This window comes from Carya illinoinensis, chromosome 2, assembly GCF_018687715.1.
Source record: "Carya illinoinensis cultivar Pawnee chromosome 2, C.illinoinensisPawnee_v1, whole genome shotgun sequence".
Lineage (NCBI taxonomy): Eukaryota > Viridiplantae > Streptophyta > Magnoliopsida > Fagales > Juglandaceae > Carya > Carya illinoinensis.
The window spans coordinates 29,159,511-29,446,412 of NC_056753.1; the positions used below are offsets into that span (position 1 = coordinate 29,159,511).

At 35.0% G+C, this 286,902-nt stretch overlaps 24 protein-coding genes, 3 long non-coding RNA genes and 1 pseudogene across 51 annotated transcripts; 10 read left to right on the plus strand and 18 right to left on the minus strand.

The window, feature by feature from the left end:
* The first annotated feature begins 15,593 nt into the window (after window positions 1-15,593).
* Window positions 15,594-18,037, plus strand: LOC122300719 (40S ribosomal protein S15-like). Its single transcript, XM_043111572.1, has 4 exons — window positions 15,594-15,756; window positions 15,842-15,990; window positions 16,107-16,164; window positions 17,539-18,037. The coding sequence occupies exons 1-4, from the start codon at window positions 15,754-15,756 to the stop codon at window positions 17,785-17,787; spliced, it is 459 nt and encodes a 152-aa protein (XP_042967506.1). The 5' UTR covers window positions 15,594-15,753; the 3' UTR covers window positions 17,788-18,037.
* Window positions 18,038-19,540: 1,503 nt separating this feature from the next.
* LOC122300717 (transcription factor bHLH92) lies at window positions 19,541-21,147 on the minus strand. Its single transcript, XM_043111571.1, has 3 exons — window positions 20,748-21,147; window positions 20,309-20,602; window positions 19,541-19,790 (listed from the first exon to the last, which is right to left on the minus strand). Exons 1-3 carry the CDS (start codon window positions 21,078-21,080, stop codon window positions 19,692-19,694), a joined length of 726 nt encoding a protein of 241 aa, XP_042967505.1. The 5' UTR covers window positions 21,081-21,147; the 3' UTR covers window positions 19,541-19,691.
* A 1,629-nt stretch (window positions 21,148-22,776) lies between these two features.
* Window positions 22,777-28,048, minus strand: LOC122300720 (CRM-domain containing factor CFM3A, chloroplastic/mitochondrial). Its single transcript, XM_043111573.1, has 9 exons — window positions 26,917-28,048; window positions 25,864-26,356; window positions 25,660-25,790; window positions 24,875-25,225; window positions 24,420-24,576; window positions 24,035-24,327; window positions 23,689-23,748; window positions 23,477-23,566; window positions 22,777-23,377 (listed from the first exon to the last, which is right to left on the minus strand). The coding sequence occupies exons 1-9, from the start codon at window positions 27,811-27,813 to the stop codon at window positions 23,186-23,188; spliced, it is 2,664 nt and encodes an 887-aa protein (XP_042967507.1). The 5' UTR covers window positions 27,814-28,048; the 3' UTR covers window positions 22,777-23,185.
* A 1,153-nt stretch (window positions 28,049-29,201) lies between these two features.
* On the minus strand, window positions 29,202-30,838 carry LOC122300721 (DNA-directed RNA polymerase V subunit 7-like). The gene is made up of 2 exons (XM_043111574.1): window positions 30,538-30,838; window positions 29,202-30,024 (listed from the first exon to the last, which is right to left on the minus strand). Exon 2 carries the CDS (start codon window positions 30,013-30,015, stop codon window positions 29,446-29,448), a length of 570 nt encoding a protein of 189 aa, XP_042967508.1. The 5' UTR covers window positions 30,016-30,024; window positions 30,538-30,838; the 3' UTR covers window positions 29,202-29,445.
* A 567-nt stretch (window positions 30,839-31,405) lies between these two features.
* LOC122300722 (E3 ubiquitin protein ligase DRIP2-like) lies at window positions 31,406-37,440 on the minus strand. Of its 3 annotated transcripts, XM_043111577.1 has the most exons (8): window positions 37,251-37,440; window positions 36,802-37,156; window positions 35,368-35,467; window positions 33,916-34,222; window positions 33,374-33,681; window positions 33,232-33,282; window positions 32,005-32,077; window positions 31,406-31,891 (listed from the first exon to the last, which is right to left on the minus strand). In XM_043111577.1, exons 2-8 carry the CDS (start codon window positions 36,959-36,961, stop codon window positions 31,697-31,699), a joined length of 1,194 nt encoding a protein of 397 aa, XP_042967511.1. In that variant the 5' UTR covers window positions 36,962-37,156; window positions 37,251-37,440; the 3' UTR covers window positions 31,406-31,696. The 3 variants fall into 3 exon arrangements, with proteins under 3 accessions (XP_042967511.1, XP_042967510.1, XP_042967512.1); XM_043111576.1 differs by having other exon boundaries at window positions 36,802-37,440; XM_043111578.1 differs by lacking the exons at window positions 35,368-35,467; window positions 36,802-37,156; window positions 37,251-37,440 and adding an exon at window positions 34,906-35,346.
* Window positions 37,441-39,514: 2,074 nt separating this feature from the next.
* Window positions 39,515-45,717, minus strand: LOC122300723 (magnesium transporter MRS2-I-like). Its single transcript, XM_043111579.1, has 11 exons — window positions 45,175-45,717; window positions 44,964-44,993; window positions 44,437-44,584; window positions 44,106-44,227; window positions 42,923-42,997; window positions 41,510-41,737; window positions 41,394-41,438; window positions 40,470-40,514; window positions 40,353-40,382; window positions 40,114-40,233; window positions 39,515-40,020 (listed from the first exon to the last, which is right to left on the minus strand). Exons 1-11 carry the CDS (start codon window positions 45,424-45,426, stop codon window positions 39,934-39,936), a joined length of 1,182 nt encoding a protein of 393 aa, XP_042967513.1. The 5' UTR covers window positions 45,427-45,717; the 3' UTR covers window positions 39,515-39,933.
* A 1,894-nt stretch (window positions 45,718-47,611) lies between these two features.
* LOC122300724 (protein transport protein SEC23) lies at window positions 47,612-51,485 on the minus strand. Its single transcript, XM_043111580.1, has 2 exons — window positions 50,324-51,485; window positions 47,612-49,697 (listed from the first exon to the last, which is right to left on the minus strand). Exons 1-2 carry the CDS (start codon window positions 51,044-51,046, stop codon window positions 48,039-48,041), a joined length of 2,382 nt encoding a protein of 793 aa, XP_042967514.1. The 5' UTR covers window positions 51,047-51,485; the 3' UTR covers window positions 47,612-48,038.
* A 10,097-nt stretch (window positions 51,486-61,582) lies between these two features.
* Window positions 61,583-70,565, plus strand: LOC122300725 (sec-independent protein translocase protein TatB). 8 transcript variants are annotated; one of them, XM_043111585.1, is made up of 9 exons: window positions 62,764-62,952; window positions 63,471-63,690; window positions 63,799-63,881; window positions 64,063-64,184; window positions 67,202-67,343; window positions 67,471-67,532; window positions 67,636-67,828; window positions 69,746-69,857; window positions 69,987-70,565. In XM_043111585.1, exons 3-9 carry the CDS (start codon window positions 63,821-63,823, stop codon window positions 70,054-70,056), a joined length of 762 nt encoding a protein of 253 aa, XP_042967519.1. In that variant the 5' UTR covers window positions 62,764-62,952; window positions 63,471-63,690; window positions 63,799-63,820; the 3' UTR covers window positions 70,057-70,565. The 8 variants fall into 8 exon arrangements, with proteins under 8 accessions (XP_042967520.1, XP_042967519.1, XP_042967518.1 ...); XM_043111584.1 differs by having other exon boundaries at window positions 63,471-63,659; XM_043111586.1 differs by lacking the exons at window positions 62,764-62,952; window positions 63,471-63,690 and adding an exon at window positions 61,583-61,601.
* Window positions 70,566-72,793: 2,228 nt separating this feature from the next.
* LOC122300727 (auxin-responsive protein IAA7-like) lies at window positions 72,794-74,674 on the minus strand. Its single transcript, XM_043111590.1, has 5 exons — window positions 74,280-74,674; window positions 73,743-73,999; window positions 73,297-73,435; window positions 73,110-73,171; window positions 72,794-73,021 (listed from the first exon to the last, which is right to left on the minus strand). Exons 1-5 carry the CDS (start codon window positions 74,531-74,533, stop codon window positions 72,981-72,983), a joined length of 753 nt encoding a protein of 250 aa, XP_042967524.1. The 5' UTR covers window positions 74,534-74,674; the 3' UTR covers window positions 72,794-72,980.
* A 4,734-nt stretch (window positions 74,675-79,408) lies between these two features.
* Window positions 79,409-81,518, plus strand: LOC122300728. Its single transcript, XR_006240067.1, has 3 exons — window positions 79,409-79,891; window positions 80,635-80,757; window positions 81,106-81,518. It is a non-coding gene; the product is annotated as an uncharacterized LOC122300728 (long non-coding RNA).
* Window positions 81,519-84,657: 3,139 nt separating this feature from the next.
* LOC122300729 (auxin-responsive protein IAA4-like) lies at window positions 84,658-86,273 on the plus strand. The gene is made up of 4 exons (XM_043111591.1): window positions 84,658-85,128; window positions 85,234-85,436; window positions 85,558-85,657; window positions 85,745-86,273. The coding sequence occupies exons 1-4, from the start codon at window positions 84,920-84,922 to the stop codon at window positions 85,818-85,820; spliced, it is 588 nt and encodes a 195-aa protein (XP_042967525.1). The 5' UTR covers window positions 84,658-84,919; the 3' UTR covers window positions 85,821-86,273.
* Window positions 86,274-98,245: 11,972 nt separating this feature from the next.
* Window positions 98,246-118,025, minus strand: LOC122300730 (alpha-mannosidase I MNS4). Of its 4 annotated transcripts, none has more exons than XM_043111592.1 (17): window positions 117,690-118,022; window positions 116,942-117,061; window positions 116,721-116,813; window positions 116,197-116,283; window positions 114,131-114,221; window positions 113,378-113,433; window positions 112,778-112,850; window positions 111,724-111,833; window positions 111,328-111,378; window positions 108,399-108,487; window positions 108,224-108,305; window positions 108,013-108,126; window positions 107,279-107,358; window positions 106,514-106,649; window positions 100,608-100,678; window positions 100,253-100,496; window positions 98,246-99,251 (listed from the first exon to the last, which is right to left on the minus strand). In XM_043111592.1, exons 1-17 carry the CDS (start codon window positions 117,819-117,821, stop codon window positions 99,009-99,011), a joined length of 1,872 nt encoding a protein of 623 aa, XP_042967526.1. In that variant the 5' UTR covers window positions 117,822-118,022; the 3' UTR covers window positions 98,246-99,008. The 4 variants fall into 4 exon arrangements, with proteins under 4 accessions (XP_042967526.1, XP_042967528.1, XP_042967529.1 ...); XM_043111594.1 differs by having other exon boundaries at window positions 116,721-116,848; XM_043111595.1 differs by having other exon boundaries at window positions 116,721-116,860.
* Window positions 118,026-124,362: 6,337 nt separating this feature from the next.
* Window positions 124,363-128,864, minus strand: LOC122300731 (rRNA-processing protein EFG1). 2 transcript variants are annotated; one of them, XM_043111597.1, is made up of 8 exons: window positions 128,608-128,864; window positions 127,797-127,926; window positions 127,595-127,722; window positions 127,114-127,252; window positions 126,157-126,271; window positions 125,446-125,509; window positions 125,041-125,322; window positions 124,363-124,656 (listed from the first exon to the last, which is right to left on the minus strand). In XM_043111597.1, the coding sequence occupies exons 1-8, from the start codon at window positions 128,740-128,742 to the stop codon at window positions 124,651-124,653; spliced, it is 999 nt and encodes a 332-aa protein (XP_042967531.1). In that variant the 5' UTR covers window positions 128,743-128,864; the 3' UTR covers window positions 124,363-124,650. The 2 variants fall into 2 exon arrangements, with proteins under 2 accessions (XP_042967531.1, XP_042967530.1); XM_043111596.1 differs by having other exon boundaries at window positions 125,041-125,328.
* Window positions 128,865-130,575: 1,711 nt separating this feature from the next.
* On the minus strand, window positions 130,576-145,113 carry LOC122300732 (putative ion channel POLLUX-like 2). 6 transcript variants are annotated; one of them, XR_006240068.1, is made up of 24 exons: window positions 144,618-145,111; window positions 143,171-143,247; window positions 141,792-141,910; window positions 140,251-140,537; window positions 139,784-139,855; window positions 139,583-139,658; window positions 139,363-139,461; window positions 139,080-139,234; window positions 138,884-138,988; window positions 138,039-138,125; window positions 136,388-136,472; window positions 136,158-136,305; window positions 135,639-135,715; window positions 135,463-135,543; window positions 133,898-134,089; window positions 133,681-133,794; window positions 132,882-132,974; window positions 132,645-132,771; window positions 132,506-132,582; window positions 132,306-132,353; window positions 132,132-132,201; window positions 131,969-132,042; window positions 131,093-131,195; window positions 130,576-131,023 (listed from the first exon to the last, which is right to left on the minus strand). XR_006240068.1 is itself a non-coding variant. In XM_043111602.1 (24 exons), exons 3-24 carry the CDS (start codon window positions 143,238-143,240, stop codon window positions 130,922-130,924), a joined length of 2,538 nt encoding a protein of 845 aa, XP_042967536.1. In that variant the 5' UTR covers window positions 143,241-143,247; window positions 143,370-143,509; window positions 144,618-145,113; the 3' UTR covers window positions 130,576-130,921. The 6 variants fall into 6 exon arrangements, 5 of the variants coding, with proteins under 5 accessions (XP_042967536.1, XP_042967535.1, XP_042967533.1 ...); XM_043111602.1 differs by adding an exon at window positions 143,370-143,509 and having other exon boundaries at window positions 130,576-131,203; window positions 144,618-145,113; XM_043111601.1 differs by adding an exon at window positions 143,324-143,509 and having other exon boundaries at window positions 130,576-131,203; window positions 144,618-145,113.
* A 5,639-nt stretch (window positions 145,114-150,752) lies between these two features.
* LOC122301873 lies at window positions 150,753-158,253 on the minus strand (annotated as a pseudogene).
* On the minus strand, window positions 158,083-159,706 carry LOC122300733 (CBL-interacting serine/threonine-protein kinase 7-like). Its single transcript, XM_043111603.1, has one exon. It carries the CDS (start codon window positions 159,617-159,619, stop codon window positions 158,324-158,326), a length of 1,296 nt encoding a protein of 431 aa, XP_042967537.1. The 5' UTR covers window positions 159,620-159,706; the 3' UTR covers window positions 158,083-158,323.
* A 5,357-nt stretch (window positions 159,707-165,063) lies between these two features.
* On the plus strand, window positions 165,064-166,647 carry LOC122300734. The gene is made up of 2 exons (XM_043111604.1): window positions 165,064-165,386; window positions 166,286-166,647. Exons 1-2 carry the CDS (start codon window positions 165,258-165,260, stop codon window positions 166,385-166,387), a joined length of 231 nt encoding a protein of 76 aa, XP_042967538.1. The 5' UTR covers window positions 165,064-165,257; the 3' UTR covers window positions 166,388-166,647.
* A 7,499-nt stretch (window positions 166,648-174,146) lies between these two features.
* On the plus strand, window positions 174,147-179,642 carry LOC122300735 (U-box domain-containing protein 44-like). Of its 5 annotated transcripts, none has more exons than XM_043111607.1 (4): window positions 174,147-174,371; window positions 175,205-176,601; window positions 176,996-177,314; window positions 177,811-179,642. In XM_043111607.1, the coding sequence occupies exons 2-4, from the start codon at window positions 175,369-175,371 to the stop codon at window positions 179,298-179,300; spliced, it is 3,042 nt and encodes a 1,013-aa protein (XP_042967541.1). In that variant the 5' UTR covers window positions 174,147-174,371; window positions 175,205-175,368; the 3' UTR covers window positions 179,301-179,642. The 5 variants fall into 5 exon arrangements, with proteins under 5 accessions (XP_042967541.1, XP_042967539.1, XP_042967543.1 ...); XM_043111605.1 differs by lacking the exon at window positions 174,147-174,371 and adding an exon at window positions 174,407-174,547; XM_043111609.1 differs by lacking the exon at window positions 174,147-174,371 and adding an exon at window positions 174,407-174,547 and having other exon boundaries at window positions 178,069-179,642.
* Window positions 179,643-187,139: 7,497 nt separating this feature from the next.
* Window positions 187,140-190,886, plus strand: LOC122300736 (3-ketoacyl-CoA synthase 11-like). Its single transcript, XM_043111610.1, has 2 exons — window positions 187,140-188,222; window positions 189,858-190,886. Exons 1-2 carry the CDS (start codon window positions 187,443-187,445, stop codon window positions 190,650-190,652), a joined length of 1,575 nt encoding a protein of 524 aa, XP_042967544.1. The 5' UTR covers window positions 187,140-187,442; the 3' UTR covers window positions 190,653-190,886.
* Window positions 190,887-191,226: 340 nt separating this feature from the next.
* On the minus strand, window positions 191,227-193,569 carry LOC122300737. Its single transcript, XR_006240069.1, has 2 exons — window positions 191,781-193,569; window positions 191,227-191,695 (listed from the first exon to the last, which is right to left on the minus strand). It is a non-coding gene; the product is annotated as an uncharacterized LOC122300737 (long non-coding RNA).
* A 5,003-nt stretch (window positions 193,570-198,572) lies between these two features.
* LOC122300739 lies at window positions 198,573-201,526 on the minus strand. Its single transcript, XR_006240070.1, has 2 exons — window positions 201,197-201,526; window positions 198,573-198,780 (listed from the first exon to the last, which is right to left on the minus strand). It is a non-coding gene; the product is annotated as an uncharacterized LOC122300739 (long non-coding RNA).
* LOC122300738 lies at window positions 198,976-201,198 on the minus strand. The gene is made up of 3 exons (XM_043111611.1): window positions 200,293-201,198; window positions 199,933-200,125; window positions 198,976-199,842 (listed from the first exon to the last, which is right to left on the minus strand). Exons 1-3 carry the CDS (start codon window positions 200,725-200,727, stop codon window positions 199,256-199,258), a joined length of 1,215 nt encoding a protein of 404 aa, XP_042967545.1. The 5' UTR covers window positions 200,728-201,198; the 3' UTR covers window positions 198,976-199,255.
* Window positions 201,527-209,075: 7,549 nt separating the features above from the next.
* On the minus strand, window positions 209,076-210,593 carry LOC122301874 (zinc finger BED domain-containing protein RICESLEEPER 1-like). The gene has a single exon (XM_043113237.1). The coding sequence runs from the start codon at window positions 210,591-210,593 to the stop codon at window positions 209,076-209,078; it is 1,518 nt and encodes a 505-aa protein (XP_042969171.1).
* Window positions 210,594-224,675: 14,082 nt separating this feature from the next.
* LOC122300740 (pyruvate kinase isozyme A, chloroplastic-like) lies at window positions 224,676-236,710 on the minus strand. The gene is made up of 6 exons (XM_043111612.1): window positions 235,927-236,710; window positions 235,676-235,766; window positions 235,330-235,523; window positions 227,590-227,711; window positions 225,837-226,315; window positions 224,676-225,382 (listed from the first exon to the last, which is right to left on the minus strand). The coding sequence occupies exons 1-6, from the start codon at window positions 236,515-236,517 to the stop codon at window positions 225,081-225,083; spliced, it is 1,779 nt and encodes a 592-aa protein (XP_042967546.1). The 5' UTR covers window positions 236,518-236,710; the 3' UTR covers window positions 224,676-225,080.
* A 1,148-nt stretch (window positions 236,711-237,858) lies between these two features.
* On the plus strand, window positions 237,859-242,192 carry LOC122300741 (ADP-ribosylation factor-like protein 5). Its single transcript, XM_043111613.1, has 3 exons — window positions 237,859-238,015; window positions 238,210-238,423; window positions 241,572-242,192. The coding sequence occupies exons 2-3, from the start codon at window positions 238,232-238,234 to the stop codon at window positions 241,929-241,931; spliced, it is 552 nt and encodes a 183-aa protein (XP_042967547.1). The 5' UTR covers window positions 237,859-238,015; window positions 238,210-238,231; the 3' UTR covers window positions 241,932-242,192.
* Window positions 242,193-242,196: 4 nt separating this feature from the next.
* On the minus strand, window positions 242,197-245,844 carry LOC122300742 (guanine nucleotide-binding protein subunit gamma 2-like). Of its 2 annotated transcripts, none has more exons than XM_043111614.1 (4): window positions 245,231-245,844; window positions 242,754-242,869; window positions 242,616-242,660; window positions 242,197-242,514 (listed from the first exon to the last, which is right to left on the minus strand). In XM_043111614.1, the coding sequence occupies exons 1-4, from the start codon at window positions 245,381-245,383 to the stop codon at window positions 242,424-242,426; spliced, it is 405 nt and encodes a 134-aa protein (XP_042967548.1). In that variant the 5' UTR covers window positions 245,384-245,844; the 3' UTR covers window positions 242,197-242,423. The 2 variants fall into 2 exon arrangements, with proteins under 2 accessions (XP_042967548.1, XP_042967549.1); XM_043111615.1 differs by having other exon boundaries at window positions 242,754-242,812; window positions 245,231-245,835.
* A 10,741-nt stretch (window positions 245,845-256,585) lies between these two features.
* Window positions 256,586-260,299, plus strand: LOC122300743 (2-methyl-6-phytyl-1,4-hydroquinone methyltransferase, chloroplastic-like). 2 transcript variants are annotated; one of them, XM_043111617.1, is made up of 4 exons: window positions 256,586-256,957; window positions 257,100-257,698; window positions 258,115-258,421; window positions 259,793-260,299. In XM_043111617.1, the coding sequence occupies exons 2-4, from the start codon at window positions 257,139-257,141 to the stop codon at window positions 259,946-259,948; spliced, it is 1,023 nt and encodes a 340-aa protein (XP_042967551.1). In that variant the 5' UTR covers window positions 256,586-256,957; window positions 257,100-257,138; the 3' UTR covers window positions 259,949-260,299. The 2 variants fall into 2 exon arrangements, with proteins under 2 accessions (XP_042967551.1, XP_042967550.1); XM_043111616.1 differs by having other exon boundaries at window positions 256,589-256,957; window positions 257,095-257,698.
* A 13,887-nt stretch (window positions 260,300-274,186) lies between these two features.
* Window positions 274,187-276,022, plus strand: LOC122295096 (calmodulin-like). The gene is made up of 4 exons (XM_043104146.1): window positions 274,187-274,379; window positions 274,544-274,701; window positions 274,984-275,064; window positions 275,640-276,022. The coding sequence occupies exons 1-4, from the start codon at window positions 274,292-274,294 to the stop codon at window positions 275,775-275,777; spliced, it is 465 nt and encodes a 154-aa protein (XP_042960080.1). The 5' UTR covers window positions 274,187-274,291; the 3' UTR covers window positions 275,778-276,022.
* The last annotated feature ends 10,880 nt before the right edge of the window (window positions 276,023-286,902 follow it).

Genomic DNA, 286,902 nt, shown 5'->3' on the forward strand with positions numbered 1-286,902 from the left:
AAGGCAGTTTTTAGCACATCCTGATCCTTGACTTTTAGCTGATCATATCCGGATCTCAGGTTAATCTTTGAAAACACTGCTGCTCCTTGCAATTGATCTAAAAATCATCGATTATGGGTAATGGGTATCTATTTTTAATCGTCACCTTATTCAACTCTCTATAGTCTATACACATCCTCATAGATCCATCTTTTTTCTTCACGAATAACACAGGTGCTCCCCACGGCGAAGAACTAGGGCGGATAAAACTCTTCTCCAAAAGTTCCTCCAATTGTAGCTTAAGCTCCTTCAATTCGGTAGGGGCCATACGATATGGCGCATTGTGAGTCAGAGTTGTTGCCGGTTCCAACTCTATTTGGAATTCTACTTCTCTATCCGGTGGTAAACTAGGTAACTCATCAATGAAAACTTCAAGAAAGTCTTCAACCACAGGTATCCCTTGGATTCCTATAGTTCGGGCTGTCTCCTCTACAGTTATCAATAGAAACGTTGAGGCTCCATCATCGATACACTTCCTAACTTGCAACGCCGAGATCAAAGGTGGGGTGGCCTTAACTAATGTTCTAGCGTAACTCATCTTGTTTTTAGTGGGAGGTTCAAATACAACCTCTCGTTTCCGACAGTCTATCTCAGCATAGTGCTTGAAAAGCCAGTCCATCCCCAAAATCAGGTCGAATTATATCTGCCCAAATACTAACAAGTTAGCCTTCAGTGTCTTTCCTTCTAGCTCTAACGGACAATCCTTAACTAAACGGGTACAAGATACTGTATTCCCATCGGGAATTAATACTACAACCCGTCATGGTAAGAGCTTAGTCTGCAAACTACAAATTCGTGCAAACGCTGCAGACACAAAGGACTGCGACGCACCCGAATCGAATAGTGCACAAGCCGAGAACCTTAACAAATTAACACTTCCAGTCATGACGCCAGCTTCATCACTTTCAGGTGCATCAACATCAAAATCACCTGGTGTTACTGCGGGATGTGTAGCCTTGGCTTGCGATCACCAGCTCCACTGCCTTGCATGGCGTTGGGACAATCTCTAATCATATGTCCAAGTTTTCCGCATCTATAACAGACTCCATATCCCCTATGACATTATCCAGGATGACGCTTACCACACTTAGAGCATGGTGAATAAAAGGTCGGCTTCTGTCCTCCTATCATTATTCCCTTGCCTTTTTCCGGGCTAGAAAAAGATCTCATTTTCTCAACACTACTGCTGGCAGCAAACGGCATGACCCTCTTTCGATCGGTAAGGTTCTGGATCGCCAATTCCTTCTGCTCAGCCTTTGCTATCGTCGCTACATTTACCAACTCTTGGTAATTCTCTATTCTGAGACAAGCTACTTGACTTCAAATTCTTGGCAGAAGTCTTGCTTGAAACTTTTGTGCCTGCATCTTTTGAGTTAAAATCAAGTGGGGTGCAAACCTTCCTAATGCCATGAACTTAGCGGCATATTATTCCACAGTCAAACTACCTTGTGTGAAGGATGCGAACTCCAGGGCCTTCAGTTGTTTGACAAAGTCTGGGAAGAATCTGTTGTCAAACTCTTCCTTGAACCTCTCCCATGACAATGCAGCCATACTTCCTAGTTCCCTAACTAGAAGTTGCCTACGTGTATCCCACCATATTCCAGCTTCTCCTTGGAATAGGTATCCAGCATATAGAACATTTTGGTCCTCAAGACATCCACAAATCTCGTACATTCTCTTGAGATTTATAATCCATTTCTCGGCTCTCAGTGGCCCTTCATTACCAAAAAAATTCGGGTAACGGTAAATCAAAAATTTATCATATGGACAACCCCTAACTTCGGGTCTAGGTACGTGCACTTGTTGCTGTTGCTGATGTCTAAGAACGTCAGTCAGCATACGCACAACTTCAGCTAATCCTCCATCCATCGAGGAATTATGATTATCCTGACTGAAGTCTTCCTCAAGATTTTGAGGTATTTTACCGTGAGTCATTTTTGTCCCTTCCTGAAACACGCGAGTATACGTATTACAACCACATACTACCTTTCATACTTTTTAGAAATCCAAACTTAATGTCGACTAAAATTTCAAGCCTAATATTTGGTGCATTTCCTAAGGACATGTGGATTTACTACCCAGAGACGTATTGCTCTGATACCACCTTGTGACGCCCCTAAATTCTGTTTGGGATCGGACGGATATTTGAAGCGTCGAGACATGCAACACAAGGTTACCTACCCCCGTTCATGACATATAACATGCAATATTCCTAACATGCATCTAACATTATGCAATATTCGCAGTAGATAAATTTTTTTCTATAGCAATACTATGCACCAAACTGAAAATATCTCAAATGCTTAAAACATACTTCATATATAAAGATCCATTGAATAACTAAGATCACAGTACTAGTCCAAAATAGTTATGATCCAAAAAGTATTAGGGATGCAACTTCATCATACAAGTATTAATTTAACTACTATATTAACATTAATGACGCACCGTCGCTCAGTCGACTGTGTCTAGTTGGTTAACTCTTGATCCTCTTTCAGGTCCTGTAACAAGATCTACTATTTGGGAGAATGGTAGTTGGGACTATCACAGTGAGATTTGATTATAAATCTTAGTAAGTTAACAAAACAAACTTCCACACAGGCTAATGATGCATGGATGATAGTAAAAGCATGAATGCATAATCAAATTTATAAGTAATTGAAGCATGACTTGACGTACAATATAACATAATTGATATAATTTAAATTGAAACGTGAACTGAACTTGACTTAACATGAAAAAAATATATACTCCACAGTTATTGTGACCCCATATATTCTACACATCACAATACAGTTAAATACACACTCCATAGTTGTTGTGGCTCCATGTATTTTACGTGTCACAATACAGTTAAATACATACTCCACAGTTGTTGTGGTCCCATGTATTCGACGTATCACAATTGTTGTGCTTCATATAGTGTATGTGTCACAATTGCTGTGACCCCATACTTCGTGTGCCACAGTTGTTGTGAACCCCACGAAATTGAATGTAACTCAAGATGAAACATGATTGGAATATAAAAGGACTGAAGCCCTGACGTAACATAACGTGACTTGAATATAACTTGACAGACATGACCAACTTGAGATAGAAACATTTCGTAACATGACATATAATAGACAACATATTTAACATAACATACTTGCAACAGTGAATATTACATGACTTGACATACATGTAATAGATGGCATACTTAACATGACGTACTTGTAATGTATAGCAATACATGACAGAATATATTATGTAACAGATAAAAATTGATGACAGAATAAATTCTATGTAACAGACAATTATGTGATAACTTAGCATGGCATGACATATATGATAACACACATATATACACTGTAGTTCCTTTACTTAGCACACATAGATAGTAGACTGCTTGTAAGTTAAAAACTAACTTACCTCGATCTCTGCGTTTCTTATAAAACGTTAAGCGCGATCATGAGAAACTGTAATTAGTGATTCTAAAAGTTAGAACTAAATCACTAATAATTTGAAATATGGAAAAATACTAACTTAAAGAGTAAAATTTCTATTTTACCCTCTACATGTAGGAAAATGACTGTTTTACCCATAACTTAAGGATTTTGCATGCTAACTCCAAAAGTTACTAAAATTTACATGCCTCATGTAAATTTTATCCTAAACTCAAATATCAATTTAGAAAAATTTAAAACTAATCACAACTATTAAAATTCCATAGGGTCGAAATTCCCATATGCTATTTCCATTGATTTTTGTTTCTAACTTGTTTTGATTAACCTTTCGATCTATGACTTATAAAGATGTAATCTTCAAAGCAAACCATCACATGATTTAAAAAAGATGTCCTAAAACATATATAAGCTTCTAATTCAAGATCACATGGTTAAACATTAACCAAAACATAAATTGAGCCAAGAACATCTACACTTTGGACTATCCGAATATCTCTTTACATAAAATTTTATATATTTGAAACTAATATCAAATGTCTTCAAAATAATATTATAATATGTATATAAGAGGCTTAGGATCCTCCAATAAAATTATCAAAGCCATTGGAATAGGTTTAGACCACCAAAGAGTTAAACTTTCTCAAAACAGAAACTGTTTTTCCTCTTCTAGTTTCTAAGTTTCTAGATCTAAGAAAATATTTCATCACAACCTTTAATCATGCAATAAATCCTCAATCAATAATCATATACACATGTTAACAATACTCCATAAAAATTTTGGACCAAGATCTATCCATTAACTTGGTCAAAAACTCCAAAATATAACATATTCTCCAGTTTATCTCCTAGAATGACCTTTTTAGATTTTAAAAAATATTTGACCGATAAAATGATCTTCAAATAGAAAAAATAAGCTATTACGTAAACTAGACTAAAAAAGTAACAACTTATATAAAGGAGACTTTATGATAAAACACTTACAAAAGCTTCGAAATGGGTGTGCAAAAGAACTCCTAAAAGCTGTCCGAGAGAGAGTGTTTGATATTTTTTTAGTGGAAAGTATAAATGAAGATAATTTCGTGGTGGGTGGCTGGAGATACTTATGGACGAGATATGGAAGAGGATGAGGCTAGAATGAGAGCTGAGTGTAGGTTTCTCCTACCCAAAAATATCTATAAAAATCAGCTCAAGATATTTCTATCCAATAATATCTAGTTGAGTGTAGGTTTCTCCTACCTAAAAATATCTATAAAAATCAGTTCAAGATATTTCTATCCAATAATATTTACAAAAATCAGTTTAAAATATTTTTATCTAATAATATTTATAAAAATTAGCTCAAGATATTTTTACCCAATAATATCCATGAAAATTAGCTCAAGATATTTCTTTTTTATGTAATAATATCCACAAAATCAGTTTAGACTATTTTCTAAAAGTGGAAAGTAGAGTTGGAAGAGTAAGGTAGCTAAAATCTTTTCATGTGTCTAAATAAAACTTTTTAATTATCTCCAATAATTAAAAACACACTCCTGATACCACAGTGAGTAATAACATTAACTATACGATTAATAGATTCGTAAAAACTTATAAGATCTTCACGAGATTCCTAAAGTCAATAGAAATTTCACCGTTAAATTTCTAGCGGGCTGTTACACTTCTTCCCTCTAGGGCCTAATTTCCCATACTTATGAGAAAGATCATGAACAAAACCCGTTGAACCCCATGGCCGCAAGTTACTCAAATTGAGTTTCTTGCCGGTCCATAGTACATATGGGGTGAAAGTTACTGATTTAGAGGGCACTCGGTTAAAAATGTAGGCATCAGTCAAAAGTGCATCCCCCCAAAAAGAAATTGGTAGGTTTGCTTGTGCCATCATTAACCTAACCATCTCAAGCAGTGTTTGATTTCTCCTTTCCGCCACGCCATTTTGCTGCGGCATACTCGGTATCGTTAACTATTTTTTGATTCATTTTTCATCACAGAGCCTTTTAAATTGCTTAGAGAGATATTCTCGTCCTCGGTCAGTTCTTAGAGTTTTTAAACTCTTATCTAACTGATTCTCGACCATTCTTATATCGCCTAAAACATTCTAATGCTTCAGATTTATGGGAGATTAAGTAGACATGACTGTAACGTGAAAAATCATCTATAAAAGTGATGAAGTAGACACCACCGTGTCTTGGCCTCACACTCATTGGACCACAGATGTTTGAGTGGATTAATTGCAGTGAAAAAGATGCCCTAGTGGCTTTTCTAAACGATTTTCTCTTAACTTTTCCCATTAGACAATGTTCACATGTGGGTAAGATGACCTTAGCGAGATTGCCTATCAGGCATTCTCTAGCTAATCAAGTCATTCTATCTTATCCTATATGGCCAAGCCTAGCATGCCATGTGTATGAATCCAAATTATCAATAGATGATGAAAGAAAAGCAGTAGATTCATTTATATTAGAATAAACCAAATCCAATATCATAAAACCGTTTTAAAGAAAAGCATTGCCATAAAATATATGGCCCAAATGAAAGGAAACATAATTGTTTTAAAAAACAATCCAAAAACTAAGTTTTAATAGAGTAACAACTGAAAGTAAGTTTCGTCGGATCTCGGGAGCGTATAGCACATTGTGGAGGAAAAGAGTGCGGCCACCCCGCAAGTCTAGCTTATAGGTACCAAGTCTCGATACCTCCACGCTAGCTCCATTCCCCACCTTGATATCACGATTCCCAGTTGAAATCCGGCGATACTCTACAAATCTGACTTTTTCTCGCGCTATGTGCTCGATCGCTCCTGAATCAACAGTCCACAAAGGATAGGAGTCAGCAACCATCACATGGCTAGTTACAAAAACAATACGAGAAAAGTCAGAGTGTACCTTCTTCTGCTCAGTGCTGTCACGAGCGAAATGACCAATCTTTCCGCAGTTGAAGCACTCTAATTTTGACTTGTTTTTCCCGCGCTTGCCCCTCTTGGTGTGCTGAGAAGTTCTGAACACTTTTATAATTTGTCCAGCAGCTACTCCATTCTTGTGCGCTTAGGCTTTGATGCCTTGTGCAAACCAGCATTAGCCACATAGGCCGTATGATTGGGCTTAGCAGACTCTAGGTGCTCAGCCTCCAATTCCAAGTGACGCGAGACATCATCAAAGTCTTTGATATTCTCGTTATGCGTCAGGTTCTGGTTCATATTCTCCCAAGAATTCGGTAGTGATCTTATCACTGCCTGTATTTGCTATTCATCTATCAGGTTGTTTCTTGCCGACCTAAGTTCGCGGATCATAGTTGACATAGCCCTAAGATGCTGCTTTATTGTGTGGTCAGAGTGTAACAGCCAGCTAGAAATTCAATTGTGAAATTTCTATTAACTTTAGGAACCTCGTGAAAACCCTATAAGTTTTCACGAATCCATTAATCGTATAGGTTTTTGTCTAACTACATAGTTAGTGTTATTATTTACTATGGTATCAGAAGTGTGTTTTTGATTATTGGACATAGTTAGAAGTGTCAAAATGTATTATGGTTTGTGACATTAGACTCGGAGGGTTATTTAAAGTCTTATGGCGTAATAATATTTTTTCATATTTTCGGACAAAACGTTTGTTCAAAACTGTAGATATTATTGGATAAAAAGAAATATCTTGAGGTAATTTTCATGAATATTATTGGGTAAAAATATTTTGAGTTGATTTTTATAGATATTATTAGATAAAAATATCTTACGTTGATTTTTTGTAGATACTATTGAATAGAATATTATGAGATAATCTTTTATAGATATTTTGGGTAGGAGAAAACTACACTCAACTCTCAACTCCAGCCTCATCTCTTCCATATCTCATCCATAAGTATCACCAGCCACCTCTCCCCACGAAATTATCTTCATTTACACTTTCCCTTGAAAGAATATCAAACACTCTCTCTCGGACAGCTTTTAGGAGGTCTTTTGCACACCCATTTCGAAGCTTTTGTAAGTGTTTTATCATAAAGTCTCCTTCATATAAGTTGTTCCGTTTTGAGTCTAGTTTACATGGATATCTTATTTGCCCCATTTGAAGATTATTTGGTCAGTCAAATATTATATAAACTATAGAAAGGTCATTCTGGGAGGTAAACTGGAGAATATGTTATAGTTTGGAGTTTTTGACCAAGCTAATGGATAGATATTGGTCTGAAAGTTTTATGGAGTATTGTTAACATGTATATATGACTATTGGTTGAGGATTTTTACATGATTAAAGGTTTTGATGAAAGATTTTTTTAGATTTAGAAACTTAGAAACTGGAAGAGGAAAAAACAGTTTCTGTTTTGAGAAAGTTTAACTCTTTGGTGGTCTAAACCTATTCTAATGACTTTGATAATTTTATTGGAGGATCCTAAACATCTTATATACATGTTATATTATTATTTTTAAGATATTTGATGTTAGTTTCAAAGATATGAAATTTTATGCAAAGAGATATTCAGATAAGCCAAAGTGTGGATATTCTTGGCTAAATTTATGTTTTGGTTAATTTCTAACCATGTGATCTTGAATTAGAAGCTTATATATATTTTAGGACATTTTTTTAAACCATGTAATGGTTTGGTTTGAAGATCATATATTTATAAGTCATAGATCAAGAGATTTATCAAAACTAGTTGAGGAAAAAGTTTCTGTTTTTGGACTAAGTGTAAAACCAAAAACTTCAAATGTTATTTTGTGATTTTGGTGACTTTAGTTTGATAATTTAAAGCATGTTTGATGTTAGGATGATATTATGAATATGTTAGAAGTAAGATTTGATTTTTGAAATTCTTGGAGATGTTTTGATTTAAGGTCAAAACTTGTGATTCAAGTGCTTGGATCTTTTTACAAAAAAAGTTTGGTGTTGATTATTAGCTTTTTCTAAATGGATGTTTTAAGTATGGTTTTGACCTTAGGATTGGAAGATGTTTGTTGCAAAATTTTGGTTTAAGCATGAGTTTTGAAGTTGGAAGGAATTGTAACAAAAATCAAGGGAAATGGACTATGGATGTTTCGGCCATAGTGTGTTCTTCATAGTTGTGTTTTGTTTTAAATTTTTCTGAGTTGATATTTAAGTTTAGGACAAAATTTATATGAGGAATGTAAATTTTAGAAACTTTTGGAATTAGTATGCAAAATCCTTAAGTTATGGGTAAAACGGTCATTTTTCCACATGTAGAGAGTAAAATGAAAATTTTACTCTTTAAGTTAGTATTTTCCATATTTCAAATATTTAGTGATTTAGTTCTAACTTTTAGAATCACTAATTACAGTTCCTCGTGGTCGTACTTGAAGTTTTATAAGAAACGCGGAGATCGAGGTAAGTTAGCTTTTAACTTACTAGCAGTCTACTGTGTATGTGTGCTAAGTAAAGGAACTACAGTGTATGTATGTATGTTATCATATATATCATGCCATGCCAAGTTATCACGTAATTGTCTATTATACAGAATTTATTTTGTCGTCAATTTTTATCTGTTACATAATATATTCTGTCATGTATTACTGTACCTTACAATTACGTCATGCTAAGTATGCCATCTATTACATGTATGTCAAGTCATGTAATATTCACTGTTGCAAATATGTCATGTTAAATATATTGTCTATTATATGTTATGCAATGTTACGAAATATTTCTATCTCAAGTTGGTCATGTATTTTAAGTTATATACAAGTCACGTTATGTTACGTTAGGGCTTCAGTCATTTCGTATTCCAGTCACGTTTCATCTTGATTACTTATGTATGGGGTCACAGCAATTGTGACGTATACACTACGCGAGACACAGCAATTGTGTCACGTAGAATACATGGGGCCACAACAACTGTGGAGTATGTATTTAAGCAGTTAAAGAATAAGTTTTCGTAGAATATATGGGGCCACAACAACTGTGGAGTATGTATTTACACGTAGAATACATGAAGCCACAACAACTGTGGAGTATGTATTTTTCATGTTAAGTCAAGTTTGTGTAGAATACATGGGGCCACAACAACTGTGGAGTATGTATTTACACGTAGAATACATGGGGCCACAACAACTGTGGAGTATGTATCTTTCATGTTAAGTCAAGTTTGTGTAGAATACATGGGGCCACAACAACTGTGGAGTATGTATTTACACGTAGAATACATGGGGTCACAACAACTGTGAAGTATGTATTTTTCATGTTAAGTCAAGTTTCAGATCAAGTTCATGTCAAGTCAAGTTCAGTTCATGTTTCAATTTAAGTTATGTCAATTATGCTGTGTTGTACGCCAAGTTATGCTTTAATTACTTATGAATTTGATTATGCATTTATGCTTTTACTGTCATGCATGCATCATTAGCTTGTGTGGAAGTTTTTTGTTAACTTACTGAGATTTGTAATCAAATCTCACTTTGGTAGTCTCAACTACCATTCCCCCCGAATGGTAGATCTTGTTACAGGACCTGAAGGAGAATCAGGAGCTGATCAACTAGACATAGTTGACTAAGCGATGGTGCGACGTCAATGTTAATATAGTAGTTAACGTAAATTACTACTTGTACAATAGAGTTGCATCTTTAGTATTTTTTGGATCATAACCATTTTGGACTAGTGTTGTGATCTACTCAATGTGTCTTTATGTATGAAGTATGTTTTAAGCATTTGGGATATTTTCAATTTGGTGCATAGTATTGCTAATGAAAAAAATTATCCGCTGCGAATATTGCATAATGTTAGATGCATGTTAGGAACATTGCATCTTATATGTCATGAACGGGGGCAGGTAACCTTGTGTTGCATGTCTCGACGCTTCAAATGTCCGTCTGATCCCAAACGGAATTTGGGGGCGTCACACAGAGCGCATCTTATAGGAGTCGAACCTCATGGTTAATCCACGCAACCTAGTGGCTGAAGTTCTACCAAACTTCAATTTCAAAGTCTCCCACATGCTTTGGGCAGTGTCATAGACCTCGAACTCATACATTAGATCATTGTGCATGCTGCTTAATATTATTATGTGCGCGCACCGATTTTTCTTAGCCCATTGGGTATAGGCTTGTTGATCTATCTTGTATTGTTCAGAGTTCCATTCCTCGGGCATAGTAAGAGTGTGAGCTAAGACCTCCAAGACCTATTGCTCATCTAAGACATATTGGATCTTGCGATACCATATGTCATAGTTTTTCCCATCTAATTTCTCCCCTTTGTTTAAGTCGGTAACAATATTCTTGGATGCCATTTCACTACAATACGCAAAAAATGGATATTACTCACACACCTAAGAAATCTGCCGCGTCCTTTTAAGTTAGAAAAAGAATAATTTAGAAATGTCGCAAGATCGAAAAATCGCTAGGCTTCAGAATCATCTCTTGCGCCACAATATCCAATTATTAAATTTCTAACTCAATTCCCGCTCAAATTTTAATATATAAATATGGGAGAATTTATCATCATAAATCTCAACCATACTCCCAATATCTTAAGTAGTCATCTAGGCCTAGTCACATGTAAAGACATAACCTACTAAAACCGCAATAACCTTTTGGGCTAGTCTATAAGGACAACTACCAGACCATAGCAACCTGTCAAGCCAGTCTACAAAGATAGCCAGACTACAGCAACCTATTGGGCCAGTCTACAAAAATGGTTCATATGAGACCATTACAGTCCATTTTTCTTGTTCTATCAGTGCATTTACAGTTCTTACTGGAGTCACTGCAATTCTTTCAGCCTATCATTCACATTGACAATTCTAACTAAGACTATTTAGTGGGATTTTTTATTTTATCACTAAAAGAAATAAAGACTAATGTCTAAACATTCAAGTCTAACATTCATAAATGATAAAATAATCATATTTCCACATGTTCAATACACACATACATGTTATCACATTTAATTTAAAAATTAAATAAAAGATCACATGTAATATAATATTATGGAAAAAAAATAGAATGAAAATAACCAAATATTCACATGTAATCACATTTAATCTAAAACATTAAATAAAAGATCACATGTAATATAACAATATATCTAAGCATATATTAAATCATGCCAAAAAAAAATTATTATTATTATTTAACAAAACAAAAACTATTATAAAAACATTTAAAACCCCTACCTAAACCAAAGGATATTTGTAGCCTAGTGGTGCACCCATCTCCTTAGTTTAGTGGGAGGTTTTGGGTTCAAAACCCATTGTGCCACTTTATGTTTTTCTTTTCTCGGTTTTTTTTTAAAAGGCATAACTTATAGAAAAACACTGAGCTGAAAAGCCCAGCCCCCCCTTTTTTTTTTTTTAAACCCAAAACATAATGGGCAGAAGGGCCCAAGCCCATGCAAAAAAAAAAAAAAAACAGATGACATAAGTCATCTTCTTCCTCCAGCAGTTACTGTTCACGTGAACAGTAACTGCAAAACCAGCAAATTCCAACTGCTGTTTGAGGAGGTTATCGGCGCCTCTGTTCGTCGGAAAGCTGCCGCAGCACCCCACTGGTGCGCGCAGCACCGAGGCGGTGCTTGCCGCACCAAAATGGTGCCCCCACGGTGCACGGAGCACCGTGGGCACCTTATGGTGCGCGAGGCATCGTGGTGCACGCAGCACCATTACAGGGGTGCCGCGTAGCACCCTTGGTGCACGCTACACCAACGTGTGTGGGTGGTGAGCGCAGCACCCTTTGGTGCGCGCTGCACCTCCATGCACAAGTGGTGCGCGCAGCACCGCTGCACAGCAGCTCAGCCCTTTTTTTTCTTTTTTTAAAAAAAAAAAGAAAAAAAAACACTGCAGCACCACATGCCCGCGAATCATATAAAAAAAACACAATCACAGTTTACATGCATATGCCAAAAAGAAACTGGAAGTAATTATAAAAGCTCTGATACCAATATTAGAAAGCACAGCGGAAAGTACCTTAAACTTAGCTTATAAAGTTGCTCCACAAATTTCTCTATATCGACAAATCTTAAGAGTTTCCACTTAGTGGTAAACGTACTACATAGTGTAAAACTAGAATAACGCTTTAACAAATCCACAACCTAAATACTATTTTAAGAGAGAACAAAAGAAAGAGAGCTTTTTATTAAGATAGATGATTACCAAGAATCAAAAGAGGGGGCTATATATAGCCCCTACATGGCTGGCCTTAAAAGCCAACCTTAGACTGCCATTTAATTGACAGAAACGCATGCGTTATGCAGTCAAGGGGAGGGGTCTGCCCCACGTGGGCGCCCCTCCATTTAACACATGTATTTTAAGGAAATCTTCAATCTAAGGCATTGCATGAAACAAAAGTGTTTGTGAGGGACGTCCCATAGGAGAGATTGGGAATGAGATTTCTTCTTGACCCTTTTATTTATTTTTTATTTATTTATAGTATCGTTCAAAGGGAACAAACATGCACATGTTACTAAGGGTGACAAATTATGTTTTTGGGTTATATTCGTGTCGTGTCAAGTTATAGACATTCGATTATATAGGTCAACTCGAATGCAATCTATTAAGCTAAACATGTCAAACTTTCAGACTTAAAAAAGCCCATTTAGACAATGGCTTATGTTGTATTATCTGTTTTGACCTATTTTATAATTAATTAGAAATAGGTCAATATGACACGACTTATTTAAACTCATTACATGTAAATGGGTTATTAACATGCATAACCCATTTGACTTGATTAACATAAATTCACATAAAAATTAAAATCTATATTTATTAGTAGCTATAATATCTTTTTTTTAATTTAAAAAAACTACCTACTAACTAAAAATATTAATATTTTTTTAATTTTAACATCTAATAAAACCAATATTACAAACCCAACAATAACCAAAATGAGCATAGGTTCATAATTACAATTCCAATAATAAAAATGTAAGCATAATAAGAAATACCAATATTACAATCCAACAATAAATAAATAAAAAATTGTAATTTTGAAATAAAATATAAACAGATCAAAACAGATTATTTTTGGGTTAAGCAAATAGGGGTAAACATCAAATCCAAAATCCGCTAATTTCATATAATGTTCATATTGAGTTCACGGATCATATTGCATATTAACACCCCTATATGTACCGATTTAAAGAAAAATTAGTCACATCTAGATTTATACTTTAAAATTATTATTTAGTGTAATAATTTGACTAATTTATACTCATTATTATCAATAACAAATTTTATTCCAAAATAACGCATAATGGCATATGGCCCAATTCTCCAAATAAAAAATTTGGATTTGAACCCCTCTCCTTGTGTAAGGGGATTTTCCCTATCTACCCTTGGGCCCAAGATGGGGTGACCAAGTGAGTAAGAAGCAAAGCTCAAGGCCCATCAAACAATAGCCCCGTCAGACTGACCCATAGGCAAGACCTAGGAGGGATGTGCCAGCCATCCAGCACCTTGGGCACCACCCAGCCCTTGAGTGCCTATCGACATGGGTGAACGTGAAGCAAAGAGAAACCCTTCAATCTCTGACATTGTTTCATCAATCGACTAGGAGAGAAACCAAAATGGCCACATCAGATGAGGAACCAGGTCACATTTATGGTGCTTTTGCTAAAGCATGCCACATATATGACAACCTAGCTCGAGCCAAGCACCGCATTAATGGTGCCACCGCAGAGGCAAGCCGCATTAATGAGATTGAAACGAGAGTCATGATGTGGACAAGGGATCCATGAGGATAGAGAGAATCTGCCCTCCTCCTCAGACGCTAATATAAATACCCATCCCCAGGCACGAGGAAAGGACTCTAGCTCTTTCTACATTTTTACTTCAATGTTTATTTGCAATCATTCAAAAATCCTTATTAACTTTGGCATCGAAGACTCCTCGGCCCCTAGGCCGCCCTCCTTTAATTTCATCTTTTTTGAATTTAACAAGCTTATTATTGAACACTCGAGTCCTTGGAACTTGACTTGAGGGCATATGAAACATGACTTTAATAGTAACATCGTCTATGAGATTCTTATAACGATTTTTGTATGTCTTACATGTATTTCATATGCCTGCGACAACCTGTTTACAGGCGACTCAGGGCCAAGATGAAATCACCATGGAAGCAAGACTGAAGACAATGCAGGAATGGGTAACCAATATGATCGCTGAAGTGCAAAAACTCTGCCAGAAGAACGAGGAATTGTGAAAACCTCACCAAAAATGCATCGAAGAAGTCAACCTCGGTGATGGTGAACATGAAGAATCTTGAAACATGAGAGCAGGAACAAGCGAAGCGTAGGAAAGGAAAAACATGAAAGATGAAATTCATAACCTTTGAGAGAAATATGAGGAGATTACCAGGAAGGTGGACATGCTTCAGCGGAGGCAAGTGTTCAATTGGAGCTAAGGGCCCTTATTCTTAAAAATGAAAATGTAAAAGGAATAATATAACCCATTATCATGCTTTGATTATTTTGCAATGTTTCTCTTGAAGATTAATGTGAGAAGAAGGTAGATTTAATTAAAGGAAGTGACACTGTGTTTATGGATAGAATAAAGCTGGAGTGACAAAATCTGGAGTTTTGTGAATATATATCCATGGAACGAAGCTTTGATCTTCAATCTAAGGCAAGTGTTTGTGAGGGAGGGCCCATAGGAGAGATTGGGAATGAGATTTCTTCTTGAATACTGTTATATTTATAAAATAATTACATAAAATAATTATATAAATTCATGTAATTTTATCTGATTTGTTATATCTATTTTATAATAAAAATAATTCTACAATCTGATGAATTATATCAAGTTATATTAATTTGTGAAATTATTTTTGTGTAATAATTTTATGGCTAAAGTATTTCCTTTACATATTTCAAACTTATAAATAAAATATAAAAAATAATATAACTTTTTCATATTCTAAAATTAAAATTATATTAAAATAATTTTTTTTACTTTATAATATTTTATTTAAGATTTTATCTCTTATTTTTTAAAATTTAATAAAATATTTTAATTCAAATCATTTAGCTATTAAAGGATAAAAAGACTACAAACCATCTCCTTCCGCTTTCTACAATTTATAAAATTTCGGGGACGTTAAGAAAATTAAAGAAGCGTAAATATCCCTTTCTACAATTTACAAACTTATGGGACTTAATAAATTTAAAGAAACTTTAAGGTCCTTTCTACAAAAACTTCACACTCTCAATCTAGGGCTACAGATACACCCACACTACCCAATATATATCCATCGACATAAGTTATAATCCGAAAACCCTAGCGGCCACAGATCGAACCGAAGCTTTCTTGCCGATAAGGGATCTTGTGACTCCAAGCTCCAACCATGGTCAACCTCAAATTTCATTATTTCCCGCACATTCTTCCTTCTCTCTCACGCTCTCGGCCTAACTTTCTCTCTTCGTGTGTTTCAGGCTGACGTTGAGACCGATGTGGCGGCGCCGGGGCAGCCGAAGAAGAGGACGTTCAAGAAGTTCAGCTTCAGAGGGGTTGATTTGGACGCTCTCCTTGACATGTCTACCGATGAGCTCGTTAAGCTTTTCCATGCCCGTGCTCGCAGGAGGTATATTTTATAGTTTTCGCAAAGGATCTAAGGATATGGTTCTGAATTTTTCGTGGGTCCTTTGGGTTAAGGTAGAAAATTGGTCTGATTTCTGTGTATTGCTTGTGGCGTTACAGGTTTCAGAGGGGATTGAAGCGGAAGCCAATGGCCCTGATTAAGAAGCTTCGTAAAGCGGTAATTTTTCTTGATCATTGTTGTTATTCTCATTAAAGTCACGTCTAATGCGATGCGCTTTGTGATTAAATAATGTTGTTCTGGACTTGGATGATGGTATGCTTGATTGTTTTGGCCGTGGATGCGTCACACGTCTCTTATAAAGGATTTTCTTAGTATTTGATAGTGTTGATTTTAACGTATTTTACGCACACAGGTGGATTCATTGCTTTTGTGTCTGCTATTTATGCTTTATTTTTTATTTTTTGTTTTAAACTTTCGTAATTGAATGGTGTTGTTTTCTTATATTATTGCTTAAGCCTTTTGGTATATATAATGAAGAGAGACATGTGATAGGCTTGTTTTTAAGCTCTGGTAATAGGCTTTGTATTCTGTGACGCACATATTGTATGGGATTTTAGGTTGAAATAGCAGTTATATAATTTTATTTTATTTTTTTGCAAAAGCTAGAAATAATTTCCTACATTGGATGAGAATGGCATGAGTTATCCACAGTGATAGTGGCAGTTGCTTGTATATGATGAATAGAGTTCATTTAATAATCTATATTGGGATAACCTTGGTAATTATTTATATGATTTTAACCCCAAGGGGTTGGCCCAAGTGGTGAAGGCCTTGGTCTTGGGTTACTACTCTCCCTAAAGGTCCAAGGTCCAAGGTTCAACACCTCATGGGTGCAAACAATCCTTTGGGGCCACAACTCCTAATGAAAAGCCAGTGATTTAACCAGTTTTGTGTAGGGAAACTTCTGAGGGTGCGGGGCACGGGACCAGGGTTTACTCTGCAGGGGTGGGCCCAAAAGGCCCTCCTGCCTTGGAGAGGTTCCTCGACATAAAAATATATATATATATATTTATATGATTTTTGAGTTGTACCATGGGATGAGATCTTTGCTTTCATATACTTACAAGGAGTCTTGGAAGGTCAAGAGGATGTCTAGCAAATAAAGGCATTGTTGGTCATGTCTAATGGGCCTGTAGTTAAACCAGTAACTGGTATTAGAATATATAATCATACAGACATCTGGGTTGCTTGTGATGATACTGTATCAAGGTTTTTAGACTTTTTGTTACTGGATGAGTGCAAGTGCTTGTTTATTTATGTTTGCAAGGAATGCTTGGACGGCATATCGACAGTTTGGTGCTGAGTATGGCCTCTCTATGTTTTGTGGACAGTTTGGAAATAGATATATAAATGCACCTTTTAGGACGTCAAATAATCTATTAATCCGAAATTCTTATTTCTACCAACTTCTATGTGAGTGGAAATGCCTTCTTCTCCATGATGGTGTCTTTTATTTTTTGTGAAAGTATAATGGCCTAGACTACTACATTTAATACTCCAATGATTCAATTTCATGATTTTTTGGATCAGAAAAGGGAGGCCCCACCTGGCGAGAAGCCAGAACCTGTTCGAACCCACCTCCGCAACATGATCATAGTACCTGAAATGATTGGAAGCATTATTGGGGTCTACAATGGCAAGACCTTCAATCAGGTTGAAATCAAGCCTGAAATGATTGGGCATTACCTGGCCGAATTCTCAATCAGCTATAAGCCTGTCAAGCATGGTAGACCTGGTATTGGTGCCACCCATTCTTCAAGGTTCATTCCTTTGAAGTGAAATCATCACAAGAGGCCGGTATTTTTAGACTTATTGTCAAAGAACCTCCGTGATGATCAAATTTTTGTTTGTTACTCCATCTGGGTTTTAATGTTTCCATGTTTTGTTGAATGCTTTAATTGGATAAGTAACTTCAGTTTATAGTCAGCAAAGCCTTTGCATTTGATACAATGATTATGTTTTAGTTTTGATGTTTGACATTTTTGTGTGCTTTGACAAGTAACTCAGAGGAGTTTTTTTGGTTTTTTAAGTTTGCAACCGTCATGTTCATAAAAGTAAAGTTTATTGGCTCAAGCGTATGGTGTACGTGACCTCCCCCTCCCCCTGAGCATATGACGTCCCATTACTTGTAAGGTCAAAGTGTTATTGATCAATGATCATAGGTGTAGTTTATAAAGAAGAATGAGGGGAGTCGCCGTGCAGGTGTAGTTAAGTTTTTATTTTTTAAATTGGGTTACTAAATGTCCCGTGGTATAGTAATGATAATTACGAATGGCCTGATTTATGTTGGGATTTGATAAAGTGGTTTCAAAATGGTGTAGTTCTAATCCCAGGGGTGGGCTCAAGTGGCAGGTGTTTTTGTGGTTCTCTCTCTCGTGTTCCAAGAACTTATTGGGGTCCTGGGACAGTGGACGCGAACTTTTTTCTCGAATACCTTCAAGAAACTCTTTGCTGGGGAGGAAAAAGATGTATATAGTTCTCTCACAATGGATTTATCTTCCTCTTGGCTGAGGGAAAAAAAAAAGAGTAAAAGAACAAATATGATGTATTAAGTTCTCTCACAATGGCATGCAGATGAGATTTGATATACTGTATAAGAAAGTTGTAATAATTAGATAGAGTTAGATAGAGGAATGTAACGTACAGTTAATTTTGTATACTCCCTGCATACTCTAGTGATATAATTGGTTAGATTAAATTTTTTTTTTATAAACAATCAATCATATCACTGGAGTGTACAAAAGAGTACGTAAAAGTGTCTGTATATAAAATTTTTGAATTAAATAATATGATATGAAATGTGTTGTAAAAAGGAAAATGAGGTTCTTTCAAAAATATCTTTGCATATATATATATTGTAATAGTTAATGAAGTGATTAATAGTAAAGGTGAATATTGTTTTTAAATTATTTTTAATGATTAAAGATGTTAAAAAAATTTAAAAAAAATTGCCCTAGTGATTCGATGGATAAACGCTGGGCGGCTAACACTGCCCATATCTTAATCCTTGCGTGTGGAACCCAATGGTAATTAACTACAAGTAACAAAAAGACGTATAGGAAATGCTCCATCGTTTTCAGCTTAAACTGTTACTTTTTCCTTGTTAGAAACGTGAAGTTTTAATTGAACTTTCCCATTGATAGAAGACCACCTTAGTCAAATCGTTCATTTAATCTTGTTACTTCTTTGTTACTATTTTCTCAGATTGTAATTAGTTTAATAACCCATTACCAATACGCTACGGCATCCCCTTTTACCAGTAATTATTTCCTCGTGCTCAATTAGATAAATTAGTAGCCTAGCTAGAGAGTTAAACAGGCGTCTTAATTCTTGGTCAAATTCAAAAACATTGAAAATCAATTAAGTTTTATCTTCGGATTATGTTATTCATCATTTTACATCATACATTATATATATTTTTATTTTTATTTTATTTTATTATTAGTAAACTAATTAAATTATTCTATTTATCATTTACACACTACATATTTATTATAAAAAAATAAAAATAAAAAAAGTGTAGTGTGTGAGATACTAGGTAAAATTATTCTTTTCTCCTTATAATTGCGTACGTAATCATCCATAATTACATAGAAAAAACAAATATATATATATATATATATATCCGACGGTTAAAAAGATGTTGATTTTCTTTGGCGGCCTACCCGTTTGGTTGAGCTCCTTCATCCTTCGTCGAAATGGCGAAGCAGCTTCCTCTCCGCTTCATGTAGTGTTATTTCTTTGCCTATTGCCCTTTCAACATCGTCAGCAGCTCCCACCATCTTTCCAAAATCAAAAGAGAGAGACTATTTAGCATATAAAGTATAAACCCCACGTGCATAATCCCATTCTCAGTCTTTCCAAAAATAAAAATAAAAAACTCAAAAAAGAAATAGAAAATAATAGTAGCAGTAATTATAAAAGAGAAATCTAACAATTATTAATTACTAGAAGGTTCTTTTCTTTTCAAATAAAATTCATAAATAATTTCCGACAAAATTGAATTGTCTTGCCACAACTTTTATTTTTCTTAAAAAAAAAAAAAAAAAACCGTACGATCCTTCTACCTAATCCAAAAGATACATGCTCTTTTGTTTGGTTTTATGTGTTGCGATGTTTCACATATTTAGATATGCTTGCTTCCAAATTACTGTCATGTGCTGCTACAAGTACCTAAAATAGCTCATGAAGAAGAAAACAGCTTACGCTCACTAGGACTAGTTGGAGATCATCCATGTCCTTATCTCAACAGAGACATGCAACAAAACAAATAGCTAGAGAGAGAGAGAGAGAGGACTACCTCGGTTTCAATCTCCAGTTCAGCTGAGAACTCCCGAGGAGAGAAATTTGAACGGATGGTTCTGGCTTTCAGTCCCAAGGTCTTTAAGTATTTAAGAACTTCCATCATAGAATCAACCCCAGATGCAGGATTAGGCACCCTTACTCTAATCTTGGCTCCCCCTACGTCTCTCTTCCCTTCAACTGCCACCATGCTTGCTTCAACCACTTTGTTTCTCCTTTTCAACTCCTCCACACGCCGTTGCAGCTCTTGGATTTTCTTGGTCGCCGTTCGAATAATGCAGCTCTTATCACTCTACACGTACACAAAAAACACGAAATTAAGAACACAGATTCATAACCAACATGACCTTAAAAGAAAAGAAAGAAAGAAAAAAAAAAAAAATGGAAGAAGAAGAAGAAGACAACAGCACCCATTTACAGAAAAAATCCACACTCACCTTGGTTCCAAAAGGCAACACTGAATGCAGGGCCATGTAACTTTGCTTCTGCCTCTCCCTCCTCGCCCGCTCGTTCATCATGTGGCGAAAACCCCGTTCTTTCTCGTGCTCTTGGGTTTCAATTTTTGGATGCCAACTCCTCCTCAAGAACTCTACCATTCTCTTGTTCATGTTGTTTCCACGATTCCAACCAGAATTCCCTGCCCCAAACTCAATTCTGGGTCCCTCTGTGTACGCCATAAAAGCGCTTTGTTTCAGTACCGGCGGAGCCTCATAAATATCATACCAGATCATGTCACTCTGCAAATCCTGAGAGAAAAACATTTCCATCATTCTTGTCTCTTGCCTTTGTTTTCCCTGGGGTCTCAAATACCGGCAGTAGCTGTTAAATTGTATTGTAACCATCTTCTGGGATTTGGATTGATATATATATATAAATAAATAATATAGTACTTGTCGAAGCATATTTAACACGTGGTCAACGTTGTTGTGTTGGCCTGGGAGAAATTGCCATAGTCAAAGTTTACAAGTTTTCAAGGTTTTAAGGTCATCCTAGTCCTGCTCTGAAGCTTGACCACATACTGGAACTTTTGTCGTAACAGCGAACAAACAATTGTGTCCAATTTCACATCAGACGCCCTTGTTGCACGGCCACAACTTTTGCATTACTAGGCTACACGAGAGTGGCATTCGAGACCAGATGTTGACTTGTATTTGCTGCTTCTTGTTGACCGCGATTTGTATTAGAAATGAGCGGTGTTACACACCGCAGGTATGTTTTGGATTTTTAAATTTTTTTTTTTTAAATTTAAAATTATCATCTCATCATTATAATTTTTTCAAATCTTCATATAAAATATAATAAATAATTCAATTTTTCTTAACTTTTTCAAATCTCAAAACAATAATAATATTAAAATATAATATTTTAATATTTTATCTTAAAACTCAAAATTCTCATCTTACTACCAAACCAAACCTAATCTTACCCTAGCACCCTTTCCAATTTTATTTCTATATTTTTTAATATATTTAAATATTTAAAAAAATAAAAATATATATATACCAATACACTTCAACTTATTTTTTCAATCATTAAATAAAAAAAAATTGCAAAGTCGTCAAATGGAGTGGCCAATGTTGGGCAGTAGCATTTTTTATTAGAAAATAGAAATAATTTTTATAGTTAAAGAGGGTGTAAGTGTTGTATATATATATATTTTTAAAAGTGGGTAAATATAAGACATACATAAGAAAATTAATTTTTTAATAATACTCCTTATTAAGTATGCAACATTTACATAATTTGTGACTATATTTAATGTTACTCATAAAAAAATAGTGTATATACATTTTTATTGTGTTATTATAATTACATAAAAAAATAAGATTATAAAAGAAAGTATCAATCCGATAGGAATCACAAAGCTATTTTTTTTTTAAAATTTAAAATTAAAATATTTTAAGATGTATAAATCCTGCGTAAGAAAATGCGAGACTATTAAAAGGTATATTTTTTTAAATAAGTAGATTTATCCCTTTTTTTTTTAATTAAATGAGCGAGTAAGATTTACATCTCGATTTGCACATCTAAAACTAGAAGTACTATTGCTCAAAATGAAAAGATTATGAATTAGTTACTAGTACATATATGATGTAACACGTGTAAGGGGCCATCTACTGTTAACAAGGAGCTTTCTTTTTTTTTTTAACGAGTTTGTTTTGTACAAACAAAAAGTTGTTGACGTGTAATATTTATTGACATGACATTTCAAATTATTTAGAACTCAGATAACAAATTCATAATTATTTATAAAGCAGGACTGAATGTTTTCACTCAATAGAAACAACATTAGACGCATAGCCGAAGTGTATTTATGAACATAAGATGGTGCGACATTAATTTATATATATATATATAATCTTCATGGACAGTCAAACAATCTTGTGTTGAAAGTTCAAAGCTTCTCATACATCTATTGATTGTAAATAAAACTCGGTCAGCTGTACGAGAATAGATAGCCCACCATTGCTTAAAACCATGTACTTTTCACGTAACGGGGCTTGTCCAGTTTACATAATTTACATTTTTGGCTTCCGAGTGCGTCATTGTTTGCAGACTAGCAAGCCATCTGAGTTATGACTCCAAGTCTTGCCACAGATAAGGTCAAACTGATCTGCCGTATGAGAAATGTGTAGCTCAATAAATCTAACAATGATAAGAGTAAAACACCTGACTTTAAAAGCTGAAAAGGTTACAAGAATTTATGGACACGTGATTTTGTCTAAATGATTTGTATAGAGTGATTAGCAATCTGGGATCTTATTGCTATAAGCCTTCCACAATCTCCTTGTTCTGCCTCACCAACTGATATTGTTGTCCTTTTCCTAGGCTCACACCAGCTGAGCTATTGCCTTCTTGGTCTATTTCATCAGCTTCATTGCTCAATGAATTTGTAACCTGCATATCCATCTGGCTCAGAAACCTCAGATTTTGTTTCAGACTCTGGATTTTGGAAATCGCTGGAAAAATTCCTGTGAGACTGGAGGTTGCAGGTTGATCCATCACTGTCATTATCAACATCATCTTCGCTGTAATACGTCTCTAGAGAAGCCTCATCTCCTTCCTCCTGTAGAAGGGGAAAAAGGGATGATATTAGATGTTAGAAAGGTTCTTATTTAACAGAAGATTAGCAGTTCCAGAAAATGAGATAATATATAACACAGACCTCAGTCTCCTCATCGTCAGTAGAGTAGGCAGAATCTAACTTGTCATAAAAAACTTCATCTCCTCGGTCTTTCACAACGTCCATTTGCTCCTAGCAATGAAAATCATTAATGAAATCAGACTGGACCACAAAATTGATGGTTAATAATTTTATCTGCCAAATTAGAAGCTTTACTTTCAATAGGGACAACTAAAATATGTAAGAGGGCATACAATTTCAGATCTTAGCTTCTCCACTTTACTCTGCAGACCTGAAATATGGTTCTGGAGAGCCTGTTACACAAAATTACCAGAAAATCAGCCATAATCTTTGCACGTGACTCAAATGAAACATTTAAAAGACCTTTTGATCTACAAAGGGGTTCAGTATGTGGGCAGTATGTATCCAGTATTTATAATCCCTGAATCCAGTCTTCTGCTATCGCTATATTTTCTATATGATAGATGCATGAACTTCAGAGACTATTAAAATCTCAAATGCATGCCAGGCATAATTTTTCGCCCCATATCTGGAAAGGCTAGATATTCACATCAATAATATACAAATTCATAGATATACCTCACTCCTTTGTAGCTCAATTGATCTTGCCAAAGCCTTCCTCTTTGTCAAAAGATTCTTTGGTCTCAACATTGCAGGTCGTTTATATTCCTTTCCACGGAAAACAAGAATAGCATATCCTTTGGAAACTTTATCAACTGAAACCAGCACACCTCCGCTCTCAGCTTCTAGTGCTAATGCAATTTTTTTCACACGATCAAAAGTTTTGGCCTTCACCAAGATCTTAACCAATTCTCGGTACTTCCAATGCAAATGCATGTTCTCCACGGTACCATCAAATACTCCACGTCTACCTGAAAGAAGAAATCATATCCTCTTTCATTGCACACTCTCATAATTCATACCCTGCAAGAAAAATCCTGAAAACTTTGGCAGACAGTTTTACCGAGAAGTAAGAAAGCTTTCATCCGCAAACCTAGTTTGCGGAACATAAACCTCTCCTCATCAGTTATGCTGTCAGGGTCAGCTTGCTGCTGTGCTGGCATTAAAGACTCCTCTACTTTATATAGAGCTCGTTCAGCTTTAATCAGTTTTCGTTCAGCCTAACAGAAAAAACAAACAAATAAAATAAGAGTTTCAATGAAGGACATTCTGGATTAGAGCTAACCTAATCTATTCTCACAACAAAGTATCACTAAAAAGTAACAAAACGATGGTACAAAATTTGGGAATCAATAACACAACGCAAATCATATGGGAATTGCATATTCATGGGAAAGAATTCAAAGACAACTTTTTGGGTAGGCAAATTCAGAGTGACCTAAGAACTGATAAACGCTGCTTGTACTTCTGAGATGGTTTTGATATCAAATCTATGGAGCCTGAGTTTAAAGAACTCACAAAAGCAAGCTTCCTTTCGAGCTTTCTAACAAGATTGGCATGCCTAATCATTTCTGCTTCCTTCATCAGTTTTTCCTTGTGGCGATCATCCAGTGTCTTACCCCACCTAGCATCTGCATCCAAAGTTTCTCCAAGTGTACCAGCAGTTCCAGATTGTTCAGCTATTTCAACTCTTGGTATAACCAGGGCCGAAGCTCTTAATCGGGCCTGCTCTTCTTCATCTTGAAGTGACTTTGCCAATCTCTCCCTTTCTAGTAAGGCTTCAGTGACATCTCGTGACAAAAAATTCTTACCCCTATAGAAGACCAAGAAGTCTTTGTTTCTTGAAAGCAGCATGCCCCCTGTCAATTTCTGCGGCCAACAGTCAACTTGTTATTACCAATTGTTTTATATGGCACACCTGTATAACTAACATGGAATCCGAAGCAAATAATCAGATAAAATTTACAAGTACCTACTACAAGATAAACCATGTGTGCTTTTGATACTTGGTGGAAATAATTAGTATACAAAATAGGAGTCCAAAATGCTCAGCAACAGAGCAACTCCATTTCTGGAGTTGGTAAATGAATCTAAGGAAAATATAAAATAGGAAAGTACCGAATTTTATTGTTTTAATACTAAAAAATAAATACACAGATGTTTTAAGGAAAAAAAAGGGCACTAATCGGTACACTTTGTCTGTGGGAGTATCATCTTCCTATAAAATAAGTGAGCTATAAGATCTACACTGACAAAGAATTAATCCCTAAAGTCAGAAAGGTTGACCAGGTATGCTTTATTACCTTGATATCTTCAGCCATCCTCTCACTAGTTGTCAGCTGTACGCCACGTTTAAGTGCAATCTTTGCAATCAAACTCTTTTCCCACAATGCAACCATTGCCACTGCTAAACCTTGGAGGTGCCTGTTTCTACCTGGAGGCAGAATATTTGAGGCACAATCAAGAGAACATTTTCAAGCTCATGTGAGAGAAAACAGGAGACAAACCTAAGGCAAAATGTGGAGGAAGAACCCTGGCAAGCCTTCGCAAATCTGTTGCTTCCTTTGCACCAAGATTTGATCTCACTCCATAAGGAAGTATCCTGAATGGAGGTTGGTAACCAGGAACAACTGCCGGGAGCATATCTGCATCTACCGGTAATGGATCACATCCAGGCCAATCTGTGTACCTAGGACCCAAACCATCTAAAATTTTATCTACTTCATCTTCATACTTCACGTCTGGCAATGGTTCCCTGTCTTTTCTCTCAGCAGTAGAATTTGAGTTTTCTTGTGGTTCATGCTTATTATTATTATCAGAACCACGCTCAGAAGGACTCCGAATATGTTTTTCAGCAGCTGTCGATGAGGAAGTAGAAGAAATTTCATTTTTCTTAAATATTCGTTTGTTCAGTTCCACCTTTGGAACCTCATAGCTCACACCTCGATATAGAGAAAGAGAAGTACCAGACCTCCAAATCACCAGTCCACCAGTCTTTCTCTGAGCACAATAAAAGAAATTTCCACCAAATGAATGGGCAAAAAAAATCAACGCAATTGAAAAATGAACAAAAAAGGAAAAGGACATTTTATAGGATAGGACCTCTACCTTAATCATTCAAGCATAAATGTATAAAAATATAGAAATTTTCTAGTCCTCACTCATTACGACCAACTTGAAAGCAGGTTTTGGAAAAAAAAAAAAAAAGCCACTCGAAAAACATTTACTTGAAATTTTCATGCCTATCTTCTAAACCCTTCTTCCCTTCCGTGTAAGATGGTGCCAAATCATATCAAAGGATAACAATACCTATCTAGTAGATATTAGTTAACAGCTTTTCGTTGCAACAAGAACCGAAGGGGCTTGAATATTGATTCCCATGAAGAGAATTAATTTGCTTTAGACTCACTAAGAATTGAAGCAAAGCTACTATTTCATACTTCAGTTACTGATTTCTTCACCTTTCCTTTTCTCCAGAAAGTTAAATAAAGATAGAAACAGTTAGAGAGAGAGAGATGCTGAAATTACAAGAAGATATAAGAAAATTATAAGAACCAGACCTCCAGTATCTCATGCATCCTCTTCATATTAAGTGCGGCGGCACCTTCAATTTTCAGCCTCACAATCTCTGACGACTTCCACCTCTCACGAATCATGTCCACAACTGCTTGAGTAACGCCACCACCTCCAATCCTCGTCTTGTGCTTCTTCTGGAATGTCAAATTCCTCAGCCTTCTCAACTCTGACTCTGGAAGAGTCAATTCCGCCATTGAAGTCCTGCTCTTCCTCACCACTGAAGCTTTGTCTTCCTTCTCCTCCTCCTTAGGCTTCTCCCATGGGAACCTCACCTCTCCACTACCTCCAAACACACTTTCTACCCCCAACGGTGATTCCGCTGAAAACCCACCTCGCGAATTCGGCAATCTTCCTTCCTCAACATAAAATATATCTTCAACAGACCCTTTTTCAATAACCATCTCCTGACTTTTCTGTTTGCTCCCATCAACATCATCAATGTACCCAAATTTCTTCAACTTCTTCACAATCTTCTCCATTGTACTACTACCACTGTTGCCTTCACTCTCCGCCGAGTCTGAGTTCATCACACTCCCATTCTCACCACTACGGTAATTCAACACGGCCCGAGGTGGTTTTGGACGGTTATGTTGGTGGGTTTCACTCCATTTATCTATCCAACTATCACTAGTTATACTACTGCGATGCCTAGAACTAGAAATGGGCTGGTAAAAATTAGATTTCCTAAGTGGGTGCTGCTCAGGAATTGAATTAGACGTGATACTGGAGTGATTTGCGTAGAAAGTGTATCTTTTGGTAGAAATGGAGGAGCCGTACCTGAAGAACCGAATGGGTGTGCCGTGGAACCTGGAGAAGGAGCTATGAAATGAATCAAAGAAAGTTGCTGTTGGATGAAATTGACGACTGGGTGCAAGGGCCATGGCTCATTGGCTGCCCCTCAGAAAGATTTCATCAATCAAATAATCGGTCTGCGAGCATACAGGGATATTTTTGTGAGATATCGGAGGTTCAATCTCTCTCTACTCGTATGTTATTATCCATGGCGAGGAACTAATATCTGAAGTCCGTTTGGATACGTGGGGTTTACACTTCCACGCGTGCTAGATTATCCTCGCACCAGAATAGGGTTACAGTTCCTCTCCCTGCCCTTTCCCTTTTTTTTTTTTTTTTTTAAATGAAGATTGCATTGAATTAATATAAACAGATACACCGCAAGGGGACGTTGGAGTTGGGACCCAAAAAACCATAAGCTACTTAGGTCCCTTGATTATTAGTCAAAGTAAATAAAAACTACAAAATTAAAAATTAAAAATATTAAATTAAAAATAATATATAATTAAGTCGAGATATTTGAATTAAGAAAATGTTATATATATTTTAAAAAAATTTATGAAATACTTACTTGTTCACGTGTTAGTCATTAAAAATCATGAAATTTAAAATTTATATTTTAAAAGAAAATTAACAAAATAAATCTTATATGTAAAATTATAAGAAAAACTGTAAATACATGTAGAACCTCCATTTCCAAATTTTAGTTTAGGATTTTGGTCTTTTCAGTCACTCTTCTTTAAGTAGTTGGAAACTTCTCATAAACTTTGCTTGAATGGAGAGAGGGATCAAGAGCCCCTATATATTATGTCAAAGTAAATATCCCCATCAAGAGTTATAAATTATTGGATCTTTTAAATTTTAATCTTTTTTACAATTTAATAACGATTAAATATAATTAAAGAACAAAGAATTAAGAAAATCAAAAGACACGTATTGAACTAACACGTTCTGTCATAAAAGTTAAATACTATAATAATAGTTAATGCTCCAAAATCAATTGGTATACATTTGTAACCCTCAATGATATCCTTTTTCTTGTAAGTAAATGAATAAGCAACAGAATCCTCAATGACATCGAAGACAAACGCAGAAGTCGGTTTCCGGCACTTTTATCTGGATTTGGTTCAACCCATTATATGAGTTTTGCTAGAAGCAAATAATTGGCCATTAATGAGGCTATGGTTGTAGGTCTGAAATTCATCACACTTATCATAATAAACTAAAGAGAAGCCATAAGCCTGAGAAGGTAATAAATATATCAATGTTTCATGGAATTCTGTGTCAATGAACTTCAGAGCAGCAACCGTTACTGCTAGTAGCCAAGGATTGGAACATGAGACTGTATCGCCTCAACAAAGCCTCGACTGCCAGTCTGAGTGGCACCTGTATTTTAATATCAATGCAAACGTGTGTGCAGAAAATATAAAAGAAGTGCATCAGCTATTCTTTGAATAAAGTATGGAAACGCTGAACATACGCGCATCAGCATCATCTCATTGTAACAACAACAAACAATTTCTTAACAAGTTCAAAAATACATATATAAATCCTAAGACCTAAACCTTTCTAAAGCTACAATTGATATTTTGGTAAACACACACACCACACAGAATCATCAACTTCCCATTTGCGATACACCATCCATCTTTTCTTGAGAAAAGGAGATCATTTTGTCTTTGAAATCATTTACGGTGAACCATACAGTTTTTCTTATTTAGTTACAAATCCAATTCACCAGATCCAGATGATGAAATAGGTCCAAGGGAATCACCTTCTAAACTGGTAAGCATCACAAATTCTTTTTTGATGTCGCCCCTTTTCTCAATCCATCTTACTCCCAGCACTACGAAACGGACGACAACATCGTTCTCTATCTTTACAAGCTCATCACTCGAGAAGGCTGGGTTTTCCCCATCAACATACTGGTAATTTGGCATTTTTCTTGCTGAGAGAAAAGCATATCTAATAGGTCCACATCTCAAGAAGACTCCATGCCTAAAAACGTGGTGAACAACTCCCTTTAAGATCTCTCCCTTGAATGGTAAGAAGATACGACAATTAAAGACTACAGGGAAGAAAACGTCCCCTGTCTCATCCACAACCTCTCCTTTACCTATGCTCTTTAAGCTGGTTATTGCAAGAAAGTAACCATGATCCTTGCTGGCCTTTTCATTCAACAAGTCCTCCAACAGGCGCGTTATGATGAACCTCTGGGGAACAAGTCTAGTTCCCTCCAAGTTTTTTGCAAGGACTGCCACATCCCTGAGCAGTTCTACTTCACAGAACATGTCCGAGATCTAGTTCAAAATGACCCAAAGCAACAGGATTATTAAAATTGGTTTGCTCAATTAATCAACCATCTTCTTTTGGACAATGCATCTAAAGAAGGTTTCCAATACATATCAAAGTAATACTAAAGAAGATTACCAGTGACCAAACTATGGAATTGCATAATTATGCTTCAACAAAAATTTTGTGTTTTTAGACGTAGATAATTTCAACTCCTAGGATTAAATACGGGAAATTGAATACAGTATCAGCTGCTGTGCCCCCACTTCAGAATTCGAAATAAAAACCTAACAACTCAAAGCTGAGAAACTTATAAACTTAGAAGTCAATTTATCAAATACCCAATTCACAGAAGGCTTCACAATTCTAGAAACACCAGCTTCAGACATAACAGATTACGACCCAGTACGAGAAAATTGTCTGATTATCAATCTCATACATAAAAAGGAAAAAAAAAAGTCATTTTGGGAAATGAAAAGAAACCCAGAACCATATAGAGAAGGGTGTTTAAGAAACAGAACCTGCTCGAGATTTTGGAGAGACCCCGAATGGAACTTTAGGAACCGGATGAAAGGAGAGGTTGAGGGAACTTGAGGACTGACGAGGTGCGCATTCCTGGCAAACTTCTTTCCTGAGGAACGTGGGCGAGTAAAAATCTATCCAAGGATACCGTTCGCGAGAGGCGTAAAAAATCTTACGTCGATTGAATTTTTGGGACAGAAAATTCCACATGCTACCAGAGAGTGTGTGAGTTTGAGATGAGCATGTAGTGTGTACCGTGGGAAATGATAGTTGGGCCGACAATCATTTGACCCATCTTAAAATGGGATTTTAAAAATAATTAAAAAAAACGAAAATGAAACGGAAAAGGAATAAGAAAAATAAAAACTTCGGTCAGTCAATTGAGTCAAAATTGGGGGCTGAGTAGCACACCATAGTCATAGTTTAACTTTTTTCTAATATTTTTCATTATCAAATATATAGTGAGTTTTGATTCAAAGAATCAAATCTATTTTAATGACTATCCCTTGTTAAGTTTGAAGAAATATTTTAATTATAAAATTAAATTTATAAATTAACTTGATTTGATATAATACATCAATTGTAAAGTAAATTTAACATATTATATAAAATCACGTCAATTTTTTAGTTTACTTCTGTATAATATTTTTATGAATGTAATGCCTCTCTTCAATTTATTAAAAAAAAAATGCTAATTGACATTTTTTGAGAGTGTAGTACTTTTTTCTTAAATGGAGAGAGACCAAGAGTTTCTAAAATGTTCGTGTTAAAATAGTACTTCTGAGTTCTGAACATTTAAGAAGATTTTGCTTTAAAGTTGAGTAACTTCTATGAATTTATAACTAGAAAATGAGAATGACAGCAAACTTTCCCTTTCATCTTGATCTGGTTATCATGCAATAAGTTTTGCCTCCTCCTGCATGTAACATTCCAACAACAAAATAGATGAAAAACACACTCAAGAACAAGGAAGCACAGAATCTGATTAATAATTATCGCATCACAACTCATCATAGATAGATTCATAGCTCTAGCCTATTTTATGCATGGGTGGTTTCAATACAACAGAAGGGAATTTAAGATTTTCCTGGACGTGCATGCATGCTGGGAAGACTAATGCTGTCCTTTTTAGGTAACTGAGATCAGTAAGAGATGACCCTAAAGCATCATTGAATCATATTCATGGGGTCTTATCTTTCGACCATAAGACAGAACAATCACAAAGTCCTTGGCTGAGCAGCCCAAAGATGTTTGAATTCTTTCTGACATTGGTTTTGTCTGTAACCACAAGTCTACCAAGTTATGAAATTGCTGTGTAGAAATTATTGGCTGACCACGTAACAAGATCTCCACCTGTAAGGATTTTTATTAATGTCAAGATAATATGATCGAACTACAGAAAAAGATATTCCCTACACACGCACGCACGTTTCTGTTTTAGACAAACGGACAAAGAGTAGAGTTACCTCGGCCTCGCTATCAAGATCCAGTTTTTTCACAAGATATTTTTTTATAAATGAAACGGGTAAACTACCATCCCTGTGACAATTTGAAGAGAAAATCAGTAAACATTGGGGGTATGTTCTCCGTGAAGTTACAGGAGTCACGGTAGAAATTATTCTAAAGGATGCTCTCATTTTAAGTTGATATCAAAACCCTTACATAAGCAAACAAACAAAACTGCTGCAACAAGTATCAACCAGAATAATTTGACAAAATCAAAATGCATGAGTTTCACAGTTAAATTGATGCAAACGACGATAATGAGCACTAATTGGATCGACTTCAGACAGTAACACATGTTGCCTCTAACACCTACAGAAAATTATGATCACATCACACATATGATGCAAAGGGATCCAATTCTAGTGATTATGAGCTGACAGATCAGCGTTGGACTACCTAGAGAAGGCAGATCAGCGTAAATCCGGCAGAAAAATGTGAAGATTCCATCTTAGCTATGAAAGGCTGGCATTCCTCAATTGGGCGCAGAACAGGGCTTTCCTTAGTTGGGCGAGGAATTGGGGCGGATATTGCGCACATGACAATATTTTGGCTATAACTTTGGTTACGGGTGTCAGAATCATGTATTAACCCCAATTCGAAAACCTCTCTTCGACACACATACCTTGGTCACTATGCTATGCCTAATGGTCCCTCTTTTGAGCTCAAAATCAGCCGTTTTCTCCTTCAAATTGTCATTTTTAGTTATTTTTTTCATTTTTTGTTATTTTTCTTTTATGGTAATGTTTATTTTGAGGAAAAATTTTATTCCGGATTTTCAGCTAGACTTTAGCAAGATACTTATTTTATTTCGTATTTTATTATTTGGTCATAATTGTACTTTTATCTCTTTTTCCTTAGCTATTTAAGCTCAGCTTGTGGGCTTCATAAGAGATATTCGATTTTTATAAATAAACTCTAATCTCAGAGTTTTCTCTTTGTTTGCGTTTTTCTCAATATCTCTAGCTTCCGAAGTTTAGCTAGCCGTCAGAATAATCCTTATTCTACATCCGGCGTCAACATCTATTGAAGGTGGTCTTCAAAGTTTACACCGTGGTGGAGACTGTTTGGGAGGTTAGTTTAACCTGAAGCTCATTCTTAACAACACAGCTAATAGTTAATGAAAATGGAGAGGATTAAGGAAAGCAATAATACAAGTACTGGCAGGAATTGGGGTTGATAAAACTCACCTAACCCGCAAGTAGCATGAGGATATCTGTGGCAAGGGTGCATCTCCTTCCCTGAAGTCATTAATCAAAAACAAAACTTAATATATGAATTGTGAATAACTCTTTATGATCAGTTCATTACACCAAAGGAATGGAATCTCACTGGTCATTAGAGGCAACTAATGAGAACCAAATTGGACTAAATCTTCTGTCATTCTTATAATCTACATCAATCAGAGCTTGTCCTGGAATATTAATCAAGCCTTCAGAGACAGCAGCTCTTCTTTGTCGAACACCATGGAACTTTCTAGTTTTCACTAAACTTGATGGTGCAGACGTTGAGCCATTGTCATCACCGTGGCCTTTTAATTTATTACCATGTCCCGTAATTTTGGCTTTAGGCAGTGCTGGCTTGACCACCATTCCATGCATGGTGAACTTAATAGATTTTGTTTGGCTTGCAGCTTTCACCTAGAAATTTATTCAAAAAATCAGTTTTCCTTCACACCGTTCAGGATGGTCCTCTGTTCCCTTTATTAGGTGCATATTGCTTATATGACTCAGCATTAGAAGAATTCTTCATCATAAAAGGATAATTATCAAGGAAGTTGTTATAAATTAAAGCATATTCTTAAACAAACTACATAGAAAAAATACAGACTATATCTTACAGATCAAACAAAACAAAAGTTTTTCCTCTTTTACCTGTCTTCTATTTTGCAAATTTTCATGTAGAGTCGCACTTGAGCTTAAACTTAGACGGTGATTTCCCACTTTCTTATCATCTCCCTCCTTTTCAACAGGCTCGTCAACATTAAGAGAAGGTTCAAGTAGAGGAATACACTTTCTTGCAGCACATTTTATTCTAGGTATGCTGGCCCTAAATGGAGAGAGGGATCTCTCCTTCCGTTTTCCAGAAAACAGAACTGAGGGTACCACCCCAGGTGCGTTGGCCTTTTTCCTTGCAAAAGGGAATATTCTAGCCCTTAAATCTTGAACATTGTGGTCTGCCCTGCAAATCAGCAAAAATTACAGCAACTTCAAACAATCTCAAACCACTTCTCCAGTTAAAATCATTTACAATTTTTCAATTTTTGTTGTATCTTTCAACTTAAGAGAGATTTTACGAAAAAATGTTTCTAAATATAATATAGTGAACAAACTGGACTACAGGCTCAAGCAAAGAATTGGGTTCAATGGCAAGCAACCAACAACCTTGCACTGGGGGAGGGGGGCAGGCAAAGGGAGGGGAGGTATATTCAGGTTTCCCTGTAGCAAGCATTATCAAAATTTCGTTAACATCTATTATTTGTCCCTTAATATATTTTTATATTACAAAACTTAAACTAATACGCATCAGAAAAAGGCCCCAAGAAAACCACTGATTTGGTAGCATCTAAAGAAAACACTATCTTAAGGTCATCAAAACGGGACCTCTTGTTCATACAAGCCAAAAACAACTGAAAGAGAATTATAACTACGTCTCAACAAGAATTAGTCCTTCCAAACTACTTGATCAACACTTGATAACCTTCAGAACTTCTAAGGTGATTAATTTCCTCTCTAAGTTGCTACAAATGCTTCCCACTAGAAATATGTCATTTAGAGTTTTGAGTATGCACTTTCAGAGCAGAGCTTTAACATGAAACTTTCATTCCAACAAAGCATGGAAGTCAATTTATTTTTTCCTCTCACCTTGGTGAAAATAAATGCAATGAGTCAAAATGAACGTTGACCATCTCAGACAGAAATCTCATCTACACACCTGATATACACTTTGCTTTCATGACAATGCTGCTTTGGTCCTGCAAACTGTTCAATTGCAATGTTCCAAAGCTGCATATGAGTTGGGGAAAGTATGCATCCTTTCCCCTACTGAACCAAAGAATATAGTTGCATATACTTACATTGAACAACAATTTTATTAAAACTTTGAGCATCTGATCCCTTACGTTTTGCAGGCCTTAATAACTCAATAAGAGAGAGAGAGAGAGAGAGAGAGAGAGAGCAGTTGAGCATGCAAATCACATGTATAATAATAATAAGGAAGAATAAAGAAGTATCACTTTGGCATGCCATACATGCAGTTAATATAATCATAAAGCAAGTTGCAACTTCGTAATTTCCAAATTCGTGGGAATAATGATGATGAAATACCTTAGTTTCTCTAGTGGAGCACAACCCAAATCTTTATTGCACACGGGACAGTGATTCAACTCCTCACTAGTTAGCTTCTCATATATGCACTTCCTGCAAACTGTTTACTAATTTTTAAACAAGAACACTAGATATTGTTTGAGAGTAGATATATACTTGATATTCAATGCACCAAACTTGCAATGTTGGTTATGCTGAAATGTCATTGATATGCGATGCACCAAACTTGCAATGACATAACAAACCAGTAAGCCTTATAGCCCTTATCAGCAGAAACAAATACAGGCCAGGAGTCAATGCATATTACATTACTAGAGGGTTTTGTCCGAACCATACAAAAATGAAACGTTAAAAGGGAGAAAAAGAACAACACGGCAAGAAACCATTATTCATACCCAACTAAACGCAAATAATGAGACCTAAATTTATAATCCCACAGAAATTAAGGGAAATTGACCGTTATGGTTTTTGTATAGGATTAGCGCTTGGTGGAAAGTAAAAACTGATTAAAGTGCTGAAATTAAATCAAATCTGAGGTCAATGCATATGACATTACTAGAGGGTTTTGTCCAAACCATACAATAATGAAACGTTTTTTAAAAAAAAAAAAAAAAAAAAAAAAAAACGACAACGCAAGAAAAGAAACCTCATGTCCAACGAAGATGCAAATTATGAGATCTACATTTATACTCTTTTCATAGGGCATCAGCCTTTGGTGCAAATCAAAAAATTTGGGTGTTGAGAGTACCTCAATACCTTTTAACATACTCCACTACTATTTATTACTTTATTACTACTTTTCATTTACTTTTTACTACTATTCATTACTTTTTACTAATATTCAATATTCTATTATTACATTTTACCTACTTTTTTACTACTATTCACAACATACCTCAAAATTTCTCAACACCCAAACCCTTATGCAGCCGCGAAGCAGCTTTTAGGACACAGCAATTACCTCCACAGATACAATCCAGCATGCAGTATGCATGGCCATCCTCAGGAAAACTTCCTCTTACTTATTTTATTCTACAAACTACCATATCTCGAAGCTCAAGTCTGCCATTACTGAAATTTAAGAAAACCCGAGGTCCCCAACAGTGATTACTAACATAAAGTGCTTTCTTTGAGTCGACTGATCACAATGAACCAACGCGACAAGAATGCAAATTGATGAAGACCCGAGGCATAAAAGAAATTGAATATTATTTACCCAGATCGCAGAATTGATTTAGAAACAAGAATATATACAAGATATCAGACTTCAAATGCCAAAAGGAAAGACTGAACGTAAACCACAATGAACCAAGAAAAAAAAAGGGAAAGAATATTAGACTATACATAAAATGATAAAATCAAATAGAAAAACTCAGAAATTGGAGAAACGTAACCGTGAGAAACAGAGAGAGTTAGAGGGAGAGAAGCACTCACAGGTGTGGAGGCACTCAGATATGGTGGTGGCGTCTTTGAAGAGCTTATTGCATAAAGGACAGGTCATGCATACGGCGAGTTTCTCCCACTGTAGCTTAACCACCTGGCCTGTCATCACCATCTTCTGCTTCTCCGTCCCCCTCTGACCCCACACACACATAAAAAAAAACGTAAGCGCCTCCTTATTCACGTCACCAACAGACTAAAAATCATGAGTTTTGCCACCGTTGTGGACGAGAGAACACGTCAATCACGAAGAAAAATTTTTTCTTGTGTTGGCTCTGCCTTTTGGTGGGCGAGAAAAAAAGAGAGACAGAGTGAGGAAGTGTTGGATTTTGGAGTGTTCCCGCTGGTCCTGTTCGATTTGGAGAATGGCAAAAGAAGTCAATGTCGATGATCCGTTCGAGGCGCAATGGTAGAAACGGTACCCAAAACCATGAAGACCTTACGAGTTATGGCTGATGTTTTCTTTGCGAGAGATACGAAGGCCAACTGAGTTCGAGTCTTTGAGGGCGAGGTGCCTGCGTGATAGCGATTGGGGATGCATAGTCTGCGCAGGTGATGGCTATGGTTTTAACCTGCGCATCCTGAGTTTTTTCTTTTTCTTTTTTTAAATGTTTTGTTAATGAAAGGATTTCGTAAAATAAAATTTATAAATAAAATGACTTATTTCAACTTTACTTTTATTATAAAATATATTTAACGCCTTAATTCTAATCATAATGAACTTAGTTTTGTAGTTTTAAATTTATTAGAACTCCTGTTTTCAGTAACCTAATATGTTACAAAATAATGAAAATATCATGAGAAAATTTAATAATTATTTATCTAATTGTGATTTTTCTTTGAGTAACGTTTGTTATATTTACCTCTCTCATGTTGTAGGCTGAGTTGAAATGTCTTGGTATTAAAATAGAAATAATTCTACTTATCATCCTCAAACATCATATTTTATTTAATTTTTTTTCCTATAATAAGTATGTGATATATGGATAATAAATAGAACAACTCAATTAGTTTAATAAAAATAAAATAAAATAAAATAATAATAATAAAGAATTTTAAAATATATAAAATATATGGTGTGAAATGATAAGTTATATCCCTCACTGAAGGGTTCCACCCTCAACACAAATTTGACAAACATATGTGATATATAGAATAATGGTTTAAACAAGTTTTTTTTAATGAGAAATTGTCATCATTCATTTATTAGATAAACTTATATATGACCGTATACATTCTGGAATGTTTTTATATATTATTTTCTTTTGTGGCTAATATAGTTTTCACTATTACTTATACTCTTTACAGATAAATATGTAAAAAATAATATTCTTTATTAAGCATAGATTCAACCTCACCCTTCATAGAAAGAAAAGACTTAATCTTTACATACAAGCGTCCGAAAGATAAACTTTTTTTTTTATTATAAATAGACAATTTTTGTACAATCATTTTGTAAAAATGTAAACCCCACGATGAGAAAATGTCAAAAAAAAAATATTATTTTTACGTGAGACCTATCTTTTTATAAAAAGGTATACTTTAAATTTATACATAACATTATTCTTTTATACAAATGATGACGTGTCAATCAATTTTGTTGAATAAAAATGGCATAATTATTATCTCTTAACCTTAGTTAAAAAAAAAAAAAAAAAAAACTTATCTCGACTAAAAAATAAAGACGTAGCACAAGTAGAGCCCATGATTGCATAGACGTCTCTGATATCGTCTCACTTGGATATTGTGCGGATTGGTCGCCTTGCTGTACTTAGTATAGATTCTGAACATGGGTAACTCGTGCAGTTTGCTGCACTTCTACCTCTTAGCGTGTGAGAGAGCATAGAGTGGGTCCTATTATCTGAAGGAGATTGCAAAGAACCGTGCATTTTACACTCGTACCTAACTTTATTCATGTATAAAGTAGTGTTTTTATGGTCAAAGATTGTGAACCAGGACTCTCCAATGTCGCGTGCTGCTTCATGACCCCTCTCATCTGACTCGTATTAAATGGCAGTCCACTCACTGATACATCACATATATTTGTCAGATTTGTGCAGTGTCCGGTAAGGGTGGAACCCTTCAGTTGCATACATCCATGTTCTTCCTGCTATGTTTGATTTTGATCCATCAAAAGTCTATAGGAGTAACTAATAACCATTTATCCAAAAATCATATTCTCTAGCGTTTCCACTCCACTTATCTATCAGTATCGAGACACTATATTTATACATCGTATCAAGGTATTAAGATAACTCGAACTCATGATATGTCTCTACTTTGATATTAAGACATTTCAACTCAACCTATAGATCACCTTATGTGACTCGAACTCCATTCGTGACTCAAACTCATGCGATGTTCCATACTCTAAGATCAATTATTGAATAAATAATTGATCTTTGATACTTCTAAAACTAATGAATATTGACTTGGTCAAAACTTTAACTTCTAGGACAATAAATGAAAATGGCAAAAGAGAGATGCTGGGAATGTCACTCAGTCACCATGCTCGTCTTCTTTGTTATTTCGTTTGATCTTCATGCATCTTTACACTCGTTGTTCTTTGGTATTTGTCTTTTAAAATAGTTCTAAGGTATAATTTATTCCGCATTAATTTTCTTGACTTACATCCTGATCTACTGATTCCAGATGTTAGTAAAATTGGTAAGTATAGAAAAGATATACGATGGGAACTTGTTGCCCATGTCAGAGAACCATTGCAAAAGTCTTAAAAATGTAACTCATTACAAATATATTGTGGTTAGCATTCTGCCATTCACCTTATGTTCAACATTTCAACCAAATGCTGATGTTTATAAGAACAATAAGAAAGAATGTGAATCAAAATTGGAACAATAAATTACCCAGCCGACTGTTTTCACACTTATATGAGTTGGCTCCTAGCATCAATAAATCAGATTGTTCATAAATTAGCTAACTCGCCATGTTCCTCCCTTTGTATTAAAACCCAGCTGCCATAGGCACAGGCGATCCTTGTTGAAACTTTAATCTAGAGAGAGAGAGATTGAGTAAAGTAATTTACCATACCGTGCATAATAAGCGAGCCAGTGCTCAAGCATAAGACTCCTTTCCAGCAGGAATACTTCCCGTGTGAGTATGAATTCAAGATCCAATCAAACCTTTGTGGCGAGCATGATAAACAATTAGTAGAAAGAGAAAAGTACAACTGATTCCCGTGACAATGACCACCTGCCAACACAAACGGGGAGATCATTCAACATTTTGATACAATTTCATCCATCAGCCTGCAGTCAAATTTACAAGCAGAAATTACTAGCATACCCATTTAAACATATATCCATGGTTATCATTCCAAGTATACGGGATGTTCATGCCAAATATTGCGGCCACCAAAGAAAAGATCGATACACAAACAGTTCCAGAACTTAGAAAGAGCTCCAACTGCAGCCATTAAGTAGATGATGATAATGTATACGTATATAAACAACAGAAACATTCCAGGACTTAGCAATATCCCCATTGATACTAAATACAAGATTAGACAAGGAAGTTTGAAGCACCTGAATCAGCTGATTTCGATGATTGTCGAGCTGCAGAATAATCGAAGTTTTATTCCAGATCATATAAGATGCTCTAATGGCCGGGAACAAAAAAATCTTAAATTCTTGGTTGGTTACCTGAATATTGATGTAATCTTCTGTATCATCAATGTATTCTCGCAGCTGCAGCTCAAAATAAGCAATTAAAAAGTTATTTAAGTACGATAAAAGAATTATCAAACTTCAAAAAGATTATTTGAACTGAACAAACATATAGCAGGAGTTATTTGAAATGAACAAACAGAATCATGTACGAGGAAGAAGCAACACAGATCACAAAAGCCGTCCTTGTTTTAGTTCAACTTATCATTAGGCCTGCCTTTCCAAAGGGGGTTATTCTATTCTGGTCTTTGCCGACAATGTCCAGGCTATGCAAAATTGCAAATGACCTTTAGCACCAGAATTTCAGCGAATGTATAAAAGGAACAAGCACATTAACAGTAAATGCTTATCCAGGGACTGGAAATGGTTATGAAATCCACGAGCAAACTGTTCATAATAGCCAAGCAATATAGGTCCATCACGTCATGATTATATTTTCTAATTTTCTAAACCAGGTTTATTACCCCCATTTTTTTATATATGTACATACATAAATACATGCATATGTAAAATATAGATACTGATATAGACCCATGTATAGAAGACCTAAAAAAAACCTGAAAAGAATTCCCCATCTATGCATGTATAGCCCCAGGCCATTATACCAATAATGTCAAGATACTTCTGCTTATAAAAAGAAAGAGAACTTTCAAAGTCACAAACTAACAATTTGTTCAGCAAACTAACAGACTAGCTCCAGAAACAAAAACCGAAGTTCCAACTTATCTCCCCCACTAGTCAATTCAAAAATTACTCACCAGTCACTGATTACTAGCATCTGCCATTCATGGTTTTTTCAACTATCACATGTCTCATATCAGTCAAAAAGAATCCACTGAAAAGTACCAATAGACAAAACATACAGACAAATTAAAAAGTAAAGTATAAAATAGCACATACCGTGGTTAATTTGTTCAATGTGCCATCAATTTGCATAAAGTAAGCCTGCAAAATATATTACAGTTGAGACTTCACTTCAGAAAAACATGACATGATAAGTAAATAAACATTACAACCTCCAGTAACATTTCAAGCTCCTCAACATCATTCTCATCTCCCCGGACTGTGGCCACACTTGCTCTACTTGCTCTGGATATCTTTGAGCCAATGGTTGGGGATACAGCAAACCAACTGGCAGCACCAGAGCCACTAACTGGTGAAGACGCACCAGCCAACTTTCTCGACAAGTAAAGGTCAGCCATATCATCATCATCATCAAGTAGTTGTTCAAGTTCATCTCTAACCTGCAATTAGTGACAAGCAGCAGATTGCTCATTGCCCAATGTACTTTTTTTTATCAGTACTCATTGCTCAACGTATAAGTAAAGCAAACATAAATTATACTCATTTTCCCTCATTGCAACCTAATAAAGTAAATTATTATCAAATACACACGAGGAAAAAATCAGAGAGATAATGTTCGAAATATTTTCCTATTGGACTACACTCACGCGCGACATGCCCCAATGGGAATGGGGATGGGGATGCTGCTGCTGATGAAAATAGAATAATAGACAGAATCACAAATAGAATTCTCAACAACTTCCACTGAGGTGGCGTTGCATACTTAAAGCAATTAAATGATATCTGTCAAGGTTTCAAGAGTTTTCTTTATCAGTGCTGTATTCTCTAATTTGTTTTTATTTTCCTAAAACTATAGAATGGAGACAATCTACTTCAACTAATTGGAATATTAATTGAAGAAAATGGTTTAGATGCTCTGGATTTTTGCACATAGAGATCATCTCAGCACCTTCATTTTTGCCCACCCAAATCTATATGGCCAGTTATGCAAGCAATCCAAAGCCATGGCTAAGTGAAATGCAAAGAAACCGCCCAAATCTATGAAATATTTTTTCTAGGATAGGTCTGTTTTTCAAGCTTCAAAATTTCCATATTTCTTGGTTTTATAACTGTAACAATACTCACTCTTTACTCATCCCAAAATTACTCATAAAAAAATACTCACTCGGATGCAAACAAATCAAAGATAAATACAAGTTGGTTGAGTCAGGTAACTTTCAAGGGCCAAATTCTACATAACAGGTCATTGGCTTATACAATAATCCCTAAATATTTATTTTATAAATCTTTGAAAAGAAATTGATAATGCCTATATGTTGGACATAAAATTACTTAAAAGGTATACCATGCATTGATATTCATTAGTACATTAGGTAGAGAGGAGGAGAATAAAAACTATATTTGAATAATTTTTTTTTTTTAAAAAGAAAAAATAAAGGAAAAAAAAAAAAAGATATTTGGAGAACGAAAGGTCCATAATCCATATTATACAAATTCTTCACAGGATAAATCACTATAAGGACTTACAAAAAAAATACTAAAAGGAGGGGCTTTGACTATATAATAAATTTGCCTTCTAGCATCTAGATGTACAGTGTGGCTCACATTACAACAAATGCGCATACCTTTTGGACCCGAGCAGTCAACCTTGTCATTGAACTCTTTAATTTGCGAACCCTGTCCAAGTTACGGCTACTAATCTGTAGAGTTTTTCTGATAAGTAATTGAAAATTTTTGTTGAAAAGCACAAAAGCTTATTCTAAGTAAACATGATGAATACGAGAGAGAGAGAGAGAGAGAGAGAGAGAGAGAGAGAGAGAGAGAGAGAGAGAGAGAGAGAGAAACTCATGAAAAACCAGCCCATTAAAATCTATAGCGGCTGCCCAAAGAATTGGAGTATTGAAGAAAGAAGAAATAAACCACAAGACCAAAGAGAGTTACAATAGCGGACAGTAGAAAACAATGATGAAGATAAAAGGAGCCCAAAGTCCCAACCCAATGGGAGAAATGATTATGACTGATCCCTTCTATAAGAGATGGAGTAGAAACGTAGTTTTAAGAGAAATTACAAGAATTTAGATATGAGTACAAGGATGCATATACAAAAGCAAAATAGACCTAAAAGCTAAAATTACGAAAAAGCATAGAGAAACTATAAAAAAGAGCCAAGCCAAAAGTTGTAAAATTTAACACAAATATGGTGAACTCTCCAGAGAAAAGAGTCAATATTAACCCATCTAAAAATAATGCTCCCCTCGAGCTCCAACTGAAAATCCAAAACTAGAGAATAGCAAAGAGGCCCTAAGTGACCGACCATGGAAGTACCAACATCTTACCTTCATAAAAATACCAAAGACCTAAACAACTCTCTTTGGACAGTCCCACATCTTCAAATACACAGATTCTCATACAGCCATTTTTTTACATGTAAAATGAAAATTTTATTAATATGAATGAAGTAGGCTAAGCCCATGTACAAAGGAAGTATACAAAAGAACACGATTCTCATACAACCATAGAGCGCTTGGAGTAAAATATTCACTAAAATGATGCTCCATTGGTATCTGAGTAGCAAAAGCCCAATGTAACTCTCATATTTCTCTGTGTGGAGTTATAAAAAATGAAGACAGAGAAGAAAATAGAATGGAGATGCTAAAAAGCTTCCAAGAATTATTTTGGACACGTTAAACACAACTCAACTAGGAGAAACAACCGAGAACAATACTAGAGGGGCAGGATGGGTTGGGTAACTACGAAAGCAGCCAGATGGGGACAAATTTGAAGAAGAAGAGACACAGAAATACTCACCTTAGAGGTCAGCTCGTCAAGTGCAGGGTATGCAGCACTCTCCAATTCTGTTGTACGGGCGGCAAGGAAACTACAAATAGCTTCCAAAGCTACCTCCAGGGCCCGGAACTCAAATGGAGACTCTACATTGCATAATCTAGACAATTTAGATATCAAGAAATGAAACGAGGACTGAGATTAGGAAGTTTTATATAAAAAACACTAATAATTAAAGAGAGAGAGAGAGAGATGAAGAACATAATACAGTTTCGAAACACACCAAGGACAGTCCCAACTCTTCACCAATCTAATTTTCTTTAACTTTTAAACCACTAAATCAAATATCACATACCATCTTCTTCACTGGCCTCGACATCATTTTGCCCACCTGGGTACTCTTTTCCGTTGGGTTGACCTTGGCGAATGGCATTGACAGGAGGTAAACGCCTTTGAAGTTCCTCAACGACAGGGACAACATTTTCATCATCCCGAAGCAATACCTATCCCACAATAAAAAATAAAAATAAAAATACAATCCCGTTCAGCAAACAAAGCTCAAACTCAAAACTCAATAAATACTGCACTCGTTTTTTTTTTTTTTTTTTTTTTTGCCACTTATTAAATGCCATTCATCAATCAGCTCATAGAGTTTGAGTCAATAGCAGATTCTTTGCTTCGTCCATTAGACATGAATTAGCTCAACTCTCACCCAGTTGATTAATTGATCACCGCAAAGAGAAAAAGTATAATGGATCATCAATGCTACCATTACCAGCAAAATGAAAGCAGTTAAATTGACAGAGTAAATACACTACAAAACACATCTGAAAATGAAACCGAAGCTCGAGTCGACGGGACCCAGTCAAGAGAGAGACTGACCTCTTCGGCAGTGATAATTGCCTTGATATGCTGAAAGCCCCAACAAAAAAATCAACAAAAAATCCATCAGTCTCAAAATATTCGAAGAGAATAGAATGAGAAGAGTCAAATAGGCCCCTCCTTTCCCCACCTCAAGAAAAAATAAAAAAGAAGAGAGAGAGAGAGAGAGAGAGAGAGAGAGAGAGAGAGAGAGAGAGAGAGAGAAAATAACCTCCAAGTTGAGAACGATGGCCCTGTCGCGGCCGAGGATGGCGGAGGGGTAGGACAACAAGGGGTCGAGGATACGGAGATCGCGAGCATGGATGTGGACACGGTGCATGATAGCGTACTTGTCGACGTCCAGGACGGTCCGTTCCCCCTTACAGTCCAACATTATCCAGCTCCGAGCCAGCATCTGGCTCTTCTTCTTCGGAACCAACGCCGCACCGGGGTCCGCGGGCACCACCTCCATGTCCCGTGCCATCGATGTCTTTCTCCCTCTCCCTCACCGCTTCTCACATTCCGATCCCGAATTCTCTTTAGAAACAGAAATCCCTAACCACCGAATTTTTGTAAATCACCTAATTGCTGTAGAATTACGATCAAGTGAGGGAATTGGGCCGATTGGCTTTGAAAGCGGATAAAGGACATAGCTTTTTTAAATTATAATAATAGCTTTATATAATTTAAGGGATTATATTTTTGGCATATCGAACTTTATAAGATGCCGTATATGATTCTTATTGTCATTAACAACTACACCTCTCTTTGTCCAAAAAAAAAAAAAACCTACACCTCTTAAGTACAACCGCTTATACGTGCGAGTCCAATGTTTATAACATGATGTTTTTTAACTTTTATACATAGCTAATTTTCAAGTTCTTGGAGTCGGAAGATGTTCGTCTCTCGATGTATACCACAATCCGGATTGCTGTGGCTTACGACGTGTTTACTCATTGCTGTCGTGAACTAGGCAATTCACAAAGGAAAAGTGACCTGGGGAAGAATGTAGAGCACTGCTTTGCAGGCGTCAACGTCTGCTTGAGGGAACACGGAAGAATCTGGAGCTGGCTATAATTTCAAAGTATTACAATAGGGAATTGCTTCTCCCACAGAAGGTGGTCACCGATGGTAGCCACCGACTGTGGATTTTTATTTTTATTTTATTTTTATATTTTTTACTTAATAGTTAAGTAAATATTTTTTAATAATTTTTTTATTTTAATTTTTTTAAATATTTAATGAGTTTAAAAAATAATTTTTTTAAAAAAAAAAAAGATAAAGAAATTTTGCCTGTTCGGTGGCCTCCCTTATGCCGTCCATTACAATATAACATAATATCGATAAATATTAAATAGTAATAAAATAATTTTAAAATATTTGTAAATAGTTATCTTTCTAATCAGATCCTTCATTTTTATTTTTCAAAAGCAGTTTACATGTGAATACAGAAAACGACATAACAGTTGTTGTTCCATTGCCTGAATTAAAAAAAGAAAAAAAAAATCTTTTGGAGCGGGTGGTGGCAAACAAACAAGTATATTCATCGAAATTTTTCTACATATAAATAAAATCATTTATTAATTTACGTATCAATATTTTTTTTTATATTTAAAATTTAAATTAACATTATTTTCAATAAAATATACCTTTTGACTAATTACTTTAGATTGGTGCACATATTAATGTACAGTTATACTTATAACTAGATTTTTTCATATTTATCAACAGGCAAAAAGCCATCTGTATTGAATTTAAAAATTATCTCAATTCATTTTATTTAATTGAGCAATGCTACATACAGTCCTCAAATGGAGACTGAAATCTAGATTTAGAAAATTTTATCTTTAAAATTTTTTAAAATTATAAAAATATCATTCTTAAAATAATTTTTTTTATTTGATAAAGGACTGCAAATAAAATTTTTCTATTTAATTTAATCATTATAATTTTTCTATAACTTTTAAATAAAATATAATAAATAATTTAATTTTTTTAAATTAAAAAATAAAAAATTAAATTTTAATAATAATTTATTCAACTTTCATTTCAACTCAACAAACTCACTGTCCTAAACTCTCCTTAATGTTTGTTAGTTAGTTTCTATCAAAAATAACTGCATCCACTTTTTCTATTCTTTGACATCTATAATTCACATACAACTCATTTATTGTTATCTCAGCAATATATAATATTATTTGGTATGCCAACGACCACAATAATTGTAGATATCTCACTGGGATTTAGCCTTTATCTTTCTTTTTATATAAGGAGATTAATTCATTAAAGTTCTACTTGACCACTGAAAATTATCAGATAAAAATTTTAAATTTTAAAATTAAATATTAAAATATTATATTTTAATATTATTATTATTTTAAGATTTAAAAAAATTAAGAAAAAGTTAAATTATTTATTATATTTTGTATGAAAATTTGGAAAAGTTATAATAATGAAATGAGAATTTTATATTTGAGATGAAAAATTTAAATAGCCAAACAGTACCTAAATGGATGGGGAAAGATTATCCATCCTTACCTATCCCATGTATCCACTGTGTTCCCAAACCAAAATAAAGTCCTAAAATGAATCAAAATTTAAAAGTCATAGGCTTGAATAGAAGAAAGGAATAAAAGAAAGAAAAAGAAGACCAATTAACAGAAAATACATAGAAAGAAAGAATGAATGACATTTTGTTTAACTATATTTTTGTTTGTAGTTTTCACGACCAAAACCAATAACACCATTCCAACAAAAACAATAAGAAGTCGTTTCAGACTAAACAATACAGTTCAAACGCCAAATATCTTCCAGTGCAAACGAGACTACAGAAGAGGTCACAAATTTGTGTAATTTGCATGGGCATCTTAACAACCTATATCAGTATATTTCTCTAGTCTAGTAGATATTGAGAAAACAACTCCCCTACTTACAAAATGATAAGAAAACGAAAAAAGCCGCGTCTTGTGCCCAGTGCAGGAGACGCCGCCTTGTTGGTAACAACCATTAATTAGAAGAACTCCTCTCAACAGATATATACAGTAATCCCTTTCCGTATGATTAGATAAACAGAACTCTATACAGTGCTACCTTTTATCAGCCCTGCACTGCCAGGGCTTGCAAGTGATCTATAAAAACTTCCAAGCTCAAATCATCAGTGAGAATAATATCTGATCCTTGCATGTATGTCGAATTATGAGTAACGGATGGATTCAATTTTGCTAGAAGAAACCTTGCCTGACTGCCATGCTGATCACATTTTATAATCTTAGGGGCAGGAACTCTTTCCGCTACAAGCTGCTCTGCATCAAGCTCTGGAGCTTCCAACAGCTTTCTTAAATTCCCATGGCTTGGGTCCTTGTCATAACCAAGCTTCCTCCACTGAGCAATCTTAGATCCATAATGAATAACAACATGGAAATAAGAATCAAAGAGCAAAATAACGTCTGGAGAAATCGAGCGAACATCTAAGAGGACTGGAATAGGTGGCCCATCAAAGGAATATTGGAGAAGTGTAGGTTGGATCATGATAAGTGAACCAACCACCCCCTCACGGTTCAGCATCAGCCGAAAGAAAGCAGTTTCATCAGGAGTACAGTTAAATACATCAATAAACTGGGACCTTCTTAAGTAGTACATGAACTGTGGATAAAGTGAGAAATTGGATGAAAGGCGGAATGAAGAAGGATCTTCCTGGACATAATCACCAAACTTAGAAGCAAAACATATCAATGCATCATCCAGCCATCTGATAACCTCCCGGGCTTGACACTTTTCTGCTCGAGCAATAGCAAGTCTTGCCATCACAGAAGCGGCTGCTTCTTGGTCGAATCCAGCAGCAATTTCTGGTGAGTGGTTTCCAACCCATCGTCTTGCAGCAGTTGTCACTCTTTTCCTTATTTCTGTGTTCCCATATCGATATCGTGTTATAAATTGTATGGAAAATGCAGATCCAGGTTGGACCTTCTGCTCATCGCTCACTTGAAAGAAAAAAGCAAAGCATGTTTTGCTAGTGAGTGTGCCCAACTTCCATATATAAGTACTACCCTCCCCAATCTCATTGTTACTCACTAAATTGTTCTTCCGCCGAAGGGATACACAAGGTCCAAGGGCTCCACAGATTTTGACATCTTTAGTGGTCACTATCTCAATAGTTGCATCAAAATACATCTTCAAGTTTCCTTCTTCATCACGATCAAAAATGTGCTGCAAGCATTTTCTAAATTGGCTTGACTCGAATGAGTCTCCTAGCATCATGAATCCACCTGAGCTCTCAACAGGGCCTTTTAGCTCTGATGCTCCAATTTGATCAAGAGAAAAAGCAAACAAATCAAGAACAATAGATGCATCGGATAACCTGTGGGATACTCGCTTATAGAAGCTGCTAGATTTACTATAGTAAGGTGCTTGACCATTTATCAGATCTCGATGAGTTCTGATGGCACTCCCAAGATCTGTGTCTACAACAATCCCTGGTCCTAGAGTCGCAGGTCCAGATGAAAAGACCATGATACGAGAGCCAATATTTACTAAGCATCCTTCCAGAAGTCCAAGTGCAGCTAATATTGCTGTTCCTGTGGACCTTAGAGGGCGATGACCCAGCCTGGCATGCGGTGAAGAATGGATCTCTTCTATTGCAGTAGTTACACTGAATTCACATTCAGACACTGGTAGCAAAAATCCCTGCTTTCGGATAACTGGTGTCTTTCCAAGATGCTGTTTCTTTGTGGGATTGAAACCCAGAAACTGTTGGGTCTAAGGTTTAAAGATACAAAAAAGACGCATTAAAGCTTAAGCAAGCAAACATTTTCTTTTGTATGCATGACATGGGCCACACTCTAACCTCATCTCTTGGAGAAGCAAGGCATAAGTATGACGGAGAGAACAAAGAAGAAATGCAGAAATGAACAATAAGACAAATATTCTTAAATAAACATGCGACTAGGGTATTGGAGAGAACTGAGCGTTGTCAGGTTTTCAGAATCACCGGAAGAAACCAGAAGGCACTGAACCATATCGGAATACTATCCGTACGAATACTACAGAAAAATGAACTATGGACTACAAAACAGTTTTGCCTTCATCCCAGAAGTGAATGAAATATGCTTCTGGAAAACACAAGTGTATTCAACTATGCCAAAGAATTCTATCATCACTCCTAAATGAAACACAGAATAAAAACAATAGAAGTTTTGTATTAAGTAAGCACTCCAGGTGCAAACACTACGCATCAAATTCCGAATGTCGCTGCTAATTAAACCATGCAATTGAGGCTCTAGACTTTCCAAAACACAGTCATAACCGCTTAACGTACAAGTTGAAACAAATAGCATTATTTTCTACAGGAATGGAAAAGAAAGAAGAAAAATCAAAGCAAGTACCTGCTCTGAAGAAAGCTCGCGATCTCCATGAAACAAAACGACTCTCGAGCACTCGGAAAATCCAAGATCATGGACACGAACCATAGAATCATAGGTAACCAATCCCACCAACGCATTCTCCGGCAACCGCTCCACCAAAAGCAACAACTCGTTCTTAAGCGCCCGTAGCTCCTCCTCGGCCGTGCAGGTGTCCACAACGAACACAAACGCAGATCCTCCCCCTCGCGAATCGCCGCCCGACATCGACATCGACAACGACGATGACGACGACGAAACCATAGACGCCAACGAAGATGACGACGAGAGCCCGTTCGACCAATTATGCTTGTAATTCAAATTCGGACCACTTGGGTTGGTAACGGGGCTCACGCTCTTTCTCCCGGGGGCATACTCCACCGTGCTGTAAGTCGGGAAAAGTTCGGCGGGAAGATTGGTCTCTCCGATACCGGAATAGGATCGAGGAAACGGGTTCTTCTGGTAACAAAACGGGCAGTACCAAATGCGAGACGCGTAATCGAGCCGGGCGTATGGGTTCAAAATGGCGCCGCAGTAAGAGCATAGGAGAGGATCGTAGGGGAGGATCGGGAGCTCGGAGGATTGCATCAATGGCGTGCACATGACGCTGAGGGGGACGACTAGAGCTGAGCATTCAGATTTAGACGCTGGCCATGAGTTCCAGGACCAGCGGAGACCTTCGATGGCCTCCAACTCAACGAAATCCATGAGCAATAGTCTAGAGGGTGGGTTTGGGGGATCTTTAGGTTAAGCTTTCATGGGTCTTTGCTAGGTGGGGGAAACCTAACCCTTGAATTAAGATGGGGAAAGTGGTTTTGAATTGTTAATTTCTTTTTAATGTCTGCAAAGTAAGAGGCTAATTTTCTTTTATAATTTGAAAGAAAGAAAGTAGAAAAGTGGAGCAAGAGGGGAAGTGAGGGGACTCGTTTGGTTCCCAAGAAAGCGAGAGAAAATAAGATAGAAAGGGATGGAAATGCCCTGTGCTTCGGAGTTAGGGTTTAGATGGTGGCGTCTTAAGATGGCGATCAAAACACTCATTGCATTGTTTTTTCGATTTTGGGCTTAAGTTGCTTGATTGCTTCAACCGTTCGATGCGTCGGTAACTGTTTGGTGCGGAAGGGATTAGCATCATAGGCGAAACGGTTGTGAAAGTAACGTGATTCAATTATTACAAGTGGTTGATTACTGAAAACAAATATTAGTGCGTGGATGCACACTGCCGAAGGAGAGGATCTATCTGGCATAAAAAAATAATAATATAAAATAAAATAAAATCTCATTTTGTTAATTAATTTTTTAAAATTTTAAATTTTTAATCATTAGAAAGAATTTAAAAAATATATAACTTTATTAATAATCACATTTTTAACCTTAAAAATTAAAATGCTCTAATGGTAACTTTGAGCTCTAGCACGTTCTTTAACACGTAGAGCATAACTAATAAAGTACCAATACAACATAATTTAATTTAAAATATATATTTTAAATTTTAAATAGTATAAATAAAATCTTATAATTTAAAAAATACATCATTATAAATGATGCAAGAAATGTAGAATAGATGTCTACTAACCCTTTTAGTAAATTAGAGCCGGCCCTAAAAAGGAACTGCTAGGATAAGGATTTTGTAAACCAATAATGAAAATAGTCATGACTGTGATTGGCATTTGGGAAATAAACAATGGAGTACTCTATTATGGAGCCGTTGAAACATATATCCACGACGATCCAAATTGCCAAATTGGTAGCGATTCATCATTAATGAATGCACAAAGGCCCACGCCCCGGCCCAGCAAGGGTGGGGACTGTGGAGGGATATTTGAGATCTAACACTCATAAATTCACAATAGTTCTTTCATTTTATTATTTAAAATATATCGTTAAAATTTATTTTTTTTTATTTTATATACTGATTTTTATTATAGATTATATATCAACATATATATATATATATTTTTCATATTATTTAAATAATATTTTTTTATTTTTTTAAACATTTTCTTTTTATCAATAAATTCGTAATATCCATATATTTTTTTATATTTACCATATATTATTATATATATTGTAATATAATTCAGTCCTATAAATACTAAATAAAATTATATAAGTTAAATAAAAATAAAAAATAAAATCAAATATGAAAAAATTAGATAAATAATATTTCCAAGATTTTTTTAGAAGAAAATAAAATATAAGTGTTTGAAATGATGAAAATAAAAAGAATTTGTATTGAAATGTAAAAAAAGTAAAAGGTAATGAGGGAGTAAATAAAGTATAAATAATAAAAAAAAATTATTTGAAGAATAAACAGTACCCGCTATATAAATTTTTAACCTAATCGAATGGAACTCATTTTATGAATATGTTTTTAAATATTTTATCTTTTTTATATTATACATAAGCCATTAAGGGTACTTAGAGATGAGGATTTCAATCTTGTTACACGTGGGAATTGGTGGCAGGATTATGCGCCAATGTGGAAATACTAAGTTCGGTTTGGTAAATGAGATGAAAATTTTAAGTTTTAAAAAAAAAATTAAAATATAATATTTTAATATTATTATTATTTTAGAATTTGAAAAAGTTAAATTATTTATTATATTTTATATGAAATTTTTGAAAAGTTGTAATGATAATTTGAAAAGTTTGAGTTTGAAATGAAAATTTTTTGTTGCCAAACTAAACCTAAATAGCATATGGTTTAGGAGGTGTGTGTCGTGCATATGCGGTAGTTTGGGAGAAGGTAGAAAAAGCATTCGATTATGTTGATTTTAGATCAATTTGAACATTTTAAATCGATAATTAAAAAAAAATTTGAATTGATTTTAGTGTTTATTGAAATTTAGTGACTTAAGTGAAACGATTTTAGTGAATTGATCAATCCAGATAGTTTCAAGTCGATTTGAACCGACTCGAACCAACTTAAAAATTATATTTATTTTTAAGTTATCTAACGACTGATTTTCTCTTTTAATTTATTGTACAAATATATGATAGAATTAAATATATATTAACTTTTTTATCATTATATTCCATAAGAATCGTATAAAAATTAAAAGATAAAACATGTAGTTCTTTATTTTTAATTTAACAAAAAATTAAAAAGATGAATGAGTATTTATATTAAATTTATAGTTGTGCATAAAATACTACATTTTTCACGTGTTTATAATTTAATGGTCTTCATATTTTTCATATTTAAGACAAAAAATGTCAACAATTGGGGTTAAAAAAATAAATTACATATTTATTGAAACCAACTGAAAATTAGTTAATTAATTTATATTTTATATTATGTTATACATTATATCAAATGTTTGAATTGCATCGTATGATTTTTAATACTTTTTATTAATATTAAAATATCCGATTCTAAATTGTCATGAATTACCTGGTTTAATTTGTTGAATCACTTAATTCATTGAATTGATCGTTTCCCGATTCTAATTTTTTAAGACTTAATTTGGTGATACTCGGTAAGTGATAATGTTATATGAGATCCAATATTATTTAAAAATGATAGGTTATTACTCTTTATAATATTCTATTAAGGCTCTAATGGTATGCTATATGAGTTGGGCATTCCATTAATGGAGAAAGATTGTAATACCCTATTATAATAAGTGATAATAGTTTATGGGATCTCACATTATTTAAAAATGATAAGTTATTGTTCTTTATAATATTTCAATGGAACTCCAATTGTATTATTGACTTTTTTTTTAATAGTATAAACCATGTAAGTTGTGTATTCTATTGGGATATTACACTTTTGACTTGAGCTTTGAAGATCGACCGCTAGCAAGCACAATGGTGACTACATGTATGGTAGTCTAAGGTGAGATTTTGATAGTGAGTTGAGATAAAAGTTGAATAAAATATTATTACTATTTTTAGATTTAAAAATATTGAATTATTTATTATATTTTGTGTAAAATTTTGAAAAAATTAGAATGATTCGATGATATAAGTTGATATCAACTCTGAATCTAAACGGGACCTAGTAGTCAAAATGTAATATTTTCCAATCCAATAGAGAGAGAGAAAAAAAAAAACTAAACAAAACATATGTAAAAAGTAATGTTTAGAAATAACACATTAATGGTTTCAAGTCTTTCACTATGAAATAACATTTAGAGACTTCACTTGACTTGTTATTAGGTTAGCATCGTATGGCATTGAAAAGTTGACGGAGAGAGAGAGACCCAAATCCACCAAGATAGGCACTCATTCTAGGTGAAATTTGGAGTCTCACGTGGCAATGGTGCGTGTTAATGTCAAAAATCACACAATAGATTAGAAGGTGAGAAAGAGTCGTTCCCAATCAGCTATGACTCTTTGGGCCTTGAACGATGTGGTTTAGAGCCCCCAGCGTGGTCCAATGCTGCTATGCATCTATCCATGATAGTGAATAAAAAATAAATATTGAAAATATTAAATAGAGATTGACACACATATTAATGTGTTTCTGCATATTGTCTATGTCTATTGGGCGCTTGGAGAAGAGAAATCCACTATGATATGCTTATTTTACAATCTCTTATAACCTCTCATTTATCATTGTACAGTGGAAATATTAAATATATTTGTTGAAGAAGATGTTTTCGCTGAAGCCCATTTCGAGAGGTTCAAGAAGCTGAATAAGAGATTAAAAAAGAAGTCAAGTCCCCCTGAAGTAGTCTGGCTGTTTCCTTTTATATGAATCCCCTTTCCATGTGCTTTTCGAGAATTGTGAGGATAGGTTGCATTTCCCTTAGTGTCTAACATATTCATTTCTTTTTCACTTTTTTTCTTTCCCCTTTTACCATTTTCTGGCTTTTCTTCTTATATCCTCCATTTCATTCTCTTACCATTTTCTAGCTTTTCTTATTACTAGTAGAAAAAAACATCCAATGGACGTTTGCCTAGTGGAGGCAAAATATTAACGTAAAACTTTCCTATGAAAGCAAATAATAGTATAAAAAAAAAACACAATAATTGTATTAAAATAATTATATATTTGAGAAATTAGAACATAACAAGTTATCTCCTACAACAATAATAGATTGTGACACCCAAAGACATAGGTCTTGGTCGAAAGCCTGGCGTACAACATTCACTGCTAAATTAACACAAAATGATAAAAAAATATATTCATTATAATACAACATACAAATTTTGGTATTAAAGTTGTAATAATTTAAAACATAGGAAATTTAAAATTACTTTATTTTAATGTAATCAAATATATGGTTTCTAATATGCAATAGGAAAATGAAATATGCAGGAGAGTTCGCGCAGGGATCATGCAAGAACGTCTATGTGAAAAATGAAACGGTGTGTTTTGCACGAACGATCCATTCGGATTCCTCCTCCATCTCCCTCCATTCAAATCCATCTCCAACTCCTCCATCTTCGGTTATTCCCCAGACCCGATATCGCTTTCAGAAACCGCTGCATCTCCCTTCTCCATTATCATTGTCCTCCATCTCCGAAGTGACCTAAGATGGGTTTATGAACCCAAAAACTCTAACTGAGAGCCATCTCGATCCTGAGAGCCTGAGAGCCAACTCTATCCCGCAAAGGTTCTCTCTCTCTCTCTCTCTCTCTCTCTCTCTCTCTCTCTCTCTCTCTCTCTCTCTCTCTCTCAAATTGATTCCGTTTGTTCTTGACCGAAGGGGTCAAAGTTAGTTCACGTTGGGTCTGGATTATGAACAATTTTTCCTAAATTATGACCTGCCTTGTTTGCCTATTTCAGTTTCTGTCATAGGCTTCAAATTTACTTTGAATATGTTTTAGTTTTGGCTTTGAGAAAATTTTGGCTTCATAGTTTTTGTTTCTGTCAAAATATAGTTTTGGTTTCATAGAGCCTCTCTCCTTTAAAAGAGCATTTCGAAGGATAAAGTTCCGCTTCCCTGTACATATACTGCTGCATCGAGGGAATTTAACAGTGGGCAATCACGGAATTATTTGGATTGTTGTGGACCATCTTCTTATTCATTGTAATATAGCTAGGTATCTTGGTCTTTTCTGTCCTGTTTGTTCAGAATTGTGTGGACAATTGTTGGAGCTCTGTGGCTTGTCATTTTGGACAATTGTTTTTTACAGCATTCTTGTACTCTCTTTCTCTCTCTGTGGGATCTTTGATTTTAACAGAATATCTGAGTTATGATGTCTAATCTTCCTATTGTGCAATTTCTTCTTTAGATTGGGTGTATTCTGTTGCTTGTTAGTAGCTTTTCAAGCACTGGATATGAGTCTATACCACGAATACAAGGATTTTGTTTTTAGGAGAAATGGAGGTAATATGTTTTGTATAATAGAAAAGGGAAGAAACACCATCTGTCTTTTTATCTATCTGGAGGAATGGTGATTTGGTTTGCTAAGGAGATAGTGGTTTCATGACTAAATTCAAAGATTCTGATGCAGATCTGTCCAACTTATTTGCTTCCTCCAGATTCTAATGGGATCATTTCCAGTTAGAAATATTGGGAAAAAGAAACAATGGCAATTCTTGAAATATAGACTCCAATAATTTTATAACTGATAAAAATTTAATATAAATATTTAAAATGCATCTAGATTCCATATTTTTTATTGATTTTAGTGGCTTAAATTTACCTTTCTCATTCTATTGGTTTTTCATTTTTTGGCAGCTAGAATGATTTGGTTCTCTGTGTCTGGTTTGTAAAAAGCCAAAGAGCATGAAGGATGAGAATAATGAGGGTGTTGAGACCATAACTTCTTGTGAAGTGGCAGTTATTTCATGCTAATTCTTCATATAAGAATTGCAACACCGAGTCTTATATAAAGGCCAGTTATTCTGGGGCTTTTAAATATGCCACATTGAATTACTTATATAAAAATATATATATATATATATATATCTACCACATTGAACACCAGTTCAGCTGGTGGTTGTCCCTACCAACACTACGAGCCTTTGCACAATCAGTTTTCGGCCAATTATTTGGACTATGTGAACCAGAAATTACCATCTGACTATCTGAACTAAATTGAGATTTGTTCATTATCTACTACCTCAGAACCCCCAAGAAAGAGCGATAGCATCTTCATCGTTTAGTTCAACTCAAAATCCAGTTTCCATAACTTTTGTACTGAAACTGTTGGCAACTAAGAAAGATATTAATGATTGTTAGCTTTTGGATTTTAAAGTTTTATCATTATAGTACTGAGGTTCAGGAGTAAACTAGAAAGATGATTTCCTTGTAATGAAATGGGTTGCAGTTTCTAAAAAATCTGGACTGCAAGGAAATGGGTTAAAGTTTATGAGATGAATGTGAATGAGGGAGACGAACGTGAATGACAAGGAAATGAGTTGCAGTTCTTCTACAGACAGGAAATGGGCGTGAAGTTCGTCTCTGGTCGTGTTTTGCATTTCAGCCTTCCGGCCAGTCCCAGTTCAGTTCATGTGGGTCAAATAGTCATTTTTATTTTATTTTATTTTATTTTATTATTTCGTTAGTTGTAGTTGTTGTGGAATTGAAAAATCATTCCTGCGCAATCCCTGTGTGAAATATCAGAAGAACTGTAGATATAGATATCCTCTATTTCATTGTCTCCTCCTTATCCCTCTTTGCTTTCTTTCTTGCCATGTAGTGGTGACCTTTAGGAAGGCAAGGCCTGGTCTTGGGCTGAATATTTTATCACTTTCAGTGTGTTATGGAAATTTGAAATCACACATGGGAATGGAAATGATGGGCATGAGCTTAACAAAAACAAGTAAACTAAAGTCTATCAACAAAAGAGCCAAGTCCATGATATTTATTGTTGGCCCACGACCTAGCCTGTGAAGTGCCCCTCCCCACCTATATTTTTTTTCTCTCCTCCGACACCAACTCTCCAGCCTTCAACAGAGCCTCAACAGCCCGTTCCCATTGAGCTCCTCCATCAAAGATAGGTGCTCGTCGCCATTTCACAGGTGAGTTTTCTACTCTATTTATCTTTCAGTTTCAGTACTGTCATTTCAAATCATGAACCCCGACTTGATATAGTTTTTTGTCCATATTTTCTATTTTTGTTCCAAGTTTTTCTCACATGAGGTTCCAATAAAAAAACTGAAAGAAAATCCCAACACAACCACCAGGCATATGTGTCCACTTCTCTGTAGTAGTGGCCAAACACTACGACACTTTCTCTGAATTCTCATTCATTTCTCCAACAATTAATAAGTCCTGAAGGACAAGACACAAACCCTACTCAACCACTCATACACACCCAAAAAACCTACAAAAGCCCACAAATTTCTCAAACTAGATCCTGCATTGTCGTGAAAAAAGAAAATCATTGAAATCCAACAACGTCTCTCACTGTCTCTGAAGAAAATCACAAAAGCCCCAAATTTCTCGAGCGAATGCTCTTCATAACTATCCTATTTATTTAGATTGAGATGTTTCATTTGGAAAATTCTAGTGGCCATAAGCACAAAATATGAAAAATTCTAGTGGCTATACCAAAAAATATTATTCAGAAAAAGCCTAATGAAAATTGATGCAAGTATAGGAGCATGCTAGTTTTGGGAGTGATTTACCTTTGTTATGAAGAGTTGCATTTCTTTGGAAATGTATTTGGAAAGCTAGAGTGCCCAATAAAGTTGCATTCTTTTGCTGGTTGGTGTTGCTTGAGAAAGTTTTAACTACCGATAATTTAAGGAAAATGAGCTTTTATGTGATGGACTGGTGCACCATGTGTAACAATGATGGTGAATCTGTTAACCATTTATTTCTTCACTGCAAAATGGCGACAATTTTGTGGAATGAGTTATTTGTAAAGGTAGGCATTGGTTGCGTGATGCCTTTTCATATGGTGAAATTTTTGGCTTGCTGGCAAGGTACAACAGGAAGTGGAGCAAGCTCAGCGGCGTGGAGAATGATTCCCCTATGCTTATTTTGGCATTTATGACTTGAGAGAAATGAGAGGTATTTCGAATATCGTGAATGTAAAATGACGGCATTTAGGGATTTTTTTTTTAGCACTTTAAATTTTTAGGTGAATAATCTTGTGAGGGATATCAACATTTATAATGCTTTTTCTTATTATTGTTTTTGCTTTAGATTGTACTTAGGTGTATTCTCTTTTATACTTCCTGTGTATTTGGACTATGCCTATTTATTTTGAATAAAATCTCTTTTACCTATAAAAAAAAAAAATGAAGAGTTGCATTCTTAATCTTATTGACGATATGAAAACCCAAGTAATGAGGACAGATGTGGTAGTTGATAAATTTGATATAGGTCTTTTGAGTATTGGGATCACTATGACTTGACTATGGTTGTATGAATTCATTGGCTACAGTAGTATGCATGAAATTTAATTTTGGTTTTGAAGGCAATCTATGCATGTGTTGCAATGCAATTCATTTACTGATGATTAGCTTTGTGACTTTTATCTATGTTTTCTTTTTAAGATTTGAGTAACATGCTACTTATTTTTTTCCATGATATTTTATTATTGAAGTGTCTTTTGAGTTTAAGCTTTTGCTCATTGGGGACTCTAGTGTTGGAGAATCTTGCCTTCTTCTGAGGTTTGCTGTAAGTTTTAGGTGTTGTTTTATTCCATTCTTATAGCCAATCCATGTTTTAAAATTTTTATAACAGAAGAGATTGTTTGATATATGTGTTTGTGTTTGCTGTAAGTTTAAGCTATAAATTTATTTTCACAAATAACTCATATAGGCTAATAATTTACTTGTAAATTTAGTGAGTGATCAGTACATTTACTTGTATCTGATAACTTCTTCCCCATAGCATTGTGAATGTCCAAAAACTGGCAGGCAGTTTTTTGAGTGCATAAAAAATGAATGTGCATCCAAAAACTGTCAATCCCATGAAAGTTAGCATCTCTATGCTGTTGATACTTTAGTTGACTATAAAAATAAAAATAAAAAGTATTTAACAAATACAAAATAATTAAAGAAATATAAATAATATAAATAATAATATTTTATTATTATAGAGAATGTGATGGTTAATCCAATGTAGACTTCAAGTTTTGAGTGATTAGTTAAAAGTAAAAAAGTTATATATTAATCGAATTTTGAAGATTGGGATGGCTAATCTAATGTCAATGCTCTAATAACAAACAACTCATTTTCTCCTTCTTCACGCCGAGCAAAGAGCTATTCTCCTCCTTCAGCACTTGTTCTCTACACCCTTCTTGATTTCACTAACCACCGAATACCAAGGGTTTCTTCTTGCCCTCCTTCAACGTTTTGGTGACCAAGAGAGGGCTTGATTTCTCAACCTCAGCCTTCAGTCGGCAAGGCAAGCCAACGTTCCTGCCCAAGGAAAGTTAGTATTTTCCCGTTTTTCATATGAAAAAATCTAGTTGCAAGTATAATTGTATGCTAATATGTATACCAATCTAATGTAATTGGTCAAAAAATAAATTTTATTGAAAATAGTGCTAATTTAAATTTTGAACATGAAGAAATCAATATTAGTACACAGATTAGTACGCGACTTTACTTGTATATAACAAAACTTTTTTCATATTTTCTCATTCCAAAGAAATGTATATGTGTTTACATCTTAGAAGGAGAGTCAAGAATAAAGAAGAGACTGTGATTCCCAGTCCAGATTCTCGCATACTTATTGCTTTATTAGGTGGGTACTGACTATTATCCTTATAGATTTGGATTTTTTCAGTTATTTTGAACTGTTAGGAGGAAATGCCCAAATAAACTTGAACTACAAAGTGTATAGATTTTCTTAAAAATGAAGAGTGGCAAAACGAGAATAAATTATTCCATAAACCTAGCCCAACACATTACACGTCTCTCACAGGGCAATGGTTTGTTTTGTAGATTTCACAAAAAAAAAAAAAATGGTTTGTTGTGTAGGACGCGACCCACCAAGTAAAACAACAGGGTTTTGTATGAAATGTTTGTGATGGGTTTTCGTTTCTATATTTTTTTTCCACGTCAGACGGCCCAAGCCTATGCAAACACATCATGGCCTAACCGGCCCAATACATCCGTCTGACCCAACCGTTAAATTTGGGTTCAACTAAACAGCGGGTTGGATATCGGGCAAAACAGTAGCCCATTCGCTTCATCTCCATTGCAAACCCTACCCCCATTCATCTCTCTCTCTCTCTCTCTCTCTCTCTCTCTCTCTCTCGATCGTGCCTCCAAGAAACCAAGTATTGTGTGTCGAGTGCCGACTTCTCCAGCCCACCAAGCAGCCTTTCCTTCGCAGCTCACCAAGCAGTCTTTCCTTCGCAGCTCACCATAGCAGCCCAACTCCATCCACCGTTCATGGTAAGCTACCTCTCTTGGTGCATTGTGTGTAGAGAGAGAGAGAGAGAGAGAGAGAGAGAGAGAGAGAGAGAGAGAGAGAGAGAGAGAGAGAGAGAGAGAGAGAGAGAGAGAGTTTTAAGCCACCAACGATTCTTCAATATTTTTTGGTTCTGCTTGGCCCTAAAAAATTTTCATCTCAAACATAAAATTTTCATCTCATCATTACAACTTTCTCAAATCCCCATACAAAATACAATAAACAATTTAATTTTTTTTTAACTTTTTCAAATCCCAATACAATAATAATATTAAAATATAATATTTTAATATTTAATCTTAAAACTCAAAATTCTCATATGAGAATTCTCAGTGGCCAAGCAGAACTACTTTATCCTCCATCCGTTGTTATTTTGAAGTATTTATCCCCAAATCCTATATATTTATTGGGTTTTATAAGTATGAATGCTCGTATAAATTTGTTGGATTTTGCAAGCATGAACGTACATAAGAGGGAAAAGGGAAAACAACTAGCCTGCTATGAAATTTTTCGAGAGTGAAGCTGCAAAAGCGGGAAAGAAGGTGGGGAGGGTGAATAAAGAACGTCAAAACCATAAATAGTTAGTCAATTGAAAAGAAACACCTGGTCGAGGGGCATCTGCTGAAGGACATTTAACAGAAATAATTAGGTGTCTTTCTCCCAAAAATTCTCGTTTAAACATAAAATTCTCATTTTATTATTATAATTTTTCTAAAATTTTATATAAAATATAATAAATAATATAATTTTTTTCTTATTTTTTAAATTTTAAAATAATAATAATTAAAACTTAAAATTTTTATCCAAAAAATTTCAGTAGCAAGAGAACCTAGTCAATTGAGCAGTATTAACTGCATATAAAGTCACAGGTGCAACTTAAAAAAAGGGTCCGGTTTTAACATGACTCTGGGTCGTGTTGGGCCCAAATGTAGCTTGGGCAGATTGCGTTGTAGGCCTAGAGGGTGCGGCGTTTGTTAAAAGGGAAAAGCTTCCCACAGGAACATCCGTTATTCCTCCATCAACGGAGTCAAATGGGGACATGCCACATAGATGGCACATGAACACAAGGGTAGACCGTATTCCATAGGATTTCAAAAAAAAAATAAACAACTCTTTTCGTTTTCGTGCACTCCGTCCTTCCCCCCCCCCCTCCCCCTTTCTCTCTCTCTCTCTCTCTCTCTCTCTCTCTCTCTCTCTCCTTCCCAAGAAAGCCTTTCAGGAGCAGGGGCCACCGTCTAATCCGTTCCCCACTGCCGATCTCGGATTCTTCGTCGACCGAGAAAACCTTTCCCGATCTCGGAGTTGACGAAAGGACGGAAATCACTCTGTTGGTCTGTAAGTCACTCTCTCTCTCTCTCTCTCTCTCTCTCTCTCTCTCTCTCTCTCTCTCTCTCATTCTGAGGATTTCGTCTCTTCCTTTCTATTTTTCCTTCTTTTTCCTTTTCTCTAATGTGCTGGTTTTTTGGGTTCTGTTTGCAAAGCTTGAATTTCGTCTTTTCCCTATAACCTATCACACTGTAAGTCACCCACAAAAGCAAATTCAGTTGTCTTTTTTGTTTTCTAAAGTAGAAACTCGATCATTCATGGCGACACTTGCAGCACCTAGAGAAATCCCAAGTGTTGTAGTACTGTTGTCTTTCATTTTTCCTTGCATTTCAGTTTTGTTGATTTCGACGAAGATTTCAATTGATTGGTCAAAGTTCACACACCATTAACAATTTTTTTAATCTGTTTTTTGGGGGACTGGGATTGAAGTTCCCACACCCTTAACAATAAAGTGAAAAATAAATAAAAGATAGATTTTTACGGTGGGTGGGTTGCAGAACTAAACTGACCAAGAATGTGTTGCGCAGTGCGATTTTCGTGCGACTACGGTGGGTGGGTTGCGCCGGTCTGGAACTCCTCCACTGGTGGTATGCGGCGGCGTGAAGATGTGGGAGGAAGTGGGTTGATGGGTAACGAGAGAAGAACACACGGTTGAGAGAGATGAATGGTCTGGTTTCTAATTTTGCTTTGGTGCGATGCAATCCACAGATGAAGATGTGTGTTTAGTGACGTGTCAGCTCTTTATTGGTGTCCATTAAACTCAATATATCGGATTGACCTGCCTAAAGAGGAACTCTTGTTAAAAACTAAGGTTACTGTATAGCATAACTCCGAAACATTGTATGTTGCTTGCAGCCAGCACGCATAGAGGCCGAGTATGTTTGGTATTTCATATGGAGAGCTCTTCCTCTTGATTGGTGCCACCGCTGCCCTCGTCGGTACTCTCTCTCAGTTTAGATAAAAGTTTGGTTCCAAATATTCCGTATGTTCCATTTTGATTTGGTCATAGCTTTTCTGGGGTTATTTGAGTTTTGGAGTTCAGTTATGCGAGTCCGCTTTATGACAATGTAACGCAAACAAAAATTGTTTTTTTTTTTTTTTTTATGGCGAGAGTTATAGGCCCAAAGGATCTCCCAATTTTAGCTAGAACTGCGGGGAGGTTAGCTGGCCGAGCAATCGGGTACGTTCAATTAGCTCGTGGGCAATTCGACAATGTTATGCAGCAGTCTCAAGCTCGTCAGGTAATTTATTTTACTCTTTCTTTTTATACCTCTGTGTACAGATAAATAGGCAGATGAGGATGCTTTGTTCTTTGAGTAAGAGATTATGGTAAATGCGATAAATGGAATCGTCAATTTGACCCTTTGATAATGCAGATCAAGCTTATCTACACTTTGGGATGAATGGGTTTGAGCTAATTTTGCTATTCTTTCTGTTTGGAAGTCGCATGGAAATGATCATGCTGAATCACATTGACGAGCACTATGGCTCTTTCTTTCATTCTTTTTCTTTTTTATTTATTTGTTTATTTTTAATACTTTTTCTGATATGAGGATTGGATATAGGTCTATAATCCAATCCAAGGGAATCATGGAAGATTACAGTTTCCTTATTCCAACTGTGCCGCATATTTCGTTTGATCTATTCTGTTTGATATATGGGTCTATTTGTATCCTAAACAACATCCAAGGATGTGGAGAGAGAGAGAGAAAGAAGCACTTCATTGTTAGGGTGAGGCGGAGTGCTTTGGAGAAGTTCCTTTGCTCATGTCATGATGGGATATGCGAGGCAATCGGACAAATGGACATGAGCTAGCAAATATGATGTGGATATTTATGCCATTATTCTCTTGTTGACGGATGATGAGCCCCAATAATTTATTTTCCTTAAAAAAGTTTCTGCAATTCAGAAATAGAAAAATACAACATGTACACCTCACATATTAAACGCAGCCCTGGGATCTGGGCAACATGGACTCAACATTAAATACTGTGGAGTTTAGATATTGTGTCTATTTCTCTCTGAATTGTTGGAAGTGTTTGTGACAGAAAATTGTTGGGAATCTAAATCTCTTGTTATTTCTTTTGATGAGTAATAATTTATTGAAGAAATAGGCATAAGCCCAAGTACACAGGAGGTATACAAGGGATATACCTACAACTTCCAGAAACAAAAAGAAAACAAACTAAAACTAAAACAGGTTCAGAATATTATCCACCATTACATAAGCTTTAGCTCAAAAACCCAAAGTACTCAAGAAAAAATCCCTAAGATCTTCCAAAGAACGTTCTTTATCTTTGAAACATCTCCCATTTCTTTTGATCCATATGCACCACATAAGACAAGGGGCAATCATCTTCCAAACACATGCCGCCTTCTTACAGCCCTTCAAACCCTTCCACCCTACCAATAAATCCACCACATCTTTGGGCATTACCCAATGTAAACCTGTCCAGCTCAAAACCTCATCCCACAAGAATCTAGTCAATTTGCAGTGAAGGAAAAGATGATTTACTGATTCTCCATCCCTTTTGCACATGACACACCGGTCAGTAATAAACAATCCTCTCCTTCTAAGATTATCAGTTGTCAAGACTTTGCCCAAAGAAGCCACCCAACAGAAGAAAGCAACCTTGGGAGGAACTTTCACTTTCCATATACTTTTCCATGGGAAAACACAACTACTATGACTTGACAAAACTCTATAATGGGATGAAACTGAAAGCTTAGCATTTCCAGCAGAAGTCCATACTATGCTATCCTCCCTTTCAAGCACCAACTTTAAGTTGTAAAGTTTAACCAGCAATGCCTGAACTTCATCCACTTCCCAATCATTAACATCCCTTTTGAAAATAACATTCCATTCAACCTTATTATTACTGCTGCCATAAGAATCACAAACAGCTGCATTTTGATCCCTTGCAATTCTGAAAAGGGTAGGGAATTCCAGCTTAAGAGTAGTATCCCCACACCACAAATCACGCCAAAAGAGAATTCTCTTTACATCTCCCACCTTCAATCTAAAATTATTAGAGAGGAAATCCCATCATTTTCTAATAAATTTCCGCAAACTCACCCCATTTGCTCCACTAGAAGCTTTAGAACACCAACCTCCCCACAGACTTCCATACTTCACAGCTATTACATTTTTCCATAGAGCTTCACTTTCCAAATGATATCTCCAAAGCCATTTCCCAAGTAAAGCTCTACTAAAAACCTTTAAATCTTTAATCCCCAAACCACCACCATCCAATGGTTGACAAACTTTCTTCCAACTAACCAAGTGAAACTTTTTTTCCTCTCCTATACTGCCCTATAAGAAATTCCAAAATAAACTCCCAATTCTCTTTTCAACCTTTGCCGGAAGAGGAAAAAGAGAAAGGAATTAGGTGGGCAGGTTAGACAAAGAACTTTTAATAAGAGTTAATCTTCCGCCTTTAGACAAATAGATCCTCTTCCAACCCGCTAACCTCCTTTCAATTTTTTCAATCACCCCATCCCATATGTCTACAACTTTAAAAGTTTGGGGGAAGCCCAAGATACCTCAAAGGCAGTGAAGAGATTCTGCACCCCAGTAAGTTTGCTAAATCTGATAAATTCTGAACATCACCCACAGGAACAATTTCAGACTTCGATAAATTAACTCTTAACCCCAAAGCAGCTTCAAAACACAGCAATAGTGCTCTTAAAGCACGTAAATTAGCAGAATCAGGCTCACTAAAAATCAGGGTATCATCTGCAAATAATAAATGAGAAATCTTTAATCTATTCCTTGACTCATTACCCACCACAAAGCTAGACAGAAAATTACCCTCCACAGCCTTCTCAATCATTCTACTCAAAGCATCCATAATCATAACAAAAAAGAAAGGGGAAATCTCTTGTTGATAGAAATGCTCCAAATCATTCCTCATCTCTCTTCCTAGGGCTCATCATGATCTATTTAGCTAGGCATAGTACATAGGCCTGCTATTGGTAGCCATAATAGGCATGTGTTTTCATGGATTTACCCCCTAAGCTAAATTCCTTTCTGCCCACAATGTTCTTAGAGCCCTGGTGAAGACGTGTAATGTGAATGATGTTCTCAAGTGGTATCAATGCATTGTAAACTGAAGTTCCAAGGCAAGAAAGAGAGGCTATAAAGAGAATTTAGAATTATCCAGAAGATAGATAGTGCCTGGTTAAGATAAGCAATAGTTTTGGTAATTTTATAACAGCAAAATACACAAAAACTTATGTGCTTTGCATTAATCTTTAGGTTCACAAAGAACTTCAAGATACAATGGCTCAACTAGAGGTTATTCGACATGAAATCCGAGGTATCTCTTTTATTAATCCTGGCCCTTTGACTCGAAGGCTGATGGACGAACCTAAAGATCCTGCTTCCAACATGGATTCTGGTACACCAAGTCTCTGAAATTTTTATGTTATTGGGTTATTTCAGTACCTTTACAAGTTTATTCCCTCTGTTTAAATGTTATTCTTGTTCACCATCCTAAAATGTTTTTTTGGTCTCTCTCTGCTAAGCAGGCAATAGGCCACCTGATAAGTGTGAAGAAGCACAGAAGCCTATAAATGCTATGATGAAGGTTTTTATTTATTTAATTATTTATTAATTTTTATCTTGGTTACATCATTAATGTTGCTTCTTACATCGGATCATCTTAATCCCATTTGATGCATCTCTATCAGGACTATAAAACCTCAGGTTTTGTTGATCTACATAGTCAAGCTACTGCTTATGCTAGATTGGCTGAGTCTGAAACCTTAAAGACTGGTTCTTTGAGTAGCATTACCGAAAAAGAGAACATCATTGATGAATCTACTCTCTTCACTGTCCTCCCAATTTCAGCTGAAAGCGCTGGGATGCTACCAGATCGGAAGGGTAATGATCTTCCCTCTATCAGTAATTATTTTTATCCATCTCTAACTTCTGGTGTACTTATTTAGTAATGGAACTTCATGTTGTTTCTGTATTTAGTTTATGTGCCTAACCCAAGAACAGCGCACAGATCAGTTTGGACTGGAGATTTTCCTCCCCATATTAAATTAGAAACTTAAAAGCACTTGTGCTTTTTTTTGCTAATTTTTTAGCTTCTGCTCTGCAGTAATTTGTTAATATCTTCAGCCTGTTTCTTTATACGACCTGAGACCCTCAATCTGTTGTCCTGTGCCACTTCTTGTTCCTATTGGTAGAGCTTTAGGCTACGTTTGGATAGTGAGGTGATCTCAGATGATTTGTGAATAGTAGTGAAGAAGTGTTAAAAAAATAATGATAAAATATTGAATAGTAGTGAATAATAGTAAAAAGTAATGAAAATTAGGTGAAAAGTAATGATAAAATATTGAATAGTAGTAGAGTGATCTCACTACCTAAACCCAGCCTTAAACTTTGAGTTTCATTGAAAGAAATAAGCCAAGTATCTTTATGATGATTCCTCTTGGAAGTGGTTTAGGTACCAAGGATGGTAAAGATATTAGTTTCTTATTTTTTTGATAAGTAATAACATATTTCATTGATATAAAGATAGGCATAGCCCAAGTACACTAGAGGTATACAAAAGCATACACCTATTTAAGAACTAGAAACCGTTACAAGGAAATCATGGAAGATAAGACCATTTAGATCTAACGCAATAGCCCACAAAAACAAAGTCTTCCAAAAAAAGCTCCTAAACTCTTCTAAGGAACGTTCATGATCCTTAAAAAGTCTCTCATTACGTTCACTCCATATACACCAAAGAATACAAATAGGGGCCATTTTCCATACAGCTGCAATCTGAAGCACTTGAAATTGAAATTATCATCATTTGCAGTCTACTTGTTCACCTCGCACTCTTTTCTTGAAAGAAATCTTAATTAGATATTAAAACTAATGCGAAGAATTGTAATCTTTTGGAATAGATGAAAAATTGGTTGTTGAAGACTTGAGCTTGATGGCTGTAATAAAGAGGAATAAGGGGCTTTGATTGTAAAGCCTTAACTCTGGCATGTATTTTTCATAGGGATATCTGGTTTGACTTTGTATGCAAGAAATCTATAAGAAGGATTTGCTAAGGTAAACTATTTTGCTTAGGAAATAGTGGACATCTCGTATTTTGGTAAGTGGACATCTGGAAAATTGCTTAGGAAAATGCATTTCATTATACATAGAAATCGTAGTTAACTAGTCAGTAGTTGGAACATTGGATTAGCTGCCTAGAAAAAGGTTTATTCATATTATGCTTATGAATTTCAGTTTTATTTTCATTCAAAGAGTTTAAACAGAACCGTTTGTCCACGTACATACTATTTAACTTGTAATAGTCCTTCAAAAAAAGGAAAACTCCTCTGTGTACATCGCTTGTGGAAGTCCCGACTATCATTGTAGGTGGTGTTGTCTTCTTTGTTCATTAATTTACTTCACTGAATGCACCTATCAAAAAATTTACTTCACTGAATGCACTTCTTTAAAAGGACCATTCGACATACCTAAGTTTTTTGATGGGACAATTTTAGAGCCAAATGTGCACCTCAAATATGCACGCTAGTGCAAATGAGTTTTTTTGTTTTTCTTTTCTTTTGCTTTAAGCATTTTTTTAAAATCCTTAACCATTAAGAATATATATATATATATATATATATTTATATATATGAGTGGACACATTTGGTAGACATATTTGGGAGCCATACTATCATTTTTCTTTTTGAAGATAGCTTGAAATGAGTTTTATGAATATGCAGTGTCAAATATTTATATCCAAATACTTGTAAAAAATATATATTTATGTCCAAATAATTAACTCCATGGATGTGGTGGCAGGAAGTACAAAAGGATCAGACATTGTGTTGGAAGCAGTACTTGAAGCAGAAGTAGCACGTAATGCCAAAGATTTCTTTTCACAACCCCAAAATCAAATAGATCGAATAGATAGGTAATGCTACTTTTGGATCTACCCATAGGGGGTTGGGGTAGTACATTTTCCACTCTCAAACTAACGTATGCTTTATACATAACCCTAAACTACAAAAATTGATACAGTGCACCCTCCAATTATTAAAAGGGACACATGCACCTCTAACCACCAAGGACTGTCAAATAACACTGCATTAAAGCATGATGGTGAAAACTAAAAAGGAATGTCTCCACCGGCTGCCAACAGTTTCTTCGAAATTATGCTGAACGGGTTGGCTAATCCCCTCCCCGTTTTAGCAACTTATCCCAAGGTCTTCTCACCAAGAGCTCCCTGGCAATGATAGAGAAACCAGCCTGCCTGCTGTGGCGGGCGGCTTTTTTGTTTCACAATAAGACCCGGATGATGATCCCTACCCTCGGGTAGTTTGCAAGTTTACGTCCATCTCTGGTCAGGTACAATTTCCTTTCTTTTCTTTTTTTCTATTTAAACTTTCAGATTTGGACAAAAGGTTCTATTTGACATAAAGGTTCTAGTTGGAAGGTGCAATGTTTCGCTTTTGGTTGTTTGGAGTGTAAAGAAATAAAACACTTGTTAATTGGAGGGTGGAATATCTATGCCAAAAGAAAATTTACGTTCATATTTCAAAATTTCTAGTGAATTCTATGTGAGACTGTATATTGTTAATGCTGATGAAGATGTCAATGGTTGAGATCGTTACCATGTAAATTTTGCTAGCTGTCACAGGCTCTGATGAGAAAGTTGCTCTTACATTGTATAAAACCAGTTCATAACAACTTGCGCAAGTCAGTTTGTATAAATAAATCATCTATAGGGTGCATGCTGTTTGCATATTTGCCTCCGGCCTATGGGTTGAAGTCAATGAAGTCCTCCAACTTGAAAGGGTACTTTAGAGGAGGTTTGGATAGTAAGCTGAGAAGAGACGGGACGTGTCGAGAGTTGTAAGTTGAATAAAATAGTATTAGAATATAATTTTATAATATTATTTTTATTTTTGAGATGAGTTGAAACAACCCAATTTGTTTTCAAATTCATCTCAACTAATCTTATTTAATGATTACAATTTTTACAAACTTTAACATAAAATATAATAAATAATTTAATTTTTTTAAATTTTAAAATAATAATAATAATATTAAAAAATAATATTTAAACAGTATTTTATGTAATTTTTAACTTTCATTTCAATTCAATTTAGCTCGACGACTAAATGCAGTCTTAGTTTTAAACTGTATTCCATTTGCAACTTACATGTGGATAAAAAGGGAAAACAAACATGGTACAGAAACAGTAGACAGCCCAGGCGTTTAAAGACTAATGCTTAGATTATAATGTTATACATTTTATTTATATATCTATTTTATACTTGAGGTTGAGGGTTACAAAAACCTAAATTTCTCTTTTGGGGTTTTGGTTGCCTTCGGTTTTTTCTAGAGAAGAAGAAAAATAGCAAATTTTTATATCTCATCTGAACTGACTCTAGTGCCTCTTTCCTGGTCAACTCGGCAATAGTGAAATTTTGATAGGATTTCCAAATTTCAAAGCCGTATAAGAAAGGGTGGAGATTTTCTTCTTTTGGATCAGCTATGGCTTGTTTGGAAATACAAATTATTTCATCTCAAGATTTTTTATGATATTATTTTTAAATATTATCAAGACAGAGACATTTTTTAATTTTTAATTTTTTTTATATAATCATTACAAATTTTTTAAAATTTAAAAAAAAACACAAAAAAAATTATATTCTAATAATAATTTTACTTATTTATTTTTCATATTTTTTAAAATTTAATTAAATATTTTAATTCAAATAATTCCATTTCAAAACTCCGAATGGTAGGTCAATTGGTTAAGCTTTGGGTTTGCTCTCCAATGATCACTAGTTCGAGTCTCATCAGGGCCACTGGAGGATTTACCTAGTCGTTAACTTCAGGGTTCCTTGAGATTAGTCGAGGTGCACGTAAGCTGGCCCGGATACCCAAGGTCATAAAAAAAAAAAAAAAATTCCATTTCAATTCACAAATTATTTTACCGTGCTTTACAAAATTCTGTGTCTTGTCTCACTTCACAACTTCAATTATTGGATATAAGGAATGTTGTTAAAGAGACATTTTGTTGCCTTGGGCAATCAATCACCGTCAAAAACAACTGTTTCCATTAAAAGCAACCACAAGATCAGACTCTCTCATAAATGCCAGATCCAACAAATCATTTTCCATCTTTGAATTTAAGGGGAAAAAAGACTCCACGGATTGGAGAAGAAACCATCTCTAGTTTTGCGTATATTTCTTCTTTTTCTTCTTCTTTTTATATATATATATATATATATATATATGTATATAATTTTATAATTTATTTTTTTTATTTTAAATTGAATTCATAAACAACGGTGTAGATAAGAAAATGTAGAAGCAGTGCATTTCGCAAAAGGAAAATGCCACTGTATTCGACCAAGAAAATCCAATCATGATCCTCTCTCTCTCTCTCTCTCTCTCTCTCTCTCTCTCTCTCTCTCTCTCTCTCTCTATATATATATATATAATATGAACATGCAAGTGCGTCCTTTATCCAACCCTAAAGAATTCCACAAGTCTACATTCAATAATAATAAATAGGAATGGATGTCCCAAAGCAGTAAACAAATTCCATAAACTAATGGCCATAAACGAAAGCCCCATCAACATGCACATGCTCTTGTTCCCTACCGAATTTTAATGACTACTTCCTCACATAAAAAAATAAATAAAAATAATAACTTGAAATAAATTAAATATTGGAAATTAGGAAAATGATCATGCATGGTATATATTATATGAAGAATCTTCAGAGGAAATTAACGGTACCATTTATAAATTTGAAGGAATAAAACACAGAACACGAACAGAGCATTAATTTAATTAATAGAGAAATAAACATGGCAGACAATAGGCGCCGGGTGGGGGCTAATTAATTAGTTTATTCATGCTTCTTAAATATTAATATTGTCTATTACAAAGCTCGATCCAGATTCTTAATTTTCATGATATCTATATACCGACCAAATATCAAATAACAATTACAGACAATCAAAACCAAAGAACACTTTGGGGAAAGCTAGCTAGCCAGCAGACCAAGACACGTAGTTTAGCTATGGTTCTTGCAGTACTTCTCCATGGCTCTGGGTGCTGCATGGATCGATCAAGTCGGTACATTAGTTATAGCAGCACGTATATATATATATATATATATGGAATATAATTAGAAGATGCATACCAAGCCCAATAGCCTCTGATCCTTTCATTATGCGCAGCCGCTTGCATGAATCAACAAACATCCTATATATATTTACAGTACCAGGCCAGGTTAGATATATATATATATATATATATTTATATATTGTCACTTTTTTTAAAAAAAGAAAAAGAAAATAGGACAGGGGTGAAGTACTAGTACTACTTACTGCCATGGAACATCGCCCACGAGCATCCAGTCGCCATCCTTATCTTCATAGGTTGGCACATACTCGGAGCTGTTCAGTAGATCCATTAACTTGCTCTCGTTCATGAAGTCAATCATTCCTTGGGCCCCATAATTGCCATCTATCGATTAAAAAAAAACCAAAAATTAATATATAACTCTATATCTTTATATATATATATATATTTGCTATTTGCAAGAATTATCATGTGTTCTTGTCGCCATGAATAAAATCTAAATACAAGTTGAATTCCTGGATCTGATCTTGTTTCTAATTCTAGTTTATAAATTGCATCATGAGACTGGAAAATAATTTCTTAAACAGTACCAGCAATCTTCTTTTTCCCCTTAATTACTTGCAGTGTGTGTGTGTGTAAATATATATATATATATATATAGATCCATTATATATTAATGTAGACTACTTACCCATGGTGAAGGAACTGAACATCTTGGCCAAGGCATCAGAAAGTTCTTGGTAACTCTTGTACATTTTCAAGTCCACTTTACGAAGATATGGAGCGCCGTCCATGCAAACCTTCACCAAGGCGGCTGCAGCACTACTGCTGCTGCCTCCAGCCTTCTGATCTCTCTCCAGCTCACTTTTATTATTATTGTTGTTATTGTTTTGAGCCATCATGTTCTTCCTGTACGATCGCACTGGTGGCCATCCCACAACTTGTGCCCTGAAATATTCCATCTTTCCCCGTATTATTTATCTCCATTTTTAACAAAACTGTATAATTATCAAACCCTAATGTATATGGATTTACTAAATCTTTTTCTACCGGCAAGGAAGGAAAATGTGTTAAAAGTTGAAACTCTAGGCCATAAAAAGTCAGCAAATTTTTTCATTCATTGGAAACGTTAGAAATAAATATATATATGACCTATATAATATACAACTTAAAATTCTAAAAATGGCTTTTCCTAGAAAATTGAAGAATCTAAGAATAATTAGCTTACTTGGCCAGTGGCTTAGCCGGATCCTTGGTGGAAGTAAGGAGGTTCTTTTCCTTTGAAGCATTCGTCAACATGCTCTCTTCCTTAGACTGAAGGTTAAGTTTCAGATCAACAGTCTCCAAGAAACCTCTTTTTCCGGTAGCTTTTATAATAACCTCAGGCTCGCTCCCAGGCAATCCCAGACACAGCTCAGTCTCCTTGAAGTTCAAATCACGCTCAGCGCCCAGCATGTTCACCATTTTCCTGCAAACTTCCATGTGGACAAGAATGCTTCAGAAAGTTTAAAGGGTTTTGCTTCCTCTATCTATATCTGGTTTTGTTGGTGAAAGTTTGACGTTTCCCTTAATTTGCTTGTGTCTGCTTCCTTCGTCTATTATTGTGTTGCTTAGCTAAAGGGAGACCCCCCTCCCCTCCCCTCAAATAATATAACTGCCTGGAAGTTTGTGCGTGTGGCTGCATGTGTACGTCATGTCGAGCTTGTTCCTGTGGCACGTTGCCACGAGGAGACACCTGGGACGTTGATCTTGGAAGGGTTAACCGAGTTTGATGATCCTAATGATTTTGCCCAAATTATGTCAAAATACGTACAACACCTAGCTAGCAGTGATCAACTGTAACGTGCATGACTGTGGGATATGTGAAATTATGGGGTAAGTATATTGTCTACCCATACGTCCAGCTTGATATCATGAATGTAGCAGTACTTGTCTCTTAATTGGTAAAAAAAAAAGTGTGTTGGAGATGGAGATGCTTCATGTCTAGCTAGCTAGAGATCGAAAAATTTTCATTTTCTGACCCTGCTTCAAACCTGCTGCATGTGATTAATTAACTAACTACTGATCATCATACTTTGTGTCAGGATAGTTGTAACTTAATTGCCACGAAAACAAGAAAATTTCATGAAAGATTTAGATCATCGTGATGTAAGTCATGGAGAGTAGTTTTATTGACCTCGGATTATAAAGAAAAAACAAATTAAAGAAGTTCTATAAATTTAATAAAACTGGCATCATTTCATAGAGAAATGATAGTAATTGCAGTTGTGAGTGCGTGAACGCCGCGTAATCACTTTAAAAAAATTGAATAAATATGAGACCCACGTACATAAAAAAAAAAATTAATTTTTTAATAGTAAACTTCACTTTTTTTCAAAATAATTACACGGCATTTGCACTTCCCGATTGTATATAGCATTCCTCATGATCATAAGCTGAGATCACACGCAAAGGTCAATTGTTGAGACGGTTCAAATGCCTAGTTCATTGATGGTAAAACCTACAAAATTGAGATGGAAAAATCTACTTATCATTATTTTCATTATACTTCTCTCAACATCTCTTGATGTGACTTTAAATAATAGGCTCACGAGTGAAATATAATAAATAGTCTCTAATCATATAATACAACATTATTATGGAATGGCGAGATGATAATTATAGTAAAAAGGATGATCGATAAGTAGCATTACTTAAATGAAATTGGAAGACAGGCGAACAAGTCACGTTTATTTTACATTGGAGTTAAAATATCTCATATTTAACATTAAATGAATTCTATCAAATTTGTATGCATAAAATCATCCTCACCTGCCCATTCCAACAAGGGTATGTGGAATCAATTTAATTATCAAGCCAGGACGATATTTAATAGAGAGCTTCAAGTGGGAATCAAGTTTTTGCCTCAAAAGATAACTAAAGGAAATATTTTCCCAAATATTCAGGTTATAAATTATCTTCAAACTTGCAGGCAGCTGCAAGTTGGGTGTATGTGAGCAATGTCGTAGATCAAGAATATTCCCCAATAATATTATTGTTCGAGGGTCATTCTCCCATCAGTTTCATGTCCTTTTAAAAATTAAACACCTCCGATCCATCGATCTACTTCTTCAGAGATATATGGTACCACAAAAATTTAGCAAATCACAAAAATAGATTTTCTGCAGCATGCATGCATGCCACCATGTTCCTTTCTGCCGCTCGTTTCCTTTTCCATCATTTATTGGGTACGTTGGGGGTTGGCATCAGAAGCTAGCTAGCAATGGCATATATATATCTCCAACCCATGCATCATCCTGTCATTATAAACGTAAAAATGTAGATAGTTTACGTTAATATATTCTTTTTAGGAACCTTCCAAATATATATGCACATGGATGAATGATTTGTATCATGTTAGGGCTACTCTATTATTATATATTTCTAAATAATTAGCAACGAATATAAGCACATAACATCATGATTAATTAGAATCATTATTAATTAATGAACAAGTACCAATTAATTACTTTCTGGTTGAGGTCTGATTGATCCACGATCAATGAAAATTCAACAAATATTCTGTATGTATAACTCCTTTTTCTTACTGAAAAATCTTGGCACTGTTTTTGACGTGAGAAGTGCAGACAGAAAGTTCGCTTCATTTTTCTTACGGATTAGGGCTTTGATCTGGTTTGAAGTTTAAGGTTAGTTTTACAGGATATATGTACGTTGGTCTCTTTCCATTAATTAAGCTTTCCCTTGCACAAATGGATAGATATTTTGTCCATGGTTAATCATTTTTTACAGCAAGAATGAAGCGACGACTGAATCATCACTTTGGCTCACTGCAGGCTAGTAATTGGCATACATGTGTTTTGGATAAGCACATCTATGGTGTCACAAAACCCCCTGCAAGACACATGACTTCAATCAACGGTTGTTCTCAAATATCATTCATTTTAAAGCTTTTAGGGCATGGTGGTGACTTAGAGACAAGTCACATCCTAAAGAGAAGGAAACAGCCCTAAACCTTGCTGTGCCCTTGCCCTGTCAACGTCCTCCCCAACCCCATTCTGGTTTGTTTTCTTTCTATCGTACGGCATGAATCTAGGATAATGATCCCATGGTCTGATACACTTCCAAGTCCCAAGCACATTATACATGCATTATAGAGAGAGAGAGAGAGAGAGAGAGAGAGAGAGAGAGAGAGAGAGAGAGAGAGAGAGAGAGAGAGAGAGAGAGAGAGAGAGAGAGAGAGAGAGAGTGTCCAAATTAGGATTTTCCCTGGTGCCCTTCTCATCTTTTCAACTTGGTCGAGTCAAAATCATGTAAGAATACAAGAAACCATTTGTACTTCTCTTTGTTTTGGCTTTGAAATCCCAAAAACTTAGCTCCTAATTATCTAGTATATATATATATATATATATATAGAAATCGACTCCCAGTAGTACTCCAGATAACTTTTACAATGCAGTAGTGACTTACGTTCGAAGGATTCAGATTTTTGAGGTGGTCCTAAAGTAAAGAGTAATGCATGACCCCTAATAATTATAATGATAGGGCCAAAATAAATACCAGGTCGATCCAGCTGGTCCCTTGGTAATCTTTTGACCAGCTACTTTCATGCTGTGTTTTAACACAACTCGATCTAGAGTACGCGTACTGCGCCCGCTAACGATTTGCACAACAGTTTCATGGTCTATAACAATGATTTTTGAGCTTTTATTAATATAAACAAGCAGTTGATCTCATCGCTGGTAAAAACCTGTATTCTTGTAGTGGCCACTCCAGCTCGGATTCTACAAATCAAAATCTCTGTCCCTTTCTTTCTTTCTTTCCTGCAAGTTTTAGATGCAGATGGCCGCACAGAGTTAATTACCATAAATGGGAGTAGTTGGCGTCTGTGACACTCACTTTCAGGGTGCTTAATTAGCTAGACTAGTACGTAGTACTCTCTCTTCTGTTTTTGTCTCTTCTAGTTCTGATCTCTGCCATAGCAATATTGGTGCAGATCCAGATCATCAAGTATTGATTCCATTTGAAACTTCTGCAAATTAAGGAGATATATCGAAATTAACAATAACCCTGGATCAATTAATCCACAATTATCAGAACAAATTGTCTAGTTTATTATCTTGGTCCTACAAAAAGAACTGTGGGAGAATCCTCCCCACAATGACTATATTCCAAATGCTGGTAGAACTTGGGACATTAAATACCATGGTGGGGGCTGACCAGGCACTCTCAGCATGGGATGTCTAGTTAAAAATATAGCTGACCATAGTTGCCTCTTTGTACGTCCAATATCAATATATTCCTCTAACTTACCCATATATATATATTTTAAGTCAACTAACTTTGATTTTGTAAGTCATGATCCATGATGAAGTTATTTCATATATATAATATATATACACCACAACAGATGAATTAGTACATGATCTGTTTACTGAAATCGAAGAGGATACCAGATCTTTCAGCGGCCTAGTGGGTGGCAAAAGAATCAACATGCTTTTTAGAAAGAGATTAGATCAATCAACTTATGATCCCAAAAGAAATAAAATTACCTTTCTTTTCTTCTTTTCTTCCTACTATGATATCAAAGTTAGGTGGACAATAATCATGGGGAAGGCTAGGGAGGGGACCATTTCATGATAAAGAAAATTATTAAGAGGTGCAACGTACAGAAAGTGAAACTTTGAAACATGGTTGAAGGAAAGAAACTGAAAAGGATGGGAGAAATTAGTAGAGCAGCAGTGCAATCTATGCGATTATCTCAACCCAAAAGATCTCGTTATTCCCACCAAAAGAAAAGTTGGAAACAGACTTTAGGGGAAGTTGTTTCCCATATCGTATATGCATACCACTAGCTGCCATTTTGTCCTTGATTTGTTTTCAAAAAGAGAAAAGAAAAAGGCATCTAAATGGTGACAACTGATCACAATTTTATTATAAGGTCCCTACTGCAAAAACACCTGACCCAAATAGGGATTATTTGACACCCAACTGAAGTTCTTTTTATTTATTTTTTATTATTATTATTTTTTTTTAATTTTAAGGGAATTTTTCTCCTTCGAGCTATTATGTTTGACGTGTGAAACATGACCTTAACAATAGCTTAAAAAAAAAAAAATGGAAACATGACCTTAACAATAATCTTATTGGAACCATGTCAAGAAAAAGAAAAGAAAAAAAACTTTTTTAAATTTAATTTGAGTGCAAAAATTGTTGTAGGCTTCGATAGCCCAGTTCTGTGTATTTGGTCCAATTCTGCAAAGAACTTCCCAAGCCCATCTGTTTCTTCTCTACGGTTCTAACAACACATTTTGGTCCAAGTCGAATTCCCTGCATCATTTTGAAAACCAGACAATCGGTCTCTCTGTCTGGATAGTGCGAACCTGTTCGGTCTCATGCTTTGATTCGTTTTCCTGGATCAAAAAGTTCTTGTTTTCCCTGATTTTTTCCCCACACTTGTCCCTCAAAGAAACCTAGAGCCGTTTATGCAAACATTAAAGAGTCAAAAAGTTTCTTGATTTAAACATATACGTCAGACCTAACATTGAAATGACAATTATAGCTTTTACATGCACGCATTTGGAATGAGAAATAACAGGTGTTTTTGGCTATTTTTGTGGGAGAAATGGACTAGGTTAAAAGATCCAGTGCAAAAATCTTTCATCTGGGACAGACACATGGGTACACGATCATTGATGGTGTTCCACGTTTTTCAGGTTCCTAAGGGTCATGCCCACGAATGGTTCTCGCAGCAGAGACGTGGCTCTAGGGTTTTTACACCAACAGATGACCGACTCCCTTGATGATACTGAGTAGGAAGTCTAAAGGACACGCAGCCCGCAGGTAAACATTATACATCGTAGCAATGGGGTCCAAAAGTACCTTTCGTATGTGGGTGTCACCAACTCACACACACACTACACGCATCAAGTATTTGATATTATTCCTGTCTGGAACGTCCCTTTCACGCGTTTTCATTACACGCTTCCTCTGCTCCAACTTGAAGAGACCTGATCATTAAGGGACCGATTTTGATTTTTTTTCATTCCCTGGCGTTTTTCCATATACTTCATTGTTTGGTTTAATTAAGGAGAGTCTATGAAACAGTAAAAAATGGATTTTAAATTTTCTGAATATCGAGTCATCTAAGTTTCTGTTTCTTGAAAACCCTTGCAGATTTTTGAAACAATCGGATGAACATCCATATTATACGGATTACAAAACACCAATATGATGTTGGGTTGATATATTTTTTCTTAATTTCACTGTCAAATGAAAGCTAGATACAACTCCAAATCTTCTTGTATTTATAGCAGGAGTGACATTCTGGTATATGTATTTGTCCTAGCTTTGAATAGGCTGACAAATATGGTTTTCGAAATAACCCCACAAAGCTCATCCCAAATATCTCATCAACATTTCTATATCCGCTCTATTATCATTTGCTAGTTTTATTGAGATATTTCTATACCACAAGAGATGTAGGGGCCAGTGGGTGGCCGGTGTTTAAGGTGGGGTTTCCCCTTGAAACATGTGATTGGTCCCATATCATAGCATTTCATTGATGGTGGTGCACATTTCTGCAGAAATAGTGGACACCCTTTTCTGCAGAAAGTGGTCCTGGCCAGGTATGACACAGAAAATGGGGAGCTAATCAGAGGGATACCCACGGATTTAATGCAACAAAAGGTGACTGCCCTCTAGAACAGGTACTGTTACAGCTCCAAAAATAATAATTTTTTTTTTTTAATTTCTATGCACAAAAGTCAAAGCAATAATCAACACAAAAAAAATATAATGTTTTATTATGTTGTTGTGTACTAATTGTGTCCCTACTAATTTTTTGACCGCTTAACCCTCCCCTGCCAAAAGCTAACTTGGTGGTATATGTTAAAGTCTCTTTTTTGTACCTACAGCAAAGAAAATTCTTCATGTTCTTAAAGCTCCACTTGTACTATTCCTAGGACTAGCTTGAAGCTCTAAAACCGGCATCTTAATGTCAGTAAATTTTTTTATTTAAAGTTGTTTACAACTTTGTTTTTCCCATTTCTTTTAAGGATTAAGTGGAAAGAGTTCTCCTAAAAAGCAGCAGTTAGCTAAACCAAAAGGTATCAGCACCGACTGCTAATGGAGCCAAATTAATCAAACACTCCAAGCTTTAACATCCTGTACAGGGGGCGCCATGTCTGTGGTAGTAGGCACAAGAGTACACAACAAAAGTTGTCAAACAACATATATTGAAAGCTTTGCATCATGTTTCTGGCACTGCCCCTGAGATTACTAGATAGCATTTGGTAGTATCCAAAATGCAAACTGTGGGCAAGGTTTTTACAGATTACAGAACAGATGTACACTGTCGTTGAATATTTCCAAAACCATGTTCTGCCTTTGAGTATTGGTTGAAAACCCAGACAATGTGAACAAACACATAGATTTCTTAAGTTTATCAATCATCACCATCACCTTTACTTGTTCTCATGATTCATAAACCGCTGTAAAGACATTTTATAAAAAGAGAAATACTTTTTGCAGTCGGCAGATGCAGTCGGTGTGCAGTCGGCTGTAAAAAAAAATTAATACAGGACCTACATGAAAAAAAAAAAATTATTTTTATAACTTTTTATAATTCATGTAAGTCCTCTTGAATATAAAAAAAAAAATTTATAATTTTTTTTTATTCATTCTGTACAATTGACTGTACATTAATGACATCTGAGGACTGTATGTAACAAAGCTATAAAAATAAAGCACCAAACATTAGTAGAGATTTACCTGCATGCAATGCCAAATAATCCACGCCACAGGTAGTTGGTCAAAAGCTTGCCGACTAGGTTGCATCGGCAACAGTGAAGTGTCAAATCACATCCAGCCTGGAATTTCTTGTGGATCAAAATCTGCAAGATATGATTCTGCCTGTCCTTCGAGTAGTTTTGGACCGAGCAAGTGCCAAGCTGTTTAGCTCAGGCACCACAAGTACAAGCTCAAAACGTACAATGTCATGTTCATTGGTCATATGCCACAAATTCCAGCTAACTTTGTGGATATCATCAATGTTACTATCACTACGTGGCAGAAGCAATAATGACAATTTTCAGCTCAGCCACCAATGGTTATACCCGGCCAGCAATCGTACTGAACAATTGGATTCCACATAACAAAGTAAATCTACTACGCTTTTAAATTAAAGTTGGAAAGTGATTGAAAAGTGAACATACCTGAACTATATGATATTGGAGTAACGAATAATAATACTAGAAATAATACAAATTTTACTACTAATTTTCACACACTGAAGTGTCATGAATTCAAAGTTAAGATCAAAGGAAAAAACAAATGCTAAAAGACAAGTTTTCTTATAAATTGTAAGTTGAGTTGACAATTCATGTGATTGGTGGCATTTTTTAGTATAGTTATAGATTTGGGAAACATCAACATGTAAAGCATGTGAAAGGATTTGTGGCGTCTCTAGCATTACTCAGAAGTAACACATTTATATAAGATGTCAACTTAGGTAACAGTGAGTTAAGATAAAAATTAAAAATTAAATAAAATATTATTTTTTTAATATTATAATTATTTTGAGATTTGAAAAAGTTGAATTGCTTATTATATTTTATACGAAAATTTAAAAAAAATTGTAACAATGAGATAAATAACTTTTTGTATCCAAACAAACCTTAGTTAATTTTTAAGACTATAGTAGTAAAATTCATATGATATCTTTATCATTTTTCTTGAAAATAAGATCTTAATCGCACACCACATGCAAACTTTAGGGTGGGGTCCTAACTTCAAAAATATGACACGTTAAGATGTGTTTGGTAGAAATATTGATGGTCAAAGAATACAAACATACAATTTTGGGGCATGGTGTCCCAACCAAAATCGGTAGATCAGTTAACTTGATCCGCATCCTAAACACAAGATCACTAGTAGACTGAACAGCTAGGGAGTACTGGGATTCATTTTTCAGATAGTTGATTAAAATTAGTCTGCCAATTGCATGCCCCCATGGCAACTTGGATGTTTAATTACTAAGATGTTAATGATTACATTTTATATATAGAAAAATCTATTCATCCATATTCTCATCATCTTATGATATGATATCAGATGATAAGTTTACAAGTGAAATATAATAAATAGTCTCTAATCATCTAATACCATATTATAAGATGATGAGAAACTGATGATAATTGAGATGATGAGTAGCATTGTTGTTATATATATATATGGTCAAGTCCAGTGGCGAAACCAGCAATTATATCGAGCGGGGCCAACTTTTATAATATATATGTGACACATTTATATAAATAATAATGTTAGATACAGTCTTAAAATATGCAAACTCTATGCATTTTATTTGAAGAAAAAAAGAGTGGAGTCTATCATTAAAAAATAATTTTTTTATATAAGTCCTAGATTTACTTTTATTTTCAAAGGAAGTGGGTGAGACTTGCATATCCTAGGATTGCAAACATTATTTCTCTTATATAAATAAAAAAGAGATTGAAAAATTATAATTATATAACTACAAACTATTTTTTATCTTAGGATTACAAACATCATTTCTCTTATGTAAATAAAAAAGAAATTAAAAAATCATAACTATATAACTACAAACTAGTTTTCTTATAGATGTTGACTTTAAATAATCTTTATTGTATTTTCACTTTAGATTCTATATTAAGAAATCTAACATTATATAACAAAAAACTTTGAGATCTATATTAATAACTATATTATTTCTCTTAAATTTAGTTTTAATTTTAATTTTGGAGAATTCACATCTTTAAAAATAGATAATATATATAAATGAAACAAAAATATATTGGGACTATATAAAAAATTGGAGAGATACATGCATTTGTAGGTATATTAAAATTTTAAAAATTATATGAAAATTTTAAAATTTTTTGAGGAGCCATTTTCTATATTAATAGAATAATATATAAAATATAGGAGAGTAATTTATATTTTGATAAAGTTTGTTTTAAGGAAAATGTGGTTCCGCCACTGATCAAGCCGATGATCTCAAGTAATTAATTCGCAATTGAACTCAAATTTTATGCTCATGTTTGGTTGAAAAATCTTCAAACCAAATTATAATCGAGCCAGACCCAATATCCAAATTATCATTTGCTGGAAAATACTAATAATAATAATAATAATAATAACAATTAAAATAAAAATAAAAAATAAAAAATAAAAAATAAAAAAAAAAAGAGAGGAGAAGAAGAATAAATATAAAAAGTTTCATGTCAGGGCTGACCATGCGGTACTACACATGCCATCCCACATGTCATGTACCTCACGGCTCTCCCTCCATTAACCAAATTCAAAACACTGCGAAAGTTTGTGTGGACATAGCAAACATACATGTGGACCCCTTTCACATGGGACTGCTCCTCTCCTTCAAACCAACGTTCCTGATTTTCCTCCCACAACCACCCAAAAAGCATCTTGACCGTCCCCCTGAATTCCCTCGACTTCCATATGGGCGGCTGAGTTTGTCCCACCCTTGTCCCCCTTTTGCATCGACAATCGCCTAAAAGGTGCTGCCATTGCTACCGACAGCTTAGCTTGCCTTTGTCCATAATTCATCCATTTCTGCGAACCACAGAGCCATTTCACATCTCTTTAATGCCTTTGTTTATGATATTCTATAAAATACAACCTTGCATTCCCACCTCCACCCTATCATACCTTTCCTTCAACTTTTTTTTGGTTCCAAGAACTTGAGCAGCCTCCAGAGAAAAAAAAATTACAAACACCACAGAAGAAGGCAGAACTTGTGCACCATTTCATCAAGAAGCAAGAAGAGCTTATCAAAACTTTGTTGTTATCTTTGGATCAAAGATTAAAGGGGAAATGGAAAGCAAGGTGGCATATGAGAATGATCTTAACCTCAAAGCAACCGAGCTTAGATTAGGGTTGCCGGGGACAGATTACAGTGAAGAACAAGCACTTTTTAGTGCTAGAAACAACAAGCGGCCATTGCCTGACACGAACGAGAAGTGTGGATCAAAAGGTTGTACTGATGCTCCACACGCAGGGAATGAAACTGCCCCCTCTACCAAGTAAGTACTTATAACTCCTTTTTTTCCATGTATAAATTTCATAGCTAGGTTTGAGTCTCGATCGACTTCCTCCCCAACAACTCATATATATTTGTTTCATGACAGGACACAGATAGTGGGGTGGCCACCAATCCGATCATACAGAAAAAACAATCTGCAGCCGAAGAAAACTGAGCCTGAGGCTGCTGGAATTTACGTGAAAGTAAGCATGGATGGAGCCCCTTACCTCAGAAAAATTGACCTAAGAATCTACAAGGGATACCCAGAACTCCTTCAGGCTTTGGAGAACATGTTTAAATTCACCATCGGTAAGAACTACATCGATTAGTGTTGCTAGCTTTTGTTATTGATCATGTTTTGATATTGTTTTGCCGTGTGTGTTATGATGTTTCTGACGGTGAAATTGACCTTGGTTTTACCTTTTTTCAGGTGAGTACTCGGAGAGGGAAGGGTACAAGGGATCGGAATATGTTCCAACATATGAAGACAAAGATGGTGACTGGATGCTGGTTGGAGATGTACCGTGGGAGTAAGTTCTCTCTTTCTCTCTCTTCCTCCCTCTCTGTGCTCTTTATTTCCCAGTAGTACTTACGGAAATTACCTGCTCTTGTTGCAGTATGTTTATGTCATCCTGCAAAAGGCTGAGAATCATGAAAGGATCAGAGGCTAGAGGCTTGGGATGTGGTATATGAAATACCCACAAGTAAAAGCAACCCGAAAGGAGAAGGAGAAGAATTGATGTCTCTGTCATCAAGAGTAAATCTCTTAGCTTGGGTTCTCGGAGAAGAATTTTGGATTGGAAGTTTGGTCTCGTTGTTCACAGTCTCTAGTATTCGACCGGGAATCATACGTCGACAGAGAAACATGGTGCAGTTACAATTTATTTCCTGACATTTGGCAGCAACGTCGACTCTGGAGGTCTGAGGATCTTCGATGCTATTGAATGGCTTCGATCTACTGATTCTATCAAGCCTGCAAAAGTGCATGCATGGAAGAAGTTATTGCTTCGAAGGCAGGCATGAGTTGTATAAACCAAATGACATGTTTATTTATTCAAGTTTGGTTTTGTATAATATTGATATAAATATATATCAAAGCTATATACCATATATGTCTATACAGGTATGGAACCTGAAATTTATGTCTATCGTTTCCATTTTGTCTCTCTTTCCATAGCAGATCAGTTTCTAAGTTAAAAATATATACCAGTAATTATTATCCTCGCAGGTTCTATCTTAAATGATGACCAACATATCTGGATAGAAGAATGGCTGAATTTTTATTAAATAACAGAGATTTTGATTTTCAAAAAATGAAAAAATAAAAATACACTTTGTACTATCAAACTCACTTTGCACCTTATTAGATTTCAAAATTCCACACATTATCTCTCAAGTCAAACTATATATACAAAAAATATCATTATTGTCCAAATTATATTGTCCAAATATAAATGAATCTCACAAAAAATAATTTGATATAATACTTTATAATAAAAACTAAAAAGAATTTAATTATCATCTAACGTATCGCATATGATCAAGCTACATCTGTAAATTTGTTTTTATGAAATACTTTTATAGAATATGACACTTCTTATAAAAAATAAATAATATGAGATAGTCTTAATGGTTGGATTTTATGGAAAGTGCAGATTGCAATTTCTTCATTGTTTGATAATACGAATCCCTTCATCATTCTAGTGCAGCTCAGCCTTGTACGAATTTAATTGTCTGAGGTACAGAGTATATATAACACGACTAAATTAAAGGAGCTAAGATAAGCAAAACAAAAATGGCATTAATGGTAGTTGAAACATATAGTGTTTTTTCCCCCTCCAATGGTAGAGATCAGAATCTGTACAATAATCCTTAATTGAGTGTATACATTGGTTGCAACCAGTGGCATGCAGTAGGAATATGATCAGCAACTAGCTAGTAATATTATGATGTGTGTGTGTGTGTGTGTGATGGTATGAGGCGTTGCATGTTTAGATGATCGCCGGCCGTAATATTGATTAAACATTAATAAATATTGATGAAGGTCGACTCAGTTTCTTATTATAAAGCAAAAAAAAAGTGACGTCCCTTTTGATCTGATATCATGACCATGTGAAATTAAAACAAGAATAGGTTCAGAAACAGGCATGCATGCTGCATAATTTCTTTCTTCCAAAGGAAAGGATCAGAAGCTAGATCACCAGCTCGATCCTATTAACGCAGCCGGCCAATATATATGAATTTGACTAATTAATAACGATCAATATATTTGATTTCCACTCTTCATCAGCACATGACAAATGATGCAAACGGGCAAGAAAATTTGAAAATCATGCTAATTATTAAGAATTGTAAATCAGAGAACAACTGCACATGACACGTTATGCATGTTTCCCTCAGAGAGAGAGAGAGAGAGAGAAGGGCATGAACTCAGGTTAGGTTACTAGCAGTACTTGATCGATCATTTTGGAACAACTTATCCTAAAGTCCAATGAAGTGAATTTGAAGTACTGTACATTCCACCATTCCATAGTATATATACTTGCAAAGAACACCCAAAGCTAGGGCAGGGACTGTTATTCCAGTACTAAATTATATACATGCATATATGTTTGGTGAAAGACAAATATGGAAAGCAGTAATGGTTTGGTTGTCCTATTCTTTTTAGGATTTTTTAATAATTAAAGAATATCATCTGTCTCACCTTACATGTTATTCACTTCATGGTGGGTGGCATGAAACCCTAACTGAATACTTTTCTTTGGAAAATCGTATCGAGCAGTGAGAAAATTTTTTGGACTTCGTAAACTTGATCTAAATGATATTCTATTAATGAAGGCTGATTAGTTGGGAGCCCCAAACCATAGAGCAAAAGGCTGATTAGTCTAAAATAAGGACTTTAGTGTTTTCCACTTAGAAAAAAAAGATTGCCGGTTACATTTTTCCAAGTAATTGAAAATGCTAGAGGTTCATTGGATTTCAATCATGAAATTAATATTATAAGTTAGGTGAGGTGGGGATTACGAGACGACATCTTGGCCTTGCTTATAAACTATTCGATCCTGCAGTCTTAAAAGCAGGTTTGCAAGTTCGATCTGTTTTTTCTTTAAATAATTAACGTCAAGACTCAAGACTATCTTCTCTTTTCTTTCCTCTTGTCTTCTAGCTGGTAATGGAGAAACAAAGTCTGACACGAATCCGAGCTGGTTCAACTCGTTAATGATTCTTAAGCTATATATTCAGATGTCTGATGAGAATCATGCCTGTAAATCAAACATGATGAAAAATACTCATGCTTCTGACCATATTAATTTGACCAATTACATACATGCACTGACCATCACTTGGCATCAACTGCGCCATCATGTATAAGCAACTCGGGCAATGCGCGCTTGGATCTGTTCCTTAATTTGTGTTAGAATTGGATCCGTTGGATGAGGAATAGTATAACTTGTCATGAGATAAGATGGCATTGCCTTACGGTTTACCTCACGTACCTTTGAGCTTAAAATGGGATAAACATGCATGCAGTTGCAGCCTCTAAAGACTAACAAAGAAACCCAATTTATTTCTGAATTCCCCTATGGGCTTTTTGGAAAACTGGTCCTATTCTTGAAGGGAACAAGTTTTCAATTAATGTGCATGTTTTGAAACTGTCATAAAACTGTGATAGTTAGAGATTTTCATGCTTGGGTTTCCCGTTTCTGAAACCACATCTTATCACCTCAAGTTATCTTGAGATGATTCGAGGAAAAATTGTAAATAGTTTTGTTATTTTTTTTGGTTAAGCATATACAGATCTATTTCTTTCTCTTATTTTCAGACTCACAAGAATATTGTGGCTCAAAAAGTAGCCACCCTAATATTGCTGTTTAGGGGACAATGATGAAATGGAAATATCTTGGCACAAGCCAGCACTCAGTTTTTGTTTCTTTGTTTGAAATGGTTTGGCTTTTCCGGACCATCATGCCATGCTCATGTTCTGTTAGCTCTAGCTAGATAGAAGAGAAATTGGCGCTCGTCAAATTATGATGGCATGTACTCTGACAAAAACTGATTGCAGACAGAGATGATGTCTGACAAAGTAAAGGGCCCGGGGCCCTCGTCACAGACATGAACAATTGAGTTACCACTGGATAAATTATACAACACCCGTATTGGAGATCTTTTGGATTAGACTCCAGGTAATGCTTTTTGCTTAAGATCCCCATTTTCTTTTTATCTTTTTATATACTTTCTTTGTCAATCATCCATGTAATTTGTACCCGCTTTAGCTTTATTGCAGTAAAACTACTCCTGAAAGTCATACTCATAGTCACACAGATTGGATACTGAAGCTCAGGCACGGGACTGGCACACCATCCGTTTGGATATACAGATGGAAAGAATCTGCATATAGAGTACTACTGCATTCCGAATGCACATGAATCAAGGCTGTCCATGGAAAAGGTGCTTGTTTGCGTAATTTCAACGAACATGTCGCGAGCATAGTTAACCGCGGCCAGGCTCGATTAAATATATGTTAAAGACTAGGTGATCGTACAAAGTGAACGAGACTCGCTTTGATCCAAGAGATTGGCACCTGTGGACAGGAGAAGAAGCTAAGGGCATGGAGATTTCAGATGGTGATTCCCTTCATCGCGCAAGGAAACGGGCGTAGAGTTAAAATGGGCTTCATGTGAAGAATGGGCTCAGCACAGTTGGAGTCCAGAGGTCTTTGAGGCCTAGATCAGGCCCATATGATTGCTGTTCAAAAGCTAAGGGCCGAGTAAAGGACCCAAACTGACCATAACCTCCAATATAGTTAAAACTTAACATGACGACCAAAATCTTTTACGTCGATAATATTGTTATTTATTTTGTAACTAAAGTATATCTGTATTTTAAATTATATATTATAATATTTCAACCGGTTTTATATATTTATTGTTTAAATGCACGATCACTTAAAAGTATACCACTTAGTCCACATCAGCAACTGCGACATATCTATCGATGTGTTACATTTTAAGTGGCTTTCTATATCTAACCTTAAAATAGATGGCTACCCAAAAGATATGACGTGGTCTGCATTAAGATGCAAAAATCTAGAATAAACAATAGTAGTTTTTGTTGTAAAATAACATTGTAAAATTGTATGACCACCTTGAGCTAAAAGTCAAATGCACAGTGCATAGTGCCAGCATAGTACTGTATAGTAACTGGCATAGTAAATGGCCGACATCGCACAGTGTGCATAGTGCCAGCATAGTACTGCATAGTAACTGGTATAGTAAATGGCCGACATCGCACAGTGCATAGTGTCAGCATAGTACTGCATAGTAACTGGCATAGTTCCTTTTGTACGCCTATATATATCGTTGAATTCTTTAAGAAATTTATAAGTTTCATAACTTCTCTGAGTTCTATCTCTCTCTCTCTCTCTCTCTCTCTCTCTCTCTCTCTCTCTCCTTTCGATAGTTTTATAACACATTATCAGCACGAAAGTTCTGACAATCTTGAAGCTAATAGTCCTCTACTTCAAGTAAGTTTTTCAATATATTTTTATATTCTTGATTTATATATGTAAAAAATGTCAAATCTTACAAAATTAGAATTCGTTGCTCTTGACATTTCTGGGAAAAATTATTTATCTTGGATCCTTGATGCTGAGATCCATCTGGATGTGATGAACCTGGGAGATACAATTAAAGAAGGAAATCAAGGGTCCCTGCAGGACCGTGCTAAGGCAATGATTTTCCTTCGGCACCATCTTCATGAAGAATTAAAAACTGAGTATTTAATGGTGAAAGATCCACTTATTTTGTGGAATGATTTAAGGGAGAGATATGAACACCAGAAAACTGTAATCCTCCCAAAAGCTCGTCATGATTGGATGCACCTGAGGTTGCAAGACTTCAAGAGTATTAGTGAGTATAACTCTGCACTCTTTAAAATTAGCTCGCTATTGAAATTATGTGGTGAAAAAGTCACTGATGATGACTTGTTAGAGAAGACATATACTACTTTTCATGCCTCGAATGTGCTCCTGCAGCAGCAGTATCGAGAGCGAAAGTTCAAGAAATATTCTGAACTTATATCTTGTATTCTATTAGCTGAGCAAAATAATGAGCTTTTATTAAAAAATCACCAGTCACGTCCTACTGGTTCTATATCATTTCCTGAAGTGAATGGTATTAGATTTACATCATTCCCAGAAGCGAATGGTGTATCTTTTCAAAGAAAAAGAGGACGTGGACGTGGTAAGAAAAACTATAGAAGTGGAGGTCCTAGAAGTGACCACACTAAAAGGGATAATAATAGATATACACCGTACCACCAGAAGTGGTTCAACTCAGAGAAGGGCAAAGGTCCTCAAAACAAATTTTTAAAGAAAGATGAAGATGGATGCCATAGATGTGGTATGAATGGACATTGGGCTCGTACCTGTCGTACAGCCAAGCACTTGGTTGACTTATACCAATCTTCTATAAAAGAAAAAACAAAGAAATTTGAAACAAATTTTGTTGAACCATCATATGCTTTAAATTCTATAAATGGAGAAGATATTACAAGTCTTGATATTTCTGATTTCTTTGAGGATTTTAGTGATAGAGTTGATCATGAAAGTGTTCATTTTTAATTAATGTATTTCCTTTATCTTATTATAAAATATTTTTATATTCTGCAATGTTTTGTAGTAATGAAAGTTTTATTTATTCTTTTATACTTGTTATAAATTATTGATGATATAATTTATCTGAGAATGGAAATGGAGCATCCCTGAAGGATCGCCCTAAATCAATAATTTTATTGAGTATCTCATATGAGTGATACTTGTACCAAAAACTCATTATGATTTATGCACCTGAAGTTGCATAATTGAAATTGTGGAAAGAATATATATTTGAATGAACGTCTCGAATGTGCTCCTGAAGTAGCAATATCGAGTATGCTCCTGAAGTAGTAATATGAAATGCAAACGTTCACAATATATTCTAAATTTGTGTCAGGTATTTCAGTGACTGAGCAAAATAATGAGTTTTTGATAAGAATCATTAATCACGTCTTACTAGATCTATATCATTCCCTGAAGTGAATGATAATGAATTTATATCATTCTATTCCCTGAAATAAAAAGAATGATGCGTTTCATTCAAAGAAACTAAGAGATTGGACGTGATAATGAATATCTTTTTGGGCCAGAAGCTCATATTGGAAAAGCTGTAAGCTTTCTCTTTGAGATGATATTATACAAATTATTGAATCAAATATTATGATGTATCAAAAGATGATATGATTCAAAATATTTGTATCTTTTCATGGTTATCTTGATCATCCAAAATCAATTATGATAAGTCGAATGATTTTCATATGGACGTCCATAAAAGAACCAGAAGATTCTTTTACTATAAAGTCTTACCACCAGAAGTGAAAAGAAAAATTTGCTTGAAGCAAATAAGATGAAATTATTCAACATTATCTTGATTATCATATGTGAACCAGAAGTTTAGATGATAATTAAATTTTGGATGCAATAAGATAAAAATGTCTCATATTCTAACTGCTAAAATCCCAGCGAGGATTGAAGTCCCCGTAGGACAATTAAGAAATTCAGCAGTCTAAAAACATGTATAAAGGCATGTGAGACTTATCGATACAAAAGATAGAGTATCTCAAAAGAGAAAGGCACAAATAATTTGGTGCTCCTGAAGAGGTCATACCCACAAAACAAGCAATAAAGTCCATCCAAATTCTTTGTATAAAATTCTCCTATATAAACTCTTGAAGAGTGCCTCCTGAAGAGGTTTTTCATGAAAATGTCTTCCCTTGAAGAGGGACAGGTACCTGAAAATAACGAGATCTCGAATAATGGAGAAATTATGGATAGAAATAAAATCGTTGTCGACAACGTATTTCCATATGAGACGGCAATTGACATTACCAGAAATAATGGAGAAAGTGAATCAAGAACCGTCGAAGAAGACCGACGTAAAATATTGGCCAATATTTGAAAGAAACAATTCCTGCAGAATTGATTCACTAGTAAAATATGATGCATCGGGACTTATAGTCCAAACACCTAAAGAGGTGATGCTTGTTGAATGTCAGTAGGTATTTATGGAAAGGAAATAAAAATGTGATATATAAATCACGAGTCAGTTTCTCAATTCCTGCAGAATTGATATCACTAAGTAAAATGTGATAAATATGGACTTGAAGTCCAAACACAAATGAAACAATATTGATATGATTTTAAAGTGGTTAAATCATATTAAGATTTTTATTAGCTTGAAAGTTATCGAAAGTTTGGATATGCATGATTAACTGCATATTTATATGGATCATTGGATCATGATATATATATGAAAATCCCTGAAGGATAGGAAATGTCTGAAGCTTCTAATATGAATACATCTGGAAATATGTATTCTATCAAGTTTCAAAGATCCTTATATAATCTAAAGCAATCCAAACGCAAATGAAAACAAGCTATTATTGCAGTTTATATATATGATTTAAATGTCATTGAGGATCCAGAAGAGCTCATAAAAACTGCACATATTTGAAATATAAATCTGAAACCATTGCGGCTTCAAGGGGAAGATGGATGATGTTATTAGTCATGAAATACCATCTTTTAATACAATTAGTATTTCAGATTCATATTATGTGTTTGATATGAAATGTGCATTATTAAAGAAGAAATAAAGCACACAGAACATTTACCAAAAGATAGAAACACAAATATGAATATTTGTGAAATATTATTTTATTATCTTGAAACAAGAATTACAGAAATTTAAGGCACTTTGCCTCATTCTTCAAATGCTCTTGTTCTTCAAGAATCTGCATGGCATCCCTATCTAAAGCGGTGGGCAATCGAAAAGAAGACTTAAGCAAGGATTTTAAATTCCTATTCTCTTGCTTTATTGATTCTATCTTCATGTTGGACTCCAGAAGAAGTCGCTGAAGTATAGCAATATTCTCATGGAGATCGTCAACTCCACAAGTTCTGGATTGCAGTCGCTGAGAAAATGCGACAATGGATGATGAGTATCGGGTACCGAGACTCACAAGCTCATAGATAGCTTCATTATCTGCCCTACGAGTCAGATCATTATATTGCATGATAGCACCTGTGGTAGAGGCAGGAACAGCTGATGAACGAGGTGCAGAGTACCTCATATATTGGCTATGAGAAGATCGCTGAGCCATTGCAGAGTAAAAATGCAGAAAGAGATTGCAGAGTAAAAATGCAGTATGATTACAAAAAAATGAAGAAGATGAGATGTGAATGAAAATGAGCTAAATATCTCTTTTATAGAGAAAATTATGATACAACATCTCTCGTGAAGTAAGAGAAAAGAGACGAAATATAGCTTTATAGCTCTGCGGCGCTTGACAGCACGTCTGACAGCTGCGATGCCTGACAGCACGCCTGACACCTACAGAGGAGTTGAAAATCCGCGGTGCTTGTTTGATCTTAAAAGGCTGGCCACCGTTTTTATTAAAAAATGAGGTTAGCGGTTTAATGTTGATGAATTCTCCACTAACTGTGTTATTTACAAGAACTCCAGAAGAGTACAACTCCAGAAGAGTAGTGATGAGCAGAAAGATCCAGTTGTGATTATTTTATCAACATGGATCAAGTCCACAGTTAGTTGGATGTACAGATGCGAGTTATCTTTCAGATACACACAAGAAGATCATTGCAATTCATGAGAAGAAAGTTGAAATTGATATCAAGAAGGTACGGTCAAGTGATAATCTGGCAGATTTATTCACAAAAGCATTACCAACTGCAACATTTAAGAAGATTGTACAGAACATTGGAATGCGGAGAGTTGAAGACCTTTTATCATGCACTTTTCAGGGGGAGTAACGTCTTGAAGACTTATGCTGATTGTACTCTTTTTCCTTCGCTAAGGTTTTATCCCACTGGGTTTTCCTTCGCAAGGTTTTAATGAGGCAATCTTAAAGCATTTTACGGTACACATGAATATTGTACTTTTTTTCCTTCGCCATTGGTTTTTTCCCACAGGGTTTTTCCTTGGCAAGGTTTTAACGAGGCATATTCATTATATGTGGTCATCCAAAGGGGGAGTGTTGTAAAATAATATTGTAAAATTGTATGACCACCTTGAGCTAGAAGTCAAATGCACAGTGCATAGTGCCAGCATAGTACTGCATAGTAACTGGCATAGTAAATGGCCGACATCGCACAGTGTGCATAGTGCCAGTATAGTACTGCATAGTAACTGGCATAGTAAATGGCCACAATGTATAGTGCCAGCATAGTACTGCATAGTAACTGGCATAGTACATATGCATAGTACTGCATAGTAACTGGCATAGTTCCCTTTGTACGCCTATATATATCGTTGAATTCTTTAAGAAATTCATAAGTTTCATAACTTCTCTGAGTTCTATCTCTCTCTCTCTCTTTTCGATAGTTTTATAACAGTTTTCATATTTTTAACCTGAAAAATCTAGATCAGTACAATTTATTATTGCTATTGAACTCAAACATCCCTGATAAGCTAGATTGATGGTCTGTTTAGGATTGAGTTAGGACTAGTAAAATGTACTTAAATAGTCGATAAAATTAAGTTGTTATATATTAAAGTACTTTTTAATCTATAAAAGTATGTTTCATGAAAACAAATGTGCTTTTCCAAACTATATGGAACCTAGTTTCAAATTTTAAATAAAAAAAATTGTAAATGAGCAAGAATATCTATACAACTTTTAGATAATTATTGGTGTCCTTTTATCTTATTACAAGCATGACCCTATCTCAAATGACTTCTTATGTCATTTCTACTTCAAAAGTTAATTTTTTATATTGTTTCTAAACTAATGTATCATGTTTAAAAGTATTTTAGATATATGATTATTAAACAGTAAATAACTTTTTAATATTACAATTTATTACTTAAATTGATGTACAACTAAAATTCTTAAAAAGTAAAAGTTATATTAACCACCGCAATCCGAAATATGCACGGAATAATATTCATCTCAACCAAAATCCTTATGATATTGGAGTCAATTCCCTTTCTGATCGTATTGAGATCGACCATATATAAAGTCTTTTTTTAACTCAAATACAAGGCCTCTGAACTACAGTAATTAAAAAAAAAATGCTGCTTTCCGGGAATGATTGAATCAATCTTCTACATTTTCTCATAAAATACTGTTAAAATGGAACGGATCGAATAAACAGGAGGCTATGCCCGCAAGCACACAGAGGAAGAACATGCACGTGCAACATTATATAAATAAAAAATACAAAAATAACAACATTTCAATGAAAAAGAAAGAAATATTATAAATATATCATTTTTTTTAATAAATAATCTTACTTTTTACCAAAGATTATCAACTCTTTGTTCCTCTTGAGTGGCAACATTGCATACCTTTTTTTTCTTTTTCTTTTTTCTCAGTTCTTGGATTGGCTAGGAGCTGATCTTCTTTTTCTTCTTGTTCTTGTTCTTCTCTTTCGTCAAGTTCTTCTGGGTTCGGTCCTCCACCATCTTCGGAAACCTAACATTTCGATCCCAACCATAATCTCCATAGTACTCATGATTCCTTCCATAATCACTCCCTGTATTCCTGAACTCTCCACCACTGATCCCTGGGGTGCCTGCACCGGAGTTGATCTTCTTCTTGTTAATAAAGCAAAAACCGAGAAGTACACCAGATTTTCCCTTTGAACTCATTTCAAAAGGCTTTGAAGTGAATAAATGGCAGCTGCTTTTATCATGTGAATGATAGCTAGCAGCAGCTCTCGGTGTAGTCTCTCCGTCCTTTATATTTGGTGGAGCTACCCCAATTCAATGCCAATATTAATCGTAACGAGTTTATATTTTTCCTTGATAAATGCTTCACGACAAAGGAGCCATGCATATTAGAAAAAAAAATCAAAACAAAAAACAAGAAACTAGAGCTCAGTGTTATACATTCGTGTGTCAAATACAAGAGCTAATGCATGTTAATGGGAAAGAGATATGGAAGAGAGATCTAGTGAGATGAAGTTCTTCTGAAATTTATTTTGTTATTTCTTTCACCAAAGTAACAAAATATAAACTGCATGGTTTGGTGTAAGAAAGAAATAACCACAACTACCCATGAGATAAGGTTTTAAAATCTTTTCTACTAAATTGAAGGAAAGAGGGGCCAACCCACCCTACTCTCTCTTCTTTAATTTTAGTTGAGTCTTGGGAGAGAGACAAATTATCAGCTTTTGCTTTTCAATTACATATATATAATTTTGGAAACATTTAAATCTAATTATTAGAGTATTTAGTCCAATTATTTATAAAGACATTGAAATGTAAATTATCCTTGGTAAAAAAATACCATTAAAATATTCATGCACTTCCAATGATTGTCAAGGGAAAAATTAAAATAAAGATAATAGGGAAACCTGGAAAATAATATTTTGGATAAGTAATTAAAATATAATAAATAGTCTCTAATTATTTAATATCACATTATAAAAATGATGAGAAAATGAATGATGAATAGATTTTTTTCGTATTAAGAGGTGATAATTGCTATCCTCTAGATTGCTTTATATTTATTTGGATAATCTATATTTAAATTCCAAACTATTGCTTTTCAAAATCAATGGTGGGAACCTCGTTAAATTCAATAATATTTATCACTTTGAAATTCAAAATGGACATATTAATTACGATAAATGCTAAAATGACAGTTATTTTAATTTCCAAGTGGGAAATGTTAAATCTCTATTAATATATATTGAATATGAAAGCAATAATTTTTCTGTAAGAAAATTCGAAAGCAATAGTTACATATTGGAAGGAGATCTCAGATCCACATGATGGATGGATTGCTGGAGGATCTCTTTCATCAACGACTGTGTACGGTAGACAACTGTTTGTGTCAGCCCACCTGCATGAGAGGGACGGGACATCTTGGTAGATTTGCTAATTATTTCGGTACCATGACTTTTGAATATTCTTATAACCCTTGCATTTATTTGAAAGATAAAAACAATCTATTTTATAACTTTTTTACAGCAAGCAAGAGGCTTCACTGTTATGCAATCTAAATGATCTCAGGAAGAATGGATACACAATAGAATAAGGGAGTAGGAAGAAAGACTGTTTGAAACAATGGAATCGAATTCTCAAATCTCAATCATTTCAGAGTACAGAAATATGAAAAATCCCATATAGATATCAAATTGAAACAGATGGAAATTATCTCATTCTCAGTTAAATAATTTCGTGTTTGCGACTAACTTTTTATATGAAACAGCCCTTTTCCAGACAATATCAAAGTAGGGGATGCATGAGTAGATGTCAGGCTTTATGCCCATCAGTGATTCTGTAAATAATCTATAGTTTTCTAGCTACTTTTAAAATGTGTTCTTACAAATACGCCATTCCAACTCGCACCGAGGCTGATGAGAACCCGCTCCATAATCAAATCCTTGAAACGCACCATAAAGAAAAAGAATGTACAAAATTCGGCTCCATTGTGCCAAGTTACAAGGGCCTAACAGCTGGCTAATTGCAACTTTTCTCCCCTGCCTGGGCAGCGAAACCAGAAATAATGATCAGACAGAACTTCCAGTTCACATTTCTATCCTCAAGCTCTATGCTCACTCTATCAATAGATGCCGAATCACTCAAACCTATGATCATAATCTACACACAGTCAAAGAGAACCACAAATTTTCTAGTCTTCCATGCAGCCCCACAAAAATGTATCACGTTGGATCCATCTTAGCATTCAGCCCATCTTATGGCAAGAATAGATAGAAGGCAGGGAATGTGGAAGGCCGAATCCTGATCATTCAGAGGCTGCTTCCAACTAATTAGCTTTTGATTTCCCCGAGTTGCATTACCGTCCTAAAGGCCTTACTCATACCTGAGATGGCAGAGGTACCTTACTCTCTGATCCTTCCTCGCTGGATTCGTGCAAATTGTCACAATCATTTTCAGGAAGTGAGTCATCAGAACTTTGGTTTTGGACAACCGCTACTGAACGGCTCTGCAGAGTAGTTGGTTTTCCATCGGATGCATGCTCATGCTGGTAAGCCATATCGACTGAAGTAATGTATGATATCCCAAACTTCTGCCCATGAGATAGTCCTGGGCAAAATCCCTGCAGGAAGGACAATGTAATTTTTAATGGTTAACACTGATAAGGTAGACAATCCAGCTAGTATATGTGAAGTTGAGTGTTTGAATATGGCTTATGCACGCTAGTTTTGACCCAGTACAATTCATTCAATTATTGCTTTACTTCGAGGTTTGGTCAAGCACTAAACTGTTTTCTAAATTACTCACGTTTCTTCTGTTTTAAACATGGACAAAAGGCACGAGTGGAGTGTTCCCTTGGGTCTTCCGGGAGGTAATGCTGAGAATGTAGCTAGTTTGGCAGCATATCCATGGCTGTAGGATTTATACCTTACACATGACTTGCCTTGGTCTTCTCTTAGGAACACCCTTTTAACAGCCAATCCTATTTGGGATGGCCCTTTTAACAGCCAACCCTTTTAACAGTCAATTGGCTGGTTGGCAGTCCCTGTACTTGTCAAAGGTGGTAGAAATACATTGATCAAGGGCATGCTATCCAACTTGCCTACCTATTATGTCTCTTCTTCTACTACCTGTTGGAGTGCCAATTGACTTGAGAAGTAACAAGAAGATTTTCTTTAATGGGGAGTTATGGGGTATAACATAAATTCCATCTCGTGAAATGGTCCAAGGTGCATTCGCCGGTTGTAGAAGGTGGTTTAGGAGTGAGAAATTTAATTCTCTTTTTCTTTTTCTTTTTTATAAGTAGATAATGCATGGAGACCTGAATTTTCTTTTATAGGTTTACAAGGAAACCAGATTTTTAACTTTTTAGGTTTTCTCTAACGTCGGTAATAACTAATGTATGTGGTGTTTCCAGGACAAATGACATTCAAAGCAACCATGGATCAGGATAGCATCTTTTTTTCATTCAGCAACTAATATTCTTTTTTTGATAAGTATAAACAGCAACTGTACTCTTAAACTACAATTTCGAACAATAAAAATAAAAAAGTAGAGCAGGGCATTTAGCATTGAAGCAATACCCAACAAGGTATTCTAAAAGGTTTAAAACAAACCACTGACCTTAATCAACCCTGCTGTAGGGGTTGACTCAAAAGTGGAATATAAAGGAAGTCCAGTGTGAGCCTGACCTTCATGAAATCTACTGCCATTAGCTTCTAGAAGATCAGTTGCGATTTCTGATGCATGAGAATCTTCTTTATAACCCACACTTCTACAGAAAGCCCCAACATATGAACAATGTTCCCGCACTAGGGATATCTGAGGGGTTGCAGGCAGTAGGTGGCCTTCAGTGCTAAATACATACCTGTAAATGGTATATTTTCAGTTCAAGGAAGAAATAAAATTTATAGAAGTAACTTAGTATCATAAATTCCATCGCCTAAAGATAATCTGTCGAAAGCACAAAAGCACTTACTTGTATGGCCCGTTTTCAACAAGGTTATCTGGACCAACAGCCAAATCGAAAAGAAGCCACAAGTATTTAACCTAATTATGTTCAAGTCATTAACAACATGCAATGTAAATAAAAATGAAATGAGATAAGAATATAAACTGATGCCACATGTCATACATTAGCAAAACATAGAATATCAAATAAATGGTTCCCTGCCTGTATAAGATTTTTTTTTTTTTTTTTTTGATAGTTAATAAGAACTTCATTACCAAGAATAGGCACAGCCCAAGTACACAAGAAGTATACAAAGGAAATACCTACTACGCACTAGAAAGCAAGAAGCTACAACAGAAACAGATTCAGTACATTATCATCAATCCTTACAAAGGTCCTAGCCCACAAACTCAAAGTAGAAAAGAAAAAATAACGAAGATCTTCAAAACATCTTCCATTCCTTTCCAGCCATATACACCACATTAAATACAAAGGAATCAAAACCATGCCAACATGCAAGGAGATCCACAACTTCCTTAGGCATCACCCAATATAACCCTGTCCGAACAAGAACCTCATTCCACAAAGACTGTGCCACCTCACAACGTAAAAAAAGATGATTTACAGATTCACCATCCTTCTTGCACATGACACACCAATCAGCTATACACCAACCACATTTTCTAAGGTTATCCGTGGTCAATACTTTCCCTAGAGCAACCACCCAACTAAAGAATGCCACCTTAGAAGGTACTATCATCCTCCAGATGCTTTTCCTGGGGAAATCACAGCCAGAATGACAATTAAACACCTTATAAAAAGAACTGATTGAAAACCTGAAATTTCCTGCATGATCCCACAATAGCCTGTCCTCTCTACCCTACAACACTTCAGAGTTATAAATTCTTCCCAGAAAATCTGAAACAACATTCACTACCTAGTCATTTACATCTCAAATAAAGTCAACATTCCATAGAATATTATTATCTGTACGTTAAAGATAATCTGACTCAGCAACATTTTGATCCCTTGTAATCCTCTAAAGAGATGGAAAATCTGATTTAAGAGCAGATTCCCCACACCAAATGTCATGACAAAAGAGAATACTCTTCCCTTCCCCCACCTTAAATTTAATATGTTTAGAAAACTTCTTTTTTTTTTTTTTGAGAAAAGTAAGAAGATATATTCATGTTTAGAAAACTCCCCCCAACCTTTCCTATTCACTCCCATAGTTAACAACAACAACATTCTTCCATAAAACATCTCTTTCTTCATATATTTTTTTTATTGGGACCAGGTGTCCAAGAACAACATCCCAACTAATCCCAAGGGTGAGCATCTCTCTCTTCATGAAATCTCCAAAGCCATTTTCCAAGGAGTGCTTTATTAAACAACCTCAAATTTCTCACCCCTAATCATCCACAAGTAGGGCTGGGCTCCGACTCCGTCGGAGTCGGAAAGCCCAACTCCGACCTCCGACTCCGACCAAAGTCGGAGACGAAGTTGGGCTCCGACTCCGACTCCGACTCCGACTTCGAATCAGAGTAGATTCCGACTTCGATCGGAGTTGTTGGAGTCGGAGTAGAGGATCGGAGCTCTAATCGGAGTTGAATGAAAGAACAAAAAAAAAAAAAACAGAATAGATGAAAATCCCAACAAAAACATTCCACAATCCCAACAAAGAACATATGTAACAAGTCCACCATGGAAGCCCCTTAATGCGGTGGAGAAGAGGGAGCTACTGATGGTGAGAAGCAGCGAGAAGAGGTTAGGGATGAAACCCTAACCCATGTATAGTGGAACTCGAGCATATTCAAAACTGAAGTGAAGATTTTAGTTGACTAAGGGAACTTGTGAGAAAACGAAGGAGGAATTTGTGAGAAAACGAATGAGGAAGTGAGAAACAATGGCAAGAGAGAAAAGAGAGGCTTTCGGTTCTGAGGAGAAGATGGAAGAGGTGAGAAACGACGTACGGAGCGTAGGGTTTTTGATCTGATTCCTGAAGGCTGAAGAGATAAATATATAGAGCCCCCCACGACGTCGTTTTGAACTTTTGAGGGTTTTTAAAAAAACTTGGCAAAATACACCATCTCGTCCATGGGGAGGCTCGAACGCGGGTCAGTTCGTTCAACTAACACTGCATCGCACCATTAGACCACTCAACTACTTGTTACTCATGTCACAACATTAAATATATTAAGTCTAAGTGTCAGAATTCGGAGTCGGAGGTCGGAGCCAATATGGACTTCGGACTCCGACTAAGGAGTCGGAGTAACACCGATTCCGACTCCGTCGGAGTCAGAGCCTTGTCGGAATTCGGAATTCTGAAATTTTGCCCACCCCTGTCCACAAGAAACCAGTTGAAACACCTTATTCCAACTAACCAAATGAAACTACGATAAATTTCCTCCCCACAAGAAATTACGATAAATTTTCTCAATTCTACTAGCAACCAGCAAAGGGAAAAGTGAAAGAAAATACATTGGAAGATTAGACAACATACTCTTTATCAAAGTAATTCTTCCCCCTTTAGACAAATTTAACTTTTTCCAACCAGCCAACCTTCTCTCAATCTTCTCAATAACCCCATCCCAAATCAAAACATATTTGTGAGGAGCCCCCAAGGGAAGACCAAGATACTTTTTTTTTTTTGGATAAATAAACAAATTATATTGATCAATGGAAAAACCAGTATTACAACTCTAATACCCTAACTAGGTAGGCACATTAGAGGCAAGAAAGTCATGAAGGGCCATGCCATTAAAATCCACAGCAATAGCCCAGTTACAAAGAGTTCTAAAAAATAAAAGTTTAAGCTCTTCCAACAATCTTTCCTAGTCTTCGAAAGTCTACTCATTTCGCTCCTGCCACACGCACCACATAATGCATAGGGGAATCATCTTCCAGATAGCTTTAATTGGTTGTCTGCCCCTTATGTTTGATCAGGTAGCCAACACCGCCACTACATTTTTAGGCATCACCCAAGCCATATCTAGTCGCAAGATACCTCATCCTAGAGAGCCCTTGTTGTATCACAATGCAAAAGGAGGTGGTCTACCGACTCTACCTCTCTTCTGCACATGCAACACCAGTCTGCAATAATGATCCTCCTTTTCCTCAAATTATCTATGGTAAGTATCTTTCCCAGGGATGCAGTCCATACAAAGAATGAAACTTTGGGAGGTGCCTTATGTCTCCAGATTTTTCTCCAAGCACACAGAGAATTGGGCTCTTGGGCAAGGGCCTTATAGAAAGAACGAACTGAAAAATTACCTTTGCCTGCTAGAGCCCACCACAGAACATCCTCTTGCTGCATATTTGGTCTTATGGAATATATGAGGCTGTAGAAGTCTGCGAAGTTGCTTAATTCCCAATCTTGTGCTACCCTACTAAAATTAATATTCCAAATAATTTGACCCCCCCGATAAGGATGCAGTCCTTGTCACTCGCCATCTAGAAAAGAAGAGGATACAAGTCTTTCAGAGCCCTGCTACCACACTAAACATCTCTCCAGAATTTGATCCTTGATCCCGTACCCAAACAAAGCTTGACATGACGATTAAAAACCCCCCATCCTCTTCTTATATGTTTCCATAACCCCACTTCATAAGCCCCCCTTACTTCTCTAGTACACCACTTCCCCCATAAATCACCATATTTCTTCTCAATCACCAATTTCCATAGAGAGTCGTGTTCCCTAGCAAATCTCCATAGCTATTTTCCTAATAATGCACGATTGAAAACCCTTAGATTTCTAACCCCTAAACCTCCCTTAGAAATAGGACAACAAACCTGCTTCCACTAAACCAAGTGAAACTTGAACTCCTCTCCTGAACCCCCCCACAAGAAATCACATTGGAGCTTCTCGATACGAGCTGCCACACTTGCTGGTGTTGGGAAGAAAGATCATAAATAAGTAGGTAGGTTAGAGAGTGTACTCTTTATCAATGTAATCCTTCCACCTTTCTACAAATACATTCTCTTCCACCCCGCCAATCTCCGCTTTATTTTTTCGATCACTGAATCCCAGATCGAGGGCGCCCTCGAGGCACTCCCTAAAGGAAATCCCAAGTAAGTCATAGGGAAGACCAAGATACTTCAGCGGCAATGAAGCAATCTTACCCTCCAAAATATTAGTCAAAACAGAAATATTACCAACACCCACCGGATCAATTTCAGATATGTTTAGGTTAATCCTGAGACCCGAGACAGCTTCAAAACACAACAACAATGCTCTCAAACATCGAATATGTTCTAGATTGGGCTCGCTGAAAATCAAAGTATCATCGTCAAAAAATAGATGAGATAATTGCATACTATTCCGATCCTCATTACCAACCTCAAAACCTGACAAGTACCTACCTTCAACTAGCGCTTCTAACATTTTACTCAATGCATACATGATAAGGACAAAAAGAAAAGGAGATAGCGGATCTCTCTCAAACCATGTGAACTTTAAAAAACCCAACCGGAGTGCCATTCACCAAAATGGAAAATCTTGATGTCGAAATGCAATGTTTGATCCACATACACCATTTCTCTCCAAAACCATATCTCCCAAGCAAATACAAGAGAAAATCCCAACTAACATGGTCATATACTTTTTCCATGTCCAATTTAATCAGAACTCCATATTCATTAGCAACTGGAACCAAGTCAAGGATTTGTCTCCCTCTTACAAAGGCATTTTGAGATTCAATATAATATTTCCCAACACCCCACTCATACGATTAGCTAACATCTTAGAGATTATCTTGTAGACCCCATTCACCAAACTAATAGGATGAAAATCACACATCTTCATAGCCCCTAACTTTTTGGGAATAAGTGCTATAAATGTAGCATTGAAACTTTTCTCAAGTTTCATAAATGAATAAAATTCACAAAAAACCTTCATAATATCCTCCCGCACTATATCCTAACAAGATTGAAAAAAAGCCATTGAAAAACCATCTGGACCTGGAGCCTTATCCCTTGCCATTCCTCTCACCACATCGAGAAATTCATCCTCTTCAAAAGCTCTCTCCAACCATTCTGCACTTGCCTGATCAATGGAGTCAACAAAATAGTCCATCAAGCTTAGGTCTCCATGAATATTCTTCGCTAAACAACTTCTCATAAAAATTGACAGTGTGATCCTTAATGACCTCTTGATCTGAAATGATGTTTTCACCATCATGAAGTACCTCAATTGCATTATTTCTACGATGAAAGTTCGCCATATGGTGAAAAAATTCCGTGCACTTGTCACCTTCCTTCAGCCAAAGGACCCGGGATTTCTGTCTCCAAGAGATTTCCTCCATTAAAGTTATCTTCTCTAAATCATCCCTGCCTGTATAAGATAGTCTAAAAGAAACTGAAGGACCACCACCATTCAAGTTCAAAAACAACATTCAAAACGAAGGTTGAGAAATAAGCACTTAGGTTTGGCAAAGGGAAGCCAATTATGAATCAATTTTGGTTTAAATGAGGTGTTTAGCTCTTAATGACTGGGTTAGGTCAGGACTCAGGATGCACCAACACACTCCAACGTGCCCAAGTTAAAGCCATTGTCCGGTAAGCTTCTTTGCTAAACAGGACTAACTACCATATGTACAAAGACTAGCTCTTCCTTACTCATTGTTTAGCTGGAATCTTAATATCATTAGGTCGTGCCGAGTCAAATCTGCTCCCTTTTTTTCTGTTGCAGAAAAGGGGGCCCAAAACCACCCATGATAGAGTTCCATCAATAGACTCTTCACATTTTTCATATATATAATCTAGATCTGATAAATATTCTTTCAGGGTTCCCCTAATCTCATCTAGAGGGCAAGAACATCCCTTGGAGGTAATTAAGCCTAGAGGAGAAAGTGCTACCAGATCCACTTGGCAATTAAGATCTTTTGAAGACAGATGATTGTCAAAAACAAAACTCATGAAAAACCGGTACTTACAGTCTCAGCTAAGAAAAAGCTCTCCATGTGATCTTCCTGTGTGTGAGACTCTACATCTGATATATGACAGTATCCACAAGGGCATCGAGCCCCATACTGCAAGCTGGAAACCATGTCCCGACCAGCATCAAGATATCTACAAAGAAAAACCTTAAAAAGGGTCTCAGTTGCAAATAAGTCAAGGTAGTGCACATATGGATATTAACAATAGCAGACTTAACCAGAAACACTAATTTCCCAGTACTCTACATGGCTTTTATTTCTATAGGGGAAAATACATAAATAGAACAAAGAGTATAGCATTATGCACCATGGTTTTGGGAGAAGTACATGGCAGGGCCATGGAGGCTCATCACAAATTTAAGAGTTTGAAGCAGGCCCACCACAGATCAAGAATTCAACCATAATGTAGCAATATGTAACACTCAAAAATTGCTTCTGAAGATATGGGTCTTAAAAATTGCAGGTTCCAGAAGTCTTTCCTAACAAATAAATCATTAAAAGTTGTACTCTTATTATGATGTCCATGCGTGAGCAATTTAAGGCAATGCACCAAGAAAGGAGAAAGGAGGGTCACAATAGGCTGATGGCCAGTGTACAACCTAGTTACTTCAACGGATTCATTTCGAAACTGCAATACATGTGGCCAACCCCGATTAATTGGAGAGCAACTATAAGCCAATCCCAATTTAAGCAGGATTAAGGCTTGATTGAGTTGAATTGAGAAGATTAAAGATAACAACAAATAAATGGATCAGAGCAGACCTGGGATCTCTGGTAGCTTTGTAGAGCCAATACGTGCTCTCTATTAACTCCGGACGCAGTGGGTAACTTTTTTGCCCATGCTGAGAAGGAAATGTACAGAAAATTCTACACAATCACTATACTTAACAACATTATCAAGCTAATTCTATAAAGCAAAACTTAAAAAACGTCTTAAGCTTTGCCATTATATAAGCAAATATATCATCTATTGATATATATCCTATACTGACAAAGAAGTCACCATTTTTTTTTTTGTTTGTAAAGAGAAAAAACATGAACGCAAGTGAACTATAACTGCGGACTTAAAGTCATCAGCCAAACGGCATCTAAGAAATGCTTAAAATTTTTAACATGTCACTTTATTACACTCTGAGATGGCTCAAACACATTCAAGTTCATTCTACCTGAATAACATTTGGCTGGTGGACGTATGCTAAAGCATTCTAAAGTTCTACCTTTCATTAACATAACCTAGACTACCTCTAAAAGAAATAAGAACATAACCTAGATATTCAGTGGTGTACGTGCTGTAAGTCTAAAACTAATAAAGCAAACTGGAAATGCAGAAATTCCAAGATGGCAATCTAGTTCACCAAATGGCATATGGATCATGTACGCACATATGTCAGATCCTTAACTAAGACACCACCACACTTCTAGTAAAATGCCCTACAAGCAACATCAGTTCAAATAGCAATTGCCTAGGGGGGTTCGGATAGTTATGATTAATATACCTGAACACTGAGTGTAGCAAGATTAAAACCCTCAGGAGTGAAACCATATCTTTTCCAGACACTAAAGAAGGCAGTATGTGTTTGAACTGCAGGATCGATGTCCCCAGCTAACACCTTCCAGCATGAGTAATATACATATAATCAGAAAACTTCCAATAATCTAGTTCACCAACAAATCACGTCGAAGATAGAATAAAAATAGACCAAAAACCTGAAGGCCAGGCCAGAATGCCTGCAAACTGTTAAACAATGGCCAGACGATTGCAGCAGAATCCATATTTACTTCAACATACCTGCACAGGCACAAAAATAAAATAAAAAACCAAGGCCAGTAAAGCTGAATCCAATAACAAGATTGAAAGAAAAAGGATAATGATAAAATTTACCAAGGATCATTGTAAAGATACTGCATAGCAGCTCTATAAGCTTCTTGGAAAATGAACAGATACTCTTCATCTCCAAACAATACATAAGCCTGAAACATTGTCAAGAAAGATTAACAAGAAAAGACTTATCAAAAAGAAAAGAGAGAGGTTAACAAAAAACTGAAAAGAAATGTAACAACCCAAATTCATCCAAAACAAGCTTTTAGAAAGATTAATGACAAATCATATGTGTCAGCATACAGAGCTCATATTAGTTCATAAGAAGGCTGTGACCAGTTAAAATACTGACTTCATTTAACTAATCGCAAGGTATACACCTTGGAAGCCTTCTAATGTTTACTGTAGAAATAAACAAATCCTATGTACAGGTGATAAGAAAATAAGACTAGCAATGAAATTTAAAGCCTCATCGTCTTCTTCCACTTCAATTCTCTACTCAATTCCATTTTGTCAGTAGAAGAACATAAATTAAACTTGAAAGGAAAGCGGTAAAATTGCAAGTGGAGTAAACGGATTCCTCAAAGAAGGCAAAACAAAGGCCTAACAACAATAATAAAACAAGGGTTAATTTATCTTTTTGCCAACTATCATATTAGATATCAATAAGGCTTCAAACTATGGCTCTTCTACCTAAAAGCCATCCTGTTAACTCACTATACACACTTTTCAAGAGTGCTGAAACAAAAGAGTTACAAGACATCTCACTGCTTGATTTCCTCGCTGTTTGGAAGGATACCAATTTACAAATTCTCTAATGAACCGCCCACCATCAATTTATCACAACTCCAAAATACTTTCTAGTAAAATAAACATATATATCTTCAATAACACAAGCACTAACTCCCACTACTCTTTGTTATTGTGATGGAGGCATTGAGCAAAATGACCTCAGCCCTGGTTGCTAATGGAATATAACCAAGTCCGTGTATTGAAGGCCCTCCTACTTTGTTTTGAAGTAGCTTCCAATTTGAAAGTGAACTTAGACAAATCAGAGATGGTACCTATTGGAGGTGTTCAGAGAATAAGACAGTTGCTGAGTTGCAAGATTGCCGCACTTCCTATGACATACCTTGGTCTTCCGTTAGGGGCCGCCTCAAGAGCGGCTGCATTATGGGACACAGTGATAGAAAAAGTAGAGCGTCGATCAGTAGGAAGGAAGATAATATACCTGTCAAAAGGTGGTAGGATTACCCTAATAAAGAGTACATTATCAAACCTACCGACATATTTTTTATCCATGTTCCCTATCCCAGCAAGCATGGCGCTTTGTAAAGAGAAACTTCAATGGGATTTTCTGTTGGGTGGAATAGGCAAGGAGTTCAAATTTCATCTAGTGAGGTGGGAAAATGTATGTAGTCCACTCTCTACTAGTGGTTTGGGCATTAAAAATTTGAAAATTTTTAATTGGGCTTTACTTTGTGGAGATACCATAAAGAACCAGAAGCCCTATGGAAGTTAATGATTGAGAACAAATATGGGGGCTCATGGGGGGGATGGTGTACTAATGAAGTGAGGGCCATATGGAGTGGGGTTGTGGAAACATATAAGAAGAGGATGGGAGGTCTTTTCTCATCACACAAGGCTCCGTCTAGGAGATGGGACCAAGATCAAATTCTGGTATGATACTTGGTGTGGTAATTGTGCCCTAAAGGATTTATTTCCTTCATTCTTCAGGGTTGCAAGTGCCAAAGATGCTTCAGTGGCAGAAGTCATTGCGATAGTGGGGGAACAAATCCAGTGGAACATCCATTTTAGTCAGGCAGCACAAGATTGGGAAATGAAGCCTTTTTCAACCTTTTGTACGCAACAAAACCGAGCAACCAGCATGATGATTTATTGTGGTGGATATCTACAGGTAAAGGCTTGTTCTCGATTCGCTCGTTTTACAAGTCCCTCCCACAAGAGTCTCCTGTTCAGTTCCCATGGAAAAGGCTTTGGAGACAAATCCAGTGGAACATCCATTTTAGTCAGGTAGCACAAGATTGGGAAATGAAGCCTTTTTCAACCTTTTGTACGCAACAAAACCGAGCAACCAGCATGATGATTTATTATGGTGGATACCTACAGGTAAAGGCTTGTTCTCGATTCGCTCGTTTTACAAGTCCCTCCCATAAGAGTCTCCTGTTCAGTTCCCATGGAAAAGGCTTTGGAGACATAAGGCGCCTCCCAAAGCAGTGTTTTTTGTGTGGACCGCTTCCTTGGGTAAGATCCTCACAACTGATAATTTAAAAAAACGAAGAGTAATCATCACAAATTGGTGTTGTATGCATAGGACTAGGGGAGAATTTATGGACCATCTTCTACTACATTGTGAGGTAGCCCAAGGGTCATGGAATGAGGTTCTCGGCATACTAGACTTGGGTTGGGTCATGTCTGATACAGTAGTGGCGGTATTGACCAGTTGGACAGATCTAAGAGGCAATCAACAGATAAAGGCTATATGGAAGATGATTCCCATTTGCATCATGTGGTGTTTATGGCAGGAGCGCAATGAACGGACATTCGAGGACAAAGAGAGATCAATGGAAAAACTTAAAGCTTTCTTTATTAGAACTCTTTGTACTTGGGCCAGTGCAGTTAATTTTAATGGCCTAGATCTTCATGATTACCTTGTTTCTATTGCTCCTACATAGTTAGAGCATTCTTTGCACCAGGTATAATTAGAGATTGCTGCATATACCTTGCATACACCCTATCTACTCAGATATTGCCCATTGTTTTAAATGAAATGTAATCTTATAAAAAAAAGTTGCAATAGAAATATATAATATCCAGCACCCTTACCTCACTGATTTATATCAATACAATTTTGTCTAATGACATAAAGAAGGCATCATGCATCAATGGAGAGAACCAAGCTCTTTCCAAATAACAAAAAGGATGTTATAGAGCTGAAGCAAGTTTCAGCATTTCAATTCATGCTACTAACCTTTAGGAGATACTCGTAGAAAGAGTCAATACTAGTTCCTATTCCAGCATCCTGAAAAGGCAGCATACATCATTTTCCTTGGTGACAAAATAAGTGGGAGGAAAATTTGGGTCTCCCCAAAGTAAATGGAATTTTAATTTATGTGGAATTTGTAAGCTGGTTGACCCTGAGGACCAGATATGTAAAAGTGAAAGATTGAGACACAACGTAAAGTTTATTTTTGTTCACTTATACAAAAAAAAAACTAATATTGGCAATATGATGTTTTGTGTGTGTGTGTGTGTGTGTGTGTGTGTGTGTGTGTGAGAGAGAGAGAGAGAGCATTAGACATTAGACACTACAGAAACTCATAGTAGAATGGCACTCATAGAGAAATCACGTTAAATAGAGTGTTACCTTCTGTGTCCATTCACCTGTAAAAACATTGATATGGGCACCAACTAAATTTAGTTTTGAACGCCGTGCCCAAAGTCCATGAACTGCATTTTTGGTAACTTGTTCAAAAACTGCATGTTCATGAAGTTGAGCAATATTTCAACATGCGTCCCCCACAGAAAAGAAAGGAAAAAGAAATGGAAAATAATGATATTAATGACAACAAAATAGAAGGGAGGCAAGGAGGGAAATACAGTGGTATCCAAGACCCTATGTTCAGAACCTAGTCTATCAAGCCAGAAATGAAGAGGATAAAACCGGTACTTCTATAACCTCCTATGCAATAAAAAGTGTATAAGAAAGACTAATGTCTCGACAAATGCATAGAGCCATCATTTATAAAGTCACTCAACAACTTACAAAGAATCTAGTAGAAGTAGCACAAAGACCAGGAGATTGAAGAATTAAACGACTGGACAACATTGTTATAAGTCTGTTGGTGTTTCTTTTTATCTGACTGAACAGATAACCTCTAGGTACCTTCTGCTCAAGATCAAGGGGTCAGCAAACTCGTCTCAGTCGAACATAGCTCAACTGTTTCCTCATTCAGTAAAGAACATATTTTTTTATTCTAATAAACGTCTAACTTGGGAGAGATCAAGGATTTAAAAACAAAAAAGAGCAAAGAAGAAGAAAACGGAAGCTTGAACAATGATCCTAAACATATTCTTCAGGTCAACATGGAGGTAGCATCTAGCCTTACCTATTATTTTTTTTTTTCTTTTTTTGATCGGTAATCTATTAATTAACCGTGCTATGAAGTATAAAATAAGAAGGCTATATTCTAGGTGCCCTTTTTTATAACTAGGTTATTAAAAAAGAAGTAAATGCCAAAATGAATGCTACCATGGTACAATAAGTATATGTAATATTCTGCATAACATGACAATGTCATAAATATATTCTCCCACATATATTTCGTCAATTAAGAGGTTCACAACCGTATTTTTCCAACATTAGTGAATATTTGGTATCTTGGCATCTTGTCTTCCCTTGCAACAAAGGTAAAACTTACTGGGATCATTCGTCAAACGACTAAGCACTCCAAATTCCAACGTCAAAGTCCCGCCACCAGCAGTTGATGTTATCTAACAGGCCAAAAATTAAATTTTTAATGCTTTACATAAATAGCAAAAAACAGAGAATTAAAGACATGGTACAGTTACCAAATGAATGTCCTAGAAGGAGGTTAATGATTCTCAAATTCGATGATTAATAAAGTTGGGAGGGGGTCACTATTGGACATGTGACTTCCTGCTCTTTTTCAAAAAAAAAAATTATTCTTAAATTCGAGAGTTCAAACTTGCATATTCGCTCATTGTCCTTGTCAGTTAGATGTGCAATCATATACCCTATTGGTTAAGGTACAACAGCAATTAGCAAGCTGGAAATTAATCGGCTGTTTTCACAATTTAGATGTTCCACTTGTATAATTCTTGTGTACTTTGGGCCCTGACATTTGTGTTTCCTGCTAAATTCTTTGATTACTTGTAAAAACAAATAAAAAGGTGTAGTTCTACAATGTTATTAGCTGCTTTCACGCTACAAAGTCACGGCAAAACTCAAGCGAATACAAGCTTGCACAAAAGAAGGAGAAAATGCAGAAAGGCCTTACCTTGCTTTCATGTTCATCAACTCCATGCAAAAGATTGACAGATCCAAATGGGATTCCTGCAACACAAAATATCTGAAAATGGTCATAAAATGATGGATCCATTACATTTGCAATGCCCCTACATCTAACATGTATTTCATCCACAATTGAAAGCAAAGTTGTTAGTGTCCAATAATTGTTCAGCAGACAGTGTCATAGCTACCCAACTGCTTTAAGAGAGAATATAGCAAAATTGCTTGCCACAGAGCCAAACTGCTAAAGTTTCACAAAGCTAGTCATTCATGAGCAGTTTGCTAATTTACAAGGTCCTCAATAATTTTACTTGAGATTTAAAACCCTATATTAACATTCCTTTAAGGCCTACCAATTTCAATCCAAGCAGCCTATCAGAACTAGACAGGTATAAGGTATACTAAAGATGGCAATCCTTCATTCCCAATAGTTGTGTTCTTATATGTTAGGTGAAAACATTCTTAATTTAGCATTCCACAAAATGAATAAAACTTCTCATGTATACTCCCTATGTACTTGGGCTTTGCCTATTATTATGAATAAAACTTCTTGATTACCGATCAAAAAACAAATTTAGCATTCCACAAAATGATAAAAATATACCATCAAATAACCAAAAGTCACAAGATTGAGAAATAAATACCAATAAAAGAATTTAGGTCATAAAAAATGCAAGACAAGTAGCTAAATTCAAACTACAATAAATTGGGAAAATCAGTTAAAATCATCTAGTAGTTATACCTGTAGGAGTGTCAAACGCAGGTAATAACCTCCGGGCCAAATCCTCTGCTAAGTTAAGTAACTGGTTGTCATATGATGGTATTTTCATGCCCTGTAAAGAAACAATACAGAAGAAATCAACAAAGACCTTCAGATAGTGGTATACAATATAAAATGGGTAATGATACACTTACCACTCTCTCACCACTACTTTACCACTTGTAGTGTATTTCTTTTTTTATCATTTTTTTAAATATTTTTTTAACATCCTTAGCCATTAAGAAAAAATTTAAAAAATATATAATTTTAGTGATAGTCACTTGCTTAATCATTAAGTAAAAGAAAAATTTTTTTAAAATTAAAAAATTAAAAAAAAAAAGTGGTAAAATCGTGGTGAAAGAGTGGTAAGTGTATCATTATTTATATAAAATTCATGTTAAATGTATTTTTTTAAAGATCGGAAGTGTTCCTTGGATGAGTTCAAGAGGTTATTTTTCAGCACGCTATTGTCTTATGCTTCAGTCATTGATGTAATGGGACTAGTTTTCATAATTTAATTTTATCCATTTCTAGTTCTTAGCTGTAGTCAATATAAGAGAACTACATAATTAGCGCAGCAATTCATGAAAGACAAAAATAGAAAATTCTACATGAAAAATAGAAATAGAAACCTCTACGCTATTGTGGACTAGGGATGCTAGGTGGGTTTCCCATACTTGGCACGCCTGGCCTATGCCATCCACCCCTGCAGGTACCAAGTAAACAATCTGTGGGTCTCTCTTTTTTGTTGTGGCCAAGAGACCCACAACCATGGATCTCTATCTAGTTGAGGCCAAGAGACCCACGACCATCTTGTTTAAGACCTAGTGGTTGGTGAGGCCAAGAGATTTTTGGATTGGTTGAGGCAAATCTGGGATGACCGTGGCTGGTGGGAAAGAATTTTCACCTTGAGGCAGCTAGGATGACCATGGTTGAGGCAGATTTAGTTGAGGCAGCAGGGATCCAGGTGGTGGTTGAGCAAAACCGCCCACCTGTTGAATGATTGGGAAAAGGGGGGAGGGGGGGGGAGTGAGGGCTGGGAGGGTCACCCCACAAACTTCAAAACTACGGTCATTTCTTTTACTCCAAATATACCACAACAAATGAGCAGATCTTCACCTTCCACAATCATGCACACTGATGGCTCTTCTTTTTCTTTTTTTCTTTTTTTTGATAAGACACTATCCAACATGCTAGTTGATCCACTACCAAAGAAGGCACAACTCATTCTAGACCTGATAGGCCAAAACCCATGGCTATAAGAGAACCTAAACATCTACCCTATATGTCTCTTGACGTTAAAAGCAAGGTAAAGGACATTTGCTGCATAACTTTGACACAAACTAATAAATATACAATTTTTTCCCGATGGATGTAATTACAAAATCAAGTCACAACATCAAGCAAACACCCAGAAAGATCAAAAGCACCAGACAGCCTTTTCTTTTCTATTGGCAACAGGTGTCTGGGAACAGCATGCCAACTAATCCCAATGGTGCACAGGCCCTCGGAAATGAGTTTCCCACAAGTGCATATTGGGTAATTCAAAAAGAAATCTCCCAGTCCGATAGCCTCTAGAGCTTGTTTGCATCCTAGGGGATTTGAACCTTAGACCTGGGGAAGCATACCCCAACTACTTATAAGTGGATAACAAGCACCACTAGGGATAAGCCTACTGGAAAGGTGTAGCTACTTTATTACCACCTAAAACAAGTGCAGATAACTCTCTTGTTGTTAAATCACCCTTTTCAAAATGGTTGCTAACAACTGCACTGCATAATCTTTTCTCGACCAACTAACCTCAGCAATTGAATTTTACTATTCCCTTGAGGCCACCCTCCCATCAAAGAAGCAAAAATATTGATATAGCTTATATATCATGCTAATTAAACTACCCATGAGTTGCATAATTCCTTTTAGATCGATCTAAAGCACATCAATACTTTTTCTGGAAAACCCATGCTTTAACTTAAAAAAATAAAAATAAAAATAAAAATTCATAAAATTGTAATGAAAATAATTCGTAAAGGTAAATGCATAACCAATACCGTAGCATAATCACTTGCAATAAGATGAGCAGAGAGTAAACCTCCAAGAACGCGAATGGTAGTCTCAAACACAGACACTGTCTTATTCTGCAAAAACCCATAAAGAAAATCCAAAGTTATGCAGCAGGTGACCAAAGCAATTCTAGCTAAAAGAAAAATCAGCTAAGCCTTTAGTGTTCTTCAACAAACTTTTGATTGCTTAAAAAATATGCTAAAATAAAATCTGAATGATATCAGTTATTAAGATACAGAGTATTACAATGTAAAATAAATGCATATACAAAATGAAAGAAACCAGAACAATTCCACACAGCAAAATGAAAACCAGGATTACAAAAGAGCAAATCAGCATGTTGGGAGCTTTATAAAAGCTGAAATTCAGAATTTGATACTATTCAATGGGAGAAAAAAAACAGCCCTGTTATTTAGAATCCATCATCCCCATATTGCATTAAACGAAAATCTAGTCCCAGCAGATAAGTTTAAACATTAATTCACCAACAAAAAAAATGAGCACTACTCACTATATCAAACCGAAGGCTTTTACCAATCCATTCGACAGATGCAGCAAAGCGTTCCTTGTCACCAAGTAAAGCCAGCATGTCTAAGGAGTCAATCTGTGACAGTTGCATGACAGCAATGTGCTATGATCCTGAGGGTAACCCTCGGGATCATAACACAACAACAGTTGAGACATACAACAACTTGCATATAGAGAAAACTTGGAAAGGAGAAATTCTCATACCAAAGTCAAGGCATAACCGCCAAGTGTATCCTCTCCTCCACATGATAAAGGTCTTAGTTCATCAAGTGGAAAAGCATGATCCATGTATCCATTAAAAGCGTGATAGAACATTCCACTCACCTGGATTGCAAATTGAAATGTATCTTTCCCACTTTAAAAAGATCAAACAACACATACTAACACTGCCATTAAATGCAAATAGAAAAGCATGGCACGAACAATTTAAATATTCGGATCTTTCACATTAACTCGAAACTCCTGTTAAGTAATGGAGGAGAATTTACAAGGAAAACAATCCAGGACATGAAATTTTGAGCTATTTTTGCCCTCGGAACTAGTATTTATAAAAATATAATAATAATATATCATTTTCTGCTCCTACAGCAAATCATCAACAACACCATTCTACGTTAATATCACGTAATCAGTTATGAGTTTTGCCAGGAAAATTCAAGCCCATATGGAAAAGTGTACATGTAACCATAAGAATAGACAGTTTGCAGAGTCCAAAGGCCCTTCATTTAGAAGTCCAATATGGGTCATTGGAATCGGATTCTGTTTTGTAAATTCCCGCGGCCAAACATACTTCAAGATAAATTTGCGTCGCGAGTACAAATCAACCGACTGTTCCATCAAATGAGCATAGTAACATAAACGGCAAAGTGTACATGGCATTCTGACAATGAAAACCTTAAAGAAAAACCCTAATTCCGCTTCCGAGCTGGATCTGAGATAGACAGAGGGTTACCTCGTCTCGGAGCTGTTTGGCTTCCTCAGGAGTGACGCCCTCTGCGAGAGCTCTGCGCATGAAAGCGTTGTGATAGGCTGAGACGAAAAAGAAGAGCCATAGGAATTGAAAGACTGGTTTCTTAGCTTCCATTCTTCTGCCTACTTGTTTGTGAGTGTCACTCCGTCTTAGACAACGGAAAACAATGGCATCTGACTTTAGTGCTGCACGCTTTCACTTTGTTATGTTATACCTTTCCCTCGTCGGCAGTGTGCCCCATGTACTTTTGCCTATCGGAGTATTTAACTCTTAAACAACAATTTTCCCCTAATTCCTAACGACGCTTTCTTATCAAAATGACAACAACTTTGATCTTTATATAATATAATAATATTGGCAGTAGGCTTAATGCAAAGAGTATTTGATACAGAGTTATGCTAAATGGAAGCCCTAGTGAACGAATTGAACGCGTGGATAAGTTAAGTTAAAGTAAAAAAAAAAATTGTAAAATAAAACAAAAATAAAAAATTTCATTCTCATTCGCCTTCCCTCCCCCGCACATGAGATTTGAGAGTCCATTTTCATTCGCATTGCCATTCTCCTGTAGTACTGGAAAGCCTATTACGCAAATGAAAAATTTAATTACAAAGTATAAGTGTACATTAATACGTATATAAATCTATTATGATTGGTTAAAAAGTAGATTTTATTAAAAATAATGTTAATTTAAATTTTAAATATAAAAAAATCAGTATTAATACGTAAATTAGTACGCGACTTTACTTGTACGTAAAAAAACTCTTACGTAAATGAAGATGAGTGTTGGAAACATTCAAAAATTTGTCAACATTACAGATTGAATTTAATTTGTATTAAAAACTATCATTTGTTTATAGAATTGATTTAAGCGTGCAATGTGTTCCTCAAATAGTGAAATAATGGGTAAATACACCTAAAGTTATTGAATTGTCAAGCATTGGCAGAATTGGTAGGTTAAACCTGAAAATATGATTGTGCTATTTTTTAGGATAGTATTTTTCAAATTGCTTTTAGTATTTATGCAAAACTAACAGGGTTCTGGAATGAGCTTTGAAGCATTTGTTTGATGTTGGTTTTTATTAATAAAATGGGTTAAAAAATGTCCGAAGTTGGTCTTGAGAATTTTTTTGGAGCTTGTAGTCAAATCTCTTTCAGACAATTTTTTTTACAGAAAGTCATAGAATTCTCATCAACCTGGAAATAAACTTTCAAACACTCACAGAAAACAATGTAGCTCCTTCCAAAAAAATAAATAATAATAATAATAAAATACAATGAATCTATCGCATGCTTTCTATTGAGAAGAAAAATGAAGAATTAGAAATAAGAGTGAAATCTAGTGAGACAACGAAAGAAAGTAAAAATGATTTAACCTAATTGAAGGTAAAATAGACATTTCATATATAATGACATGGAGGGTATGCAATTTGTGCTTAATGACTGGCGTGCTTCATAGAGTTTCTCTTAGATAAAAGTTCACCAATTTAGAGATAAGCTACTATTTTTATTTATTTATTTATATTTTTTATTTTTTGCCTAGGCAATCAGAGTTATCACTTTCTGATCATGATTTTTTATCAAAATGGGTAAATTTTAAATTTGAATATTACTGGAAAGAATAAAGGACAAGGTTCGATTTGATAAACGAGATGAAAATTTTAAATTTTAAGATAAAATATTAAAGTATTATATTTTAATATTATTATTGTTTTGAAATTTGAAAAAGTTGAATTATTTATTATATTTTATATGAAAATATGAAAAATTTATAATAATAAGATGAAAATTTTAAATTTAAGATAAAAATTTTATAATACCAAACCAGACCGAACCGTTCGGTCATTAAAAAGAGCTATCAAAACTAGACGTCCTTATATTTTTTTCTTAAATAATTCCTGTCAAGTCAGCAAAATGATGAATTTAATTCTAAAGTAATTCATGCTAAGTCGGTTATGTTTGTTTTCAGAACCATCTCATGTCATTTAATCATTATAATTTTTTTAAACTTTTACATAAAATATGATAAATAATTTAACTTTTTTAATTTTTAAAATAAAAATAATATTATAATAATATTTTATTCAACTTTCAATTCATCTGTATAAACATACGAAATTGTAGTTTAATTATCAAATAGAGAGTGAAGTAGAAACTAGAATCAAATATATAGTTTCAATTCCATTCCACTGGATTATTTGATATACAGTTCTAAATCTTTCAATATATAAAAATACCGTGTAAAGGAGTAGGACTGTTCATCCGGGCAAAATCCGGCCCGGTCCGGAATCCTGTTTTACCGGATTCTGGTTCCGGATTTCAGTCCAGATTGGGCCGAAATTCGGATTGCAAAACCCGGACCTATGCGGTCCGGGTACGGATTTAAAATCCGGGTACCCCCGACTCTGAATACCCCCCCTTTTGGCTTCTCTCTCTCTCTCTCTCTATCATCTCAAAAAACCATAGTTGCCGTCGCTCTCATTCTCTGCCTGCTAATGCGAAAATGCTGAAAACAATCTCATTTTTATCGACTTTCTCTCTCGTTTTTTTTTTTTTATTTTCTCACTCTCTCTCCCCCACTCTCTTATCTCTGCGCCGAAAGCCCTCTCTCAGTCACTCCGAAACCCTAGGCGTCGTCCCTCTTTCAATCTCAGCCTCTCCGAAACCCTATCTTTAATTCTTCCCTCTCAAGAGCCCAAGGTTTGTTCTTTGCTTACCCTCTACTTTATCGTTAAATCTTCAATTACTTGGGTCTTCACTGAATGATGCTTAATTGCTGTAATCTTATGCGAGATGAAGTAGCTAAGGTATTTTGGTTTTATATTGAAGTGGGTTGTCTGTTCTCTGTTTTCTAGTCTTTTGGTTTTATATGAAGTGGGTTGTCTATTCTCTATTTTCTGTTGTCTATTTGATCTGTTGGATAACTTCAGAGTTGATCTGTTTTCTATTGTCTATTTCCATGAGCGTGTGAATATCTAGTGTTTTGATGATTGGATTGTTGGTTTTGAGCATATGAACTTCACTTTCCTCGTTCGTTTTTCTCTTTACTTTTTTCTGATGATTGTTTCAGTAAATACTAAATAGTTTTCCGAAGATTTTTTCTGAAGTTGCAGTCTTAAAAACTACTCTGCCTTAATTAATTATTTTTTCCCGAAGATTCCCTGCACAAAAGAGTGTGTAGCACTAGCTAGTATATATCCTTAATTAATTATTGAGTAAAAGAAAAGTTGTAAAAGTATAAGATCTGAGATTCCAATCCTCTCTTCAATAATTAGCTAGCTAGCTCCATGATCAACTATAATTTGGTAGATTTCTTGAGTAGTGGCTTTTCCGATTTCTTGAGTAGTGGCTTTTCCATATAGGGAGATAATTGTGTTCTAGCTATGACTATATATATTTTTATTTGTAATACACGTTATTTCTCTAGATGAAGCATGTTCTAATTAGCTAGCTAGTATTGTTCAACCCATTCACAAATTAACTATTAGAATCCCTGTAAATTCTAGGACTTGTCCAGAAACCATGTCAATTGGTAACCCAATATGTGTGTTTATCTTGGGCTGTGAAGATGGTTTGTTAATCCTACTCTATTAGTTATTGTTGGGTTGTCTTATTTAGTGGTTGGTTGTTAGGTTCAATGATCAAACTAGTTATTTGTTGATACACTAGGATGAAACTTGGAGACCATGTTTGAAAGGGATCCACCTTGCTTGGCTGCTGGCATTCAAAGTTGGTGCTTTCTTTGTGCTCTTAGTATTGCTTATTGTCACTGCTTTGGCAGATGGAGGAGGTATATTTTACTTCTATACTCAGTAAGCTATTATTTCTTTATGCACATTTAGACATTTTGTAAGTTTTAAAGCAAAGAAAATTAATCGCATAATGTTTATCAAACATTCAAAATTAGAGGTAGTTGAGGTCAGAGTCCAGACAATCATATACTGTAATATAATTCAAGATTAGAGGGATATGGTTAAGGGTGCAAAGGGCATCTTGAAATGTTTAAAATGGAGGCAGTTTTCGGACTTTGTACTCGCATATTCTTTATCCTTTTGTTTGAAGCAAATTGGAACTTGCAAGTATTTGTCCAAATTTGAATATCTTACATGCGTATTGGAATTGCTACCTAAATTGGCCGGGGGACTTGAAATAAATTTGACTTCTTCTAAAAGCAGGGATTCTAAAAGAATTCATAAAGAATTGCTCTAGTATTCATAAAATTGTAGATTATCATACATGAACGTTCTTAAGGGTTTACTAAGTTTAGAAATCTATGAGAAGTGAGAAATGTACACTGTTTATACTTTATTGTTACAAGCTGATAATACCTCTTATACATCATACTTCAAAATTAAAACTCTTGGCACCTGGACTGAGTTTTCTGCATGAATATGAAAATATCTAGGACTCTAGGCACCATGTTCTTCCAACCCAATATCTTCTAAGATTTTTTTGGATTTAGAATACCAACTCATTTTGGTTACAATTAACCAATTGATTTTTCCAACTAAATAATTAGTTGTTTATTTCAGTATGCTGATATAAATGTGAGAAAAAATTCTGACACAGGTTGACTGTGTATGCAGAGCTTGTGAGGAATTGAGTTTTATGCCTCCCAAGCAAACTTATAATCCACAAATGTCACCAAGCTTAAACAACTGTTTGCAAGGAAGCTAATCTCAAATCCCAAATTGTGTTATCCTTCCAAAACTTTTCAATGCATGTTTAATAACCAGAAAAATACATGGTAACTTGGTGCCTAATATTACATGGACTACTTTTGACATTGGAATCACATTTTGCTTTCATACATGCAAGATAGATGCTATATGTTGCCACTGATTTATTGATACATGTTGCTTGTTTTGCTGTAGAAATACATGGAGGATTCTGCCTTCCAAGGTAAATGTTTTGTACTTTTTAGGCCTGATATGGAAAGTGAGCAGATTGCTAGCTATAAGCACTGCTATCTTTTAAAAATAATTTATTTCCTCATTCTTGTTCTTTAAGATGCTATTTTGTTGAAGGCTTGTTTGCTATCACCTTAATTCTTCAATGTATTTGCTGGTTGATGCTTTTTTAAAGTCAGAGCCTTTTCCCTTTTAATATATTCATTTGATTAGTATATTCTTTTTAGCCTCTGGCTTGTATATTTTTTGCCATCTTCTTTTGTGTGTTCTTTAGATTTGATCTTTTCAATTGACCTTTTATTTTCTTCAAACATTGACCTTTAAGTTATTGATGTGACCACTTATTTTACTTCCATCAGCAGTTTTTTGTGTTTGGACGGAAACTTAGCAAATAGAGCTGGGAAATAATATTTTTATAGCTATTTGGACTTACTAAAAACCAATACTTCTTGACCTCCCGTTTCCCTTCAAGATGATGGTACTGAATTCTATTCAAGATGATGGCTAGTTGGGAAGGTGCTGCAGGTTGTGGAGCACTGGAGGCAATAAAGTTGAGTGGAGGATGATTTCTTTGTATTTGTTTTGGTGTTTATGGCTTGAGAGAAACTGGAGGTACCTCCAATATATCCGCACATTTTTGTCGATTATATCTTAATGGCATCATTTTTATAGACTTCATATCTCATAAAAATATCTTGTAATTTTATATTTTGTAATATAATGTAATATATAGTGGATTGCATGCATTTTAATTTTTAATTTTTATATATTTTATTATTCTGGACAATAGTATGCTTTTTAACATTACCTCTTAGAAAAATTTTCACAGAATATAAGCGTTAAAAAAAAAATGTATGATTTTCAACATTATTTAAAAAATTTCTATAATAAATATAGGTTTTTATATAAAGAGAATTATGCTTTTTAACAATGATTTTTCTTAAAAGATCTTTAATATAATATAGGTTTTTATTAAAAAAAATATTATACTTTTAAAGCCCAAACATAGTCAAAAAAAAAAAAAAACGGTTTCAATCCGGAACCCGGAATCTGAGTTTTACAAAACCCGAGTTCATTCGAGTTCCAACCCGGATCTGACCTGGGCTAACTCGGTCCGAGTTTCGGCCCGGATTTCAAATCCGAGTTTCGGGTTGTGTATACCCAAATTTTCGGGTCGGAACCGGGATAAACAGTCCCAAAAGGAGTATGTCCTCAATAATGGGTTGAAAGATCATTTCTTGGTGAAATCCCACTCCACAAATTATATACATACATAGGAGTCTTTAAAGTGATTTTAGAAAAAATGCACGTAGGTGAGGCCCCAAAAATAGAAAAATAATATTAACAATCTTAAAATGAGTAAGTGCCGCTAACTCATTTTGAAAAAATTAAGTAAATATACAACATATGAAAATATTAAATTTTTAATAAGACCACTTGCACAATCATGTGAAAAAATATATAGATTTCGTTCTTCTAGTAAACACGATAAGAAAAAGTAGAACCACCGAATAAACTCTAAAAGGGGCATGAAAAACTTTAAAGGGACACCTGCGCGGGGTCTTGGATCATAATCCCAGACTTCCATGCATTGCAAATACTTGCAGCTTGCAAGATCTCTCTCCCACTCGCTCGCAAGGTGCAAGGCATTTAAAAGACAATAAAAAGCAGGAAAAAGAAAATGCCATGGTTGTCTTTTTTTTTTTTAAAAAAACAAAAACGACTTTCTGAGTAATTTGCACCAAGAATTTCACACTAGCAAAACAATACCACTTCCCCATTTTCCAGGGGTGTTGCCTAGGGGACTTTGCTTTGTGACCATCTACAATTACGATGAAAATGACTTATCAATCAACCTGGCGTCGACTAAGAAAAGTCGACCTAGTCATTACAGAGAACAATAAAGCACAGATTCTTAACCTATTTATGGGGAAAAAAAAAAAAGAAATAATTAATGGTTAAAACACTGAGCTGCAGGAGTCTCGCATTAATATCTCACAAACTGGTTCAATTGGTCAGCAGCAAGTCCCTCAAATTCATGCCTGCAACCGAAAAAAGAGAAGTCATTGTACATTCAACGGAAAAATCCATGTAAATAATGTTTTTACCATGAATCCTGCTATATTGCGGATCCATGGTCCCAATATAAGACAACAGGTATATAAGATTAACAGCAAGCATTCTGAAGCCATTGACCAAGCATAAAAAATTTTGAAGAATGGCAAGTTTCATACTACCCAATGACATTAAGACAAAACGTTTCAAAGAGTTCAAGAATTAAGTGAAACACATACGGATGGTAAGCTAGGTTTGTGTTCTAGCAATTATTAGTATGCCAAATGATAGTGGTGCAATACCAACAGCATATACAAATTTTTCTTTTATAGGTAACAGCAGATTCATATGAAGGACACAAACTAAAATACCTGCTGCTTTTTCTTCTTTGGCCTTCTTTTTCTTCTGGGTTTATGAGCATCAGAGTTGGAACTTAGATTGCTACTGTGACCTGTCCTTGAATTTGAGGAACCCCTTAATTTGAAGTCAGAACCACTTCTACTAGTCGATGTATTGCTGGATGTTGACATTTCAGTTCTCTGTATTGATTTATTTTTGCTTGATGATGGCCCAAACCTTGATTGAGAACGACCAGAACTTGGGGCTGTAGTGATGGCTGGGCGGGGTGGAGGCATTAAGGCTCTAGCAGAAATCTGCTTCTATACAAAAATATGTTTTCTTGATGAGTACCTATCTTTGAAATGAGGGAAATGGAAGTGACGCTGAAACAGCCAACTGATTTCCTATAACAGAGAACTATTCGATAGACAACATACCTGATTTCTTTCATCACTGGACATGCCAGACGCTGCTTTGCCAGAAGCACTAGAAGCTTGTTCCCTGCAAAATCAATGATAAAAGTTTTAGATGAACCCTTGATGAACACAACCAATTTAGTTTTGGGTACTAAAAAATAAAATAATAATCAGACTTCTGAAGATAAGGAGTGAACACTGGAGGAGATTAGATTGTTCTTTGTGAAAACTTTGTTCCTATGAGCGAATGCTGTAGATTGCAATGGTCTAGATTTTCATGATTTTCTTGTTTCTATCTCTTCCTCTTAACTAGGTGTAAACTCTTGTATGCCCCTTGTGTATTTGGGCTATGCCTATTCTCATTAATAAGATTTGTTTCTTATCCAAAATAATAATAATAGGTGCGGGGATCAAAAGTGTCATAATTTCCCAGCTAACATAAAAAATAAGAGCTTGTGTGAAAGGTCCAATTAAATCAGAGAATCGGAGCTGGCTCTTCAAGCACTTACAATGTTGTCAATCACCAGTATAATAAAACCCCTGCATATTTCTTTTATAGGTAAATATTTTATTCGTGCATTTGCCAGGAAAACCCATGCATATTTTTATCTGAGCATCTTGATAACAATGTAACACATGCAATCCTTACTCCTTAAAACTATAGGATAAATAGTACTCCCTTTCAAACTAAAAAATAAAAGTAGCTTTTCCTCTCACTCGTTCAATAAATACCTTGTACTCTTATCTGTCCATTCATCATCTGCATCTGCTTCATCACTTGAACTACCAGTAAGGAAGAAATCATCTTCACTTAGATCCATAAGCCCATCATCCTCACTCCCTGTCTCTGTTGAGAAAAGTTCAAGTATAGACATCTTATGAACATATGGAAACTCAAGGAGTTATTACCAAATAAAAGCTGAGATGGAGCATTTTTGTAGGTGATCAGGAGCAGATAATAAAAGGTTTAAAGCAGAAAAGATCAAAGTCATGCACAAATCTGGATATCTGCCCTGGACCCACGAAGCCCCTCAAACACACTGGTAATTATTACAATTTTGATTGCTATGCTTCTCTATCCAAATCCAACATGATTATTCACATTTAGTAGAATCCTAATCATTCAAAGTATTCAAGGTACTTTTACCAAATTCAAAAAGAATTCTCCACTTATTTTAGTCTCTCTAGTGGTTGATATGAATAGCTTGGTATGCTGGATCATGTGGCTTCAATGATTTGTCAGGAGTTTAAAAGCCTTCTACAAAATTTTATCAATCATAAGAGTAGGCAAGAGCAAAAGTATACAAGACATATACAAGAGCATCGCCCATGTGGGCATGTTAGAAAAAATGATCCAGCTTCACTGCCCAGTGAGAAAAATCATATTTGATCATTTTCTCTGACACTCCCCAAAAAATTAATATTATATTATTGGTGGTCTCTTTAGGCTTAATTCATAAAGACAGCTCGTTCCACATGCATGACCCAAACAGCAATGTCTACAAGATATACATTTTCAATGACGCATATTCCCAAACAGACATTCAAAATTTTCCTTGCAACTAAACTTTAAAAATGAACTTTATTCAATATCCAGTAATTTAAGTTGGGCTCACAAATTGAGGAAAAATTCAGTCAATTCCCGAAACACGTGGAAAAATACCAATGGGACTAGAATGGAGTAAATACCTTCCAAATCCTTCCCACTAGCTGCAGCAGCAACTAAGTTAGCTTTGATCTGCTTGCGCAATTTATTTCTCCTATCAACTATGTCTGAGTCATCACCTCCAGTAAATAAAGATACATATTTCTCTGTCTTGGGAAAGAACTGCAATGCAATTAAACATGATCTTTTAAGGCCCCATAGATTATCACTGCTGAAAAGTCCTAATTCACAAAAACAGACCACAAGTTCGTGATCAAAGCAAAGTCAAGTTTATAGCTCTTTCCAATAGGCCATAAGTTGAAACAAAAAAAAAAATTGGCATTTTCCCAAAGAACGCAGGGAGCCACAGCATAATGAACAAACTATTGATTAGGTTAGGTGAAAATGCATAATCAAAACTCACAAATTTTCACAACATCCGTCTCAAAAATGATTATTGAGATATACAAATGCCAAATTGGATGATAAGTAACAGATATAAAAAGCATTTAGTACATAGCTCACCCTAACATATTCAAGATCTTCTTTCAATTTAGAAAGCTGCTCTGCAGCTTTTGTATCATGTTCCTGGCCAGATGAAGCACGTTGCAGTTTCTCTAGACGTCTTATTCTTCTTTCTACCTTTCTTCTCTCTGAACAAAGCACATTTTTAATTGGATGAGTTTATTAGTCAGTCAGTCATGATCTAACTTCTAAGATAACTCACCGAAAAATTTTATCTTCCTGTCCCGCAAGAAAATTTTGCGTTCAACAGCAAGACGAGAATGGATATCCTGCTGTTTCTTGAGTTCTTCTAACTTCTTTTCCTGGGCCTCCCGGACATCAGGTGTTAAATCCTTTTAAAAACAGCTAGTTAGAATGCATCCACAAACCAAGACCCCACGATCACCCGAACAAGAAAAATGAAAATGGCACACATCGATCCAACAAACAGAAGACAAAATCTTGGGAGTAATCTAAAGCTGAAGAATGCACTGGCATACATTACATAGAAGCAATTCTACGGAGAAAAATCTCAAACTACATCAATATCACGGGTATGAATAGGACAGAATGAAAATTTGTGTTTTAAATTGCAATTGAATAATTTCCGTTCAAGAAGAATCAGCAGCCTCTGCGCAAGCTACAGGACTCGGAATAATAAAAGAAAGAGCAAAAATGCGACCATTAGGTTATCAACTATGTAGATATGAATTAGAAATTCAAAGACTTAGCCCAAGTAGCATCCGACCTAGAACACCCAATTGTTTATGTATGACCCATAAAAAAAAAACAAAGATGAAAATCCCGAAATGCTTTCGACGTATTCACAGCAACCAAACATAGAATTAAAGTTACAATAGAATAGAACTCAGCTGGAGCCGATTGAACATAGTTTGTGTCACAAACGACCGTAGCCACACAAACCCTATCCCTAATAACCTAACAGGAACTTCTACAAAGGGCATTCAGACTTTGTTTTACAAATGATCAAATAGCGAAAATTCGAGATATTTGGAATAGAATCAAAGAAGTACCTTCCGGAGCATGCGCTCGATAGATCGAATCTGATTTTTGAGAGAAACAGACTTGGGCTTCTTAGCTATGCCCAAGCCCTTGGATCGGCGACCCGCGGGCTTGACCCTGCGTTTGCCATAGCCACCATGCGCCATGGTGTCCGCCCAACAAAAGCCGATCAGTCACCGATCGATTCTTCTGGCTTACGGCCTACGGCAAGCTTCTGGGATAGGAGTCGCCGTTATGTTGCTCAAACAAGGAGGAGACTGGAGAGTGAATAAAAATCTGCCCTAATAAAGTGCATGCATTTCTCCGACAGCGATGACGAGAATACGAATCTTATTTTGCCACGTCATCGAAACATACTTTTTTTTTTTTTTTTTTTTTTTTCAAAGAGAAACTGTTGTTATCCATCCGTTAAAAAAAATTTACATTTATAATTAGATATATTCTAAGATATCTTCATATCAAATATGATATCATAAAATAAAATAATACATTTAAATTTCTATCAATACATTATTTTCTTTTGTAATTAGTTTAGTCTTTATTATTACTGTTACTCTCTATATACAAATGTCAAATAGAAAACATTTTTCATCTTAACAAAGACTCAATTTTACACTTCATAGAAAGAAAGGGTTCAACCTCTACGGACCAATGTTTGAAAGACAAACTTTTTTTTTTTTAATTAACAATAAGGAAGCTAAAAATGAAAGTAAGATAAAAATATTCGATAGTCTTCAAAAATATGTGACAACTTGTGAAAGTAACATATTCGTTTCTTTTCAACCACAAATTTCATATTTGAAAGGTTTAGTAATGACGAGTCTGGTAATCTAATGCGTGTATCGAGAAGAGTTGCCAGAAAATATGGCACATGAGGACCACGCATGATGATTTTTACAAAACTACAACTTTTCTCTAAATAATTTTTGACCTATGAATCTATTTGTGTCACGTGTGTCTCTCGAGAGTTTTCTTGAAAACGATAAATATGTCTTTTTTGGTCTTGAAGAAAATAAAATAAAGCTAAATAAAAGAAATATTGATAGATAAAATTAGTGAATGGAGGAGTGAGAAGGAGAAAGTCGAGGCCTCCTGAAAATTAGATCTAGAGCAATTTATTTTTTTATGAAAAAGAGAGAGACATCTCCTAATGTTGAAATATTAAAAATAATAATTTTTAATTATTTGATGCTGCATGAAGATAAAAGGATAAGATCTATAATTAATTAATTAATTAATAGGATTACTATTTTCTTTAAAAGATAAAAAATAAAATAATAAAAAAAAAGAAAGGAAAAAAAATTTAGCATGATGCACCTGTTTGGGTTTGATTTTAGAAGCTTGAAAACTATCGTTAACATCCTAAATTTGTAAAACGTAATTTAAGCATTAAAAAACGCTAATAGTTCACTTCTTTTTCAAATAACACCAAATTGAAGTTTTTATTAGAAAACTCTCACAGATAACTCTATATTTTAAAAAATATATATTGTAATTAATTTTAAAAATATTTTAGATTCAATTTTACCGAATAATAAACGATTTTTAATAGTAGAATTTTTTAAGTAAAGCTTTATAATTAAAGCACTATTCTAAAAAATTAGGTTTGGTTTGTTTTCACAAACTATCTCATTTCATTTAATTATTATAATTTTTTCAAACTCCTAAATAAAATATAAAAACAACTTAATTTTTTCAAATAAAAAATAATATTCTAATAATATTTTATTTAACTTTCATCTCATCTAATAAAAATTAATACCAAACGAGGCCTCAATTTCTTAAGACAATCCCAAACAATATCCGTGCAAATTAGATACAAGGATTCCTTATAGTATGCTAACTTGATTTCATTGCTTCATTGTAATTGATAATTATTAATAAGAGAGTACGTTTGAGCATAAATTCTCGCATCAAATAATAATGCTTTCGAAAACATAAAAAACAAAACAAACGAACAAAAGTGAGAGATCGTTATGTTGGTTACTTCAGAATCTTTATCACATTGATATAAACCTCTAAGGCCGAATACTTGGCTTACAAATTACAATAATCTCGAAAGTGTTAGCTTTTAGAAGACTACAGAGAGGCAGAGTAGTTCCGGCACAGTTCATATAAAAAATGATGATAACGGGAAAGTTTACAGGAATGCTAGTTCACCATCAAAACTTCACTTGTTTTTTTACATCTTTTGGTGTTTGATCTTCTAAGAAGAAAATTCATGGCATCATTTTGGCTCAAGTTCCTTCAAGATAGCCGCAACAATGCCCCGGCAACGATAGAAAATGAAACGGGAAACATATGTAATATGCACTGAACTGTACATTACACAATGATGGGTTGTTCTCCCTCAAGCTCGGATATAACTATTAGAGAATCCGTCAGTTCAAGGGAGAGAGGTTCTGACTTGGGAATTGGGTTAATAACCTGCAACAGTATAAGGTTGAGTGAGGTTCCATGACAATTTTTGTTCAAAACCAAATGAAGATATCCTACCTTCTCGTTGTTTTTCACATAACCTATAGCAACTTCTCGCCGTAAATACGCTCTTTCGGTGAGCTCAAAGAATGAAGGGTTCTCTCCTTCTTTCATGTATAGGCTGATGTCCTACCAGGAAAAATAAAAAGATGGGCATGTAAAATATGCAGCTCCGACGGATAATTGTGTTAGTTATCACATAGATTGAGTTATCACATAGATTGTTACTGTTGAAAGGTTTCGGTTCACAGCAGGACATTGAAATGACCAACTTAATTTGAACCAAAAAATAAATAAAAAAAAAAACCTTACTTTGGACTATGCACAAGCCACGGGGTTTGAGGAAAAGCAAGAAAGGTCATGAATGGTGGTTGACATGCTCCCCCATTATACAATAGAGATTTCCCGCAACATTTACCACTAGAAAAAGGAAAAAAGACTTGGGGCCAAACCATTTAGTCTTATTTAGTGAGATGATTTAGAATGGAAGCAGTCCATTTAGACTTTTGTAGCGAGTGTTATGCCTTTTTTCCCATGAGGATTTTGAGTTCACCACCTATATGCTTTTTTCCACTGACATATCATGTAATGCAATGTGACAGATCCAAGCATGAATGAGAAAGTGAACAATTTTATATAATCACTTGAAGGCCTCTTATAATCAGTAATATAATATCAGCAGTCTGTGCCAAGTCACATGACAATCTTTTATCTTTCCCTTCTTCTGGACAACTAAATTTGTTAACACACAAAATAAGAGAATAACCGGCCTTCATTTTATAACACAACCAAGGCAGCACCCTCTGCTGGTAAATGAACTGAAGTCTTCTCATTCCTAATTACCTCAAAAGTATCTATTAGAACTAGAGCAAGATTGGAGGAAGATGTAATTACCTTCACATATATTTCATCGCCCTCTGCATTCAGGATGTCTTTCCACACTTCATTCAGTTCATTATTCTCTGCGACTGCTTTGTACAAACTGATTATTACTTCTAATATGAAAGTACAGACTTAAAGTTAATCTGACAGCAGGAAGAGTACAAGGATTCAGGACCTTGAGCTGTAACAAGGCTCATTACTTCCTCTGCTGCTATGTAAGTCAAGGATGGCTTGTTCCTTGTAATCTGTAGAAATTGTAAACATTTAAAAGATATCGGTGATGTGGACAAATACAATAAAAGATAACAAATTTGTATATGAAAAAACTGTTTCCTGAAGTAATAATTACTTGTTTGCCCAATTTCGTGTCAACAATCTCTGCAACAAGATTTTGAACCTGCAATATAATCATCCATCCACTTAATTCTCTTTCCTCTCAAAACTTCATGATTACCACAGCTCTCTTAGTAACAAATCTCCAAGATTAATCTTTAGCATATAGAATACGAGGACAAATGTTACAAGATAATTTAAGTGATCTATTTACACCTTTACTCCAAAGTTGTTGCAGATATTTTCGGCAAGGAAAAGTGAATATGCAGAATGTTTGTCCGCCCTGGATGGATCTGAAGAGAGAACAGTTAGTGCTAGGCAACCTTCAGCTCACTATAGCATCATGTATAATTACCTCCAAGCAGCCACTCTCTGTCATTAATGACAACTATCGACAAAGGAATATCCTCACGATTGTGGAAAGACTTTTGAATGTTTACTATAGTTTCCTTCAAGATATCATAGTTCATGGGGTTTCCTATCTGCAGCATATAGAAAGAAAAGGATAAGAAGGAAAGCAGGAAAAGGGAAGAAAGAATCAAAGAAATTGGGAGAAAGATTCAACCCTCTCGGTTGGCTGAGCGATATATACCTTGTGAGAAACTTGGATATTGTTGAGTTTGCCTCGCCCAGCAATCTTTCTTGCCCTGTTTCTATCATCTACCGGTACATCTGATAAAATCTCCTGCATACATACAAGCACAAAGTTATCGAGCATATATGAATGAACGTATGATCTAGAACCTCAACGTAAATGACTTTTGAACCATGATCCATCACGCGTCAATAGCTACAACAATGTTAACTCTTGTTTGTGGTTGCTGAACTCATATCCCTACCAATCGTCAAATACATATTTCTCAAGCTAACAAAGTACATGTTAGACTGCATGCTTCGGAACTTTTTAATTTGTTGACACCAAATGAGCAGGTTACCCATCTGGTTATCCTTAGTAAGGGATGCATATTGGCTGTCAAGCTTCTGTTGGAAAATTTTCAGGAGTGAACTTAATGGGTTAAGCACAATAGCACCTTTCATATGGACAAGAAAGAAGCATATGAATGGCATGTCCTCTCTGTTTCCATTTACGTCTTGGCTTTAAATAACACCATTATTACTAAAACTATAATATATATACTGATCATTATGTCAATCGGATCAGCAAGTATATCTAAGATCTCTAAGCCAAAAAGTCAATAAAATTATTGTTGTAGGTTGTCTCAGGCTCAACCACTAAATTAACAAATGCATCTCCACCATGCATGTTACTGCCCTAATTTTTATTTAAAAACTCCAAGACCAAAATTGAGGCATGCACGTGTAGATAAATGTACAATTCAATAGTATATAGTAGAGACACTGACAATTTGTAATGGATAATAGAAGCATACCACTACACTGCCAGGTCCAAGATAATTATCGTATTCTTCTATCATCTCTACAACATCTGGGCGCCACCCCAGCAAAAGTATGCATTCTTTTGGTCCAAGATTCCAGTCTGATGCCTGTATTCACGTACAAAACATTACCACACTAACATCAAAGTGACATCCAAACCCTTTCCATAGCATCCTGCTACTTTAGTGAGTATCAGTACGAGATTCTTACCTTGGAACCTGATCTGTTGGGACGTTTTACAATATTTTCGAGTCTTCTTTTACTCAATTCAGTGACATAATTTGAATAGTCGCCATTGTTTTCTACAACTTCTTGATCTTTACTTGAACTGCTTCCTTCTTTTATAACATTTAGAGCAACCCGCGATTTCCTCATCCCATGAACTGGTGAAATGAATAAAATCTAAAACAAGAAAGTAAAATGATATTAGAACGTAGACACTTAAAACAATTTTGTGGAAAGCTTACCTTTCTTTGTAAAAATAAAGGCAATCAAAAAGATTAAATTTGAATTAGACAATCATTCATGACCAGCCCAGACAACAAAACACCATAATGAATTAAGTTTCCATATGGCATTAGTCTCATCAGCGTCAGGGAATTTCTAAAAAAAAAAATAACAGATCCCAAGGTCATCAACCTTGCTATGGTCAAAGGATATAATACTTCAGCTTAATCACCTAATCATGATAGATAATATTTCACCATGTAACATTACTAAATGAATGTCATCTTTCCACTAACTGATCCTTGCCAGGAAGATCATGTACTTCAGAAGAAGGGAGACATTTTTCTTTGTAATTGACAGCCAAGTTGGATATTCTTTTGGATGGGTGCCTAGGTACATCAAGTTGGATATTCTTCAACTTAAGATCCATAAGTCCTTTTTTAGATAGACATTCACAAAGATTGAAGTCTCAGTAGCAAGTAAAGTTAAATTCATCAACAAATTCTGAATAAAAGTATTCACCCTCCAGCCATCAACTATGAATCAGTAGAAAAATACTGCATCAAAGCAAGGTCAATCAATCAATTGACAGGATTCTGTGGGCCTGCACATATGGACCATTCTTAGTCAAGTCTAGAACCATTCACAAAATGTCTTCATATTGTAACCAAATTAATGGGCCTTCAAAGATCTCGAAGATCCATACAGACTACAGTAAGTTATCATATGGGGACATATTATGAGTCTGTTATTATGCATACGGTAATCTCCTAAATGAATATTTGGGGAAATCACTAGAAAGAGCCCAAGCCAAAACAAATCAATAAAACCATTCAAGCATCTGGAAGAGAAATACTTGTGTGTTTAGTTTCACAAAGCATAAAATTTTTCTAAATCATGGTGCTAACTTTATGGTAAATTACATTTTCCAGTATGGACTACCAACTCATTTTCACTTACACCCATAAAATTTATCTCTGTACAACTGGACCTCATTTCATAATTTCAGTATCAGTTTGTCCCCTCCGTAAAATACCAATGTTAATTCAAAAAGAAATATGTATGAAAAAACCCTTAACATTAAAAATTTAAAACTAAGCATATAAATTGTGTTGGATGGTGATTTTTATCTTTTTACATATTAAGTTAATGGTGGTTTTGATGTAATGGGGTAACTGATATTAAACTTCAAATTAAAATCTGAGTTACACCGAATCAAAGATTTTGGGTCTAAGAATGAGATGGTATGTCAGGGAGGAAAAATATAATTTACCCTAATTTCATTTTACAATAAGGAGAAATGCAAACTAAGCTTAGAGGGAACATACTTTGTCAGTTTGCTGCAGAATGTCATCGTCATTCGGGTGGAAGTATATCTTCCCACTCCGATAAAGACCACAAACAACTGCCTGAGATAATATATATCCAGCAAAAGTTTCAAAATTAGTATACCTATATAAGATGTTATTTGCAAGCAAAAATCACATTCTGTTAGTAGTACTACCTCTTGAAACCCACGCCGTATCTGCCTGTAGTCCATTCCGGCTAAATTAGGAAAGCTGTGAAGGTTAAATACATTTTCTGCAAGGAGTGAGTAGACATAACATAACACTATTTAGTGGTTGAGTAGAAACTGCATCACTTATAGATAGAAAAGTAATCACTTTGGAAAAATAATAAATTGCTCCTGACAGCTGGATCATAAAATACCACCGATATATGCTCAACTTTATTTGGGTTCAATCAAGGTGGAAGTCCTAAAACCACCCCAGAACTGAATCAGGAGATAATTCCATCAACCATAGACCCAAACCAAACTGATGCGGAAACAACCACTAAAATTTAGAGGAACCAAAATGAGATTGAAATGAGGGGTTGAAGTGGTAGTTTTGCTCCTACTTTTTATCATTTGATGGGGCCATCTTAAAAAAACTGGAAACAATAATTCAACTGAATACTAAATAGAAGTCTAACTGAGAACCTTATAAGTAAATTATTAGATGATAGAGAATTTGTACCGTACTTCGATAATTAAGCAAATGTCTGTAGATCTTTATGAGCCCCTTCTGCCGAGAGCATTGAACAAATAATTTGGATGCCACATTTTCTACTGGCTCTACTTTCAATCCTGATATTGATCTTAAGAGCTCACATGTACTGGGACTTGACACCTGCATTCATTAAAAAGGAATAATCATCACAGTAAATTGTAGAACGAAACCTCAACTAGATACTAGCAAGAAAATAATATACCTCAACAATGGTAGGGACAGACTCCATCTTCGGAATTGGTTGAAGTGCCAGTACAGAGAGAAATGCATCGGTATCAACATCAAACCTTATCAATTGAGGATATAAAGTCGATAAAATTCAACAGTGGATTTTTAAGAATCTTTTCAAAAGCAAAAATGTTGTTACCCTACACAAAATAATCAAAAGTGCCATTGTGTCATTGTGATTCCCCATACTAAATGATAAGAGTAGGTGGTGTATGAGAACCCATATTACTCAAAAAGGAGAAGTTATTACTCTTAATAATGGTTCTAATGGGGTTCCAATTGTATTATTGACTAGTCATTTTGGCGCATAGGCCCATATGTGGCTTGGACCTCCCTTAAGATGTTACAAATAGTATCAAAGCATATCCCAACTAGAAATGTGGGAATTCAAAAACATGGAACTTGAGCTGTGCCACCTATGACGGGTAGTCCCAACAAGGACGTCGGGAATTTAGAAGGGGAGCCAGATTGTAATACCCCATACTGAATGAAAAGAGTAGATGGTGTATGGGATCCCACATTGCTTGGAAAAGAGAATTCTTGCTCTTAGTAATGATTCCAATGAGGTCTAATTGTATCATTGACTAATCATTTTGGAGTATAGGTCTAGATGTGGCTTGGGTCTCCCTTAGGACGTTACAATCATAAATTTGAAGTGAACACGCCAATTATCAACAGAATCAACATTCTTAAAAGCCTCCTGCTTTATTTTGCAGACCCTTCAATCTGGGTTGAATAACTTGTTGCAGGTCATTGACAAACCTAATTAACCAATTTATTTAGTCCTACTCGGTTGCTTAAACCAACTCCTCCCCATTGAGTTTAGTTTTGGTTCTATCATTACGATCTTGCCAAATATCAAAGTCAACCTATTCTTTTGTAAGGGGATGAGACAATGAGATGGTCTAGACTGATTATCCACCAAAAACACGTGACAATGACAGCATAAGCTAGCCATTGATGGGCAATAATCTTATCAGATCATCATAGTCTGTTTGATAAGTGTCCCTTTTTTATATAATCCTATCAAGACCATTATATTCTTTTTACATTCTTAGCAAGTGTTTCTAATAGCATAATGGATTAAAAGATGTAATACAATGAGATGTCTAAAATACTTAAAAGAAAAAGAATGATATGTCAAAAACACTAATAATAAAGATGCATTACAAAATTCAGCAATATCCATTCATAATTATATCTGCTTCCTACAACAACATAAAAATGCAATGTCGAAAAGTAACATTAATCCATATTGAGATGGCCAATTACCATGAAATGTCTTCAACCTGAGCAATCTATAATAAATTGTCTCTTATGATTTTTTTTAAGTAATAAATTCCCTCTTATGATGATCTTTGTTATCAACTTAACTTGCTTCATCTTACTCCTAGGTCCAAAATACTCTTTCATTGATACATGGAAAACAGTGTAACAAGCTGATGCAAAGAATCTAATAGCTTCCCCTAGATAATCTGATCAATTTTAAATGTACTCCATCAATGGCAAAGCAACATTGATATATCCTTGGACAATCAATTAATACAAAGGAAAACAGCTTTTAACCAAACAGTGGATTAAACATTGAAAGCTCCATAATTCCTTTAAGTTGATCAGGCTCTTACCGATCTCCTTTTGTTGGCAGTATAATTATTGCCCGTGCTTTATTGGCTGCAGCTCTCTCAAAGGATTTCGTTAAGCTAAGACTACAACTGTGGAAGGGGAACCTCAAAAGGTAAGGGATGGAAGCAAGTCAAAGCAATTAAATCTAATCCAACTGCAATTCATATCTTCTAGTATTTAACATCATCGAACATGAATCCAGACTGATAAGTGATGATAACCATTATGGACAAGGTGCCCACTCCCAAAGTAACTAATGTTCTAAGAAAAAAGAAAGGCATTGATGAAATTTATTGAAGAGATCAAGCTTTTACTTACAAAGCACCATTCAGTTCATAATGTCTGCAGGACTTCCTTTCAATTAAAGTCATCCAGACCAGCAAAAGCAACATTAACGAGCAATATCTCCATTCTGGTTAATTATAAGGTTACACTGAATTTACTGGGGAAACCGTTCACACAAGCAGTGAGATTACTCATATTTTTATCAAGCCATCTAAAGTCTAGTCTGTTGAGTGATTTCAGCAAATAATATCAACATTGCAGTTCTAATATTTTAGGCTTTTTTTCTTTTTAATTATAGCTTTCGCATTACTTTAGGATGTAGCTCAATTTAAAGTGGAAAGTAATAAAAATAATAATAATTACACACAAAAAAAAAAAAAAGAGAGAGAACAATATGGAGGTAAACTGTCTTTTAATGGGAAAAATCACAAAAAATAAGGGATCCCCAACCAAGAAAAGTAACAAGTGAATAAACTCTTGGCATAGTCCCAGAGAAAGAAAAACGGGGCTTTTCTACAAGAAAATGCGGTGATTAGAAGAAAGTAAAACACTCGATAATTACCTCTTTGTAAGGACATCAATATGACAAAGATCCTTAGCAATACTGTCAATTAGTTTGTCCATCTGCTTCCTTGGAAGATCAGACATAAGGAGAATTCTCTGCCTCCTGTAAACATGGGGAAGAGGATCATGGAATCTGTAGATATAAACATAAGATATTGATATAGAACCTGAACTGGTAGTAAAAGATCAATTACCTAGATGTAGCAGTACCTAAGCGGACAGCAAATTCATGATACCTATCTAGTTGCTTCAGTATGAAATTCAGATGACTGCTCACTCCACATATAACAATATGATCAGTCTCCATAACGTGTAGTTGAGCCCCTTCCCTGAGCTTCTGCATATTGTTCTGCACAAAAAGAGAGAGAGAGAGAGAGAGAGAGAGAGAGAGAGAGAGAGAGAGAGAGAGAGAGAGAGAGAAAATTAAAAAGAATGATATGCAAGCTTCAGTAAATGTTTCTTATTTCAGGAGCTTACTCTGAGCTGTTCCGTCATTGTGCTCAACAGGCGAGAGTAAAATAATATGCCCCAAATAGCAAGAACCAAGCCAATTACTCGTTCAACACGTGTTTTTTGCTGCAGTTCAACACATAAAGATTATCTTAGACACAATACATACAATTTCATGATGACATGGGCAATGCACAAACAATGGAAGTGCTTTAACAACTATCAAATTCAAAAGAGGCTGTCACACTTTTAAATGAGTAGATGATGAACAGAGACATGCCCAAGCCTCCCAGCAGCAGTCCTCCAGAGACTGGGTGCTCTTCCTGTGTTGTTCAACATTGGTCATACCAAATTTAGCAAACAGGAATGATGACCGCCTACCAAACGAAAAATACTGGCACAAACTATACATCAAAATTTCTCGGAAAATTGGTAGATAGTTGGTTACCTTAACTTGAAGAAAAGGAAACCACCAATGACAACGAAGGAGAAGCACGCTACAAGGACCACAATGAAGAACCTGCAAAATATCAACAATATGATCCAGCACATCAATGAGGACACAAAGACAGTTTTTGATACATTAAGATATTTACCAAGTATGAAGTAGGCATACAAACAGCATGTCGGAAACATCTATGAACTATGACCAGTGGCAAGTGTGAATTAGAAAATCAATCAGATGATTGAAATTTAGATTTTAGACTGCAAGAGAGCCAATACAAATATCAAATCACAGTTCAATCCTCTTCTGACTGGATCTTTTTCCACAAAACTCATTACTATCAACATGAGAAAGATGCAGTCTTTGACCATAAACTACCATGAACTCTTCCCAGGAAATTGAAGTTTTCCTCGTGAAACAGTCGACAAATAAATGCGCTAACTCATGAACAATGAATATACTTCACTTACGTGCCAACATTTTTCTCGAGTTGGATGTTGAGCAAGTACAATAACCGCGCAAAGCTCCATCTAATATCTTGAAATGAAGGCAAGGACACATCCAATCGAAGAGGTCTGGGCTTATTTAAGGAATTAGATACACAAGCAAAAGGCAAGCTTGCTACCCCAAAAGTATGAACTATACAGGGAAGTATTTGTTGGACCACCTCTACCAATGGATTAGCCAATTTTAAATGTGTCAGACTGAGTAGCAAAAACAATGACATTGAGCCCATCATGATCTTAGTTTGATAACCCTGCATGTACAGTTTGCATTGCATCAGGACATTTACAACATATTCATACAGAAGGAGTTTGAGCAATTTGTCATAGTACAACTCATCGTTTATAGTACAACTCATTGTTTTTAGTGCAACTCATTGTTAACACAAAAAAGTAAGAAATTCATCTATCTAGACAATGTTTTGGCCAAAAACTGAAATAAATGAAGAATCTGAGGGAGCAAGTCCAAGGGTCATGAAACTAGGTGCAATCTTCCATTCATACAGAATTGCAGTCTCACAAACAGAGGACCAAAATTGGTTGACTTTGATATGCATATTCTTTCAAAGTTATGGAATTCCAATAACCGTTAGCTTAAAAAACAGATAACTAATTAATCATGGACATTGACATGCATATTCTTGCAACGCTCATGTGCATGGCACAGACATCAGTTATTCCAAGATTTTTCTTGTCCTTTAACTCTTCAACTTTACAAACATTCCAAAAGTTCCATCTACTGAGCAACTAGTCGATTATGAATCAGTAAATAAATAGGAGTTGACATAAAATCCTGATTAGTCAATTTCAGCACAAAATGGCATCTTACTGAAAACAGATTCATCAACTTCTATCCCCGGCGCTCCCCACCCATGCCAGTCCAGCGGTGAAAGGGAAAAGGAATCACCACCATACTAACCCTTGCTATCTCTTCTGACCAAGTGCCACTGCAATCTAATGATTGCAAGTGATAAAGATGTGGAAACTTACAGACCCAAGCTCATTCTTCCTTGTCTTTTAATCATGGATATGATTTTATGATGACACTTTTCTGCCAATAACATTAATCATGGATTGAAAACCTAAAGTTTATTTTAGTTCTGGTTGAGACGAGGATAATAAATGTGAATGCCATTAGATTGCTTATAATCTAGTTAACTAGAAGCAAACAAAATATTAATCAATCAAGTTCCAAGAAATACTCTAAATTTTTTTAATATTGGCACCGGATGTCTAGGAACAATGTCCCAACTAATCCCAAGGGTGCACAGGACGTTGTAGATGTAAATATTATCTGCAGCAGTAAGTTAACATCAATATGTGACTTTGATTAAAGAAAAAAAATAAAAATAAAACTGGAAAAGGATACAAATCAAATATTTAAGTCCTTGTATTGAAGCAAAAGAACAGTATGAAACTCAATGTTCTTACATGGCATCACTACCTAAAATTTAATATATCTTAGGAAAATACAATAAACGAAAAATATATTCCAATTAAATGCTCACCTGATAAAAATTATCCCAGTCTATCCTAACGAATTTGTCATTCAAATCATCTGAAACATTAATGTACATATTGGAATCTGACCTATCCCCTGTACTCTGAGAACTAGCCCCCGGGTTCCCTGTAAAGATATTAGATAATTATGCAGTGGTTAGACACCGAATAATGTTAAAAAAACAAAAAGCCGAACTGTAGACCATTGCAAGAAAGAAAAAGAGAAGCATATTTTTGTTGATTTCCATAACTGAAATAAAATCTTGTTGATTGCCATAATTGAAATAAAATGAATTGCCTCAACTGACACATATTCATCCGCGCCCCCTGCCCCCCCCCCCCCCCCCCCCACCCCAAAAAATTGAACTTGTGTTCATAGTGAGTCATACAACAAATTCATTGCCCAGCTAAAAAAAGAGTAATCAAATTTCATTATATGGATCATACACGAACTGACCAACTAACAAAGACATCCCACCAGGATGATGATGGCAAAAAATAATGAAAAGTGAAGATACTTTATTCCTGGAAAAAAAGCAACCATGCTTCTAACTGGCATCTACCTGTGGCATTCATGATTGTTAAGGGCTAAAATGTTCCCTACTAAATACCATATTCAAAGGAAAAGGGGAAATAATCAATTTTAAAGGTAGTGAATGGCATGTCAATATTACAGCATTAGACGTATGGTCAAACTGCATACTGCATCACGTGGTACATCATCAGCCAACCAATATTTTGATTGATCTAAGTTGCTTCAGAAAAGCATAGCTATATGATATACAGAGCAAGGATGAATAATGGACAGCAGGCACAAAGAGGCAATGCCAACAGATGAAGTTACCCCCAGAGAAAGGACCAAAAACAGTCACATCAAGACTTCACAATGCAATCTATACTCGGAAGGAAGCTCAATGGGAGACAGTCGAGTGCCAGAGATTAATGTAAGAGAATATCTTCTGTAAAGTATAAACCCAGTGTACTTCGGTTGTGCCACTTTGAGCTTTAATAAAACTGACCTAGAAAAATAAAATCTAAAAAAATAAAATTTATTTAAAATTTTTTATTGAAGACCATCAGGTAACCTAAACATATAGGCACTCCTTAAGAAAATAACAATAAGTGAATCATTTGCTGTGCAAATCATATTGTTACCATAAAAGCAAAGCTAATATGTCATAATCAAACAGTTTGCAAGTAGCTGAAACCGGAAGGAATTATCGTAAGGAACATCAAAACAGAGCATGATGGCCTGTTTGAAACCGTACAAAAAACTTTAGATTGGGTGTGGAAGCTAGCATGTGGATGAATATAAGTCAAAAACTTGGAAAGATTATTCATATAACAGATATATGGATAAACATTTTTTTATGCTGCTAATACTCACCTCCATTGTGTATTATGGAACTGCATGCATGTACATCCGAATATTTGATCCACCAGAAATTGCCCGACATTGATACCCTGAAAAGCATCATGTCAACTTCAGCCTCTTATAGCTCCGGCTCTACAATAAAATTCAAGAGAAAAGGTATTTCACATGTAACAAAATGCAGGCGGAGGATATCAGCACGGAGCAATCTTACGGATGACATTTTGTATAAGATTTTTTCTACATTGTTACTGGGAGGCCGCTTAGACCTATGGGATACAAGACGGGATTCGACCCTCCTCTTTCCCTCAAATCCCATTCCCATGGTGTAGGCAGGATTTGCTCCCAGGTACCCTGTACAATACAAAAGACCTTGCCCACTGAACAAGCTAACACTTACCGTTATGCATATGATACTGCAAATAAACTAACCGTCACAAAACAAATTTTTCCAAGAACAACTGCTTTTCCGGGGAAAAAAAAAAAAAATGGAAGAGGTAACAATAAATAAAGTGTGAAAATTTCCACAAACAACAAGTGACAATAAGCCTAAAGAAAGAGGCCAAAAAAACAAATAAGATAGGTTGAGTGGACACATTACCAAGCACAATGGTGAGGACATCATCCAGCAAATGGTGAATTTTTAACTCTTTGGGAAAGAAGATCGACAGAATGGCATTACGAGGCCCTTCTGAATTGGGATCGCCCACATGGATTCCATGTCAGCATTCAGCCCTATCTAAGAACACATTACCTGATTCTTTCAGGTAATGCCTGTCCTCACCATTTGCTGGATGGTGAGGACATCATCCAGCAAATGGTGAATTTTTAACTCTTTGGGAAAGAAGATCGACAGAATGGCATTACGAGGCCCTTCTGAATTGGGATCGCCCACATGGATTCCATGTCAGCATTCAGCCCTATCTAAGAACACATTACCTGATTCTTTCCTAATGATCATAATCCTACTCTCTGGTTTGATAATAATATTTGCTCATAACCATAAACGTTGCCGGCTGCCCAGAGACAACCACTTACTCTCCTCTTTCACACGCGCGCGCGAGCTTCCGCACGCAGACATGAAGGATTCTGCATACAAGTGATCACTCCATCTACATCTCATCTTCTGCCCTGACTAGAAATAATGATTTAAACACTTCCCTAAACTTCAGATAAAAATCCCAGAGAGAGAGAGAGAGTCGATGATCAAGTCAATTTACAATATGGGATTGTTTGGCATCGGTGGACAAATGAAACAGAAAAATAAGCACGGTGATTCAGAATGCAGAACACAGGATCATAAATAAGCACGGGGATTCAGAATGCAGAACGCAGGATCAATACACCTTTATAATTCAAACTGGGAGAAAACGCCACATACTTCAACTCAAACAAATCGATTACAACATGGAAAAAAAGTAAAAATAAAAAAGCAAAGAGACTTTGGTCATGAAAAATTCACCTCCGGGAAAAAGGAACCCGATTGAGCCCCGGAACTTGGGGAGGCAATATCCATGGCTGCGAGCTATGCAGTAGACTCAGAAGCATCTCTCTTTTCCCCCCTCGGTGATGAACGGGTACGAGGGAGTAGATAGAAAGTCAAGAGTGTTGTATATGATTAATATATCAGCTGTGCTACACACAAGTAACAACGATGCGTGACCGATTCTGTTGCTTTGGTCGATGAGGAAACTGGGGTGGTGGGGGCTTAAAAATTATTGCGGTTTGTTTTCCAGAGGACAGCCAGAGATTAGTTCAAACTCCAAAAAACGGGAACTGAGAAGTGGAGAAGGGGATAATCATACTATCGATGTTGTGCAAAACACTTGGGTTTGGAAGTCCTTTTCCAACCCGCGAGAAAAATTACCGGACCACGTCACCACCGCACTTCTACCAACCCTTGCTAAAATCCCTCTTCATCGATAAATAAATGCAGACATCAACTAAAACTATATTTTGTGGAATTTACATGAATAAAAATGGTATGTTGACCTCCGCTTATGTGCAAGACGACTAGCGGTTGTTAAGATGGCTCGTTCTTAGAAGGAGAAAGGAAGTTGCATTTTCATCTATTATAGAAAGAAAAATAATATTTATAATAGTAGTTATGTAAATATTATATAGTATTTTTAAAAATAAATAAATTAATATAAAATCTACATAAAAAAATTAATTTTTTAATCGTAAACTTCATTTTTTTTCAAAATGATTATATGTCGTTTGCATATTCTACGATTATATATAATATTATTCTTATAGAAAGGATAAATATGATCTTTAACTTATATTTTGTAATTTATGTAAGATAAATGCTCTAATTACAAATAGATTTTATAAAAATAAATTTATACAATTAACGTATTTTAATATAATACGTTAGATTGTAAAATTATTTTTATTATAAAATAGATATAATGTATCATATAAAATCACGTCAATTTTAAATTTTATTTTTATAAACTTTTTTTTATAATTGTAACACTTCTCTTTTTTTATAGATTCTAATTTATACATTCTTTCGAAGTATAATTAAGAAAAACAAGAAGAATTCACGCATTCAAAGATTGTGAGTATAGGCTAATTTTTATAAGCGTCCTGACTCAGATCATCTCCCTTGGCGATGTGGGACAAATTAACTTTTTCTTAGCAAAAGAAGGGGAAAGGGAAGAATTCACGAAGCCAAAGATTGATAATTTATAATGACGGATTAAAAAGATAAGAGACTATGATATAGATTTTATTGGGTTTACTTGTAACATAATTTTCTCTAGTATTTTTAAACGAAAAATGATATTTATAGTCGTAAAGTATGCAAACGTCACGTAATCTTTTTTAAAAAAGTAAATAAATATTACTCATATAAAAAATTTAATTTTTTAATAATAGACCCTACTCTTTTTTAAAATTATTGCGCGACACTTACACTCTATAACTGTGTATGTAACGATATTATTTTCAAGCATATTACTAAACCCAGGTCTTTATTTTTTATTTTATTTTATTTACAATAAACCATTTTTCTTTTACTTCATAATTCTATTAATAAATCTTATTTTGATGGAAGAATATTGGTATCACATCAGAGGGAGTACCCTTGATGCATGGGTACAACCATTCAACAGAGGGAGTACCCTGGATTTGTTGGTGATAATATCATTTCCCTTATTCAATATTCATAACCAAGTTGCATTTCTTAGTAAAAGAGGTCATTTTGATTACCTTTGTTGTCTTTTATTCTTTACTAATTGTAGGAACTAGGGATGCCACATTTAGAATAGTCCAAGTTCACGAGGTGGCATAATGTCATTGTTGTGGTAGAGAAAGGTTCTTGGAGCGGAATATTATCATATTACACATGGTCCATATTTATATCGTTTGATTGTTCAAAAAATAAAAAAAGTATACCGTGTTAGTTGTGGCAAAGAAGGGTTTTTGAGCGGGATCCACAATTTGTGTATTTTTCACAACTTATCGGAATATAAAGAGTATTAGAAACAAAAATTTGTTATATATATATATATATATATATATTTTGTATTCTTGCACATTATATAATGAATGTATCGTGTTCACATAGAATATGAAAAAGAGTAACTATAAGGTGGTAACCTGGTTGGCACGAGTTGGTATTTCATGACTTTGAACTTAGGAGTTCAAGATGACAAAAGTTTAAATTACTTATAATAGTAAATTCTGGCATTTGGACCAATTGGATACTTTAAAGATATTGCATTGATGGGCTTGCTCTTGAGGCAGTAGATATAGCTCAAACCAAACATTTCACATTAGGGAGAGACTCTTATGGTCACGCTCATAAAGGGTTGCTGTGCTGGTAACCCCTGCCCATCCTTTTGCAGGAAAAAAATGATAAAGAGTACCAGTCACATATAGACAATACCCCATAACTCATTAGCCAACAAGCAACCCCTATAATTTGGCATGCATATGGTAAAAATAGATGTCACTTTAGTTAACAAGTGGGATTTATCCAAGAGACAATAACCCAAAAAAAAAAAAAAAAAAAAAAAAAAACTTGGGATATCACTGGTTTAGGTGCAATAGAAAGAAACATTACAAGTCTTCTACGATCAAGTTAAGCCATCGTAGAAGACTTGTAACATCAAGGCTATCAAAAGTCTTCCAGCTTATTAGAATGTTACAAGTCTTCCAGCTCAATCTTTATCAGAAAATCTTTTAGCATCAACAGAAGACTTGTACATAAGACCCTTTCTTGGAGCATTCTAGCATTACAAAAAGCTCTGATCTTAAAGCCCTATTATTATTGTGTAACCTTTATTCGGGTGCGCATAGTCTAGAGGAATCCGTCGCTTCGTTTTCAAAGTCAATCTCAGGAGACAATGAAGTCTCATAAGGTCTCTTTTATATATGTGTATTAGTCTACATCTTCACAAACATGTCTATCTCACCCAGCCTGAAAAAAACAAGTAAACAAAGTTCGAAATTTACAATATAGTGAATACCTTACATATACCAATTAATAAACTCGTAAAAAGAAAATAAAGCATGTGCAAACTGCACAATAGATCTACAAATTGAAATGTCTATTTTGTGAAAATTGTGAAAAATATTTGATCAAAGAGCATTATTTCGTTTGGATTCAAAAAGTATCTCATTTTTTTTCATCTTATCATTATAATATTTTCAAATTTTTTCATGAAATTTAATAAATAATTTGACTTTTCAAATCTTAAAATAATAATAATATTAAAAATTAATATTTTAATAATATTTTATTCAATTTTATCTTTTTATCTCAAATCATATCATTTTTAAATCTAAACGTGTCCTTAATGCTATGAGCTAATGCGACCCATAAAAGACAAATTAAAATTGACCATAATAGGTTAGACTAAGGTTTGGTAATAAAAAATTTTCATCTCAAACTCAAAATTCTTATGTCATTATTACATCTTTTTCAAATCTCTATACAAAATATAATAAATAATTTAACTTTTTTAAATTTCAATACAACTTTTTAAAATCCCAATACTATAATATTACTAAAATTAATATTTTAAACTCTCATATCAAATTCAAAATTTTCATCTCTACTCCCAAATCTATACAATTTCTCATAAATAAGGAATAATCATATCTTAATGACTTTGGATGTCAATAGAACCATTGTTTTAAATTTCGTAGTGGTACGACTGGTATATAAATTACATCTATTTTGTACCAGTTTAAATACTGATTCTACCGTCTGATATTTCGACATATACCGGCCTACATACCAGTCAATATTTCTGCCTTTACTTTTTTTTTATTTCTTCAAACTACAAACTCATTTTTTTACCCTCAATTCTTATCAGGTTATTTATAATTTATATATATGTGTGTTTAAATATAATTTATTCATATATAGATTATTATTTTATAATATAATTAATATATATATATATATAATTATTCATATATCGACTATCTCGAAATGATGTCTATATTAAAATGCTTTATTCTAATATCTTAATCGATACAGTATTTGGTACGATATTCAAAACATTAAATATAACACTTTTTTAACCTTTGCAAAGCCTCCCATATATATCATAGACATTAGGAAATATTTTTAAATATATAAATTTCATATAAATTTTTTATTAAAAAAATAAGTCTTATTAAAAAATAATAATTTTTTAAGTCGAATTTGATTTTTTAGGTAGAATTTGTTTTTTAACAAAAAATATTATTAAAAAAAAATTGTCTACGCCTCTACCGCTTTACGTCTCTTTCAGCTGCCAAAGTGACGATTTTATTTCGTTTTTGACTGAGTTTTGTGTATGGAACATGGTAGCGGACAACCCACGTGACATCACTGGTTTTTCCTATGTTTCGTACAAATGAATGGCAGCTTTACATCACGTGTACGTGGAGTTTCTGTAACCACACCTAGTGGAGATAATGATATTCTTCCTCTTATATCATATACTTTTATATATTTTATTTTTATGACATTAATTAAATTATTTTACTTATTATTTATATATAATATATTATTATATTTATTAGAAAAAATAAAAAATAATTAATAAAAATGATATATAGAAATAATAAGTAAAATTATTGTTTGGTCCTCTACCTAACGTCGATTTGTTTCTTTCTTTTAGCTGACCAACAACCACGCGTTCCTCGCAGTCGCTGCACACCCAAATATTTTCTGCACTTCGTCTAAAGTTGCACAGCTTTACATGAAGAATTACATAAAAGGCAGAGTGTCCAATTCTTGAATTACATCAAATTTAAATTAAAAAAATTAATTTATTTTAACTTTAGGAAAATGTTGGAAGCGAATCGTTTTTTTTTTATTATTTTTTTAATGATTAAGAAAATATTATTTAATAATATTATAATTTTTTGATTTTTAACAATATTTTTAAAAATAATATAAAATAAAATAAAAAATAAAAAATTTTTAAAACTCCTAGCAGGAGACCAGCGGTGGGCAGAGCACTTCCCTTAACTTTAGGGCGTCGATTGGGTCCAGATGCTGGAATCGCTGATGCTTCTGCCAGTAATGGCAGGGGGCAGGAATCTCAAAATGATTCTCAATCCGTAGGAACAGCTGACATGCCTGTGAGTCTTGTCTGTCGTTTACCTTTATTTGAGTAAGGATTGTCTTTCGTTGTATGGTGCTACTTTTCTAGAATAAAAAATGCCTTAATTATAAAATATTTTATAAAAATAAATTTATGCAATTTATTGAAAAGTTAGATGGCAGGCCTCCACGTCCATCCGCCCGCACGCCATAAAGATCAGGAGAAGGTGCCAGGCTAGGCCAAGCTCGCTCGCTATAAAACCAAGTTGTTTTGAAAACCCCGATCGACGGACTCTCTTTACTCTGTTTTAAAAGCCGACAGCCCCAGGTCTCTCTCTCTCTCTCCATGGTGGGCAGTGGCCAAGTGGTCCTGGGGCCTATCCACCGGGGGCATCCGTCTACAATGAGGGTTGCTAGAGGCTGCCCACTCGAAGGTGTAATTACAACTTTAATTTAATGTAATACATAAAATTAGAAAATAGATATCATATATTACATAAAATCTTTTTAATTTATAAATTTAATTTTACAATACTCTTCTAGCATTATATGTGTATTTGGGCTAAAGCTAAGCCCAATCTCAGAATAAACAAAAATAAAAATTTAGTGGACATATTTTTAATTTTTATCCCTAGAACGATATGAAGACGTGGAATTGAAAAAATAAAAAAAATGATCTCGGGGTGTAAGGACAGTCTCGGACTTTGGAACTTAACCCGTGAGTCGTGACACACTGACATATATTAAAACGGCCTACGTTGGCCTTTCTCTTCCAGTAGCCATTTGTTTTTCCTCTCTTTATTTTATTTTATTTTTTTTTTTATGATGAAAATGGAACGGATTGTTGAAATAAATTTTATAATAGGGGTGCTACCTGCACCATACGATGCGGGGTAGGCCCCCCCCCGCCCCCGCATAGGGCGGATGGGGAAAATCCCCTCCGTCTCCCGCCCCCGGCGTGCGGGGGCTGGGTACCCCGTCCCGCATGACGGGGTACGGGGATGGGGGGACAATCCGTCCGACCCTCCGGTGTTCTTCAAGTTATTTTTGTTGTTCTGTGAGATGGGCTTCTTCACTGGAAGGAGTTCTGTATTGAAGAACAGAAGTCAGTGAAGAAAGACTGTGACCGTGACAGTGAGACTCGTCGCCCGAATCATAGCTCGAAACCGAAGGAACATTAATTTCGGGCTTTTCTTTGGGTGGAGTAACAAAGTTGGTTAAAGTTTCGGGACCTCGAAGCTTAATGGCTGCGTTATCATAAACGATGGCAGCCTCCTCAGCGGTGTCGTAGGTACCCAGCCACAGTCGTACACGTCTTGTGGGATCTCGAATCTCGGCCGCCCACTTTCCCCATGGCCGTTGTCGTACTCCTCATAACTTCTTGCCATTCGACGGAGCCACCTTCAGTGGCCTCCGGCTGGCCGTGGCCTCTCCAGCAGATCGTTTCTGGGTTTTCGAAACAACGTTGTTCTTGCAACCGGACTCGATGTTGATCTCCTCGACGTACCGCTTCACACGTTGCCGGCCCAAGAAATCATCATCCTCATCGTTGGACAAGTCCGTGGCGTCAGGGTCAGTCCCCGGAGGCTTTAGGGGAGAAAAATAACTTAAGTATAACTTAAACTTATATATATATATATATATAATATTATATATTATATATTATATATATCATACAGGGCGGGGTGGGGGAAAAACAGACCGGGGGGGTTCGTCCCCGTCCCCCGCCTCCGCTGGGGTTACACCATACGGGCCGGGGGGCCCCGCACCGGCCCTGACGGTGCGGATGCCCCGCCCCGCCCTATGCAGGGGTGGGGCGAACGGGCCGGGGCAGCGGGTAACGGGGCCCCGCTGCCACCCCTATTTTGTAACAAGGAGTCTCTAAGAGAAAAAAAGCTCAAATCATGGTATAATTTTTTTTTATTTGAATATATTTTATAATTTAGATATAAAAATTATACTAGTGTTATAGTCATAAAAATATATTTTAAAATTAAATTCATAAAATGACGTAGTATTAATATGCTAATTTATTTTATAATAAAAATAACTTTAATATCTAATATATTACTTAAAATTACGTAATTTATAAAATTATTTTGTAGCTGTGAAGACTAAAATATTATCATAATGAATAGGAAAAACAACATTAAATATAGTAAATCTACAATATTGATTTTTTTTTAATTTTTAATTATTGTTCGTGAGACTTGTAAAAATATTGATATTGATTTCATCAAAAGTCAAGTTAAATATATAAAATGATGAATCTGTGTAAATTAAAATTGCATTGGTCTCGACAAACCAAACAATGGGGAGTTTTGAGTTACAGGATTTTTAAGTTTTCCTTCAAATTTAAAGAGCTACTATATACTCATAAAAAATTATTTTATTACATTTTAATGACCAACTACCGTCATTTTATTTTCTCTCTCTCATCAGCTGCTGCTGATTCTTTTACTACTTGCATTGATGCCTTCTAAATTTAATGACCATGTTTATTCTACTTTTCTCTCCTTTTTCGTCAGAGTCGTAAATGTTAAAGAAGATTTTCTTTTATTTATCTTTTTTTAATTTTCTTCGTACCTTTTATGTAATTTGTGTGAATGTTATTGGGCATAATGATAACTTTTTTTAACTTTTACATATATATTTTTTAATTTATTGGGCATAATAATAAAATTAGTTAGAAATCAATAATTTAAATATCAAATTAAATTAGTAATGTACATATAGTTAGTTTAATTGTAAAATATGAAAAAATATATATATTATTATTAAAAAATAATATTATATTATTATTTTGATGAATCCAATGACTAATTCAATGTGAGATTATGAATATGAAAATTTTAGATTTATGAAAAATTTATAATTTTCATCAAATTTTAAATATGGCTTCGATGAAACCAATGTGGATGCTCCAAGAGCGCTAGCATTGGCTTTATCAAAAATCAATGTATTTTTAAATTTTGATAAATTTACTTAAAACAAACTTGCATTAGATTCATCAAAGGGAAATTTATGAAGTTTTAAATTACAGTAATTGTTACCCTTCTTTTAAATTTGAAGGTCTACTATTCCACCTTTAAATTAATATTTTATTCTAATTTTAATAGGCAATGATGTGATTTTATTTTATTCTAAATTAGTTGATAATCAATTATTTAAGTATTAAATTAAACTATTAATGTCTATATGGTTAATATAATTATAAAATATGAAGAAAAAAATTAAAAATATTATTATTAAAAAAATTATATTATATTATTATTTTGATGAATTTAATGATTAATTATAGATATAAAGATTTTGAATTTATGAAAAATTTATACTTTTTATCAAATTTTAAAGATAAACTTGATGATTCCATTGTTACTGCTCTAAGAGCACTCACAATGAGTTTTGTAAAACACGTTGTTATGTAAAATTTAAAGAAAAATGGTCTAAAACATGCATCCAACGGATGCTTCATTTTTTTTATTTTACATTTGTGTATAATGTTGCTGCTAGATGTAGAAGCAACTGTATATAAATATAAACATATTTTAATTATTTTATATATTTTCTTGTACTTTTTTTTTTAAATTAACTTTTTTATTATAATTTTTCTTTCATAAAATATTAAAAGATATAATATTAAAATTTTATGTATAAAAATTAATAAATTAATATATAATATGTTATAAAAATTAATATGTAAAATAAAAAAATAAAATTTAATAATATATTTTAAATGATAAGATATATTGAGAATGCTCAAACAAAGTTAAGTTTAGATTCTTCCACTTCACTATTATCTATGCAAAATTTGTTGGCTGCTAAAAGGAGGTAACATCACATCGTGTAGCTGTTGTATTTAGGACTCTTTATTGTTTACGTAACATCATATCGCTATCCATTGTCCCACCTCTGACGTAACGTTTACACGCGTGTCAAATCATACGTTAAAATGACTGGTTTAAATATTTAAATTTAAATTATTTTATCTAATTTAATTATTATAATTTTAAAATTTTTTATTTAAAATATAAAAAATAATTTAAACTTTTTAAATTTTAAAATAAAAATAATTTTAAAAAATTATATTATAATATTATTTTATTCAACTTTAATATAATATTTTATCTTATTTTACCTAAACTATATAATCAAACTAAACTTTAATTTTCGAGCAGTCAATTATTCAAATGTGACAAAATGCTGGCTTCCGTCTTGTATTTTTCATTTCAAATATATGTTTACCAAAAGGTGATTTGATTGTGCCTGATATTTTTTTTTTTGTCAATTTATCTAATTTAATGATTATAATTTCTTTAAATTCTTAAATAAAATATTAAAAATAATTTAGATTTTAAGATTTTAAAATAAAAATAATATTTTAATAATATTTTATATAACTTTAAATTTTTATCTCATCTCATCTATTCTATATACCAACGAGTCCACATAATAAAACATTATGGATATATGCAGGACCCAAGCCCTCCATTCCACCAAATTGTCATGGTTTACAAAGACAAATCAAGGCTTTGTTATTTGTAATTTAGAAATCTTCAAGTAATATTAAAAACTCATTGGAAAATTAGAGAATATAACTTAACAGAAGCAGGAATTGACTTTGCATATAGTTTTAGGAGGATATTTTAAGACAGTAGCTTCATTTGGATCTTTGAATAAATTTAGTTCATCTAAGTTGAGTTTTATTTTAGACCTATACTAATATTTAAATACACAATTTTCAAATCACTAATCATTACTCAATTCAAAATCTATTTACACATTAGACTCATAACTTTTTTCAACTTAACGTCTCTTTACATGTAAGACTTATAATATTTTTTAACTTTTCATAAATATATATCTAAACTCATTTTAACATCCAAACAAATCTAAATTCATTTTAAACGGATCATACAAAATCACTCTATTATTTTAATTTATTATTATTTATAAAATATTTAACTCATCTCAACTGACAAATGTAACATAAATATTTGGTACTTCCTCATCTTACCATAATAATAAATATTATGTGCAAATTCTCTAGCCCAAGGAATGATTTTTGGGGGTGTGTCAACACTTTCCTTTTCTTTATACATGAAACTATGCGTTATTTTTGTCGTTTAGTTTATATTGGAGTTTTTAGTAAAAGAGTCCATAATACTTCTAATGATAATCCACTTAAAAAAATTAGATAAATTTAAAATTCACGTAAAAAAGTTAACTTTTTTACGACAGGATTTGTTAAAAAAACACTATCCTTAGTTAATGGACCAGGCCTTGGTGATATCCCTTAGGGCCTTAGCAAGGTACATTGGGCTGCATGACAAGAAAGGGGTCTGGCCCATGTTTTTCTGTTGGTGTTTACTGTGTATCCCTCTACACAAATCCAATACCTACATTTTTAAAAAAAATATTATTTTCGTTCAATTTGAAGAACTCTCTTCACATCACTGTAATATATTCACTAGATAAAAAAACAGCAATGCTATATACAGTCGTAGAATTATAAATGCCGCATAATCATTTTGAAAAAGAATAGAGTCAACGATTAAAAAGTTAGTTTTTCTTCATGTAGATCTTATATTAATTTATTTTTTTCAAAGCACTGCACGCCGCTTGCACAACCACGACTGTAAATATCATTTCTCTAAAAGAAATTTACAATAGTAAATTATATCATCTTTGCATAATCATTTTGAAAAAAGTAAATAAAATATGAGATCCACATATTAAAATTAATTTTTTAATAATGAATCTTACTTTTTTTCAAAACGATTACATGACATTTATGTATTTTATAGTTGTATGTAAAATTCTTAATAGAATAATGTCATATCTATGGGCACCTAAATTACAAGGGAAATAATTTTCACCGATTAGTTTATTTTATTTAATGGTTAATTTTTTTTAATAAGTTTTTGAATTTTTTTTAAATGTTCAAAAAGTTTAAAAAACATTCAAGAATTTTTTTTTTTTTTAACTGTTTGATGATAATTCTCTATGGGTGCAGCAGGATAGATTACCAGAACTGTACCGCTCTGGTGTTTCTGGGGTGTGATTCGTGAAGTTTAGCTCGCCATAATGGATAGTTAACCGGTATTTTTGAGCCTCTCTGACCGAAAAATTTGGAAAAACCAGTGGTTTTAAAAGATGAATGGCTAAAAATACCATTTTGGTATTGCATTATGAGGAGGGAAGCTTTTATTCTGACTCTTAATGTATACGGCATTGCCTGCAAAGCGTTATAATTTAGCTTATGTAAGATCCTGAGCTCCTCGTAGGCATTCCACTTCATCTTCTTGAAGTCAGAGCCCTCTGCCTCAATGTCCCCTTTGTGCACAGAGTCGGCAGTCTCCGGAATCAAGCAACTCCAGCTAAACCCATCAGCAGTATAGGTTTTATCTCGATTCGAATTTTAAAATTTATGTTCAGAATCGAATACTGTCATGTCAGCATTCTGATATTAGTGTTATCCACACCGGCTTATATATAGAATTTTCCTTTATTTAACCTTGTAGAGAGCTTTCAGTGCCTTCTTGCTAATGGTGCTTATAATGTTACTGCAGTTTTCTTTCAATCTTAAATACCCTGTACTTCTCCAAGCCATCCCAAAATCTTCCCATCAAACTCTCCGTTCCCCTCAACCCCTTCCCTTCCTTACTCAACAGCTGTTGTTCCCAACCCAATTGCCAAGCCAAGCATGTAATAACCCCTTCCTGCTTATCACTCTCCAGGCCCAGCTGGTGGGAGGAGAGGCAGGAGGTGAAGAAGAAGCCATATCAGGCTGTGACAGTTGCGGATGCTGAGTGATCCGAATGAATGTGGTCTTGAAAGAATGTGGTTGTACTCCAAAATGAATCACAACTGTACATTTATACAAGCAAAACTATGCAGACCAAACTGACGGGATTATCAGCAAACTAATTGACTAACTTTTTAAGCTACTAAATTGTATTACCGATTATAACTGAATTTACAACTTGCAGCCACTGTTAAATAGCTTCAAGTAATGATAATATGTAGAAGGGCATAACTCTGCCTCAGGATGGAGCATGTAAGTGTACAACACCCAGCTTACTAATGAGAATTCAAAAGCCTGTCAAAGACTCAAAACCAAGAGGCTTTGTGAAAAGGTTAGCAAGCTGATGTGAGGAAGAGACGCGTTGCTTTGATGAGGCTAGCTTGAATCATATCTTGAATTGACAGTCTATTTCGAGGTGTTTTGTCATCTCATGGAATACAGGAATCAGGATTGACAACAATATGTAAGGCTGTCTGATTATAACAACACGGCAAAGCATTTGCGGAAACTGAGACTGCAAAATCATTGAGCAATGAGAAAAGCCATTTCATCTCATAACAGGTAGATGCCATGGAACGATATTCAGCCTCTACTCAGGATCTTGAAACAGTCATTCTCTTTGGGATTTCCATGAAACAGGAGAAATTTCCTAAATAAACACAGAAATCAGCCATAGATCTTCAGATATCTGGGTGCTTTTCCCAATCCGAATCACATAATCCCTTTAACTGAAAAGTAGAGAAAAGATGAGAAAGAGGCATTTAGCAACGAAAGATTGGACTGTATCGGTTGATCTAGAAACTGGCTAAGAATGTGAACTGAGTACGAGAGGTCTGTCTGGTCTTGTGATTGTCAAATGAAGGAGTCTCCCCACCATTCTTCTATAAGAACTTGGGTCTGGAAATTTGGATTCGACTATTATCAGGCGTGTGGTACCAGTCGATGGGTTCCAAATATATCGCTTCCATCACAAAAGGGGTTGGCTTGAAAAATCAGGCAAGCCAACTTCTATATGCAAATTGTAGTAGCTTTTGTGGATGCACTGCTCCATTTTAGCATACAGAGAATTGAAACTGGATTCTGCATATTCCATCCTTGCATGCAAACGTTGTATTCACCTAGATACCAGAAACTTGCTTTTGTAGATTCAATTATTTATATGTTTTTTTAAAGGTTTCCTTGTGCAGACCCAAAAATTTTAAGCCGGCCATCACGTGATCACTGAAAATAGTCTTGCTTATTTTCAACCATACATAAATCTTTATCGCATATGGAGGGGAGGGCTGCAGTGGTCAACTCATATTAACCTAATGGCCTAACCGTTTTGCCATGTCTCCTGTAAGGCTCAATGTAAAAAGCAAGTAATTTCAGAGATTTGAAGATTTCTGCAATACTATTTCCTCAAAGTGAAAGAATTACAGGGCATGGATTCTTGGGGAATTCCCCTCTCCTTTTCTTGTCACCTCCACTGTGCACGGGATCTTTGCAAATACATGGATTTGTGTTTAATTGAAAAGGAAAAAGGACCTTAACAAAGAAAGAAAAAAAAAAAAAGAGGCTAAATAAAACCAAGAGAAAACGTATATATATTAATATTTTTCTAACGGTAATGATGGTTTTCATCTTGTACAAGTTCTTCCAAGAGACAAACCTTGAGCTATTGATCATTCCAATTCCAACACCTAGAACTCTAACTGAATAGTCATATGCACATAGATGATAGATCGCACCCATGTTCGCCTTCTCCTCCTCTTCATCATATAGCTCAAACACATGAAATTAAAATCCACCCACAGCAAATCCATTAACCATCTCCACCATTACGGTTATCGTTGTGCCAAGAAACAACAATGTCTTGAAGCCCAGCCTCCAAATCTCCCCACTGATTAAGCTCCTCAAACTCCACCCCACCTTCGATCACCTTAACCTCCGCCAACACCAGCTCCGGCGCGGTTGCCAACACCCTAACGAACAAAACCACCTTCCCTTTCCCCAACCCTATGCTACACCTACCTTTCCCTTCCTGGACTTTGTACCCTAATCTCCCACCCACCTCCCTCACTCTCTCCATCACCACTTCCCCGGATTCTTTCGACGTAAACCTCTTCTCTTTCGCACCACGTGTCGTCGTTTCGAACAGCCCCGATAAGTCCAACCCCGACGACAAAGATATTATATCGAAAGCGTTCATGCTTGTCAGCATGTCACATTTGCAGTTACTGGCTGAATCGAATAGACTGATCTGGCTTTGGTTTCTCTCTCGTAAGGACTTCTTGAACCATGCGTTTTGCATGAGGCCTTCCATGCTCATTCTCGTGTCTGGGTTCGGATCAAGGAGTTGAAAGATCACGCGTCGCGCCGGCTTGGAAAACCAGGCTGGGAAATGATAGTCTCGGCGGTGAATCTTCTTGTACATATACACGAGGTTGCTATCGTCGAATGGGAGGTAACCGGCAAGGAAAACGTACAGGATGACCCCGCAAGACCAGGCGTCGGCTTTGGAACCGTCGTATCCGCGCCGGCAGACTACCTCGGGGGCTGTGTAAGCTGGGGTCCCGCACGCCGTGTGTAGCAACCCGTTCTTGAGCTGCTCGGGGAGAGCCGAGAGTCCGAAGTCCGAGACCTTCAGGTTACCGTCTTTGTCGAGGAGGAGGTTCTGGGGCTTCAAGTCGCGATGGGCTACGCCGTTTTGGTGGCAGAAATGCAACGCCGAGACCAGCTGCTGGAAGTACCGTCGCGCCGACGGCTCGGCAAGCTTGCCGCGGCGAGAGATCTTGGAGAAGAGCTCTCCGCCTGTGGCAAGTTCGACGACGAGGTAGATCTTGGTCTTGGTGGCCATGACCTCGAGAATCTTGAGTACGTTAGGGTGGTCCTGAAGGCGGCGCATGGCCATGATCTCTCGGATTATCCGCGGTTCCATGGCAGCATCGACGGTCTTGGACTTGTCGATGACCTTCACGGCCACGGCCGTGTCGTCCACCATGGACCGTGCCTGGTACACCTTGGCGAAGCTACCACGTCCCAGTATACGCCCCAATTGGTACTTCCCGAGGATGGTGGTGGGTGGCGATGGTGGTGGGACCGGGACCCCTGGCTCCATGGCTAGGGACGTTGGAGGAAGAGAGAGAAGGGGACCCAACTCCAAACACCAACAGACAACACGGAACAGGGGTCTCGAGCTTTGTATGGTTTGTTTCCTTATTTATAGTCTATAGATGGATGACCAGTCGGGTACCCACTGCCGTATCTGTATTTTTCTTTCAAACCTGTTTTTTATTAATTCGGAAATTTGATAATATTATACTTAATAGTGATAATTGATAGTGTGTTCCAATACTAAATACAGTGAAATATAATAATTTTTTTATTTTTATTTTTAATTTTGAAATAGAAAAATTTAGTTATAAGTACAGTTATATTATAATGAGAAATAATTTTTATAATCGTAGTTGTGTAAGTGGCGTGCAGTCGTTTTAAAAAAAATAAATTAATATAGGATTTATATGAAAAAAAATTAACTTTTTAATCATGAATTTTGTTTTTTTTTTCAAAGTGATTGTGCGACATTTATAATTTTATAACTGTATGTAACATTACTCTATTATAATATGTATATTAATTTAACGTGATTTGTTAAAAAAATTTTTATTAAAAAAGTTTAAATTTAAATTTTAAATATAAAAAAATTAGTATTAATACAGATTATTATGTAATTTTATAAAAAAAATTTAAAATATATATAGATAATCATTATCCCTGATCTCTAACCCTCGTATCTATCCACATGAGGTAAAATAGTTGTATTTGAATTTTCTATCTATCTGTATTCCCGGGACAATAAATAAATAAATAACAAAATCATAGTAATATGCGAAGCGAAGAGAAAAGGAGAGATTTTCTCTCAAAATGCACGACATGATTCGTTGAATATGCGAAGCATCTACTGTCGAGGACCAACTGGGTATATCACTGACCGACCCCGCAGGCTCCCGTTATCAATACGTGTTTTACTGACCATTTTTGGTCAAACTTGGTACCAGAAAGTCAGTCAAATCAGCAGCCTTTTCACCTTCTCCTACTTGTCTCCCAAATTTCACGGGGTCCATCGCGGAAATTGCGCCCCCTTTTTTTTCCCATTTTTTGGTCTCAGTTCGCATCAATAATAAAATTATAATACTGTTTATATACAGTTGATTATATAGATTTTATAAAAAAATAATGATATATGTACAACCTATTTTACAATTATGTATAAAATTATATTTTAAAAAGAATGTATTTATATTAAGTGAGAAAATAAAAAATTATTTTATAAAAATATATCTTATTAAAAAAAAATTGTATATATATCATTTTTCTTTTATAAAATGGCAACCAATGGAGTCATGCTGTGTGACTCTAATTTTATCAATTTGTACATGAGCTATTTTATTTTGAAAAAATAAATTATTTATATTATATACTCTACTTTTGAAAAGGTAAATTTGAGTTTTTTTATATTCTTATTTAAAAATGATTCTTTTGTTAAAAAGATAATAAAACAGAAAATTTTCAAACTTATAGAAGTTTAAAATAATGGACCAATGGTATTGTTTTAAAAAAATCAATGCAATTAAGATTTATTTAAACTGTATTTTAAAATAATTTGGTATGGATGAATAACTTTCACTCTTCAATATTTTAGGTTGAAGCATCCAAATTGACTGCTAAAATAGCTGCCACGTGGAAAACTAGTTACCAATGCTTACAGAACTGGGTCCCAGAGACGTCAATGGTTCCGAGCATTGACTGATTGAGCACGCGTGATGCTATACGCACATTAAAATAAAAAAATAAAAATAAAAATAAAAATAATTGATGACTTTCGAATGGGTCAATTGTATATGCACGGCTTATAGGCTTGATGAGAAAAATAATAATAATAACAAATAAATAAATAACAAATAAAAATGGTATATGCACAGCATGACAGCAATTCAAATAATAGAGCTTTTTTAAAAAAAAAAATATTTATAAATAAAGATATTAATGATAATTGTAAAATGAGTACTTAAGAATTGTAATATTATTTTGAAAAAATGAATAAATATTATATATATATAAATTATAATAAATTTCATTCTTTTTAAAGTAACTATACAATTCTTATTTATTTCACAACTATATATAATATTACTAAAAGCCCAACTGCCTCAACCACCACTGTTATTGTAATCTTCGATTTCGTGCTTTAAACGATGAGTGCAGGGGTTGGATGCTCCTTAATTACCTTTCCGAATGTTCCAAATTAATTAGATCAGATGTTGTCCATAAATACGATACCTCTTCTTCAAGCCCAATTTTCAGTTCTTCATAATCGATGGGATCAACCATTATTTTCCATTAATTATGAGGGAAATAAGATTTCGCGTCGATGTCATATAATTTCCCTTCCCCCATGAATGGTTACTCCCTTAGATAGCGCCTATAGTTAAGTACAAGAATAATGTTTTCTTTCATTTTAATATTGTCATTTTTTGGTGTAATTGTGATACATTTTAAATGATTTTATGCGTCGAGTCATACAGACTTTAATCAGTTTAAAAATATTATCTTACAGTCACGATTGAGAATAATAAAATTAAAGTGTAATTAAAAAAATAATAATCTCTTAATGCAAATTAGAAAAGGACAAAGATACTAGTGCAAATTATAGGGCATGGTTCTAGAATAACCCAATTAATAGCTGATGGATGATGATGCATCATGATTCCACTCCCACAAGTGGCCAATTAGGTAGATGAAGGAAGCAAACTTACATCATGAAAACTAAGTTTTATCAGTGAAAATATCTAAATAAGTATGAATATATAGATACTAAAATACGAGTGGGAGTTTAATACTCTAATTTGAGCCATATATAAACATTCTCATTTTCTATGCAGTCGTTTTGAAAAATAATAGTCTATTATTAAAAATTTAATTTTCTTTTTATGTAAATTTTATATTTATTTATTTATTTATTTTTAAATGATTTATGCGGCGCTTGTGTACCCACGACTGCAAGTATCACTCAAGACTGTAAATATAATTTGTGCATAACCATTTTGTCAACTTCTCTAAGAGACATATTGGGCATGGTGAGTCATGAATCATAAAATATAATTTTTACACGATTATTATATAATCGATCTACCTAATATATATATGTTGGTTTGTAATAATTAATTAATTAATGTTCACCTTACAAACATATCGGACATCACATCACATGGGTTGAAAAAACATTTGATAAATTTATTAAAACCCCGATATTTTCTCAACGGCGGCAACTTCAACACTCCCATCTCTACCTTCCATATAATTAGAATTTTATTCACTTTCCCGGAAACAACCCTTTGCAAATCCACGTTCCGTCCCTTGTCATTTTATTCATTTTCTGGGTTTTTTCTAGTGTTGAAAATATTAAAAAATATTTAATTACAGATAATGGTTTGGGAAGTTATTGCTGACCTCATGTAAACTATAACATATGGGGAATAATTATCTAAATTAACATGGGTCTAATTAATTAAAAAAATGGGAATTTTATATTCAATCATTAGGAACAAACATTGCCTTTTTTAATTGATTGAATGGACGCCATAATTCATTTAATTTTTGGACCATTCACAACACTTTGTTATATTATATTATATTAGATGCCAATGTGCCTCGTCGGCGTTAGGCTGGGAAGAGAGTATTACACTTGACTATTAATTTCAGGCCGTTAGATTGACCACGTGCACACACACTACAAGAAATTTAGGTTTTCTCATGAATTTTTTTTCCAAAATAAACATCCGTGGCAAATACTTACTTTATAACACTAAACCTGTTTGTGGAAAAAAAATATATATTTTGCCACTGAAATTATGTCCACGAGTAATAATTTGTGAAAAATACTTTATGTTACAAATAACCTAAAGTGAAAAGAGTAGAGAGGCGTGTACTGATCACTTTGACCTGTTACAGAGATATTGCTCTTTCTTCCTTTCTCCACGGCACGTCCCCATTGTTGCCCATAGCTCCTCCGCATCCTTTTCTCACTTTCCCCTACGGCGATCAACCCCCACTCACCCCCGCTGCCACAGGCTCCGTTTGAATATTAAGTTGAGTTGAATTCTTTATAAATAGTAGTGAGTGAAGATAATTGAGTGAGTTTTATGGAACCTACTTAAAATTAACTTAAATGTGTGGATATTAATGTGAGTTTAAATGTATTTATGAAAAGTTGAAAAAAATTACGAGTTTTACATGTAAAAATATGTTAAGTGGAAAAATATTATGGAATATCACATGTGTAAGGAAGTTTTGAGTTAAGATAAATTTAGTAAATTGAAAATTAATTATTTAGATTTTAAATTCAGCTTAAAATTAGATTAAATTGAGTTGAATCTAAATTCTAAACTGGAACTTAATTATTGGATAAAAAGACAAGTAAATTACAAAAGAATACATGCATGGAGCTTGAAGGAAACCACTTGCTGTAAAAATATCTATAGGCAGATATATACTTAAATCTGGTTAAAAAGAAAAGAAAAGTTGGGATTGATTTTGGTGGGTGGGATATTTTGGGAGACGTTTGAGCTTCTAAGGTACAAAAGCTAACTCCGTCGCTTTCCATTACCTAAAAAATGTGTTTTGACTTTTAACTTTGAGCCGATCTTGTGCAGCTTCTTCCATATTTTGGCCAACTTTAGGACTAGTTCTCAAAACAAAGAGTCTCACGTGACCCTTTGAAATCGACATATATACTGTTTAAGTAATTAGATTTACAATATAATTTATTACGTCAAATTAGTTACATTAATTTATAAATTTATTTTTATAAATTCATTTTATGATTAAAGCATTTTTCTTAAGGACTTAAGGATGGATCAAACACTCCAAATGGGATGAATCTATAATTTGTCAGTTGAGATTTAAATTTTAAAATTAAATTATATCACGTCTGTATACTTATAGCATATAGTGTAATTACTTTTAAATATAATTATTTAGTGAATATGGACACCTTATTCTTGGTGACTGATGCTTTAGCCGCTGCATGACATGACTGTAATAACTGGGATCGTTGGGAAGGAAGGGTGTCTTCCATTCCGTTCATCCAGTTTGGAAGAGAAATGGGTATATATTAATAAAAATTTTATGTGCAGTTATTTTTAAATATATTTTATTAAGGTAATTAATTGTATTATTTTTTTAATATAAAATAAATATGAATTCTGCCACATCAGTGGATTACCTAAATTTGTCCGAAAATTGATATTTTAATCAATTGTCTATAATTATTTTGTTTTTTATTTTTTATTTTTGAGATAACGAGATTATTTGGAGATGTATTGCGTTTGTATCGATCATTACAAGTCGCAAACACAACATGGAAATTAAGAAAACTCAAAAAACATTGTTGAAACACGAACATCAAAATACCAGCCCATGAAAGGTGGACTGGTCCTAAATTCTGAAGCCCAATGAAGCTGTTAGGGCTAATCAGCCGACCCAAATTTCATAGGTTACGCTCTAACAACCACAATAGCTCTCAAGTTACCAAGGTCTCACCTTCCAGCGTCCCAGCGTCATTCGACTTGCAGTTCATCTCTGTCGCTCCGTCGGCGTAGCATTTCTATGGTTTTGGCTTTGGGAGAAGATTTGCAGTTAAGCTGAGGAGTACGTTTTCGTTTAGTTGATGATCAATACTTTGTTAGGGAAAGAAAATGTCTTCTTTGGGAACTTCGAAGGGAATACTTGAGATCGCCAAGTTCGGGATCTATGTGACCGTTCCCATCGTTCTTATGTATGCCTTCGCTAACAATACTAAGAACATTCAGAAATTCATGGGAAATGTAAGCCCCTACTCTCGCTCCATCTGTATTAATTTCTTCTTTTTTATTTTTTTATTTTTATTTTATTATTATTATCTATTTTCTGGGTCAGATTTTGTTTTGTGTCAATTCACTTGTGTTTAGTTTATGACTCTTTCATGTGTTTTGGGAGTTGTTATAATCTTTGATTATAGAGTATTATTAGGGATTTGTGATAGATGGTGCTGTTTGTGTTTTGAAACCAGCAATTTCTGTTTATATATTATTTTACATGCAGTTTTTGTGGGTGGGTGCGTGTGTGTCAGTGTGGGTATATGTGTAATACAGACGTAGCGTGGAAACGAGCATATTCAACTAGCACGGCAGCTTGTATCATAGAAATGTTTTTGCATAATTTGCTAATAAGCTTTGGTTTAATATCAATGGAAAGATAGATAATCGTTTTCCGCAACACTTCTGGGAGAGATTGTAGGGTTATCCGATTGAGCTATTGAGCTTATTATGTTCTTTTATTTTCCAATTAAGGGTTGTTTTCGATCTCAAATTTAAGAACATCAATAATCAACATCTTGACTATTGAGGTGCTAGAGTAGATTGCATTACCTCAACTGTGCCTTAAGATGGGGGCCAATGGGTTGGAATTTGATTAAGTGAGTCCTCATGCCGCTGGAATTTCATATTCAGGTTGTTTGGAACCATTTCATTTCATTATACCTACTAGTACATGAACTGATCCTATGGGTATTAGTCTTTTGTCCTTTTTATTTTTATTTTTTGATAAGTAGTCTTTTTTTCTTAGTTTATTATGTTATGTTTTATATCTACCCTTCCTTTTGGAGGGTTTGGGCTGTTGGGGTGGGATGTTTATCTTGATCTAGTGCTAGTGGTCTAAATTATTGTTACGTGTTTTTGGTGTGAAGCGTTCTTATATAGTGTATCCCCCTGAGGGACCAAGGCCTCCGTCACCAGAGGAGCTAAGGGAGATGGCCCGTGAACTAGCCCGCAAGAACAAAAACCATTGAATGTTCTTTGGGTTTGTAAGTGACTATTGTAGCTTTCAGTTGTATTTACGGATGCCTCTGAAGAATCAAGATTCATGTAACATCCAGGAAGGAAAGTCATGAGGCTCATTTTGACAGCTTGAATGACTTGTTTTGTATGATTAATGCTCATAAATCACGTTTATATATTTCTTTTGGCTTGGAAGGTGCATATTTTCACCATTGGCTCTGCTAAGGGACTTAGTGGAAGGCTTATTGAATAATGAAATCATGTTTGTGTATACTTGTGTACAATTCAAGTTGAAAAAAGTGCTATCAAAGTTACATCATTGCCATCTTTGTTCGCAGAATGTAGTGCTCCAGTATGCCCTGTGCACCAACAGAACACATAAATAAACAATAATCTGTCCGGAATCCACCATTGAAATCTACATGTGCTAAATATCTATGTAATTTTATCACAATTTCATATTGAAAATGAAATATGGAGCTTTTGATACTAGCTTGTAGTTGCTGACCCGGGATCGACTTGGCCAGGAAGATAGCTGTGGAGCTTTATAAACACAGGCCTTAGGCAACACAAAGTTCATATTTGCAATCCTTTTAACTAGTAAAATTCTTGAGAGTGAGAAGGTAGTCAGGAGTTTACTTAGTTCTGCTGGGAATCTGAAATACATTTTGATGCGGTGTTCGGTTTTCTCATATGCAGTTATTAGCTCAAATAAGAGCTGGTTTTGGTGTCAAGTGAAATCACTCTAATGTATCATTTTCTAAAATTTAAAAAATACGCAATTCAAATGATTTCATTATTACAAACTATCTTATTACTATTTATCTAATTTTAATATCATCTAATTCTTCAAACATTCCCTTAATAGATAAGTGTAGGGCCGCAAATGAACAGAGCCGCTTGTGAACAATTCGAGATCGATTCGTATAAATTCGACTCGGACTCGGTTTATTTAATAAATGAGTTGTTCGTGAACATTAATATTGGTTCGAATATTAAACGAGCAAAACTCGTATAAACTCGACTCGATTCGGTTTAGGCTCGTGAATATATTCGTATAAACTCGATTCAACTCGTTTTGAGCTCGTCACAGTACTCGTAATATTTATACATATATATATTTACATATATACTTACATGTATTCTTTTATTATATATATTTTATACTTATACATATATTATTTTTTATACTTTATTTATATGTTAAGTAATATATATATAAAATAATATATGTTGTTAGTTTAAGTTTATGTACAAGTAACATGTTTTAGTATTTTATAATAATAATGTATTATTGTAATTAAATGTTTATAAAAATAAATAACTCTAATTGATTGCGACACTTTCTTAACTAATCATATTTTGATTATTTGGTTATATTTAATATTATATTAAGGATAATTGAATACTTTAATATTAAATTAATAGTTTTATTATGTAATTTTTTACATGACTTTAATGTATTAGGCATTCTTGATGCCATATGCATTTTTATTTATTTCACTATTAGTAGTGACTAGTAGTGAAATTTTTTAATTTTTAATTTTTTTTTCTTAGTGATTAAAAATAATAAAAAAATACTTGACAAAAATAAAAATTTTAATTACATTATAGTTTATAATTCATGACTCTATAGAAAAATAAAATAGTACAATCTCAAATATATTAGAATATATTTCCTTTTCCTTTTAGACTGTTTAGTGCCTAGCGGGTTTAGTTTGTTTATTTCCCTTATTTTGAATTTTGGTTATTTGCACGGCACCGTTCTCCAACAGCTCCTTGGGGGGACATTTACGGCTTGAGAAGATGGATAGCCGTCGAGCTTCTCAGAAGTCAGACTGCAAAGCGAGAAAGCGTGCCATCTACAGACTTGAAATGTTCCAGACTTGCACGGTTCCAAACTCCAGTTCCTCAGCTCATCAAGCAAGCACGGTTCCAGTTCCATTTCCAGTTCCTCTGTTTCTTCGGTAGTTTTTGGATTGGTAAGAGGTACTGTTCTATTTTAAGATGAAGGCTGAAGCTAACACAAATATCTCTGTGTGATAGTGCTCTGTTTTAAGATGAAGCTAACACGTAGGATGCTCTGTTTGGATTTCCTCTTTTCCCTTTATATTTCTTTTCATCAATCTGATTTCCAGTGAAACATATCTAGGGAAAACAAAAGCAGAGGGTTTTGAAGCAGTGGATTCATCTTCTTTTGTAGATTGAGTGATCTTCTTCTTATTCTTTTCATCATCAACCAGAGCCAAAGCCAAGAGTCAAATCGTCTTAGAGGTAGAGCTTTTCTGATGGTAGCTGTTGGGCTTTGAAGAAGTAGAGCTTTTCTTGTGGGGGCTACTGAGCTGCATACTTCACAGGTTTGAGAATGGCATAAGGAAATTTTTATTTTTTAACTCATCCATTGTTATGCGTTGGCAAATTAAGAAGGTTCATAGATGTTTGATCTTTCTTAAGTTAACAAATTTTTATTTTGTTTTAAGATTCTTAAGTTAGTATTTGATAATTCTTATAGCTTTACCTTTTCTATAATGATAAAACATTTGGATTTGCTTCTACTGCTGTGAAGTTGGAGGGCAGATTTGGAACATTGGCTTGAGCGAAGTGTCAAGCGAAGGTCGGCCGACACATTCTATCTTAGTTCGCTCTAGCGCAGTGTCGAGCGCTCAACTCTGCCTGAATTTGCTCGAGCGAGTGTCGAGCGTTCAACGCTTGCTCAAGCGAACTCAGGCAGAGTTGAACGCTCGACACACACTCGACACTGAACTCGAGTGAACTCAGGAAGAGTTGAACGCTCGCTCGAGCGCCCTGTTGAGTGAGGGTCGAGCGAAGACATCTGTTTTTATTTTTATTTTTATGTTTTTACTCTAGCTATTTGTAGCTACATTTTCTTCTTAAAAAAATATTAATATGCAATATTTGTGTCTAACATTGCCACTACTTGTCTAAAATTTTTTGTTTAGACATGTCTGAACAAGTACTAACTATTGAATGCTCATCTGCAAGTCCACTGGTAGAGATTGAAGTTGATAGTATTACTGGTAGAGAAGAATTTAATGCTATAGAGTGTGATAGTAATGATGGGAATAATGAAGTTGATGGTATTATTAATGGAGAAGAAAACCCAAGTGCCCCTATAGATCCCCAAAAATATGCATATCAAAGGAAGCCTAGGAAGAAAACTTCTGCAGTTTGGAAAGATTTTAAAATAGTGGAGAAGAATGGTGTCAAGAAAGCTGAGTGTAACTTTTGCAAAGATCTCTTGTCCATTTCTTCATCAGGTTCTACAACTCACTTTCATAGGCACTTGACTAGTTGTCTTCCACACATAGCTGCTTCTAAGAGGCAAAAGGTTTTGACTATTGATATGAAGGGTTCTGAATGTGTAAATGTTATAAAAAATTTCGCATATGATATGAAAAAGGTAAGAGAACTAGCTTCTCACATGATACTTTATCACGAGTATCATTTTTCCATGATGGAACATGTGGTGTTTAATAAATTTATGAGAGCTAATACTCCTTGTTGACAAAAAATAAGTAGTATTACAGCTAGAAATGATTGTTAATCCACTTATGAGATTGAGAAAAAGAAGTTGAAGACAATATTGAGAAGTGTGAATAAAGTCAATATAACAACCGATATGTGGACTTCAGGTCAAAAGATCTCATATATGGTTATTACCTGTCATTTTGTTGATCCTAATTGGCATTTAAAAAAAAGAGTCTTAAATTTTTGTAATGTCCCACCACCACACAACGGGGTTATTATTGCTGATGTTCTTCAAAAGTGTTTCACTGGTTGGAAAATTGAGAACAAAGTATCTACAATAACAGTGGACAATGCTAGATATAATGATGTAGTTTTAAAGGTTCTCAAAGATGTTTTTAGTTTGAAAAAGAAGTTATCTATCGGGGGGCAGCTTTTTCATGTGCGTTGTTGCGCACATATAACAAATTTATTGGTCAAAGATGGACTAAGTGAGATTGGTGAAATTGTCGATTGTGTTCGAGAAGGGGTGAAGTACTTGGTTGCATCAGAAGCTCGTATCAAGCAGTTTAGTGATATTGCAAAACAATTGCAATTACCAAGCAAGAAACTTTTTTTGGATATTCCTACCAGATGGAATAGCACTTATCTAATGCTAGCTGCAGCCTTAGAGTTTAGAGAAGTCTTTCCGAGATATGGAGATAGAGATCAAGGCTTTAATTATGTTCCAAGTGTTGAGGATTGAACCAAAGTGGAAAATTTCTGTCAAATTTTGGCAGTTTTTAATGAGGTTACAAACATTATCTCAGGAACTGAGTATCCAACTGCTAACTTATTCCTTCCTGAGGTATGGAGAATAAAAGAGGTGTTGAACAAGAAGTCTCTTGACCTAAATGATTACATACAAGCAATGGTTGTAAAGATGAATACAAAATTTGATAAATATTGGGGGGAATGTAATTTGCTTATGGCAGTGGCTGCTGTTTTGGATCCAAAGTTCAACATGATGCTAGTTCAATTCTGTTTTCCAGTAATTTATTCAAAACCTGAAGCCACTAGAAACATAGACACCATCTTGAGAATCTTATATGAATTGTATGATGAATATGCTGAAGATTATAATTTAGCTAATGTGGAGTCGAGTGGACATGAAAATGCTCGAGACATAGGTTCTTCTTGTAGTGGCTCTATCAATGTTGTGGGGAAGAATGTGATAAGTGGCAAGTCTATATTTGAATCATTCGTTAGAAGGAATGATACCATTCGTCCAGTGAAATCTGATTTGGATGTTTATTTAGAGGAAGGTGTCTATATTTGTAGTGAGGATTCAGATTTACATTTTGATGCCTTGGAGTGGTGGAAGGTTAATGATCTAAAATACTGCGTTTTATCTAAGATGGCACGTGATATTTTGTCAATTCCAATTACTACAGTGGCTTCAGAATCTACATTTAGTGCTGGTGGTAGAGTAATTGATCCTTATCGCGCATCAATATCTGTTGAAACAGTAGAAATGTTATTATGTGGAGTTGACTGGGTTCGGATACTTCATAGTTTGGAAAAATCATCGAATGTAAGTATAATTTTATTTAATGATTTTTTATTGTCATCTATAACTTGTCTTAACTTATTGAGAACTTGTCTTAACTAATTTTTTTTTTCAATTTCTAGAGAGAAGAACCAACTTATGAGGAGATTTTACTGCCTTGATGGGAATCAAGTGACAAGTTGTATATTTTTGCCTTTTTGGTATAATGCTATTTATTTTTGAATTGTTATTTTGTTTTATCATGTTGTTAACTATATCGTGTGTGCTTTGCATTATAGGTTGATGGTGATTGGCATTTGGCTAGTTTTTAATCTCTTTTTCTTTTTGTGAATTGATCTACTATAAATACTATAAGGAACAATGATAGAACATGTTATTTAAGACAAAAGTTGTAATTATTTTTGTGGATTAAGCTTATTGACTCATTGGAGGTTGGAGGCTTGAAGTTGTCCAACTAGACAAGGTTGGGAATTTGGGATTTTTTGGAAGCTTGGATCTAGGTGATTTCATTAATTAAATATCTGACTTACTTGAATTGCAGCCCTAGTTTTTTGTAAAAGTATAATTGTGTTGAATGGAGAAATATGGATAATTATAAGAATGTATTTTGTAGTGTTTCTTTTTGTACTTGGTGATCAAAGAAATGGAATTTATTATTTGATAGAGATTTGTAAACAAATGTAAGTGGGCTTATTTTTTGATATTTCATCCAATTTTTAGTCAGATTTCTGAATATGTGCCATGGAGGCTTTGATATTGTTCTATCAATCTACTAATTTATTTGTAATAATTTTTTGTTTATTAGTATTTGTCAAGCTCTAAAGCTACTAAGAACTAAGTCATTGAATTGTGTTATATTTGTAATGAGCATTATTTGTAAGTTTGTAAGCTTTTGAAGCTATTTAGTTTATTCTTTTAGTAAATTTGCTGGAAATTGTAACTGTAATTAGTGATTTATCATTTGAAATTATAATTTATTATTTTTATAAGTTTGCTAGATTTTGTAATTGTAATTAGTGATCTACCATTTGAAATTATAATTTATTGTGATACCATATCTTATATGTTGGAATTATTATTTTACCTATTTGTAAGTTTTAATTATATTGTGGTAAGTGATGAATCATTGATTTATGTCTAATAACCATTAAGAACTTAATTTAATATATATTATCATAATTCTAGTTAAAGTTGATTAAGAGAAATAATCTCATTTCTACTTCAGCCAACAAAAATAAAAAATAAAAAATTATGGGTCTGATTTAAATCGAGCTCGAGTCGAGCTAGTCGAGCTTGTATAAACTCGAGTATTTTTTGTACTCGAGTTCGAGTCGAGTTCGATCAGAATTTACATTAGACGAGTCGAGCTCGATCAGAAATTCTCAATCTTTTTCGAGCTCGAGTCGAGTTCGAGTAGATATATATGCTAAACGAGCTCTTAACTTCCTATTTAAATTCGACTCGATTCGGTTCGTTTACAATCCTAGACAAGTGCATTCGCATTGACATTGCCATGTGCGAGGGAAATCTAAAAAATTCCCTCTATAAAATGGTTAAAATGAAGTAAAAGCGGCTGGGATCGGCTTTAGGCATTTTTAGCTACAGTGGTTCAACATATGTTGAATTACGGAAGCTTGGTCATTTAATATTTTATTGTCTTTTCTCTCACCACATACAATTTCATTTCCCTCGATTTCATTTCTCACATTTTCTCTTACATTTTGTTTTGAGTTTTATTACATACAAGTACAGTTGTGCATTAATCTGTGTGTCAATACTGATTTATTCATACTTAAGATTTAAATTAACATTGTTTTCAATAAAATCAACTTTTTGACCAATCACATCATATTAATGTACAGATTAGTGCACAATTATGCTTGCAACTATATTTTTCCTTTTGTTTTTCCTTTCCCACAACCTACTCTACTCAGCTCTCCAGGAAAAGCACAAAGCATATATTAAACCTAGGATATTGATCATCTTTTATCAGTTTACTAATTCATGGGAAATAAATAAAAAATGAAAATGAAAATTATAATTTATAAAAGAGTATTAAATTATAAAAATAAAAATAAAAAAAGTAGTAATCAAGTTATCTAATTTTACGCACATTATGAAAGAGTATTAAACTCTTCATAAAATGATCTTTTACTACTATTATGAGAACAAGAAAATCATCTTGTTGTAGATTATGAAAATATTAGAAAATATATAAAAATAATAATATTTTATTATTATAGATAACGAAATAATTCAATACGAGTAAAAAGCTAAAAAATATTTATTGTCAAACTTCATTTAAAACCTTGCCAAATCGAAAGAAGATGCTCTCAAAATTGACTCGATTATTGTAATCTCTAATCCTTAAATAATTTTTTTTTACAATAATTAATAAGAAGTGGGCGACTTGTGTGAATTTATTATTAAAATAAAGAATACTTTAATTACAAGTAAATAACATAAAAATAAAAGTATAAATTGATATAATTTAATGTGATATATCATATTATAAAATTATTTTTATTATAAAATAAATTTTAAAAAATCATATTAATTATTTTGTTTTGTGTAATTCTTTTTATATCTTTATCAATTAAAAACTATATATTTTTTTAAATGTTCTTTTGTAATTTTATTTCTTACCCATTGACCCCGAGGCAGCAGGTGGAGGCTGGAGCTCTGCCACGAAATACCGTTCAAATCAACTGTCACTGTCAGAACCGGTCCAAAAGGAAGACAAGCAAAACCATTTTCCCGGAAAAATCCACGACACCAGCTTGGAGAAAAGCTTGAATTCGATTAGTTGTGTTCCCTCCGCATTAAAGTCTCCCGGAAATATTCACGCTCTTTCTTCTTTTTTTCACACCATGTGCTATAAATACCATACGATGAGATCATATTTTGTCTCGAAATTTCCCTGGAAGAACCTTGACTTAATATCCAAGTCGTCACTTTCCGTACGTAACCATATCTGTTTTATACTGAGGTCGGCAGCCATCGATATTGCCAATGCTTGAGTTCCAGAGTGCTGAGATTTTCTCACTCGTATTTTGACTTTTATTCTTTCTTTCTTTTTTTTTTTTTCCTTTTGCTTTCGTATGGTTCTTGTTTCGAAGGAATTAAAGATAAGACTGTAAGTATGCCCTTTTATTTTGTTTTCCTTGCATGTTTGTTTGTTGTTGTGTTTGGTGGTGTTGGGGGGGTTGGGGGTGAGATTATGTTGTTTTGCTTGGATAACTTATATTTCTTCTGTACTTTATAGAACCTTTCTCATAAGCCAAACAGAGGAATTATGGTTTTCCTTGTAGCTATTTTTTATTTGAAATTTTGAAGGCCTATTTATGTCAACCAGTTGAAGTCGCTAAGTCATGCATTCCTCGGGCTTGAATTTCGAAAGCTTAGGATTTTTATTTGTCTTAATGTAGTTTTGGTTTTTATTTTTCAACTTTGTTACTGTAACGTTATTGGAAAATTATAATTGGGTTGATGTGAATGCTTTTACCCCTAAAGTTTCCATGAAATAAATTTGTGGGGGTCAATATCCAAGTTGCTGGTACATGAATTTGTTTGTTTAGATATGCAACGTGTGAGAGATCAATAACTTTTTCTTCCCCATTGACAAAGCTCTGAATTTATAAGTTGCAGTTTATTTATTTGTATATGTTTCTTTAGATTGGCGTCTGTTGTTAAATTGATATTCCCTTGCTTTTCTTTCCTCTCCCACCCCTCCCTTCCCCTCTTTTCTGGGTTGAAGGCTTATTCGAGGAGTTTTTTTTTTACTAATGAATAGGTAAAGATGGAAATGGTTTAGATACTCAGAAAGAGGAATGTCACGGTGGAAATAGCTGGAGGGTGAGGGTATAGACCGTGGTTGTCTGATCTTCAATATCTAGATCACGGAAGCAACTAACTTTCTATGGTTGTGATGGAAGATCCGGCATAGAGGTCAATATAATGTCTTTGGAGCTCATACCTATAGGGACCATCTTGACTGTGCTAACGAATCAGGTCTTTAAAACAGCTCAAGCGGCAAAGGATGTTCTTTTCGAGAAGGAGAGTTTCAAGGTCCTATCAAAGCACTTGTTTGAAATTGAACCAGTCTTAAAGGAATTGCAGAGTCGAGAATTAAATGATTCTCAAGCTGCGAGGCTCGCCCTGGAGTCTCTTGAATCAGGTGTTAAAAAGGCTAATAATTTGGTTGAGAAGTATAAAAATTGTGCTCGATTCTACTTGCTGATCAGGTGCCGGTACATTGTCAAGGAGGTACAAGAAGTCACAAGGGATATTGGAAAGTCTTTGGCTGCACTGTCGCTTGCAAATACTGAAGTTCTTTCACAGATATCAGATCAGGTGCTTAAGTTACAGAATGAGATGCAAAGAGTGGAACTTGAGGCTTCGCATTCTCAGCTCCAAATTGTTGACAAATTAAACCAAGGTATTAGAGACCAGAAACGTGACCAGGGTTTTGCAAATGACATGCTTGAAGAAATTGCAAGGGCAGTTGGGGTGGCCGTGGAGCCCTCTGAGATAAGCAAAGAGCTAGCAAGCTTCAGAAGGGAAAAAGAAGAAGCTGCCAACCGGAAAGAAAGAGCCGAAGTTTTCTTTTTGGAGCAGGTTATTGAGCTTCTCTCTCGAGCTGATGCTGCAAGGGACTATGAAGAAGTCAAGAAGCAGTATCGCCAAAGACGTCAGGTCATAGAACGATATGATGATAGGGAAGAATATATCCCCCCACTTAATTCTTTTCTTTGTTGTATTTGTAGATCTGTGATGACTGATCCTGTCAGCCTTTGCACTGGTACAACATGTGAGCGAGATGCCATCATAGCTTGGTTAGACAGTGGCAAGAGAACGGATCCTGAAACAGGTGAGGTTCTCGAAGATGTTTCTCTAAGGTCTAACCTTCTACTGAGACAATCAATAGAAGAGTGGCGAGAACTTAATTACTGCCTCAATATACGATCTTCCGAAGCAAAGCTGTCGTCGGATGTAGACTCATCTGTGGAAGAGGCACTGAGTCAGATGCAATATCTTCTGGGAGAAAGTTCTATTAACAAGGACTGGGTTTCCATTGGAGGGCTTACTGATAGGGTAATCAATATCCTCGGAAGGTCCCACAACAGAGATGTGAAGAGAAAGATTTTGATTACCTTGAAAGATATTGTAGAAGGGCATGCAAGAAACAAGGTAAGAAGCTTCCATAAGCCTTCTAAATTGAAAAGGAATTTTTTTAGTGAAAAAAGAAGAGGGAAAAGATGTATTGCATGTTGAACAAAATAGCAGGGCCCTTAAGAACTAAGAAGAATTGCACTGAAAAATATGGTTAGATTTTACATACTCAATGTTTAACCAATCACTCTCGTGAATGAATTTCCTTTTTCTGGTTTTGATGGGAGCGTGCACTCCTATTATCTCAAATATAGATGAATCCTATTTCATATCATAAAATATCAGATACCTTAACAACATATATTTGAATTTCTCAATTGTTTCATGATTTAAAGTAAACAAAAAAATCAAGAAAATGAAAAACTAAAATGCTTCACAGTTTCTAAATTGAAAAGTTGAATCAAATTCATAGGAGAAAGTCTTCGATTCCGGGGGATGGGATCACATTATTCCTTGCTTAGGGCGTGATTCAAGCATCTCAAAGGCCGCAGTTGAATTGCTTTATGAGTTGTTGCAAGAGAGATCTGGCTGGAACGTATCTGTCTGCAGGAAACTCTCTCAGCAATGCAGTGCAATTATTTTTCTTGTCACCCTGTTGAAGGGTCTTCAGAGGGAGTCCGCACAGACTGCCGAAAAAATCTTGATGAAGCTATTTGAGATAGATGAGGAGAATATTTCTCGTGCTGCCAAAGCTGGCTGGTATAAACCACTTATTGATCGCATAGTTCAAGGTATGCGGATATAATTCCTTTAGGCTTAGGTATACCATGTTTTCATTTGGTTACATGAGAAATAAAATATGAAAATTTTGCAATTTTATTTTTGTGATTCATACTTGTGAAGATTCTATCGGTACTGTCATATAAATGAATGATAGAGAATGTGTCATCAGATAAATCAGCATATCTCCACATAATGCTCGCAATATTGTTTCATGATATGCATGACATTTGGTGGTAACCAACCAGTGTTCTAGTCTGAAGCCATGACCATAAATTCTGGTAACCATAAGCAGCACCATTTCATTATTCTGATGAATGATTAAGAAGGCACAATACAAGTTGATATGTATTGTAGATTGATTTTAATCCTTTGGGTATCCAGATATGCCCCTTTTCATCTTATTCTCTCTGTATGTTCAACACTAAAGCTGCAATGCCCGATTATCTAGAATCCTTAGAATCATCAACAACAGTCATATTATTTAATCATTCTGAAAATTTTTAGGGCCCCGATCTTCAAGGATGTCAATGGTAAGAACAATTGTTAATACAGAATTGACTGATTCGAATCTGAGGCTCCTTGGCGCGGAAGGGGTTATACCTCCTCTGCTTGAGATGACATCTGGAAATCTTGAGTCAAAAGAATTATCCTTATCAGCCCTGGTTAAACTATCAGGTTGCCATGCCAATAAAGAGCTCTTTGCTGCTGCTGGTGGAGTTCCACTTGTTTGGAAACTAATGTTTGATCCCCATGTGCTCACAGTTATTGTTGTGAAATGCTCTGAAATCCTTGAGAAACTTACTTCTGAAGATGATGGAATTAAATTCTTTGTTGATGAAGGAGGGGCGCAACTTGAGTTAGAGCTTATCATCACTGATTTGTTAGCTTTGCAGCAGAAAGCTAACTCGGCTCACAATTTCCGAAGGCCAGCCTTGCGTACCCTGCTAGGAATTTGCAAGTTTGAAGCAGGGTTGGTTAAGAAAGCAGTTCTCACTGCTGATGCTGTATCCCTAGTACTTCCGCTTCTTGATGACTCCGACTCTGAAATTCGGGAGATTGCTATCAATTTACTCTTCCTTTTCTCTCAGCATGAGCCACAAGGAGTTGTGGAATACCTTCTCAAGCCAAGGAGGCTAGAGGCCTTGGTGGGGTTTCTGGAGAATGAGGATAAGGGTGATGTACAGATGGCTGCCGCTGGTTTATTAGCAAACCTACCAAAATCAGAAGGACCACTCACCATGAAGTTAATTGAATTGGATGGAATTGATGCTATTCTAAAAATTCTACGAACTGGGACTATCGAAGCAAAAGAAAATGCTCTAAGTGCACTCTTCAGGTTCTCAGATCCCACAAATATTAAGTCGCAGCGTATTTTGGTTGAAAGAGGAGCATACCCTTTGCTTGTAAACTTTCTCAGGGCTGGTTCTCTAACAGCAAAGGCAAGAGCAGCAGCACTCATTGGTACTCTTTCCATGAGCAGTCCGAAGCTCACTGTTGTCAAATCAAGTAGTTGCTGGTGCTTCCGGCCATCAGGTAATCCTTTATGCCCAGCACATGGTGGTATCTGTAGTGTGACTGATACATTCTGTCTGTTGGAGGCAAAGGCTTTGCCTGACTTGGTAAAGCTCTTAAGTGAAGAGGAACATGCAACTGCTTATGAAGCAATCCAGACACTTTCTACTTTGATTCTGGATGGCTCTCCTCAGAGAGGGGCCAATGTCTTACATAAGGCTGATGCCATAAAACCTATATTGGAGACTTTGACGTGGGGAATGAATTCTCTAAAGGAGGAGGCTTTGGGACTCTTGGAGAACGTTTTTGTGCAAAAAGAAATGGTGGAATGCTATGGATCAACTGCTAGAGGACTTCTTGTTGGTCTGACTGCAGGTAGGAAGGTTCATGAGGATGACCATCTCGGTAGGAAGGCTGCGAAAGTCTTGACCCTCCTGGAACGCTATTCAAGATCATCAACATCTTTCCCTCCAGGACTATAGGGGTGAAATTTTGGCTACTGGGTCAATTTAGAGTTACTTCTTTTTTGTGTTTCACCATTCGCTTTTCTGAGTGATTGGGAAGTCAGTAATTAAAGGCTCACTCCCAGGGCTTCAATGTTTTATTCGGTTCATTTATGGAGGCCTTGAACTTTTATCTAGTCATGTTTTATGTAACTCCCACCAGTTGTAAAGAGGAATGGTTTCTAGTCTATACTCTAACATACATGATTATGTATTCAGATACTTGCATAATCTCCAGCCTAAGCCTTCAGAAGATTAATGTTATGAACATGAAGATTAAACTATGTATTCGATAATCTACATATGATTCTTTTGTGGTTTTATTCTGACCATATCAATATTCAGCTTGGAAGTGGGATTTCAGATTATACACACACTGCCTTGAGAAAAAGCATCACAGGATCGTTTTAGGAGAAACTAGCCCTATGCTTTCATATCATTTTATAATCAGATCGTGAGCTTAAAACCAAATTTAGATGCTTATTTAAACTTCCTTTATTTTTCCAATATGTGGTTTGGATAGTGAGTTGAGATAAGATAGAGTTGAAATTAAAGTTTAAAAAAATATTATTTTTTAATATTATTATTATTTTGAGATTAAAAAAATTGAATTATTTATTATATTTTGTATAGAACTTTGTAATGATTATATGAGATGAGTTAAGATCAACTCTGAATCTGAACAGGTAAAGCTTTTGTCGAGAGCCTGATTAATTTATACTTGTCGGATTATCCCCAAACTAATACATAATGTTAAACATCACGGATGAAAATTAAAAAATAAAATTTCTCCTGAAACCCAAAATATAGATTTTTAAGAATACATAATTTTCTAGTTTAAAAATTTTTTAAAATTAAAAATTTGAAGCAGAAGCCAAGTTTCGATATCCACATAAAATTGTGCAACGGCTCCCCTGCATTCCTGCATTCTCTTGTCGTCGATTAGAGTGTTCATCGTAGTTAGATATTTAGATAATGCGTGCGTATATGTGATGCTGAACAACTTTTATGAGTAATTATACCTACTTTTATGCGTATATGTGATTGAACTTTTATGATCCAATAGTCAATTAGATTGTTGATATCCTGATGGCCAGGGCCATTCCTCTTAAAAGTTTAGGCCATAGAAATGAATAAATAAAAGAACTTTTCCGCCAACATTAGATACAGTAATAGACCGTGAAAGCTACGTTTATTTTGAGAGTAATTATTTTATTTTCGAGTCACACACTATCTACATAACTTAGATAGTAATATCTAATTTATAAAATTAATTTTTTTAAAATCAAATCATATTATATAAACATTTTATTACGAGTGCTATGATGATCGATGTCGCCTTATAAATTGAATTTTTAGAAGAGAAAGACTGTTTGATAGGCTGAGTACGTAGTTTTCCCTGGATAGCTGGGTTGGTACGTACCTAATCCCCATGAATATTGAGAGAATGATCATCATTTTCCGTATGGTTCGGTGCAACGTTTAGCGAACTAATTAATTGTCGTTCTAAGCAAGCAGATGAAAAAGGGTACTGTTGGGTTTCAATAGTAGTCATGGGAGCTCTCATGCATCTTTAATATCGATCTCCATGGAAGGTTTGAGTACGTAAGATCTGATTTTGTTAACCCTTTTTACTTGCAGTGTTCAAGGTTTAATTATGAGAGCTAGAGGATTTCGAAGGTTTTATAATTTCAGAAAATTAAAATTTGATTATGTTTTAAAAGATGCAATTCCTATTTAAAAAAAGGAAGAAGTAATGAGTTCAAATAGGTTGGTACGCAATTTAAGATTCTAAGTAGGTAGATAGGTTTGTTCGGAATAATCCATTACAAACAGTAATCTCTGAAGCGTGGGTTGGAAGTTGTGTACTTACTGTTATCCATTGAATAATAAGATGACAGTAGTATTATTAAATATGTCACCTCATATATGTTTATATATATATGTATATATATTTAATGATTAAGAATGATTAATTTTTTTTAATTATATTAGTGTGTGTATATTTAGTAGTCATCCTAATATTATTATATTGAATATATAGATTCAGGGGATTGCGATACTAATCCCCAAGATAACCTATATGATCTTCCATCCAATCATTATTTGACTTGAATCAAAAGAAATATGTTCACTCAACATCTATTTAGGCTTGAATTTGGATTGAATTAAAATTAATTTAATTTAATTTAATTTTAAATTGAGTCTGACATCTAAATACTTAATTCTAAAATTACTAAACTCATTTTAATTCAAAACAGTCTCTTTACATATGAGATTCACAATCTTTTTCAATACAACAATTTTTTACACGCGGGATCTATAATTTTTTTTTAAATTTTCATAAATACATATAAATTCATCTTAACATTTAAACACATCTAAACATATCTTAAGTAGGCTTTACAAAACTTATTCCACTATTTTAACTCATTACTATTTATAAAAAATATAACTCATCTTAATTCAGATCAACATTCAAATGGGGTCTTAATATAAAAAACTGATGAGGTGTAGCACGTGAAAAGTCATCGAAAATGTCATTTGGTCTTTTTGTTTTTGTTTTTTTTTTTAATTTTTCTTGTATTTTTTTAATTTTCTTAAATATATTTTTTAAAAGAATTCATAACATGATTTAAAAAATATTTATTTAATCATTAAATAAATAATAATAATTAAAACCTATTATCTAGACACAGCATTATTTTATTTTATATATATATATATATGTATCCCTCATCATGCATCAATCAATAAAGAAATATTTTGTTCACAAGATAATCTTATAACCGTAAATTTATAAGGTGAAATTGATATATTTAGTGTGTTAAATTGTAAAATAGATAAGACGTATTAGTTTAAGTTTTACCAATGAAATACATTTGTAGATCTAGTTTTTCTCAAAAGATGATGGACGATATAGTTGCCAAGACCATGTGATTAATAACTACGTAGTTATTTAGAGTAGAGCGGTCCACTTGAAGCCGGGGCAAAATGTATGCTTGCAATACAGCAATTTATTTATTTATTTTTCTCTTTTCATTTCTTTTCTTTCTTTCAACGAAAAGGAGAGACGCAAGCGATTAGCTCATCTTCTCTATAATAATTCCTTCCCGCTTTGGCGCTCAATACAGTGAATTGGGGTTAGGTAAATATATATATATAGAGAGAGAGAGAGAGAGAGAGAGAGAGAGAGAGAGAGAGAGAGAGAGAGATTAAACGTAAAAGATGCAGCAATCTCTTGTTTTGATTCTTTTCCAAAGGTAGTTGAGATCTTGTGCTCGTACTCTCTCTTGGCTTATATATATTATTTATCAAAGGACAATAGGAAAGAAAATAAATCAAGGAAGGACATGCTAAAACCCCTTAAACTTCCCATAATGGTGGGGTACTTTTACACTAAAACGAAAACATAAATTAAAAAAAAAAAAAAAAAGGTTAAGGATCCCCTTTTAAGATGTACATGATCAATATTGTGACTGAGAGGAGAAAAAAAAGATGTTCATCTAATTTATAAATTTATTTTTATAAAAAAATTCTATGATGTAGATAAAAAATATATAAATCTATGACCCTTTAATTATAAATTTATTTTAAATAAATAACATTGTAAAATCGGGAATTCAAATCAAAGAAATAATTTGAATGTTTCTAATTATAAATGAAACTATCGCATTAGTTGGTTGTAAATTAATGAGTTATAACTTATAAAATAATATGAACGTACATCATTTCATTATTCTTATAACTTTCTAATGCTCTATTTATAATTAACATTACGTTGACTAACAAAAACTGGCCAAATCTAACTTTGGAACCAACCATAAGAGGAGGCCTAGGGACATACCGACGTGTACGTACGTGTGGATCGAACGACGTTGTTACCTTAAATTCGAGGGCACGTAATATAATATTGTCTTCATGTTTTGGGTTGAATTCTTACTGTTGGCCTCCAATCTGGTTCTGTTCTATTTGGTAGAAATAAAAGGGCATAGGAATTAGGATCGATCGAGACATTAAGGGAGTAGGTAGCCGGCTAGACAGGTTTAGAATGGCTGGTTAAAGTTGGCCTGTAGGGAATGCATGCATCCAAGAATTAATGAAGTTCCCAATTACTTGCTATTTATATATAAGCCAGGATTCAGGAATCCAAATCCAACCATGCATGTTGTCTGGACAGACAGACATTCAGCAACGTCACAACATGAATCAAGATAATTATTATATTATTAGCACACAATTCTTTCACGAATATATAATATATAATATATAATATTAATACATGATGTCAACGTGACAGTTTAAATTTCAATTATTATTTTTTTCATTAATCACTCGTATACGTGAGATGTCATCATTGTCATGAGTAGTACTGATCATGATGCATCCGTATTACAGTAATAATTGAGAAATGCACGTGGTTATATTTTTGCATGCGGTACTGATCGAGCAAACGCCAGCATGACCTATGCATATACGTACCGCGTACATGCATAGTATGTATAATATTTTAAGGAGAATACGTAGAGCACGTACGTACGTACAGCTAGCTGCCGAAGGAGATTAATATGATTAGCTAGTGAATACCTGTGCATGCGTACGTACGTGGTGCTCTATCTAATTAATAATATATATGATCCAACGCTAACTTCCCCAACTTGCTAAGAAATTGGTGAGAATTTGGTTGGAAGTTTTAAGCATTTAAGAGACTGGGATGGATTGTACATACCCTTTAATAATTTGTTGAATAAACTATTCAAACTTCAAACTTTCAAAAAAAAAAAAAACTATTCAAACTTGAAGGCATTAATACATATATATAGAGAGAGAGACGGAGAGTGTATGCATGACCTCGAGAGAGAGAGAGAGAGAGTGTGTGTGTGTATGTATGGAGGTCAAAGTTGGGAGGGCAACAAATTAACTCAGTTCACACCTGTCAATAGTCCCATATACGACATAACCAGGCCAGCCACTTGCTGTTCACTGCACGTTAGCTATATTTCAGAAATGCCATGCATGAGTCTCTGCTTCATACGCAGTAATACCTCCAATCAATTGGCCTTATATATATATATATATATATATATATAGGTTATCTAAAATTACCCAAATGGCAAATGGCAGATGACTATAAATGAGTGGGACCATGAGCTCCTTCCTTCCAACTGTCCTCGGCCATGGATGGCCTACTTTTTCTACTTTTCTAAGTTTTCTTCCTTTCTTTCCCCTTTGATGATCAATCTGAATCCACTAAACGACAAATCGACAAAATTTATTTGTTAATACTTAATAGGGTTATGATCTGTCAAAAGGGGTGATGCCACAAAGTGACAAAACTATATATATTTGCATACGCTATGATCGATGGATCGATGTAGCTAATTCTTTTGTGTGATATTGTTTGAAAAGTTTGGACTTTTAAGGAAACTAGCTAAAGCACAATTAGACGGATCGAGTATCTCTGGATCACACGGGGCATGCACCCCTTAAAGCCATCCCTTAACCAATTATAATTTACCAGCTTTCACAAAATTCAAGTTCAGAAAGGATCATGAGTCTCGTTTCGATCTATTAGTAATTAAAGCTAGGCCGGTGTTTTCTTATGTTAATTTGATTTATGTTCTGAATCTTGTGTTTCTAATTAATGAATTAACCATCAAATGGATCAGCTTCTGGTTTAAGGGTATTGTAATATATATGTCGATTTTGATGACAAATATTATTAACCCAATTTTCAAAGGAGATTATTAATTAGCTTTAATTAATTTAAATGAGATATTGAGAAGCAGACTCAAAAAGATCATCAGATCGTGAGGAGGGACATGAGGCATGAGGGAGGGAGCTCGAGGCAGCTGGCTGACTAGGATGAGTAAAATAGTAAGTTATTAGAGCAAAGGCAAGTTGGTAGGGAAACCAATTATTATGAATTAAATGAGAGATTGACCAATGATCCATGCATATACATTTCCAGGCATGCATCCACTGCTGCTATCATCAATGCCACTTCCGAACCGTCCTCCCTCCGCTATCTACTTGCATATAAATTTATGAGCAATACTATATACAGTCACTTTTACATATTCTCTACGCACTCCACTGATATGATTAGCTGGATTAATTTTTTTTTAATATCCAACCAATCATATCACTGGAGTGCACAAAAAAGATTACACATAAAATTTTTGTAAATTTATATGCGTTAATTGTGACATGAATGCATCATCACAATCGATCATGATCAGGCTGCAGCATGCATCTACCGCTCACAGATATATATATATATATATATATAGTTGCAAGCATCCCAATCAATAACCCAAAGACAGCTTGCATGACTGCCTCCATTTTTACCTTTAATTTGCAAGCTGGCCTACTCCAGCTTATACGCGGAGAAAGAGGAGTTAAGACACCCCTGATCGATGATCATCTACTGATCAGTACAAGCACAGATCACAAAGGCAGGCTGCAGTTTTATACAGATCGACAAGCTGCACGCAGTCATGTGGATATATACATATGATAGACACACACACGCATATATATATATATATATATATAAGTTCATTAACTTGACCGTATAAGGTCACATATATGTATGTCTGTATATATATAACACATACGCGGTAAGGTATGCCATTGGTTTTCCGATTATGAGTTGAGACAGAGTTTAAACTTTTCCCAAACATTATTAAACAGATCGAAAGTATTATGGTTTGCCTGATCATATTGTACATATATACGTACGACATTAACATAGCTGAAAACTAGCTTGGGCTAGTAAATAATATTAGGATAGGGGGAGGTTCATGGTTTCATTAATATGTCAAAAATAATGAGTCATGCAATTCATAAGTAGATCATCTGTAAGTGCGTGAAGTCGGGGGCAACCCTCTAAAAAAGGCGTAGTATCCCATTTAAGAAAAAATACACTACAGAAATAATGAATATTTGTTAGGAATTATTTGCAATGAAAATGATTATTTTTGACGAGAATATATTCATTTTAATAGAGAATAGTCATTTTGATAGAAAATAATTGGTAGCAAATAAATAAATTTTTTATAGTAATATGAGTGTTATATTGGAAATTAAAATATAAAATGATGTAAATAGTTTGGTAAGTATGAATTTGATGAGGTGGTATATTTGGATCCATGCATTCTGATGGCCTGTATAATGATTTTTATATGATCATCAAGAAAAAAAAGGAATTAATGATAGTTTAGGAACATATATGCTTTGAGAGTATAAAAAGTGGTTTTATTTATTTATTATTGAAACTTGAATATTGAATTATAGGATAAAATAGGTTGAGCTACGTATGTATATATATACACACATATATATGGTCCATTAGCAAGGGCGCCTCATTCAATATGATCTGACACGTACCACCACAACACGTACAGCAAGGCGATATACAGAGTGAAATGTGGGGTTTACGCTCGGATTGGTTAGATAAAATTAAAAAATTCATCTCATCTCGTCTTATTTTAATTTATTATTATAATTTTTTTAAATTTTTATAAAAATATAATAAATAATTTTATTTTTTTAAATTTTAATATAAAATTAATATTATAAAATTATATTATAATAATATTTCTTTTATTATTATTTAAAATATTTTATCTCACCTATACAACCAAACGGAAGTAAGGATGACAAGAGATCAGTAATTACATGGTAGCTCAGATGTTCACTGTTTCCACGGAACCCATACTCTTAAATATTTCTTCTTGACCTGGTTGGCATATTCAATGCCCCTTCGGCTTAAAGATCAAAAGTTCGTTGGGGTGGTTGCACTTAGCATCCTCTCTCTCTCTCTCTCTCCAATTCCTTTAAATTTTGCTCCCCCCCCCAACTTCGCAGGGCATTGCTTTTTGCAAAATCTTGGCCCCGCCTCTGATCACATGCATATTATATAGTTCAGCATTATTCTTTAAATTTCATTGTATTTCTGGGTTTGGGTTTCGCTTTTCATATCATTCAAATTCTTCAGCCCTGACTCCTTTTGTTCTCGTCTCTTTCCCCTGTTTTCCCTTCTATTTTATGCCCATTAATTTTCTTTTGTCCGAAAGCTTTATCCCAAGAGCTTTATTTTGATCAAGATCAACTACCATGGCGGATGAGAGGAAACCAAACAAGGAAACTGAATCGGTTTCGGTTCAAGCTCCGGTGGAAAGGAAAAACAAGCTTCCTAACTTTCTCTTATCCGTTAGACTCAAGTATGTGAAGCTCGGGTACCACTACCTAATCTCCAACGCCATGTATCTCTTGCTTGTGCCGCTGCTGGGCATAGCTTCGGCTCATCTCTCAACCTTCACTGTCGAAGAATTCTTCCATTTATGGCAGAACTTAAAGTTCCATTTTGTGTCGGTGACTGTCTGCTCATGTCTGATGGTTTTCTTCGCCACCCTCTACTTTACGAGCCGTCCCAGAAAAGTTTACCTTGTAAACTTCGCGTGTTACAAGCCGGAACAGGAGCGAATGTGCACTAGGGAGATTTTCATGGAAAGATCTACTCTAACAGGGAGTTTTTCAGAGGAAAACTTGGCCTTCCAAAAAAAGATTTTGGAGAGGTCGGGGCTGGGACAGAAGACCTACTTGCCGGAGGCAGTATTGAGAGTCCCGCCCAATCCCTGCATGGCGGAGGCAAGGAAGGAGGCCGAGACCGTGATGTTCGGAGCCATTGACGAGCTTTTGGGAAAGACGGGAGTGAGGGCTAAGGATATAGGGATTCTTGTGGTGAATTGTAGCTTGTTTAATCCAACTCCGTCGCTGTCCGCCATGATTGTGAATCACTACAATCTCAGAGGGAACATTTTGAGCTATAATCTGGGTGGTATGGGTTGCAGTGCTGGGCTTCTTTCTATAGACCTTGCTAAACAGCTGCTACAGGTCAGTAATTACTCTCTATTTTTGTCATTTTCATTTTGTTAATTATCATTAATTCTTTACATTATTTCTAGGCTATGAGTCTATGACATATACCTAATTAATGTTTAATATTGGATTTAACCAAAAAAAAAAAAAAAGTTATCAGGGCTAATTCATGATCATGGATGTGCAAAATCTGGGATTCTGTAAAACTTCAATAATATCATCTAGGATATATAATTTTTTTGATAGGTTATATTGAGATATATAATATAGAGTCCTGCTTTGTCTATGTCCGCCGAGAATCCTCATCCGAACGTGTAATTTTTTTTTTCTTTATTTTTTGTACTTTTTTCTTACATTTTTTAAATCTCTTAAATATTTTAAAAAATTATAAAATTATTAAAAAAATAATTTCTTAATAATTAAATAAAAAAATACAATCGGTGTCCACTTTCACTATTCTTGATAGGAATAGTGTTTTCCTATTATAGATGGTATTGAGTAATGGCTTGGGGCCTATACGTATTTATCTGGCGGCTGGCCAGCTGGTTGTGGGAGTGCATGGCATGTTTAAAGATGTTAGTTCCCAACATATTAATTAGCCGAATAATTCTACTTGTAATTTTCACACACTATATACATCATTTTTTAAAAAAAAAAAAATCCAATAATAAAGATGCGGTATATGAATAATAAGTAAAAATATTTAATTAATTTAATAAGAATAAAATAAAATTAATAAAATAATAAAATATATATATAAATTATGTAATGTAAAATGAGGAGTAATATCCCTCTGATCAGCATCCTCCAACCTCCTCCAATCAATGTGCATGTCGAGTTACCGTCACATTAATTCCCATTTACGAAACCAGTACTGGGTCCCAAGAAGCATTATTATTCATCCTATTTCCTATATATCTATATATATATACAAAAATTCTTTGCAGTCATTTTTATGAATTTTTTTATGTACTCATATGATTGATTGTGTATTAAAAAAAAATTAATCCAACCAATCATATTAGTGGAGTGCACAAAAAATACACAAAAATAACTATATGTAACATTACTCATATATATATATATATATATATATATATATATATATATATATATATATATATATATATATATATATATATATATATATATATATATATATATATATACTCTTAGGTAGCTAAGACATTTCATATTTCACTATACACGTTTCTTCTTAATAAATGCTTAAATAATATCCATCTCCAATAGTGTTGCACGTGCTACTTTATTAAATATATCTGAATAGCTGCAGGAACTTTTTGGAATTGCTCGTGATCAATAATCAACGATCTCTACCAAACAATATTTATATATAGAAATTTTTTTGTCATCCTCACATTTTATATATCATATTTATTTTTTTTATTTTTTTTTAAATAAATATATAATATATAGATGATAAATAGAATAATTTAATTAATTTAATAAGAATAAAATAAAATAAAAAATAATATTTTAATATATAAAATATGTAATGTGAAATAATGTGTAACATTCCTCATTTATATATATATATATAGGGTGGATCGATTTGCTCTAATTAATTAGCTTTATAATTTTATTATAAATTCTTATTCTAAACCCTGATCTCCCTTTTCAACTTACTAGGTGCACCCCAACTCTTATGCCCTAGTAGTGAGCATGGAGAACATCACTCTCAACTGGTACTTTGGCAATGACCGGTCGATGCTCGTCTCCAATTGCCTTTTCCGCATGGGCGGCGCGGCCATCCTTCTATCCAACCGATCGTCTGATCGCCGCCGCTCAAAGTACCAACTCGTCCACACGGTACGCACCCACAAGGGTTCAGATGACAAGTGTTACAATTGTGTCTTACAAAGAGAGGATGAAACCAAAAGAATTGGTGTGTCACTCTCGAAAGATCTAATGGCAGTTGCCGGAGAAGCCCTCAAAACCAACATCACCACACTTGGGCCTTTGGTCCTTCCCATGTCCGAACAACTGCTATTTTTTGCAACTTTGGTGGGAAGAAAAATTCTTAAAATGAAACTTAAGCCCTATATTCCAGATTTTAAGCTCGCTTTCGAGCACTTCTGCATTCATGCCGGAGGGAGAGCAGTGCTAGACGAGCTAGAAAAGAACCTTGAGCTCACTGACTGGCATATGGAGCCATCGAGAATGACTCTTAATAGGTTTGGGAACACTTCTAGCAGTTCTTTGTGGTATGAGTTGGCTTACTCTGAGGCTAAGGGTAGGATCAGGAAGGGTGATCGGACATGGCAGATTGCTTTCGGTTCGGGATTTAAATGTAACAGTGCTGTATGGCGTGCATTGAAGACCATTGATCCGGCTAAGGAGAAGAGTCCTTGGATGGATGAGATTCATGAGTTCCCAGTTCATGTTCCGAAAGTGGAATCCATTAATATTGTTTCGAGAAATTAAATATTGAAAGTGGCAATGCATCCATTGTTCTGAAACTTGAAGCTGGTTTCATTATTGGGATCGAGGAATTTGGGTCTATTAATAATTCCCCAAAGGCAACACCTCACTTCATTTTCTTTTCTATTTTTATGTTGGACTGATTTTTTTCCCCTTTTTGGTCTGATTGTCTTGGATGATCATATGTGATTTATGGTACTTGAAATCAATCCCCTGCACCATCAATTTCTTGTTTTTCATGCATGCCTCGTTGAAATATCCAAGTCTTTAATCCTTTTTTTTTTTTTTTTCTTTTCTTCTCCTTTTTTGTTTTGACCAACAAGGGAACTACTAACGCTTTCAGAAAGAAACCATCTGAATTTTTTTGCCAAGTTTTAGGAAATCATATGACTTGAAGATCGATTCTTTTAATGACTTGAGCCTCGTTTAACTTGTAATGTTATACATAACTTGATAAGTTTTAATTGAAGAATGAAATGTCTTCGACACGATTATCACACGCCAAACTTTACATCAATCATATTATAATATCACTAGAAACTCTGTTATTTGTTATATTTTTTGAACATTTCTTAGATGAGATAATTGTTCAGCTTCGATTATCTTCATATTCTGTGTGCACAGAAACATATATAAACAAAATTAACCACGATACAAGCAATTCGGTGCGATCTCTGTTTTATTTTCCATAATCGGGTCAAAAGATCTCGAAAAGGAAGTTCAAACGAGTAAGAACACTGACCCATGCTCATGATCCAAAAATTTGAAGTGAAATTAATGTACTCAACACTTGGATCACACAGAATTTTTGTAGTTCTTTTTTCGTTTGGGTTTTTTTTTTTTTTTGGGGGGGGGGGGGGGGGGTGGGTGGCGCGGGGAAGAAAGAAAACTCCATGTCAAGCTCACCGGGAATGCAGGGGAGTGCCATTTGAACCCAATGCCCCCAATTCAATCCCAAATCCGGTTACAGTGTAATTTGCGCCTAGTTTTCTGACCCTCAGCATCCTTATGAGTTCTGTTGGAAGCGCTATATCACGCTCATCAATCTGTGTCATTATAAATTTAAATGTAGTGAGGGCTTGTGCCATTAGGACAATAATAAGCAGGGCATAGACAAACAAAAACACATACAACTTGGAGAACAGCATCCAGCAATCCAGGTATTCTTGCATCTCTGCGCATGTCATCCTTTTCCTTCAATGAGAGTAGAGTGAGAGTATTCAATGCCCGGGTTAACTCACCCTTTAATCCACTTTGAAGAGCCAGGACTAACGTCTTATTGTTTTGAACTAGAAAGAGCATGACAATCAGACGGGATCAAAAACATCTATAGCTGAACATATCAGATCATCAACACCAGAAAAATCTAGGCCCAATTTGTTTTTTGTGAAACAACACAATTTTTTTTAAAAGTTGGGAAAAATGTGTCAAAAGCAAGTTGTCAATACCTGCCAAACATCTCAAACAAAGACTGTAACGAGAGGGGAAGTATGAATGAATGAGAAGAAATTGTTACATGTAATCCATTATGGATGATGTTATAGAATGTTAGTTTTTTTATTATCCTTCGATTCTCAAAAAACTCACAGGGCTCATATGTTTCTTTACAATATATATATATATATATATTTTTGATAAGTAAAAATAAAAAATAAAAATAAAAATCTTGTAATATCTATAATTCCTATTTCAGTTTACTGCAACTTTCTTGATACTTTTTTGTAATCCCCATCTGTTGCACCAAAGTGTTATAGGTAGATTCTGATGCAATTTACTACTTCACATCACCCATAAAATTCTATTCTGCATTTTTCTTGCTCCTATCTCATAATTCATACACACTTTGCCATTTCTGCTCCCACTTCCTATGCTATACTTCGGTTATACCATATCCCCATGCCCCACCTTGCCCCATAGATCCACTCTTCCCAGCATTTGGCGTAAACATGCAGTGCAACAGTGATTTATAGATATGCTAATCTCAACATAGCCTCCCATAATGGACATGCAGAGTAATACCAGCAATGCATTTGAGTACAACTAAACAGTCAAACAGAAAATTGACAACACATATCAAAATATCCTTCGAGTCCTCTTCAATTCAATTTAAAACAATACAAAAGTCCAACTTGACGCCATAAAAGAGAATTGTTTGCACAGTCTATGCAGTCTTGAAATTCCATAGTATATTTTACAGAATTTAAGGGATCGAAACTTTATCCTTGTAAATATTCCAAGATATTAGTAGCACCTTTAGGTCTAGCTCTAAGATTGATATTATATTAAAGCGTAATTCATGTATTAGGGTTTATATTAAAAAAAAAAAAAATCGGATATTAACACCTATAAAAGAAAGTGGGATGTTAAATAAATTTTGGTACAGTCGTAGCCTATGAACTCGAACAATATTATGAAAGAAATGGTTTAGAAAAATTGAACCGCGAAGGAGCTGTCAACGTGGAGAGATGTGCCGAGGAGGTTCGACGGAGCCGCCGTTTCGGCTGCAGCTACGGCGGTGGAGCTGGTGTTGCTACTGCCGAATGTCCGGCCCCTCTTCGGCGTGGGAGCCGTGGCGAGCAGCTCCAACCGACTTGCTCTGCACACTTATTCTGCATTGCGCTCTCTCGGGCTCTGCAGACCGCAATGGCGAAGTGGTCGATCAAAGATCTGAATCTAAAAGCAGGAGGATTTTTCGACCCGGACCCGCAAATTAGACCGTAAATGGATTGTTCTCTAACTGCGATTTTGGGCCGAAGGACCACCACCTAGCCCGAAAGAGGTGTCTTCCCCGCGAACATGGCTGCCTTCTATTTTCATTTTTCGTCCCAGACACATTCTTCCAATTCCATCTTTTGAGCCCATCACAATCTAAGGGACCGGGCTCAGATAACTGGGCCTCAGCTAAAGAAACCGAACAGGCCATAAATCATGGCCATGGGCTCACTACAAAAGAAGGGAGAAGCTAACAAACTCCCAACGACATGTTACGATAGCCCCCTATTGACTGGATAAATCACAGACAAAAGGAGAAAAATTCAAATAATAGGTCCAATCTGGTTTCAAACAGGAGTTAAAAGCAGTTTTGAATTCTTGAAGAATGCTCATGACCACTATACATATATATACATTTGTGTACATATATAATATATATATGATAAATAATATTTTAAAATTTATTTTAAAAAAATAAATAAATATTAAATTTATAAGAAAAATTAATTTTTTAATAATAAATTTTATGATTTTTTAAAACGACTGTATAATACTTACACATTTTATAATTATACGTAATATTACATTTTAAGCCTTTTCCTCTATTATTGTTGCAGGTTGCGAGTGGTGGGATTCGAAAGTGCAGAACACGTCCATAACAGTCCCAATTGCTCCAATATTTCCCGTTCGTTTGACTTCGGGTGGATTTTTCTACATTTATATTAGAGAAATATTTTTTGCAATCGGTAAATGCAGTCGGCGTGCAGTCGTGGAGAAAAAAATGAATTAATACGGGACCTATATAAAAAAAAAAATTATTTTTATAACTTTTTTTTATTCATGTAGGTCCCCCTGATATAAAATAATTTTTTTATAATTTTTTTTATTCATTCCGTACAGCCGACTGCACGCCGACTGTATTTACCAACTGTATCTAACAAAGCCCTTTATATTATGCGTTAACTACGTTAGAGCGTTTCAAATCATAACTCTAGACTTTATATTTCAGATCAATTAAATATTTACGTGTTCAAATGATTGTATAATGTACAGGAAAAGTAACGCTACTTATTATTTATTTTTTTATCATCTTATTATTATCTCATAATATCATATTAAATAATTAAAAATTATTTATTATATTTTATTTGTAAATTTATTATTTAATATCATATTAAAAATAATGAAATGATGATAAGAAAATTAATAATGACTCAATTTTTTCATACAGAAAATATAAACAATTCTATCTCCAAGTCATTAATCCAATATATATTGTTAGAAAAATAATATTTATAATGGTGATTGTGCAAGTATCACATAGTTTCTTTGAAAAAAAGTAAATTAATACGGATCTTAACGAAAAAATAATAATAATAATTATAAACTTTATTTTTTTAAAAATGATTATGTAATATTTATATATTTACAATTGTACTAAACATTATTCATGCAATTAATTTTGAATATCAGAACCTGATCGGCAGAAGATTTAGGTGGAAATCTTCGTGGACGTTCTACGTCGTTTGGTGATTTTATCATTGGATTCTTTCTAGGTAAGGGCCTTCGTCGTATGGCTATAATTTACTGTGGAAGTCATAAATAGTCGCAACTATTGGCAGTTTTGGCAAGGTATTCTGTGTCTTGAATGTCTGCTTTTTTCTGTACTTCGTAAGAGGAAGCATCCCTGCAACTCATCGTGAAGACTCTAAAGGAAAAAAAAAAAAAAAAAAATTTGCTATATATAAATACAGCTACTTATTAATTTATATATTAATATTAATTTATTTATACTTAAAATTTAAATTAATATTATTTTTAATAAAATTTATTTTTTGACTAATCACATCATATTAATATATAGATTAATACATAATTATACTTGCACTATATTAAAAAAAAAAAAAAGACTTTTATTTGTCAAATCTCATAGAATAATTAGCATTTTGGCTTCTTGTTCAAAAGATGTATACCCTTTTTTATTTTATTTTATTATTATTTTAAGTCAGAAGATGTAGACTTGGTGATAAGGAAGGTCAATTTAGGTACAGTTTAGATTTAGAATTGATTTCAATTATTATTATTATTTTTTATTTATTACAATATTTTTTAAGAATTTTATATCAACTATAATAAATAATTTAAAATTTTAAAATAATAATAATATTAAAAAATATTTTAATATATTTTTTTTATTTTTTATTTTTTATTTCAATCCATTTAATCTCAATTCATTATAAAAACTTCACCTTAATTTAAATGTACAGTCATAAATTATCTAAGATTACATTTAAATAGTGGAGTGTTTTAAGAAGATTCTATTATTATTTTTATTTTATTATTATTTTTTATCTAAATTTTCTTATTTTTTAATATTATTTATTATTATTTAATATATTATTATTATTTTTATCACTATTTACAGAATATCTTAAATCATTCTATTATTCAAAAAGAACTTAAGTGTTACACATTTTTTTAAAATAATAAGTAAATATAATATTTAAATAAAAAAATTAATTTTTAATAGTAAATTTTTTTTTTAAAGTATACGATATTTATATAATGTATAATTCTATAACTTAACATCACTGCTTAATTATAGATGGAGAGGAGAAACCAGCTAAGCTAGAATTGCTTTTTCCTTGTGGTCCACAGATCATCACTTTTATTGGGCATTTGGGCTTTTAATTATATTGACAAGACTAATGTCAGAAATGAATGTTGTGGGCCATCTGCAAGACATAAGGCTATAGAAGAGTTATTCGTATAGGTGAAATCGAAATACATCAGTTTCTATGTTTTGTCTTATCTTTAATTTTTGTTTGAAGTTTTTCAATACTATGGACATGTTTTTTTTATTTCCATCTTTAGTAACAGCAGTATATATCTCACGGGAGTGATTTTTCATTTATATGGTCGATAACAGATGGGTAAGTTAATTGGATAACCAATTGAATTAAAGAGTATTACTCTTTAAATTAACCAAAACCGATTTAGATAAAATTAACAAGCTGTTCTCATTGTATCTGTTTATATTTATTTTATTGCATGTAGTTGAAAGAGGACAGCTTGTTGATAATGACATCCAACGTGGAAATCCGATTTCCACTTATGAATTTACTGCTTTGGCATATTCCAGTGCCGAAAGAGGAGATTCGTGGACAGCTGTCTCGACTGAGCTGCATCACATGCAAGCATTAGAAGCAACGAGAAAAAAATGACGGGCAACGTAAAGAAATTTTATAAAAATATATTTATAAATCAATATAATTTTATATAATAGAAAGAAAAATATAGTTACAAATATAATTGTATATTAATATGTGTATTAATGTAATATGATTAGTTAAAAAGTAAATTTTATTGAAAATAATATTAATTTAAATTTTAAATATAAATGAATCAATATTGATACACGAATTAATACGCGATTGTGCTTATATATAGCAAAATTTATAATAGGATAAATTTATTTTTATAAAATTTTTAAAAGTTAAAATATTTTTTTTTGAAAAAATGTTTAAGACACAATGACATCAAATCCATTAGCTTGATTTTCTTTGCCAATAACTTGTTTTAGGAAGTAAAAATTTTTGAAATACAAACATATCTTATACACTAATTTGCGTATTGATAATATTTTTTATTTAAAAAATATAATTTTTTTAAAAGAATAATAAAATCTCATATCTTATCAAAATTATCTTTATTTTTAATTCATATCATTTTATTAAATATATGTCTTATATCTAAATATTAGTACATAAATTAATATATAAAATATATTTACAAGAAGATTTTCCCTTTTAAATTGAGCATTTTTACTTTTTTATTTAGGTTGAAAAGTATGACAATTGTAGCTGTCCTTTAAATACAATTATGAGGCAACATTCAACTAAAATAAATGAAATAATATTGGTCCCTAGTCTCTTTGCAGGCCAGTTTTTGGTTTCCGCATAAACCTGTCTTGGTGGTTTATGTAGGATTTGGTCAGCTACCAATGCGACCAATTGCAGCTTGTTAATATCAATTGTTGCCCTTTTTTGTCACACCCAAAGTTAAATAAAATGCATTAGATTTTTATTTAAGAACTCACTTTTTTTCTACCTTTTATTTTATTTTATTTTTAATCTATTCAGAAATTCAGAGGGGACAATGTCATACCTTTTATGGCCACCATAGGAAACCCACATCCCCCCGCCCTCTCTCTCTCTCTCTCTCAAAGAAGAAACTGTACGTATCCATGCATTTATTAAAAGATAAAAAAGTAGAAAAGATATAAAGGACGGAAAAGGAAATGTGAAAAGTGGGGAAAGACGAGAGGAGCAAAGTGTGCGAAGAAGAGTGGCCCAAGCTGTACCACATGTCACCATGTGGTGAGTCCATGCCATGCGGCATGCAGTACCCTATACAGCGTAGACATGTCAAATCATGATTAGATAAGTGGAGTAGAGATGTCTAGAGTCTATACTGTTTCATAAACTCTCTCTTAGCACAGTTTCCGACAACAACTATTCCTCGTCAGATCCAGAAGAAAGAGCATATGTTGTTTCGATTCAGCGAATAAACATGATAATAGACCAACTACTACTCTATAGTTTGTTTACAATTATAGATTAAACTAGTATTTTTTTTTTTTAATTTTAGTTTGATTTTTATTTTAATTTGATGGATTTAAATATTAAAAAATATTATATTATTAAGAATGGTAAATAGATAGTAATTCAGTTGTAAGGTATCACTTCTATGCAGGGAAAAGGGCGATGGAGTCCACCATTGTTTAAGATGGAACTGTAGGCATCTTATCTTTACCCCATTCTCCAATTAGAACTTGTGAGTCCGTGTGGCCTAGGAAAACCTGAAATTGAATTTGCATCTCACAAGCAATCTTTAAGACAGAAAGAGAGGGCAGTAGGTGGGAGGTTGTTTTCACAGGACTATTATTATTATTATTACATATCAAATGTTTTGCTTTTATTGTTCTTTCTTGTGGAGAGGGAGACGCCGAGTATTCAGTCTTTAATTTCGAAAAAAAAATTATATTCATCCTCTTTTATACTATACACTACTACACAATAATATATAATTTATTATTTACTTTTTATTTAAACATACATATTAATATATAAATACGTATATAAAAATAATTAAGTATATATTAACGTGTGATGAAGAGATAATAAATAATATTTTTTTAAAAAATAAAAATAGAAAAATAACCTTGCAGCAGACCCTAAAATTATAATCTTAATGTATTACAATGAAATAAAATACATAGCATTACCAGTGCACCAACCACAATGATGGTGGGATATGGCGAAAAATGTCGGGCATTTGCTTCAAAGACCTATTTGCCACAATGCAACGTGTGACTTGAGCAATTTTCGAGACACCACGAGCTCTCCACCTTCTCCCTCTGCCATGGTAGCCCCCAAGATAAAAATTAATTACAGTACATGAAAATGAACACATCGATCAACGAACACCAACAAAATTCAAATTAAGAAAGGAAAGCCTTATCCTCATCCCCCCTTCGGTTCCCTGTGAAGAAACCAGTCACTGCGCCCCCCATTAACACATCTGTAATAAAAACCATTAAAACCAACTGACATTTTTGGACAATCGATGAACAAACTATCTATTAAAACAGCGGATAATCTCATCGGATTCCAGTCTCAGGTGTTTACACTTCTTTTCTTAAGCATGTACGGATTTTTAAATAAGCTTGTATTTAATTACAACACATCATAGATTTGCTGCACCTTACATCCTTACATGATCAAAAAAGAGTGGGGAAAACCCCAAAAAAGAAGAAAGATTGTAGCAGTATCCTAATTGCGATTATATATTATTTATATGATTTTTTTTATAAGGGTAATACAAAATTTCTTTTAGGGTTTATCCTTGAGAAGAGAGGCTAATCCGGTGACCATCTTTGCTCCTCTCTGAAAGCTCTTCGGTTTTACTGCCGGTGGCTGCCAAGGGGTTACCGCCACTTCTTTCTCGCCCTCGTCCACGCTGGAGTTTCTCGACGGGTGTGATGATAACGAAGCGCCCGCGCTAGAATCGGGCGGCGCTGCTTCCTCACCGAAGATCAGTTTCAGCTCACCCCCATCGCTGTCGGTGTTGACGGAAGATTCCTCGTTGTCGGTCCCGGAAACGGTGTCTCCAAGGGTGGAGGATGATCGGGGCTGAGTGGTTCTGGTATAGGTAGAGAGCCACTTGGCCCGCATGTACTCCCCCTTTCTCCATGGCGGAAAAGGCATCCCCTTCTTCTTCAGGCTCTGCCTCGCTGCCTCCGACACAATCGACGCGATCTGACCCAGCCGATCTGATTTCCCTACAAAAATGTATGGCAGGGATTGCAGGATCGCCTTGTATGCACCTGTTGATCGAGCTATCTCAAACTCCGATCGGAAATCGATATCGATCAACAATCTCTCCCCCTCGACTATTACATCTATGTATTCGTATTCCCCTGAACCAAAACCATAGATTTCTCTCAATTTTACGTCATGATTAAAAATGAATTAAGGTCAAACTATTTAGAGAAAGAGAGAGAGAGTACCGGCTGGGTAAGAAGATGATTTTTCCCATTTAGATTTGCAAATTGAGGAGTCGTATCCGAGAGTTGAGAGAGAGTCAGTGACGATGATTTTCAGATCGTCTTTTCTTTTGTGAATTTTGCTGTTCTTCTCGACGATCTTCGACGTGTCTGCTAAGAGGTTTCTCTCCGCAATGCTAGAGCAAGGAATTAGAGTCTGTTGCAACAAAACATGATTAATTTAAGCTCTTACTAGGTTTTTTTTTTTTTTTTTCTAATAATTCTTTAGCCAAAACTATGCTTATGCTCCGCTTGGTTGCTGAGAAACTAGAGGAAGTTGAAATTTAGAATTTTGGCGACGCAGAACTTGAAGCGACATTTTACCTTGAGTATATCAAAGAAATCACCGCCGAAGGACGATCCGGAAGTGATTGACTCGCCGCCGAAACAAGCGAACACGTCAAGCTCGTCGTCGGAACTGTCATTGCTGTTGCCGTTGAAGCAATTGCAGCGATTCCGGCCGAACTTCGCCGCCGCTGATGATTGCTTCTCGGTGCTCTCCTGCTCAATGAAGTTCTGCACCATCCCCGCCAAGCAAACCGAGCTCGGGTCGAACTCTGCCCCTCCTCCATCTTTGTTGCTGTACTGTGCCTCGCCACCAATTTGCTTCTCCCCAGACGAAATCTTCAGAACGCTAGGGAATTGCCGGTCAAAAAGCCTCCTGAATCGCGATTTCATCACTGGTTTGGCCGTATCCGTTCGAACAACCGGTTCCATCCATGCTGCTTGAGAATCAACATCAATAGGTTGGATCTTCATCGGAAAAGGTATGGTGAAGTTGAAACAATCGCTAGAGAGGTTACGCTCTATGGCTCTGTGTATTTCAGTACCGCCTAATAATGCTAGACTGAAAACACCGCTCTGAAGTTCTGGTTCTTTATCAGAGCTCAATAAACTCGGATTCGCTTTGAAATTCGCAGCCTAACAGTAAGAAAATTCTAAACAAAGAAACGGCACCTTAATCCAAAGGTGCCTCCCTAACTTCCAAATATTCACACCAATACATGAACGAGAAAAATCCGATGCCACCACTCACACCAAAAATTCATACGCATTCTACACCCACCGTCATCTTTACAAAAGTCTGTCTCAATAGACAAAGCAACAATTTTCCGCCGGTAATAATTTCTTCTCCGATCACCGGGTCAGTCTGCTACGAAAACTAAACTAAAGAAAGAACAAAAGAATAATCTACGAAAATTTCTTAACGAACGAGAAATCGGGGTACCTTCTTCTGGAATTATCTTTGCGAAGAAGAATGGAATAGCTTTTCGCACTAAGACAAAAAAGGCAGGTTGGTTTCGTGGAAAACGTGACTGCGATGATCGGAGATATGGGCAGCAGGTGTTTTTAAGGATGAGACCTTCACCGGAATATTCATTTTCCGGTGCGCAGATCGTCGACAGCGAAGGTGAGAGAAATGGCGAAAAATGTTTTAGTGAGCTTCTGGTCTGGTGAGACTCGATGATGGTCTAATGGATTGGATTGAGGATGGGTTTTATATAGGGAAGGGTCAGGGAGTGGTGACTCGGATCAACTGACAACGTGGAGGTCTACATGGCGCATTTTATCCCTATTCAGCGCTTCGCTTTGCTTACGTGGCGTTGGTCGCATTCAGTGGTTGGGTTGTGGACGTTTTATGGTGGGTGACACGTGTGAGTACTGGCGATCGTGTGTGGTCTCGATTGGGTCGTGATGTATAGTAAAATACAAAAATGTCCCTCCACTAGTTTGGATTTTTGTGGGTATATGCCCCCTCGTAGTCAGGAGATATCGAAAACGGCCATCGAGGGGATCGTGGCAAATGTGGAAATCTTGAGATCTCGGAACATAAGGGTAAAAAAGAATAAATGAACAGTAATGATGTAATTGGATTATATATATATTTTTTAAAGTTGAATAAATTAATGTTGTAATATAATTTTTTAATATTAATTTTTTTTATAATTTAAAAAAAATTAAATTATTTATTATCTTTTAAATGAAGATTTTAAAAAATTACAATAATAAAATAAAATGAAATAAAATAATTTAAATTTTGATAAACAAATAGAATGCACGATGTGCGCTTAACGTTGCATGACACGCGTTGTATTGGCAGAGAATCATTAGTTGGATTAAATAGGAATAATATTCTATGAGAAATGATTTTTCTAGTAGGTAAATACAGTCGACATGCATTCACTTTGAAAAAAATGAATTAATATGGGACTTATATAAAAAAAAAAATTATTTTTATAACTTTTTTTTATTCATTCTGTACAACCATGAAAAAAAAATATTTTTATAATTTTTTTTAATTTATTCCGTACAGCCGTTTGCATGCCGACTATATTTACCGACTGCGTTTAGCAAAGCTCATATTCTATTTGAGTAATGTTATCGGTCCTCTTAATTTATGCTACTCGTTGAGTCATTTTCTTCGTCTGATGTGCCCATACCATATAGTTTATTAAAAGATTTAAAATATAAATATAAGATATAGGAAATTTAAGGATTTAGTATTTCTTTTTTTAATATATTTTTTATCTCTATTTTATTTAAATACATATTAATTTATTTAATAGACCGCGTAGTATTGTAATGTCGTATAAATGAGATAAAATAAATGGTATAAATTAGAAACCATAACAATTAACAAATTTATCATTTCTCTTAGTTACAATAACTCAACATATATGTTATCAATTATAGCTTTATTATTGCCTCACACACTCTCTCTTTCTTTAAGCATTTCGATTAAAGAAATAATTAGTAAAATAATATTTTAATAATATAGATGAAAGAATAACGAATCGAAATGCAGAGTATATTTGAGAGGATTTTATTATTTAGCTGCCTACGACGCACATTATATTTATTTTAAATTTTTTATATCCTTATTAAATTATTTGAATTTTTCTACTCATATCCCCACGCTACATACTTAATAATAAAAAAAAGTAAATATGTGATATAAGAATGATGAGTATGATTTTTCTATTTGGTGTAGATTAGGTAAAGTAATAAAAGTGGGTTATTTTAATTAAATTTGAGTATAACTTTGTTCAATCCGATGGCAATACCCATACGGTGAGTACAAGAAATAAAATATGTTTTTCTCAAGATGTATACAAATCCATGGGCTTTATTTTTTTGTATCTCCTTTTGTAAGCACAATTCTATGGGCTCAAGTTGTAATTAATTATAATAAGCACAGTTGCCTTCAAAAACTGGTGGAAATGTAGTTCCAATCTCCCTCTGTATTATCGTGATTAGGCTCACCAATCACTTTATAAATAATAATTGCTTAGTTTTTTTTTTCAAATTAAATTTCGAATGATTAAAATAACATCGATCTTGCAAGATTCCAAGAAACAAATCTTAATTTTCCAGAACATCTATGATTAATCTAAGGGATACTATTAAAACTAAGGTCGTTTTATGTTGGATTCGGTCAGCACTTAAAAAAAAAATGAGATAAAGGAACAAAACAAAACAATGTTAAGTTAATTTTTAAATCAAATTGAAATACGTAAGTCTCCCAACCGACCCACTTCAACAAAACGGGGGGTGGTTTCATGTTAAAGCGCTTTTTTTATATTTATATTGAATGAGAAATGATTTGATAAGGTTCTATAAAAATAAATTTATAAAATGAGATATTTTAATTTAGTATATTAAAAAATTATATTTATCTTTAAGTTTTTTCGGCGAAATGTTGTAACATCTTTCTTATTTAATTATTAATTGATTATATATATATATATATAATTACTGCCCGGATAAATGCTGTCATGAATCATGTAGAGCAACCAATTATTGGTCTTAGGCGTGACACAGAAAGCATATGAAACTCCAAATACAGACAACAAGTTTGTGCCACACCGGATGATTGAAGAAACAGAATTGTCTTTTTCTTTTATGGTGATTTAAAAAAAAAAAAAAAAAACTTGCATTACGACAGTGTCGTATTTATTATATAGCGGCACCCAAGTGTTGCTTTCTGTTGCTAGTACCATGTATACGACAAAAAAAACAATTATGGCCCATGACAGCCTTGCGTTTGATTAATACATCCAAGACTTTTAGCATATAAACCAAATAGGCGTTTCGATTTGGAGAGAGAATTATGCTTTTTAGGAACAGCCATTGTGATTCGTTTTTTCTTTTCTTTTTTAATTCATTTGAATATTGAGCCATTTTTTTAAGCAATTCATCCGTATAATTGGGCATGGATTTGAGTCATTTGACTATTGGAAATTTGGAATACATACGTGGATTTTTTGTTTACTTCTATATCAATTTCCGTTTTTATTTTTATTTTTGAGTAATGTTACATACAATAATAAAATATAAAAATAACCATATAATCGCTTAAAGTAAAGTTTATTATTAAAAAATTAATTTTATTTTCACATAATTTTTATATTTATTTATTTTTTAAAAATAATTACGTAATATTTAAGTATTCACACGATTATAAATATCAATTTTGATCAAATAATTATCATTATGCAAGACATCCCACAAGTTGAAATGACAAAATTCGCATAATCTATTCAATTAGGTCAGTTGGACACGGTCAAATGCATTTTTTATAAAAGACTTTCGAGCAATTAGCTTAATGACAACCTTGTTAAATTTAAGTCCCTGTTCACCAATCGGTTTTTTTTTTTTTTATCAAACATTTTATGCAATGATGAGTATTATAGGTACAAATAAATTATATAAAATTAATCTTATAAATTAATATAATTTTATATGATTCGTCACATCTATTTTATAATATTAATAATTTTATAATCTGATAAATGACATTAAGTCATGTCAATTTATAAAATTATATTTATATAATATTTTTGTAACTAGAGTATTTTTCTTTTGATATTAGTATTTGAGTATAGGAGCTGAGTGGGCAAATTTAAAAATTTTCAATCTAATTTTAAAATTTAGAATGAAAGAAAAATAAATACATAATATTTTCAAATGGTATTAGATCTGTCCATTACAAGCCCTAAATCTTAAACAAAAACTCTCAAAAAAAAAAAAAATAATACTGAATGAATGATTCTGTAAACCCTCCCACACATTATTAATTCTTTGGTTAATACTGCAATAATGAAGTGTTGGCACTTTAAGAGGCACCATGAGCAGTCAAAAGCTATAAGTGACCGTTAGTTGCAGCCAGGTTTGAAATAAATAAAAAATGGGTCTGCTTTTCTAAGGTAAAAAGTAGTTGAATCAAGATTTTTACAGTGAGTGGATGAGGATGAGGACTCTTCATTGGTACGCTTGTCTTATCATTGTTATTTGGGATTTATAATGAGGACACCAAAGTTATAATTTTGTGTCCAACTTTGTGGTACATGTAACTAAGAAAATTTCATCCTATTAAAAACAAAACATTATCAACAGCATTGAATAAAGTAAAACCAGTTTAATGCACTTTTGGATTTAGCTTCTGAGTCACGAAGTCCCCTTCCTTGTCCTTTCTTCTTCCCTTTTGAGTGATATGTGCATGAGGGTAATGATGGTCTTATTATCTCTCATCATTTATTTATTTATTTTTTTTAAAAAAAATTATTATTATTATTTTATTTAATGGCTAAAGAAATATATTAATAAAATTGTATTTTTTTTAATGATTACAAATGTTAAAAAAATAATAAAAATTTTAAATTCACCATTTTTGTCTTCGTATTTGGGTCCTTGTTTGTAATTTTAACATGTTTGTTAAAAGAAAGCAGCATGTCACTGCTTAAAAGTAATTGGGATTGTAACACTGGCTGCCATGGTACTGTACATTATGTACGATCAGTGATAATCTAGCACACTGCCCCATTGAGCATGTAGCTTTTTTCCATAACTTTTGAAAGCTGTAAATATGTTTTGATTCTTTTAACAGGCATGCCTGTATTCTCGCCCAAGTAACCGATAATTAAAGTTTGAAAAATGATTTCGCCAAATTCCTAAAAATAAATATATGATATATTAAATTATAAAATTATTTTTATTATAAAATAAATCAAATATATCAAATAAAATCGTTTTTTTCTTATAAATTTATTTTTATAAAATATTTTTACAATTAATCTTTTTCAAACTCAAAATCTCTAATACCCCTCTTTTGTCAGTATTAATATGCATCAATTACTTTAAAAAATGAACAATCCTCGTTTTCAAATCTGAGCATCTACTTTTCCCAAACACCGAGGCCTTAGTGCGTAGATATAAATATATATATATATATATATTAATTTAGGAGGTATCCTTTTCTACTTTTGTGCTTTGGAGGATGAAAAGCGAAAGCTGCACAACAACGATGTTCCAACAGTTTAGTAATTTGTCACTTATCTGTTGGGTTTATTATATTTCATTGTTATAACTTCAATGTGGCAAAGACAATTGATGCCACTTTAGTGGACTTCTTCTATGTTGTCTATTGAAACTGTTGGATTTATTTTTTAAAACTAATCATTACCACTTTATAAAGGTTTTCGGAGCATTGGTTTGTTATTAGCTTTCAGAGACTCAGGTGCTTTGAATTTACAATGAATTACTCTTTTTTTTTCGCATGATTCACATGAAGATAAGTTGCAGACTAAAATAATTGAATAAGGTTAAATACATTTTTAAGATACTAAAATCTCGTACACTTTTTTTAAAATATATAAAATCCGTATTTATGTCCTATTTTTCTAAAAAAAATTCTATATACCATCTTACGATTTTATTTATATTTTATTAAATAAGATGTGTCACATTTATTACTATTAAATAATTATTTATTATATATTTATTTATTATTAAACAACAATAAATATATCACATCATATATAATAAAATACAAATAAAATTATAATATAGTACATAGTATTACTCTTAAGCAGTTGAAATGGTTCATATATGAAGTTTAAGCACAGTACACAGATTCTTTCTTCAGTGTCATTGGCTACTTTATTATTGTTTTTTTTTTAAAGTAAATGACGTATCGATAATATAAAAAGTAAAAGAGAACAGATGAAGAGTCCAACAAACGCCCTATTATTATAGTTAATAAAGAAGAAAAGGGTTAGAAAATGGAATCAATTAATTTATATTATTTCCAAGTTTTCTTGATTAATTTGGTACTGAGAAAGGGACATTCATGGAGATGTTTGATAAATCAATCCAAAATATTATGAATCAATTTAATTTTACTTCCCTCCATCTGTATTAAAAAGAATTATAGTATTAAGCCAAACAACCCTTAGGTATGGAGACTGGTATTTTTAAAAAAGTAATGCTATATACAATTACTTTTAGGTACTTCATACATATTCTACTGATGTGATTAATTGTATTATATTTTTTAAATATTTAACCAATCACATTACGGGAATGCATAAAAGAATACGTAAAATTGACTGCATATAAAATTTTTGTTTAAAAAAAATTAAATAAATTATATAAAATTAACTTATGAACTGATTTGCCTTTTTTTTTTTTTTTGTTTAAAGTCAGGGCCCCATGTACGAGAGGAGCCCCTACCCCAATTTTATTAAAAAACCCTCACTTATGGTGGAGGAAAACCGTGGTTACAACTTGACGCATGGGGGATACAAAAAACCAAAACCCATGTGTTAAAAAACCTTAATAACCAAAACATACAAAAACAAAGCCAAAAGAAAAAAAAACAAGAACCAAACTCAAAACCAACTGAGGGCAGGACAACCTGCAAAAACAACAAGCAAGCAAAAAAGGGAGCATATAAACAAAACAAATAGAAAGAACTTACCAAGCACAAACCTTACGAAACCCTTAAGTAAGGAAGACCCAACTTATCCATGCGAATAAGACCTCTTAAAAGACTGGGCAACGTCTGATCATCAGACCAATCAGAGTTCAAACCCTCAACATCACTCTTTGCTAAAAAATCAGTAACTGCATTACCTTCACGAAAAATATGAGTCACAGTATAATCCATGCAAGTAAGAAAAGCATGTAGTTCTTCCCAAAAATCTTCTAGATACCAGTTGGGGCAAGCATCCTTGGTGATCCAATTAGGGGTGTCAAATCGTGTTAACGGGTTGTGTTCGTATCGTGTCAAGGTGTATACATTACGTTTAATGGGTCAACACGAACACGACCCGTTAAGGATTTCGTGTCAAAATTGTAGACACGAACACGACACAGTAAGATAATGGGTTGACACGACACGACCCGTTATGACCCGTTAATGAATAAAAAATATTATGACACGAAACGACATGACACGACCCGATCTGTTTCAACCCGTTTACGTTAATGAGTTGAACAGACACGACACGACACGACCCGACCCGTTTGACCTGATTGAAATTTTATATAAATATTTAAATATAAATATTATTTATAAAAATTAAAAATTAACCACAAGTTTAGAATTATAATTCAAATAGATCCATTCCACACACATTGTACTAATATATTAATATTACATCCCAAAATAATAAACAAAACACACAGAAAATATATTAATTTTACAATCTCAAGTACAATAAAAACACAGATCTAAACAAATTTAGAGCAGTATTAATGAGGTGGAGCGTCCTCCTTGTCCTTGTTTTTCTCCAACTCCATTACATCTCCGGTTAACTCGTCCAATTTAACTTCTTGTGTTTCTATTAAAAAAAAAGATATCAGTAAAATTTTATATCAAATAATATTATTGTATTGAAAAATTACAATTATTTATTCAATAAGGTAAAAATAATGTTACCTTGCTCCTCGCCATATAGCCAATCTCTAGTGCAGACTAATGCTTCAACAATATCTGCTTTTAGTGCACTCCTAAATTGATCAATGATACGCCCACCAACACTAAAAGTAGATTCAGATGCTATTGTAGAAACTGGAACACTTAAAATATCACGAGCCATACAAGCAAGATCAGGATAACGAAACTCATTTCCTTTCCAAAAGGAAAGAATGTCAATATTTGCATTTCTGTCTGCCTTAGGTTCATCTAAGTAAAGATCCAATTGACTTTTTTGCATATGGGCAGCAAGGTCATCATGTCTAAATGAATCAAATTCCTGTACACAAAAATAAAATATTATAAATCATTGAATAACAATATGATATAAATCATTAAACAAGAAATATTATACAGTTATTACCTGAAATGCTTGTTTATTAATCGAAGATTGACTTTCCGCTCTACTATAAGTGCTATCAGAAGTCGTGGTAGAACATGTGGGAGCACTAGAAGAACTATATTCCATGAAAAGAGATGACATTTTGCTCCGAACATTCATATACTCAATGGAACAATCCCCATAAAGTTTTGTATAAGAGAAATCAACAAAATGAAGCTTGTATCGAGGATCCAAAATAACTGCAATAGCCAATAATACATTAAACTCAGACCAATATTTCTCAAACTTGACAAGCATTTTACAACACATGGTCTTCATGTAGTCATCTTCACCCTCAGAGTGTCGCTTTAATGTAAAATAAATCAAAAATATTGCTGGAAAGTATAGATTAGCTGTAGGGTATTTGGTCCCAGAAAAATCACAAGTGGCTTCATAAAAAACTCCCAACAAACTGTTGATCTTCTCTATTTTTTCCCAATCAAATATTGATGGACAATGCTTAAAATTAGAATCAGTCAACTCCAAATGACTGAAAGCACGACGATAGAAAATAGCACTCTCAAGCATAAGATAAGTAGAATTCCATCTAGTGGGAACATCTTGTCTCAACCCTTTCTTGCTATCCAAAGACATTTGTTTTGTAGAATCTAAAAATTTTACCTTCCTTGATTGTGACCCTTTGACATACTTAATACTCTCACGAACTTTTTGAATAGCAAAATCAATTTCTTTCAACCCATGTTGTACTATCAAATTCAGAATATGAGCGCAACAACGAAGATGAAAGAACTCACCATCACAAAGAAGAGCTTTTTTAATGTTCAATTGAGTTCTTAACAACTCCACTGAAACATCATTAGACGAAGCATTGTCTAAAGTCAATACATAAATCTTGTGTTGAATTCCCCACTCACATAGCAAATTATAAATTTTTTCAGACAAAGATATGCCATTATGTGGTGGTGGCATAAAAGAAAAGTTCAAAACCCTTTTCTGCAGAACCCAATTCTTATCCAAAAAATGTGCTGTAATGCACATATAACCATCAGTGGTTATAGAAGTCCACAAGTTAGATGTTAGACTAATTCTACCAGGAGAATCATTTAACATGCATTTAATCCTTCTCTTTTCTTGAGAATATATCTTAACCAAATCAGCCTTGGCAGTATTCCGATAAATAATTGGAACATCCGGACGCAAATATTGTAACAAAGATCTTACCCCCGAGTATTCAACAAAACGGAAAGGCAGTTCATGCTTCACAATAGCAGCTATCAAAAGTTCTCTATATTGTTCAGTTTCAAATTTAGGAATGCTTACCGAAATAGATCCACTACCTTGTGATAACATCATCTGACCAATATCTCGTGAACTTCTCCTAGGGCATGCGTCAATGTGACGCTTCATATTTCCGGTTCCATATTTACTTGCAGCCATATAAGTAATTCCACACATCTTGCACTTTGCTCGTGGTTTGCCATCATTGTTCTCAGACTCAGGAACCATGTCAAAAAAAGTCCACATGTTTGACCGTTTCCTTCGTTTTGTTTTAGATTCCTCATTTTGAAAACTTTCTGACTCAAACTAGTCTAAATCAATCAAATCATCATTTTCACCTGCTGCCGAACTCATCTGAAAAGAAACAACAATATGACTGTATGAGTATATTAAATGATATTCTAGTATGACTTGTATGAGTATATTAAATGATATTCTAGTATGACTTGTATGAGTATATTAAATGAGATTATAGTATGACTGTATGACTGTATGAGTATATTAAAAAGCATACCTAGTGTCAACAATTAAAGCTGGTTAGTTGGGTTTTCAATTCTACCAACAAACAGGCCATCAAAAGTAGAATTAAGAATGTAGTTTTGATAATAAGAAAGCTGTCTGATGAATTGATTTGACCCATGTTAATTTTTTCAGTCCAAATAAGGACGAGATTGTTGTGGTTTGTGGTTCTAATAATTGTTCATTTAAACGGAGGTAGGCAGTGCTGGAAACTGCAACCACTCGAAATTTTTAAATAAGAAGCTCATTTATTATTTCTCTAGAGAATAGATAAAGAAAGAGAGCGTAGGATTTAAAGTAAATAAATAAATTTCTGTATCAATTTTATTTTAAAATACATCAACACATATTATTATATAAATATAAATACTCTCAACAGCTCTATATTCTTTTTAAGAAATTCCTATATGCTATAATTTTTTTTTTATTTAGTAAGATATGACCAAAGCTGTTGTTGTTAATTGGCCAAAGATATGACCAAAGCGAAATGATCAAAATACTTTATATTTTATTCTAATTCAATACCATCCGTTGAAAATTCCTTTTTTTTTTTTTGAAAATTCCGTTGAAAATTCCTTTGGCTAGCTATATAACTTGTTGACGTGTCTATGATGTCTAGTACTACTGCATATATGGGTGAAAAGATCCACCATTTTATCACTAATTCGGTCCTCTATTATGTATGCTTTTGTTATAACTGATGAAAAGAATCAAAGATGATGGAATTTGGAAAATAGCAAAAGGAAAAAAAAAATATCAAGAAATTAAGATTCAAAAAATTTTCTTATATATTCATATATAATTCCCTTATCATGTCGCATGAGCAAACTGAACATGGAGAGATCAGTGAAGAGAAATGATATATTTTTTTCAGTAGTACCTTTTTCCAAACTAGAAGAAAAGGAGGCAAGAAACTGTGTATCCAAACTGTGTATACCGAACTGTGTATCCAAACTGTGTATCCAAATTGGTTTCAACGATATTTTTCTGAAAATAAATTATGTATGTTGAGGTTCTCACACCAAATTGGACTGTCCAACATAATAAAATCACAGATTCGATTTCTTAATAAACATGCACATGAAACTAACCAAATAAAACTAACCAAACTCAGCAACAATACTCAGCAAAAAACTAGAGATCTTAGCTCAAACTAGAGAAAAAAACTAGAGATCTGAAAAACTAAAGAAAAAAAAAACTAGAGATCTGAAAAACTAGAGAAAAAAAAGACTAGAGATCTGAAAAACTAGAGAAAATAAAAATCTGGAACAGAAAAATTTACCTTTGAAGATTTGAAACTGGATGTGGCCGTGGGCTTGAGAAGTGGGCGTGGCGTCTGCTGCCGTGGACCGCTGCTGCGTGGGTTGAAGATGAAGAGGGGGGCGGCGTGAGAAGAGGCCGAGGTTGTGCCGCACTGCCGCTGTTGCTGCTGCTCCGTTCAACCGTTGAAGACCAAGACACACCGGCAACGGCTTGAGAAGGGGAGAGGGCGAGAGGCAGCTGGCAGTGTGAGTGTGTGAGTCTGGACTGTAAAAACCAGAAAATAAAATCTGAAGGGGGTGGGGCGGGCGGCGTGGGAAATGGGCAAGGTGGGAAAATGGGAATCCGTGGGGCACTGGGGCGTGGGATATTGTTGCCTTTTTGGGTTAGGAACTTAGGGTTCCGGTTTTAGTTTTTTGAATTTTAGTTTTAAGGGTATAGATGTAAATTTGATTTTCTTAACGGGTCAAAACGGGTTGACCCGTTAGTGACCCGTTAAGCAATCGTGTCTTAACGGGTCGACCCGTTTTGACCCGAACCCGTTAAGCTTAAACCCTAACCCGCTTTTATCGTGTCGTGTTCGTGTTGGGTTAACGGGTCGTGTCACATATTGCCACCCCTAGATCCAATTAACCAAAAGTTGAGAGTCAGTCTCAATTTGAACACGAGAAAAACCAAGAGTATGACACCTGCGCACTCCTTCCAGTAAACTCTGAAATTCAGCAAAATTATTAGTACCATGACCCAGGGAGACAGAGTAAGCCACTATCAGTCTGCCATTATCATCCCTAATAACACCCCCTGCACCAGAATGACCAGGATTTCCAAGATTACTACCATCAATGTTAAGTTTAACCCAGCCTTGGCGAGGTCGAGTCCATCTAACCACACGAACTCTCTTAGGTTTAGGATTCAAAACCGGGATATCCAATCTATTCAAAATATCAATATCTCGAGTAGAAACAGATGAGACTTTCATAACCTGATCCATAACACGACGGAGCCATAATTTAATAGCATGCCAAACTGACTCAACCGTATTGGCCTTTTCTTCATACCGGGCTTTACAACGCCTCTCCCAGAGTTTCCAGGATATAATAGAAGGAAGAATACCAAAAATAATATGCACCTGAGAGGACTTACTCGCACGACGAAACCAAAAATTTATTTGTTCAGTCCAAGTGTAAAAAGAAGCCATATGAACCCCTAAATGACTAGCCGCTAAACGCCACACGTGTCTAGCAAACTCCCCCGTGCAAAGAACATGATTCAAATCCTCAGTATGACCCTCTTGGCAGCAATTACATTTCGAAACCATTGGAATACCTACCATCTAAATCTTATTATCAACACTTAAGCAATTATTAATCGCCTTCCACATCATAATGGAAATCTTCTTAGGAAGGTTAGGGTGCCAGATCCACTGAGCCCAAGGTAAAGGAGGCGCCCTAATCCTAATACAATCCCAGGCACTCTTAGTAGTAAAGTGGCCATCCTTATCCTTCAACCAAACTAGCACATCTTGACCCTTCTTACGTCTGGCCAAAAAATCATGCAACTCAGAAGCTTTCTGATGGCCCACCAACCTAGTCAAAAGAGAAATATCTCATCCATTCTCAATATGACACTCTTTAATCTTGATCGACGGATGGTCAATCACAGGAAATTGTCTATTGAGAGGACCTATCTCATCCCAATTATCATACCAAAAAGAAATATTTCCCTCTTTCACAATCCATTTAGAATTATTTAACACTGTCGGTATATTACGAACAATGGATCTTCAAAAACGGGTCCCTTTAGTAGAGTCCAAAATAGACAAATGTTGTCCCTTAACATATTTACCTCTGAAAAAATCCGTCCAAAGAGACTGACCATTAATAAGCCTCTAGGCAAGTTTCATATGTAAAGCTCTTTGAACATCTCCAAAATCCCTGATTCTTAGGCCACGTTCATCAATGGGAGTGCAAATATGCTTCCAGGAAATCCATTTTCTACGGCCCTTTCCCTCAGAATCACCCAAAAAAAAAGAACTCAAAATCTTATTCAAATTAAGAAACACCACTTTGGGTACATCTAACACAGCAAGAAGATGGGTGGCCATACTAGATAAAACATGACGTAAAAGAATAGTTCTACCCCCAGCAGAAAGCATTTTCATCTTCCAACCTGCAATCTTCCTTTTAACTTTGCCCAATAACTCGCTAAAATCACTGGCCTTCATCCTACCAGTCACAATAGGAACCCCCAAGTACTTAAAAGGAAAAAGACCCTCTGAAAACCCAGTAAGGTTAAAAAGAGCATTTTTCCTAGATAAAGGAATTCTCTTAGAAAAGAAAATGGCACTCTTTTCTTTATTAAGAACTTGACCCGTCCAAACCTCATAAGTGTTCAACACCTCCATCAAACCTCTCATCGACTTCTTGCTACCATTAGCAAAAATAATAATATCATCAGCATACATAAGATGAGAGATAATAGGAGTCCCTCTAGCTTGAGTGAAGGTACCAATCTTGCCTTTCTCAAAGGATTTCTTAATAAGACGAGAAAGAACCTCTTGCATAATAATAAATAAATAAGGGGAAAAAGGGTCACCTTGCCTTAAGCCCCTCGCTCCTTTGAAAAACCCAAGAGGAGTACCATTCATCATGACCGAATACCAAGGCGAAGAGATACAAGCCTTCACCATATCACAAACAGTAGGAGAAAAGCCAAAATGCATCAAAACATGTAAGAGGAAATTCCAATCCACTCGGCCATAAGCTTTAGACATATCAAACTTAACCAAGACATTACCCCCAATCGACTTCTTGTGAATAGAATGAACCATTTCTTGAGTCAAACTAATATTCTCGAAAATACTGCGACCCGGGATAAAGGCCCCTTGTTCTTTTGAAATAATCTTAGAAAACAAGCTAGTCATGCGAGTCACAATAATCTTAGTGCAGATCTTATAAGTCACAAAACAAAGGCTTATAGGGCGAAATTTATCAAAGCCAGAAGGCTTGTCCACTTTAGGAATTAAAACAATATAAGAAGCCGTGTAGCTTTTAGGAAGCATATGAGTATGGAAAAATTCGACAATAGCTTCAAAAACATCATCTTTAACAAAATCCCAACAGACTCTGAAAAAACCAGAACCAAAACCATCCGGCCCTGGGCTACTATCAATAGGAATAGTAAAAAGAGCATCCTTGATTTCCTCTAAGGAGGGAGCTCTACCAATCGCCAAATTATCCTCATTAGAAACAGTAGGGGAAATAAGCTCACTTAAATCAGGCAAAACACGAGAATAATTATGACCCAGAAACTGATCAAAATAATCAACCGCAGCTTGATGAATGTCCAGAGGAGTGTGTAAAGAAGTACCATCTGACAAACACATGTCCTGCACTCTCTGATGATACTTGGCATTCAAGTAAGCATGAAAGAATTTAGAATTCTGATCCCCATCTTTCAGCCAACTCTTCTTGGCCATATGGGCAAGCCGGGTTTCCTCTCTATCCATCCAGGTTAGAAGTTCCAGCTTGGATGCCAACAGATCATTTTCGTCCTCAGCATTATACGAGCTGTGAAGACAATTCTCCAAATAATCAATACGAGTTTCCAAATCCTTGATGATCACACCAGTCTTACCAAAAACACTCTTATTCCATTCTTTTAAAGCCACCTTTACCCGTTTCAATTTAAAGGACAAATTTGTTAACCCGTGACCAAGGCTCTGACGCTTCCACACCCCCTCCACAAAACTATAAAAATCACTGTGATCAGTCCACATAAAATGAAAGCGAAAAGGACTAGGACCATACCTGAACGGGTCCTCCCCAAATTGGATAGCCAAACGAGAATGATCCGAAGTAGTACGCGCCAAAACCTGATAAAAAACATTAGGAAAAGAGTTAAGAAAGTTAGTATCAATGAAACAACGATCTAACCGTGACCAACTGCGAGCTAATCCGCCTTGACCATTACACCAGGTCATTTTCGGGCCTTTAAAGCACATATCTATAAGGCCACAAGAATGAATGCACTGATTGAAATCTTCCATGGCTGTAAAAGGTCGAGGACGGCCACCAATTCTTTCCGAATCATCTTTAATAATATTGAAGTCCCCGCAAATGACCCACGGCATACTAGCAATCCTCATTGTTTCCAAATCCGCCCAAAGAGCTTTCGTTTCCATTTGAGTACACTTTGCATAAATAATGGTGAGAAGAAAAACATGACCATTCTCCTCAACTTTCACAGTAATAAACTGGTTAGAGCCTACAACCCATTGAACCGACACCCCCGACTTCCAAAGTAACCAAATTTTCCCTCCAAGCACCTCATTAGTGACAAAGAAATCACAATTGAGCCGTCCCAAGTAAAGTGGAATTCTATCCTCTAACAAAAAAGGCTCAGCCAAAGCTAAAATATTAGGGCGATAAGTTTTTAGAATTTTCCTCAACCGCATATAAGAAGTGCCAAAACCTCTAATATTCCAGAAAATAAAAGGACTAATCATAAATTAAGTTTGGAAGGGCGAATTAACGCCCTGGTGGAGCTCCTTCTATTAATTTTATCCACAGGCTTTTTGGGACCCTCTGAATCAGTGCTGTAGTCCTTGTTCATGTCCTCCTTTAATTTATCTCTATCACTTTCTTGATCGGAATGGGAAACATAAATCATATCCGTATGTCTTTCCTCATCTACAACCTTGAGTTTTTCCCTTTGTGCAACCACGTTAGGCCCTTCCAAATTATCAAGATCGGTATTCTCATTTTCACAAGACCCCAAAACCGGCCTAGGAAAATCCGTTTGATGTCCATTAAAATCCAAAACAGGACCCTTCTCTAACTCCTGCACCTCACTGAATTGGACGTGCTGCGTTTGTATTGCACCCTGCAGGCCCAAGATCTCTACTTGCATATCAGATTCCTGACCTTCACTTACACCATCCGGCCCACTCAAAATTCTGCAATCTGCTTCTTCTTCATGCACGTCCTGGATCAAATTCTGCACCTCCTCATGAACACATTTCAGACTTTGAGCAACCGAAGAACCTCCAGCTTCATTTTCAACAATTTTCTCAATAACCGAAGATCCTCCTGCTTCCTTCTCACCAGATTTCTCACTTGCCGAAAGCCCTCCTACGGCATTCACAGTGTTGACACCGGGTGCAATCCCATCAGATTCAATCGGCTTAGCATTTATTTCTTCCACTGTAAAGCCATCGGTTTTAGTTGGCTTAGGAATTATTTCTTCCACTTTAAACCTTTCTTTCTCCATATTTGTTTTGACAACTTTATTAACCCAAACCAAGCTGCCCTTCCCTTTTTTATTCTGGTCATTACCTCGGCGACAAGTCTTCAAATTATGGCCTTGGCATCTGCAGTTAGAACAGTAAGCGGGCAACGTTTCATACACTACCCCTTGCCTTCGACTTCCAGGTAAACCAGGACTGCCTATCCAAAAGTGTAGAATAGGATCCTTTGATGCATTAACCTCAAGACACACCCTTGCTCCATCTGTTCGGGTTGCGCACTTCGTCGAATTATCACGGCGAATGAATCTCCCAATCGGTGCTGTCAAAACCTTAAGAATTGAAGCATGGAAAAAATTTGGAGGAAGTCCTGGTAAAAAGACCCAAACCGGAACAAAAGGGGACTCAAAGCTTTCATCAAAATCTGATTTTCCAGACAAAAGGCCGGTATGGACAACCATTAACGTCACAAGAGTCTCTTGAAAGTGCTTTATTGAAGTCTTCCTCGTTGGACATCAGGATAAAAACATGGTGCGGTTGCTGCATGGAGGAGACGACTGGTATGCTGGACAGACCCCATCTAGATCGAATGAACACACGGATATCATCAAGTGAAGGTCGTGGGCGGAGGAATTTGATCACCATTGAATATCGGAAAGGGGTAGCAGTGCGCTCAATCTCCTCTGCCGAGAAGTGAAAAATGATTTCTCCATCTACTATCTTTGGAGGACGAAAAGCCACCTCCATCTCAAGTAGGGGCTGTGGACGACCGAAACCAGATCAGCGAAGGACCTATGGGGGCCAGCCGGAGGCTGCAAAACCCCGTCGGCGGCCATGCAAAACCACGTAAGGGTTCAAACCCTAGCAGAGCGAACAGAACGTATAGATGGAAAGTTTTTTAGCTAAGTTTGTATGAACTGATTTGCCTTAATACAATGTCAAATTATAAATTTATTTTTATTATAAAATATATTTAATGAATCACATAAAATTTTATTAATTTATAAATTTATATTTATATAATATTTTTATATAAATAGCACTCCTATAAATTTAGAAAAATCAGAAATACAAGAACAAAGGAGAGGTTGTCTGGAACCAAAGTTTCAACACAGTGAATGGAGTGAAAACGAAAAAAAGAAAAACAATGGATCCTTCAAAAGCTACGGGCTACCGCTCGATTTAGAAATTTTTATTTTTATTTTGTTTTTACAACATTTTTTTATATTTTTAAATTTAAAAAAAATAAAAAAATTCATAATAATATTAAAAAAATTTTCTTAATCATTAAAAAAAATATATCCACTCCCTACAAATTCTTCAGCATCTAATATTTTTTAAAAGAATTTTATTATATATAAATAAAGTCACGTACTAATTTATATATTAATATTAATTTATTTATATTTAAAATTTAAATTAATATTATTTTTAATAAAATTTATTTTTAAATTAATTATAATAAATTAATATATATATTAATCAACAATTATACTCACGATTAGATTTTTACTTCTCAAAAACAATAGACCACAAATCAGGATCTAGGTACTTTGAATTTGCCGAAGAAGGGACTGGAAGATGGAAGATATGGGCAAGTGGGTAAAGTAGATGAGCGTCATTTTCCATGGAAGTCAGTACACCTGATGGAGGGTTTATAAAATGAGGGTGTTGGATACGAGGGGTCAGAATCCATAGGTTCTTCCCCCTCTCCACTTGTGATGGTACTTAACGTTTGAAAGTCTTATCAGAGCAGAGCCTTTTATTTTTTTCGGGATTTGGAAAACCAACTGCAGCAGTTGCTGTTATGCATGGGCTATGATGATCATCATAATCATCCTCTGCCACTAGGCCAGCTGGACAACAGAGCTACGCCCTTTCGTGGGTCTCACTTAGAAATATGATCTTCGAGGGTCTGATTGGTTGTAATTTTTTTAAAATTTTATATAAAATATAATAAATAATTTATTTTTTTAATTTTAATATAAAATTAATATTAAAAAATTATATTAAAATATATTTTATTTCATCTCATTTTATTATATTTATATAATTAAACGAAACTAAACACTCTTATCTTACTGCTCGTTTGAGGACTCTAATATAATCTTAAATAGTTTATTATATAAAAAATTATATTAGAACAATAATTTAAATTAAAATATTTATTATATAAATTTGTCTTTTAAAAATTTTGTATTATATCTTTATATCTCATACAAGCCCTACATATCTCTCTCCTTTTTAGCATAAATAATCTTAGATCAAAGAATTTTGTTATTTATAAGTCTATATACTATACATTATATAATTTTTTAATTTTTTAATTTTATTTAATTTTATTTTTCTTAAAATAATTAAATTATTTTATTAATAATTCATATACTACATATTTAATAAGAGAAACAAATTAAAAAAATAATAAAAAAATAGTGTGTGGTGTATGATACTTATTAATATAATTTTTCTAGATAAAATCTCACCCAATCCTAAAGAAATTTTTCAAGAAAAAGTGTTTTTTTTTTCCCCCTATTTGAGATCAATTAAGAAACTTTGGCTCGGACTTGATATTCATACGTAGCATTACATGAGTAGTTGTTTAGATTTTTCTTTTATATGAAAAGCCAAAGAGTGGTGTTAGGACGACGAAGACTTTTATCAAATTTTTCTATCGAGCAATGTATTTTATTTTTTGGTTTCTTTTTCTACACATTTGTTAAATCCATTTAAATATTTTTATAAATTAAAAAAATCGTAAATTCATTAAACATGATTCTTTAATTATTAAATAAAAAAACATAAAATATCGATTCAAGTCATCGGTAGATCCACAATTTCTCCTTGCCAAAATAGGTGCAGATGTTAAAGAGATCTCTCTCAACTTGTATGGAAAATTTTATAAACTATACTACTATCTCACTTATATTCTATTAAATAATATGTGATACATTTACTACAATTACATGATCATTTATTGTATAATCATTGATAAAAGACCCACATGTTGGCTTACCAAACGCCTCGTTTCTTAAATACCTACTTAACTCTATATATATCTCGCTCTTTCATTCTGAGCGTGAGGTTAAAAGGCTCCTCAGAGATTTCAATCTGGATGAAAAAGGCATTGAAAGGAGACCTAACAGATGAGTTGCTCCCAGTTGATCTTTGATCCTTGCGAACAAGACATTTTGGTGAAGGTGATAAATTTACTAGCGGAGACGTCTTTTACCTCGATGATTAGTTGAGAACCAAAGCCTTATATAGGATAGTGAAAGTTCTCGAATACCTTGTCATAAAAAAAATATATTGCTCTCATCTCAATATTGGTGCCTATGATAATGTAGCCTTAATTCTCAACTACAAATAAAAACTCGACGGTCCACATGGGTCTGTCCCACACGAAGAGATTTATTTTTTTCACATGTTTGTGCTACGTTTTGCTTTGCTATCATATATTTACGCTCTCAAATTATTGAAAGTACTTTTGCAATTATACTTTAAATTATCAAAACTAGCAAGCCAACACTTTGCTTAATAATATTTATGAAGATGTAACCTTGTACACTCACCTATATATGATACTTCACATAGGCCCCGTCCCACATGAAGTGATTGACATGTTTATTTTCTTTCGTGCCTATCTTCTATGTATATATGTATGCTTTGCTTGCCTTGTCAATGTTTATATTTTTCAACCACATTAATAGGGCCTCAAAAATAATCTTTCTGGTCTTCTTTATTTATTATATTTGTCATCAATAATAAGCATAGTTACACTTTATACCCTCAAACAATTAAGTTTTGTACTTTGCACCCTCCACTAAGATCTATCATACTGTGTTATCTATTTTTCATTTATCTCAACAGCCGTAATATTTGAATTAGAATGCAGAATATATATCAGTTCTTGGTAATTTGAGGGTGCAAAAAAGTATAAATTTCTCTAAAAGTATGATGGCCAATTTATTTAGTGTGTCTAACTGTATCATAATCGGTATATTGACAAGTCTAGCATTTGGATTGTGTATAATATATAAGATTAATTTGAATTAAGTCAAGCTAAGTGGAAGTCCAACAAGTCCAAATTTTTGCTTGTTTTACGGCACGTGTTAAATTATTGTGATTGTATCTCTATGTCACTTAGGAGGTTACTAGAATCTTTTAAAATAATTCTACATTTTAAAATCAAGAGTTTAAGAAAGTTGTTCTAAGAAATTGTAGAGAGAGGAGAGGCATTTTTTTTATATGTTCACTTGTGCCATTTTTTTATAAACACACGAAAACTCTCATTTAAGGAGTTTTTGATTATGTGGTAATTAATTTTCCTATAAATTAATTAATTGTTAGCGGCTGAGAGTCAATTAACTATTAGCCATTGATAGTTAATTAACTATTAGTGATGATGAGTCAATTAATTGCTTATAACTTCTTTACTCATGCGGACACTACATAAGTTATGGGGCATCCATTTACTAACAGATTGAAATCTTGTTGAATTACTAGTCCCCCTTAACTAATGATTATTTGTTTGTTTCGAAAAAGGAAAAAAAGGTTAATGGATGAATAATATGGCAAGGAAGCAGCCATGATCTTATTATTAAGCAACTTTAGACTGAAAATTTTAGTTGTTAAAGTAAATCAACGTAGAAAGCGACTTTGGATTATGATCCATGATGAGGAGCTGCTTCATGGAGAATCTCTCTAGTAAGAAATATTTTCAGACCCAAATGAAAGAATAATGATAATGAGAGAGCTATTACCTGTGTGTTTGCATCAATTACAACAAAGTTGGTGTTTGAACTGTTGATTTTTTAATCTTATTACATGGGAGATGATGGCTGATGAGGACTTAAAGTTATTTGATAAGAAAAGTTACTAAATGAAATGATGGTTTTGTCTCTGTCCCTCTTAACACCACAACCCACTCTTTGGAGATTGTACTGGTTGTATTCTTGTTTTGAGTTTGCTTTTCTGTGTCAAAACCAGAAAACATGACAAGAGTCTCTCTCTCTCTCTCTCTCATTTCCTTAAAAAATGTTGAAGTTTAGGTCATTGTATTAAGATAATTGCATGATCAAGTGTTTCATAATGATCTCTTATTTGAAATATTTAATTGCATAATTAGCTGTTTCACAAACATAATTGAATAAGATTTCTAAAATATGTGGGTTGAAGGAGTCACATCGATGAATCATTGGGTCCGCCGTGGGTTTCGAGAATAGACCCAAGATGATTTTGGTCCGTTTGAGAATATTAGTAAGAGAAGTAATATAATCATTATGATTTTATAATAAAAATAATTTTATAATTTAACGTATTATATTAAATTATATTAATTTTTATGTTTATTTTTATATAATTTTTTTGTGATTAAAACATTTCTTAAATATACAAATCCATCACATATTTTGATTGATTACAACCCATATGAGGCAAAAAAGAAATCAGGTGCACTGAAACAAAATCATCATAAAAAAAAAAAACATAACAAGAGATTAAAACATTGAGTGATCAATTTATGATCTACTTCATCAGAGATATGATCTCCCCTCATCCAATTTAATTGAATAGAAAAAAATTCTCTTTTTCATATCTCAAACCCTGTTATGAAAATTTGAAATTTGCAATCTGCAGCTCCAAAATGTCATACTCAGGTAGACTTTACTAACCTTTGGGATTAAGCCATCTTTGATTACAAGGGTAGCAGGTGTAGGCTATCTTGTCACATTCAGAACCTTTTTCAAGTTGCATTAGCAATTGGGCAGCACCATTGTCCCCACCTAAATTATGGGGATATGGAGGTGATAAGAGTTTGAGCACACCACTAGCTTGCACCGTGAAGAAAGCAGAGTAAGCAGGTGGAGGACCCAGAAGTGTGTGGTTTTGAGTCATTTGCCTGTTCTCTCACCTATCCAATCCATTTAGACCATTTCCCAAAAATCCAAATAATGAGGTGGTGGGAGAGTTCATTGATTACTACTTACTTTTAGAACTTTTGATTTATTTATATATTTTTTCAATTTAAAAGGATGATAAGGGACTGTTTATAATTTGATTTTAACTTTCTTAGATGCAGGCGAATATTAAAAAGAAAAGGACAGAGAAAACAACAAGAAGGAAGGAACAAAATAAGTAATCATAGAATAGGAGTTTTGCAGATTAAAGTGGAAAAAGGTTGAGCAGCTCGTTGTAGGCTTTTTATTGGCATCTCGTAGTAGTGGTGTTCTGCTACCCACCTGAGACACTGCTGCCTGCACCTTTGTCATGCGTAGCTCTCTCTCTCTCTCTCTCTCTCTCTGGGGATCGTTTCTTACTTTTGAAGTCTGAAGAGGCAAAAATGCGTGAATAGTAATGCTCCAGTCATCAAGTATAAGCGTCATTAATAGTTTTAAAAAATAATACAATTTATTATTATTAATTTTTTTATATAAATTCATATTTATTTATTTATTTTTAAATATTATATTTATATATTCATCACTGTAAGTATCATTTCTCTAAATATAAATACGTAGAAAATAGATTCATTAATCTTAGATTAAACTGATTTTACACATTATTTTTTTATTTCTCGGAAATGTTCCAGATTCTATTTGATAACTCTTGCTTTATTTCTCGGAAATGTTCCAGATTCTATTTGATAACTCTTGCAAAGTTGCAGTACATATATCTGTTTGTTTCTAAACTCTGAAGAGTATATTTTTCTCGATGCGAAAAAGGCCTCAGGAATTTGTTTCTAACGAATGTCTTATAATAAAATATTAAAAAGGCCATTACTAGCAAGGCCTATAGTAGGCCCAAAAACTATTTAGCAGATCCTGACCCGCACAAAAAGGCCCTAAAGCAATGACGACAGCAAGATACGCTACCGTTTTGAAAAAAAAAAAAAAACAATCTCGTAATTAGATATACCATATCGTCAGGTAAAACTTGTAAGAGCAATTAACTGAATTTTAATGTGCCCAAGGACAAGAAAATTATAATTTTGAAGAGAAACATTAAAGTCTAACTATTTATAAATTTATCTAATTTAGTATGATCCAAAATATACAAATAGTTAGTCAACTCATTGAGTAATGATTTTCCATATTTTCTTAGGACCTTACCAGCCCTAAGGTGGATCCAATTCTACTGTATTTTGAAAAACACACATGGGTATGTCATCCCTTGCAGGAGATCCTAATCTCAGGACTAAAATCCACATCTTAACTACCTTAAAAATTCCACAAGATGGTTAAATCAATATCAATGAGAATGAGTTAACAGCTACCCTGTGGCACTGTAAAGTGCTAAAAAACCTTCCGTTACCTTAAAGATGCTTGATTCGTATTCCAAACCTTTTTTGTTGAAACATATAAATATCAAGCTGAATACAAATACTACCTTGTAAACACAAACACAAAGCTGAAAAATGAAACGTTTAGGGGATTTATCTCTGCCATACAAAGGTGCATTTGGGAAAAATGATCCATACAAAGCTCAAGTAGCATAAAATGATAAAACTAATCAGATTCTACTGAATCTATAGTTGCGGCAACGGAACGATCCAGGGGCAAGTGGAGGGAGGAAAGGACTGATTCATGATTACTCATTCACTCTTTTCTTCCTATGGCTTACTAGATTGTGGAACCATGGCAAAGGATATAACAGTTGAGACAGGTAATACCATCTGGAAGAATGGATCTACCCTTGCAAACTAAATTTTGTCTTCAAGGAACATTCATAACTTGGATAGACTGTAACATGTCTGAGACGGCAATGACAAGGTCACCTGATTTGATTAAATTCCTGGCCTTGAGCAATGAGAATGTTTTATTAAGGTTGCTTTCCATATCATCAGAGAAGCTCAGACGAAAAGGTATCAGGCCCCACTGTAGGTTCAAACGCCTCCGCACAGACGTTGTGGCAGTAAAAGCAAAGATAGGGCAGTCAGGTCGGCATCGTGAGAGGAGAGATGCCATGTGGCCTGTCTTTGTATAGACAAAAAGTGCATCCACCTCCAAATTATTAGCTGCAAAATGACAACCCAAATAAGCCCAGAAAATTTAACAAATAACTAGCAACAATTGTCAGAGGGTTGACCAAGTGCAAAGTGATAGGTAAGGCAGGACCGGTACCCTCCAAAGAAATGTAGCCACTGGCGGGTCAGAAGCCCAATAGAAAAAAAAAAAAAAAAAAAAATTGGGGCGGGGGAGGATACTTTGGTATTTAACGAAAATGAAATCAGTTTTGTTTTAGATGACATTAGCTCACATACTTTATAGCCGTAATTTGAGGACATATCATGAAAATGCAAAATAAATAAGTAATGAATTTGAAAGAGGAAACAATAACAGCTAATAAACCGATTTTCAAATCACAATTGTAATTGTAAGATGCACATATACACAAGGGACTAAGGATAGAACATTTGTGAACAAAATTAACGTCCCAGATCCATAAACAGAAATATAGAGAATGCTTACCCATCTTGGCAGCAGAATTACAGATCTCTTCTGAAATACTGTCCGAAAAGGAAGTTCCAATATCAGGGAGTTCCATAATTTCATGCCGTTTCTCCTCCCTCCACCACCTCTCAATTCTCAGACTGACACTTCTCAGAACAGCCAATGCCTTCTCTGGGTACTGGCCCATGGCTGACTCACCAGATAACATCAAAGCATCTGCTCGCTGCCTAACTGCTTCAGAAACATCAGCAACTTCAGCTCTGGTGGGTGTAGGATATTCAATCATAGATTCAAGTAGCTGAGAGGCAACAATGACTGGCTTATTCAACTGCCTGCACACTTGAACTATCCTTTGTTGGGCCGCGGGGACCTGCTCCAGAGGTATCTGAGCACCCAAATCTCCTCTTGCTACCATAGCTCCATCTGATGCTTGAATGATCTCTTCCAAGTTCTTCAGTGAGTCAATACTCTCTATCTTCGCAATAACAGCTATGTCACTGCATTATCAAATAGAATATACCTAGTCAGCATTAATATTAACAATATCTGTGGAGACTATTAGTCATGTATTTTTTTATGAGTCCTGTAGCTGCTCAGGTTTGAAACCATTTCTCTAATATCTTTGGTGTAGGGAATGTGATATCTCATGGCTGGAGGGACGGGTTGTTTCTTGGTGGACATTCTTTGCTGGCTATGATCAAGTTAAACTTTTAGCACAACTCATCCCATCACTCATTCTATGGGAACTATGACTTGCAAGGATGATGCACGGTTTGATGCTGGTCTGCCTAAATTCAGTTTTAATCAGCCAAAAGGTATTCAGATGGGTGCGTGAATTGAGTCCTTTTCTCAAGCCAAGGATGGTGGAAAAAAGAGATGCATCTGTGGTTCTAGATGCTCTCAACATTTCTCCTTTAGTTGTTAAAAGTTAGAAAACCAATTATTGTCAAGCAGCTCCCACCCTGATCTTGTAACAGTGAAGCTAAACGTTGATGTTGCTTCTAAAGGTAAATCCTGGTCATGTTGGTTATGGTGGTGTGCTAAGACTTCCCAATTGCTCACCAGGATTTGCATTCTTTTACCACCCTTTGGGAAGAGAACTTCTTGGCGGAAATATCTATGCATATTGCGAGGGCAATGGTTTTGCAGATGGTCTAGCAACTTGGGTGCTACTAGTGTAGATGGTATTTTCCCTAATCTCTCTCAAATCCCAAAGGAATTGATGATTGGTTGCTTTATTATAAAGCAGGCCTCCCGTTTCTTGGAGGCCAGTAGGCTTTTGTACAATTTTACTCGCCTTTACTTGTTTGACACTGTATAGGCATTTACTTGGGTTGTTCTTGAATTGTTTTAAAGCCTTAGTTTTGGGATTTTTTGTTAGCCCCAGTCTTTTGTTAGTATTATGATATCCCTCCGCCAGAATAGGGCAATTAATAAAATTTCGGGGTACTGTCCCTTTTCCCTCAAAAAACAATATCGTGATTGTTTTAGAAATAAAGGCAGCAACTAATAGAATACAATACATGAAGATAAAGGAGAAATATTCATCTAACTAACTTGGATCTGAGTTGCAAATTGCAGTATTAATCTTCAACCATCTAAATAAAAGTGCTACATTTCTCTTCTTTAATAATATGAGAACCAACAATGAACTCATTGCTAACCCAAAACTGGGGGGACAAGAGAGTAGAAAAGGGAAGCATGGACAGTTTTCATGATTACTTATAACGATCGAGTAAAAAATACTATACATAGAAATTAATGTGCTTACCTATCACGAGCCCTTGCAGCAATATAACTTTTAAGATGATTAATCACTTCAGCAGACTTGACAAAAGATATGGCAATAAAATCAACGCCCTCTGCAATCCCAAAATCAATATCCAACCAATCCTGCATACAAAAACTTGAGCATAAGATAAAACCACTATTTTTAAATGGAGGACAATGTTTTTTTGATAAGTGAAATGGAGAACAATGCTTCCTAGACTATTGTAATCCAGCATAAAGACGATCAATTTAGAAACAAATAAAAATGTGAAGTTCACACAGAAACATGCATGTGCACACTTACCAGGAAAATTTTTTTGTCCTTCTTGAGGAATGCTAGATACAAGCCTAGGGTGTGTAGGTCTTGTACAGTCCCTTTAGAGAAATAATGGACCCCAGCATGAAAAAATGCATTTATATAACTTTTTCATCATGGGATCCACTTTGTTCTAAACGGACTACACGAGGCTTGCACGACTTAGGCCAGCACAAATTATTTTCCTAGTCCTAAGTGAACATGTTCTTGTTTTCTATCCATAAAACAGATAGTGGTAGTCATCGATACAAAACAGAACAGAACATGCATCTCCAGTTTCTGAAGAAAAAAACATGGGCGGTGCCATACATCCCTGAAGTGGTCTTTCCTAGTTATATGTGAGTGTGGAATGTGCGTGGACTTTTTGAAATGAATTTATGCGAAGCATAAAAACCCTGTGTCTTGCGTCTCATCAAGACTACTTGGTGCTTTTAAAGGTCAAAACAACATCCAAGACATGGAGTCTAATGCTTTTAAATGTGCGCTTTTGTGAGTGCAATTTGCTTTTGCGAACCAAAGCGCCTCCAGCTTGGGGATTTGCACAATTTTACCGACATTGAACATACCATGGTTAAAGAATAAAAGTTCCTATAGATGCTAACTTTAGGGTTACAGCCAAAATAGGGAAGTTGGTAATTGTGGCAGTATAACTTGTAAACTGAAAAAAAAGAAAGAAAAAGAAAGTGTTCAGTGAGTACACGATTCTTATGAGGGACCAACTCACATGGCAGATACTTGACTGTGAATCCATGTTACAGCCAGTGATGGAGGCGTTGAGCCGAATGACCTCGACCCTAACTGCTAATGGTTTTGTAGCTGGTTTCTTGATTGGAATCCGGAATAGGGGACTTATTAATATTTCTCATTTGTTATTTGCAGATGACACTCTTATCTTTTGTAAGGCAGATCATAACCAAGTTCGAGCACTGGAAGCCCTTCTCCTTTGTTTCGAAGCAGCATCCGAGTTGAAAGTGAACTTGTACAAATCAGATATGGTGCCTATTGGAGGTGTTCAGCATATAAGACAGTTGGCTAGTACTCTGGAGTGTAAGATTGCCCTGCTTCCTAGACTTACCTTGGACTTCCATTGGGGGCCGCCTCGAGAGCGGCTTCATTATGGGATACAATGATCGAGAAAGTAGAGCACCGAATAGCAGGATGAAAGAGAATTTACCTGTCAAAAAGTGGTAGGATTACCCTGACCAAGAGTACATTATCTAATCTACCGACTTGTTTTTTTGTCTCTGTTCCATATCCCAGCAAGTGTGGTGTTTCGTATTGAGAAACTTGAACCGGATTTCTTGTGGGGTGGAATGTGTGAGGAGTTCAAATCTACTTAGTCAAGTGGGAGAAAGTATGTAGCCTTATCTCTAATGGTGGTTTGGGCATTAGAAATATGAAAATTTTTAATCGGGTGTTACTTGGAAAATGGTTTATAGTTGTGGAGATACCATAAGGAATCAGAAGTCATATGAAAATTGGTGATTGACAGCAAATATTGTGGCTTATTGGGAGGGAGGGCTGGTGTAGTAAAGAAGTGAGAGGGGTGTATGTAGTGAGGTTGTGGAAACATATAAAAAAGAGGGTGGGAGGTCTTTCGTCACAAAAGATTTTGCTCGATATGGTAATTGTGCTCTAAAGGATTTATTTCCTTCACTTTTCCGGGTTACAAATGCTAAAGATGTTTCAGTGGCGGAAGTCATGGTGATATCGGGGGAGCAAACCCAATGGAACATCAATGTTGAATCCAATATTTCAAATTTCGTGTAATTGTATATCTATACATAGATTTTGATGATAACAAATGAATTCAAAGAATAAAAGAGTCTCAAACTCAAGTTGTCTACACAATAAAGTTAAGCACATTAAAGAACCAAGTATGAGCAAGAAGGGAACAAATTCACATTAAAACTCATATAGTAAGGTTGTAAATCTCTTAAAAATTCGAAATTAGAATTAAAACTCAAAATTAATATTTTATTATAAAGTATTAAAATACAGTTTCCACATATGCATAAATATTTTGAAAATTAAATTTAAAAATTTTCAAAGATAATTGATTGTCATATTTCACATATGCATATTCTGATTAAAAGTTTGAATTTTAAAAATATTAAAAATGATTGATTGTCATCTTTTACATGTGCATGTTTTATTTAAATATTTTCAATAGTGATTAATTCTCTTTTTGACTTATGCAAAAAGTAGATTTTGTTTGAAAATTTTAAAAATATTAAAGATAATTAATTATCATCTTTCACATGTGAATGCTTTATTTGAATATTTCAAAACTTTCATTCTCTCTTCTCTAAGCATTGAGTCTTAACCCTTGTTCATTTTGAGAGAGATATAATTTGCGTTGTATTGTTCTTATTTCACGCATTGATGAGTGTTATTGGATAACCTACCCACTATCAGCTCTTGTATCAGTAAAAATGTGTGCATAACCTTTGTACGTGTAGAACGTATTTTACATAGGGAATAGTTGAGTCACCACGTGTAAGATGATTGCTAGTGAAAAGGGTGTTCTACACGGATTATTTGTAGCAGTGTTGTTCAAAAGTGTAATAGGTTTCTATTCTTTACCTGAAGGAGGTTCAATAGTGAATTTGGGAATCCTCAAGGAGTAACTTGAGGCGAGGACGTAAGCAGTGGAGTCTAACCTCGTTAACATACTGAGTTTGCTTCTCTTACATTTACTCTTTATATTTATTGTTATTTCGTATTTTATTTATATTTTGTATTGTGTATTAGATTTATAATTATTTATTTTTAAATATAACCCAATTCACCCCCATCTTGTGTTAGTCATCTGAGCATTAATTGGTATCAAAGCAAGAGTTTTGTTATAAGATTAACCATCTTTTGAGTTAAGATCTTATGGCTAACATTGTAGTTTCATTTGGTGAAGGTCAATCTAGCAATCAGCCTCCACTTTTTTATGGAGACAATTACTCATTCTGGAAAGTTAGAATGAGAATATTCCTTCAGGTTTAAGGTTGAGAAATCTAGAAATGCATTGTAAATATACCTTATATTCCAGCAAAAATGGTTGATAGAGTAAAGGTCAAAAAGGAAAAATAAGAATTTAATCATGAAAATGATAGACTTTATACATTGAATTTAAATGCTATGAATTTATTATATAATGTTCTCAATGGAAATTAGTTTAATAGAATAATGACTTACGCTATGACAAATAAAATTTGAGATAACTTGGAAATAACTTATGAAAGAATTTCACAAGTCAATAAATCAAAAATTTATATTCTTACTCATTAATATAAAATGTTTAAGATGAATGATGATGAATCTATTTCTAGTATGTATACTCGTTTTACTAACATCATAAACAATTTGACAGCTTTTGACAAAATTTATTCTAAAGTAGAGATATAAATAAAAATTCTCAACTCTCTACCAAAACGCTGGAAATCAAAAGTGACAGCGATTCTTGAAGTTAAAGACTTCAAGAAGTTCGAAGTGAATGAACTCATTGGGGTCATTTATCATCCAATAGTATACATTAAAAAGATGAGAAGAAGAAAGAAAACCGAAGAAGAATTTGACACTTAAAACTGTTCCTCACGAAAGTGAAAGTGATGAAGATGAAGAAACTGAAGACAAAAATGAAGAAGTTGCGATGATAACAAAAAGAATTAAGAGGTTCTTATAAAGAAAAATAAAGCTCCTCCGAGGAAATCTTTCAAAAAAATTTTCAAAAAAGATTAAGGTAAAAATGACTATTTAATTTGCTATAAATGCAATAAACCTGAACATATCAAGCCAGATTGTCCTTTACTAAAAAAGGATCGAAATAAGGGCAAGAAAGTAATGAAAGTTACATGAGATGATGATTCAAGTAGTTCAAATAGGGAAACAAGTAATGAAGAATAAGTAAATTTTTATCTTATGGCTAAAGATGACTTTGAGGTAACAAATTTTGATAATATTGAAAATCTTTTATATGAAGAATTGTAAAATGTTTTAGAAGATGTATATAAAGTATTTGAAAAATTGGATATCAAGTATACGATTTTGAAAAAGAAAAACTCTTTTTTAACAAACGAAACTGATGTTTTAAAAAAAGAAAATATTATTTTGAAAGATGACAATCTGAAGTTAAATAAGAAAATAACTGATATAGAAAATATTGTTGAAAACTTTAAGTACGAAAAAAGAATGTTGAAAAACTTTTTGGTAGTCAAAAATGTGTTTTTGACCAAAAAGACTTGAGATATATGCCAAAATAAAAATATAAATCTTATAAAAACTTCTTTGATAATCCTTATATATTAAAGTCCAGTATTCAAAATTATTCAAAACTTCTTTGATGAGAACTTCACATTCACAACACCAAGAGCATGCAACATTCATTCAAAACTTTCATTCTCTATTCTCTAAGCATTATTCATTTTGAGAGAGATATAGTTTGCGCTATAGTGTTCTTATTTCACTCATTGAAGAGTGTTCTCTGATAACCTACGCACTATCAGCTCTTGTATCAGTAAAAAGGTCTGTATAATTCTTGTGCGTGTAGGAAGTGTTCTACGCAATGAATAGTTCAATCACCACGTATAAGGTAATTGCAATTGAAGAGGGTGTTCTACATGGATCCTTTGTAGCAGTGTTGTTCAAAAGTGTAATAGGTTTTTATCTCCACCTGAAAGAGGTTGAATAATGAATTTGGGGATCCTCAAGGGGTAGCCTGAGGCGAGGACGTAGGCAGTGGGGCCGAATCTCGTTAACATATTGAGTTTGCTTCTTTCTTAAGTTTATTCTTTATATTTATTGCTGTTTCGTATTTTGTTTATATTTTATATTATGTATTTGATTTATAATTGTTTATTTTTAAATACAACCAAATTCACTCTACTCTTGTGTTAGTTATCTGGGCAACAATCAATTTTAGTCAGGCTACATAAGATTGGAAAATGAGCAATTTTGAAGCCTTTTGTACTCCATAAAATCGAGCAACCTATATGAAGATACGTTGTGGTGGATACCTGCAGGTAAAGGCTCTTTCTTGGTTTGTTCTTTTTATAAGTCCTTCAAACAAGAGCCACATATTCAGTTGCCATGGAGGAGGTTTTGGAGACATAAGGCGCTTCCCAAAGCAGCTTTTTGTGTGGACTGCTTCCTTGGGTAAGATCCTCACAATCGATAACTTGAGAAAACATAGGCTGATCATCGCAAATAGTCTACTGAATACCTCATTCCATAACCCTCGAGCTGTCTCACAGTGTAGTAGGAGATGGTCCACAGATTCACCTCCTTGTAACAATTTTTAACTCTTAAAGAGGTATATTCACATGTATACTCCTAGTGTACCCGGCTTACGCCTTCTTTACATCAATAAATTTTAATATTACTTATAAAAAAAAAAAAACAAAAGGCCTAGATCTTCATGATTTTCTTGTCTCTATTACACCTTTTTTTTTTTTTTTTTTTTTTATGTCGGGGAACCTCTCCAAGGCAGGGCCCTTTGGACCCACCCCTGCAGAATAAACCCCAGTCCCGTGCACCGCACTCTCGAAAGTTTCCCTACACGGAACTGGTTAAATCGTTGGCTTTTCACCAGGGGGTGTGGCCCCAAAGGATTGTTTGCACCCATGAGGTATTGAACCTTGGACCTTGAAGGAAATGAGACCCCAAAACCAAGGCCTTCACCACTTGGGCCAACCCCTTGGGGTTCTCTATTACACCTACTTAGTTAGGGCATTCTTTCTATTGTACCTGGCTATGCCTATTTTTTTATTAATATAATTTGTTTATTTATGAAAAAAAGGGTAAGTGCCACTATATGATTTTTTGACATCCCCTGTATTAGGGCTGTAAATCGATGTGTCGGCATCGGTTTCGACGCCAAACTGAAACCCCACCGACGTGGGAAAATTTTGCTTACAATCGGCCGAAACCGATCGACTAGGGGAGAGAGAACCAATTCCATCGATCTTAACTAGCATCGGCGCGGTCTTTGTTTTGCCGTCAGCTTCGTCTGGGATGGAGGAGCAGCGTCTACGACTCTGCCATGGGTGTGTGATGAAGCTCTGGTAGAGGAAACAAAAGAAACCCTGGAGCTTGAAGAAAAAGACGACGAAGAAGGAAGGGGGTAAGTTGGTTTAATGTCATTTTGGAACGGCGTTGTTTACGTAAGTGTTATAACCCCTAAAAAAGTCGCCTCGGGCCAAGCCTCAACACTATCCTGGGGAGGCAAGGATAACACTTTGGCTAGCCCACAAGCATGCCTTGACTTGTGGGGTGACACGCACGGGGCGCCCAGCATGCATGCATGCCTTTGCCCGCCCGGTGGCACACACAGAGTGCCCAAAATGCGGGCTAGCGGGGTGAGTGAGAGCTTGCCTGCAAGCGCAGCCTGGCTCCGCATGCCCATGTGAGTCTCAGTGCGCAGGCCCATGCGCACCTTGGTGGGCTACATGGCCCTTGCACGCACCGGCGCAAGGCCTTGAGCAGCACTTCCAGCCCACCCAGCCACACTTCAACAAGGATAGTGGCATGCCCACCAGGCATGCCATTCAGCGCACGACTCCAGCCCTAGCCTCTCACTCCCAAAACACTAAACCTCCATCCTAGCCGTCCATCATACATCTTGCAAACCCTAAACATCATCTTCCAAGTGGCGCCAACCCTAGCCCACTCCAATGCCATGCGCCCATCACCATTGAACCCAACACAATCTCTCTTGTCCATTTCCATCACTCCATACACCCATCTTTGCTTAAACACCTAACCACACCATACCCAAGTGGTCATCTTGACCACTATTGCTCGATAACCAAGTAAGATAGAAATAAGGATTCGGACATCACAAGACCACCATTGGCGTGGACTTATTGTCTAGGGACTTGACCGAGGTCTCTAACAGTAATCCAAACGGTGCCGTTCCACTACATTTTTTTCTCAGTCAAGGGTATTAAACGACGCCGTTTCACTCATTAGAGTGAAACGGCGTCGTTTCTTTATAGGTAGGGAAAAAAAAGAGGTTATAGTTGATGTTGGCCAGTTCAACTGTTTTCCTTGGGGTCGAACCGCGAACCGAACCTGCCGACGTCGGTTCCTATATATTTAACTAGACCGCCGACCGATTCTTCGCCGGTTTCGGCCGGTTCCGGCCTCTGGCGGTCAGTCTCCGTCGGTGTAGGCCGGTTTTTTGGTTTGGTGTACAGCCCTACCCTGTATTGACATATGGTGTTCAAAGCATTGAGGCATCCAAAAATATCACTCCAAACAAGGGGAAAAAAAAGAGAAGCATTCTGGTTGAATAATTCAGCAAGTCACTTGACATGTTGTCCATATTTAGTTTACCCTATCAAATAAATCAAACATTAGATGTATTATGCTACTATCAATCTATATTCACGGATCGAACTAAAGGATTGAAGGCCCAAGGTTTTAGGCACCAACCTTAGAAGAAATTGTAGGAAGCATAGCATTCCGTTCTCGCACCAGACTCCCATCTCTCCAGAAAGTTAAATTAGCCCGAGGCAGCATCAGTCCAGGATCGGTGCATCGGCACTTGACATCTGGACCAATTTTCTCTATAACGTCAAACCTCACCATTCCACCATCCACAAGAAGCTCATCTCCCACTTTCACGTCTGTATGTCATATTAGACTTCAGTTGAAAATTGAATGAATTAATTAATTGACACGTTCCTAATATAATAAAATCGTAGTATAATCATCATTTCTCATAAATCAAACAGCATGTTTATTGAATCAAAAGATATAATTTCTTAACGATAATAACCTTCGGCAAAGCCATCATAGTTCACATTGACGGTGCGTGCGGGAAGAGCGGAATCGAAGGCTCTGACACTAAAGGTCCAGATCTCACCGTCCTGCAAATATTGAATAACCAATCACAACGTGCTTTTGGCTTAAGATGGTGCTAAACATGTTAAATAAAAGGCTCCCCAAGAAACTCCGTGTCTATCTTCCACCATGATTTATAGAATTTAGAGCTTAAAAATGATAATGATGAAAATAATAAAACTTCACCTCGGCTTTGGCGGAAGAAGCGCCGCCGAGATCACCCATGTGAATCTCACTGCCCTCTGTGTCCATCATAATAGCGACGGCGTAGCCCTTCTCTTCGTTGAGCCTCCTGACGCGCTCGATGACGTCGCGGTGCCACTCTCGGGTGCCGTGGCACATGTTGATGCGCGCCACATTCATGCCGCCGACGGCCAGGGCCTCAAGCTGGTCGAAACCGGACGAGGCGGGGCCGATTGTGCACACCAGCTTAGTCCGGCGTGTGCTTCGGAATCCGTTCTCCTTCAGCTCCGCCTCCGTCACCGCGTCCACCTCGATGGAGCCCGAATCCTGCGATGGCGGAGGTTGCATCGCGGGGGATAAAACACCTCCAACGACGCCTTTACCATTATCGGATGCTAGTACGACTTGGGAGGAGGTGGGGTCGAGATCGGAGGAGGACGAGGCTCTGATGGAGAGCTTAACGGTGGAAAGAGGGAAACGGCGAGTTAGAATGGGAAAGGAGGGTTTCTGGTAGGGATAACATTGTTTCGAAGTGGAATAAGCGAGGTATGGTGACCGGGTGGACGGGGTGAAGAGGTGCAGAGACTGTGACATGGTGACCGGGATTGTCCCCGGTGAATGGAAATTGGCGGTTGTTGGAGACGAACGGAGAGAGGGTAAGAGAGAGAATCGAAGCCCCAAAAGTGAGGAGGAGAACTGAAAGAATGAAGCTTTAAAGAGAGAAAAAGAATGGCGGAGATAGCGAAGTGCTTCGAGCTTCGAAGATGTCGCCCCAGAGAAAGGAAAGATAAAAAGGGGTTTTAGAGCATTAGTAGCAACAAATTTTAGTTAAAATTTAATTAAAAAATTTATTTTTATAAATTTTAATTAATCATTTTTATAATATTAAATAATAATAAGTTCAATAAATCTTTTATTATTTTATTAAAATATTAATTTTAAATTTTAACTAGTCTCTTTTATTTAATAAATTGGACTAATTATATAGTTAAAAATTAAATTCATTATTTATTTATTGAACCTATTATAATATTTTATTTTATATTTTAATTATTTTTTAACTAAAATTTAACTTTATTTAACTCAATACTAATGCATTTAAAACGGCTTGCCTAAACAAGAACCGGAGAGAATGAAATAAATCATAAAATAAAAATTATTATTAATTGGGTAAATGGATCCTACCGAAAGATCAAATTTTGAGAAATTCAGAGAGAGAGAGAGACAGAGACAGAGAGAGCATATACTTTTGGCTACCACAAGCATCTGCTTGCACAAGTGCATCCCCATAAAGGTCCAAAGGTGGACATCCCTCGAAAGCTACAGTCGTTTGGAAATTTTTTTCTTTTAAAAGAAGAGGTTAAAGATCATTGGGAATGAATTAACTAAGCCGTTTTGTAATCAACTGTCAACTCTCTCATGATACAAAAGTTTCATAGGCTTAACAATAAATTCCTCGTATTTGAGCAAAGAATGGGACGATCAGAAAATGAAAAAAATAATTCGTAAAGTAATTGTAAGTTTAAAAAAGAATTTTAATTTTATTTAATTAATTTTATTTTAATTAAAATTTTAAAATAATTATAAACTGATGATGAGTTTATTGTTATATATATATCTGCACGCACACGTAAATAGGCGGGCAAGTAGGCAAGTCTATTTCTATTAATAAGTTTTTCTATGTCCATAATTATATTAATGAGAAATACTAATTATCATCTTACAATATATATTAATATGCAATTTATTATTTTTAAAGGATGATTATTTTTCTTACATCCATTGTCGCGTTAGGCTTATTTTCAAGATTTGTATTTTTGATATACAATGACAAGGGTCTACAAAAAGTGTGGGAAACAATTGCGGAGTCTTCATGATTGATCCGAATGCCTGACCATAGTGGATCAACGGGTCTCTCTGCTTAGCTGTAGATACACGTCACCTGCCACGGTGGCACCGACAACCCCGACGAGCTTCCAAATAAGTACTACTTTTTGTCCCTCACGCAGACTAGTCGATCGTATTCTTTGAAAGCAAAATCATTCATTAGGGTTTCTCTCGGTAAACAACCTCCGATCTCTCAATAACTCAGGTTCGATCATCTCTCACCTTCCTTTCTTTATTCCTTTCTTTAATTTCATAATTCTCGTATTGGATCTGAATATTTTCACAAACCTATCATTTCAATTTGGTTATGTTTTTAAACAATATCAGTTATCATTTATGGAAACCCAATTAGGAAAAGAACTGTTTGGTTAATTTGCGTCGGTTTTTTGGATCGTATAGGCGGTTCTTGTTTTCGTATAAAATGGGTGCCATGATATCGAGGTTTTGGTTCATGCTGTTCCCTGCGAAGGAGTACAAGATTGTGGTAGTTGGACTGGATAATGCCGGAAAGACCACGACCCTTTACAAATTACACTTGGGTGAGGTTGTCACTACGCATCCTACTGTTGGGAGCAACGTCGAAGAGCTTGTCTATAAGAACATTCGATTCGAGGTGAGATAGCAGCTTCGACGTCTTTTAATTTTTTTTCCATTTATGTATATTGTATATTTATCACCATTCAGGAAAGTCTTTCATGGAGGTTTTTTAGTTTTTGATCCGTAATATATGGAAAGTGAATGTAACTCATGGAAATAGGGAACTTAGGGAAGTGGGTTTTGGTGCGGCAATTGATGTTTTAATGGTAGAATTTTTCTTGAACGTCAGTTGAAAAAATAATAATTTTTCTTGATAGTAATTATTGTTTAGTTGTCCAGAAATGACATAATTTGGGAAAGGTTTGATTTGTATGGTCGATTGTAGTTGTATTGTGCGACTGATGATGTTCCTGTATAATTGAGGATAGGTTTAGTTTCTCGACTTTATAGGCATTGAATTGGTTTAAAGTATAACGTACTTGGCCATTTCTATTTTTCAAAGATCCCTGTTCCATTTCATTCATAAGATCAGATGAATGGTGAAATGAACAGTAATGAAAATTGATGAATCCTTTTTTGGTCTGTGCACTTGCCCGTACCTTTAGCCCCACCCTTCATAAGAGATGTTTTTCACTTGATAAACTAGGTGCACTCGGGTGAGCTAGTCCCAAGGTACCATACAAGATGGTTGCGCCCGCCTCTCAAGCTTTGGTTCTATTGCATATCTGTCATAAGGCCAGGAAAACATTTAAATTATTTACAGGCATTCATAGAGTCACATCCTTTCCCCCATCTTTTATTTTCTTTTGCTTTCCATCAAGTACCATAAACATTTATAACATCTTCATTTCATATTCCATAACATAAACATCAAATATTACCATTTACATTTGAACTCTTTCTGACATGGTATTGGATGCATAAAGAGGGCTACTGAAGGCAGGCTATTTTACATCATAAGAATTGAAACAATTTTCAGAGAAATATTTTGTTGACATTTGAAGAAAGTAAGGGGATGATCTTATCTGCTTACCTTTCCTCAGCTTCAGGAATTCCTAGACACTTAACTTAGCAACCTCGATTGTTTACTGAACTTTATTAACCTCTTTTCCATCCTTCACCTTCGAGGCATATCCTTAGAGAACTTTCCTTTAGCTTTTCTTTATTTTATCTTCTTTGTTTTTTTCCCCCATCACTCTCTTTGCTCTTCTTTCTTCCTTGCTGTTTTCTCCGTTGTCCTTCAACATGCCAGTCCCTTCCCAGTTACAGGAAAAGTTTTCCTTTGAGTGAAGGAAAACTTTCTGTGGCTGCAACCATCAATGAGGAAAATGCTGGCCTCTTCTTCTTCCTCTTTCAGACTAAGAGGGTAAGTTTCCCTCTTTCAGGTAAAACTCACATGCTGCCTACATTTCTTCCAATGAGGAAAGTTTGTTCAGCTTTCTTTTATTTGTGTCTTTTTCCCCCCCTCTCTTTTACATATCTGTACACTTGTTTGCTCTAGGTGAAGGAAATCAATTTTTCACCATAGATAATAACAAAGTGACATGTGTCCTCTCTCTTATTTATATTTTTATAAATTCTTTTTGTACAACTACCAAATTGTCGCCAAGTTCTGAATTTTTTTTTTTTTTTTTTTTGATGGGTAATCAAGAAGTTATATTCATAGGAATAGGCAAAGCCCAATTACACAGGAAGTATACATGAGTAACACCTAACTAGAGATTACAATAGAAAGAAGAAAGTCATGGACCCTTAGCCCGTTACAAACTATGGCCCATGCCCATAATAACAATGAAAAAAGAAAGCTTTAAGCTCATCCATAGTTCTCTCTTGATCTTCAAAACTTCTAGCATTTCTCTCCTTCCAAATACACCAACACATACATATTGGGACCATTCTTCAAATTGCCACTAGTTGTGAATTGCCATGGAGTCCTCTTCAACTTGCTAAGAAATCCACCAATCTAAGCGGCATAACCCAATACAATCCGATTCTTGAGAAAAAATCATCCCACAAGAACCTAGCCACCTCACAATATAAAAGTAGATGATCTACTGATTCCCCATGCTTCTTACACGTGCAACACCAATCCAGTACAATTACACGTTGTTTCCGTAGGTTATCTGTAGTAAGGATCTTATCCAAGGATGACCAAGTTCTGAAAAAATTACAAAGTGCACTTTTTAAATGTCAGGGTATTACACAAATTGGTACTGCTTTTGCTGTATTTGTATATTCATGGATATTCTTCTATTAATGGCTTTATATACAGATTTCATCAGTTAATTAGCTGAAGGTGAGTGTACATTTTTTTTTTTAAAAAAATGGCTGAAGATGAATGTAGGATTTACTTTAAAAATGGCAATTTGCATCTAAACTGCTAAATTTTGTCGATTTGTAAAGTGAATTAAGATTTAACTAGATTGATGAAACAGAGGACGTGGCATGAAATCCATTCAAATCTTAGTTGGAGGTGCAAATTCCAAATTTTGGTAATTTAGTTAGTAGTTTATAGTACAAATTGAAAATGTAGTGGTAATTCAGGGGTGCAAGGTATAACTTCCCCTAGAATATATGTTGCCCTCATCTGTGTCGCCTGATTGTGTTTGTTTTAAGTGATTGCCACTAAACAAAGTACCTACAAATGGCCTTTGATTGATCTTGACTTCGTGAATTTTCTAGTCAACATAAAAGTCATTGTTGAATGAAAATTTGTATCATGTCTTCTATTACAATATATTTGAAACTTCAAAATAGATAAAATAAGAGTTGGAAGGAGGGAGAGAAGGTAATGAAACAGGAAAAGAAACTAGATATTATGAATGGATAGTTCTACAAATTTTTTTGTTGCCTTTTGCTTTTCTAAGTTGCCTTATTGAGGGGTTTGTCATATTCATAAAGATTATAATGGTTCTGCCCTATTACTTGATACACTATTCTGGCGGCAAGGTCATTTACTCTTGAGTTTACTCTACTGGGGTGAGTCCAAATGGTTCAGGACGTGAGGATTGTTACCCAAACTTGTGAAAGTCTAAGTTCTTCATTGGGAAAAATGAATTTATAGCGTTAGTGATATTCGTTCCTGTAGCTTTTATTGTGGGACGTTTGGAAAATGACTCAAATCTGATTGAAAAGTTGTTTATACACTGTTTGAGAAGTTGTTTATGCGTATCTTAAATGCTAAGCACCTAAAATTGAGTGTTTGCAACTACTGTTCACATCAGGTGTGGGATCTTGGTGGACAAGAAAGGCTCAGGACATCATGGGCAACTTATTACCGTGGAACTCATGCAGTTATTGCGGTGATAGATAGCACTGATAGAGCCAGGATCTCTATAATGAAGGACGAACTCTTTAGGTTGCTGGGACATGAGGATCTACAACATTCTGTCATACTAATTTTTGCAAACAAACAGGACCTCAAGGATGCAATGACCCCAGCTGAAATCACCGATTGCCTTTCCCTTCACAGTATCAAGAATCATGATTGGCATATTCAAGCCTGCTGTGCCCTCACAGGAGACGGTCTATATGACGGTCTAGGATGGATCGCCCAGCGGGTTACTGGGAAAGCACCAAGTTGAATAAGGAGCGGTAGAAATCAGGAAAAAATAACATTCATCTGTCCATTCATTCATGGGTTTGAAGGATGAGTGAATATAAACGTTCGTGTACCAACTAAACTGTACGAGAGCTCCTTCCAATCAAATTTGTAGATTGTTTTCAGTTTTGATTGGTCTTATAAAATATTGTGTTCTACACAATAGATTTCCTAATGTTTTGTGTGATAAAGCATACTATTAAAACATTTGTTGTCGAGGAAAAGAAGAATGCATTACAATTGATATCTGTACCAATAAGCATTTCATGCATTATTTGACAAGGAATTGTTTGCTACAAAGTCCCAGTATGCACAGTGAAGCATTCCAAGTAACATTTGCTAAGGACCCGGTATCCTCCAGCTGTGTGAAATGAATCACAATAGTACTTTGTTCCAAGACTGTGATAAGTCTATAAGTTGAAGCCTCTGCCAGTATCTCATTATGTAAGTTGATTCTTGAGTTTAGCAATGAGCATCAGAGTATCCAGCATTTGCATCTGCAACCTTTTGAATCTTGCGGGCCCTCAAACCATCGATCCCAAAATGGATTTATTGGGCCATTTGTCCTGCCGAACCAGAAGAAATAAAATTGACATAAAAGGTCAAAAACTGATCCAGGCAGAAATCTTGAAGCAATGAAAACATAAGGTTGGCAAATCTATATTACATTGGAAGTAAAGGATCAGGTCTTGGTTCCACGTTGCTCAGCATTCTGGTATGCACATTATAAACTCCAGCTTCTGAATCCATAATCGTAAAACTAAATGCAGATAAATATTCAACTACAATTTTTTTTCATTCTTACTCCTTGCATGAAGATGAAGATGAGGAGCTCTCCATTTTCTCAAGCTGTTCCAGCTCCTCCTGCATGACATAAAATCCTTCTAACAGCCGTAAATATAAACAGAGGAGGAAGTGCACCTAAATTTGTAGTAACTCGGACAGAAACCTAGATCAGGGACTTTCTGATCAAGAAGTGCAATTACAGCACTATCTAAAACAATAAAGTGAAAGGTCATACAGAATAGAACGTGCCAATGAACCATCACATTTCAGTAGGCCAGTTCGACTGGATGCTTTTTTGCCTCTCCACTATAAATCCAAATATTCAATGCAAGTCCAATGCCACAAACAGAGTACAGTAAAGCATCGGGAGATATCAAGATTATCCAGAATGAGAAGTACAGACATTAGAGTGGAAGAGAGGCAGGGATAAACCCCAAAAACAAGGGAGATATGATACAGATACATTGTTTGACATTATGTGCAAGTTTATAAAAGAAAGCCAATGACAGGAAACATCTGGACATGACAATGAAGTTTTACAGAAATATACGAGAAACTCTCTCTCTCTCTCTCTCTCTCTCTCTCTCTCTCTCTCTCTCTCTCTCTCTCTCCTTCCTTTTTCTGAAAGTATTATTTTCTTTCTCTTTTGGAGCTTTCTTTGGTGCAGAGCTGTGACCTTTCTGTGTCATAAATTCTCACACTTGGAAATATCACACTAACTAGTGTTTTGAATTTTTGATCATTAGACAGACCCAAAACAAGTAGACTGGAATGTGCATCCATAGGTTTGGAAGGGAATAATGGAAAGTAGTTTCCCTATTTTTTTTATAGGTAAAAATAAAATTTGGCTTGAAAGGAACAAGGGGAGCTTTGAAGATGGGGAGCGTTCTTTGGATGAACTAGGAAATCTTTTTTTACACTCCTTATTTCTTTGGGGTTTTCTGCTATTGTACTCAACAGAGACTTTCTTGTATCACTTTCTAGATCTTAAAATGTAATTAGGTGTTTTCTTTTGTATACTTCCTGTGTAATTAGGTATTTTCTAGTTCCTAGTATGCAATGGAAAGTAGTTTCCCTACTGAAGAGACTTTATTGAAAAAAGTTTCAGATATTGTTTTGACCTAACTTCCATGCTTCCTACCAACTCCAAAATAATTCTTGTAGCCATCCTTCACAGTGTAAAGTGTTTCAAAAGCAAAATGACAAACTTTGTCAATCTTTTTCCAAAATGGCCTAACCCTGTTGATGGAAATCAGACTCACAGAGTTCAAATGCTGTGTTAACTTCAGTGGCTCATCAAAGCAGAGGACACAGACATTCCTATGAAAATGTGCATCGCAAAAGAGCTTTCCATGACCCAATGCTAGTTGAAGCAAATCTAGTGAAATAAACTGGACAAAAAGAACTGTATTGCTAGATTAGCCAACTGTACTGATTGATGACCCTATTTATTTAAAAGTAAATCTAGCCAAAGTTTTCCTTCTTTGGTTTCTTGGGAAACCTGTCACTAACTCAATAGGGGTAAACGGTAACAAAAAAGAGGCAATCAAATTGGGAAGAATTTTATTTTATTTTCTTTTAAGGAAAAAATAAAGGAGGGTAGTAAGATTTGAAAATACAACCTTTTTTTAGAAATGTGCCTAACTTGCTAAACTTGTTTGAATGTTAACCGAGGGTGTATGCACCCCTGGGATTAGTCGGGATGTTGTTCCTAGACACCAGGTGCCAATAAAAAAAATCGTCCTTTCAATCACTTTTGCTATAACTTATATGGTATTCAAGCAATACAACCATACACCTCACGGTCATTTCTGGGTACAAGTATGTTTGCATAAACCAATCAAAAAATTCTCATATCAATTACATGATAAACTAGCACTCCCAAAAGAATATGCTAGTTCCCTATTGAGACCCTGAGCATTGTAGTAAAACCCTGATTCAAGCTCAATAACAATGACCTGTCTTTCATAAGGTATCAAATTTGAGGACTCTAGGGAGAAACTGTAACTCACATACTGTATCTTTTTTATAAGTCTCACATACTGTATCTGAGACCAAGTGTCAACATTATAGTTCTATTGCTAAGATGCTTAAACTACCTCAGCCCAATTATGTTTATACTTAAATCTGAAGTCTCTCTAAATGACTTCCAAGGGAAAGAACAAAAAAATGAAGCCTTCATTATGGATACCATCTTGGAGGTATATGTAATACCTAGATTTTTATTTTTTATTTTGGATAGTAATAAAGAAGTTTTATTCATAATATAATAGGCATAGCCAAGTACACAAAACCAAGTTTTGACTTCATAGAGACAGCAAATGAGTAAATTCACTAGTGCATAGATTACCATTGTCTCATCCATAAACTCGGACAATCCAATAACTAAGCCTACAAATCAATAGAAAACTAAAAATTTATAAAGAAAACAAACAACACTGTATGAATTAACGAAGTCCAGGGAACAGCATACTTACAAAGAAAAACAGAGCTTACCTCTAAGAATCTAGCTTCCTGTTCGAGACGTTTAATTCCAGCCTGTACCCGATGTTTTCCTCTCGTATCGGAGGATGTCAAATACTCAGAGGCTGACAAAGAATGATCCAGGTGGGTTATCGGCCTCGCGGATCCGGACCTACCCGATTGCATCTCAAGCACACCTGCACACGCCAGCCAATAAAGAATAGAAAAGCCCTAGCTTTACAAACAAGCCGCCTATCAAAACCACCCAAGAAATGAGGTGATTCACCAAAAAGACCCCATTAGACAGCAAAACAAGGACGACCCAGAAGTCTTCACGTATCGCACACTCAGCTCCTTCATTAAAGGACAAAGCCCTTTTGCAAAGGCGCGGATCTACGAGAGAAGTTGGGGTTCTTGTTTGGCTTGTTTTAGCACGAACTTTCCAAGGGAAACGAGAGAGACAAGAAACTTATATCGTTGTTGGTGTTGATGGCTAGAGTTTTTGTGAACGCTGGGTCTCTTTTGTGATTCTCATATTCCGTGTCCGTTTTGTCTCTCTAGGCCTCCATAGTCTTTATGCTTTCGGCTCTTTTGCAGCTCCACGCGATGTTCCCCGTTGGTTGGAGTGACAGTTACCAGACTGACGAGTAAAAAAGTCAGTTACCAAGAAAAGTAAAGAAAAAACTCGGATAATATTTTGAGAGAGGAATTCTTCTAATTATTATCTCCACATACTTTTTATTATATTTATATTTATTTTTTATTTTATTATTTCTAAATTAATTGATTTATTTTACTCTTAATCCATGTACCATATATTTAATAAGAGAAAGAAAAATTATGTATAGTATGAGAATGATTAAAGAGAGTAGGAATTTTCTTTTGAATGTTTTATAGATGTAGCAAAAGGTATTTATGCTAGATTTACTAGTTAGTTTTTGATAAGTTAATCATAAGATTCAATTGCCTTAAGTTTTTTTTTCTCTCTCTAATCAAGTAGTTTTATAGATAAAACTAATGATAACATGATATAGATTTAGTCGATATGAGTTCCCCCAACAAATATTCCAAAGTAAACAAAATGCAACACTAGAGACAATAAAAAAAGTGAGGTATCTCTAGCCAAAAATGGCTCTCACCTATTTTTCACTGAGGGAAAGCTGCTTGAAGTAGTTTTTGAATAGTCTGATAAACATACTATTAAACTGAGACAAAAAGCTGCAGAGAGGAGTGTGTTGCAGCTTGCTTATCTGGACTAATTGTAGGAGTCTTCCACGCCCACTTCATCTTGATTATCAGTTAGGAAAAGAGGGCACATAGGAACATAACAATGGAAGGCGCAACGATACACCGAAAAAGAATCATCATTGTCTGTGGTGATGCATGTGGACCTAAGAGGGATCACGCATCACACTAGAAAAAAAACTGGTGGTCGGACTTAAGATATCTGAGGCCATTGATCCCAATGAAGTCGCGTGTGACGCGGGCAGAGACTCTCTGGCATGGCGGCATATGAAGTCCACACGCGGTATAAGCTGCGCATGAGTCTCAAGTGCCACTCTTTTGGGTAGTTTTCTTCCATCGTTCGATAGATCGGCGGTTGGAAATTCTATTAGTGTGGTGCGTGGTGGTCGAAGGAGTTTGGTTGGTAGTAGATCGGCACTTCTATGTGCTATGGATAGAAAACACCTAAAAAATTGGGAATAAAACTATAGACAAAGCCGGTCGATATCGGACAAGAGGAGAGAGGGAGGAGGAGCCGAAGCTCCAACCCCCCTTTAGGTGGAGACAAGGAAAGGCTCTTCAGGCCGACGGTATTTGAGAGAAAATTCGCAGAGAGATTGGTCTCGTTTGGATTAGGAAGGCTTTTTTGATTAAGTTAATCATAAGATATGAATATTCTCCTTTTAAGTTTTAACAAATAAAAAGAAATGTTTTATTCACAGAATGATTTCGTATAAATAAACTTACATATTGACGTAATTTGATGGTAGTAAGATAGTTTGTAAGTAATAATGAGATAATTTGAATTCAATATTTTTTAAGTTTTGGGAAAGGAGAATAAAAAAGTTGAATAAAAAATATTATAAAGTTAAAATATTGTTATGATATAGTTTTATAATATTATTGTTATTTAAAGATTTGAAAAAATTAAATTATTTTTTATTTTTTGTTTAAAAGTTTAGAAAAATTATAATGATTAGTTTGAAAAAGTTGTAATGATTAATTTGAAAATCTTGTATTTAAATTATGTTTTGGAAAGATATGAGATAAGATTAAATGAGAATTTTGGGATGAGATTTATTTCCAAACAAGACCTTTGGATTTTGGTTTTCATGAGATTTTGTGAAATTGGTGGGATTATTTAAAAATATGTTTTGGATTAAGAAATATTTTAGAAATAATTTTAATGGAATTTGAAAAAAAAGTAATTCTACTCTTAGGTCGGTCTTGTTTCCAACACCACACACTAATGATGTGGTAAACCGGTTTGTTAAAAGTTGTCTAATGCTCAAGTTCCCCCCCCCCCCTCTCTCTCTCTCTCTCTCTCTCTCTCTCTCTCTCTCTCTCTCTCTCTCTCTCTCTCTCTCTCTCTCTCTCTCTCTCTCTCTATTCTTTGCTCTCCCCCTTCTCTACCAAATCCTTCTTCTTCCTCCTCCCAAAACCACTACCCCGTCGACTATGCTCTCCCCCTTCCCTCATTTCTTTGCTCTGCCCCCTCCCTCTACCGAATCCCTCTCCCCATCCCAAAATCGGAGTTCAGTCACTTAAGAGAGAGAAAATGAGCCCCAAGTAAGTTCTTATTCTTTTGGTGCCTATTTTCTCCTTTGTGCATCTTTTTGGGGGTTCAAGCTATAATTACTGGTGGGGTTTTATATGGGTGGTTTTTGTAGTTTTGATCTTTTGTGACGTTTTTTTTTACCTAAATCATGGGCAGTGAAGGGGTGAATCTTTTGCACTCCCCCATATCTTGTACTGTTTTGATTGAAAATTACCCACTGGGATAAATGAGGAGGATATTAACATGGAAGAATCTATTGGTACAGGCCTTACCCAGATAAGAACACCACTTAAACTGTTAGCGTAAAGTTTTCATCTTTATCACACTGAAAGCTTTTTACTTAAAATGAAGTAGTGGGAATAGAGAAGTAACCAAACTTTATTATTTGTGAGCCTCTGTTCATAGTAAATCTCAATTCAATGGCATTGAGAAGAAAAGAAGCTTCTTTGTGTTTTGCGGCTTTCCTCTATTTTTGAGCTTCTGCATATGGATTACTTTATCCAAAAGGTGTGAACTTTGAAGGTAACTCCAAAATTTATTTCCTCCTTCCCTTTAAAATCTGCAAGAACGGTGTTTTTTGGGTGCCTATATGATACGAAATTCTCATCTTGCTGCTTTGTTTTTAATGAGAATAAAAACTTATTTAAAGGATTAACTGTTACATGAAACCCATAGCAATGAAAGGAAATTGTTGTTTTTTTATTTTCTACTATGGCTTGTTTTTGGCATCTTAAGTCATGCAAGAGAAAAAAATCCATGCAAGAAAAAAGGTCCATATGTGTTAGCTTCGGTCAAAAGGGGGGAGAGTGAAAAAGGAAGGGATCTTTTTTTTTTTTTGGGGAGGGGGGAGAGAGCAAAGAAGGAAGCGTAGAGGGAGAACATGAGAGAAGAAATTCAAAAAGAATATTTAGGAAAAATATAGAAAATGTGAAGAGTAGTGAATCGTTTTAAAAAAATAAAAAAAATAAATAAAAATCATCTTAACTGGTATGTGGTGTTAGAGAAATAAGTGGCTTAAGAGTAGAATTACTCTTGAAAAAATAGCTTGGTCTATTGAAAATATATGTTTAAGAAGAAGGTATTTGTAAGAATTTTCTGTTGGTTTGTAAAAGTTTTTTAGTTTTTATTTGTTATAGAAAACGAGTTAAAATTTCAAGATGAAAATTATTTTTGAGATTATTTTGATTTTAAAATGTTTGGATCAAAAGTAAACAAATTTTGAAAATTTCTTTGTTCCCAAACAATTTTAATCAACTTAGGATACTTGCAAGTGATATTTGAGTTATTATTTTTACAAAATATTTCGCCTCACTCTTGTTAAAAAAAAATTTATAAGCAATAATTTTTATGTATCCTTTACACGTTTCACTGACGTAATTAATTGTATTAACTTTTTATATAAAATAATTAATTTGAACAATTAGATCATTTTCTTTTTAAAAGAACATTGTTCATTTAAGTGCGTGTCTAACACGGGATGATGAGTGCGTTTGGATGGCTGTAGTGGGGCCATTGGGTCTATACATGGAAGTCTTATCCGGAAGTGACACGCCTTTGTTTTCTTCCTGCGTGTCATACACGCGATGCTTATAAAATAACATTATGTCTACTGTTTTTTTTTTTAATTTTTTAATTTTATTTTTAAAAATTTATATTAAGCTCCAATTTGATTACATAATTCAGATAAGATGAAATGAGATAAGATAAATATTTTAAATAATAATTAATAAAATTTTGTTATAATAAAATTTTTTAATATTAATTTTATATTGATAGTTGAAAGAGTTGAATTGTTCATTATATTTTATATAAAAATTTTAAAAAAATTGTAATGATTAGATTAGATGAGATAAGATGAGATTGTTTAATTTTTTTCTATTAATTTTAATTTTATAAAATTGAAATGATTATTTTAAAATTAAATTCTTCGAGTAAATTATACATATTATACCATATTTCGATAAAATGATATTATCAATCGATTTTAAATTCTTTTAAGAGTTCAGAAATGATCTTAATATTATACCTAAAGTATCACATTTATAAAATAAAATATAATAAAAAGAGAAATGTTATCTGTGCAAAGAAATTTTGCATAAATAAGTTTATAAATTGATATATTTTTTAATGTGATACATCATTTATTTTAAAATAAAAATAATTTTAAAATCTGACATTAAAAAAATCAATTTGTTTTAGGTATTTATTTCTGATTTTGATTAATCATAACACGTTATATTATTAAAATTATTTACATGATGTTGATTTTATAGAAGACTTTGGAGGAAGATGGATTTTTAGAATAATTTTATTACGTATAAGTGAATGAGCGTACCGATTTGTATAAAAATATTATTATTTTTATATTTAAAATTTAAATTGATATAATTTTTATTAACATTTGACTTTTTGTTGTAAAATAACATTGTAAAATTGTATGACCACCTTGAGCTAGCCGTCAAATGCACAGTGCATAGTGCCAGCATAGTACTGCATAGTAACTGGCATAGTAAATGGCCGACATCGCACAGTGTGCATAGTGCCAGCATAGTACTGCATAGTAACTGGCATAGTAAATGGCCGACATCGCACAGTGCGCATAGTGCCAGCATAGTACTGCATAGTAACTGGCATAGTAAATGGCCGACATCGCACAGTGCATAGTACTGCATAGTAAATATGCACAATACCAGCATAGTACTGCATAGTAACTTGCATAGTTCCCTTTGTACGCCTATATATATCGTTGAATTATTTAAGAAATTCATAAGTTTCATAACTTCTCTGAGTTCTATCTCTCTCTCTCTCTCTCTCTCCTTTCGATAGTTTTATAATACGTTATCAGCACGAGAGTTCTGACGATCTTGAAGCTAATAGTCCTCTACTTCAAGTAAGTCTTTCAATATATTTTTTTATAGTTTTCAAAATGAATATGAAATATTAAACATACTTATGTTCTTGATTTATATATGTAGAAAATGTCAAATCTTACAAAATTGGAATTCGTTGCTCTTGACATTTCTGGAAAAAATTATTTATCTTGGATCCTTGATGCTGAGATCCATCTGGATGCAATGAACCTGGGAGATACAATTAAAGAAGGAAATCAAGGGTCTCTGCAGGACCGTGCTAAGGCAATGATTTTCCTTCGGCACCATCTTCATGAAGAATTAAAAACTGAGTATCTAACGGTGAAAAATCCACTTATTTTGTGGAATGATTTAAGGGAGAGATATGAACACCAGAAAACTGTAATCCTCCCAAAAGCTCGTCATGATTGGATGCACCTGAGGTTGCAAGACTTCAAGAGTGTTAGTGAGTATAACTCTGCACTCTTTAAAATTAGCTCGCTATTGAAATTATGTGGTGAAAAAGTCACTGATGATGACTTGTTAGAGAAGACATATACTACTTTTCATGCCTCGAATGTGCTCCTGCAGCAGCAGTATCGAGAGCGAAAGTTCAAGAAATATTCTGAACTTATATCTTGTCTTCTATTAGCTGAGCAAAATAATGAGCTTTTATTAAGAAATCACCAGTCACGTCCTACTGGTTCTATATCATTCCCTGAAGTGAATGGTACTAGATTTACATCATTCCCAGAAGCGAATGGTGCATCTTTTCAAAGAAAAAGAGGGCGTGGACGTGGTAAGAAAAACTATAGAAGTGGAGGTCCTAGAAGTGACCACACTAAAAGGGAAAATAATAGATATACACCGTACCACCAGAAGTGGTTCAACTCAGACAAGGGCAAAGGTCCTCAAAATAAATTTGTAAAGAAATATGAAGATGAATGCCATAGATGTGGTATGACTGGACATTGGTCTCGTACCTGTCGTACAGCTAAACACTTGGTTGACTTATACCAATCTTCCATAAAAGAAAAAATAAAGAAATTTGAAACAAATTTTGCTGAACCATCATATGCTTTAAATTCTATAGATGGAGAAGATATTACAAGTCTTGATGTTTATGATTTCTTTGAGGATTCTAGTGGTAGAGTTGATCATGGAAGTGTTCCTTTTTAATTAATGTATTTCCTTTATATTATTGTAAAATATTTTTATTCTGTAATGTTTTTTTTTAGTAATGAAAGTTTTATATATTTTGTAGAATCATGAGTCTTATTGATGAACTTTCTATCTCCGAGATGAATAATAAAGATGTATGTCTGGCTGACAGTGCTACAACTCATACAATTCTTAAGGATAAAAAATATTTTCAAAATCTAACATTGAGTAAAGCCTATGTTCATACCATCTCCGGTTCATCGAATCTAATTGAAGGCTCCGGAAGAGCTTATATTGTGTTGCCTAATGGCACCAAATTTTGCATTGATGATGCTCTATTTTCTTCACAATCCAGAAGAAATTTATTAAGTTTTAAAGATATACGTCGTAATGGTTGTCATATTGAAACCATTAACGAAGACGATAAAGAGCATCTTCTCATTACTAAAATAATTTCGAGCCAGAAGCTCGTATTAGAAAAACTGTCTGCCCTCTCATCTGGATTGTATTATACAAAAATGAGAACAATTGAATCACATGTTGTAATGCACCAGAAGTGCATTGATCCTAAAATATCTATGACTTGGCATGATCGCCTTGGACATCCGGGATCAATAATGATGAGACGAATAATTGATAATTCGTATGGGCATCCCCTAAAGAATCAGAAGATTATCTTACCCGATGAATATCCATGCTCTGCATGTTTTCAAGGTAAATTGATTATCAAACCATCTATCTCAAAGGTTGGTTTTGAATCTCCATCGTTTTTACAAAGGATTCATGGAGATATATGTGGGCCTATTCAACCATCAAGTGGACCGTTCAGATATTTTATGGTTTTAATTGATGCATCAAGTCGATGGTCACATGTTTGTTTACTTTCCACTAGAAATGCTGCATTTGCTAAACTTCTTGCACAAATAATTAAGCTACGAGCACAATTCCCTGATTATCCAATTAAAACTATTCGATTGGATAATGCAGGAGAATTTACATCTCAAGCTTTTGATAATTATTGCATGTCAATAGGAATAGATGTTGAACATCCAGTTGCCCACACACATACTCAAAATGGTTTAGCTGAATCATTGATTAAAAGGTTTCAGCTAATCGCTAGACCTTTACTCATGAAATCAAATCTTCCTATTTCTGCTTGGGGACATGCTATAATTCATGCAGCATCATTAATTCGAGTTAGACCATCAGCATATCACAAATATTCACCATTACAGCTTGCATTTGGTCAGCAACCAAATATCTCTCATCTTCGTACTTTTGGATGTACTGTATATGTTCCAATTGCACCTCCACAACGTACAAAGATGGGCCCTCAACGTAGACTTGGGATATATGTTGGGTTTGATTCTCCATCTATTATCAGATACCTTGAGCCTCTTACAGGGGATATGTTTAAGGCACGTTTTGAGGATTGTCATTTTGACGAATCCATTTTTCCAACAATGGGTAATGAGAAGTCGGTGCCTGAAGCACGACAAACATTGTGTAAAGAGAAGTCGGTGCCTGAAGCACGACAAGAAATTACTTGGGAAAATAAAGCTCTTTCCCAATTTGATCCTCGTACAAAAGAATGTAATCTAGAGGTTCAAAAGATTATTCATTTGCAAAGTGTTGCAAACCAATTACCGGATGCATTTACTGACACTAAAGGTGTGGTAAAATCATATATTCCTGCTGTTAATGTTCCAGCAAAGATTGCAGTCCCTGAAGGACAAGTTGCCAAAATAGCAATAGGCGAGTCTAAGATACGCCTGAAGCGTGGACGGCCTATTGGTGCTAAGGACAAAATTCCTCGAAAGAAGAAAATACAAAATGAATTTGGTACTCCTGAAGAATCCATACCAACACAGGCCATAAGAGTAATTGATGCTCATGAAGAGAGTAAATCTCCTGAGAAAGAACCTCCTGAAGAGGTATTTCATGAAATGTCTTCCCTTGAAGAGGGACAGGTACCTGAAAATAACGAGATCTCGATACATTTCATGAATACAGGAGAAATTTTGAATAGAAATAAAACTGTTGTCGACAACATATTCTCATATAAAATGGCTCTTGACATTACCAGAAGTAATGAAGAAATTGAGCCAAGAACTGTCGAAGAATGTCGACATAGAGATGACTGGCCAAAATGGAAATCAGCTATTGAAGCTGAATTAAACTCGCTAGCAAAGCGAGAGGTCTTTGGACTAATTATACAAACACCAAAGGGTGTAATACCCGTTGGATATAAATGGGTATTTATACGTAAACGTAATGAAAGTAATGAAATTGTGCGATATAAAGCACGACTTGTTGCACAAGGTTTCCTGCAGAAACCGGGGATTGATTATGAGGAAACATACTCTCCTGTTATGGATGCAATCACATTCAGATATTTGATTAGTTTGGCAGTTATAAAAAGATTGGATATGCAGTTGATGGATGTGGTCACCGTATATTTATATGGATCATTAGATCATGACATATATATGAAAATCCCTGAAGGATATAAAATGCCTGAAGCTTCTAATCTGAGTACATCCAGAAGTATGTATTCTATTAAGCTTCAAAGATCTTTATATGGGTTAAAACAATCCGGACGCATGTGGTATAAACGCCTTAGCGAATATCTATTGAAAGAAGGATTTAAGAATAATCCAATATGCCCATGTGTTTTTATTAAGAAATCAGACTCCGGATTTGTTATTATTGCGGTTTATGTTGATGATCTAAATCTTGTTGGAACTCCTGAAGAGATCAGAAGAACTGCTACATATTTAAAGAATGAATTTGAAATGAAAGATCTTGGCAAAACGAAATTTTGTCTCGGCCTGCAGCTCGAGCATTTGCCAAATGGAATTCTCATTCATCAATCAAATTATACAGAGAAAGTCTTGAAACACTTTTACATGGACAAAGCTCATCCCCTGAGTACTCCAATGGTTGTTCGATCACTTGATGTGCAGAAGGATCCATTTCGTCCTTGTGAAGACAATGAAGAAATTCTTGGTTCTGAAATACCTTATCTCAGTGCAATTGGAGCCCTGATGTATCTTGCAAATTGCACTCGGCCTGATATTGCATTTTCAGTTAATTTACTTGCAAGATATAGTTCCGCACCAACTCGAAGACATTGGAATGGCATTAAACATATCCTTCGATACCTTCGAGGTACGGTTGATATGGGATTATTTTATCAATATGGTTCAAGTCCACAATTAGTTGGATATGCAGATGCAGGTTATCTTTCAGATCCACACAGAGGTAGATCTCAGACTGGATATGTATTTACTTATGGAAATTCTGCTATATCATGGAGATCTGTCAAACAAACACTATCTGCTACATCTTCAAATCACTCAGAGATCATTGCAATTCATGAAACAAGTCGAGAATGCATTTGGCTAAGATCAATGATCCAACATATTCAAGAAAAGTGTGGTCTTCCAGTGATTAATGATAGTCCAACAACTTTATATGAAGATAATGCTGCTTGTATTGCTCAAATTAGAGGAGGATATATCAAAGGTGATAGAACCAAACATATTTCACCTAAATTCTTTTATACTCATGAACTTCAAGAAAAAGGTGAAATTAAAGTCAAGCAGATACGATCAAGTGATAATCTGGCAGATTTATTCACAAAAGCATTACCAACTGCAACATTTAAGAAGATTGTGCAGAACATTGGAATGTGGAGACTTGAAGACCTTTTATCATGCACTTTTCAGGGGGAGTAACGTCTTGAAGATTTATGCTGATTGTACTCTTTTTCCTTCGCTAAGGTTTTATCCCACTGGGTTTTCCTTCGCAAGGTTTTAATGAGGCAATCTTAAAGCATTTTACGGTACACATGAATATTGTACTCTTTTTCTTTCGCCATTGGTTTTTTCCCACAGGGTTTTTCCTTGGCAAGGTTTTAACGAGGCATATTCATTATAAGTGGTCATCCAAAGGGGGAGTGTTGTAAAATAACATTGTAAAATTGTATGACCACCTTGAGCTAGCCGTCAAATGCACAGTGCATAGTGCCAGCATAGTACTGCATAGTAACTGACATAGTAAATGGCCGACATCGCACAGTGTGCATAGTGCCAGCATAGTACTGCATAGTAACTGGCATAGTAAATGGCCGACATCGCACAGTGCGCATAGTGCCAGCATAGTACTGCATAGTAACTGGCATAGTAAATGGCCGACATTGCACAGTGCATAGTACTGCATAGTAAATATGCACAGTACCAGCATAGTACTGCATAGTAACTTGCATAGTTCCCTTTGTACGCCTATATATATCGTTGAATTCTTTAAGAAATTCATAAGTTTCATAACTTCTCTGAGTTCTATCTCTCTCTCATTTCGATAGTTTTATAATACTTTTCAATTAATTATATTAATGTGCGCGAATTAGTGTGCAAAATCTGACTACATACGTCACAGAAGGTTTCTCTCTCTAGTCTCCAGCGCACCATTCTGGCCTCTGCACTGTAAAACAACTTCCTCCTTCCTATTAAAAAGTCTCTCGGATTAAAAAGTCTCTTTGATTCGTCTTCTACCTGAAACGTTGAGGAAGAAAAGTAATTTCCTCTGTTCTCTGCGTTACAAAGAAGCCCAGGTCCAAATATAAAAAGACCAGCATCTTTTTATGATGTGCACGTGTTGCTTCTTCCTGTTATCTCCAACACAGAGAACCCCACACGCGTTCAGAAGGCCCACTCGTCGAGACCAACGTTTTCTGAGCTGCTGTCGAATGCTATTTTTAGGTTTATTTTTGGCGTCATGGGCACGTACGTATCCCTTTGTCTTATTATTGTGTGGTTCAGCACGAGTTTTCACCCCCGAAACTCTTATCGGTCCGCAGCAACTACCGAACACCAAGCTCTAAAAAAACTCCCCCGCCCCCTTTTCCGGTATCTCGCTCCCAAGGAGTAAATCCTTCCATTTCTCAACGGGGCCTCTTTTGCATTGGTAAGCCGTGTTCTCTTCCATACCCAATTTGTGAAAACTGAACCTTTTTACATCTTTTTCTTAATGTAGTAACAATAATTTTTAAATATTGTTTTCGAGGGTTTGCTTACTAGTCTTCAATTGTCACTGAGACACAGTATAGAAGAGTTTTCTTTCTGGGCTCTCTCTGTGCTGTGATTTCATGGCTTCTTCAGTGCTCAATGGAGCTGAGAATCTGAAGCTCATTAGTGGCTTAGCCCCAACTAGGTTTGGCTTTGTGGGGTCAAATTTCCAGGATAGGTGCTTGCCCAAGCAGGGTTTGGTGTCTTTTGGTAGGATTTATAAGGCCAGAACTTTGACTCCAAGATGCAGTGTATCATCCTCAAGGCCTGCTTCGCAGCCTAGGTTCATACAACACAAACAAGAGGCATTTTGGTTCTATAGGTTCTTATCTATTGTGTATGATCATGTCATAAACCCTGGACACTGGACCGAGGATATGCGGGACGAGGCTCTTGAGCCTGCTGATCTCTATGATCGCAATATGGTAGTGGTAGATGTAGGGGGTGGAACTGGGTTTACCACTCTTGGTATAGTTAAGCACGTGGATGCCAAAAATGTTACAATTCTTGACCAGTCACCCCACCAGCTTGCCAAGGCTAAGCAGAAGGAGCCCTTGAAGGAATGCAAGATAATTGAAGGTGACGCAGAGGATCTTCCATTCCCAACTGATTATGCGGATCGATATGTCTCGGCGGGAAGGTAATTTTCTGAGAGTGTCTATGCTTTATTAGGATCTGTTTTATTCATAAAGGTACGTAATGTATTGCACCTGAAGTTTTCATGCATTGCAGAGAATTTTTTTTTTTCCCATTAATTAACTGAAGATGTTGGTCTTTTTTGAGGCATTATTTATATAAAGTCAAAATGAAATTTTAATTAATTTTTGAAATAATCTTGGGAGAAGATTTTGAATGTAAAAGAAGTAATATTTTTCTGAATTTTAAACTCTGACTAGTGACTAATCAAAGCTACAGGCATGTTTTGTTTTCTATGCTTTAGTTTTGACAAAGATAACATAGATTATTTACTGGCAGAATCTGATATTTGGCCGAAGTGTCAAGCTATATACCTTTTGAAGGAAACAACTAATGCTATATTTTAAAATTAATGCTCAGCATCGAGTATTGGCCGGATCCACAACGTGGTATCAAGGAAGCATATAGGGTGCTTAAGATAGGAGGTAAAGCCTGTGTTATCGGTCCAGTGTATCCAACCTTTTGGCTGTCTCGTTTCTTTGCTGACATGTGGATGCTCTTCCCAAAGGAGGAAGAGTACATTGAATGGTTTCAAAAGGCCGGTTTCAAAGATATTAAACTAAAAAGAATTGGTCCAAAATGGTACCGTGGTGTCCGTCGGCATGGCTTGATCATGGGTTGCTCTGTAACAGGTGTGAAGCCCTTATCTGGTGACTCTCCCTTGCAGGTAACATACACTTAAGGGCTTGTTATCTTTTTACTTGCAGATAAAATGCTAAGAGGCTCTTGATCTTGCCCTTTTTCCCTCATTATGATAATCTGCCCTTTTTTCACTTGTTTCTTATTTGGTCAATAGCAAGAATTAAATCCCAAAACCCAAGCTTTGCCTTGGATGACTTTGTTCTTTATAAGTCTCCTATGAGGCTAGGAACCGCTTGTGGTAGCTAATTTTAATTAGTTAAATAGATTTAGATAAGCATGTCCTTGGCCTGCATCTGACCACTTGCAATGTTTGTAAATATTTTTTTTATTGCTTTATGATGAGTGTTTATTCAAGAGCATTTTAATATCATCATTGTTATTATGATATCTTTCATGACAGTAGAATTTGAGTTGCGTAGTACCTCTTCAGAATTTTCCATAATCTTCTCAGAGAATGAAATTTACCCAATCAATTATGGGAGTTGTGTAAAGATCACCAACATTGACTGATACTTGTACCTTTAAGCTACAAATTTTGTCAATAACACCATCTGTTCGAATCTAACTGTTAAGATGGCTAAAAATAGCGACACGGCACAATATTAACAAGGGGTGTTATTTGATATTAGGTGATAGTTAGGGTGAAAGTTACTCTCCCCAAGATTTTAGGTGAGAGGAAAATAAATTTTTCTTTAGAACTAGTCTCTTAGCTTAGAGGCAAAGAAGTATTTCTTTAGAACTAGTCTTGCTCTGCATCAAGAATGAAGTTTGTTTGTGTGGACTGATAAGTGGCTTATACGTTCCAGGGATTTAAATTACTCTGTAAGGCTTACAATCTTACCCGTAAAAAAAACATGACTTAAAGGGTGTCTTTTATCTTTCTTTTTCTCTTTTTTGGCGCCAATTGGGAGGTTCCAAACAAGTTGAAATATTCCTCGTCTTCTCTCGGTCAAGAGCACTGCAGTATTATATACCTGACTTGTGCAGTGCTCTTCTCCCTTCACTCTTGTATTAAACTTTATAGATGCTAGAATTGAGGACAGAGGAGCCATTTTCTATTGTGTGAAGGCTGATGAGGCCAAGAGGACTATAGAAGTTAAAGAGTAGCTTGTGTTAGGCCATTTGACACCTGTCTGTATATGTTATTTTCTACATTTTGTTAAATGTGAAAATATGTTGCCTATGAATTTTCACGACTTCCAATCAAAATCAGTAGAAGTCTCTAAATGCATGCATCAGCTCCAATTGTAATTCTAAGAGCTGGTTTACAATCACACTTCTGGTGAAGTAGTAGGTATGAAACCATAGAAGTAGTCAAGTTAACCATTGCTTTTGATAACTTTTGTCTTGAGAATGATCAATTCAACCTCTCAATTTATGAAGTTTTTTCATGCAGCTTGGTCCAAAGGAAGAGGATATAAAAAGGCCTGTGAATCCGTTCGTTTTCTTCCTCCGGTTCATTCTTGGTGCGTTAGCTGGGGCATACTTTGTACTGGTTCCAATTTACATGTGGATCAAAGATCAAATAGTTCCAAAAGGGATGCCCATCTGAAATGTGAGGAACCAATGAGACTAGATAAAGCTTGTGATGGTTACTCTTCCCGCTAAAGCTTTCCCAGCCAATCAACTAGATGTGCCCTTCTCTGCTCAAGATAAACCTGCTAAAGCAGTCATTTAGGCGGACAAGCATGCTTCAAAGCTTAGTGCTGCTTAGAGCTATAACTCTACATCTCCAATATGGTTGGTATTTTGTTTTTGTTTTCTTTCTGAGCAACTAAACTCCAACAAGGTTGTTGCAATGATATTTAGTGCTGCTTCAGGTTGACAGACACCATTCAAAGCCTAGTGCTGCTTGGGTCTATAACTCTGCAACCCCAACAAGCTTGGTTGTTTGTCCTTTGTTCCTTTGGTTTCTTGCTTTTTCTTGTTTTCCCTCAGCAAGTAAATTTTTCAATAAGGAAAATTCACTTGATGCATACAACCAGCTGGATGATAGCTGGCATTATATTTTTGATTAAGAAGTCGCGCGAATGATTCTATCTCCGGAAGGACGGATGATTTGCAAAGAAAAAGGAAGTAATTGAAAAGGAAAAATATCAAATAGTCTCATGGGATATATTGCTCTGGTCATTGGTACTGGGAATGATTTAGTATATGGTTGCAAGGACCATAATGAGAACTTCGATTCCTGAATTGTCAAGAGCTTGATGAGACATTGAATTCAGCAGATGCAGATCTTGTGAAAATGTCAGATTCATCCTGGCAAATATTCTCATTCTTGTGCAGAAGAGAGTTTAGTTTTCATCATCATTAAGCAATGAGGGAAGCCATTTCCATGGCTAATCTTCTTTTTCGATTACAGATAGTGCTCCTTTTCCCGGTTAATCTACTTGCCAAAGTCGAAACTTTTGCTAGGCGATTCCTCTCATTCTCGGTTCCCTTTGAACGTTGAAAGCCCAATTCAGGACCATGCTACTCCCACGTGTGATGCTTGTGAGACAAGATAACCGAGGTTTTTAGTTTTTCTAATCCGACATTGTATTATTAATAAGAAAAAACGGTGCATGTAAAAAAATAAACGTAAACAAACAAATTGATCGTGGCAATGTTTCTCTCCAAAATCATACATTACTACGGTACCGTTTCATCATATAAAAGCATAAAAAAGAAAAGAAAAATTCTCTGTGGGTAGTTTTTAGATGAGTTCCTCTTTGGAACTGTCCGGCTAGTTTTGGGCGTTTAACAGCCCTCAATCAAACGGCAACACGTGAGCAAGTCTACACTAAAGAACATAAAATCAAAGCACCCGATAATTCCATATTTCACTGTCTTTGTTCATCCTCTTACGCCTATTCATCAAATCAATTGAAAGAAGTTGGATTTTTACACGAAGCAAGTCAAATCACAGATCAAAACATGCATCAAATAATCACAAAATCAATTTAAATCACCATTTGTTTTGAACAAAAAATCAGAGCATCAAAATAGAGATGCAACCTCACTATAGCCATTCAAGAACAACCAGAGCACCACTTCTCTCTCTCTCTCTCTCTCTCTCTCTCTCTCTCTCTCTGAATCGTTTCTGTTTGGGATTTTTGGAACAAGACGCTACTTCTCATTGCTCGGCACCACTAATGGCAACTTGCAGTTCACTACTTCGTACATAACCCTCCAACTTCGACATATAGTAAGATGATCTCACCGTTTGCCACCACTACGGCTACAACGATAATGTTTACAAGATTCACCTTGATTTGCTATCGTTTGACGAGATGAGCGAGGAAGGGTCCAAGCTGCGCGAGGAAGTGCCATTGATGGATTTAGCTCCACATGCATCACCTACCTTGATTTTCAGTTGATGCTAATATTGCAAAAGCCAAAAGGGGGGGACTATGTGAGAAAAAATCTTTTTCCACCAATTTTGTTTGTGGGACGTTGGTGACATATAATTCATGAGCAATAAACTTTTTCCAGGAAAAAGTTATTTCGTGAGAAAAAACTACCTTTTGTCACGACTAGATGTTGTGGCAAAACTTGTTTTCATCCGTGGTAAATGAAGACAGAAACCTAACCCTTTGTGGTGCCAGTAACATCAATTGTCACCAGAGTGGAGATCGAAAAAGTGTATTAGCTATGTATGATTTTGTCACACATTTAGTGGTTTAAAGTTTTTGGCCACTCCCTAAGTCATGACTATTATTAGTATTGGGATGACACCGTCTGGTGATAAATATGTTTTAGTCACCTTTATATTTGTCGAAAGAACATTATTCACTTGTTATACTATTGGAAATAAGTATTTCCCGTGATACATTATCGTAGCTAAAGTCTTTTTTCCACCAAATTTCCTGGTGAGAGGCTCGTGGCATATAATTCATGAGCAATAATAATTTACCCACCATTTCTACACTCATTGGACAAATACTAGTGTAATTAAGGAGTAAATATTAAATCTGTCCATTACAATATGAAATTACTCTCAAAACCCATGAATGTACTAATAATAAGTTATGTATTTTTCATGTTAAGTCAAGTTTCAGATCAAATTCATGTTAAGTCAAGTTCAGTTCACGTTTCAATTTAAGTTATGTCAATTATGCTATATTGTACGTCAAGATATGCTTCAATTACTTATGAATTTGATTATGTATTCATGCTTTTACTGTCATCCATGCATCATTAGCCTATGTAGAAGTTTGTTTTGTTAACTTACTGAGATTTGTAATCAAATCTCACTGTGGTAGTCCCAACTACCATTCTCCAGAATGGTAGATCTTGTTACAGGATCTGAAGGAGGATCAGGAGTTGACCAACTAGACATAGTCGACTGAACGACGGTGCATCGTTAATATTAATATAGTAGTTAAATTATTACTTGTACAATAGAGTTGCATCTCCAGTACTTTTGGATCATAACTATTTTGGAATAGTGCTGTGATCTTAGTTATTCAATGGATCTTTATATATGAAGTATGTTTTAAATATTTGAGATACTTTCAGTTTAGTGCATAGTATTGCTAAAGAAAAAAATTATCCGCTACGAATATTGCATAATGTTAGATGCATGTTAGGAATATTGCATCTTATATGTCATGAACGGGGGCAGGTAACCTTGTGTTGCATGTCTCGACGCTTCAAATGTTCGTCTGATCCCAAAATGAATTTGGAGACGTCACAGGGTGGTATCAGAGCAATACTCCTCTGGATAGTAAATTCACATGCCCTTAAGAAATGCACCAAATATTAGGCTTTAAATTTTAATCGACATTAGGCTTGGATTTCTTAAAAATATAAAAGGTAGTATGTGGTTGTAATACGTATACTCGTGTGTTTCAGGAATGGACAAAAATGACTCGCGGTAGAATACCTCAAAATCCTGAGGAAGACTTCAGTCAAGATAATCATAATTCCTCGATGGATGGAGGATTAGCTGAAAAGTTGTGCGTATGTTGACTGACGTTCTTAGACTCGAAGAGGGGTTGTCCATATGATAAATTTTTGATTTACCGTTACCCAAATTTTTTTGGTAATGAAGGGCCACTGAGAGCTAAGAAATAGATTATAGATCTCGAGAGAACGTACGAGATTTGTGGATGTCTTGAGGACCAAAAAGTTCTATATGCTGGATACCTATTCCAAGGAGAAGCTGGAATATGGTGGGATATACGTAGGCAGCTTCTAGTTAGGGAACTAAGAAGTATGGCTGCATTGTCATGGGAGAGGTTCAAGGAAGAGTTTGACAACAGATTCTTTCTAGACTTTGTTAAACAACTGAAGGCCCAGGACTTTGCATCCTTAACACAAGGTAGTTTGACTGTGGAGCAGTATGCCGCTAAGTTTATGGCATTAGGAAGGTTTGCACCCCACTTGATTTCAACTCAAAAGATGCAAGCACAAAAGTTTCAAGCAGGACTTCTGCCAAGAATCCGAAGTCAAGTAGCTTGCCTTAGAATAGAGAATTACCAAGAGTTAGTAAATGTAGCGGCGATAGCAGAGGCTGAGCAGAAGGAATTGGCGATCCAGAATCTTACCGATTGAAAGAGGGTCATGCTGTTTGCTGCCAGTAGTAGTGCTGAGAAAAGGAGGTCTTTTTCTAGTCTGAAGAAAGGTAAGGGAATAATGACAGGAGGACAAAAGCCGTCCTTTTATTCACCATGCTTTAAGTGTGGTAAGCATCATCTTGGAGAATGTCATAGGGGATATGGAGTCTGTTATCGATGCGGGAAACCTGGACATATGATTAGAGATTGTCCCAACACCATGCAAGGTAGTGGAGCTGGTGATCGCAAGCCAAGGCCCCACATCTTGGCACGTGTGTATGCAGTAACACCAGGTGATTTTGATGTTGACGCACCTGAAACTGATGAAGCTGGCGTCATGACTGGTATTTTTTTTCTTTTCCTTTTAGTATTTATGATGTTGCAGGTATTATGAACGTGTTAGAATTAGTATTAATATTGGTGTATATTTTTTTTTAGGAAGGGTTAATTTGTTTAGGGTCTCGGCTTGTGCACTATTCAATTCAGGTGCGTCGCAGTCCTTTGTGTCTGTAGCGTTTGCACGAATTTGTAGTTTAAAAACTGAGCTTTTACCACGACGGATTGTAGTATTAATTCCCGACGGGAATACAGTATCTTGTACCCGTTTAGTTAAGGATTGTCCGTTAGAGCTAGAAGAAAGGACACTGAAGGCTAACTTGTTAGTATTTGGTCAGATGGAATTCGACCTGATTTTGGGGATGGACTGGCTTTTCAAGCACTATGCTAAGATAGACTGTTGGAAACGAGAGGTTGTGTTTGAGCCTCCAACTGAAGACAGGATGAGTTACGCAGGAACATCAGTTAAGGCCACCCCACCTTTGATCTCGGCGTTGCAAGCTAGGAAGTGTATCGATGATGGAGCCTCAGCGTTTCTATTAATAATTGTAGAGGAGACAACCAAAACTATAGGAATCCAATGGATACCTGTGGTTGAAGACTTTCCTGAAGTTTTCGTTGATGAGTTACCTGGTTTACCACCGGATAGAGAAGTAGAATTCCAAATAGAGTTGGAGCCGGCAGCAACTCCGACTCACAAGGTGCCATATTGTATGGTCCCTACCGAATTGAAGGAGCTCAAGCTACAATTGGAGGAACTTTTGGAGAAGGGTTTTATCCACCCCAGTTCTTCGCCTTGGGGAGCACCTGTGTTATTCGTGAAGAAAAAAGATGGATCTATGAGGATGTGTATAGACTATAAAGAGTTGAATAAGATGACGATTAAGAGTAGATACCCATTACCCAGAATTGATGATTTGTTGGATCAATTACAAGGAGCAGCAGTATTTTCAAAGATTGACCTGAGATCCGGGTATCATCAGTTAAAAGTCAAGGATCAGGATGTGCTGAAAACTGCCTTTAGGACAAGGTATGGCCACTTTGAGTTTTTGGTGATGCCTTTTGGGTTAACCAATGCTCCAGCTGCATTCATGGATATGATGAACAAAATATTTAGACCTTATTTGGATAATTTTGTTATCGTATTTATCGATGATATCTTAATCTACTCTAAGAGCAAGGAAGAACACAAAAATCATCTAAGTATGGCTTTATCTATACTTAAGGATCAGAAACTTTATGCCAAACTTAGTAAGTGCGAGTTTTGGCTGTAAGAAGTAAAATTTCTAGGTCATGTGATCTCTAATAGAGGAGTAGCAGTAGACCCGAGCAAGATTGAAGCCGTAACGAACTGGCAGAGATCGACCAGTGTGCATGAGATCCGAAATTTCTTAAGACTGGCTGGTTATTATAGGAGATTTGTGGAAGGATTCTCCCGATTGTCTGGACCACTCACCGCCCTGACTAAGAAAAATGTGAAATTTACTTAGAATGACAAGTGTGAAACAAGTTTTCTTGAGTTGAAGAAAAGACTCACAACCGTACCGGTACTTATACTGCCAGAACCTCTTAAACTTTTTGTGGTATTTAGCGATGCATCTAAGGCAGGACTCGGATGTGTGCTAATGCAAGAAGGGAAAGTGGTTGCTTATGCTTCACGACAACTGAAAGATCATGAGCAGAATTATCCTACTCATGATTTGGAATTAGCTACAGTAGTTTTTACTCTTAAGATTTGGAGACATTATTTGTATGGCGAGAAGTGTGAAGTCTTCACGGATTACAAAAGCCTAAAGTACCTGTTTGAACAGAAAAATCTTAATATGAGGCAAAGAAGATGGCTGGAATTAATCAGCGACTATCAGTGCGACATCAAGTATCATCCTGGAAAGGCCAACGTGGTAGCTGATGCTTTAAGCCGCAAGAGCAGACAAGAAGCTTCATCAGTTCCTTCATCGGAAGTAAATTCTCTCTTATGTATTATGAGAAAACTGTTGATTAGAGACCGTACTCAGGAAACCATATTGACTACAATCCAAGAATTCATTCCATTGGACTGGGAAGGACTGAAAGACCGTCAAAAGAAGGACAATAAACTTGCGGAAGTTATAAAAAAGATCGAAAAGTCAAAAGGACCAGTGGACTTTAGCCTCAGAGAGGATGAGACTCTATATTACAAGGACCGAAGAGTCATTCCAGCAGACGAAGAGTTAAAGAAAAAAGTACTAAAGGAAGCTCATAACACACCTTACACTGCTCATCCTAGTAGTACAAAAATGTATCAGGATTTGAAACAGTCTTTTTGGTGGGAAGGAATGAAGAAGGACATAGCAGAGTTTGTGAACAAGTGTTCTGTCTATAGATTAGTAAAAGCAGAGCACCAAAAGTCAGCCGGTAAATTGCAGTCATTGCCAATCCTAGAATGGAAATGGGAGGATATTTCCATGGATTTTATAGTAGGCTTTCCAAGAACCTCAGCCGGAAATAATACTATCTAGGTAATAGTTGATCGTCTGACAAAAAGTGCTCACTTCATACCCATTAAAAATACAGATTCTCTAGAAAGATTGACGAGAATTTACATAGTAGACATTGTCAGATTGCATGGAGTGCCTAAGACGATCGTATCAGATAGAGAACGTCACGCTTCTGGAAAAGTTTACAAGAATCGATGGGCTCTAGTATGAGATTTAGTAGTGCATAACACCCACAAACAGATGGACAGACAGAAAGGACGATTCAAACTTTGGAAGATTTGCTAAGAGCTTGTGTTTTGGATTACGAATGGAGTTAGGAGAAACAATTACCTTTAGTAGAATTTGCTTATAACAATAGTTTCCAGGCCACTATTCAAATGGCACCATATAAAGCCTTGTATGGTAGAAAGTGTAGATCACCTCTGTACTGGAATGAAGTAGGGGAAATCAAAGTAGTTGGACCAGAAGTCTTACAAGAGATAAAGGACCAAGTACACTTGATTAAAGAAAGGATGAAAACAGCACAGAGTCGACAAAAGAGCTACGTTGATAGTCGAAGGAGGAGCATAGATTTTAAAGTTGGAGATTAGGTCTATGTGAAGGTATCTCCTATGAGAGGAGTAACTCGTTTCGGAGTGAAAAATAAGTTAAGTCCGAGATATGTGGGATCCTATGAGATAGTGGAGAAAGTGGGAGTAGTTGCATATCGTTTAGAATTGCCAACTGAGTTCCATGGAATTCATAATGTTGTCCACGTGTCTTCTTTAAAGAAGAGTTTTGGGAATCAGACACCAATGATAGTGGATCCCGATAGCATACCTTTACAATCCAACTTGACCTATGAAGAGAAGTCGATGCAAATTCTTGACTGGAAAGATAAAGAGTTGCGGAATCGTAAGATCCCATTAGTCAAAGTACTTTGGTAAAATCATAATATTCAAGAGGCGACTTGGGAGAAGGAAGTTGATATGCGAGCCAAGTACCCCCAGTTATTTGACATCTAAATTCAGTCTTGTAGAGTTGTTTTGGACTTTTGCTTAATTGATACTTTGTGGTTCACTTGTACGGGACTGACAATATCAAATGTTGTACTTCTTTGTTCGGATATCAATAAAGTAAATGTGTTTCCTTAACTCTTGAATTGTTACTTATGTCGATTTTGAGGACGAATTTTGTTTTTTTTTTTGGAGGGAAGGTTGTAACAGCCCGCTAGAAATTTAACGGTGAAATTTCTATTGGTTTTAGGAATCTCGTGAAGACCCGATAAGTTTTCACGAATCTATTAATCGTATAATTGATGTTATTACTCACTGTGATATCAGAAGTGTGTTTTTGATTATTGGAGATAGTTAGAAAGTTTTAATAGGACATATGGAAAGATTTTAGCTACCTTACTCTTCCAAGTATACTCTCCACTTTTGGAAAATAGCCTAAGCTAATTTTGTGGATATTATTGGATAAAAAAAAGAAATATCTTGAGCTAATTTTCATGAATATTATTGGGTAAAAATATCTTGAGCTGATTTTTATAGATATTATTAGATAAAAATATCTTAAGTTGATTTTTGTAGATATTATTTGATAGAAATATCTTGAGATGATCTTTTATAGATATTTTGGGTAGGAAAAACCTACACTCAACTCTTAACTCCAGCCTTATCATCTTCCATATCTCGTCCATAAGTATCTTCAGCCACCACCCATGAACTTATCTTCATTTACACGTTCTTTTAAAAGAATATCAAACACTCTCTCTCAGATAGTTTTTAAGAATTCATTTACACGCCCATTTCGAAACTTTTGTAAGTGTTTTATCATAAAATCTCCTTCATATAAGTTGTTCCTTTTTGAGTTTAGTTTATGTGGATATTTTATTTGTCCCATTTTAAGATCATTTGGTCAGTCAAATATTATGTAAACTATAGAAAGGTCATTCTGGGAGATAAACTGGAGAATATGTTATAGTTTTGAATTTTTGACCAAGTTAATGGATAGATATTGGTCCAAATTTTTTATGGAATATTGTTAACATGTATATATGATTATTGGTTGAGGATTTTCGCATTATTAAAAGTTTTGATGAAAGATTTTCTTAGATTTAGAAACTTAGAAACTGGAAGAGGAAAAAAAGTTTCTGTTTTGAAAAAGTTTAACTCTTTGGTGGTCTAAACCTATTCCAATGACTTTGATAATTTTATTGGAAGATCCTAAACATCTTATATACATGTTATATTATTATTTTGAAAATATTTGATGTTAGTTTTAAAGATATAAAATTTTATGTAAAGAGATATTCAGATAAGCCAAAGTGTAGATGTTCTTAGCTAAATTTATGTTTTGGTTAATTTTTAACCATGTGATATTGAATTAGAAGCTTATATATGTTTTAGGACATCTTTTTAAATCATGTGATGATTTGATTTGAAGATCACATCTTTATAAGTTATACATTAAAAGGTTAATTAAAACAAGTTAGAAACAAAAATCAATGGAAATAGCATATGAGAATTTCGGCCCTATGGAATTTTAATAGTTGTGATTAGTTTTAAATTTTTCTAAATTGATATTTGAGTTGAGGATAAAATTTACATGAAGCATGTAAAGTTTGGTGACTTTTGGAATTAGTATACAAAATCCTTAAGTTGTAGGTTAAACGATCATTTTCCTACATGCAGAGAGTAAAATGAAAATTTTACTCTTTAAGTTAGTATTTTTCATATTTCAATTTATTAGTGATTTAGTGCTAACTTTTAGAATCACTAATTACAGTTTCTCGTGATCGCGCTTAAGGTTTTATAAGAAACACGGAGATCGATGTAAGTTAGCTTTTAACTTACTAGCAGTCTACTGTGTATGTGTGCTAAATAAAGGAACTACAGTGTATGTATGTGTGTTATCATATATGTCATACTATGCCAAGTCATCATGTAATTGTCTGTTATACAGAATTTATTCTGTCATCAGTTTTTATCTGTTTCATAATATATTCTGTCATGTATATTGTAATATGTATGTCAAATCATTTCTTATCTGCTGGTTATTTAATTACTAATGGTTTATTTTGTGTTTAAGTGTATGAAGAGCTTTGGCTCGAACTGGTCTCGTGAAGCTTTAAATCTACTTTCAACAGGCACGTGAGGAGCTGGTGCCTTTAATCCGAGTATATGAGCTGAGCCGTTGGATCCGATACACGTGTTACAATCCTAATGCACCATATATATATACATCTTGTTCATTGTAACCCTAAGGGCAGATTCATTTGTGTGTATCGGCTGAGAATAAGAGGCAGAGAGGGAAAGGGGGCGATTCTAGGGTTTTCTAGGGTTTGTGCTTGAGGGAAGAAATCGGTGTGATTTCTTTGTGAGATCTGAGTGTTTCTGTATATATCTGAACTGAGGCTTCTCTGTGATTGATTTTGATTCATCAATAAAGATCTCTGAGGCCATTCCTGCCTTGGATGTAGACCATTAAGGTCGAACCACGTATCTCGGTGTGTTCTTTCCTTGCTTTCTTATTTCCTTTTATTTTCTTGTTCATATATGATTCTTGTAATCTCCTGATATATCTGTTCTTGCTATCTTGTTGATCCATGCGTTATAACTGATTTGGAAGGTGCTGATATATTGATAGTTGGATCTGTGTTGGTATAATGTTGGTTTTGTGATCATAGCCGATATGTATATATTGTTCCTGATGTAATCTTGAGCATTCTGTTATTTCTTTTGTCACAAAGGGAAAGAAGTACGTGTTGTTGTTTTCTGTAAACAAGCCTTATATATATATATATATATATAGGATATTAAACAGAGATTTCTTTATTAAATCTTGGCATAATTTTGTAACTATAAAACACAAGTTTTATAACATATATGAAAACTGTTACATAATATATTCTGTCATGTATTGTTATATATTACAAGTACGTCATGTTAAGTATGCCATCTATTATATGTATGTCAAGTCATGTAATATTCACTGTTACAAGTATGTCATATTAAATATGTTGTCTATTATATGTCATGTTACGAAATGTTTCTATCTCAAATTGGTCATGTCTTTCAAGTTATGTTCAAGTCACGTTATGTTACGTCAGGGCTTCAGTCTTTTCGTATTCCAGTCATGTTTCATCTTGAGTTACATTCGGTTTGGTGGGGTCCATAACAACTGTGGCACACGAAGTATGGGGTCATAGTAATTGTGACGTATACACTACTTGAGACACAACAATTGTGACACGTAGAATACATGGGGCTACAACAACTGCGGAATATATATTTAACTGTATTATGAAGTGTAGAATACATGGGGCCACAACAATTGTAGAGTATGTATTTACACATAGAATACATGAGGCCACAATAACTGTGGAGTATGTATTTTTCATGTTAAGTCAAGTTTCAGATCAAGTTCATATCAAGTCAAGTTCAGTTCACGTTTCAATTTAAATTATGTCAATTATGCTATATTGTAAGTCAAGATATGCTTCAATTACTTATGAATTTGATTATGCATTCATGCTTTTACTGTCATCTATGCATCATTAGCCTGTGTGAAAATTTGTTTTGTTAACTTACTGAGATTTGTAATCAAATCTTACTGTGGTAGTCCCAACTACCATTCTCCCGAATGGTAGATCTTGTTACAGGACCTGAAGGAGGTTTAGGAACTAACCAACTAGACACAGTCGATTGAACAACGGTGCGTCGTTAATGTTAATATAGTAGTTAAATTACTACTTGTACGATGGAGTTGCATCTCCAGTACTTTTGGATCATAACTATTTTGGAATAGTGTTGTGATCTTAGTTATTCAATGGATCTTTATATATGAAGTATGTTTTAAGTATTTGGGATACTTTCAGTTTGGTGCATAGTATTGCTAAAGAAAAAAATTATCCGCTACGAATATTGCATAATGTTAGATGCATGTTAGGAATATTGCATCTTATATGTCATGAACGGAGGCAGGTAACCTTGTGTTGCATGTCTCGACGCTTCAAATGTCTGTCCGATCCCAAACGAAATTTGGGGGCGTCACAGGAGCAACGCGCGACATAAATGGGCGGTGCACGGCAGCGCAACAACCCACTACCCGAATGGGTTTCGCACGGCCAACGGGGAGGGGAGAGAGAGCGTGAGGAAGCGAGGTTGGGGTGGGGGAGGTCGCCAGAGTGTGGGGGAGCTGGTGGGCTAGGCGGTGTCGCCGGACGGCGGGGCACGGCGTGGCTGGATTGCGCACGGGTGATCGGGAGGCTGCATCACGCATGGGCTGGGGGAGAAATAAGGAGGAGAGAAAGAAAAAGAAAGAAGAAAAAAGAAAGAAGAAAGAAAAAAGGAAAAAGGAAAAAGAAAAGAAAGGAAAAGAAAAAAAATGTAGGGAAAGAAATAATGTGTATTTTTTTTAACCTGAGTCTCAAAATAGACCTAACGAAAAAGATTTCATAATGATAAACTCCAAGATGCTAATTTAAATGTAGTGATTTAGTAAAATAAAATAATAAAATTTATTAACTACAAAAAAATAATTAATAACAAGAAAGTATATCAAAATAATTTTCACAACTAAAAAAATTATAAAATAAATCCAGCGAGAAATCTGATAAATTTAAAACAAAAGAATTAATCTTTTAAATCTCTAAAATAATCTCTAAAATAAATCTCTACAAAAAATAAATAAAAGAAAGATAATCGATGTTAGGTGTGGGTGTGAGGTATACAGTAGGCTGATATATGGTATTCCTCTATTTAAAAATATATAGAGATTTTTATGGCGAGTAGTATTTGTGGGAATTACTTATTTAGTAGCGGGCAAAAACAATAAGCCACAATGATGAGGGTACAAGTTAAATAGTAATTTTGTGACGACTTCAATCCGTAGTAAAAAGCCAATTTAACTCGTTACAATAATTATTTTTCTACTAAAGGTACATATTTTGTCCATATTTATTATCCAAGAAACAAGTTGGTGATAAAAACTACAAAAGTGGTAGAGAAAAAATTTTTGCCATCAAACACTATCGACCAAGACAATTTCATGAGAAAATGTCTATATTTATTCTCTCCAAACATTTTAGTGACAAAAAGCTACTTTTTTCACGATAGCTAGTTGAAGAAAAAGAATTTGTGGCAAAAACTACAAAATGTTGTAGTAGTTCGAGGAGCAAATTTTGCTTGGAAGGAGAGCTAGTGTGATGGGTTCGCCTGGGGGGAGGGCTTGACGCCGGCTTGAGGTGATGGAGGGAGGGCCCAACGCCGATGCGAGTTGGTTGTGAGAGGGGGGAGGTGGAAAAGCATTTTGCCTGGAGAGGGAAAGAAGATTTCTAATGGAATCAATTGTATTAATATGTGGTGCGGTTACAATATTGATAACATTGGATTCATATGTGGTATTTTTTCATTTAAGGGTTGTTATTAGAAGAAGAATAGATGAACCGGTTCAAAGTTTTTATCCTTTTAGATCTTTTCTTAATTTTTTTTTTTTTAAAAAATCACACGTTATGTTAGAATAAAGAAAAGCATACTGAACAGAAGCTTGATTATTTTAAGTCCATATTGAATAATATTTTATTTAAATTGAATTTCTACTTATATTTTTATTAATATCATTAGCCTCATATCCAGACGTTGTTTCATCTATTAAATTGAATTTAAGGTAAAAATATATTAACAAATAATTAAAACTGCAGATAAGCTCTTTCATCTCGTGCAAGCAAGGCAGCGTGCTCTTCGGGGGATTGAAATTTTGAAAGCAACGTACACACCTGCCCATACGCTGCTCTAATCAGTCTCCTAATATAAACACCAAGCCGTCACAGCTGTCCATATATATTTAGTTTCAGAACGTGTGTATATATATATTATATAAATTAATCAGTAATGCTATATATTATATTATTATTTTATTTATATTTTATTATATATAATATGATGAATTTATTATTATTTAATATAAAAAAATATGTAATAAATAATTATTCAATAATAATAAATATATAATATCTTATTTAATAAGATACAAATATGATGATAGTATAGTTTATAGAATTTTATTAAAATAATACTATATATAATAGTGAAATGTATAAACATCACGCTGTCATTTAAAAAAAAAAAGATTTATAATTAAAAAATTAATTTTTTTATATAAATTTTATATTTTCTATTTTTTTAAATTAATTACGTAATAATTGCACGCTCACAACGTAAATATCATTTGTATTGCATATTATTAATCTTTTCATTTATATTTGCCTTTCCCTGACATAATAAAGTCCACGTAGAAGAAATGAAAGGTCATACCCGCATACGATTCTTGTCAGTAATAAAGCCAAAGACTACCAACTCCAGGCTATAGTCATAAACTTTATTAATTTGACTCTTAATGTTGGAATTCGTTTAATAGTACTGCAAGCCTTGCATGCCTTATTAAACTTCTACATAAAGCCCAGCTAACCTTGGAAATACTCGACAATACTCTCTCTCTATCTCTCTCTCTCTCTCTCTCTCTCTCCGTGTAAAGCTCTTAGGGCCTTCTTGCGGCTCCATGACAAACACCATGGCAGAAGTTCTGAGTGAGGAACAGGTTGTCGAGTTTAAAGAAGCTTTTGGTCTGTTTGACGGAGATGGAGATGGTGAGCATTTCTTCCTTATACTAATGGGTCTATCTTATTTGCTTATAATTTGCAGTACTTATTGGTTCAAATGCAAGGATATAATTCTTTTTTTTCAAGAATACATACATACATACATACATACATATATATATTCATGTGTGCTCGAACATTTGATTGCACAGGTTGCATTACTCTTGAAGAATTGGCGACTGTTATCCGGTCATTGGATCAAAATCCAACGGAGGAGGAGCTTCAGGACATGCTAAGCGAAGTTGACGCTGATGGAAATGGGACCATAGAGTTTGCAGAGTTCTTGAACCTAATGGTCAAGAAGATGAAGGTAAAGGATAAAGTAATTACCTTAACTATCAAAGCATATGCACTCATTTAACCAGACACATTATTAATTTATCGTGAAAAAAAAAAATGGTGATCGATCATCAAAATTGTTCATTTTTGTGAGTTTATTCTATATGCTTGCCAATGCACCCTAACTTAGAAAATAATAATAATAAAGTTTTCCCATCATACGATAATACTCGATGGACGATGAAGATAAGTGAATAACAACATTTCTTCTCTAACCTGAAGATTGATATGTTTGGAATTGCTGTTTTTATAGGAGACTGATGCAGAGGAGGAGCTTAAAGAAGCCTTCAAAGTATTTGACAAGGACCAAAATGGGTTTATATCAGCTAGTGAGGTACAGTTAACAAATTAAGGGAACGAAAAGTATCATGATCATTGATCATGAGTACTGAAAGTGAAAACCTTTTTGCCGTGTATTAATTCCATGTGTTGACCTCGACAAAATATTTAAGATATCTGGTATGCATATATATATAATACGTACGTACAGCTATGTCCCAAAACACAAGTATCACGATGAAAGACGTGTCTTCATTTTTTTTCTTAACACATAATATTCCTATTACAATATGTTTCGCTGGAAAAATGTTATTTTTCGTGGGAAAAAATATTAGCGAAGGTGAGCTGAATTCTACCAGGATAATATTTCTGGGATCACCGACAGCCGACAGGGATTTTTACGTCTCGGTCATGAAATAATTACAACGTTAAAATGTGTTACAAGCATTTCACACTACGTTCCTCCTAGTTTAGATTATTAATAATTTATTTAATTACGTGGGTATTATCTTAATCATGACAGTCTACCATCTTGTACATTTTCTGCATGCAAATTCGCAGTAGACATCCAGGCAATGTATCTATACATGCATGACATCATGACTATTCTCCCTGTTTCGATCGGTGCAGTTGAGGCATGTAATGATCAATCTTGGTGAAAAGCTGACGGATGAAGAGGTGCAACAAATGATCAGAGAGGCAGACCTAGATGGTGATGGACAGGTCAACTACGAAGAATTTGTCAAAATGATGATGGCCATCGGATAACCAATTACGTACTCGATCGACGGACAAAATGGTCGATTGAAGAAATTTCTTATTCAAATTCATTATTTTCCAACCTTGTTTCCCGCCAAAAATAAGTGTGCATGTTTAATTAATTACTTCTCGTGTTTAATTTGTTGTAGTTGTTGATGAATTATAAGTATGTACGTCATGAATTACCAAAATTACCAAAATCTAGATTCTATTCTTTGTTTTCTTGTTGAATATTTTATTACGTGTGATTCAGATCATCACGTTGAAAAAATGGCAAATATAAATTAATTTTGTTTAAATTTTCTTTATCCTCCAACTCATAGGAGGTGTGCTGATGTGAAATTTCTCCAACTTTTAAGTTCCAAGGTTTGACTTTGACCGATAATTAATGGTTGGGAGATGTGTATCATGCATACTTGACATATATGTAAGGAGAATAAAGAGTCCTGCTATCCGTACTATCAAAATACGTGGTCTTGGATGCATACTAACGTGGCAGTGATGTCATTGTTACCTTTAAAAAAATAACCTTTTTAGTTTGAAATTTCTGTCTAGCCGATTATTTTCTTTGTGACAACAAAACCCTAGGATATAATCTGAGTCTTCTGTCTGGTATGGATTTTATCTAGTTTTTAATTTCTCCAATTGGTTTGGTGTGGATTTTCTCTAACTTTAGATTTCTCAAGCTCTATCTCAGATCTATTATAGGTATGTGTTTATTTCTCCCACCTACCCATAACCACTTAAGCCTGTGACCCAATCTGAATAAATCGGGTTTATGTTTGACTCAAATCGAATGAACATAAGGAACCAAATCGACCTAATCTAATCCGAACAAAATAGAAATGGGTCGAATCGTTATGACCCAACCTTTAAAGAGGAGTCTTCTAGATTCTTTCTCGAGGAACCAGATCGTTGCCCTTTAAACAAACATCCAATTGCTTTTCTTTGCTGACACAAAACGAGCAACCGGATCGTTGCCCTGCGGTCAAGGCCAGCCCCGCCCCACCCCACCCCTACAAGTTTCTCTGATGGCAAGAGGTTATGACTCTTCACAGCTTACGTCGTCACGGTTGACACCTGCTGATGTCCCGCAAGCCCAAACGGTAGCGTTGGAACAAATTTGTAAGCCTCTACCTCTCGACTGGAAAAAAGCTCATCATTTTTTGCTTCTCTTTTGGTTTCAAGGCTCAGATCCAGCAAACTCCATTTCTCTCTCTCTTCGTGTGTTTTTTTCACTCTATTATAGTAAGAAGCCTAGTCTACACTTCAATTTAGTCCTTCATGTTGAATTATTCACTTTGAAAAAGAAAACCCAAAACTTTTTCTTCACTATTTTCTATTTTGTTGCGTTTTCCTTTTTGTGAATTTCATCTTTTTGTTCAAGCTTGCCGATGTTGCGTGTGAATTTGGTGCTCATATCGGGCAAGACGGCCTGATCGAGTTCTTCAAACTCCACGGTGCTATTGCCGTTGGCGTTCACGTTGGCCAGAAGGATGTGGAGCTGGTTGCTGGAGTGCTTGAGGCTAAGGCGAAGAAATCTGAGTGGGCAGTTACTAGCAAGGGTTTAATATTGAGTATGCTTTTATACTCTTGGACGGGTTGACATAAATTATTTAAACCGGTTGTTAGTCGGGCTGGAGACCCGCTCAAATAAGTATCCGATAAATTCGGGTCGGGTGGGTTCATAGTAATCGGGTTGGGTGGGTGTTTGGGTCAGATGCACACTCCTACAACCACCCCTCTTAGATCCTGATTTAATGTCTCATTTCTTGTTTAGCACTTGACCCAACTTTCGCAGTTGATTGATATCAAAATTAATTTAAATCATATTACTAAAATTTTCTTCCCCTTCTGTGATGTCTCATTTGGTTATATTAATTTCATGGTCTGATTCCAAGTTTACTGTTGTCATATTTATCTTCTGTAATCATCAATAATTATCCAAGTTGGTATTCATGACTTCTTACAGAAGAATTTATTCCTTGGAAAGCTCTTTCTAGAAGAATTAGTCTCATCCACCATTTTGTGAAGAGAAAGCATTGCCCAGAGAATAGGAAAAAAAAAAAAAAAATTACTCAGAGACTAGGATTTGAGAAATGCTAGAAGACGCGTAGAGGAACGGAAAAAGCCTCTAACTTTTTGCTCCAACCGTTTAAATGGACTTTGCCCCACCAAGAGAAAAAGCAAGGGTTTGACAGAGGGGATATTTTTGCCCACTGGAGTAAAACCTGTAGATTTCTAAGATGGAAGAAGCAAGAGAGTTATGGTTCTAGCCTCTTTTTTTCTTTTTAATAAAAGGCTAACGAGACGGTCACACCTATCTATTGCCATGTTAGTGCGTAAAAGACTCGTTTTTTGTTTGTAAGTATAGCATTTTCTAAAAAATAATGTTACATATATTAATTGTAAAATTTGTAAATTGTAAAGTATGTAATTATTATAAAATCATTTAAAAATATATAATTAAAAATTAATTTATTTATACGAATCTTATATTTATTTATTCTTTTAAAATAATTATGGAACGGTGGCTAATTATCGACTACAATTATCCCTTTCTCATGTGAGAAATTTGATGATCACGAAACTTTATTGTGAAGGAGATGGATTCGGCTGTCTCTTTCATATTAGCCTTTTTTTTTTCATATTAGTCCTTCCTATTCATGGCCAATGTAGAAGTCCATTTTCGCAAATCTGCAAAACCGCGTTGAATATGATTGGCTTTCTTCTTGAATGATGCATGGCCAGGCGTAAGAAAGGATGAATCTCTAGACACCATTTATCGTCGACCAGTGAAAAATTGCTGGCAAACGTCGAATCTCCTGAAAACTATTCATTTAATATAAAATATAAAATAATTCAATTACTTTTTTAAAAGACTTGATTAGATTAATATATATAAGAAATATATATCGCGTACAACATTTCATGAAATATTCAAGATCAAGCTACGACAAACACCAATCCTAAACATACATGATGATGAGTATTAAATTAAAAAGGAAAATACTCTAGAAAAAAAGAGATTATACAAAATAATCTTACAAATTAACGTGACTTGATGTAGTTCGTTAGATTATAAATTTATTTTTATTATAAAGTAGATCTAATAGATCAGATAAATAACATCAATTTGTGTGATTATTTTTATATAAATTTTTTGTAGATGTAGCAATACTCCTTTAAAAAAAATTGCTACCTTTATTGTCAAATTCTCATATCTATCATCAGAAGGTGTAAATAAAATCATGAAATTAAAATAGATTTTTGGGTCTCTATCCCTTCATGATCATGAAGAAGGGATAGAGACCCAAAAATATCTACCATGATCATTGATCACATGCATGTAAGAGTTTTTTGCCCAAAAATTAACAGCTCCTCTAGTTAAGGTAGTGTCTCCAATGCATGGGGTTCCGATCCATCGTTGAAAGATGTTAACATGTGTGGCCCTAATGGCTTTAATTAAGGTGGAATTACTTAATATTTCAGGCTTACTGGCCAGGATACGTACAAATTAATTACTCATGATCTATTCCATGTACTCACAAGGTGATTTTTCTTTAAATCCCAATAATTGAACGGAATCAAATTTCTAAGTTTTTTCTATTGTTTTATTTTGTTGTTGTATTGTGTTGTATGGATGCATGGGGTAAATGGGGAAATCCTCACCGCTCCCTTTCATGAGCAATTTTCCCAATAATTCTTTATTATAGATGATCTTGCCATCCTAATTGGTTATATTTGTTGACGTGATACACATGTCAAATATTGTTTAAATGACAGTCATATACAATAATAAAATGATAATAATAAAATTTAAGGTTAAAAAAACATTATTTTTCATTTTTGTCTATGCATGTTTGGGAGTTGTGGTGGGTTGAGTTAAGATGATTTGTGAGTAGTAGTGAGATATTTGAGTTGAGATGAGATAAATTAAATGATTTGAGTAATATTTTATAGAGGTTGGGGAAATGAGAGAAAAATTTGAATAAAAATATTATAAATTAAAATATTGTTATAATATATTTTTTTAATATAATTTTTATTTTGGTATTTGAAAAAGTTGAATTGTTTTTTGTATTTTGTTTAGAAATTTAGAAAAATTGTAATAATTAGGTAATGATTAGATGAAAAATTTGAATATTTGAAATTGAAAATTATATTTATATTTGTAGCGTTTGGATGTTAAGATGAGATGAGATAAGATAGAAATATATCTCTATCCGTCCATCCAAACCAGGCATGAATCTATGGGTCGTTAGGTTGTTAAGGCCATTTTAGACGTTGAGATGTCACAAGAGATTGTATATATTCGGGGGTCTAGAACTTCAAAAGTGTTGACACTGTCTGCCATGAAAAGTCTCATAAAACATAATTTTAGAGGGACGCCGGTTTCGTGAATTGTTGTCATTGATTCCATGGAGGAAGGAAATCAAAAAAAGGTACGTACCGCTTTTTGTACCTTTTTTTGGTGGTGAAGAGATTGGTAAGCCAAGTTTTTGAAACAACGTCAATAACCAAATTGTTTCAAATGCTGCATTTGCAAGGGCTCTATACTCCGCTTCAGTGGATGATCTTGCAATGGCCCATTGTTTTTCTAAACTCCAAGAAATCAAATTTGGACCAAGGAAGTATATATAGATAGACGTTAAGCTTCTATAATCATAGTTTTCGGCCAAACCAACATCGGTGTAGGTGGTTATGGTTGAGCTGGAGCTTTTACGGATATGAATACCATGAAAAATTGTCTGCTTCAAATATCGTAGGAGTCTTTTTGCCACTTTCCAATGCGTAGCAGTGGGCTTATGCATAAATTGTGAGAGTTTGTTGATAGCAAATGATATGTTTACGCATGTAAAAGAGAGGTATTGAAGTTTACCTATGACACGCCTAAATTATGTGTAGCCTACAGATAAAGTGCCGTCAATAAGTGTGAGAGCCGTTGTTGTGGACAAAGGAGTAGACACCTCTTTTGCACCGAACATGTTTGTTTTTGAGAGGATGTCATGAATATATTTGTGCTAAGACAAAAAAAGGCCAGTTGTGGTAGGAATGACTTCCATGCCGAAAAAAAAATGAAGGTGCCCCATGTCCTTTATAGAGAAAGAGACTCCAAATTGATCAATGATTGAACACACAAAGTTATTTTCACTGCTGATTATGACCAAATCATCTACATAAACTAGCAAGAAGCATAAAACAAAACTAGATTTATAGATAAATAAAGAGCTATCTGCTTTTGAATTTTCAAACCCAAGCTCCAATGTTATTTTATTTTTTTTTAAAGTAGAGTACCATTCCCTTGGAGCTTGTTTAAGACCATAAATGGTCTTTTGTAACCTACAAACATGGTTAGGTTTTGACAAATCTTTGAAACCCGGTAGTTGACTCATATACACAGTTTCATGCAATTTTCCATACAAAAACACATTGTTAACATCGAGTTGTCTTAAGGACCACCCTCGCATCATAGAGATTGTTAGAACAGTTCTTATAGTTGCCAGTTTTACAACCAGACTAAATATCTCCTTGTAATCCAACCCAGGTCTCTGATTAAAACTTTTGGCAACAAGTCTCGCATTGAACCTATCAACAGACCCGTTTGATTTTCTTTTGACCATAAACACTCATTTGCAACCCACTGGTTTACAGTGGGGTAGTGGGAGAACCAATTCCCACGTGTTATGTCTCATTGGAGCTGTTAGCTCATCAGACATGGCACTCCTCCATTTCGGGTCATGAATTGCTTGGCTCACATATGTGGGTTCAATGGCAGGTGGAATGAGGTGTTTTGTGACAGAATGTATTTGATTTGGCTTGTAGATGTTGTTCATCGAACGGGTGGTCATTGAGTGGGTGCGAGGTAGGTCATTTTGTGGTTGGTTTTATACGGGCTCAGGGAGAGATTTAGGTTGGATGGTTTGCATTTGGGATAGGAAATTTGTGGGATTAATGGATTCTTGCATAGATTGAGAATTTTCGGCGAATGAGTTTGTGCTCGAAGTGAAATGCTGAAAATTAGGTAAAGGAGTTAATGAGAAATTGGGGGAAATACCTGAAGATGATGTGGAAGTAGGTGCATGATCCATTCACATTGGTGGTGGCTGCGACATTTGAAGCGACACGATGGGTGACGACGACATTGCAGATGGATTGCCGAGTTGAGTTTTAGATGAAGTAGAGAATGGTGTTTGAGTTTCGTGGAATAGAACATGCTATGAGAGATAAAGTCTTTTGGTTTGTAAGTCCATGCACCGATACACACTCTGAGTTTGAGAGTAGCCCAAAAACACACATGGACTTACTTTGGGCTGGAGTTTATGAGAAATGCCAAAATGAAAGTGGTAGTTCGGCATCTTTTAAAAGAGTGAGTCTTGTTTTGACAAGATGACGATTGCGGTGTTCGGCAACCCCATTTTGTTGGGGAGTGTGAGGAGCGGTGGTATATTGGCTAATTCCATGGATTAAAAAATAATTTTTAAGAGTCACAAACTCACCACCATTGTTAGAGTAAACACTTTTTATTTTGGCTTGAAATCTTGTTTCAACAAGATGTTTAACCTGAGGAAATATGCTACTTACGCTTGACTTGGTTGCCATAGGGTAGAACCACATGTATTTAGTAAAATAATCAACCAAATTTAGGTAATAGCGTGGCCCATTAAGACCAACAATATGTGAAGGACCCCAAACATCGGTGTAAATGAGATCAAGTGGTGCATGGCTTTGGAGATTAGTTGAATGAAAAGGTTGTTGATGTGCTTTATTAATAGAACACGAAGTACAAGGATTTGAGACTTCATGTTCTTTTTTTATTGGAGGAAAAAATACATTAACAAGATGATTTACTATTTTTTGAGATGGATGTCCAAGCCATTTGTGCCACCCATCAATCGACGTCCTCTTATGCACATTTGCAACCATATTTGGGGATGAGCCCACCAATGAGTTTGAAAGTGTGTAAACACCATTTTCACATGCCCCTTTGAGAAGTATCGCCTCGGTGATTTGATCCATAACAAGAAAGTAAGAGGGTGAAATTCAATAAAAACACGAATTTGGGTAATAAAGTGATGGATAGAAATTAAATTTTTTCGAATACTTGGAAAATAAAGTGTATCATTTAATTGAAAGGTACGTGTGGGGGAATGAAATACCAAACAACCAATGTGTGAGATATGCAGACCTGAACCATCACCGATAACAACTTCATTTGTGCCATCATATTCCAAGTGGACGATAGACTCGCCAAGTCACCTGTAATATTATGAGAGGCAGCGGAATTAATTAACCATTTGGTATCCTTTTGATGAGAGGTTGAGGCACAATTGGTAGTGGGCTTTGAAAAATGCACTCTCGGACACTGTTTGGCAACATGACCCAATTGGTCACACAGCTGACACTTGGGTTGATAATGGTGTTGGCCTGTGGGCTTCCCTCCATTATTGGATTGCTTCCTGTTGTCTCTCGGACCAATTTGGTTTTTATTGCCATGCTACTTATTGAAGCCTCAAGAAGCATTGTTGCAATTTGAATGATTCGCACCAGAGCGATTGCTACCAGATCGACTTGAGTAGTTTGCAGTTGCCACCAGTTGCTGTGTGGTGGCTTCAAGGTGATGAAGGTACGCCTCATGGACCACGTGCAGGTCGTGAAGCTCCTCAAACATGAGAGATTTTTCCCGATCTCGAATCAATGTTGCAATCTTATGGAAATTAGGTCCCAAGCCGTTGAGGATGTAGAGAGTGAGATTATCATTAGAGATGGGATGATCAATTAAGGCAATCTCTGCAAGAGACTTGACTGTATGGAGGTACTCCTGAATTGTTTTATTTTCCTGCTTAAAAGCGAGTTCTTCTTTGAACTACATAGCTCTGGTGCAGGACTTGTTAGCGTATATAGTGTTTAGTTTTTTCCATGCTTCTTTGGAAGTTTTGAAAGTCGAGATGAGGGAGTGATTGTGGTGGTGGTGGAGGATAAAATGACACTGAGGATGAGATTATCCTGCTTGACCCAATGAGTTTTTTGAAGGGTTGATGCAGAGGTGTCATCGGTTCAGGGATAGGAATGATCACCAATGACATAATCTAGAAGATTATATCCAATTAAAAAGAGCCTCAAACTGTGCATGTCATTGAGGGAAGGTGGAAGATGTGAGCTTGTCGTTTATTTGGGTAGAGATATTGAAAGCAATCAATGAGTTTCAATTGGGGATGGTGGTGCTAAAATAAAATGTACGAAAGCAATATATAAATAATACAACATCTTCCACAGATGATTGGAATAAAGTCATTTTAAAATTAGTGGACTAGTGCTCACTTTTACTGACGAAAGCTCGATGCTCAAGCTGATGATTATTTGTTCCTAATAGATTTTCCTCCAAATTTATATCTATTGGCTTATCAAGAACTTCTGAATCGTTTATGAGAGCTTCCTTCTGAAGTTGATGATCATTTGTTTCCACTGGAATCTCCTCCAAATTTGAGTCTATTGTCTTCTCATGAAATTTTGAATTTTTCTACAAAGAAGTTGGTCTGAATTCACTGCTCGCGTCAATTGATTGCATTTATGTTTTTGGAGATTTAGTAAGAGGTTGAACTTCATTTTCTTCTTGCTCTGTAGAACCAAGAGGCTAATGTTAAAGTCTATGGACTTACAAATTGATCAACACGGTAAAGCTTGATGAATCTTAGCACTGTTTACCAATAAAAGCAATTTACCAACCTCATCCACCTGACATCTCATCTTCAATAAGAAGATCTTTTTACTCCTGTTGGATTATCAGAAGTGTTGCCTAGATGACTAATACAAGAAGGGGGTGAATTGAGTTATATTTAAAAAAAATAACAATTATAAATCAAATATACAATATAAAATATAAACAAAATACGAAACAATAATAAATATAAAGAGTAAGGGTAAGAGAGAATCAAACTCAGTATGTTAACGAGGTTCGGCCCCACTGCTTACGTCCTCACCTCAAGCTACCCCTTGAGGATCCCTAAATTCACTATTCAACCTCCTTTAGGTAGAGATAGAAACCTATTACACCTTTGAACAACACGCTACAAAGGATCCGTGTAGAACACCCTCTACACTTTTAATCACCTTACACGTGGTGATTCAACTATTCCCTGTGTAGAACACTTTCTAAACGCACAAGGGTTATACACACAATTTTTCTGATATAAGAGATGATAGTGAGTGGCTTATCAGAAAATACTCCTCAATGAGTGAAATAAGAATAATGCAGATCAAACTATATCTCTCAAAATGAACAAGGATTAAGACTCAATGTTTAGAGAAGAGAGAATGAAAGTTTTGAATGAATGTTATATGCTCTGGATGTTGTAAATGTGAAGCTCTCAAATAATCTATTTATAGGCATATGAGACTTCATATTCAAATTAAAAAAGATTCACATGTCAAAGACAACATCATTCACTTTTTTAAAAAATTCAAATAAAAGGTTCTTCTTTTTCAATTGTCAAAGACAACATCATTCATTTTTCAAAAACTTCAAAACTAATCTTTTACTTTTGGCATATGACAAAAGGATCACACTTTTCTTTTCAAACAAATCAAATCAAATCTTTTACTTTTTTGCATATGACAAAAGGAACACACTTTACTTTTCAAAAAAATCAAACCTAATTTTTTACTTTTTGCATATAACAAAAGGAGCACACTTTACTTTTCAAATATTTCAAACAAAATCATCTACCTTTTGCATAAGTAAAAAAAAATCAATCACTTTTGAAAATATTCAAATAAAACATGTACATGTGAAAGATGACAATCAATTATCTTTAATATTTTCAAAGTTCAACCCTTTAATCAAGGAATGCACATAAAAAAGATAACAATCAATCATCTTTCAAAATTTTCAAATTTAATTTTCAAAAATATTCATGCACATGTGAAAAATGTATTTTAATGTTTTATGATAAAATATTAATTTTGAGCCTTAATCCTAATTTCGAATTTTTAAGAGATTTACAACATTACTCTATAATTTTAATGTGAGCTTGTTCCCTTCTTGCTAATGCTTGTTTCCTTGATGTGCTTGACTCTATTGTGTAGACAACTTGAGTTTGAGACTTCTTTATTCTTTGAATTCATTTGTTATCATCAAAATCCATGTGTAGATATATAATTACACAAATCTTGAAACCTTGAGTTCAACAAGAAGCCAGCCTTGTTCCTTCATAAAAATATTTAGAGTAAGGTTTTGGAACTACTTGAATTTCTTGTTTTACATTATCTACATCAGCAGCTTTTTACAACAAGCTTTTGGGATCTACAAAATTAGTGCGATCTTCCTCTGCATTTGTACAAGTAGTGAAATAATTAGCCAAAAAAACACATCCCAACAAAGTCAGATAAACAAAATGTCAATGAACTTAAGATTTGCCTTACCTTTCAAATCAGATGTGTTATTGTTACCCATCTCATTACCCATGTCTATTTTGCCAACTCCTGCAATATAATGAAGCAAAAAGAAAGACACTCGGGAGAATCAACTACGAGAATTGCCCTATTTCAATAGCATGTAGATAACTTAAAAGAGAATTCAAGTTCAAATATGCCAGTCTAAGAACTCCATACCATAAGGGTGATGATGATATTCACATGCATCTTAGCTATAAAAATTTAAGGACAAAGTCATTCCTCTCTGAGCGCTAAGACATTAATTCTTGACTAGAACCCCTACTTTGTTGTTATTGCTTAAAGCATAAGCCTCATTAGCTAATTTATGCCAGTCAGTGGCCTGCCCATATGATTACATTTTGCCAAATTCCTAATTTGTTGAGGTATAATCAATCAGAGTTACCACACCCACACAACGACGATGAGATAGACAATAAAATAATTGTGAAAATATAGGAATCAAGCAATCACACACAACACACAGAATTTAATATAATCCGGCAATGTGCCTATGTCCATCGAGTGACAGAGTTGCAGGAGATTTTATTCCAGAGGAGATTATAATCACATAGTGAGTTACAATAGCACACTCTACTCACTATGGATAGTGAGTTACAGGAGATTTGAAGCAACCTATAATCTCCAAGATTGTTTAACCATGGATAGGGCACATTGTGAGGCCAGGTGTTGTGTTTTTTAA

Bases quoted from the DNA above. Each gene is read 5' to 3' on its own strand.
- LOC122300733 (XM_043111603.1), bottom strand. From the start codon at position 159,619: ATGGAGCCAGGGGTCCCGGTCCCACCACCATCGCCACCCACCACCATC.
- LOC122300721 (XM_043111574.1), bottom strand. From the start codon at position 30,015: ATGTTCTGTGAAGTAGAACTGCTCAGGGATGTGGCAGTCCTTGCAAAA.
- LOC122300723 (XM_043111579.1), bottom strand. From the start codon at position 45,426: ATGGCACGGGACATGGAGGTGGTGCCCGCGGACCCCGGTGCGGCGTTG. The intron at 44,994-45,174 runs GTTATTTTCTCT...TGGGGCTTTCAG, and splicing joins CCATCGTTCTCAACTTGGAG to CATATCAAGGCAATTATCAC. The intron at 41,738-42,922 runs GTATGCGCATTT...CACTAATTGCAG, and splicing joins TGACTGCTCGGGTCCAAAAG to GTTAGAGATGAACTTGAACA.
- LOC122300729 (XM_043111591.1), top strand. From the start codon at position 84,920: ATGGAAAGCAAGGTGGCATATGAGAATGATCTTAACCTCAAAGCAACC. The intron at 85,129-85,233 runs GTAAGTACTTAT...GTTTCATGACAG, and splicing joins GAAACTGCCCCCTCTACCAA to GACACAGATAGTGGGGTGGC. The intron at 85,437-85,557 runs GTAAGAACTACA...ACCTTTTTTCAG, and splicing joins CATGTTTAAATTCACCATCG to GTGAGTACTCGGAGAGGGAA.
- LOC122300743 (XM_043111617.1), top strand. From the start codon at position 257,139: ATGGCTTCTTCAGTGCTCAATGGAGCTGAGAATCTGAAGCTCATTAGT. The intron at 257,699-258,114 runs GTAATTTTCTGA...ATTAATGCTCAG, and splicing joins CGATATGTCTCGGCGGGAAG to CATCGAGTATTGGCCGGATC. The intron at 258,422-259,792 runs GTAACATACACT...TTTTTCATGCAG, and splicing joins CTGGTGACTCTCCCTTGCAG to CTTGGTCCAAAGGAAGAGGA.
- LOC122300730 (XM_043111592.1), bottom strand. From the start codon at position 117,821: ATGGAAGCTAAGAAACCAGTCTTTCAATTCCTATGGCTCTTCTTTTTC. The intron at 116,814-116,941 runs GTATGAGAATTT...CAACTGTCACAG, and splicing joins GCGGTTATGCCTTGACTTTG to ATTGACTCCTTAGACATGCT. The intron at 112,851-113,377 runs GTAAGGCCTTTC...TTGGCCTGTTAG, and splicing joins TTGATGAACATGAAAGCAAG to ATAACATCAACTGCTGGTGG.
- LOC122300724 (XM_043111580.1), bottom strand. From the start codon at position 51,046: ATGGATTTCGTTGAGTTGGAGGCCATCGAAGGTCTCCGCTGGTCCTGG. The intron at 49,698-50,323 runs GTACTTGCTTTG...TTTAAACCTTAG, and splicing joins GCGAGCTTTCTTCAGAGCAG to ACCCAACAGTTTCTGGGTTT.
- LOC122300722 (XM_043111577.1), bottom strand. From the start codon at position 36,961: ATGTGTGTGTGGGGTCAGAGGGGGACGGAGAAGCAGAAGATGGTGATG. The intron at 34,223-35,367 runs GTATTTCATCAT...GCTGATTTGCAG, and splicing joins GCTCCACTAGAGAAACTAAG to GGCAGACCACAATGTTCAAG. The intron at 31,892-32,004 runs GTAACTCTACTC...AAATCCTTACAG, and splicing joins ATCTTGATAGCGAGGCCGAG to GTGGAGATCTTGTTACGTGG.
- LOC122300719 (XM_043111572.1), top strand. The intron at 15,991-16,106 runs GTATATTTTATA...GTGGCGTTACAG, and splicing joins CATGCCCGTGCTCGCAGGAG to GTTTCAGAGGGGATTGAAGC. The intron at 16,165-17,538 runs GTAATTTTTCTT...TTTTTGGATCAG, and splicing joins TTAAGAAGCTTCGTAAAGCG to AAAAGGGAGGCCCCACCTGG.
- LOC122300720 (XM_043111573.1), bottom strand. From the start codon at position 27,813: ATGGCCCTTGCACCCAGTCGTCAATTTCATCCAACAGCAACTTTCTTT. The intron at 24,577-24,874 runs GTGAGTTCTTTA...TTTTTCTGTTAG, and splicing joins TCGAAAGGAAGCTTGCTTTT to GCTGAACGAAAACTGATTAA. The intron at 23,749-24,034 runs GTATATCTATGA...TTTGTGTAACAG, and splicing joins TTGAGCTACAAAGGAGTGAG to GCTCTCCAGAACCATATTTC.
- LOC122300741 (XM_043111613.1), top strand. From the start codon at position 238,232: ATGGGTGCCATGATATCGAGGTTTTGGTTCATGCTGTTCCCTGCGAAG. The intron at 238,424-241,571 runs GTGAGATAGCAG...TGTTCACATCAG, and splicing joins ATAAGAACATTCGATTCGAG to GTGTGGGATCTTGGTGGACA.
- LOC122300725 (XM_043111586.1), top strand. From the start codon at position 63,821: ATGTTTGGTATTTCATATGGAGAGCTCTTCCTCTTGATTGGTGCCACC. The intron at 63,882-64,062 runs GTACTCTCTCTC...CGAGAGTTATAG, and splicing joins TGCCACCGCTGCCCTCGTCG to GCCCAAAGGATCTCCCAATT. The intron at 64,185-67,201 runs GTAATTTATTTT...ATTAATCTTTAG, and splicing joins AGCAGTCTCAAGCTCGTCAG to GTTCACAAAGAACTTCAAGA.
- LOC122300734 (XM_043111604.1), top strand. From the start codon at position 165,258: ATGTCTTCTTTGGGAACTTCGAAGGGAATACTTGAGATCGCCAAGTTC. The intron at 165,387-166,285 runs GTAAGCCCCTAC...TTTGGTGTGAAG, and splicing joins TTCAGAAATTCATGGGAAAT to CGTTCTTATATAGTGTATCC.
- LOC122295096 (XM_043104146.1), top strand. From the start codon at position 274,292: ATGACAAACACCATGGCAGAAGTTCTGAGTGAGGAACAGGTTGTCGAG. The intron at 274,380-274,543 runs GTGAGCATTTCT...TTGATTGCACAG, and splicing joins GTTTGACGGAGATGGAGATG to GTTGCATTACTCTTGAAGAA. The intron at 275,065-275,639 runs GTACAGTTAACA...CGATCGGTGCAG, and splicing joins GGTTTATATCAGCTAGTGAG to TTGAGGCATGTAATGATCAA.
- LOC122300736 (XM_043111610.1), top strand. From the start codon at position 187,443: ATGGCGGATGAGAGGAAACCAAACAAGGAAACTGAATCGGTTTCGGTT. The intron at 188,223-189,857 runs GTCAGTAATTAC...TCAACTTACTAG, and splicing joins TTGCTAAACAGCTGCTACAG to GTGCACCCCAACTCTTATGC.
- LOC122300727 (XM_043111590.1), bottom strand. From the start codon at position 74,533: ATGGAAGTTTGCAGGAAAATGGTGAACATGCTGGGCGCTGAGCGTGAT. The intron at 73,436-73,742 runs GTAAGTAGTCTA...TTTAATCGATAG, and splicing joins GTTCAGTTCCTTCACCATGG to ATGGCAATTATGGGGCCCAA. The intron at 73,022-73,109 runs GTATGCATCTTC...CGATCCATGCAG, and splicing joins ATCAGAGGCTATTGGGCTTG to CACCCAGAGCCATGGAGAAG.
- LOC122300742 (XM_043111614.1), bottom strand. From the start codon at position 245,383: ATGCAATCGGGTAGGTCCGGATCCGCGAGGCCGATAACCCACCTGGAT. The intron at 242,870-245,230 runs GTAAGCTCTGTT...CTACAAATTTAG, and splicing joins AGGAAGCTAGATTCTTAGAG to GTGCACTTCCTCCTCTGTTT. The intron at 242,515-242,615 runs GTAATATAGATT...CTGGTTCGGCAG, and splicing joins CCTGATCCTTTACTTCCAAT to GACAAATGGCCCAATAAATC.
- LOC122300740 (XM_043111612.1), bottom strand. From the start codon at position 236,517: ATGTCACAGTCTCTGCACCTCTTCACCCCGTCCACCCGGTCACCATAC. The intron at 235,767-235,926 runs GTGAAGTTTTAT...CAATATTTGCAG, and splicing joins CTTCTTCCGCCAAAGCCGAG to GACGGTGAGATCTGGACCTT. The intron at 226,316-227,589 runs GTAAGCACATTA...TTGATAATGCAG, and splicing joins GCTGCAAGGGCTCGTGATAG to TGACATAGCTGTTATTGCGA.
- LOC122301874 (XM_043113237.1), bottom strand. From the start codon at position 210,593: ATGTGGACTTTTTTTGACATGGTTCCTGAGTCTGAGAACAATGATGGC.
- LOC122300738 (XM_043111611.1), bottom strand. From the start codon at position 200,727: ATGAAGATCCAACCTATTGATGTTGATTCTCAAGCAGCATGGATGGAA. The intron at 200,126-200,292 runs GTAAAATGTCGC...TTGTTGCAACAG, and splicing joins ATTTCTTTGATATACTCAAG to ACTCTAATTCCTTGCTCTAG. The intron at 199,843-199,932 runs GTACTCTCTCTC...GTTTTGGTTCAG, and splicing joins ATCATCTTCTTACCCAGCCG to GGGAATACGAATACATAGAT.
- LOC122300735 (XM_043111607.1), top strand. From the start codon at position 175,369: ATGTCTTTGGAGCTCATACCTATAGGGACCATCTTGACTGTGCTAACG. The intron at 176,602-176,995 runs GTAAGAAGCTTC...TCAAATTCATAG, and splicing joins AAGGGCATGCAAGAAACAAG to GAGAAAGTCTTCGATTCCGG. The intron at 177,315-177,810 runs GTATGCGGATAT...GAAAATTTTTAG, and splicing joins TATTGATCGCATAGTTCAAG to GGCCCCGATCTTCAAGGATG.
- LOC122300732 (XM_043111598.1), bottom strand. From the start codon at position 144,703: ATGCTTCTGAGTCTACTGCATAGCTCGCAGCCATGGATATTGCCTCCC. The intron at 139,659-139,783 runs GTAACCAACTAT...TGAACAACACAG, and splicing joins TTCCTTTTCTTCAAGTTAAG to GAAGAGCACCCAGTCTCTGG. The intron at 133,795-133,897 runs GTAAGAATCTCG...ACGTGAATACAG, and splicing joins CCAACAGATCAGGTTCCAAG to GCATCAGACTGGAATCTTGG.
- LOC122300717 (XM_043111571.1), bottom strand. From the start codon at position 21,080: ATGATGGAAATGTTTTTCTCTCAGGATTTGCAGAGTGACATGATCTGG. The intron at 20,603-20,747 runs GTGAGTGTGGAT...GTGTACGTGTAG, and splicing joins TGTTGCCTTTTGGAACCAAG to AGTGATAAGAGCTGCATTAT. The intron at 19,791-20,308 runs GTAGTCCTCTCT...GATTTTGGAAAG, and splicing joins AACTGGAGATTGAAACCGAG to ATGGTGGGAGCTGCTGACGA.
- LOC122300731 (XM_043111596.1), bottom strand. From the start codon at position 128,742: ATGGCGCATGGTGGCTATGGCAAACGCAGGGTCAAGCCCGCGGGTCGC. The intron at 127,927-128,607 runs GTACTTCTTTGA...TGTTTTTAAAAG, and splicing joins TCGAGCGCATGCTCCGGAAG to GATTTAACACCTGATGTCCG. The intron at 125,510-126,156 runs GTATTTATTGAA...TTGATTTTGCAG, and splicing joins TGGACAGATAAGAGTACAAG to GGAACAAGCTTCTAGTGCTT.